General features: G+C 41.0%; 3 protein-coding genes and 3 pseudogenes across 6 annotated transcripts; 3 read left to right on the forward strand and 3 right to left on the reverse strand.

Annotated features, from left to right (window-relative positions):
* Positions 1 to 4290: 4290 nt before the first annotated feature.
* On the reverse strand, positions 4291 to 4669 carry LOC141493635 (transcription and mRNA export factor ENY2-like; annotated as a pseudogene).
* A 19246-nt stretch (positions 4670 to 23915) lies between these two features.
* LOC141493636 (ragulator complex protein LAMTOR1 pseudogene) lies at positions 23916 to 24551 on the forward strand (annotated as a pseudogene).
* A 37447-nt stretch (positions 24552 to 61998) lies between these two features.
* DYNC1LI1 (dynein cytoplasmic 1 light intermediate chain 1) lies at positions 61999 to 112917 on the forward strand. Of its 2 annotated transcripts, XM_074195619.1 has the most exons (13): positions 61999 to 62223; positions 62787 to 62860; positions 84402 to 84521; positions 85182 to 85412; positions 89673 to 89839; positions 93927 to 94020; positions 95601 to 95736; positions 96832 to 96943; positions 99066 to 99125; positions 99257 to 99301; positions 101147 to 101267; positions 101657 to 101806; positions 107832 to 112917. In XM_074195619.1, exons 1-13 carry the CDS (start codon positions 62093 to 62095, stop codon positions 107939 to 107941), a joined length of 1551 nt encoding a protein of 516 aa, XP_074051720.1. In that variant the 5' UTR covers positions 61999 to 62092; the 3' UTR covers positions 107942 to 112917. The 2 variants fall into 2 exon arrangements, with proteins under 2 accessions (XP_074051720.1, XP_074051721.1); XM_074195620.1 differs by lacking the exons at positions 61999 to 62223; positions 62787 to 62860 and adding an exon at positions 76761 to 76831.
* Positions 112918 to 117973: 5056 nt separating this feature from the next.
* Positions 117974 to 136410, forward strand: CMTM6 (CKLF like MARVEL transmembrane domain containing 6). Of its 3 annotated transcripts, none has more exons than XM_074195623.1 (4): positions 117974 to 118068; positions 131612 to 131788; positions 133968 to 134066; positions 135926 to 136410. In XM_074195623.1, exons 1-4 carry the CDS (start codon positions 117979 to 117981, stop codon positions 136049 to 136051), a joined length of 492 nt encoding a protein of 163 aa, XP_074051724.1. In that variant the 5' UTR covers positions 117974 to 117978; the 3' UTR covers positions 136052 to 136410. The 3 variants fall into 3 exon arrangements, with proteins under 3 accessions (XP_074051724.1, XP_074051723.1, XP_074051722.1); XM_074195622.1 differs by lacking the exon at positions 117974 to 118068 and adding an exon at positions 118409 to 118770; XM_074195621.1 differs by lacking the exon at positions 117974 to 118068 and adding an exon at positions 119655 to 120256.
* A 2104-nt stretch (positions 136411 to 138514) lies between these two features.
* LOC141494446 (SKA complex subunit 1 pseudogene) lies at positions 138515 to 143413 on the reverse strand (annotated as a pseudogene).
* Positions 143414 to 156132: 12719 nt separating this feature from the next.
* On the reverse strand, positions 156133 to 215930 carry CMTM7 (CKLF like MARVEL transmembrane domain containing 7). The gene is made up of 5 exons (XM_074195624.1): positions 215714 to 215930; positions 168481 to 168654; positions 165296 to 165394; positions 161676 to 161757; positions 156133 to 160585 (listed from the first exon to the last, which is right to left on the reverse strand). The coding sequence occupies exons 1-5, from the start codon at positions 215897 to 215899 to the stop codon at positions 160569 to 160571; spliced, it is 558 nt and encodes a 185-aa protein (XP_074051725.1). The 5' UTR covers positions 215900 to 215930; the 3' UTR covers positions 156133 to 160568.
* Positions 215931 to 225701: the final 9771 nt, after the last annotated feature.

Genomic DNA, 225701 nt, shown 5'->3' on the forward strand with positions numbered 1-225701 from the left:
TTATATGTATAATATAAATAAAATCTAATATAGTTAAATATATAAATAAATATGAGATAATGATAGGTGCTATAAGAACTATGAGGCATATAATTACTTGTTACAAGGGACGATTTCTATTAGGATAGGGTCAGTTATCAGGAAGTGATAGATATGTTGTAGGATTTCTTTTTTAAAGAAAGAAAAATCCAATAAAATTGTACCTTGATTTTCCTTTTTTGGGAGGGGTATGCCAGACATATAAGGTAAATCCTGCTAGCAACACAGTTGGATATCTGATCTATAAATTAGAAATTTACCTGGGGGATACTGAGATGCTATAACTTGCCAGGGTCACACAGCCAATGTTTATCAGACACTGGACTGTGTGCTGGAACCAGGTCTTGTTTGTAAGGACTGATTATTAAAATTATCAGTGTGAGCATCTACACCTAAGAAATGGGGAAATGTGACAAATCAGGGCTTGATTCATTGTTTTGTTGTTTGTCTGGCTTAAAAAGTGATGGAAAAATGTTAATAATGCTAATTAAAATTATAAATATGGCCTGCATATATTCTAAGTTGTCTTGGACTGGGAAATTGTATCACTGAGTCTTTCTGTGGATTCTGCCTCTCTAAATTTTAGCTAGAGTGATAATTTGATGGCTTTTGGAGTTTTTTGGGAATGAGTTTCTGGGAACTCTTACCTTCACACCTCCATTTTGGCTCTGCCCTGGAAATTATTTCTATAGGTTCCCAGCTCTCTGTCAAAGAAGTTATAAATGTAAGGAACCATCTTGGCTCAAAGGAAGCACCCTTTGCTCCACTCTATGGTTTATTCTTGGTATTAGTCAGAGTGCTAAAGACTTTCAAAGATTTTTCTCCATAATGTTTATACAATGACAACAACCTTGTATAAATTGTTCCTCTAGTTCTATTAATTTTACTCTGTACCAGTTCTTTGAGGTCTTCCCAGTTTTCTCTGAAACTGCCCATTTCATTATTTCTTTTGGCACAGTTACAGTCCATTGTATTCCCCAACAGATAGTCATCCCCTTAGTTTCCAGTTGGGGCTACAATGAAAAGAGCTCCTCAAAGTATTTCTTGTATATGTGAGTCCTTTCCAACTTTCATTGATGGCTTGATGGAGTGATGTCTTTTGAAGATTCTGAAGATCACCTGGCAGGAGAAGATACCTAACACTGTGGTCCTTTCTCGAGCTAAACTGCCTAGCATTCAAACTCTAATATAGAGAGTGCAACTACGATGGGCTGGACATATCGTTAGTATACCAGACATATGCTTGCCCAAAAAAACTGTTTATGGAGAACTTACATGGGGTGAGCACTCACAAGGGGATCAGAAGAAGTGATACCAAGATACCTGAAGGTCTCATTGAAGAACTTTAGAATTGACTGTACAGCTTGGGAGACACTGGCATAGGATTGCCCAGCATGGTGTGCCATCATTGGAGAGGGTATGAGGAAGGCAGGATAGAAGCAGCTCAGAAGAAACAGTAGCCACCCCAGGTGTTCACACGGACTATTTGTGTCCAACTTGTGGTAGAGCATTCCAAATTTGTCTCAAACATAGTGATGTCATTTTGGTCTTTTTCGATAATGAAGGTAAAGAATCAACCAACTTTCTTTGACCTCTTTGGGACATGGACCTAGTAATGGTTTCACTGGACTAAAGAGCGTGCACAGTTTAGTAATATTTTGGAAATAGTTCCATATTGCTTTTCTGAATGGATGAACAATATATTGATTTTTCTTAAGAGGAAGCACACTTTGATTCTGAATATACATCCAGATGTTGGGATAGTTAGGTGGCACATTGGATAAAGCACTGGCCAGGAGAGCCTGTGTTCAAATTCAGTCTCAGACCCTTAATAATTGCCTAGCTGTGTGACTTTGGGCAAGTCACTTAACCCTATTGCCTTTCAAAAACAAAAAAAAAACAAACAAAAAAAGAACATCCAAACAGGTGGCTATCTGTGACTTTGTTCCAGATAAAGGGCAATTCAAAGAGAAGCCCAGCTATGTACGCTCTGGTAATGTATCTATGACATCTTACTATTCTCATCCTTAGGTGCCTGAATGCCATGAATTCTTATCTTAGGTCCCTTCCAGGCCTAAGTTCATATGTCCTTACATCACTGATTACTTAGATCAAACCTTCACTGAATTGATAAAATTTCTTAGGAACCAACTGGAATGATGGCTAAAATAAAAACAAAATTCTCTCCAAAAGCAATTTGTGGAGTGAATGAGCCATGTAAACCAAGGGGACACCCTTCCTGGGGAATAGAGCTCTTTCAGAAATGTTATTCTACAGAGTCCTCCCTGCTACTATAAGAGAACGAATCTCAGATTTTGTTCCGACTTTCTCCTATTCAAGGTCACTCTCCCCTGAAACTTGTAACCCCTGAGAAAACTCTTCTCATCATACTATTCCCCTATATAAAGTTGCACTGATTCTGGAGTCTCAATTTAGTTTCCCAGAGAGTCCCAAGAGTGAGTATTGTTGCCAGGCAACAAACAACAGGAGAGCGTGAATTTCATCTTTTTTGGAACACAGACTATCTTAGCTCTATGGTTTCCATGGAGAAACCCAATTGTCATGGTTAATTTTGTTCCCAGTGTGGAATTGGAAACTTAGACAAGACAATGAGGCTTATTAAGCAATTACATATTCTAAGAGATTGGATATTGTTGGAGAGAGATTTTGATTTCACTCCCTTCTCCAAAATGCTATTATAAGCAAAGTAGTGTGTGGGGTTTAAAGGATGATCATACAGATAACAGCTTAAATTAATTGTGAGTTGTTGTGAACCTCACAATAAATAATGCATGTGAAATATTAAATCAATGACAGTAATTATTATTAAAGAATTGCTATTGCCACCCTCTCAATAGAATATAAGGTTTGTGAGAGCAGAGATTTCTTCATTTTATCTCAAATCTCCTGGAGCCTGGCAGATTATTAATGCTTGTTGAATTGAAATTTTGAAAATCATCCCCTGCACTTTAAAAAATGTCTCTTTTCTTATGTGATACATACTTTTTGCTATTAATACAATCATATGCCATCAGCATCACTCATTACATCTGTATCATTTCCAGTTCAGAGAGTAGCCAAGGACTGAGAGGGGGAGCAGCCATGTGTGGAGTGATGAGAAGTAATGGTCAGATTGCTCATAAACTTGTAAGCAATGAAATCTGTCTGACTAATTATTATTAGTCAATAGTCATGGGGGGCTCTTCACAACCTCTCAGGGCTATCCCTAGAATGCAGAGGGGATAAGAAGCTATTGCCGGGGACAGCTAGGTGGCAGTGGATAAAGCACCGGCCCTGGAGTCAGGAGTACCTGGGTTCAAATCCTGTCTCAGACACTTAATAATTACCTAGCTGTGTGGCCTTGGGCAAACCACTTAATCCCCATTTGTCTTGCAAAAACCTAAAAAGAAAAACAAAAAACAAACAAACAAAAGAAGCGATTGCCCTCCTGGGAACCCAGTTTGGGAAAATGAGCCTGAATCATGTGCTACAGATGTCTTCTAGAAAGCATGGTTGGGGAGTGGGGTGGACCAAACCCTGTGGATTCTGAGTCTCTTCCAAATTCTGAGATTCTGAGATATGCGGTAATTTTTTTTCCCTGTAAAGCCACTGAATCTTTAATACTCATCACTCTTTTTTCCATGTATTGATCCAGCACTGACTGCAAACCCTAGTTCTTTATCCATAGCTATGCTTTTTTCTCCACCATCCCAAGCTGGTCTAACTGGGCAACAGAAAACAATTTTACATCTCGAAGCAGAAAAACCTCCACCCAAGTCAACTAGGTGATGCCAAAATGCACCCAGGTCTGAAGTAGCAAGACCTCAGTTCAAATCTGCCCTCAGACACTAAACTAGCTCCTTGACTCTGGGCAAGTCACTTCACCCTGTTTGCCTCAGTTTCTTCATCTGTAGATTGGGGATAATAATGGCACCTACCTTCCAGGGTTAATGTAAGGATCAGATATGGTAGGATTTGCAAAAAGTACTTAACACATTGTGAGCACTTAATAAATTATCTATTTATTTATTTTTCTACATCCTAACACTCTTTTTTTAGGGTTTTTTGCAAGGCAAATGGGATTAAGTGGCTTGCCCAAGGCCACACAACTAGGTAATTATTTTTTTTCATTTTTAAACACTTACATTTTATTTTTATTATTAAAATAATCTTCAAGAAAAAATATCAATACAACACATGGGTCATCACCAAAACATATAACATCCATCATACAAAACAAAAGGACTCATTTAGAAAATGCACTTCAAACTGATGGCATGTTTTTAATGGATAAAAGAAATCAAGTATATGTCGTGATACTCTAGCCCATCTTAAAGGCTGGCATGCTGAGCAAGGAAAGTTCTTATTCTTTGTAAAAGCTCCTTCTTCACACTGTCAGGTACAAGAGCTCTGCCTTTTGGAGTTATCTCTGCCACCAAGTATCAACAGTAACGTGTTCTAATTCTTTTTCTTTAATCACATCTTTACAATGAGCTTTTAATTGATCTTTCCAACCACATTCAATTAATTTAGCTCTTAGCAATTCTTTAAGTCGTTCTCTTTCACCAGTTTCTATCAGTTTCTGGTTAATAGTTGCTCTCATCTGTGCATCTTTGTTCATTTTGCTTATTTACACTTACCTCCTTCAGAGCTTACTACAACTAGGTAATTATTAAGTGTCTGAGGTCCCATTTGAACTCAGGTCCTCCTGACTCCAGGGCCGATGCTCTATTCCACTGCACCACCTAGCCGCCCCCATCCTAACACTCTTAAAAACAACTGTAAATTTAGGAACAGGCAGTGAGAGGGCTTAGTGGATAGAGCTCTGGGCCTCGAGTACATCTCAAGAGAACTGAGTTCAAATCCAGTCTTGGGGAAATGATCAATGTTGGAAAGGATATAGGAAAACTGATGCAACCTTGCTGGAGAGCAATTTGGAACTATGCCCAAAGGACAATAAAACTGTGCTTACCCTTTGGTTTAGTAATACCACTACTAGGTCTGTATCCTGAAGAGATCATGAAAAAAGAAAAAAAGATCCACATATACAAAAATATTTATAGCAACTCTTTGTGGTGCCAAAGAACTAGAAATTGAGATGTCCATCAATTGGGGAATGGCTGAACAAACTATGGTGTATGAATGTGATAGAATACTGTTATTCCTTTTTTATTTTTAACCACCCCCTCTCCAATACATGCAAAAACAAGTTTCAACACTTACTTCCAAAAGCTTGAGTTCCAAATTCTCTCCCCACCCTCTTCTTCATTGAGAAAGCAAGTTACTTGGTGTAGTTTAAAAATGCATAACCAAGAAAACAGTCTACTATAATAGTTATTTTTCAAAAGTAAACATAACCCCCACACACAAAAAAGAAAAACCCTCAAGAAAAATAAAGTGAAGAAAAAAACCTTATGCTTCAGTCTATATTCAGACACCATCAGCTCTGTCTTTGGGAGGGATAGCATTCTTTATCATAAGTCTTTCAGAGGGGATGGGGGAGGGAAGCAAGATTGGGGGAAAATTGTAAAACTCAAATAATATCTTTAATAAAAATAAATTTAAAACCTTAAAAAAATAAATGTTAAAAATTCCCTTTACATGCAATTAGAAAAAATACTATTAAATTTTTAAGAGAAATAAAAAAAATAAGTCTTTTAGAGTTCTCTTGGGACACAGCATTGCTGAGAAAAGGTAGGTCATTCACAGCTGATCATCCTGCAATATTGCTGATACTTCATATAAAGTACATTTTCCATTGCATCTGCTCATGTACGTGTTTTACTGAGAGCATTGTTCATCATTTCCCATAACAGAACAGCATTTCATCTCAATCACACACCACAATTTGTTTGGTCATTCCCGGAATTGTTCTATAAGAAATCATGAGCAGGTGGATTTTGGAAAAATCTGGAAAGACACATGAACTGATGCTAAGTGAAGGGAGCAGAACCAGGAGATCAGGAGAGCACTGTACACACTAACAGCAATATTCTGTGATGATCAGCTATGATAGACTTAGTTCTTCTCAGCATACATTAATCAAAGATAATGCGCTGGTCTGCATTCAGGCCAAAGCATAGTATTTTCACTTTTAAAAAATTTATTCTTTTTTTCCTCACTGTTTGTTCCCTTTTGTTTGATTCTTTTTTCACAACATGACTAATATGGAAATATGTTTAACATGATTGCACATGTATAACTTACATTAGATTGCTCACTGTTGTGGGGAGAGAGGGAGAAAAAAATCTTACAAAAAATGAATATTGAAAACTATCTTTCATGTAATTGGGGGAAAGGTCAGCCTTAGACACTAATTATGTGACCTGAGCAAATCACTTAAACTCTGTTTCCCTCAATTTCCTCAGCTGTAAAATGGGAATCCTGTTGTCTTTGCCAAGAAAACTCCATAAAAAAGTTCAGAGAGCATCAGACACTCCTAAACTACTTAACAAACAACAAAATTCAAGATAGTTGCTTTCTTTCCTCCTTTTTCCCCTTCCCATCTACATCCTGTAGTATAGAAATGCTTTTTCCTCTCTTTGTCCCATAGCATCAATTGCTCCTAACAGTGATCTTCTCATTTAGTGTTTACTATGCCTTAAGACTTCCCATAGCTTTCAGTACGACCCTTGATGTGAGACTCTGCAGCACAGGTGAATACAACAAAAACCACCTTGTTAACCAGATTTCCCACTTATACTTCTATGCCAAATATAAGTCTTTTCAGTCTCTCTCATTCAATCTGCCAACAGTAGAGTTAATTCCATGGTATGAGGGTCAGCTTAAGAACATTAATCCAGAAACTTAAACCAGCTCTGTTTTTAGAGCCTACAGTAAGCTCATCTTTGTAGGGGCTGGGGGCAGGGGAGGGATAGGGATGGGAGGTGGGGGGACACTGATACTCTTGCCAGGGATATTAGCAGCAACTTCTGGCTTCCTTCTTCATGGATCAATATTTTTTTCTGCATAGGTGTACTAATAAGCAAACTTGGCAACATGGTATGTTTATTTAATCACTTGTATTCATATGAAGGTTAGTGCATGAAAAGACTATCTTCCTGATCATGGGAATAGGCACAATTAATAATTAAACTTTAAGATGAATCATTTCTCCTATCTCTTAGTAGAGAGATAAAAAAGACTATGTGTAAAATGTGGCACATGCTATCAGTCATGTGCTCTGCAATGATTGGCTTTGCTTAATCACTTTTATTACAAAGGAGTGTCCAGTGGGGAAGAATATATTGGGAAATAATTATGGAATTAAAGCATAGGGCATCCATAAAAATTGATCCTTAAATGACAGTCTTTACAGTGAAGATTAAAAAGCAACAACCGGATATTAGTTGTTCAGTCATTTCAATCATGTCCAACTCTTCGTGACCCCATTTGGGGTCTTCTTAGCAAAGATACTGGAGATATGTGCTATTTTCTTCTCCAGTTCATTTTACAGATGAGGAAACTGAGGCAAATAGGATGAAGTGACTTGCTGAAGGACACTCTATCTGAGGTCAGATTTGATGACTCAAAAAGATGAGTTTTCCTGCCTCCAGGTCCAGGTGTCCATTCAATATGGCAACTCCTAACTGCCCCAAATATTGGACCTAGGAGATATTGCAACAGAATAGAATGCTCACTGAGCAGGGTATAAGGAGGGAAGCTCTGTTACTTAGGCACAGCTCTGAGCTGCTGTTTCCTCTTCAGTATACTAAGAGGTTTGATCTAGACTATTTCAAAATTCCCTTCTATCTTGAATATTACATGATTTATTCAGAAAACTTTCTACTGTAGTCAAGTCATGATTCATGACCCTTTTGTTAAAATGGGAATAAAATACTTGCGCAAGGGATCCAGAATAAATAGCATGTCCATAGCACAGTCATTGGGATATTTTTGGTTGGTACTTTTGCAACATCAGAGGTTAATATTAGAAAATGTGTAAGTCCATCTTCAAGGAGGATTATGTGAGAGAATGGTTTTTCTCTTCTTTGGGACAGGAGAGGAAGTAGTCAGAAGCTCCCACAAGCAACAAAGGAAAGTCCTATTGGTGAAATGAATGAATGGTGGCAATTAAATGTGTTGACTACAATGATGAACTGCCCTGTAGGCAAAAGGAGATGAACATGGTAGGACAAGTTAGCCCTTATAATAAAGAATCAAAAAGGGGGAAGGCTATTCAGCAAAACTAATCAACATATAAAAAAAATTCTGACCTTTAGCAACAACCACTTTATATTGAGCCCCAGAAAGCAAAGTGATTGAGGACAGACTATACCCTAGATGAGAGGGTGGTGGTGGGGGTGATGGTGAGGGATGTTATACTTTTGTTCTTGCTATGTCTTCTCAGTTAATATCCCTTTGTCAAAGAAGTTGTGGTTCAGTCATTTTTTCAGTCATATCTGACTCTTCATAACCTCATTTAGGGTTTTCTTGACAAATTTGCTGGAGTCGTTTGCCATTTCCTACTTCAGCTTATTTTACAGATGAGGAAACTGAGGCAAACAAGGTTAAATGACAAGCTCAAGGTCACATAGCTACTGTGTCTGAGGTCTAGATTTGAACTCAGGAAGATGAGTCTTCCTGATTCCAAGTCAGTACTCTATCCAGTGGAAAACCTAATTTGGAAAGCTTCTGCTTAGGTAAGAGGCTTGATGCATCATGCAAAAAAAACCCCAAGGTCAATTACCTAGACCTCGGCCGGGGAGCTGAAAGTTCAGATGTGGGGAGCAGGATGTAGAGCTGAGGGTCAAAATTCAAGAGAGAGACAGGCAGGCAGATGGATAGCACTCTATTCAATACTCCATTCCAGTGGGAAACAGCAATCTGGGTCCATCTAAAGAGGAGGAAGAAAATGAACTGCACCACCTTCAGGAAACTGCTCACAGCTTTGAAAGACTTCCAAGCTACTTCCCTTTTCAGTACTAGAAGCCTCTTAGTAAGGTGGAATGACTGTGAATCCTAGAACACCACAAATCAGAATAGGAGGCGATCCAGAGGACAGCAGACAACCATAAAGGGGGTGTGAATGGGCTGAAGATATTTTCATTTATGACCTATGTGGAGGAACCAGCCAATCAATCAATCAGCAAACCTATATTAAATTCTTTTTCTGCTAAATGTTGGGGATACAAAGACAAAAATGAAACATATCTTCATGGAGCTTCCATTTTAACAGAAAGGAAAAAATGTGCCTACATGATTCAAGGTAGTTAGAGAAGGACACTAGCAGCTAAACTGAGGCAAGGGATGAGGGGTCAAGGAGGACTTTGTTTAGAAGGGGGAGCTTGAGTTGAATTTGGAGATGTGACCTTAAAGGTCCCATACAGCAAAGCAGATGGCATTGAATTGGGAATGGTTAATTTAGTCATGGTACATTAGGGTAATAGGATGTTACCATGCTGAAAAAAAATCAATATTATGAATACAGAGAAACATGAAAAGACCTATGAACTGATGAAAAATAAAATGAGCAGAACCAGGAAAATAGCTATACAATAGCTATAATAGTTTATATTGAAAGAATGAAGACATCAAACCTGAACTAAATTGAATTCCCAGGCATCTCATAAAATACATCCTACTTGGCATACTGGATAGAAAGGTGGACTTTGCATCAGAAAGACCTGAGTACAAATCCACCTCAAACCTGTATAAGATGCATCCTTTTTTGAAAAATATGGCATCTAAAAGCTGGGAGTGTCTTTATACAGTGGTTGCAGATTTTTTTACCTGCATTTCCTGCTTTTTCTCACTTGTATTTGCGCTTATTGTTTTGCATGTTTCTGGTATATTGGGTTCTGTTTTGCCACATTCTACCCAGAAATAGCTCAGAAAAGATTTTCATCCAGTGCTGAATTCAAGTTCAAAGTGATCCAGTTGGCCAAAGGAAATGGAAATCATGCTGCTGAACATCAGTCTGGTCTTCCTCCAACTGAGAAAACAATCCAAGACCGGCTTTAGGAAGAAGAAAACCTACTGAAAATGCCTCAGAAGAAGAAGGCCATGAGAGGCAAGGCAACTAAATGACCTGATCTAGAGAGGAAATTGAAGAGATGGATAGAAGAGCAAAGGGCCATTGGAATTCTTGTGTCCACAAAGATGGTTCAGGAGGAGGCCAAAAGAATGGCTGATGAAAAAAGAAGTGTCTGTTTTCCAAGGACACAATGCATGCTTCAGGTTCATGAAATGGAATGGACTGAGCATGAATCCATTCACCAGACTTGCCCAGGAAATGCTTGTGGTCAACCTCAGACCAGAGCACGGAGAGCAGGCAGAGCCTCTCCTAAGACAGTGATTCATCATCAAACACAGATGAGGACAAGCTCATGGATAGGAGTTTTGACAGTGTGTGGATTTTTAGGATGAATAAAATGAGTTTAATAACTTTATGTAAAACTTTTTTTCAAATTTTGAGCCCCAAAGTTAAGTTGAATCTTATACATGGACTACTATATGGTACTAACTATATGATCCTAGGCAAATTACTTAACCCCTGTTTGCCTTAGTTTCCTCCTCTAAATGACTTTATAACTTCTAAGGTTCCTTCCAAACTCAATCTATGATCCAGTGCAAGCTTTGAAATTTTAATGACCTAGATTTTCCCCAAAGAAGTTGAAAGGAAAATTCTATGAATATGGAAGATTATGTATAATTTCAGAATTTTTTATATGTTTATTAATTTTGCTGAAATGCCTTCCCCTCCACCATTACATTTTTGATTCTTTATTATAAGGGATAATTCTTAGTGAAATGTAAGTGAATGTAAAAACAAAGGTACCAATTAAAAAGGAAAATCCCATATAGTAAGTTGATTTATAATGTAAAAGAAGGTGGTCAGGGCAGGAAATAAGAACTGTCGTTGCTGTTGTTTTTTGATCCTTCGTTCTCAAAGAGGACCAATGACGTCATGAGGGCAATGTCTGGACTTGCAGGTGAATTGTATTTAAGTGCAGTAGAGCAGTACAAAGTCATCAGCCTCATTCTGTCCTCCAGAATCAATGGACTCCAGTGGCAAGACAAAAGTCAAGGTGACTTGTGATGGCCCAACTGAAGTAAGAGTGAGGGAGGACCAGAACCCACGGAAGAAAACCAGAACTAGAGAAAGGAAGCCTTCCTGCATATTGGGTAGATCCTCCAAGGAGGGTCCATGGGAGTACATGGACAAGAACCACACAGTAAGGGATGGGATAGAGGAAACAAAACCCAGATAATGAAATGGACTCCATTTAATACAATAGGAGTCTATGCTCTGCATCTTTCACTACTGTTTCTGTTCTTTCTGGGGTTAATAGCAGCACATGCTTAATCTCTCCTTCCCATGACATCCCTTCATATTTGAAGTTTGCAAATACTTAACAGACTGCTTTGAAGACAGCAATTACATGTGTTTCTTGACCCTAGTTCTTTCCTTCTCTATCTCCATTTCCTTCAAGTGATCTTCTCATAACTGTCTTCAGTTCATTTGATCACCTTTTTCAAACCGAAGCCATGCATAACTAGTCAAGATATGGTCTATATTTCATCCTAAAAGCAATGCACACCTCCATGGTCTTGAAGGAATTGCTATCCCCTGTTTGTCTTCTTTCCTCTTCCCTTGTGGTTTATTTTTTGGTGTGTTTTTTGGTTTTTGGTTTTTGTTTTTGCTGGCTCCTGAACTATGGGTGGGACCAGGGCTGTAGACTGAAGTTGGGTGGTTTGTGTTGCATTGGGAAAAAGGTTTCCTTGTTTGAAGGAGGAATCAATGCCAAGTTTGGAAAGCTTCTGCTTAGGTAGGGTCTTGATACATCATGCAAAAGAACCAAGGTCAATTATCTGGACCTGGGCCATGGAGCTGAAAGTCCAGATGTGGGGAGCAGGATGTAGAGCTGAGGGTCAAAATTCAAAAGAGAGAGAGAGAGACAGGCAGGCAGATGGACAGATAGGGAAGAGTAAGAGAAAGGGAAAAAGAAAAATAGAAAAGGAATGAAAGAAAGAAAAGAAAGTAAGAATGGAGAAAGGAAGGGAAAAGGAAGGAAGGAAAAGCCCACAAATAGTAGAATTTCAGATCTAGAAAGGAACATATAGGGGCAGCTAGGTGATGCAGTGAATAGAGCACCAGCCCTGGAGTCAGGAGTACCTGAGTTCAAATCCAGCCTCAGACACTTAATAATTACCTAGCTGTGTGGCCTTGGGCAAACCACCTAAACCCATTGCCTTGCAAAAAAAAAAAAAATAACTTGATAGAAGGGAACATAGAACAAACTCATTTTTTGCACCTCTAGCACATATTTGATCCATCTATGAAACATACTGACTCAGTGACCTTGGGTAAGTCATTCAACTTCTCAGAGCTCCAGGCAGTTCTTTATGATGAGATGCTGGTTTGCAACTCTGGATGAAGTTTCCAGTCTAGTTGTTTTTGCATTGATGCATAGATCTAAGCATACAATCAAACCCCCTCACTTTTATTCTGTTTTTGACAATAGTTATAAAAATGGCTATGCAAAATTACATATTTTAAAATTTATAGGCAAATCAACAAAACAGCTAAATGTTCTATCCAATTGAGGACTTTCATGCTTTTACATTTTAATGGAGGTTTTCAATTCATTTTCCAATTAAACTAGTTGTTTGGCTGGACAAATAAAGTAATAAATTGATTTTTGGAATTATGTCTTCTATATGAAGTGTTATTGTTTATTTGTGCTGTGTAGGGCAGATAGTTGTCTTGGATCAATAGGATGTATTAAAATGCATTTCGCTATAATTACAATTTTCCCAGTGGTTTTTTTTTTAGCTGTCAATGAGGAAATTGGAGTTTGGAATTAAAAAAAACTTTTAATTTTTGTTTCCACCATTAATTCTCTGAAAACCAGTCAAGAGCATCATAAATAAAAGTAAAGTGATTTAGTTTAAAAACATAAATATAAAATATTACACTTATTTAGCATTTAAATGAAGACCATGAGACTTAAAGCATTGTAAAATAAACATGTCAAATACTAAATTAAGTATTTTGGCTCTGTGTTGTATATCAACTAAGATGAAGAGGTAGTAGAGGCAAGTAGGTAGTAGAGAAAAGCAGTGAAATGAAAAGAACAAGGCACAAAGATTTTCAGTGAGTGATACCTCTCTTTAGGGTCACTTAAGATATACCCACTAAAGAATTAATGTTGTGCTAAATTGTTTTGATTATAAAACATAAAAGGAAAAATTACCTTTTGCTATAGTATGAAATTTAAGTCTTAGATGAGAAATATTTAAGCCCTGACTCCTGTGATGGGCATAAATTGTTTTAAACATTCTCTTGGAAGAAGAGGGGAAGGGTTAATTCATGAAAAAGAAAAGCTTTCTGTAATGGTTGAAAGAACACAAGATTGGAGCTTGAGTTCTAGTTCTGATGGTCACTAATGTGGCGTCCCCTGTCGGAAATTTCTTTAATTTTTGCTTGATTTATAGGCATTAGTTTCCCAAAGGGTTGCTGACTGCCACTCTTCAACATTCTAGGGTTAACTGAAATGTTTATGTTTCTAGTACCAACACTCTGTAGTGTTCCCCATGGGAAATGATCTTTTCTGCAACAAGATATGTTGCCTTTACCTAAAGACTTCCACTGAAGGGTGGTTATTAACTCCCTAGACATCCCACTCCCTCACTCCCCCACTCCCCCACCATTTTAAGGAAGTCCTTTCTGACATAAAGCCTCAAACATCTACCTCTTTGTAGCTTCTACCCCCTGTTCTTGGTTTTGCCCTCTGAGGCCAAGCAGAATTAGAGTAGCTCCTCTTTCTTGAAAATTAGTCATCCTTGTACTCTTCCCCCCAAATTTGAAATTTGGAAAATTTCCCAAGCAGGCTGGATAGAATTACAAAAGATGCATTTTCATCTTGTATACTGAACTAATGGTTTCTCCTATTGACACCAGAACCACAACTTGGCAAACCAGTTCTCTGCAGAGTTGGGAGAGAAGAGGTCGACTGGCATCATCTTGGAAAAGAATTAGAGGTGTAATTCAACCTGGGGTTTGCTACATTGGCCCTGAGGGCAAAATAGAAGAGAATCTGCTTTATACTGGATTAGAAACAAAGAACCATGAACAAACATTCTTTTAAACTCTTAGGAGAACAAGAATTTTGAGCCTCTCCTTGAAAAATTCAAGGTAATGGAATGAATGAGCTCCCTGAAAATGGAAAGTCTTCTTTTTCAGTTTTTTTTTGGAAGGGGGGGTGGGACATGTGTAGGAATCTGTGTCTACTTTGTGCTTAGACTTTTCATGATCTTCAGAAATACATTTTATGAATGTATTTGGGCAGAAATTTGCATAGAATAGAAATGATACAAATAGAAAATATAAAAAAAGTCTCATTTAAAAAATATGGATACCTTTTGGTTTTACATCACAATCATTTTCTGATACAATCCTCATGTAAGAATTCCCTTTTAACAAGGAACCACAATTAAACAAAACTAGCTGACAGAGTGAGCATGTCTAACAATGTATGTAACCTTGCATACCCATAGGCCCCCATCTCTCCAAAGAAGGAGGAAGGTACAAAGACCCATTTTCATATGTGCAGGTGGTTTACATGGTGATAAGAATGGAATGGTAAAGGGGGCAGCTAGGTGGTGCAGCAGATAGAGCACCAGCCCTGGAGTCAGGAGTACCTGAGTTCAACTCCATCCTCAGACAATGATTACCTAGCTGTGTGGCCTTGGGCAAGCCACTTAACCCCATTGCCTTGCCAAAAAAGAAGAATGGGATGGTAATGTCTATGATAAGCCCTTAAAAAATGAACAGTATATTTGAATCAGAGGGGTTCAAATTCTACCTTATTATCTGTGTAATCTTGAGCAAGGTGGGTCAAGATTTGGGACTTAGATTCTTCATTTATAAAATAAGGCAGTCAAATTAGAAAGCTTCTAAGGTCTCTTCCAGCATTAAATCTATGATCTTGTAAACCCAGTTAGCTGAACCAAGAGGTGCTTTGATGAGAAGATTTGATAAGTCAATCAACCAATAAATATTTATTGAACTACAAATAAGGTTGAAGCACACTGATAGACACTTTAAAGTGATACAAAGAAAGCATTTTATGTGGTCTGGACCTCTCAAAGAGCTCACACTTTAGTTGAAGAAGTAAAGTTGATGCATGAAACTCCAACCTGCACCATATTATCCTTGGGCACTCAGGGAAGGGAGAGATTAGGATGGACTGGAGTCATCAGAGGTGGCATCATGGAGGAGAATGGGGAATCTTACTGGATTTTGGAGATGGTAGAATTTGGATATACAGAGGGGAAAAGAAAGGATAATCAAAACCAAAGGAAAAGTAGTTTTAGAGTAATAGAGTCCACATGTGGGTCAATGTATGGAGCAACAGTTTGGAATAATAAAAAGCTGGATAACAGGAAGACTTGGGTTCAAATTTTATTTCTAACACTTACTTGCTGTGGGATCATGGGCCAATCACTTAATATTTCTGAATTTTAGTTTCCTGATTTTTAAGAAGGGTATAATAATAATTATTATATGACTAATCGATATGTTGTATTGTTTTTATAAAATTGTACTTATAGATGAGATAGTGTTTGTAAAAGTGCTTTATACAATCCCTATTACAAAGACTCAATAAATGCTTATTCCTTTTCCTTATCTACCTCTGTTAAATAGAATTCCTTAAGAGCAAGGTTTGTCTTTTGCCTTTCTTTGTATCCTCAACACTTATCACATAGCCGGTTCTTATTAAATGTTTCTTGAATGAATAAATGGATTCCTAGAATTACACATTCAGAGCCCAAAGGGATTTTCAAATATCAATGTGATCTGATGTACTTCTTTCAAATTGGTATCAACTTGGTATCAACTTGTTGGTCAGCAATGATGATTAAATTCATCATTTGTAGATAGTTTCAGAATAACATCATTCTTACCACTTTGAATTGGAATCTGTAGAATCTCTCTTTCAGCTCTCAGATCTCTCATCTGCCCACTCTGGAAGTTCTTGGTGTTCTGGCAGTCAGTCATACAATGCTGATCACACGGGACATGGCCAGCCATGGATCATAAAAAAACTCCCAGGGAAGCACATCAACTCAATCTTCCTGAATACCCTTCATGGAGACAAAGCAGTCAGAGCCACACATAACACCAGGGAAGAAAGGAGAAAAGCTTGGGTTGCCGTAGCTGAGCTCTTAGAGCAAGCTTCAGGAGTCTTCCCCATTTTCCATTTCCCCCTCTGTCACAGAGAACACTATAAGTCTTATCAAGGTTGGGTTGGTGTGACCTGAGCACACCAGTACTGAAGATTCTTGTTTGTCCTTTGTTCTCAAAGAGGACCATGGAAGGGGGTAGGGGAGGACAGAGCCAAGATGGCTATGTGGAGGCAGGAATTCCCCAAAGTTCTCTAGAACACTTCAAATGGCTTAAAATTAGGACTCTAACTTAATTCTAGAGTGGGCATAACCCACAGGAAGACCGAGTGAAACAACTTGCTGACCCAAGGCAACTTGGAAGATCTGCCAGCAGGGTTTATTCCATCAAGGTAGGACAGCGCAGGGCTGCAGCCATATCATCCCCAAGGAAAAGAGCTCCTACCTTTCAGGAATATAACTTGAGGGGTCCCTGAAGGTGCCTATTTCCATGGCAGTGGAAGCAGTTTCCAGGGATCACCAAGGACATGGAAGGTCAGTGAGAAAACTGTGCCTCACCAGAGTGAACACTCCCACACCAGTGCAGCCCTCAGTGCAACCCCAACCAGAACTGGATCAGGTCTGCAGAGCCACTGGGCATCTGCTTCCAGAGTGCTCAGCCTACAGACAGTCAGGGGGTCAGGGGAGACTGTTGAGGTCTCTCCCCTATCTCTGGGGCAGGGCTTTGTTGCCTTGCCCATACTCAGATCCAGGTGGCAGTCTGGGGCCCCCTACTGCTACAGCAGAACAAGGACCCTCCTCACAGCTCCAGAGCAGAAGGGAATGCTTGTGGTCATCCACATACCAGAACACAGGCCGAAGAGCAGTCAGAACCTCTATTAAAACTTCGAAGGAATTGAGGTCATTGGGTGAATGTCCCCAAAACACTCAAAAGCTTGGGAAGTATGTTAAAACCAGGTCATAGGGGCGTCTAGGTGGCATAGTGGATAAAGCACCGGCCTTGGAGTTAGGAGTACCTGGGTTCAAATCTGGTCTCGGACACTTACTAATTACCTAGCTGTGTGGCCTTGGGCAAACCACTTAACCCCATTTGCCTTGCAAAAACCTAAAAAAAAAAAACAAAACCAAAAACCAGGTCATAGACTGGGGAAACTAGGAAACAACAGAAGAAAAAGAATTTGACCAGAGAAAATTGCTTTGGTCCCATGAAGGATCAAAACACACACTCAGAAGATGACAAAGTCAAAGCTTCTGTATCCAAAGCCTCCAAGAAAAATAGGAATTGGACTCAGGCTATGGAAAAGTTCAAAAAAAATTTTGAAAATGAAGTAAGGGAAGTAGAGAAAAAAATTGAGAAGAGAAATGACAGCAATGCAGGAAAATCATGAAAATCAAGTCAACAGCTTAGTGAAGGAGATACAAAAAATAATGAAGAAAATAACATGTTAAAAACCATTTTAGGGGCAGCTACGTGGCACAGTGGATAAAGCACAGGCCCTGGAGTCAGGAGTACCTGAGTTCAAATCCGTTCTCAGACACTTAATAATTACCTAGCTGTGTGGCCTTGGGCAAGCCACTTAACTCCATGTGCCTTGCAAAACCTAAAAAAAAAAAAAAAGATTCAGAGAGGAAACAACATATACACTCAATAGGGTTTAGAAATCTATCTTCCTTAGAGGAAAAAGGAAAGAAAAGGGATGGGAGAAAGGGGTCAGGGGAGGAGAGGGGCTGTAGGTGTTAGAAGAGAGGGAAGAACTAGTCAGATCCAATATACTTTTTTTTTTTTTAGGTTTTTGCAAGGCAAATGGGGTTAAGTGGCTTGGCCAAGGCCACACAGCTAGGTAATTATTAAGTGTCTGAGAACGGATTTGAACCCAGGTACTCCTGACTCCAGGGCCTGTGCTTTATCCACTGTGCCACCTAGCTGCCCCAATATGCTTTTGAGGAGGGACAAAGTGAAAGGAGAGAAAGAATAGAATTAATGGGAGTGAGGAGGAATAGAATGGAGGAAAATACAGTTTGCAATAGCAACTATGGAGAAAAAATATATAAAACTATTGTAGCAATGTTTAAATAAATAAATAAATAAAAATAAAGTGAGGGTCATGACACCAGGGAGGTGATGCTTGAGGAGAAAGTGAGGCTGGTGACTGCACAGCCCTCCCTCACTTAAATCCAATTCAATGAAGTTTAGAAAGAAGAAATGAATAAAAGTGTCCATTTCTGCCATACAGGGGTGAGATATTTGGCTCTGGTATATCCCTAGTTGTACATCCCTCCTTTGTTGTACATCTGATACATCCCTCCTTTATCCCCATGTTTGTTGTCAACATTTTTAAGGGATCACAGCTTAGAGGTCAACATGTATGTGAGCACTCTTAGTCCTGAGGATAGAGAAGAATCTATGTCATCACATTGATTAATAACTCTAAGGAGAGGTCATATTTAATCCTTATTTAAAAGATGAGAAAATGAAGTGTCCAAAAAAGTAAAGTGACTTGTCTAGAGTCATAAAAATAGTAGGAGGAGTTTGAAGAAACATGTCCTTCTGACTCCAAGCTTAGTGTTCTATCCACTGTGCCTTTCAAGGGCAAAATGCCTAAGTAGATAGATTGGGGGTGGGGGTGGAGTAAGGGTGGAGGGGAGGGAATGGGGAGAAGAAATGGCAGTGCTTGGATAATGCCACAAAGTGGCTTCCAATCTCTGGGTAAAGGAAAACAGTTAAGGAGATTAAAACTAGATGTCTTAGTTCAAATGGAAAGGACAAGGAAGGTGGTAATGCCCAAGGACTTACCGTGGACTAGAGGAAACAGAATTTGTGAACTTTGAGTGAAGCATATTGGGTGGAGCAGTATCCTGGAGGGCAGCCCAGACAGGATTGTAAGCACAGAACAGTGGCTTATGGGAAAATTGATCCACTTCAGGAAAAGATTATCTGTTCTTTCCCTGGATTTAAATGCCCTTCTTGGTGGTGGTGGTGGTGGTGGATGGTCTAAAACCAGCAGCCTGAGAGAAGCAGGTTTTCATAGGCTTCTATTGGCAGTCCCAAACAGGGTCTTCCACTGAGTTAGAAGATATCCAATGGCATTGGTAGCCCATTAAATTCAGATTATCATTTACAGTCAACCACAGTTGACTTCAAACACCTTTCCAGGTTTGGTTCCCCCAAATGACTATAAAAGATGGAAAAAGTTCTCATAAGATTTAGAGTAGAAGAGAACTCAGAGGTCCAGAACTGATAAATATGATCATAATAGTCCTGAGGGCAACCTGAGCCAGATTAAAATGGAATTGAAAAATATTTACAAAACAAATTTAAAAATACAGCAGTCCATTTTAAAACTAAGTCAACATGTGGCCTTGGCAGCACCCTTACTTACAGATTAATGGCTTCTATTTCTATTTGTTTGACACCACTTGTTTAGTCAACTATCTCATTTTAACTAAGGGCAAGAGACATGCCTAAGGTCATACAGATAATAATAATATCAACTCACATTAATATAGTACAATATTAAAATAAAACAACTCTTCCCTCATCGTGACCCAATGAGGCAACTGCCTCTATTATTAAGTCCATTTTTTCTCAGGACCAGAGATGTCATGGCACTTTCTGCCAATGCATAATGGCAATTGTTCTGTAAATTAGCCTTAGGGAAGTAAATTGACTAACCAAGGACTACATAGACAATGTGTATCAGAAACTAAATTTGAACCCAGATCTTACTGATTCTGGAGAAAAGCTAACCCTCAGACATAGAAGTCTTCTGTGCCTTTCACTATATGACATTTTCTCCTGACCACCCTCCTGGTTCCATGTTCCCAGGAATCTTTTATTTTATTTTCAATGATTTTATTTCATTGTTAGAATCTCTTTTTTCATGAAAGAATTCTGATGGTTTGTTTTGAAGGCATCAGCAATCCTTTTCAGCATTCTCAGAGAAAGACCAATAGTGCCAACTTTGGGTCCAATAAATTCCAAAAGTTTGGAAGTATAACTGACATGAGAAGTGGATCATAGAAGAAAAGAAAAGAGAGAATTGTGTTTTTTAACCTGTGCTGAGGTGCCACATAAAGTCATACTGATATTTCTTTTCATCACTGAATTTATTAGATTTCAGATGTTGGCAGTCTTCTATGGTGTCTATTCTTGTGTCTGTCTTGTTATCTAATAATGACTTGTTTACATGATAGCGTTGACCTCATCTCTCAGTATGAGACATGCCCTTACCAGGGCTGTATTTTTAGGCAATATAGATCCTTTGTTTTCCTTCTAAAAAAACTTTAACAGTCACGTTAAAAATCAGCAATTGAACCCTGAGAGATTCCTAAGTAAAATGTAAGATTCTTGAAATTAGAGACTTTTATGTTTGCCTTTGTATCACCAGAACTTAGCATCCTTGCTAGAAACATCTTTCACAGTGGAACCTTCATATTTGATTCTTTTTTTAAAACTTTATATTTGCTTATTTATGTATGTGTGATATTTCCCCCAGAGAATATAAGTTCCTTGAGGGCAGGGACAATTTTATTTTTGTCTTTGTAACCCCAGACCCTAGTATTTGGTATTTGTTGAGTTGAATAGGATCAATTCATTCCTGTAGTCTTCAGCAGGGTCCAACAGTGTAATCCTTCTCAAAAAGAAAATAATCTCTTTTCTTTTTATAGATGCATAGAGGAGATCCTAAAAGAAGGTATTAGAATTTATACATATTCCAATATATACATCAAATTTCAATTCAGTTTAAATTCCTCCTATGTTTTAGACACTAGGAATAAAAAGGACACTAGGAATAAAAGGAAAAAAACAAAGTCCCTCACCTCATGGAATTTGCATTCTACTAGGAAGAGAGGTCACTTACACAGATAAGTTAGAGTAAAGCTTATGCAAAATAGATACCAAGCATAGGACATGGGATTGTTAAGTACAAGATGTGTTTACTATGATTTTTAAAAATAGATGGCGCAGTGGATAGAGCACTGGCCTTGGAGTCAGGAGGACCTGAGTTCAAATTTGGACTCAGACACTTAATAATTACCTAGCTGTGTGGCCTTGGGCAAGTCACTTAACCCCATTGCCTTGCAAAAACCTAAAAAAAAAAAACCCCTAGAAAATACATCTAGAATCACAGAGCAGCTTCTGACCCCTGGTCAGCATTCCTGAGACCACTCCTATTGAATGGTTCCTGAGAAAAGGAATATTCTCTGGATATGTAGAAAATCACTTGTGTCCCTTTTGGTCTCATTAGTCATCCTATTAACCCCAAATAGAAAATTCCACTCATGAGGAAGACCTGAGATGAGTTTCATCTACAGCTATCTTTATGAGAAAGCAACTGTCTTGTGGGATTGAATTGCTCTATTTTTCAAGTTAATGAATGGCCATGTAAATTGGGTGGGGGGAGAGATACAAAATTAAGAATTTAGGATAGACATGTAGGATTAGATGCTGACAGATAGATTTTGGCTTCCTAGGAAAACAAGAAAGCTGCCTGGACTTGCTTCGTGAAGCAAAGGACTTTCAGTAGAGGGAGTGCAATGAAAGCTTAGAGCAATCTTGGGAAACAATGCATCATGATTGAGCTTAGCTAGTTTTTGCCTCCTTAGTCTGTTCTTGTAGGTATTTCCTGGAATATACCTCACTTTAATGGTACTGTAAATCTCACTCTCTGATTGGTATGTCTGAGGCTTATGGTCTGTTCTCCTTTCCATACCTTCTCAAATTTATGTCATTTTAACAAAGCATTTAACTACCTTCAATGTAGAAAAAAGATTAAAAAAATGTTAAATGTAGAAAGAAGATGAAAACTAAAGTTCCTGTCCTCAATGAACTTATAATCTATTGGTTCATTTGAGAATTTCTTACCATGTTCCAGTCACTGTGGAGGTTATAAAGACAAAAATGAAATGGTCCCTGCCCTCAAAAAGTCTACATTCTATTACTATGCCATGAACATAGATAAGTAAAATACAGGATAGAGTATGGTGGAAAAGGAAGGTAAATTCTCTAAGAAAATTTGAAGAGGAAGAGGAAGAAAGCAATGGCAGCTAAAGTGCTGAAGAGAGACTGGCATTGGGGCTGAACCTCAAAGGAAGGCAAGAATTCTGACAGGTGAGGAGGAAGACCATTCCAGACAAGGCTCATTGAGATCCATGGAAATGAACAGAGAAGGTAGGAATGTCCATTCCATGCACCTGGAATCAAATATGGCTGGAATCAGTAGGTAGAAGTATGGAGCAAAAAGAGTACTGGCTTTAAAGTTGAAAGATCTAAGTTAAAATTCTTCCTTTATCAATCATGTGATGTTGGGCATATCCCTGCAGCTCTTGCCTTCTGTAAGATGAGGATGGGGGACTCTGGCCTCTCACAACTCTAAAACTATAATCTTAGGGTCTTGTGACCCTGCTCTCATCTGAATTAATAATAATGATAATGTGTGTCCTTCATTCTTAAAGAGGATCATGAGATCAGGAAGGTGATGCCATGACAAGCACATGAGTTGGATTTGAGGGGGGGGGCTGTGCTAGGTCATCAGCCTCACTTTCTCCTCGAGTCATCTGGGTCCAATGGCCAGATAGGAATCAGAATGACTAGAGATGGCCCTGGATCCGAGGCTGTCAGGGTGAAATGAGTTGCCCAAAGTCTTTTTTTGAATTAAGAAACCAGAGGAGCTACAGATCTGTTCCACTGAACTACAGGTCCAATAAATAGGAAACGATGTAGCTAAGAGACATTTGATAAAAGTGATATTAAGTGACAAGAATTTATTTTGTGTCTGTGGGGTAAGAATTACAAAAGTTTTAATGATATTATACACAATATGTGTCTAAATCCTGCTGAGTCGTAGGGTTGGCTTTGTTGCATTCTGGTACTACCAGTTGGATTAAGCTCCATCACTTGTAAGAGACTGAAGAGGACTTAGAAAGCACATTTAATAACAGGATGAATGTTGAATATTGCTTGAAGGAAGAGTTATTAATGACAAATCATATGTCATGCCCATGGAAGGCAGATCATTCTTGACTCTAATCCTTCTATACATCTTAGAAAATAATTTTTTCAATGCCTGCTTCTAATGGTCTCACTTTCCTGATCAAAAGCCTTCAGTTTTTCACCATTGACTACAGGATACTCTTTGAGCTGGAATTTAAACTTCTTCACAACCTATCAAATTGTACTATCAGTTGAAAAAAAGATCTATAGGGGAGCATGACATTTGTCTTTAAGTATTTGAAGGACTATCTCATGGGGAGGGATTGAATGTGTTCTTCTTGGACCCATAAGATAAAAGTAGGAACACAAGACAACTGTTTCAGAGACAAATTTAAACTTGTTATAACCAAAAACTCTCCCAGCATTAGCACAATCTGAAGTGGAATGGGCTTTTTTTGGAAATGCCTTAAACCAGGAAGGAGTGGAATTTTTTTCTTTTGGTAGAGGTCTTCAAGCAAGGTCATCAAAACCCTAGATGGGTTTCAAGAGCCGCCTCTTTCTGTGGCTAAGGTGGAGGCTGATCTTACTCATACTAATTATACCACCAATCAATGAGATAAAGTATGTAAAGGGCTAGAGACTAGAAATGTGATCACAAGTATAGGTTATTCCGGCCGGCGATTCTTCCTGCTGCTGCGGCGGCGGCCGGTGGGAGCCTCGGGGCTGTGGGCACAGGTCATGTGACGAGAAAGGGCTCCTTTTAGATGCCAATTCTCCAGACCCGACCCCCCCCCCACAGCTGGGCCCGGCCATGGGGTGCTGCTGTAGCAGTGACAACGAGGACTCGGACCAGGATCGAGAGGAACGGAAATCACTTCTGGACCCCAGCAGTCCCCCGACCAAGACCTTAAATGGAGCAGAACCCAACTACCACAGCCGGCCTGCAGCCCGAACAGATGAGCAGGCCCTACTTTCTTCTATCCTTGCCAAGACAGCCAGCAACATCATTGATGTATCAGCGGCAGACTCCCAGGGCATGGAACAGCATGAGTACATGGACCGAGCAAGACAATACAGTACCCGCCTGTCTGTCCTGAGCAGTAGCCTGACTCATTGGAAGAAGCTGCCACCACTGCCATCACTCACCAGCCAGCCCACCAAGTACTTGCCAGTGACCCTGTCCCCTTTGCAGATTTGCAGCAGGTCTGCAGAATAGCTGCTTATGCCTATAGTGCACTTTCTCAGATCCGGGTCGACGCAAAAGAGGAGTTGGTCGTGCAGTTTGGGGTCCCATGAGGACAATTTTTGGAGATCTCTTCCCTTGTTCCTGCCTTCCTTTCCCTTTATTTCTTCCTGCTTGTACAGAAATCTAACTTACTAATCACAGAAGAGAAACCACCACAGGAGTTCAGAGGTGTTTGGGAGCCTCATATTGAGACACAATGAGTTCCCAAAGACTATTGCCATCAAATTAGAAAAAAAATCATTATATTATTATGTAATTTTACTGTCTCATACTTTATTTTTCTTCCTTAAGGATATGATTTCTCTCTTATCACATTCAACTGAGATCAATGTGTAACATGGAACCAATGTAAACACTAACAGAATGCCTTCTGTGGGGGGTGGGGGAGGGATGCAAGAATGAGGGAAAAATTGTAAAAACTCAAAACAAATGAAATCTTTCTTTAGAACACACAAAAAACCAAAAACAAAACAAAAAAATTCTTTTATTTTATTTTTTCTCAATTACATAATCAACATTCATTCTTTTGCAAACTTAATATCCACATTTTTCTACCATCCTCCCTTCCCTATATCCTCCCCTGGCAGCAACCAATCTGATATAGTTTGTATATGTAGAATTATGTTCAGTATATTTCCATATTAGTCATGCTGTGAAAGAAGTATTAGAACTTGGGGCGGGGGGACCATGAGAAAGAAATAAAAAAATAAAAGAAATTTTAAAAAGTAAACATAGTATGTTTTGCTCTGTATTTGGACTCCATAGCTTTTTCTCTGGATGTGGATGGCATTTTCCATAAAAGGTCTGTCATTGAACTGCTGAGAGAGTTGAGTCCATCATAGTTAATCATCTCACAATGTTGCTGTTGTTGTGTATACAGTGTTCTGGTTCTGCTCACTTCACTTATCATCAATTCATGCAAGCCTTTCCAGGCTTTTATATATATATATATAAATTATATATACATATATATACACACCACATTTCGTTCAGCCACTGCCCAAGTGTTGGGCATCCCCTCAATTTCTAATTCTTTGCCATTACAAAAAGAGCTGTTATAAATATTTTTGTACAATGTGGGTCTTTTCTCCTTTTTTTTATGATCTCTTTGGGATACAGACCTAGCAGCTGTATTGCTGGATCAAAGGTTATGTACAGTTTTAATGGTCTTTTTGCATAAATGGTTGGATCAGTTCGCAACTCCACCAACAATTCATTAGTGTCCCCATATCCTCTTCAACATTTATCATTTTTTCTTTTTTAGTCATTTTAGCCAATCTTATAGGTGTGAGGTGGTACCTTAGAATTGTTTTAATTTGCATTCCTTTAATCGATGATGATTTGGAACAAACTATAGTATCTTAAAGAGAGTTGCCTAAAGAACTGACTTTCCAAAGTCTTTCCAAAGACTTTCCAAAGTCACACAGCATGTTTGTGTTGGATGAAAGACCTGAGTTAGGTTTTCCTAGCATCAAAGTCAATTCTTTATCCTCTATGGATATGTAGAGATGTAAGTAAGGTATCTTGTAAACCTTAACAGCATTCTATAAAAGTTAGTTGTTGCGGTTATTACTAATTACATGTAATTAGCCTTAAATAGCTCAGAAGAAGACTGCAAGTAATTCACAATGTCTCTGAGTATGGTTATTCAACTTTTGGTTGAATACCAGTGTAGACGCCATCTCCTAACCAGAGATCTGTATCGACTTTTTCCTTTCTTCTTTGTATTTGTAGACACATACAGTTCTTTTTCTTTTAGTTTTTTTTTTTTTTTTGCAAGGCAAATGGAGTTAAGTGGCTTGCCCAAGTCCACACAGCTAGGTAATTATTAAGTGTCTGAGGTCAGATTTGAACTCAGGTACTCCTGACTCCAGGACTGATGCTCTATCCACTGTGCCACCTAGCCACCCCAACACATATACTTCTGTAAGACTATCTCAGATTTTATCTGGTTTTTTACTGTATTTTTACAACCAGAAGGTTTGCCTAAGCAGCTAATTAGTACAAGGTATCCTAGGAACCTGGAAGGCCTCTAGGAAGAGATCTTTCTCTTCCAACTCCCTCATTTTAGAAATAAGAAAAATGGGGTTTAGAGAGGTTCCTGATCTCATGCTGCCTAGATGCAAAGCCTCAAGATTTCCAGGAAAATTGATGCTGCTTCTGCTGGAGAGCTTCCTCTTATGAAATTAGGTTAAGGTGACTTTTAGAGATAATTAGAACAGTCTTCATAGAGGAGGTGGCATCTGACAATAGACCATGAGAGAAGAGAAATATTTCAGTAGGCTTAGAGGTGGAGTGAGTGTGTTCAAAGTGAAAAATCTTGAGGTGGGAGGCAACAGGCAAAGTTGGGAGACTGATTTGGCTGGTATATGGGTGAATAGTAGAGCAAATTAAGACTGAAAGACATAGACTGGAGTCAGGTTCTGAAGGGCTCCCAAGCCCCTGGGCCTGTCAAAATAGAACTGTCTCCTCATTAGTCAGATCAATGTCCCAGGTCTTGGGTTACACCAGTCTGAGGTATAGACGTTTTATCTTACAAGTGGTGGGGATGCTTTCTGAGTAAGGGAATGACATAATAATGATAAAATATTCAAGCAGATCTGTGATTACATCAATGTGGATATTCTCTCCAGTAATGCAAATTCTTCCCCATCCCCTATTCCTGCCTATCCAGGGTGACTCTTGCCTATGGTCTTTGGAAAAGTCAATTTTTGGAAGCTTGCCTCACTTTCCTCTGACATTGAGAGGATGCCAGTGGATCACTTAGGCTGCCCATTTTTCATTCAGTGTTAGCCCCATTATCTTTTCCTACCAAGCATTTCAATCAGTGAAAAAATGATATTCATAATATTATAGAGGATGCAGTGGATAGAACTTGTGACTTGGAGTAAGGAAGGTTTGAATTCAAATCCTTCATCAGACACTAACTAGCTGTGTACTCTTGGGTGAATTATTTAACCCTTCTCAGCCTCAGTTTCCTCAGTGGTGAAATGGGGATAATAAGAGCAACTGCTTCCCAAGATAATTATGAATATCAACTAAATCTCTTTTCAAAGGTTAAGCTGCTATTATTATGTAGGTGAAGGGGAACTCAGAGACCAACTAGTCCAGTCCCTTCTTTTCACAGATGAAGAAACTGGGCTGAAGGAGATAAGTGACTGCCCAGGATCACAAAAGTAGTAAGCTTCAGAGGCAGAATTCAAACCCAGGTCTCTCACTCTAGAGTCAATGTTCTTTCCACCATGATATCTGAGGCTGATCCTGCATTTGGAGGTTTGCCTAGTGCTTTCCATCCACCATCTCATTTGACCTTCACGGCAATCCTATGAAGTGCAATTCTATTATTATCATCATCTCCATTTTGTGGATGAGGAAATTGGGAAATAGAGATGAAGTGATTTGCCCAGAGAGGCACAAATTAGTAGATATCTGAGGCCAAAGTTGAGCCTGAGTCTACCTTATTGCAAGACTGTTCTGTTCCATATCTGCCCTTGAGAAAAGGAGGCTGGTAACTTTACCGGCCTTTCCTCACTTAAATCCAATTCACTTGCGTGTCATAGCATCGCTTCTTTCGTGTCGTGGTAATCTTCAAGAACAAAGGACAAACAACAGCAACAATTCATAAAGTAGGAGGGAAGTCCCGGGGCACTATATAATAATAATAAGCTGCCAGTATATCTCAGGGACAAGACTTGAACCCAGGTCTTCCCACTTCCAAGGCTGACCTTCTATTCCCTGAACCAATTTGGGAAGCTCTTTACATACCTCATCCCATTTTAGCTTCACAGCCACCCCATTATTAGGCATTACTGTCCTCGTTAGCTGATAGCTCTGGAACTGGAAGGAAGTGCAGAGACCATCAACTCTTTAACTTTACAGGTGAGGAAACTGAGGTGGACTGACTTACCCAGTCACACAGCCAGGTGGTCTTAGAGGTAGGATTTAAACCCAGCCCTTCTGATAACAAGTCTGGCTCTCTGTGTTTTGAACTATACCTAAGATGCTTTCCAGGACCAGCCTTTTCCTCTCTGCAGTGTAATGGTAGCTGCTGCCAGTTGTCTCCACTTTGTTCCATCAAAGTAAGTAGATTTTGTTAATTCGGATCCAAAGGTAACAATAGAGCGGGCAAGGGTGTGCACCCGTGTGGCTCCCCCAAGGCTGGATGAGGTCATGCTTAGGCTGGGCTTCTTCTTTATTGGTCCTTCCTCATGCCAATTGTTTTTCATAGAATTCTGTTTCTATTATTCAGTGGCTGGGACACTCTTACTGTGTCAGAGAGCCATCCTGAATGAGAAAAAGAAACAACAAACAACAGTTTTCCTTAGGGATGATCATTCCCTCCAGAGGAATTTAACTGAAGGGGTGGGGGAATAGCATCCCTTAGAACTTCAGCTCTTCTGGAGTTCCTAATGAAGCAACCTGTTCCCCTTCCTGAGAAGGAACTCCATCATGTCTAGGATTTTTTAGCCCTTCACATTAACCACAGTCTGTCTCCACTGCCTTGCCCTACCTTGCCACTCTTCCCCATGATTCTGCTTGTTTTGACTGGCAAAGGAACACCTACATGTCCTCAGATTTGTCTGGATGATTCACGGGCACCACTCCCCGAGAAGCCAGTTGGTGAATGTCAAACACTCCATCCCATTTGTCCTGGTTCTCCCTGGAATCACAGGTCCTTGACGTATGGCCCTCACCTCCCCATAGCGGACCTTGGTGTTAATATTAAAACAAACACACAAACCTAATCACCATGTGCATCAAGGGTTAGTGGGGTCCACCCCCCTCCTTCCACAATGAATTCAGAGACTTCCTCTGTTTTCCAGTCTCCTGCTTGTGGTGGGGTAACCTGGGCTGTTGAGGTCTGTTGTAACTCTAATTCTATAACTGGAAATTGGCCTAAGCCACTAATGGTGGCTTCCACGGATCTACTACAGAGTACTACAGAGTCTAATACAGAGATGGCAGTGGGAACTGATGAAAAGTAAGGTACAAGGAAAGCAGTTACAGGGGGATCAAGGGTAAAGAGCTTGGGCTTCCAGCTCACACAGAAATCTAGAAGAAATGTACAGTTCAGTCTAGCTGATTCCCCAATTACCTTCTTTATCAGAGACTCATCATGACATGATGTGCCTTAGTCTACTTTGGGTAGACTTGTTTCTCTTAGCTCATAGTCACCATGTAGGAAATCTGAGAAACATTACCTATCACAGGAACCTTTATTCCTACCATTTCCCATTATATTCCAACTTCCAGCCATTCTGTATACCACCCCAAACTCAGTAGTAAATGTGTGTCCTCCAGAAAGGTGAGGACAAGTCACTTGGACCTTTCACCTGATTCTTCAGGTGCCATTGCTCCCTTCTTTGTGACTCCTTTCCCTCCCTCCATTCTCAATCTTTATTGGGGAACAGCAGGAGCTTAAATGTTTGTGAAAATGTTTCGTCTAGGATAATCATAGAAATCCATCAATGCACATTACCAAAAAATAAGAAAATAGCAACCTTGAAGCTTTTTAAAAAAATGTACAATGGGACCCAGAAGAAAGTTCAGAAGGAAACGCAAGTTTCAATGAAGCAAGAAAGATAACTTTGAAAGAAACATGTGCATTTATTGTGCATATTTTTAAAAAATCAAGCTGTATAAAAGAGAGATTCAGAGTTTTATATATAGCCTCCCTTTTCTGTTCTACTTTGTAAATAGAAATGTTATTTTTGTGTGTTCATTAAAATCAAAATGAAAAAAATTTTAAAAGAAATCCATTAAAATAGCTTCCTCAAGTTGAGAACATAATTCTAAACAGTAGCCCTCCAGGAACTTGACTCCTGATTCTCTGAAAGATGAATGTGGTGGATTCACTTTCCTTGGTCCAATTGGACTTGGGCCTTGACCCAAGACCAGATGGACTTCGAAATTCTTTATGGACAGAGCAGAAGAGAACATACCTGAGTTTTACTGACCAATAGTAAAACAGAGAATAGTGCTTCTACTCAGAAACTCTATGGGTTTTTCTATAGAGAAGATGTTAAACCATGGTTCTCCCCTATGATCCAAGCTCCAGGAATAGAAGAGGGGAAAAAAAGGAAGAAGGCTATCTTTCCATTCAGGAGAGATGAGTAAGAGAGAAGACCTTTGGCTTAAATCTCATTTATTTCTTCTAGCCTTCTTAGGACACATAGTCCTGTCCATATTCCTTTTTTTTATAATATTTGCTCCTTTGTTGCTTTAAAGGTCCAAGACAACATTAAGCCTTCTGTTTTCCAAGCTCTCTATCAGTTCTGAAGTCAAATAAGTTGTTGTCCCTTTTCAAGGGCTATCATTTTTCAATCAAGTGGGTCCTGCCCTGTTAACAATAGAAAATCCCCCATCTAGTCACATGGCTTATTGCAGCCTACATATTGTCCTGAATGAGCAGGATAGGGACTAATTCTTATACTCTCCATTCCAAATAGCTAGGAAGGCAACTCATAGTCAGAAAGCAAGGAAGATGGAGAGTGTTGCTAACAGCATTCTCTTCTTCACAGCATAAAATCACTGGCTCTTTACTCCTGCATCTGAAAGAGTCCTTTGACTGAGGATGCTGAGATTGATTAAGCTGATTGATGCTTGTTCTTCTTTCTTGAAGAAGACCATCACATCAGGGAGGTGATGCCATGACAAGCACATTAATTGAATTGGAGTGAGGGGGTGCTGTGATAAGTCTACAGCCTCACCTTCTCCCCCAGAACTATCTGAGTCCAGTGGTCAGATAGGAATCAGGATGACTGGAGATAGCCCTGAATATGAGGCAATCAGGGTGAAGTGATTTGTCCAAGGTCACTCAGCTAGTGTCAAGTATCTGAGGCTAGGTTTGAACTCAAATCCTCCTGTCTCCAGAGCCAGTGATTTATTCACTTTGCCACCTAGCTTCCTCATTAAGCAGGTAGGCAAAGGAGGAAAGAGAAAGATACTCAGCTAAAAATATAAAAGCAGGGACTATGCAAGGAAACAGATCTCATATAGAAAAACAGGGATGAAGAGGGGCAGATGAAAAGTAAAATGAAAAGGATCTGGAATGAGGTTTTTGATTTCATAAGTCTACATAGTACATATAGTTGGTACTAGAGAAAGCAAACTTGAGATTTTAACAGAAGGAATCAAATCATTAAGACTTGAAGATATGGAATCCATGGGAATATAATCATGCATCTTACTCAAAAGAAACATATATAAGGTAAAAGGGATGGTGTATATCAAAAAGTTATGCCCCCCCAATATTTTTTAACTTTGAAAAAAGATGTTTTTATTCCTGCACAAAAGCCTACAAACCTCTGGGTAGCAGGAATAATTTGAATGAAAATGAAGGAAAAGATGTGGGGTGGATGATTTTGTTGTGGAAACACACTTCTAAGCTTCCAATCTAAGGATGTGGGCAATATTGTCCTCACAAACTTAGCACAAAAGAGAAATATAATGGACAGTGAAGACTTCCAGATATCAGGTGGAAGTCTCCCCTTGCTTACAGCAGAGCATCTGACAGATTTAAAAACAAAACAAAACACTGGGCTTTCCCTTTCTTCCATTTTTCAGATATAGGAAGTAAAGGAATGAAATTGTTATTTGTTTTTTTTACTTAATTCTGACCAATAGTCAACTGGTTGGGGATATTGGAGACCATGTCCCAGGTTCAGTGACCCACTGGTTTAGAACAAGGAGGAACTTTGTTTAGTTCACTCCCCTAATTTTTCAGATGAGGAAATCTGAGGACCAGAGAGGTGATGTCACTTCCCCAAGATCACACAGGGAGTAGAGTGATTTGATCTCTCTCTGTTGCCTCTTCACACTGATTTAGTTTATTTTTTTTATAGATTTTATGGTGTAGCTAGCTTCCCTCTCTTTAGGAGTCCTCCTATATTTCTGATTTCTTCACATTTATCATTATTTATGGAGCAACAATATCCATTACATTCCTAAACCATGATTTGTCCAGCCATTCCCCAATTGATAGGCATGTATCTTGTGTGTTTTGTTTCTAACTTCCCAACATCCTGAATAATTGGGTTATAAACCTGTTTTTATATGTACAGCCTCTTCTTCTTTTCAATCACTTCCTTGATTTCTAGTAGCAGTAGGAAGCTCTTTGGATCAGCTGAACAATTTAGTAGCATTTCTTGTAGAATTCCAAATAATGTCCCAGATTGTATGAAACAGTTCACAGTTCTACTATCCATGAAGGAGGATGCCTGTCTTCCCACAATAGTTCCAACAGTAAATTCCTTATGTCTCAGCATCTTTGCCCTTAGAAATTTTCCACAAATCTCCATTTATTCTGACCTTTGTAGGCCCAAGTTCCTCTTTTTTCCCCTAGTGGCATGCCTTCCTTCTATGGCATGGGAACAGCAAAGGGAGATTTATCTTATTACAAGTCATCAACTGATTAGAGAGCAGATGCCTGTACATATGCCAGAACTCTACCAAAAACATGTCACCCCTGTCATCAGGTCAGCCTCACTGTCTGGACTCAGACTCCTGTGGCATAACATAACTTCATTTCTAAAAGACATATGTCCCAATGTCTTAGTCTGCTGAGACAAGACTTTCCTATTGATCTTGCTCTCAGAAAGGGCTGGATGGCCAATGTGGTTGTTTATTGTTAACCCTAGGTGGGGTAAGATAGGGAAAAATCATTGAGACATGATAGTGATGCTTCAAAAAAAATCAAACAACTTTAAAAAAAAAGTGTTGACAAAGATTTCCATGTGGAGCCCAGAAAAAATTGTGAATGATTGGCAGTTTGCAAGTCACTTGACTCTTCTGGTTACTTTCCTCATCTGTGAAATGAGATCATTGGACTATCTAATTTCTTAGTCTCTTCCAGCTCAAATAGTCTGAGTCTGTGAATATTTATTCCAATATTTTGGCTATATAGACCTGGTTTATGGTGTCAAAGATAAAGATAATAAAAATCTTCTCTCCACCCTAAAAGAGTTTTACTTTTAAGGCACTTTCTTTTTCTTTTTGAAATTGAAGAAAGTAATGCTTTAGAAATCCATCATTAATTGGAGTGACTCAGGGTTTTTTAGTGGAAACAGCAGTTGGAAGTCTGGCACCTCACCAGGATCCAAAAATATATGGTTGGGTCTTCCTAGTGTTCTCCACCTGATCTGTCTGTAGCAGTGTATGGCCATGGCAGGGAGGAATGGACTGAAGACACTGTAGAGCCCAACTGGCTAGACCTGATAAGGACACCTAGAAATGAAGCATGTTGCTAGAACATGATTGGAGATATTCCAGGAAGTGTGCCTTAAATTATCCAGGTTCATTTTTGCCTCTTGCCTCTCCCTCAATCCCATTGCAAATAAATTGCTAAAGGAAGGATTAAAACACGAATAATTATTTATTGAGTACCTATGGTGTGCTAACCAAGCACTGTGGTAAGGGGTAGAGATGCAAAAAAAAAAAAGTGAGCAAAACATGCTCTGCCCTAAAAAGATTATATTCTACCAAACGGAAGACAACACCTATTACATAAGACTATTGATTGACAGGAAGGGACATGTTTGATTACCATTCTCACAACTAGTGTAAGAAAGTGGGGCAAGAATGTGGGTTTGAGAGATGGCTGGCATCTTGTCACTTCTACCATTACAAAATGCCTCACATCCATTCCCTTTTCACTTTCCCCCTTTTCAAGGTCTTATCACCTCTAGAAGGACTATCAAAAGCCCCCTAGAAGATTTTCTTGCTTGTAGTCTCTCTTCTCCAAATCATCTTCCCCATAACTTTGAAACTAATATTCCTTAAACTCAGATCTGATGATGTAAACTCAAAAATATTTAGTGACTCTCTATTACCTCTAGGATAAAACAGAGTAATTAAAATGTCCTTTAAAACACTCCACAATCTACCTCTCTTCTCTTTTCAGATTTATTTCATGTCATTCTCCTTTATACACTGTCCACTGTAGTCAAACTGACCTGCTCAACCATCTTTCCTAACTCACCTCTCCCTTGTAGAATTTCTTCGAAATGGAACTCAGATATCATATCCTGAACAAGATCTTTCCTGATGCATCCAGGTTTTAAGACTCTTTCCCTCTTGAAATTCCTTTGTATTAGTTTATATTTACTTCTCTGTTTATATGTTATATTCCTCACCCCTTATGATGACCTTCACATAAACTATTTGAATATGGGGATGGTTTTGTTTTTGTCCTTGCTGCTATGATGTTTTGTACATAGTACTTTTCCTTAATATTTATTGAATTCCGTCAAGGCTCCATTACTTCAAAATTTCCCCTTCATTATCCTCTAGGATAAAGCTTCATTTCCTATGAAAATATAAATATCTTTGGAATTATATTATTCATCATTAATATCTTACTCTGAATTCATAAATCCGACTATTATTGCTAATTTTCTGCTATTTGAACCCAGGTTTTCATTGGGAGAAGAGGTATAAAAATTAAAGAGAAAAAAGATATTTAGGTTGAGGAATGGATCACTACCTAGGCTGAGTTTCTGGTATGCAAAGTATAAAATCAGGTCATGAGAAATAAAAGAAAGCAAAAGAGAAAGAGAAGATTAGCAGGGGACTTCATACTTTGCCTTTCTGGAAATTATCCAAAGACTGGTCTTATCAGTGTTCCAATGCATGCCCAAGACAAAAAATGAAAAGTTCTGAAAGAATTATTAAGAACACAGCTGTCTGTCACATATATTGTGACACATCATTTATGTCTTCTCTGTGCTAAAGAACCTGGGCAGCTTGTAGTGTACCTCAACACAAGACCTCCCCAGAAACATGTATATTAAAGAGAAAGTTACTTAATCTCTTTGTTAATATTTTATTTAAAATGTTTGCATTGTTGTTAGGTCTGTAGTTTTCTTTTTCTGTTTTGACTCTGTCTGTTTAATGTATCAAGATCATATTCATGTCATTTAAAAAACTGTTAGGACACTTTCTTATGCTGTTTTTGTTTTTTTAGATTTTGCAAGGCAATGGGGTTAAGTGGCTTGCCCAAGGCCACACAGCTGGGTAATTATTAAGTGTCTGAGGTCAGATTTGAACCCAGGTACTCCTGACTCCAAGGCTGGTGCTCTATCTACTGTGCCACCTAGCCACCCCTTATGCTATTTTTGTAAACAGTTTATAATTGTTCTTTGAATGTTCGATAGAATTCACTTGTGAATGTATCTGCCCTTAGAGTTTTCTTTTCTTTGGAAGTTCATCTATAATTTGTTCAATTTAATTCTCTGAAATTGAGTTGTTAAAAACTCTTTGTTTCTTTTACAGATAGTCAGATAGTTTGAGTATTTTATATTTTTGTAAAACATTTATTGTTAGTATTATTGGCATATAGTTAGGCAAAACAGTTGTTAATATCCTTTATTTCTTCTTCATTTGTTATGATTTTCTTTTTTTCATTTTGATATTGGTAATTTAGCTTTCTTCTTTTTAATCAAATTAGTTCATGGTTTATTTTTTAAACAACACTGAATTTTATTTATTAATTAACTTTAGTTTAAATTGTGCTAATCTTTCATATTCAGGAGCTTTATTTGAGTGTTTAATTAGGACTTAAATTTTTATGACAATATGTCATAAAGGTTATAAGTAATGACCAGATTGAATTTAAATGAAGACTGAGGGACTGGCTTAATATTGGGAAACTATAAATTTAACTAACCTTATTAATAGCAAAATCAACAAAAGAAATATAATGTTAATTAGATGCAGAAAATTTTTTCACATAATAGAAACCTATCCTGGAAAAAAACCCACTAGAAAACATAGGAATAAATGGGGCTTTTCTTAAAATAACAATATGTCTAAATCCCAAAGCTATCATTATATGTAATGAAGATAAACTAGCATCTTTTCCAATAAAATGAAGGGTAAAACAAGGTTGTCCTTTGTCACTACTTGTATTTGTTATAGTACTAGAAATGCTAACTATAGCAATAAGGCAAGAAAAAAAATCAAAAGAATAACATATGTAAAAAAAGAAATAAAATTAATTTTTCAGACGATATGATGGTGAATTTTTAAGAATTCTAAAGAATCAACTAAAATTCATTGAAACAATAACTTTAGCAAATTTTAGGATATAAAATAAATTCACACAAACCATCAGCATGTAAGTATATATATATTTCAATAAAACCTAGCAGAAAGAAATGGAAAGAGAAATTCTATTTAAATTTCCTAGAGAATATGCAAAATATTTGGGAGTCCATCAAGTTCCATATTAGAACTATATAAATGCAACAAAGATCACTATTTGTAGAAATAAAAAGAAACTTTAAAAATTGGAAAAATATTAATCGTTCATAAGAATTCAAGATTAGTCAATATAATAAAAATGACTATATTAGCTCATTTATTTTATGTATTCTATGACAAACCAATCAAATTACCAAAGGATTTCTTTATAGAACTAGAAAAAAGTAACAGAATTCTTGTAGAAGAAAAACAATCAAGGGAAAAATGGAAGGAAGTAGAAAGGAAAAGCGGTCTGGAAATGCCAGATTAAAATGATGCTACAAAGCAGTAATTCTCATAATATTTTAATATTGGTTAAAAAAGAGAGATCACAATGAATCAGATTGTGTAGGCAACATACAGGTACAAAAAAACCTAGAAACCTAATAATTAATAAACACAAAAGGATAAGGATTCACTAAGAATAAAGATTACTAGCAAATGAACAGCAGCGTGAAAGAAATTGCATTTTGAATAATATCTCCCACTTTATATTATGATAAGCTCTAAATGGAAACATGACCTAGATATGAAAGATCACATTATAAACAAATGGGAGAAACATGGGAGAAAATGCCTATCAGCTCTATGGATAGAAAGCTCACAAACAAAGGAAAGAGAAGGTCACAGAAGAGAAAATGGATAATTTTAATTATGTAAAATAAAAAAGGTTTTCCACAAGCAAATCCAATGACGCTAATATTAAAAGGGAAATAACTGGGAAAAAAAATCTTTACAATATAACTCTCTTATAAGGATCTCATTTCCAAGATTCAAATTTATGGGAATAAGAGCCAATCTCCAACTGAAAAATGATCTAAAGATTTGAATGGGCAATTCTCAAGGGAAAATGCTCCAAATCACTACTAATTAGAGAAATGCAAATTAAAGTATTTCTGAGATTCCCACACCCTTAAAGTGGCAAAAATAAAAAAAAAAAAATAAGGGATTTTGGTAGATGTTGGAGGGGCTATGGGAAAAGACACACTGTTATAAACTGTTGTCAGACCCATGAATGAGTATAACCATTCTGGAAAGCAATTTGAAATTCTACACAAAGACTTCTGTTTATAGTGCATGTCTTTTTATTCATCTTTACCACTGCTAGACTTATACCCAAAAGAAATAGGAAAAATTTCTTTATGTACAAAATTATTCATAACAGCACTATTTGTGATAGATAAAAATTGAAACTAAAAGAATATCCATCAATGGAGAAGTGACTGAATAAATTGTGGCCTTTGGATGTGATAGAACTATTGTGCTTTAAGAAATGAAGAATGAAATGGTTTCAAAGAGATATGGAAAAATTTATATGTACTGATGCAAAGGGCAATGAGCAAAACCTGGAGAACAATTTATAAAAATTACTATAAAAAGGAACAACTCTGTTGATTTTTATGAACTGATGAAGAATGAAATGAGTGGAACCAAGAGGATAATTTATAAAAAATTAATATTATAAAAAGGAACAACTCTTTGATTTTTATGAATTGATGAATAATGTAATAAACAGAACCAGAACAGTTTATAAAAATTGATAATATAAAAAGGAACAACTCTGTTGATTGTTATGAATTGATGAAGAATGAAATGAACAGAACCAAGGGAACAATTTATAAAAATTAGCATTATAAAAAAGGAATAATTCTGTGTTTATGAATTGATGAAAAATGAAATGAGCGGAAACAGGAGAATAATTTCTACACTACTATAAAAACAATTTTGAAAACTGTAAGAACTATGATCAAAACAACGATCATAGGAGCAAGGATGAAACCTGCTCTCTCCTTAACAGAGAGGGGATGAATTTGGGTCCAGAATTTTATATATACATATATATATATATATGTATATATATATACATATATATATATACATATATATATATAGACACGCACATATTTCTATATTTGACTGTATAATTTGTTATAATTTTTTCTTTTCCTTTTTTTCTTTTTTTTCAATATGATGAATGGAGAGAAAATAGATTTGTTAATTTAAAATTTTTTTTTTTAAAAATAGAGAGTCAAGGGATGCTACAGATGTAGAATGGGGCATACCCTTTCAAATGAGATCACTAATGGGTGATTTGGAAATGTTTGTAATGCATAAACAAAACACATGTAACTTTTTAAAAAAAAAAAAAGGAAGTCTTTAAAAACATCATGCCTCCAGGAACACAGTGACCCAAGTTGAAGAGATCACTACCAACTCTGAGGCCTAGAATCTGCCAACTTTTATACTTTTTTTATAGGCAGCCTCACAAGGAAAGATTGATGCCCTCATTAAGGATCTTGGCAACAGCTGCTGCCTTACTTGTCTTCAGATCAAATACTCCTTGAGTGTAGTAGACCATATATATTATAAAATAAAAAAGAACTATGCCCCGAATTTTACAAGTGTGTGGAGCCCTAATTTGTCTTTGACGCTATGATACAACTTGAATGTCCAGTGTCTTTAGGACATCTTGAATGAGATGTAACAATCCAAAATAGAACTCATCATCTTTCTCACGCAATCCTCTCCTTTTCTAAACTTTCGTGTTCTTAATGAACCATGCTTCCTGTCGCTGAGACTCAAGGTCTCAGTGTTATCTTCCACCTCTCACTCACTCATCCAACACATCCAATCTGGTGCCAGGCCTTCTAGAGCTACTTTGACATCTCTCTCTCGTCTCCTTCTCTCTAGTCACGCAGTAACCTCTTTGGTTTGACCCTTGTCCTTCATTGCTTGGATGACTGCAATCTTCTCTTCTATTGCCATTCATCTCCCACTCAGGTAACATGATTTTCCTGAACCTCAGGACTGGTCATGTCATCCTCCACTGGCCCCCTGTCAGTAACCTTCATTAACTCCCTACTCCTACCAAGGTCAAATTAAAAGTCATCTGGATTTAAAGCCCTTCACAAGCTGACTCCTTCCTTTCTAGTCTTACACTGTTCTCCTCTCTAAGCATTTAGCAATCCAACCTACTTGTTCCTGGAATAAAACTTCTCCTGACTCCAAGTCTTTGCCATTTCTGTTTCCCATACTTGAACTTCTCTCCCACCTCAGTACCATTTCCTCTCTAGGGTTCAAATCTGAGAGTCATGCCCTTAGACCCTTAGAAGGATGGGAGAAGGACATAATTCTAGCCCAACAACTCACCTTGGAGACTGGTAAATCAGGATTCTGCCTGCCTGACAAAGTAAGGCAAACACAGCGCCTCTTCTCTCCCAACAGACTTAGAGTAGATCTCCATCATGTCCATCAAGGTCACCCATGAACTACATTGTACATTTATATATTTAGACATCCCCAATTATCTATCCTATCTTTTGTGTACAACCAGTCATTTACAGATTGTTTCCCCTATTAGAATGTCAACTCCTTGAGGATGAAAACTGTTTGTTTGTTTTTTTTTGCTTTGTTTTAGATCTTCACTTAATACAGTTCCTGGAATATTGTAAATGCTTAATAAACACTTGCTGGACTAACTGGACTTTTCTTTCCTGTTCTTTTTTTTCCTAGTCCAGGGCCAGCACCAAGAGCCTCCCCCTTTTTTTGAGAAACATTTTGTTTGTTTTATTTGTTTTTTCAACAACATGCAATGATAGTTTTCATGGATCTTTTTTTTTAGCAAAGTTTTGAGTTTTACATTTTTTCCCTCCCCTCCCCCTGATAAAAGGCATGTAACATAGGCTCTACATGTGTAATTATGCTAAACAAGGATCCATATTAATTACGTTGAGACAGAAGAATTAAATTGAACCAGAAGGAAAAGAACATCAGAGAGAAAAACAACATAATACACGATACATAAGACAACTTTTAAAAATTGAAGATAGTAAGCTTTGATCTGCTCTCTCCTGCTTTATACAGTATATATCTACTCACTATAGCATAGGACTGTTAAACAGAACTTATTCCACTTCCTTCCAGTATAGAATACAAAGACCCTTCCACTAACTATCAAGGACTTCTGGACCTCCCAAAATAACCTTTTCTCAGACAAAAGGGTTATAGCAACCAAAACCCTGGTTGGGGGGGGGGGTATTCCATTTTTATTTTTTAAGCTTACAATTTCCATAGAACTGTTCCAAAAAAACAACTCTTAAGTGTTGAGAGGGTTTATGCAATCAATCCTTGCTGTTTTTCCCTATGGGAAAGAAAATCCTGAAAATAAGAAATCTTCTCCTAAATTTTCTACTAAATAGACCTCATTGGAACCTGGAGGTGACTCTGGGGTCTGAATGTTTATGGGGATTGTAAATTCCAAAAGGTCTTACCTAGAAAGAAAAACTTTAAATATGGGTCTGGAGATAGAATGGTCATTTATCTATACAAACCAGTATCAGTAACAGAAAGGGATCATCACCTGAAGGCTGACCAGCTCTAGTGATGGAGCAGCACATGAAGGTGTGAAATGGTTGCACTGTATTTTGAGAGAGCCCAGGCTGATGAAATCAGGTATCTTTGAAAGTATCCAAGCAATCACCAAACATTTAGTAAAGCCTAATATGGGATGTTTCAAACTCCATGAAAAGGGAATATAAACGACTGGGACATAAAAGAAAAGAAAAAAAAACAGTCCCTGACCTCAAGAAGTTTATGTACATTCTGTCAACAGGAAGTGTTGCCCTTTTAATAATTAGTTTTCTGGGTTTTTAAGAACAGAGTTTGGTAGGTGAGGTCAAACTTTCACGTAGATATTAAAGAAGGCCTCCTGGAAATTAGATCAATTTAGTAACTGAAATGGGTGCTTAGAGAAAACCCCCTTATTGTAAACAGAATAAACTTTGTCTTCTTAATCCCATCAATAGCTCCCCCCCCCAGCTATCTTCAATGCTCTGAAGGTCTCTTAGGATAAGTCATTCCTTTGGATGTGTGATGTCAGTTCCCCTGCCCCAACATGAATTACCTCCTCCCCATCCTCAATTCTCTTTGCCTCTCCCTGCCTTGCCCCTGCCCCATCTTGACTTGGAGGGCCATGCCCTTCTTTGATTAGAGAAGCCAGAGATGAAGTTTCAGATCTTGCATTCTGATGGTCAAGATTATTTAAAGCAGACAGTAGGCCTCCGTTTTAGGGGACTTGGCTGTCTAACTAGACCCCCGCATGCATACCTGGATAATTCTTGACTTAGAGAAATATCAATAAATAACCCAGTTCTGTTTTATTTTTTCTTAAGGCCAAAAACTCTGGTGAAATTTGTTTCTGATGAGGACAAACCCAGGGAACAGTAGCACATATTTATTCTTTTTAGTCAAAACTTAGTGAGGACTCCTTTTTTGGGGGGGGGGGATACTCTTTCACAATATACATACACACATTTATAGTTATTGTTACCGTTCAGTCATTTCTGATTCTCTGTGACACCATTTGAGATTTTTTTGGCAATGATATTGTAGTGATTTGCAATTGTTTCTCCAGCTCATTTTACAGATGAGGAAACTGAGGCAGGCAGTGTTAAATGACTTACCCAGGGTCATTCTTCTAGTGCTGAAGGATAGATAAGAACTCAGATCTTCCTGAGTTAGGCATCACCTAACTCTTGCAAGATAGGTAGATAGATGTAGAGCCAAAGATATATCTATGAGTATATAAATGTAGATATTTTAAGTGTACACAAAATAAAATCAGTCATTTTTGCATGATACATTTGCAGCTGGGGGTATGCAATGACTTTATACAGAAACTGGTCCTTGTGCTTAGTTTGTTTTGTTTTTTGCAAGGCAAATAGGGTTAAGTGGCTTGCCCAAGGTCACACAGCTAGGTAATCATTAAGTGTCTGAGGTAGAATTTGAACTCAGGTCCTCATGACTCCAGGGCTGGTGCTCTATCCATTGTACCACCTAGCTGCCCCTCTTGTGCTTAGTTTTGAAGGAAACTGGGTCTTCCAAGTAGCACAGGTGGGAGTGGGGAGAGCATCCAGGCCTAGGGTTCAGCCAGTACAAAGTAATAAAATCAAAGAGTAAATAACTTCCTTTACACCAAAATGCCAAACCAACCAGTAGTTTCTATTCTCTGAAGAAAAAAATACCATATTGCAGAATTTCCTACAAACAGGGTTTGAGGGGAAAAGAAGGAACTAGAATAATTCCCTAACTCCAGTCTTGTTACTTTTGTTCCCATCAGCTACTGAGGAAGATCCACCCCCATCACCCCCACTGGAGTAATCACAAGGAGTTTCATAAGGGAAGTCATACATGGTGAAGTTATAAATGTGTAAAGAGATAGTTTAAGCTCCTTTTATAAGGTGATAACCTCCTTGATTGGGTCAGGAAAGCAACAGCTGACTAGCTGGTCTTGGAGGGCTTTAAATAGCTCGAGGAATTCGTGGAGGCTGGCCTGTGTAGCAGTGAAGGACTCCAAGCTTCTGGAGAACCTTGAGAAGGCAGTATAGACCCGGTGTAGACCCTTGCACCCGTGCCTGGAGGTAATAAGAGTGGGGGGAGGCAGAGTGAGGCAGGAGTGTAACACTATCCCACCCCCAGCCCCTTTATCATCTACTGTGTCATTGGAGATACTGAACTGATAGAAAACAAAATATCCAATTGGAGCAAAGATACTGTAAGAACAAATATGGACACAGAGAAGCCAGTTCATAAACAAGAAGTGCCAGCCCTCAAACTAAGCCCAGGGCTTACAAAAAAACGAAAGGAAGTCTCTGCTGTCAAGGAGCTTATATTCTAAGGGGGAAGACCACCCATAAAAGTTAGCTGAAGAAGAGAATTTAAGAGGAAGAGAGAAGGTTCTGGCCTGGGTGGGGGGGGGGGAATGATAGTGAGAGACAGAGTCAGGCGTGCACCCTGGAAAGGAGGGGAATGAAAGCATGACTGGCCTTGTTGACCATAATAAAATAGAGGTTTGGAGGGAAACCAGTCAGTCTGAGGGAAAGGCCCAGAGTAACCCGGATGCTGCATATGGACTCCGAGAAAGCAACTAGGTACCAGAAATTATGAATTTATCCTTTGCTCAATGTATTCTCAAGTTAGAATCCACTTTCTAGTGGACTTTAGAGTTTGATCCAGACTTTTGGGAAGAGGGAAAACCAGTCTTATTTAATGCCTAAGGGTCTTCTTTCACAGACCAGGTCACTGCTTAATCTGTGAAAGATTGCTAAATGACGATCATGTCTTACAAGCTGTGGATAATCCAGTGTCTCATAGAGGAATACTAAGAGTATTTAATTCTTTGTCTAGAGATAAGCAGGGTCCTTTACAGTGTCAACCCCTATATAAGATTGCTTATTTGTTTAGTATTTACCAGTGAGGTAGTTCAGTACTGCTCACACACATGGCTCAGGCCCCATAAGCCAGATGGATGCAATGGTTTTCCAAAAAGGAACAGTTTACCACCTGGATTCTCTCCTCAGGGGTATATGTAAAGGGAAGGTGGTTTTTCAAAGACATGACTATTACTTGTTTACTTTATAGAAAGGAGGTTTCTGGAGGAAGGGCCCAGCCAAAGAATTTCTACATCCTGGTGAATAACCATCCCCCCACCTCCCCAAGTTTCCTATACCTTTAATGGGTACCTCCCATAACAATAGGCAGGGTTTCCTGGGCATAAATTATTACCTACCTGTATCACTGGTTTATTATGAAAATGAGACTATGCCTTCATTTGTGAGTTGTCGAATAAGGTACAAATAAGGTAAGGAAGAATTATTGCTACTTGAAATCCTTCACTTCTTCCATGGCTGATTTTTAGTACTTCAAAGATCCCCAATTTCATCAAAGAGGGACTGTATTGACCCCCTTGCCTACAAACAGGGTAAAGGCAGTGGTGTGCTGTTAAATAGCAAATGTAACAAATGACTATTTGGGGGAGGGAAGTGGACTGCACATAAAACACACTTTTAAGTTTAATGGACTCCATTAGCACTTTCTGCATCACTTGTCTAGACCATGAACAAAACAGTCAACCAAGCCTTGATTTGTTGGATTTGGCCATTTCCAAGGTATCTATTTCACACATAAGATTGATCAGAGCCTGTTTTGGCTGGCTCTAGCCTACTCCTTAGTAGAGAGGAACATTAGGTACTTCACCCAGAACCAAAAGGTATTTCCATCAGTTGTACTTTGCCTGTATTGCTAGTGTATCTTGGTCAGACCAGCCCAACCCTTTCAGTTCTGTGAATTAAAGAATGAAAAAAAGGAGAATTGAGCTACCTTAAGAAGTTTGTAGTAGCTTGGAGGTAGTAGTCAGGGACTTGTGTGACCCTGGCTCCTGTGCCTCCAAGCTGGTAGTCAATAGCTACCACACTGTGTAGGCTGCTTGGGGCCCTTCTTGTTACATATGTGTGGGATATGAATCCATTTTAAAAATATAGAGACTCCTCTGAACAAAAAGGAAAGTTTATTTTGGCTTTTCTTGAGAAAAGGGCACCCCCAAGTCTCACAAAGGTAGTGAAGATCAAGGAGCTGCCCCAAGGTGACAGTCAAGCAAGATTATATGGCCTAGAGTGATCACCCCTCCCTAGCCCCCTCTCTTCCAACCTGATTGCATAAGGTTTTCAGAGTTCCAATCTTTATGCAAAAAAATCTATCCAACAACAAAGAGAAGAATAAAAGGTTTTCATAAAATATTACCTCACCATCCAGATGGCGAGGGGATCAGAAGATTTCTAATGACCTTCTGTTAAATGAATTAATGTCTGAGCATGCAAGGTCTTTTAAGGAACTCTACTATCTTCTTAGTTTAGTACTTATCAAACAAGAGAAGACAGGCTACTGTTCTCAAACAGGGGTCTAACTAAAACTGCAAGGTCTCCTCTCTGGAAGTATTCCACTATTTCCCTCCCTAACAGAATCAATGCAAGGTATTTCTGGAAATAGTCCACTGTTTCACTCCCTAGAAGAATCAGGAGGGTGTCTGTCTGAGAATGCAAGGCCTCTCTCCCTCTTCTAAGAATAGTCTAAGAGTAATAGTCTGTCTTTGTTTTTAATGATTTTTAACCCTGAGAGGACTTCACTAGGAATGCTAACTCTTAAGAGGGAATATTCCACTCACATAGCTAGGTTTTGAACAACTTGGGGGCCAAGACACAAGAAAACCACAAGAGGGGGGCTTGAGCAATAATTATTTATCTTACAGATTTATTCTCTAACACATGAATCACATCTGTGCTCAAGCCCCCATCATAAATTGTCCTCTGGTGGTCAACCTATCCTATTTAGGTAGTCTGGTCCTTTCTTGAATGGCAGACCTATTCCTTTGATGGGCCTGTGCTTAAAAGCTCTCCAGATTGGCATGACCTGCCCGTACTTGCCATATTCTGAGAACCCAGAATTATTTCCATGCCACTATGAGTCACCAGAGAAGGACTTCTGTATAAAGATATATGCAAATTCTACCAACAGATACCAAGGTGCCAAAAAATAGTCTTGTTTAAGATACGTGAATAAGTTTACCAGGTTGTCTATAAAAGCAGTTACCATTGTTAATAAAGTTAATGTTTCCTGTAATTGTTAAGTGGTGTTTAATACTTAGTGCTCAGCAAGCTTAAGTATCCTTAGCAATGTGGAAATCAGCCTTTTTGACAACTAAGGAAGCTTCACCAAACATGCCTGGGGAAAGCAACCTAAAAGATGCCCTCAGATCAACATTTTAAGACATATTCAGTTGAAAGGGATGATGAGAAGACACTGCTATTATAAAAATTTAGGACTCTCAGTAAGAGAGGGTGGTTTCTTTAAGTAGGGTAACCAAGCAATTTTACAGACAGGGAAACTGAGTCACAGGGAGGTTAAATGATAGTTTAGACAGTCAGATAGTTAAATTAGTGAAGGTAATGAAATTCCAAACTGACGAAAGAGCTTCTTGGGGAAGATCATCATCTTATTAGAATTAAGACAGGACAGGCCACAGAGCAGGAGAGGTTTGAAGGTGATTCACACAGACCCTGAGAACTCAGAATAGCAGGACAAGTGTGGTTATTGCTGGCAGAAGTTAAAAGCAGCCTCTTCTTGATTTGCAGAGAGAATTAAAGCAGATTAGAGAATATAATGCTGAAGAAGTAATAATTAATATCTAGAGTCTCATAAGCATAATATGTCAGGAGATGAGGATGTTGGGGTGGAAGGTGGGGTTAGCAGGTACAGGACATAACAGAAGGGCTGGTGGACAGAGCTAGCTCATAAGAAGAGACCTCAGCTGTTCTTTGATTTTGGGATTTTTTTTTTTTGATGCTTGAGGAATAAGTGATAACTCACACCGAGACTGGATTGTGGACTCTTCTTCTGGCATCACCCCTAGTGTCTTATATTTCAACTTGGATCCCAGTTTCCTGCTGTTTAGATACCTCTTGCTCAAATCTCCCTTACATTTTCCGCATTTTTGGATGTTGGTCACATTATTTTCTGTCTTGAACTCTTCAGCTTTTCCTTTGTAAGAGGCAGGTCTTGCATACCTATCCTGTTTCCCTCTGTTCTGCTAGTTCTTTGGGACAAAATTGATTGTCCCTTAAGAGAAGCCTGTTGTATCAGATCCATTTCCTGGCTATTGGTGGGGTATGAGATCTTATCCAATTATGGGATAAAGTCAATTATAGACAAAACAGATGTATTCACTTATATAAAACAAAGACTTTTATATGAACAAAACCAATGTAACTAAGGATCAGAAGGAAAGCTGTCAACTGGGAGGAAAAATATTTTTGCCAGATATATAGAAAACAGAAAAATATAAAGCCAAAAACCATTCCCCTAATAGATAGAATCACGAAAAACTGTCAATTGGGAGAAAAAAATCTTTTCCAGCTATATAGACAGTAGAAAAATATGAACCCCAAAGCCATTCCCCTAAGCTATATGAGCTATATGAAAGAATGCTCTAAATCATTATTTGATTTTGTGTGTGGGTTTTTTTTTTTTTTTGCCAAGGTAATTATGGCTAAGTGACTTACCCAGAGTCATACAGCTAGGAAGGGTCTCCTCTCAACTCCAGGGCCAGTGCTCTATCCACTGCACAACTTAATTTCCCCTAAATCACTATTAATAAGAGAAATGCAAGTCTAAATAAACTTGAAGTTTTACCTCCCACCCAGAAAATTGCTAAAACTGACAAAAAAAATGGAAATAATCAATGTTTTGAGAACTATGGAAAGATTGGCACATGATACAACTATAGAATGATCTAACCACTAAAGAAAGCAATTTAGGATTATGATAGTGGCTAAAATGGTCATATCTTTTGAATCAGACCTTGACTTTCTAGATTAAGGCCTTTAATAAGCTTTAGTTTGTCTGAGCAATACCCATTCAGTGATCAAGGGCTGGGTCAGAATTGGGACAAAAAAATTAGGTCATCTTTTGACATATAATGAGATCGAAGTCCTCAAAAGCTGAAGATGGTTTCAAATTCTTTGAGGAGGCACTCAGCAATGAGATGATGTATATGATTTGGTACCTTCATGCCTCAATACGTAAAAGGAGCTGCAATGTCTTGGGAGTGGTGCTCACAGAACTTATTAGTTATTAGTATTAGTCTTTGAGGGTTGCTTTATTGTAATGATGAATCTATGATCTCACTGTTAATAATTTGGTGAAGGGGGTACTAGATATGTGATTTAATTGATATACCTTTGTAGATTGATCCCTTTTGTGAAATTTGGAATGAAGAAATAATTTTGAAATAATTTCCAATGATTCCAAAAAAAAGAAATTATGGAACGTTTAAGATATAGGTAATGAACTAACCCCTTCCATTTCTTCCCCACTTCAGAGCTGGAGTAGCCATCCTCTAACTGCTTCCTATTGTCTATAAGGACTTTTAAATGAACCAGAATTCAAAGGAGATATGTAAGAGAAAATTCCCAGCCCTCAGTTCTTTCCAATAACTTTGAAAGGTGAAGATGATCTGTGTACTGTGTACTCCAGGGACTTGTTGGGCTTTTCCCCATCCTCCTTCCTACTCAAGGCCACAAGCTAGTGGCCTTTCACTCAAGCCTGTGTCTGGGATGGGATGGCCACTTATTTGTGTCTTCTTTCCTTTGGTGCTAAGCCTTATGAGATCTTGAAAGGTTTCTTCTCCAGCCTGGGCACTTGAACATCAGGATCTTAGCTATTAGAGCAGTGGAGGCAGAAGCAAATTGGTCCAGAGGGAAGCTGCCTCTAAAGAGAGAAAATCATAGGGCAACAACACACTTGAAATCTGTTAGTATCTTTTTCACTTGTTTCCTCCTAGTAAGAACAAATTCTAAGGCTAGAGACCAAATTAGAATGGTTACTTAGGAATCTGATGTGGGAGTAGAATTGCAGAACTGGAAGCCTAGCTTCTCTATTGAGATAGATGACCTCAAACAGTGAACCTGAGACAAACTTTAAAGACAGATAAAATAAATACAAGGACTGTTGAAGGTCACTAGCCCTTGTGAGAGGTAATACCCTAGAAGTGCAACCTTCGTTTTTGTTTTTGTTGACAGGGAAGATTTTCAGACTAGATTGTGCCCCCTGAAGCCCAGCCAATGGGATAAGGGCAACGGGGTTAGGGAGGAGGAGGTTGTGTTAGGGTAAAAATAAGCCTTTCTTCTTGTACTCCTTACTCCCTGGTCAGCACAAGAGCAATGAGGAGCTACCACCTTCTCATGAAAACACAATAAATTCCTTTCTGCTTTCAAGGTATCTAAGTTTTGTTTTGATTTTGAGTAGTGGTCTCTGTACCATACACCCTCATACCTTTTAGCCATAGTACCAGGCTAGAAGTTGTGGCAGAGTACAGTTAGAGAGTTTAAGCTAGTGTATATCATCTTCAAGAGTCCAAATCTGATCTCAGACACTTTCTGGCTACGTGACCCTGGACAAAGTACTTCATTCTGTTTGCCTCTATCTCCTCATTTGTAAATGAGCTGGAGAAGGAAATGGAAAATCACTCCAATATCTTTGCTAAGAAAACCCCAAATAGGGTCATAAGAATCGGACCAGACTGAAATGACTCAACAACAACTTCTTGTCTCCAGACCAAAAGCTTACCTGCCCCTTTAAGGATTTAAAGTGTTTCAAGGGTTCTAAAGAGCCTTATGTATATTGTCGTGTTTGAATCTCAAGATTCAACAGAGAAAGCTGCTGTTATCACAATTTTGTAGCTAAGAACACTTAGGCTCACCGAGTTTATTTTTATTTTTTTTCAGGTCAAAGAAATTTACTTTTATTAGAAATATTCTGATAATTGATGCACAAGTGGTAATGTGATTTGAATTAAGCTGTTAAGTACTTTAGTTTCCCCCTTTTCTTTTGTATATAAATCCTTAAGCTTTTGCCAGTTATTTAGTTTTAAAATAAATGAGTTTCAAATGAGTTCCCCAAAATGTCTAGAACTGTGGTTTTGATTTAGTTACTAAATTTTCAGGGGCATCTCATAAAAGGCAGACATGAACTATAAACAATGACGAGCATCCTCACGCCAGGGGAGGCAGTCTCATGACTTGGATAAGCCCCCTCCTCCAGGCCACACTAGCTAAAGTGAGTGAGCATCAGTTCCTGGTGCACATGGTCAGCTTCTGAGTCCATGGCTTCCATCTGCTCAGGCTCTTCTTCTGGCTGCTCCAGATGTCCTATCACTGGAGAAGACCACACATCCATTCCGTGCTCCAGAGAAATGTTGTAGAGCACACAGCAAGCTAAAATGATGTGACTGGACTTTTCAGGAGAGTACTGCAGGGCTCCCTTGGATCCATCCAGGCAACGGAATCTCGACTGGATGGTCCTAAATGTCTTCTCAATAACATTATGAGTTGCAGAATGGGCCATGTTATAGCGATATTCTGCAGGGGTTCCTGGAATATGAAGTAGGGTCATGAGCCAGGTGCGAAGGAAGAAGGAGCTATCACTGAGGTCAGCGCTCTCCAGATGCTGGACCTGGGGCCTCCCCCCATTTCAGGCCCCTCCTCACGTGCCGGGGCCACAAGTCTACTCTGAAACTGCCCTCCTCAGGGTGCCCGTGAGGGCAGCATGATCGGGGTGCCCCGCACAGCGGACGGCGCCCAGCCCGTGGAAGGGCTTCTCTCGGGAGGGGCCACATCTTCACACAGGGCACCTGGGTGGACCCTCACAGCCCCCACGGGGGAGGGTGTTACACCCCCGGGGGTCCCTCCAGCCTCCCTCAGAGTCTCCCTGGGGGGTGAGGGGGCGCCCCATACGGTGTCGGGGAAGCACAGGAGGACAATCGCCCGCTCTCCGGGGCCTGGGTTCAAATCCCACCTCCAGGTCTGGCTTTGGCCTAGCGAAAGGAGGGTCCTCAAGTCCGTGCCCTCCCGGGTCTGATCCCATCCAAGGGGCCAAGCCCCCAGCACTCCTGCCCACCTGGGCCTCCCCTGCCACAGGCGGCTCCAGGCTCCCCCACTGGGTCCTCCTGGCCTTACCCCTGCCCGCCACCCACCACGCCGGGCTGGTGGAGCTGCCTCCTTCCCCCAGCCGACTGCACGGCCGCCAGGTCGGCTCACAGAGTTTAAATGACTTGCCCAGGGTCACTCAAATAATAAATATGCCAGGTGGTATTAGGACCAAGGTTTTCTGACAGCAGGGCCATCATTCTGTCCACCACCATACCAGGCTGCCTCCATGTGGACACTCTCTCCATTAATGCTGATCATAAACCATTTGTACCTTTTTTTCCCATCTGAGTCTCTCCCATTTCTTCTCTCACATTTGCCATAGGAGGTCAACCCAATGCTCTTTACTCTCATTCTCTTGGCTTTATTTAGATTGAGCTTGTGGATTGTCATTTGGTTGGTTGGTTGGTTGGTTCTTGTCTTCTGTTATCAAAGACCAATCAACATCACTATGTTAAAGGTAAGTTCCAGTGTTTCCAACTGTGGCTGATCAGACCAATACTAGCTCAGAATGCCCTACCACAAGATGGGCACAAATAGTCATGTGAACACCTGGGGTGAGTTCTCTAAATTTGTGCATCTCATGCTTCCTTTGAGCTGCTCAATTCTACCTTGCTCAAGATCACAGCACTTTCTCCGATGAGGGCATATCACACTGGCTGGTCCTGTGCCAGTGTCTCCTATTTGCACAATCAATTACAAAATTCTTGAGTCTTGTATCACTTTTTCTGACCCCCTTGTGAGCACTTACCTTTATGAGTTGTCCATAAAGTAATGTTTTTGGCAAGCACACATGTTTCACATTCTAACAATACACCCAGCCCATCATAGTTGTACTCTCTGTGGTAATGTTTGAAAGTTTGGTAGTTAGCTCAAGAAAGGACCTCAGTACTTCTCCTGCCAGGTGATCTTCAGAATCTTCCTAAGACAATTTAAATGGAAGCGATTCAGTTTCCCGACATGGCGCTGACATAGACTGTCCAGGTTTAGCAGTCATATAACAATGAGGTCAGCACAACAGCCCTGTAGACCTTCAGCCGGGGAGTCAGTCTACTATCTCTTCTGTCCTACGCTTTCTTTCAGAGCCTCCCAAACACTGAGTTAACTCAGCCAATGTGAGTGTCAACCTCACTGTCAATGGGAACCTCCCCAGAAAGGCCACTATCAAAATCAAAGAATTATCCACAATATTCAAAATGGCTCCATTTGCTGTAATCAGTGGTTCCACATATGAACAGTGTGGTGCTGGCTGATGGAACACCTGGATTTTCTTGGTGTTATTTGTTAGGCCAAAATGAACACGGACAAAAGAGAATTGAGCCACATTTTGTTGTATCTCAGCTCAGAGGCTGCATTGAGTACACAATCATCTGCAAACAGAAAATTATGCACCAACAGTCCCTCCACTTTGGTTTTGGCTTGTAGCCAGTTGAAGAATTTACCAGCAGTGCAGTAGCTGACTTTAATGCCATGTTCATCTTCAAGGAAGGCATTTGATAACATGGCTGAAATCATCATGCTGAAAAAATGGGAGCAAGGACACATCCTTGTTTCACTCCATTGGTGACTAGGAAATCTCAAGAGCAGCATCCACTCTATAGAATGTGGACAAGCATGCCATCTTGAGATTGATGTACAATACTAATAAACTCCTCTGGGCAACTAAATTTTGACAAAACTTTCCATAAACCCTCATTACTAACAGTAACAAAGGTCTTGGTCAGATCTACAAATGTATGCAGACCTCTCTGTCCTGCTCCTGGCATTTTTCCTGGAGTTATTGCAAACATCATTTTGACTGTTCCTCAGTCCTTTCTGAAGCCACACTGGCTGTCAGGTAGGTAACCATCTTCCAGGTGAAGGATCAGCCCATTGAGGAAGACTCTGGATTGTGATCTATTGTCCTATACTCTGACTAGATGAGTGACTTAGCTCCTCTTTCCATCGTAAATTTTTCTGATGCTATCCTTTTTACTCTTTGTGTGTGTGTGTGTGTGTGTGTGTGTGTGTGTATAATGATTCATTAGTAATATACTGCAGTCTATTCATGCCCACCATGTGCCTTTCCCCTGCCTAGTTGGTAACTGAAGTTATAGTTCTTTCCTGATTCACAGACTTACAGCACCAGTGCAACACTACAAAGATTGACTCTACAAAGAAGGGAGATGAAAAAGCATCTCCCCATATATCTTTGAAGACATAGGGGACTATGAATATGGAACACTACACATGTCAGACTTCTTGGATATGTTGTTTAATTTTGCTCAACTGTTTTCTCTCTTATTTTTTATACTTAGGGTTAGTTTTCTGGGAAAAGGAGAAAGGATATCAGAAAAAAAATAGGCAAGGTAAAAAAAGGAGCTCAATAAAAACATATTTTAAAAAGAATTGACTTTTATTTTAGAGATAAGAAAGGAGACATTAAATGCACAGCACCATTTCCAAGTGCAATTCACATTCTTATCCTCTTATTCAGTTCTTAGTTTGGTCATTATGGTGACCAGAGAATCCATCATCTGGAGGTCAGTCTTGAAATAGGCTTGTCTAAATGTAACCTAATGAATCCCCAGATACATGGCATGCGATCCTTTTAGGGAGTTTGTCCTTGTCATTTCCTATTTTGGTACCTGCTAATAGGGTCTCCAAGAACATGGGATCAAAGCTTCTTTAAGAACTAAGGTATTGATGTTCAGTATCTCTGACTTTTGTCTTGAGAGTCCTGGGCTACCTTCTGTATCCCCAGAGCAAGATGTAATGCCTACTTGGCTTAGAGAATGCTGAGTATGACATTCCTTCTCTGGGGTAAAAGACAATTTAACAGTTGCAAAAACTCTTGTGAAGAGATTCATGTGGAGAGAATAATCTAAATCAGGAAAAGTTCACTCTCAGCAGTCTGTAGAGTTTCAAGCCCTGGAGGTTAAGGAATATGATGGGACCAACTTCCCAAACAAGTCTGCAGCCCTAAGGACTCCATTCTGCCTCTCAAAGGTCTCTCTTGACTGCCTCCAGAGAGGTCCTCACTTCTCATGAATTTCCTCCCCAAGTGCTCTGGAGTCTCTAATCAAGTCCTTTTTATAGCAAGAATGCAGTGTTAGGGTGCCTAGGTGGCACAGTGGATAGAGTCAGTAGTACCTGAGTTCAAATCTGGTCTCAGACATGTAATAATTACCTAACTGTGTAGCCTTGGGCAAGCCAATTAACCCCATTGGCCTTGCAAAAACCTAAAAAAGAAAAAAAAAGGATGCAGCATTACATTCAACATTCACCTGCCAATCAGGAGTCACAGATGCATAGATAGCACTGGTCTGTCCATCAAGGCACTACTCAAATAGGTGTTAGAGAGGTACTAGATTGTTAACCTCATTGATGAGTATCACCTCAGTGAGAAGAATCCATCTAGAGTTAATTCATTTCTTTTTTCCCTTTTCTTTTTACTTTTTTTGGTTTTTGCAAGGCAATGGGGTTTAAGTGACTTACCCAAGGTAATTATTGTGTCTGAGGTTGGATTTGAACTTGGATCCTCCTGACTCCAGGGCTGGTGTTCTATCCACTGTGCCACCTAGCCACTCCAATTCCTTTCTGATCTATAACTAGCACCTATTTTCACACTCACAAATTAAGGTTATTATCCACAAAATATTCTTAGAACTTTTCATGAGGTGATCTCTCAGAGAGGCAGTATGATATAGTGAAAAGTGTACTAGATTTAAGGGGCAGAAGGCTTGAGTTCTCCCACAAGATTAAAGTGTTGGAAAAGGACTTTGATGGAAAGAGAATTCACAAGGTATTCAATAAGGCTAAAAACTGTTTACATTCCTACATGAAACTTAGAACTCTTAAAAATTTTCTTATTACTAGGACAGTTAGAAAGAGACAGAGGGCATGGATGTGAGTTGAATATAATGAAATGATTATCTAAAAATATAAAATTAAGGGGTGAGAAATAAGAATGTACTTGGAAAAGGGTAAAGGGAAAGGTAGAATGGGGTAAATTATTGAATATAAAAGAGGTCCAAAGGAGATTTTATAGTGCAGGGGAAGTTAGGGGAAAGTAGAGAGAAGGGGAGCTTATGAACCTTAGTCATTAGAATTGACTCAGAGGGAGTAACAAACAGACCCAGTTGAACATAGAAATCAATCTTACCATACAGGAAAGTAGGAGAGGAAGGGCATAAACAAAGGGGGGGAAATGAAGGATAGATTGCTGGAGGTAAAAGTCAATAGGAAAACATGAGAGCGGACAGAGTGAAAGCAGAGAGAGAGAGAGATAAACAGAGAGAGGATAGGTTGAAGGGAAATACATAGTAATCTTTACTGTGAAAAAAATTTTTCATAACACATTACTCTAATAAAGACCTCATTTCTCAAATATATATGGAAAATGGAGGCAAATTTATAGAAATAAAACTCTTTCCTTAATTGATAAATGGTCAGATATGAACAGGCAGTTTTCAAAGTAATCAAGGCTATACAGGAAAAATGCTCTAACTCACTATCGATTAGAGAAATGTAAATTTAAACAATTCTGAGCTACCACCATATACCTATTAGATTGGCTAGTTTGGTAGAAAAGGAAAATGACAAATGTTGGAGTAAACATGGATAAATTAAAACACTAATGCACTGTTGGCAAAGTTGTATACTAATTCAACTATTCTAGAGAGCAATTTGGAATTATACTCAAGGGACTATAAAACCATGCATTCCTGTTGATTTAGCAATATCATTAGTAGGTTGGTAGTCCAAAGAGTTTTTTAAAATTAAAAAAAATATTTAGGGTAGCTCTTTTAGTAGTGGCAAAGAATTGGAAATTGAGGGAATATCCTTTGATTGAAGATTGACTGAACAAGTTATATATAATTGTGAAGGAATACTATTATGCTATAAAAAATGATGACTAAGACATTCTCAGAAAAAACTTGGAAAGATTTACATGAACTGATGCAAAGTGAAATGAGCACAACAGCAATATTATACAATATTATAAAAATATTATACAAAGATCTAAGCTAAGACAATTCTAAAGGACATATGGTGAACAGTACTGTCCATCTCCAGAGAAAGAACAGGTGGAATCTGAATGCAGATTGAAGAAACTTTTCCTTTCCTTCTTTATTTGGGATTTTTTTGGCTTGTGTTTTTTTTATAGCATGACTGACATGGAAATGTATTTTGAATGACTACAATGTATGTATAATCTCTGTCAAATTGCTTGACTTCTCAATGGGGAAGGGAGGGAGGATTGAAGAGAACTTGCAATTCAAAATTTGAAAAAATCTTAAAATTTTTGTTTTACATGTAATTGGGGAAAATAAAATTCTAAATTTTAAAAAATATATTTTTTTAGGTTTTTGAAAGGCAAATGGGGTTAAGTGGCTTGCCCAAGGCCACACAGCTAGGTCATTATTAAGTGTCTGAGACTGAATTTGAACCCAGGTATTCCTGACTCTAAGGCCGGTGCTTTATCCACTACACCACCTAGCTGCCCCCAAAATAAAAATTTTTAAAAAAGGATTTTGATGCAGATGTAATCCTCTAAGCATAGAACTTGAGGGGAAAATGAGAATCTGAAACAAAAAGTTCCAATTTCTTATGCATTTAGTTCCTAAAACTGGCAGCATAGCAAAGTGCCAACCAGGTCCTGCCATGCAGCATAGAGGTCTGGCACTCAATGGTTGTCACATCCCTCCTAAATGCCCTTGATAACTGGTAGGTTATGAAATAGGTTGTTCATCTATTGGAAATAACCAATAGAAAGAGATCTTCCTCCTACCAATAGAACCCACAAGTTCGGTCAAAAAGATGAATGACTTGTTCATGGATTCCTACTGGTTTCCCCATTGTTGTTCTCTTCATATAATTTTTTTTTGTGTGATGAATCAGAGAGCAGCAGCCTTGTGGTCCTGTGCCTACCAACTTTCCACCAAATTGGAGTCAACCCAGGAGAGTGTATGTGCAAAGCTGTAGTGCTTGGGGCTGGCAGAGAGTGTGGTCATAAGAGGAAACAGCCCCTAGGCTGACTACTTCCCTTTAGCCCCCACAGGCAGCCCAGACCCAAAAGTAGAAGGGATGTCTCATGCAATGTCTCACGAAAAGGCTTCCTTTAGTGGTCCAAAGTCAATCTGTCATGGAGATCTTTCCCCAGATCTTTTCTTGGCCAAGGAAGGAATCCTTTAAAAGACAACATGCTTGTATGTCTTAGGTAAAACATGCACAGAAATCACAGAGACTTAGGGCTGAAAAGCACATTAGAGCTTATGTAGTCTAAGCCCTATACTTTTACACATAGTGAAACTGAGGCCCTGAGTTACATAGTAGTGGCAGAGCTGGATTTTGAACCCAGGCCTCCTGGGTTCAAATCTTTCTACCAGATCACCATTCACTTTGGTTTTTCCAGATAGTATTTGCTCCAGTCTGAATGCTGCACTAACCAGGATAGCATAGGATGGAAGATATTTTAGGAAAGAGAGTCACATACCAACCAAAAAAAAAAAGAAAAAAAGGAGTCACTCATTAGGCAATTTCAACTAGCCACATTATGGCCCCAAACCAGGAAGTAAAAAAAAGAGAAAAGTAGCCATGAGTTGCAAAATTATGTCTTCTTATAAATTTAATCACTTATATGAATCCAATAAGTGAAAAAGTATGAATAAAGTTCCAGAGAAAGTCAAACTCCAAGCTCTTTGCATTTTGATACAAGACAAATGTTAACGCAACAATAATGGTAGCCACTTACTTGCTCTGTATTCCCTTTAGATCTGTCTCCTTGTATTTATAACAGATATTAACATAGAAAATTTTAGCTATTAGCTCATTTGATGTTTATAATTAGTCTGTGAGATAGTACGTCAAGAGTAATTATTATTCTCATTTTCTAGATGGGAACTAAGTCTCAGGGTGGTAAAATGACCTTCTCCTCCCCAGATTCACACAGTGTCAGAGATAGCATTTGAACTCATGTCTCCTAAACCTAGAAATAATTAGGAGCATCGAGTTAGAGAAGACGACTAAGGGCAGTTAGAGGTAAATGTTACTGACAATGTTAAGAAGTGACTGCTGAGGCAGCTAGGTGGCGCAGTGGATAGAACACCAGCCCTGGCATCAGGAGGACCTGAGTTCAAATCCGACCTCAGACACTTAATAATTACCTAGCTGTGTGACCTTGGGCAAGCTGCTTAATTCCATTTGCCTTGCAAAAACCTTAAAAAAAAGTGATTGATGGGGAAGCTAGGGGGTGCAGTGGATAGAGCCCTGGAGTCAGGAGGATTTGAATTCAAATGTGACCTCAGATACTTAATAATCATTGTGTGACCTTGGGCAAGTCACTTAACCTCATCATCTTGGAAAAAAAAGAAGCAACCACTGCTGGCCTGACCCTCCAGAGGAGAAAGGAAAAACAGAAACAAACTCCATTAAATGGAGGCATGTCCTTGGAATAGTCCCTGAGGGCATCATCTTAGTCTAACTCAGGACCATAGTCAACAGAAAATTGTCAATAATCCATTAAATGAGGCTTCACATATCCTGTTGAAAGAGGTAAGGAAAATCTGATAAAATCTTTTAGAGAATTTTCCATCCAAAATGGATGGAATAAATTTTAATGATTCAACTGGTAAGTTTCAGCTATCTGGGGTGGCTAGGTGGGTGCAGTGGATAAAACACTGGCCCTGGAGTCAGGAGTACCTGGGTTCAAATCTGGTCTCAGACACTTAATAATTACCTAGCTGTGTGGCCTTGGCAAGCCACTTAACCCCATTTGCCTTGGGAAAAAAAAAACCTAAAAAAAAAGTTTCAGTTATCTGGAAAATCCATTTTATGGAAGGCCTAGTTCCTGGATGATTCCCAAAGGAACAGGTGTTATTGTACCAATGTTTTATTGCATTACAATTTTAATTCCTTTAACAAGTCCAGGAAACTTCCCTGATTCCTCTTGTCAGAAGCAAAAGACGTATTGCTCTTCAAAGAACATTGTTTTCTGATTATGATAAAAATCTGCCCCTGATCTTGGTGACATTATCTCATAAAGTTCACTCTTCTTCATGTCTATAAAAGATCTCTATCATTCAATAGGAGGGAAGTGGCCTTGTGATTTTATTATTACGTCTTGTCTGTGTTTATAGAAGCTTTCTGAGGTAGGAGATACCCTTGGTAACTACTTGCTGAAGGAAAGAAATTAAAGCAGTGGATAGGCTGACTGGCTGGAGTCAGGAAGACTCATCTTCCTGAGTTCAAATCCTACCTCAGACACTTACTGTGTCACCCTGCACTTCATCCCATTTGCCTCAGTTTCCTCATCAAAACATTAGTTGGAGAAGAAAATGGCAGACTACTCCAGAACCTTTGACAAGAAAACCCAAATGGGGATCACAAAGAGTTGGACAAGACTGAAATGGGACTGAACAAATGTGCCTGACCAATTGACCAATTGATATTCAAGTGTTGAGCAAAGTTAATAAAGTAGGGGTATTAATCAACATGGCTACTTTGCCCAGTGGAACACTTGCAAAAACCTACTCCAAAATTCTCAACTGGACCTAATTCTTGCGTTTGAAAAATTTGAAACTTCTTAACTTCAGGGTAAGGCCAGTTACATCTTGACCATGGTGGTATGATTAGGTAACTATGGAACTGGAGCCTCCTCTTGTATAGTGAAAATTCATAAACTGGAAACAGAGACCTTTGCCATAAAAAATCTTTCTGAACAAATTGATTATGATACATTTGGTCTATGGTATCATTGGGATGACTTTTTTGTTTATTATTTTTATTTAATATTTTATTTCCCCCAGTTTTTAGATGTAAGAATAATTTTTAGGAATCATTTTTAAAATACTTTAAGTTCCAAATTCTCTTCCTTCTTCCCTCTTTTCCACCCCCCTTCCCCTCCCATGGAGAAGACTAGCAATTCAATATAAGTTTTACCTGTATTGTCAAGCAAAACAATTCCATAATAGTTGTGTTTTGAAAGAAAAAATAAAAACTTCAATAAAAATAAAGCTAAAAATGTATGCTTTGATATGTATTCAGTCATCATCATTTTTTCCTCTGGGCATAGTTAGCATTTTTCATCATAAATCCTTCAGAGTTGGGGCAGCTAGGTGGCACAGTGAATAGAATACCGGCCCTGGAGTCAGGAGAACCTGAGTTCAAATGTGACCTCAGACACTTAATAATGACCTAACTGTGTACCTTGGGCAAGTCACTTAACCCCATTGCCTTAAATAAATAAAATGAAAAAAAAAAAAACCTAAGTCCTTCAGAGTTGTCTTGGGTCATTGTATTGCTGAGAATGCAACTAAGTCATTCACAGCAGATCATCCTATGATACTGCTGTTACTTTGTACATAATATATTATCACTTTGTTTCAGCTCATATAAGTCTTTCTAGGTTTTTCTGAGATCATTCAGTTCAGCATTTCCCAACACACTGTAGTTTTCCAACACATTGCATAAGACAATTTGTTCAGCCATTTCCCAGTTGATGGACATCACCTCAGTTTCCCATTCCCTGCCACCAGAAGAGAGCTGCCATAAATATTGTTGTACATATGGGTTCTTCTCCTTTTTGTTTTTAATCTCTTATGGGATACGGCCCTAGTGGTGGTATTGCTAGGTCGAAGGGTATGAAGAGTTTCCTAGCCCCTTGGCCATAGTTCATTGGGGTGACTGTAGATCAGATTTAGTGAAGTGGAAGATATATGTGTAGATATTACAATGACTTCTTTTAAAATTGGAAATTTTTAATTTTTTCAATTTCATGCATCACATTTCCTTTTATTTTCTTTATAGACCCTGATGAAAGTGAAAATAGAGGATGACGCATGTGAAAGAAGTATCAGAAGACATAACTCACTTAGAAAACAGAAAAGTTAAAATAGATGAGTCAAAAGCAATTTTAAAATGAACTAAAAATTAGAATCTGCTTCGTCTCTCTTCTGATTTTCTGCTTTTGCTCAAGGTAAGAAGACCCGGAAAAGATTCACGTCCACTCATGCATTTATTTGTTTGTTTATTTGGTCATTTGTGTATTTTTTGAAAAAAAAGAGTGGGCGGCTGAAGCACCGGCCCTGGAGTCAGGAGGACCTGAGTTCAAATCCAGTCTCAGACACCTAATATAACTACCTAGCTGTGTGATCTTGGGCAAGCCACTTAACCCCATTGCCTTGAAAAAATCTTAAAAACAAATAAAAAAAAGGAAGGTGGAGTGAAAACTAAGAATGGCATTTATTTATTTGCTTGTTCATTTGTGTATTTTTTAAAAAAGGAAAGGTGAAGTGAGACAAAGCATAGTTTACTGTTAGACTGGATTTCTGATAAGCAGACTTTTCTTAGGGAAAAGCGGGATTTTTCGAATGAGCCTTATTTCTGAGTTGATTTTGAAAGACTGGAAACGCGTTGTGGCGCGCGGTGTCATCTTCCAAACGGACACCAGAAAACCCAACCGGGTCAGCGTGTGGAGAAGGTGCGCTTGGCTTCTTCCTTTTCTAGTCTTTCTCCGAGTCTGTGGTCCTGGCGACATCTGTGGCTGGCGATGCCCGGGCTGGGCTGCAGTCGGGGGCCCTGGGCCAGCCCCGGCTCCCTGCCTGCCTCAGTTTCCTCATCTGTCGGAGGAGCTGGAGGGGGCCCGGCGGACTCCGGCGTCTCGGAGGCGGCGCCCCAGGCTGGCAGCCCCCCGGGCCGGGCGCGACGCCTGCCCGGCCGCCTCCCCGCCCCTCCGCCCGGCTCCCAGCCCAGAGCCGGGCCTCGGGCCCCCCGCGCCTGGCGGCGGGAGGCGGGCGGGGCCGGGGCGGGGCCACGCTGACGCCACCGGCCGCGCCCCGGAAGCCCCGCCCCGGCAGGGCCCGCCCCCGACGCAGCCTCGGCCCGGCAGGCCCCGCCCCGACGCAGCCTCGCCCCGCCAGGCCCCGCCCCGACGCAGCCTCGCCCCGCCAGGCCCCGCCCTGACGCAGCCTCGGCCCGGCAGGCCCCGCCCCGACGCAGCCTCGCCCCGACAGGCCCCGCCCCGACGCAGCCTCGGCCCGGCAGGCCCCGCCCCGACGCAGCCTCGCCCCGGCAGGCCCCGCCCCGACGCAGCCCCGCCCCTCCCCTCGCCAGGCGCCGGGCGCTGGCTTCACATCCGGGTCCCGCCGCCGCCGCCGCCCCGGCCTCGCTCATTCAGCTCCGCGGGCGCCGAGAGTCCCGACCAAGATGGCGGCCGCGGGGCGCGCCGGCTCCCTGAGCTCGTCGCCGCCGGTCCTGGCCGCCGCCAACGGCTTCCCCCCGGCTGCCGGCTCGGCCGGCGGCGACAAGGCCGAGGACGACGACGGCCAGAACCTCTGGTAACCGGAGCCCGGGGGGCGGGGGAGGGAGGGGCCGCCGGCGCCCCGGGGCCGCCTGCACCCCGCCCAGCGCGGGCCTGCTTCTCGGCCCTCCTCCCGTGGGCTGGGGTCTCCCCCCTGCCCCTCCCCGGGGTGGGGCCCCCCCGCGCCCCTCTGGAGGCGGGGTCCTCCCCTGCCACCTTCTGAAGGTGGGGTCCCCCCGCGCCCCTCTGGAGGCGGGGTCCTCCCCCGCTCCTCTCTGAAGGTGGGGTCCCCCTGCGCCCCCTTTGGAGGCGGGGTCCGCCCCCGCTCCCCTTTGGATGTGGGGTCCCCCGCGCCCGTTCTGGAGGTGGGGTCCCCTGCACCCCTCTGGAGGCTGAATCCTCCCCCGCGCCCCTGTGGAGGTGGGGTCCCCTCGCCTCCATTCTGAAGGCGGGGTCTCCCCGCGCCCCTCTGGAGGCGGGGTCCTCCGCCGCTTCCCTTGTGGAGGTGGGGCCCCGCGGGGTCCTCCCCGCCCTCCCCCCGCGCCCCCTGCGGAGGCGGGGCGCCCCGCGGCCTCTCTAGCGGCCCCCCTTCTCTCCCAGGTCCTGCATCCTCAGCGAGGTCTCCACCCGCTCGCGCTCCAAGCTCCCCTCGGGCAAGAACGTCCTGCTGCTGGGTGAGTGGGGTCCGCCGGGGGGGCCCTTTGTGTGCGGCTCCGGGGGGCACCGGGGGGCCGGGCGCGTGTTATTGTCCCCGGCCGGGCCCCTCCTCCCCGCCGGAGGAAGGCAGGCAGGGGGGTTGCTGTGCCCCTTGGCGGGGGCTCGGGAGGGGTCTGCCCTGGGTGGCCCGGCCCCAGCTTGGGGAGGGGCGGCCTCAGCCCGGGCTCCGGCTCCTTGGAGGGGCGGCCACCCTGGCTGGCCTCCCCGGCGCCCCAGCCCAGCCCGGAGCCGCCTCCCGGAGCTTCCTCTCCATGGTGGCCATCCCGAGAAAGGAGACTTGCCAAGACAATCACACGAAATGCTTTTTGCAAGTTGAACTAGAAACCCGAGGTTAAGTCTTAGAAAGAAGTGCAATGTTTCTAAGTTGTTGAGATTCTATATGACACGAGGAAATCTGGTGACTTGTTGGCGACTTGGACTTTCATTCTGTGATGAACTGGAAGCAAAGTCATTCTTGTGCTTTCGTTGTGGTTCAGAGTTTGGCTGGCAGGGGAACCGGCAAGAGTTTTTGGAGGAGCAGAACTTGGTAGCCCTGCATTGATTTGCTTCGAGTGAACTTTTCCCTTTTTTCTGATTTGTCGGGATCTTGTTTTTATGGTCTTTTGCTGAATTTCTCCCACATAAATATGACATTTGTAGGGCAGTTGGAAGATCCAGCTCTGCTAATGGAAAACATCCACAAAGTGTATGTGAACCCTGTTTCATTTAATCCTCAAGGCAGTATTTTGTTTGTCTTTTAAAATGACCTTAAAGTAGCTTGATTATTCACCATTAGAACTTTGAAGCAATTTAGTGTATCGGGTAAAGAAGACTTGTGGTGGATGTGGGCCCCAGCCATAGAGTTGTTATCTAGCTCTGTCTCTTACCACCAGAGCAATGTTGGGAAAAAGCATGGTGAAGCATGGCATAGAGGTAGAATGACCTGCCTTTGTTTGTTTTAATTTCCAAGACAAAGGGTGTCCTTCAACCCTGGACAAGTTTTTAACCTCAGCGCTGGGGGAGCTCTCTGCAATTACAAAATCAGGTAGAATCAAAAAAATCCGGAACCTCAAACCTTAGGTCACTTGATCCCTTAGCACTACCGTTTCCCCCTCAGTAAAGTAAGGGGACTTAGCAGATGCCCTCTAGATCTGATGTTCTGGGATTCTGATTCCATAGTGGTGAAGTTTCTAAAAACCTCATCTTACTTTGACTCTTCCCCCAGCACTGCACTGTGCTATCTGTCTGCTGTCTTCATCATGAGTCACAGCTGGCAGTCCTACTGGTGTTTCTGGCATAGCGGACCCTAGGCTTTCCCCTTTCATTGATGCCAGTTCATTGACTTATGTTATCAAATCCATGAAAGAAGCTTTGAGGCCATCCTACCAGCCCTCTCCTTTATTCAGAGAGAGGGTGAAGTCCCACAGTTGGCAGGAGGTCGAGAGAGCTGTCCTGGGGAATCTGGTCTGTCTCCAGCACTTTCCTACTATTCCACACCATGAGCTTCTCACTTACCTGGACACCTCAGAAGATCAGTTCATTCCAACATGTATATTAAGTCACTCCTCTGTAAATGGGTCTGGGAATGTGGATGGACCAACAATATGAAGCAGCAGGTACCTACAAAGAAGAAAAGGAACAGGGATTCAGAGAAGTGTAGACTGGACAGTTTGAGAAGGAAGACAGAGCTGACCAGGCAGAGCACATGAGTGGGATGAGGAGAGAGAAGAGACCACACTTGGCTTGGGAGGGAAGCTTGCTTTCTATGAGGTGGTGCTGGTGGGGTGTCTTCATGATGAAGACAGAAGATGTGGGGAGGGGGCATTTCTGTCTTATTGGATAACCTGGGCCCAGCCACAGATTGATTTGGGAAAGATCTTATAGACCAGTTTGGAAATTATGATGATGTTTGTCCTTTGTTCTCAAAGAAGACTGATATCAGGGGAGGTGATGTCATGACCCACACGTGAATTGGATTTGAGGGAGGGCATGCTGTGCTAAGTTACCAGTCTCATTTTCTCAGGATGACTGAAGTTTGCCCTGGATGTGAGGCAATCAGGGTTCAGTGACTTGCCCAAAGTCACCCAGCTAGTACTGTCTGAGTCCACATTTGACTTCAGTCCCTCTTGACTCTAGGGCTGGTCCTCTGTCCACTGCACCATCCAACTGCCCCGAGGAGAAAGGTAGTGGAGGACTTCCAGTGCTAGTCTAGGGAGCTTGCCAGTTGTCTGAGAGGCCAAGGGGTCCCTGAGGACTTTGGAGCAGGGAACCATTTTCAGACGTAGGGATCAAGCAAGCAAACATTTACTAAGGGCCCCCAGCTTTCTGTCTGGTGCTGGAGATACAGTGCTGTCCATGGAGCAGGCCCCACCTCCTCAGGGAGCACGGCCACATCCACAGTGAATACAGTGTAACTTGGAGGGGGGCGTCTGTGGCAGCTGGAGGAGATGGGCCGTCCGGAGATGAGATCTGAGAAACCCTGGCTGCTAAGAGCTAAGAAAGGAGGCCAACCCAGCCAGGAGGGCCAGACAGTGGAAAGACGCCAACTCTGAATGAGAGGTCAGCTCAGCTGAACGGCCGCATCGGAAGGGGAATAATAGGTCATAAGGTTGGAAAGGCAGAGCGGATCTGGGTTGTGAATGGCTTTAAATGCCAAACAAGAATTTATATTTGATCCTAGGGAAGGAGCCTCTATAGTTAGCTGAGCAGTTGAGTGACCTGCTGGAATGATCTGAATAGAAGTGATAACTGAACTTATGGAAGTTGATGAAATAATCAGGTGAGAGAGTAGTCATAGAAGTGAAGAGGGCCTAGGACGGAGCCTTGGGGTAGCCCCTCAGGGATGATGATGATGATGATGATGATGATGATGATGATGATGATGATGATGATGATGATGATGATGAACAAAAATGCAGCAGAGGAGACTGAGAAGCAGATGAACCAGGGAATAGCAGTATCTGTGCTCAGTAGTGTTACAGAGGCCTCTAGAAAGGGAAGGATTAAGCAGAGGCTATTGGAGTCAAAGAGCATTGGTAACTTAGGAGAAAGAACTTTAAGTTTAGTGATGTACTCCAAGCCAAATGGCCAGGGTGAAGGAGTGAGTAGGAAGAGAGGAAGTGGAGGCTGGAAGACTTTTTTTAGATGATCTATTGTGAAAGGGATGAAAGAGAAAAGATGAGAGCTCAAGGGCATGGAAAGGTCAAGTGGGGACTTAAAGGCAAGAGATGAGGATAGTTTGTATGAAAAATAGGATGATTTTTGGCATCTGGGTGGCAGATGGGTTGGGGAAAGGAGAAACTGGATGCAGATCAACTCATTAGGCTAGTAGAATGTCAGCAGAGACAAGAGGCCATGAGGGGCTGAATTAGAATAGTGGCTAAGCAAGGGGAAAGATAAGAGCAGTGTTCAGAATGTATTCTTTCCTTATCACTTTCTCAAGGATCTGTGGCCAGATTCAAACTCCTGTCCTCCGGACTCTGAGGTCAGTGGCACGATATGTAGAGCACCAGCCTTGGAGTCAGGAGGACAGAAGTTTGAATGTAGCCTCAGACTCTTGCTATTTACTGTGTGACCTTGATTGCAGAGTTGGTTGTGGTGGTGGTGATGATGGTGGTGGTGATAGAAGGAATACTGAAAAGATAGAATGGGACCGGGTTGTGCAAAGCTTTGAAATCCAACCAAGTTTTATATTTGATCCTGGAGGTAATAAAGAGGGAGGTTGGTTATTGAGTGTAGGTTCAGTGCTGAAATGGTGCTGAAAGACCAGGGCTTTGGTAGCTGAGCAGAGGATGGATCATGGTGGGGAGAGACTTAAGGCAGATCTGGTAGCAGACCATTCAAATAACCTAGGCATGAGGTGATAATGTCCCGTACCACCTGTATCAGAGGAGAGAAAGGTTCATCTTGGAGAGATGTTGCAAAGATGAGAAAAGGAAGAATTGAGGATGAACACCTATGTTGGGCACCTGGGCTGGGAGGGATGTTAACCTTGACAGTCTTAGGGAAGCTGAGAAAAGAGCTTGAGGGAAAAGACGACAAGTTCCATTTTGCCCAAGTTGAGTTTAGGTTGTCCATGAGACATCCGGTTGTAGATGTTCAGGAGATGGCAGTTGTTTGCTGCAGGAGACAGGTGAGGGCTGGAGAATTCGGCTCCTGCCATAGTCAACCTAGAAGTGATTATTGAATTCGTGGGGGCTGACCAAATCCACAAAGAAAATCTCATAGAGGAAGAAGAGAAGATGACCTCGGGACAGAGGCCTGAGTGATAGCCACAGGGTCTGGGATGACCCAACAGTAGTCAGAAGGGAAAGATAGATACAGAGAGAACTAGGAGGGAAAGCCAAGAGAGAAAAGGGTTATGGGCCAGTAGTAATCAGAGGCTATAGAGGGGTTCAGATGAATGGTAATTAAGCAAAGGCCAGACACACAGTCATAGAGATTGGCATTAGTGAAGTAGGAAGTACATGGGGAGAGAGGGGACCCTAGAAGAGGTAGTCAGCTGGGGGAAATGGGATGAAATTCAATCAGTTGTGTATGTACAGTGGTCCTAGCCTTGGCCTGATCATTTGAGAGAGGAGTGAAGGAGGAAGCAATGGTAGAAGACCTCAAGGGAATGGGAGATGAGGAGGAGGAGAGAAGAGGGAGCTCTCAGCAAACAGCCTCAAATTTGTCAGCAAAAGCAGAGGGTGGGGTCTCAGCTGAGAAGGACGGGAGCCATGGGAAGTTTTAGGGGAGATGAAATGATTCAGAAGAGGGGAATCAGTCTAGGAATTTCACTAGTGCATGGAACTCCTGGGGAGGGGCTAAATTCTTAGTCAGTCCAGATTCACTGTCTCTGATTTCACTTTTGTCTTTGGGTCTTGTGTCTGGCCTATCTTTTTGGCACTCAGGACATTTATATTGATTGATTGACAAGACTTGACAATTGATTGACTATGGGAGATAAAGGGATGACTGAGGTTGATCTGTCTGGGTGCCTGGGGAGGAATGATAGTGCCCTTAGCACAAATGGGAAGATTAGAAGGCAGAGCAGTTTGATGGGCTAACTTAATGGACTTGGAGGTGGTAATGGGATAGAAGTACAGAAGTCAGTTTGCTTTTCAGTGGTACAGATTGATTTCCATCACTTCAGAGCCTAGAGATTCTTCTGCTCTTTCCAGAATTTACTATAGGGAAGACATGAATTTTTAATATTTTCATTCTTTTAATCTTTAATATTTTCATTCAACCCTTTTAGGTTTAGAGAAAGAATCATTTTTTTGTAGTGAAGGGCTCTTATGCTAACCCAGTGGATGTTCAATTAAAAACCAAAATACTTGATCCTGATTTTTCCTGAGAGCTGCAGAGGAACTCAGGAAAGTAAAGAATCTTCTTTTTTGGAGGCAGTCAGGGTTAAATGACTTGCCCAATGTCACACAGCTAATAATTGTCTTAAGGTCAGATTTGAACTCAGGTTCTCCTGATTTCAAGGTTGGTTCTCTAGCTAGCTGCCCCTGGCACAGTGGAAAGTAGAGTGCTGTGGTTGAAGTGAGAAGGACTTGGATTAAACTCTTAGCCCCACTGTTTCCTACCTGTGGGGAACCAGGGGCAAGTCACTTGACCTCTCTGGTCTGCCTGCTCCTTTGGAATAAGAGGAGGTAAGACTACTTGACTTTTAAGGGTCTTACACAACTCTATATCTATCTTCAGTGTATAGTCAGTGCTCCATTTGGGGTGGTGGGAATATCAGACAGGGATTTCCCCCATGTCCAGAGCTCCTGGGGAGAATTTTGCTTCTTGCCCAGAGCAGATTCCTAGCTCTGTAATTTGTAAGGCTTAGAGCTCAGTTTCTTAACCTAGTGGCTATGAACTTGTTTGTTTCTTTGTAATCCTCTGGTTTTTATTCTATGTTTTTAAAAATATCCTTCTGGGAAAGGCTCCTGACTGCCAGAGGAGTACAGAACACCAAAAAAGATGACAAATCCTGGGGCTGGGAGAATTGTCGGGCCCTGAATTCACTTAGTACTTGAAAGAGTCAGGACATGGACATGAGTCTTGGGGACTCTGAGACCAGAACCTCATCCCCTAAGTGACCAGTGCACCAAGTGAAGAGAAACAGCAAGGCCAGCAGGGTTCCCTTCATGATCAGAGATTTGTGGGCATCAGAATATCTCCTTCACCTGAATCATGACAGTTTTTCAATCTTTGTTTCTTATTCAACTTGGGAAGGTATAACAACAACAACAGTAATAATACTTTGTGTCTGTATAGTGCTTTTTACATACACACATCATCCCATGGGAAGTAAGGTTGGTCTTATCTCCATTTTACAGATGAGGAAATTGAGTCTCAAAAGGAGCCTCAGAAGACTTGTTCAAGAATGTCCAGTTATATGAGGCAAACCTTGTTTCCTAGAATCAAATGCTTTTTGTGTAAGCATCAGGACAGCTTGGTTTGAGTCAAGTAGAAAAGCAACTGCAGTCCAACTGTCCCTTGCTGAGAAGGCGCCGTTCTGTAGAGGCCTGGAAGGAAGGAGCGCTCAGCACCCCAAGTTCATCTGCAGAACCATCGTGGCTCAGGAGAACATTAGGAAGGTAGATGCTGCTTCTGGGTGATCATTGAGGCGGAGGATTAGGGCCTGGGTGTGAGTTCAGCCTCTGTCACCTGCTGACCATGTCATCCCAGGGAGAATTCCTATGCCACCTTCCCCCCTCCCCCCAGGGGAGAGTTCCCACACAGATCACAGTACAGAACCTTTTCCTTTTAATTTATTTTAAAACATCGTGTATTGTAGGAAGTGAGGTGGCTAGTGGATAGAGCACTACCCTGGAGTCAGGAGAACTCAAGTTCAAATCCAGCCTCAAATCCTTAAATCAGTGTGTGACCTTGGACATGTCACTTAACCCTGATTGCCTCGTATCTAGGTCCATCTCCAATCCTCTGGATTTATATCTGACCACTGACCTAGATGGCTCCAGAGGAGAAAGTGAGACCCGTGATTTAGCACCCCCCCACACTCAAATCCAATTCATGTGCTTCTCAGGGCATCACTTCTCTGAAGCCATGGTCTTCTTCAAGAATGAACAGCTAGGTGGTGCAGTGGATAGAGCACCAACTCTGGAGTCAGGAGGATCTGAGTTCCAATCTGGCCTCAGACACTTATTAATTACCTAACTGTGTGATCTTGGGCCAGTCACTTAATCCCATTGCCTTGCAAAACCAAAACCAAAACAAAGGGGAAAAAAAAAAATAAAGGACATGTCCCAACTAAGAAACTATAAGGGAAAGTTCTGTTCCTTCTAGGCTACCTATGGAAGTGGGGAGTTTTGCCAACCTAAACTAGGGAATCCTGGCATAAGGGAAGCCCTTAATAAATGTTAATTGTTAACACTGAATTAAGGTTATTTCAGTCCTACAAATGAACCAAGAGTTAGAGGCATTTCTTAGTCAAGGAGAGCAACTTCCTGAGACATAAACTCCCAAGTATCAGCTGGAGAGACTGTAAGAGGTCATTTCCTCTAGCCATTTGAAGCAGCAAAAGGGACTTTGGCTTCCTTCACCAGCCAGAAGCCACCGGAGACAAGCTGAAATGGGCATTAGGTTAGAAGAGTAAGAAATCTACCTGGGCTGCTGCTCGCTTCCAAATAATATGGGTTAGAGAAACTAAATAGGATGTACCTAAAAGGGATCTGTGGGAGAGAACCATGAGAACAGCATGCAGAGAGATCATAGTGGAAGTGGGGAATCAACAGGAATGGAGGGAATTCAGATGAATTGCAGTGACCAGTCTGGCCAGGCAGTGTATTTCATAGTTGAAAGAGTCCTCAGAAGCTATATGGGCTAGCTTCTGCCTGAGCAAGAAGGATCACAGGGACATGTGGTTATCCATTTCTTGTTTCTAAACCTCAAGAGAGGGGAACCAGGAAGTCCTTCCTTAAGCCATATTTTGCTTTTTTGCAACTGATACTCCTTGCTCCTAGTTGAGCCTTTAGGACCATACAGAACAATCCTGTCTCCTGATTGATGATGAAATCAATGTCCTCTCAGGAGACAGGTGGCAACCGCAGCTGCAGAAGGTTTTATATACTTAACTTGTATTTTGTGTGTGTGTGTGTGTGTGTGTGTGTATTTCTTGTTTTTCTGCACTGGTGATACTTTGAGACTGTAGGTTAGGATGGGATAGATTGAAACTTAGGAAAGGAATCTTTGGACCACAGAGACGAAATGCCTTTTCTTTCCTTCTTAAGTTTTTTTAAAGATAAAGCTCCAAGGACCAGAGCAGCACTTGAGGAAACCCCAGGGCACCTGCTATATAACCTGGATCCAGTGGGGGAATGGGGGAGCCTTAACTTAGAGAGTTGTCAGATCAGATTTGTGGGGTCCTGAGGGGTTGGGGATCCCAACCATCCTGGGTTGGTCATCCCATGACTGATGGATAGCTTTTTAGTACTTCCCATGCAAGATTTTTGTCTTTGATCCTCATCATAAGTCTAGGAGAGAGAGGAAGGATAACAGACTGAGGAAGCAGAGGCCAAGGAAAGCCAGGTCTTTGACTCTGGTCCAGTGCTTGCTCCATCACACAGGCTATAGCTTTCTAATTCAGAAAGTTGTGCTCTGGAATGTTGTTCATTCTAATGTTTTTGTTTTGAGAGCGCCTTCTGAAATTGTTTACTGACACCCATAGTGGAACTTTGCACATGTCTGCCCACTATTTTTTTTTAAATGTCTCATTTTTTAAGTCATTCCTTTTATTTTGCATCATAGCAACCTTTCTCCCACTTCTCAAAATACTGACCCAAGAAAATCAATCAGCAACCATTTGTGAAACAGATCCTTGATCAATACACTTTTATTAAGATCCTCCTTTCTGCCAGCTCTGTGCTCAGTGTTTGGTATATAAATAGGAAAAAAGAAAGATGGTCCCTGCCCTCAAGGAGCTTATAACCTAGTGAATATAAAATACAAAGGAAAGATGAACAATGAAGACATGTCCGAAGTTTCCTCCTTAATGGAGGTTGTGGAGCTCATGGCTCTGCCCTTCTATTAGGACTGAGGGACGCAACTGATAGGGTGGGGTCCTGTGACTTATGGGCATCTTACAGGAACATGAGGTGGTCCCAAGAATGAACTTCTAGGGCCCAGGGAAAATGCCAGAGAAGTCCCAAAGGAGGACAGACAGGGGAGAAATAAGAAAAGCCTGTTTCGATTCCAGAGTAGGTGACTGTTGCCTTAACCAGATGTGTTAGGAAGGTGCCATTCCTAGTAAGACCAGTGCTGACCCTCTGTCTCTGATGGGGTGTGTGTTGAAGACACAGACAACCCAGACAGTTAGTTGCCTGGTGTGGTCACCTTGACCCTGGAGGAAGCTTTCTGTGATCATTCTCATTTCTCTGTGTGTGAATTAGGTCTTCTGGTTCTACACTTCCCCTCCTGCTTCATAATACATAATAGAGCCATATATCATGCAGAGGTTTCTTCCTTCACAGGAAGTTCCAATGCATTCATCATCAGGATTTGTTTCGTATTCCACAGTGATGGCTGTCCATATTGTTCTCTAATTTCTTCACTAGTATATAGCAGTCTATTGTTTTTGTAGTGCTTCCTTTGGGCTCAGAACTTTGCACTGGGCTTTCTGGGTCAGAAGGTTAGAGACATTTTAGTCACTTTTCTTGAATATATCCACCTGGACATCTAGAAGATTGGATTCATTTTCATAGCTCTGTCATTAATGTGGTTTGTAGAATTGCATTCTGTTAACAACCGTATAAAAGATAGTTTTAAATCATTAACAGTATGGTGCAGAGAAATGTAAATCAGAACAATATGAGGTTTCACTTCACGCATAAATGACAAAAACTAGATGCAGTCAATGCTGCTGTTGGAGGAAATGTGAATCCTCAGAAAAAGAATTATGTGATGACAGAGATTAGAACATCCAGCCTACTTGTCCCAGAGATACGCCCTGTGGCATGGACCCTGAGAAGGTCGGAAAAGGAAGACCTCAGGCTGCCCCAGAGCAGTTCCAGCAGAACTTTCTGTAGTGGCAAAAGACAGGAATCAAGTGGCCGGATCCCCATCATTGGGATGTGACTAAACTAGGTGATCAAAAGTGGCTTATTAATGTTCTGCACCAGCATCTGATGCATGTGAAGAGTTCAGAGAAGCGTGGAAGGCTGAACTCTCTAAAGGTGAGCAAGAAAAACAAAGCCATTCCCCATCCCCACTCTCTCCCCACCACTATTGAAGTAAAAAAGAAAAGTAAAACCCTTTTAGTGAATCTGCATAGTGAAGCAAACCAGTTGCCATTTTGACCACACCTAAAGATGACCTCCACTTCTCTGCCAGACTCTTTGGTTGGGCCTGGGCCTCTGAGATATGCCTCAGCTATTTTATTGATCAGAGCCTTTTCGAGGGTCTAGTTTTTACAGTGTTGTTCTTGTATAAATTATTCTCCTAGTTTTGCTTATTTTATTCTCTGTCAGTTATAGAAGTCTTTCCAGGTTTCTTAGAAACTACTAGGGGCAATTGTATTCCATTTTATTCTGTCAGCTTTGTAGTTATAATCAAGTGTGGTCCTGTGAGAACACAGGTGAGAAAATGAGCCTCAATTAATAAGCATTTACTATGTGTCAGACAGGAACTCGAGACGCAAGTGCAAAGAAGGAAACTGCCCCTGCTGGCAGTGGGCTTCCATTATTAGGGAAGACGGCAAGTGCATAGAAAAATATATAGGGTATAAAGTTAATGAATACAAATACACACACATAGTGAAAAGGAAGGTCATTTGGAAGAAGGAAATCAGGAGAGGTTCCATGCAGTAAAGAGGACCCCTGAGCTACATCCAGAGGAAGGGAAGGATTCTAAGGGAATGGGGGATGGCCTGGCTGGAGGGTCAGAGAGGGGAGAGAGAGAGGGGTGAGGGAGAGGGAGAGAGAGAGAGACAGACAGACAGACACACACACACACACACACACACACACACACATACACACACATACACACCAAGCAGTTGGTGGGGCTAAACCAAGATGTTTCCATTGAAGCCCAGATACAAAAGAAAAGGAGCTCCTGCAGTTAGTTGAATAGGGACGTGACTTGCTCAGAGCTGCATTTAAGGAGAAAGCACTGTATAGGTTGATTATAGTGGGGGAGCTTAGAGGCCTAGAGACCCACCTGAGCCTTTCATCTACTGTTAGATTCTGTGGATGGACTGGGGAATACAGTTGCTGTCTGGGAGGGAGAAGAAATATATTTGGTAAATAAAATAAAGTGGTAAGATTAGAATACAGAAATATAGCTACAGAGCACTCTGAGGAATGACTTAATATCGTAAAAAATCCTACCCTGGACCCTTGTGTACAAAACCTCTTATTCTTTTTTTTTAATGCTGTGATCTTTTCTGATCAGTTTGAGTCCCCATTTTGTATAGATGATGCACAATGTAAGGTGCTGATCTGAGTCTCATTTTTGATGTTTCTAGTTTTCTAAACATTCTTCCCAGAAAGTTTTTGTCCCAGAGTAGTAATTTATGTACTAGTTGTATCCTATGTGGGGTTGCCGGCTTTGACTGCTGCTAATACTTACTTGTCTAGTCTCTACCCCTGATGACTCTTAGGTCTGTTGACTGCTGCTTTAGAACACAACTGGAGGTCTAGCAGTTCTATTTTCTCTATTTTGTCCCCAGTGGTTAGTCCCTTGCATAAAGTAAGCATTTGATATATGCTTTTCTTGACTGATAATGCCATGTCCCCTTCTTAGTTTTTCTAATTTTCTATGAGATTTTGTTCTTTCAATTGAATATTATTGCGATTGATATGGCACCAAATCTCTATATTGATTTACATATTATCATTTTTATTATATTGGTATGGCCCAACCATGAACTATGAATATGTTGTCTTTTTTTTTGCTTTCATAAATCATATTTATATAAATATTATTCTTGATAGATTAAAACATGTTTTATACATTTTGTACTTATATTGGATGAAATTTCTCTTTCTGTTTCATCCTTACACTTTCATTTTAGAAGAGGGATGAGTATCCTTCTAGGCCTCAGGCATGTTAGGGTCCTGAATTATCCCAGGGCTGATATCAAGGGAAAACCACTGGGACTGGGAGGGAAGGAAAAAGAACTCAGAAGTCAAAGTCTGGATATCCATGATATTCTGCCAAAGGCATTTTTTTCCATGGTGGGAAAGGTAAGACAAGAAAAATGTCATTTCTACAGGATTATAAAATTTTTTTATTATTTTAATAAAAGCAACTAGCATTTATATAGTGCCTACTTGTATTCTAGGCACTATACTAATTGCAATATATTTATATTTTGCAATATAATTACAAATAAATATTATTTCTTTTGATCTTCACAACAAACCTGGAAGGTTATTAGCCTCATTTTATAGTTAAGGGATCTGAGGCAGCAGAGGTTAAATGACTTGCCCAGGATCACTCATCTAGTAAGTGTCTGAGGTCAGATTTGAACACAAGTTTCCCTGATTCCCCTGGGCTGCCTTTGAAAGCAGTCTATGCAGTGCCACATTCAAAAGCAGATCAGTAAAGTAGATGAAAAATGGTGACACTGAGTGATGGAAAGCCTCAGCAGTTTCTGAGCAGAGCAGGCATCTTTAAAGGAGCCATTTGCAGCTCAAACTCCAGGTGAGGGAGCTCACTTAATTTGCAGGAAAACAGGATCATGGATCTCTGGATAGAAAAGTGGAGATCAGGGCTCTGGCCCTAACTAGTCAACATTTTTGTGAGTGATCAGGAAGAGGAAGCAGACCATCCCCAGACTCGCATTAAGCTCCAGGTGCTAAAGACAAAAGTGAAAATTCTGCCTTCGAGGAGCTAATTTCTAGGGGGAACACACATGTATGTGTGGGCAGATGTGTGTTACATCCATGTAGACACAAGTACAGAGGTATGTATGAAATAAGCCCATGTAGACCCAGCAGAACAGAGGTATGTATGAAATAAGTCCAAGGTAGCTAGGGGCAAAGCTGGAGAAAAGCTTCCTCCAGAAAGTGCCAGGGTTGCTGAGCTTGGAAGGAAGCTAGCCGTTCCAAGAAGCGATCTCTCTTAAGTTGGCAGATGACACTAATCTTTCTCAAGTACAAAACTAGGCCACTAGGATAAGCTCAGAGATCTCTATGCTCCCTGTGAAATAATGCAGTTACGGGAAATAATCCAAACCAGGGTTTAGGCAAGTGGTGTAAGGAGGGAGCAGCTGTGTCAATGGGGTCCCAAGTACACTGCAGCATGATCATTTTAAACATGGACTCCAGTCTGCACTTCCAGTTGTGACCTCAAAGTGTGTGTCCCATAACTTTGAATCTCAGGTTCCTAACCTGTAATGATGACATCATAGCTTCATGATGATGAGATCAAATGAGAGATGGCTATCAAACTGCTTTATAAATTATAGAACACATACTGTTTATGAGGCTTTGCTCAGTGCTGGAGTTACAAAGAAAAAGAAACAAAAATAAGCCCTGCCTTCAAGGAGCTTACATTCTTTTGGGAAATAGTGGAAAACAAAATAAATAAACTGATATTTAAATATAAAATATTAATAGGTTCATTTTGTGCCTCTAAAATTATGGTGGATAATTTGCTCATTTTTTGCTTAGCCAGATTAAAGTGCTTCAAGGAAATAAGGAATATCAGTTATTGATAAATAAAGAAATGCCAGCAAATGTCTAATAGGATTACTTTTACATATTTTATCTGCTATACGTGGAGGGGGGTAAACTGAAAATGGAAATTTAAGGATGGTATAAATGAGTTTGTGAATGATAGATCCATAAGATTTTTAAAGGAAACAGGATATTTGGGGTACATCCTTAATCTTTGGGTGTGGAAGACAATTGTACCCTTTTATGACATCTCCTGTAGGATCACTGTCAGAGACAGAATACTGGATCTGCACGAACCTGGTGTGGCATTTCTAAAGTTGTTAAAATAAGGTATGTGTAACTTTTAAACACTATGAAGAAAAAAGCTTAGAGCAAAGGAAATTAGGAGCTGGAGGTTCTATGGTCTTACACTTTTAAGAGATGATGAACAGTTTGGTCTCTGAGCACCATGTAAAGATTTGTAGATACTAATGCAGAGTGAAGTTATCAGAGCCCAGAGAATAATTTAATATAATGATTACAATATTGTATGGACAAACAATTTTGGAAAACTAGAAATTCTAATTAACACAGTGACCAATCATGATTCCAGAGGATTCAAGATAAAGCTTTCTCCCCATCTCCGGATAGATAGGGAGCTAATAGACTCCAAATACAGACTGAGATGGTTTTTTGGGCCATGGCTGATGTGGCCAGAAATACAAAAACAACATAGAAATGTATTTTGCTTGACTATACAGTCTTCCAACTGGAGTTTTGTTTTTCTTGCTTTCTCAATTGAGGGGGGAAAGGTATGTGAGACAGAATGCTAATCTGAAAATAAAATTGTATTTGAAAAATATAGTTTATAGTAGAATATCAATCAATCAGTCAGTATTGATTTTTAATTGTCTCCTTTATACTGTTCTAAGCACCAGAGATACAGGGTTCTGGGCACTGAGGGAGACAGAAGATAATCCCTGCCCAAGGAGCTTACAGTCTAATGAGAAAGACAGCAAGATCCCAAATATACACAAAGGCAGCTTTTATACAGGATATGTTTCCAGTCATTTTGTCATGTCTGACTTTCTGTGACCCCATTGGGGATTTTCTTGGTAAAGATACTGAAGTAGTTTGGAACTGAAAATTAAAATGGAATTTTTAAAAAGATGACTTCCCATTTGCACTCTGTGTGTGTGTGTGTTTTCCTGGTATATTTTCTTCCCCATTAGATTGTAAGCTCCTTGAGGGCAGGGACTATGTTTTTGCTTTTCTTGGGTCCTTAGATTTTAGGAGAATACTTAGCACATGGTAATACTTAATCAATATTTATTTATTGACTGACTGGCTGACTTTCAACCACACTCCTTAGAAAGGGTCCTTTATAGAGAGATTTCCTCACCTCATTCTCATTTTTTTCCTTGAAGTTTGGTTTCTGATCCCACCACTTGAATGAAATTATCTTCTCCAGGATTACCAATAATCTCTTAACCAATAAACACAGTGGACTTTTTTCAGTCTTTGTTCTACTTCATATCAGCTAACATTTGTTGAGTGTTCATGGACATATGCATTGGAGTTGGAACAAAAGACAAAAAAGCCCAGTCCCTGCTCTCACAATCTACCAGAGGATACAACATGAAAATACCTATGCACAAATAAACTTATAGATGGGTAAATTGAGGCTAATCCATAGAGGATATACTCTAACATTGAGAGATTGAGAAAGGATTCTTGTAGAAAGTAGGATTCTAACTGGTACTTGAGCTAAAAGATGAAGATGAGTACTGAGGACAGCCAGTGAAGATGCCCTAGGAGGCCAGTGTCACTGGACCATTGAGTATATGGAGAACAATAAGATGAAAGACTGGAAGGGTAGGAAAGGGCCAGGTTTATGAATCATAGTCATAGCACAGATCAAATTGGGTTTTTTTGAGACTAGGGGAAATATGAGCATTTAGATTGTAGAGAAGCAGTTAGTTGATAGGGATAGATTGAGGATTATTCAGAAGGGGGATGAGAGGAGGAGTCTGGATGGTCTTCATATGTGGGGAGTGATAGGGGAGTTGGGAAGAAAGGCATGAGTGATATGAGAGGAAGAGGGGGAAAAAATTAAACTCTCAGTGAATGATCTCCATGAAATATGAGATAAGGTTCTTACCTGAGAGAGGAGGGGAAAGGTCACAGTCAGCAATTTTGTGATTTCCTCCAGTTTCATTCTTTAGAGTATATTGTAGGAGCTAAGGCAGAGGATGGTGGGAGTAATCCAGGACTTAGGCTTGGGGGCCAGAGACTCAGAAGAGGGAAGTAGAGAGTTGAATTGATTTACCAAGGGAGCAAGATGAGTGAGAGAATGTGGATAGTACAGGGTGGAGATCAGGAGCAAGGTTAGAGCCAAGGGGATGACTCTGGAGTCAGCAGACCAGAATTTCACATCTGGCCTCAAGTCCTTACTGGCTCCCTGATGCTGGGCAAGGGACTGACCCTCTTTCTCCGTCACTTTACTCATCTGTGAAATGAGTGTAATACAAGCTCTTATTCCCCAAGGATGTTGTAAAGACAAAAATGAGAGAATATTTGTAAAGAACTTTGCAGAGCCCTACAGAAAGACTATTGGGGACTGTGGGCCAGAGGGAAAGGTGGATGACAGCAGATTGGTTTGGGATGTTCATCTCTGTGTGGATCGGAGCAGTCAGAGGAGCAGTTCATGGAAAGTGAGGAAGTTTAAGGGGGGAATTTTTGTGAATAACACATCTCAGTGAATGCAGGAAAGGAAACGGTTTAAATTGGTTATCAATGGAGAAGGTATTCAAGAGTATGGAGCTTTAGAGTTGGCTTGGGGGGGGTAAGATCAAGGGAGCAGGTGGAGGGGAAGAGTCTGGTTTGAATCATGACAACCAGTGGTTCAGGATCTCTGGGATGGCAGGAAGGACGGTGTAAATAATTGAAAGAGTAGAAAGGAGAGTGGGGAGAGGTCCTTGGGCAAAGGGAGATCCAGGTCCAGAAGTAGATGGACAGTCATCTCCTATGTCCAACTGGGTGAGTCAAAAATCCTTCTTGCCTCCCCAGGCTTCCTCCTTTCTTCACCATTAGAATTCTCTTCTTGTTAAAAGACATTCTTGAGAGCTTCCCATCCCACTTGGTCAACCTTTCTCTATAAAAGTATAAACCATGAGATCTTGCCTATCCTTTCCCCAGACCCTTTGAAATCGGCCCTCGTAGGAGACTATATATGTCAAACTGAGCCCTGCTTTCTCTCTTCTTCAATCCCACAGATTCCAAAAGGGAGTGATTACTTCCCTTTTTCTTTACCCCAGGGGTTGCCATCATTTCTACTTTTGTAGCCAGAAGCATTTTGGAAGTCACCACCAGCCTGGAAGCAGCATGAGGCAGCAGGAGGGATCTGGGCGTTTGCTCGAGCTCTTTCTCCTTTAGAGCATGTTCTCATTTTTGATTTTTATTAATGAGGATCTCATCCTTTAGAGGACCCAACTAGTCTCATTTCAGATTTCTCTCCAGAGAGGACACATCACTTCAGTTGCTGCCAACCTTGCTCTTCGTTCTTCGTTCATGCACCCACTCCCATGCCTCTCTCCCTTTTCCTTCCTACATTTCCTCAGGAGCATGCATCCACTCAGTATATAATGGCATTCCACTCTCTCCTCCCTTTTTTTCCACTTCACTTTTGCATATTGTTCCAGAGCTGTATTTCAGTCATGTGACTTGTCTTGCCCGTCTTCAGTGATACCTGTGAAATCATCTTTACCTCCTTTCCGTAGGCATCTCTAATTCACTTTCATGTGCTTCTATATAGAGAACTACAACTGTAGATCATTATTAAAGCTGATTCCTATTAAAATGTTGTTTCCCATGAGTTTCTAGGTATCACTACTCATTCTTTTTCTTGTGTTGTGGTTACTGGCTATGATCCTTTTCTATGTAAAATCCTTTTGGTAAGATATGCAAGATCACATACAAATATTTTCTTATTTATTACTTATTTAAGGTAATGGGGTTAAGTGACTTGCCCAAGGTCACACAGCCAAGCAATTATTAAGTGTCTGAGACTGAATTTGAACTCAGGTCCTCCTGACTCCAGGGCCAGTGCTCTATCCACTGCACCACCTAGCTGCCCCTTAAATACATTCTTACTAGTCCATCTCAGACTTTCTGTGATTCAGAAATTCAAGTCTTATTCTCAGACATCTTAACCAGTTATTCATTCCCTCAATACTTTTGTAAGTAAGCAGTTATTCCTTGTTTTATCTTTGTTATATTCTCTCTCTCTAATTTCATGTTTTTATTTTTTGGAGTTACTGAAAATAGATTTGCTAGTGTAAAAATGATTTGTTTGTTGATAACCTTTCAAATACTTAGCATTTAGTTGTCCTTGTATTAAAATTTAAAGTCAAAAGTCAGAACTGGGTTTTGGAAGGACAAATAGAAATCTTTAAGGATTGGAAGGAATTATAGGAAAAGAAAAGTTTTCTGATATAATTAAGGACTGGTGACTTCAAGTGTGAAAATATAGAGGGGGGGGGGACCCAGACTCCAAAGTTAGAAGTGGTTGGGCCATCAGAATGGAAGTCCATAGAGAACATGAATCATTCTCATAGGACTTTGGTAGATATCAGTGTTTTACAGGCAGTGTCCCCTTTAAAACTAGTCCTAACTCCATTGGGAGGAACATCATTTTATTGACAGAGTATAATCAGTTAAAGTTGCTTACTTCAAAAGTAAAGATAATTTGTTATGAAGAAAAGTATTAAGGGAATTGGGGAAAATTTCTTGTAGAAGATGGGATTTTAGCTGGTAATTGAAGGAAACCAGAGGAAAACAGACATGAGAAGGGGGAGAGTTCCAGACATGGAAGAGTATGAATCAAAATATTTGGAGTAGAGAGGTGGAATGTCCTATTCAAGGAACAACCAGGAGACCGATGTCACTGGATCCCAGAGTGCTGAGGAGGAGGGTGATATGACGAGAAAGAAGACTGGAAAGATAGAAGACTAGGATATGAAGGAGTTTGAAAGCCAAACAGGATTTTATATTTGATCCTGGAGCTTATTGATGGTGTTTGAGAGGAGGATCACTTTGTTGACTGAATGGATTGGGGAGAGACTTGAGGCACCAGCAAGCTGTTGTTGCAGTGATCCATGTGTAAAATGATAAGGACTGCTGACAGTGTTATAAAGGTAAAATTGATAGGATTTGTCAACTGATTGGATTTGAGAGACTGAAGAATTGGAGGAGAACCTCTAGGTTCACCTGGGTGTTTGGGAGAATGGTGATACCTTGGACCAGCAGTAGAGAGGTTAGGAAGAGAGGAGGGTTTGGGGAAAAGATGATGGCAAAAGTTGTTTTTGGTATTGAGTTTAAGGTGTTTATGGGACATCTTAGTTCTAAATGTCTGATAAATAGTGGGAGATGAAACATTGGAGATTAGGAGAGAAGTTAGGGCTAGATAAATAAATGTGAGAATTATCTCAGAGCAGTGATAGTTGAGATCATGAGTGCTGATGAGATCCAGTGAAATAGATAAGAGAAAGGGCCCAAGATGGAGCTTTGGAAAACAGTCATAATTAACAGGGGTAACCTGGATGAAGCTACAAGAAGAGACTGAGTGGTGGTCAGATAAAGGTAGGGGAACCAGGAGGAAGTGCTTGTTCTCTCGCACTTGTTCTTGTTCTTGTTCTTGTTCTTGTTCTTGTTCTTGTTCTTGTTCTCATTCTCTCTCTCTCTCTCTCTCTCTCTCTCTCTCTCTCTCTCTCACACACACACACACACACACACACACATACACACACACACAAAAAAAATCACAAACAAATGAAATTAGAAGAGTTTTTAAGGAGCAGAGGTATAATCAGTAATATCAAAGATGGCAGAAAGATCAAGAAGAGAATTGAGGAAATTGACCATTAGGTGGTCATCAGGAACTTTGGGGAGAACAATTTCAGGTGAATGGTGAGGTAAAAGCCAGATTTCAGAGAGTTAAGAGAGTGAAAGGAGAAGAAGTAGAGGCATCCATTGTAGACAGGATTTTAGACAGAAGAAAAAGAGATAATAGAACAATAGGATGAATGACCCAAGTGAGGATTTTTTGAAAACGGTAGAGACACAGGCATGCTTGTAAGCAATGGAGAAGCAGTAAATAGGGGAAGGTAGGATGATTTGGGATAATTTACTGGAGAAAATGAGATATGACAGATTACGTCTGCTGGAAGGGGTTTGCTTTAGCAAGGACAGGGACTGCTCCATTATGTGATTATAGATTAAAAAGGAGGTAGTTACAGAAGTCATGCTAGTGATACAAGGTGATGAGAAAAGAGGGAGCTTTTGAAGATTGGCCTCAGTTTCTTCAATATAATGTGAAACCAGGTTCTCAACTGAAAGGGTCTGGGCAGGGGGAGCAATAGAAGAGATGAGAGGGATAAAAAAGTTTATGACTTGGGAAAGTGAGTTAATTAGGTAATTTAAAAGTTGACATTATGGAACATATTTTGTAGTGGATCCAGTCAGTGGAATACTGTTATTTGGGGGGACTGTGTGTATGTGTATGAATAAAAGTAAAGGTTGTGATACTATTCTGGGATTGAGTCTTGACATGGCAAGATCTTCAAAGGGATTAAAGAGACTAGAGCCTGAGAGAAGACAACATGAGAGACTTGAAATGGTAGAGTTAGGAAAGTGTGGAGAGTGCAAGGTGATAGATTGGGAAAGAGCTAAGGAACAGAGGGATCTGAGTTCATGTGGGAAGAAGGAGAAAGATCTTTTAAGGTGCAAGGCAAAGGGAGCAGTGGAGAGAGACAGCTTACTGTGGTCAGAGAGATTCCAGGGAACATGGAAGAGGGTGCTGACAAGATCAAGGGAGGGTTGGGGGGGGGGGGCTCTTCAGGAGAGAGGACTGAATCAAGTACTGACCTCATTGAGGAAAAAAAAGGGTCCCAAGAATCCTGGAGGTTAGTAGATAGTAGCCGCAGCCCCAGATAAATGTGAATTGTATGACCCTCAGAGGAAGAGAGGCTACTGAGTGATGGTAGAGCCCAGCAGGGGCCCTGGGGAGAAAAGGATATGTACATACCCCACTGCCCTCCATCTTGACCAATGACTTAAGGGTACAACTGGTGCTGCAGGAGAGCTGAGGGAAACTGTGTTATGAGGAAGGAGCAGGCCTAAGTAAGTACAAGAAGGGTGAGGGGACAGCTAGGTGGTGCAGTGGATAGAGCACCAATCCTGGAGTCAGGAGGACCTGAATTCAATTTCGGCCACAGACACGTAACAATTTCCCTAGTTGTGTGACCCTGGGCAAGTCACTTAACCCCATTGCCTTGCAAAAAAAAAACAAAAAGAAGAAGGTGGAAGGAGAAGGAAAAGGAAAGGAAAGAATGTGAGAGGGTCCATCCCAAGGGCAGGGCTGCTTAGATTGAAGTTGGCTTTGCGGGGCCAGGAGGAGGAGGAGTGAGGGTCCTGGAGACTGGAAATTACTGGGAGAAGAAAGGTGGGAGGTGGGAGTCTATTAGTGACAAAGGGGTTCCGGAAGATTCTTTCTATGGGTTTAGAACAGGATATATGGCTATCCACATATTCTCTTGGTTCTCATAACAGATTTGTGAAAAAGATGCTATTACCATCTCCATTTGACAGATTAAGAAGCTGGGACTGATTCCATTGCTAGTACTTTAAGTGTAAAAACATAAGAAAAAAGGACTGCAGAATATAACTACTTTATTTGTAATAGCAAATAGTTGGAGGATGGCCAAATTATGGAATATTAGGAAAGGGGGATTTTATGATGCTGGGAGCTAGTTTTTTAAAATACAAAAAAAAATTTTTAATGTTTAAGTCATACTTATTATGAGTACTTTAAAATTCAAATTTATATTCTTAGCTAAAATCTCTTTTACAAATTTGTGTCTAGGTGAAGATGGAGCCGGAAAAACAAGCTTGATGGGGAGAATCCAGGGAAGAGCTGAGGAGTGCAAGAAGGGGCGAGGGGCAGAGTATTTGTACTTGAGCATTCATGATGAAGATAGAGATGGTGAGTAGTGACTGCTGATTTACAGCAGTAATATGCTTCTTAAAATGATGGAGATCCACCTTGTATTCAATCTTTTACTTTGGTGAACTTCAAGAGAATTCTGGGCTTTAAGTGTGTTCAGGTCCACAGACTTCAGACTTCATTTAGACAGGGCCCTAATTTTCAGACTGCTTGGACAGTTGTGACATTTTCATCTCTGCTGCTCTTTAAAACTGAACCAGAATCCTGTTGTCCTTCCCTTCTCTCATCAGTCATCTAGTCTCTAATACCAGTCCTGATTTAAAGCAAAAAATGTCACTTGACTGAATTTACTAAATATGAGCTTACATGTGATTGCTCGGGTGAATTGTAGATGTGTCTCTTTGTGAATTGTTAGGAGCATTAGCGCATGAGCGCCATTGATATTTGGTGAATGAGAAATATGATACTGAGGGAATCAAATAGACTGGACCTTGAGCAGCTGCCTCTTTTCAGAGAAGCCTACTGCTAAATGAATAGATGGTTCCCTTAAAGAATCTCTTTTTACTTTAACATTACCTCTCATGGAGAATAAACATGTTTAAAGAATGATATTTTTAGTTCCATAAAAGTTTATAGATTTGATTTTTTAAAGAAGAACTTGTAAAATATAACCCAAATCTATCATTCATTTTAATACAGATCAAACAAGATGTAATGTGTGGATCTTAGATGGAGACCTATATCACAAAGGACTCCTTAAATTTGCAATGGAAGCCAATTCTCTGAGAGACACTTTAGTTATTTTGGTGGTTGACATGTCAAAGCCTTGGACTGCTTTGGATTCTTTACAGAAATGGGCAAGTGTCGTGAGAGAACATATTGATAAGCTAAAAATTCCTCCAGAGGAAATGAAAGAAATGGAACAGAAATGTAAGTATTTTAGAACTATTCATGTTTACTTTTAATTTTATGTACATATATGCTGACAGTGATATTTGAACAATGATTATCAAATTTCATGGTGGACTTTTTTTTTTCCATGAAAGAACCTACACAAATCTTTTTTTTTTTATTTTTAGGAGATTATATACAATATTTATAATCCTCTATCTTTCCAACCAATTACTTTTTCTAAGAAAAAAGATACATATGAAATGTGATTAAAATTTTATCTTATGAGAAATAATGTGCAATTAATTCCAATATTTCTACATTTCTTTCAGATTTGGTTGGTATCATGGTATACTTCTTTTTTTTTAAGTTTTTGCAAGGCAATGGGGTTAAAGTAACTTGCCCAAGGTAATTATTAAGTGTCTGAGGTCAAATTTGAACTCAGGTCCTCCTGACTCCAGGGCTGGTGTTATATCCATTGTGCCATCTAGCTGCCCCTGTGGTATACTTTTTAAAAAAATTCTATTCCTAATGAATGATTGTTTAGGTAAGATTATCCTATGAAAATAAGCTTTGACTCTGGTTTCAGGGTGAAAGACTAAATTTGCCCATGTACTTTCACGAACTGTAAGATCATGAACTATAATCAAATTGTAATTCAAATTTAATAATCTTTTAGAACTCTACTTATGTTTAAAGTTTAGTACATGAATTTGTTGATCTCTCCAGAATTTAGTTTTAAATCCTCAATTCCATAATTATCAAATTTTATTGTTCTATAATAGTTTAAAATTGTATTTAATCAGAGTCACAATCATTGTACACACCTTTAGTGATTACTTGATCCAAGCCCCTCATTTTAGAGGTAAGAAAACTGAGGCCTAGAAATGATGTCACCCAGTTGGGGCAGGCCTCACCTGGGACCAGAGTCTGTGCCTGCCTTGGACTACCCCATTGGTTCAGCTGTGACCCGAACACAGCTGTTCAGCCAACTCAATAGTGATTTCATTTTATAAGGTCGCTTCTAGAATCTGTTATATTAACCAGTGAGAAGCAGGATCGCAGACATTCTATTGGCAGGAGGCTCCCTCTTCATTCATGGGGTTGGGGTGGCTCAGTTGTTTCCGTGACCGTTTTTTCCTCTTAAGGATGACTGTTTAATTCACCCTGTGGGCTGCAAAGGTGAACCAGGGGGAACTGATGGCTGTGGCTACAAGGTTAATTTTGCGTATTTAGCTCCCTAATTGTTTGTGCAACAGAGTGGGATCAACTTCCTAAGGACAAGAGACAGGGCAATGGGAGTCCAGAATGGGGAAGGAACGTAGTGTCGCTTTGGAAGGTCCCTCTTCTTTCACATCTCTTTACAAATATCGAGATTCCCTAAAGATTCATTTGGACTAAAAATGTATTAAGGGCCCCCTGAAAGTTGTTGTTAGAAATGGAAAGGTTTCCTGGGGGAGATTAGACCATATTTGCAATTTCTTATGAACAACTTTGAGTCAGATCAATACCAAACTCTGCCACATATAATAAATATAGGAACATTTATCTGACAGCTATTCTCAGAAAATGATGCCTGGGGAGGTAAGGAGATGTAGGCCTTGTTTCCGTTTTACACATGAGAACTTCAAAGGGCAGAGAGGGGAAATATTTTGGCCCCCTCCCAGATTCTCCCCACTGTGCCCAGCTGCATCTTGGGGCATTGGGGCAGGGAAGAGGGGAGAGAGGCAGGCCTGCTACCATGTGCGGGCAATGGGAAGGAGGAGAGAGAGAGAACTTCTAGCAGAAGTTATTTTTTTTGTTTGTTTTGGGGTTGATATTTTAGAACATATGTTACTGATGCTCCTCTCTCTCTCTCTCTCTCTCTCTCTCTCTCTCTCTCTCTCTCTCTCTCTCTCTCTGCTCTCATTATCATTTCCATCCCTGCTAAACAGTGTGTCACAATAGAGATGTCATCCCATGGAATTCTTTTTTTCTGGTTATATTTTATACATAAAAATGTTCTTTTTTTGGATACTTGTTAAAGTCAGAATTAAAAAAAATTAAAAATAAGGGGTGGCTAGGTGGCACAGTGGATAAAGCACTGGCCCTGGAGTCAGGAGTACCTGGGTTCAAATTTGGTCTCAGGCACTTAGTAATTACCTAGCTGTGTGGCCTTGATTAACCCCATTTGCCTTGCAAAAAAACATTAAAAATAAACATGAGTAAGTAAGTAAGTATGATGAGGACAACCAAATCCACACAGCAGCCATGTTGAGCAGCTGGCTCTACATCACTGCTCATGACTTGATTAAAATATTAGAATAAGTCTGGAATCCTGAAAACCTCAGCTGTGTCTTTCCTGGAGCTTCTTTAGCTTAGCCCATTGGTTCCCTTGTCCAATTGCAGTCTGGAAGGAAGAGGGAAAAGGAGAATAGGCAACTCTTTACCCCTGAATTCTCCCCCTTCCCCCTTATTAGAATGATAGACTATTTGCAGAATTTGCCTTTAATCTAGGAAATGATGTTGTAATCAGGAATAGTTGGGAGCTAGATTTAATTAAGACAGCATAGTGATAAGCCTACAGTTTTGTAAACTGAATTTAATTTTAGGTTTTATTTGACTGTAGTCTTTCGTATTAAGAATACATGAATTGGGGCAGCTAGGTGGTGCAGTGGATAGAGCACCGGCCCTGGAGTCAAGAGTACCTGAGTTCAAATACGGCCTCAGACACTTAATAATTACCTAGCTGTGTGGCCTTGGGCAAGCCACTTAACCCCATTGCCTAGCAAAAACCTAAAAAACAAAAAATACATGAATAAAATAGACTCTTTGGAAGAGGTAGGACAAACTATAGTCTCCCTTGCCAAATGAATATATGCCTTTTTTTCCTGGATTTTTCATCTTATAATCTTAAACTGTCTTTTAACTTTTCTTGGAAAAAAACAATTGTTCAAATTCATACAGAGCTTTACTATTTACAGTTACATTCCTCTCACTACTGCAGTAATTGAGTATGAGAAAAAAAGACCAGAATGGTTGAGGACTTTGTTCCTCCTCATGTAACTAGTAAAGGGGAAAGCCAAGACTTGAATCCACATCTTCATTGTGTCTTACATAAGCAAGTAATCTAGTTTAGGATGGAAAAGAGTTCTAAGAAATGTTATTTAAATTAAAAAAAAACATAGGCCATTTAATCATTTACAGATCAGTGAGTGTATAATTGACGCATTTTGCTGGCTCATTTTACAGTGAGCCAACTTCTATACACAGCTGTGTGTGTGTGTGTGTGTTCATGTGTACATATACATATATATAGTGTTTTAAAAATGTATCTGATGGGGCGGCTAGGTGGCATAGTGGATAGAGCACCAGTCCTGGAGTCAGGAGTACCTGAGTTCAGATCTGGTCTCAGACACCTAATAATTACCTAGTTGTGTGGCCTTGGGCAAGCCACTTAACCGCATTTGCCTTGAAAAATCCAAAAAAAAAAATGTATCACTCATCATAATGAATACCTAAATATTTTGATATTAGAGTTGATATAACTTCTTTCTCTGAAAGTACTCCTATTTGATGTTTATTTTTATCTCTTTTACTAACTTGCGGAACTATAGTTTAGAAAAAAGGTATAAATTATGTGATGTGCACACAATGTGATGATGATGATGATGATGATAATGAAAAACAACCTGGTAGAATGGATAAAGACTTAGAAGCCAGGAATTACTGGATTTAAGTCTCACCAAAGACTGATGATGATGATGATCCAACAGCTAGCCTTTACTCTACATTTGGAGGTTTGCAGAGTACTTTCCATGTATTGTCTCATTTGACATCACAAGCTTGCTGTGACCTTGGTACTCTTCTTTCCATTTTATAAATGAAGAAACTCCCAACTGAGAACAGACCAGAGCCTTGCCCAGGGGTGTCTGGGCAGATTAGAGGGAAGAGCTTCTAGACTCTTGGTTTGGCTCCCTGTCCAATGCACCAGTAGCTGCCCCAGAATGCCCTCCATCTTCCCTGAGAGTTTCTTCTGGTGATGAAATCACAGATCCTTCTGCCCCCATCCTGCCCTTCCCCCATTGTCTTTACAGAGACAGAAACAGCTCTAGTGCTCAGGTCCTCTTCTCTCTTTGAGGAGAGTGTTGTCCTTGTCCTCCTAAGAATTAGTGCAATATTCTCTTTATTCACACATATCTCTTTAAGGCATAGTTCGAAACAGATACACTGAACCCTCATACTCAAATAAGTATTATTTTAATAGGAAATATAAAAAATGAAACTGTTATGAACAAAAGTGTGTTCTCTGCTTTCCAGTGATACGAGATTTCCAAGAATATGTCGAACCTGGAGAAGAGTTCCCTGCTTCTCCACAGAGAAGAAGCACCTTACAGGATGACAGAGAGGACAGTGTCATGCTACCCCTTGGGGCAGACACACTGACCTGTAACCTAGGCGTGCCAGTGCTGGTGGTTTGCACAAAGGTTGGTGTCCTTGCCAGGGCCAGTGAGGAAAGCAGGATTCTTTTGCTTTGTGGGGAAATGTACTTTCTCCATGTGAATCTGACCCTACAGGATAATTATTATAGTCTAATGGTAGACACTTTTTTCTTTTTTTTTAATTATATTTTTTTTATTTTGAATTTTACAGTTTTTCCTTTAATCTTGCTTCCCACCCCACCCCCATAGAAGGCAATTTGCCAGTCTTTACATTATTTCCATGGTATACATTGATCTAAGTGGAATGTGATGAGAGAGAAATCATCCTTAAGGAAGAAACATAAAGTATAAGAGATAGCAAGATCAGACAGTAAGATAACATATCTAAATTAAAGGGAATAGTCCTTCGTCTTTGTTCAAACTTCACAGTTTTTTCTCTGGATACAGGTGGCATTCTTCATTCTAGAGAGCCCCAAATTGTCCCTGATTTGTTGCACTGATGGAATGAACAAATCTATCAAGGTTGACCATCACCCCCATGTTGCTGTTAGGGTGTACAATGTTTTTCTGGTTCTGCTCATCTTGTTCAGCAATTTCCAGTTCTTTGCCACCACAAACAGGGCTGCTATGAATATTTTTGTACAAGTGATGTTTTTACCCTTTATCATCATCTTTTCAGGGTACAGACACAGTAGTGGTATTGCTGGATCAAAGAGTATGCGCATTTTTGTTGGTAGACACCTTTTTCAAACTGGATTGATAAACAACCTTAATCCCTGTTAGTCTTTTAAAGAGAATTAATTTCAAAAATTAACTTGTCACAGGAAGTAATTTATCTCTTTATTTATTTTGGTAGCCAATACCATTATCCTTATTTTTTTGTCCAGTCATCTCAGTCATATCCAACTTTTAATTTTTTTTTGACAGATACTAGATTGGTTTGCCTTTTCCTTCTCCAACTCATTTTACAGATGAGGAAACAGAGGCAAACAGGATTGAGTGATTTGCCCAGCTTCACGTAGCTTTTAAGTATTGAAGGAGAGATTTGAAATCAGAAAGATGAGTCTTTCTATCTAACTCCAGGCCCAGCACTCTGTCCATTGTGCCACCTAGCTGCCCTAGTAAAATTATACCTGCTTTTATTTTTGCTAAATTAAAATTAGTACCCAATTTTTCAAAGTTTGTGCAAATTTCATATATAATTGGATTGAAATTCATAAGAATTTGATAAAGTAGTGATGGTGTAAATAAAATTTCAGGTTGTTTTAAGTATTTTGACAGCATTCATTGTATACTAATATTGTGTTACTAAATAATGATTCATTAAAAGTGGTCTGATAAACTTCTGGTTTGGTGGACACTTAGTTCAGTTTACTTATCATATCCTTCATTGAAGCAATAATACTATATTTGCCTTTTGAAAAATTATATATTTGAAATTTCCCTTTCCTCTCCAATCTAAATTTATGAACTTTTATTATGTTTCAGTAATAATGGGCTCAAGAAATTCAAGTCAGTAATTTAAAAAATTATCTTTGGTCTTAGGAAATTGAATTTTTTTATTTCACTTATTTTTATTTCAGTATTTTAAAATTCCATTCTTAAATGCATTACAAGGAAAGATGACAACATACTAATCTGTCGGTACCAAAAGGAATAAACAACTTCAGAAACATCTAACTTAAAAATTGTTTTTCTCTCCTCAAAGTTCCTCGTAATCATTTTCTAATGTATTTTTTGCTGTGCACCATTAAAAAATATGAATTTTCCCCTGTTTTATTCTTATTAATCTTGGTAGGCAAGCATTTCTAGGCAGCTCCCATTTTCACCATGATGTATTCTTGGAAAGTGTGCCCTCAGTGGATCTTATTTTCCCATAGGATCAGTATTATAACTGGGAGGTCTTTAGATTTGGAAGATGCCTTTGAGATCATTTATTCCAACTTCCCTTCCTCTAGAATAAGAATAAGGTGAGGTGTATGTGACTAGTTAGAACTGACTCTGGAACCCAGACCCTGTGACTTTTTCCCATTGTCCCACTGCTTGTTCCAATCAGACTCTGAGTAATGTGTCTTTAATAATTTGAAATTTTAATGATGGTCTTTTTTTTCCCTTTGATTTTTGCAAGGAAGTGGGGTTAAGTGACTTGACCAAGATCACACAGCTAGGTAATTACTAGTGTCTGAGGCCAGTGCTCTATCCACTGTGCCACCTAGCTGCACTGGATGATGTTCTTGAAATCCTTTTAAAAATGAGTAGAATTGGGTATAAAGTATATAGTAATATACATTGATCCCTGCAAAGTTTATTGTATATTAGTCTATATGGATCTAAAACCAATAGTGTGTTATAAAACATTAAACATTTAATAATTTTGCCTGTTACTTTTGGGGAAAATGTGGGTGGCTCAGATTCTTTTAAAAAGCTGCAAAGAGGGGGCGGCTAGGTGGCCCAGTAGATAGAGTGCCGGCCCTGGAGTCAGGAGTACCTGAGTTCAAATCTGACCTCAGACACTTAATAATTACCTAGCTGTGTGGCCTTGGGCAAGCCACTTAACCCCATTGTTCTGCAAAGACCTAAAAAAAAAAAGCTGCAAAGGGAGTTTTGTTTGATGTCTTATATTTTTTTTTTGATAAATTTTTATTTAGCAAGTAGAGGTCTTTAGAATCATTTCAGTGTTCCTAGTGCTGAGGTTTTCAGAAGTTACCTGTTGGTTCTCTTTGACGCTTAATTGTCATGCTTCATTAATTGAGTAAAGATGCAGAAAACTGTAACATTGAGGTCAATAATTAAACAAAATCATGAAGAGATATACCAGGTTTGAAGGGCATGAAAGATGAGATTTTGCTTACAAGTTTAGATAAATCTTGAGGGAACTTTAGATTCTAGATACTTACTATGGAAAAGAATTATTTGAGCTAATCAATTAAACTTCAGCATCCTCTGTATCTTACCCCTTCCAGAAGCTTGAACAGGTGAAACCTTCCCCCTGAAGTATTTCCCCCACAATTAATTTTACCACATTTGTCCCTGGTGCTTAGAGTTGGACCATTGGTCCATAAGATGGAGAGTTGTAAGAGACTGTAAAGGTCAGGGGGTCATGACTTAGGATCATTTTTTTAGAGCATATCTTGGGCCATCTCGTCCAGCCCTCTGCAAGACCGAATACCCCTAAGGTTAAATGACTTGACCTGGATCACACAAAAAGTGAGTTGAAAGCCTCAGTTGTACTCCACTTTTCCCGTTCCTCTTAATAGTTCTCAAGCCCTTGCATGCAGTGGATATTTTCACAGTAAATTAAAGACCTAAATGAGTTAAAGATGGCAGACATTTATCAGCCTTAAAGGGAAAGAATTCCTCCCAGCACAGAAACAAGAAGTGCTGGCTTCAGGCCAACTCCAAGTGCCCACCTGTGTGTCCCCATGTATAGGATGACAGATACAGGTGATCATATATCTTATTCAATGTAGGTACTTGCCAGAGTTATTTATTCTCTTACACTCAACTCCCCGTGTTAAATCCATCTTTTAACAATGATGATAGCCCTGGTGCTTTACAAAGGATGAAGCTCTAATGGACCCATCAAGGGTCAGCCATGGGATATTATGGGCCTCAAGAAACATTTGGGGAAGAATTTGGGGAAATTTTTTTGTAGAAACACTTTGTGGAAGACCATGGAGAAATTTTTGTTTTTACTTCATCTGTCTGTAATTATCATTCCCATCTGCCTTACTAGGCTATCTACTTTCTGTGCCCCAAAATTCATTACTTCTTGGCCAACTTTTTCATGATAAATCCTCTCCCAAGGTAGCTAGGGTGGTTAACAGACCTATAGTCTGTCTCTAGGTCTTCAATCAAAGCTGTTTCTGCTTAGAACCACAAAACTTCACTTTAGGAAGGCAGGTCTTGGTGACACATCAGCATAGACAATGAAAGTGGAGAAGTTTATCACTAAAATAATTTAATTTATGCAAACACTTACTTTGACTCCTTTACAGGAATACATTTCATTAAATAAAGTACATGTTATATTTAAGTGAATTTTAATCTTTTATGGCTGTTATTTTCATTTCTTGTATTTGTGATTCAATGCCATCTTTTCAGCAATTTTGTGATTATTTTATTTCAACAGTGTGATGCCATTAGTGTGTTGGAAAAAGAACATGATTACAGAGATGAACACTTTGACTTTATTCAGTCATATATCCGGAAGTTTTGTTTACAGTGTATCCTTTTAAAATCTGGGATTGCATAATGGTTGCACATGTACATTAATATTTGTGTTGCATTATAGAGGGAAAGGAATTATGTTGATTGAATTTCCCAGTATGTTAGACTTCGAGGAGAAAGAACCCCATTTAGTTGTTTTATTTAGGATCTAATTATTTGATGAGTAGATCATCCATGCCTTTTATATGTCCTTCTTTGCCAACTTTTTGCCAAATTGTTGCTTTTTGATTCTCTAGAAGAGAGAATATTTCAACTAATCAGTTTTATACTGATTAAAAACATGGAAAGTTCAAAGCATTGTTTTTATAGTGCTTATAGGAAGTGCAAATGAGTGATGCCAGCCAAAGTATCAGCTTTGAACCTAAGGATATCTACTTTTGTGTCTTGTTGACTCCACTTGTAGCTCAAGAATCCTTGGCGGTACTGCCTCTGTATCACTGGATCTCTTGAACAATATAAGGCTTCGAACCCAAAGAAAAATGAACCCTGAAGAATAGTCAAGAAAATAGAGATTCTAGGTCAAAATAATAGGCTGATAGTTTTCCCTTTCCCATCCCTTATTATTATTGATTTGCCTTCCATCCCTGTAGCAAAAATTCCATGGATTAGATTTTTTTTTTAGTTTTTTTTTTTTTGCAAGGCAATGGGGTTAAGTCACAAGGCCACACAGCCAGGTCATTATTAAATGTCTGAGGCCAGGTTTGAACTCAGGTACTCCTGATTTCAGGGCCGGTGCTCTATCCACTGCACCAGCTAGCCACCCCAGCCATGGATTAGTTTTTTGAAAACAAATGGGTTAAAGGACACTGACTCAACAAAAGATACTTTGTGTGTGTGTGTGTGTGTGTGTGTGTGTGTGTAAAAACAGTGGTGAGTCAGAATAGGTGAGGTTAGTGTTCTGTAAGGTCTTTTGTCTTCTGAAACTTATCTGTAGACCTGATAGTTCAAGACCTAATGTTTTTCCTGGCCCCCCCCCCAGCACCCCAACCCAACCCACAACTACATATAGTGTACCTGAGAAACACAAATATGAATGGCAGTTCTAGGAGAATTAGTCTCAGTTTACCTCACCTTATTGCTAATTAATTTAGAAGTAACCAATTCACATTAAATAAATAATGTTGGAAGGTTGGGTGTATGAAATTTGAAAGTGAATAAGTACAACCTTTGTGAAAAGAGTTCCCTTAATGGTGAAGAAATTTATTTTAAACTAATGCTTTCTAGTCTCACTCCTAGCTTCCTCCCTACACTTCTCTTCTCACGCTCCCCCCCCCCCCCAGTTTCCCCAGTTTTTGTAGATTAAGAAATTTTTATCTTCTTAGTTTTTGGTTTAGTAATGTGGTTGTTTCTATCAACTTTACTATTGCCTTGGGGTTTGATAAGAAACAAAGCCTTCTAATTAGTTTATGCAATCTATCTGTTTTGGATGTCCTTAATCTATATGTTAGTGATCTTATTTTTTTAAAAAATGAGAAGCAATCAGTAAAACAAACAGTGTGCTAATGTGCCAAGTGATTTAAAACACATCTGGTAAGTTTATAATTTGCTCCGAAATTTCCTTAACACATTTATTTAGATGGTGCAGCACTTATTTACACTTCAGTAAAGGAAAATAAAAATATAGATTTAGTATATAAATACATTGTTCAGAAATTGTATGGATTCCCTTTTAAGATTCCTGCTGTTGTTGTGGAAAAAGATGCAGTATTTATGTAAGTATCTCATAGGTAGATGGTGCACTCTGGGATGTTTTTGTTTAAAAGTGTTGATATTTGATAGTCATTTGGGATAGTGGAATAAACACGGGGCAGAGGCAGAGGCTGGAGGGAGGTGGGAATCAAGAGGATTTTCTATTATGCATTAAAACGTCTGTTATTCAAGAAGAGAAATCCCATTCTCTACAGCTGCACAGTTTAGTTTGTCTCTTGGCTTTAGCATTTTTCCAACTATTTAATTATATATCACAATATGAAATAATTTCAGTTTATTTATGCAAACATGGAATTGGCCATATAATTTCATTGCTATTAAGCTCTCCTGTGTAAGCAAACTTCCTCAACCAAGTTTGGTCAATACTTTCTCTGCCTCTTCAAGTCTGGAGAGAGTTGCCCAGATTCCAGAAAAGGAAAGTGAGCTGGCCAGGGTCCCCAGGCAGTATGGGACTCTTCCTCCTATTATACCACACAGCCACTTTTCTAATGTTGTTCAGTTGTTTCAGTCGTGTAAGACTCTTCATGACCCCCTTGGGGGTTTTCTTGGCAAAGATGTTGGAGTGGTTTGTTGTTTCCCTCCGTATCTCATTTTACAGATGAGGAAACAGAGGCAAACAGCATGCAGGGTCACACAGGTGTTAAAAGTGTATGAGACCAGATTTTTACTCAAGAAGATGAGTCTACTTGACTCCAGGACTGATGCTCTGGTACCTAATACATACCTATAAATGTGATTTAGGTTAATTGGAGTTTTGAGGGATTTATCCATTTAAGAGAAAAAAATCTTTGTTACTTTGAAATGGTTAAAAACATATATCTGAATAAAACCAAAGGGTTCTTTGGGTCTGTACTGCATCCAAATTATCACTAATAATGATCATATGCAAAGTCATCTTGTTTCAAGAAAACTCCTAATCCCTTTGCAGCATGACCCCCTGTAACAAAAAGTCTTGGCTGCTAAAGAGGACCCAAAGTTGAATTATTAGGATTGTAGTACTGAACCACAACAGATTCCTTTTTGTTACAGCATTGGGTTAGGGAAGGGGACATATACATATAAGTGGTTAAATACTGATGTCTACAAAATATTTCTAGTCCAGCAGGATGGGATAATGATAAGAAAATAGGAATTTTACATGAAAATTTTCAGACGTTAAAAGCAGAAGATAGTTTTGAAGATATTATAACCAAACCACCTGTCCGAAAGGTAATTTGATTTTTATTTTTAAGTTTTTAATGGAATATTGATGTTTTTCATTAAGAAATGGGATTGTGATCTTTCCAGGAATTTGCTTGTTTATAAGGAAAGCTCTGTTCTATCAGTTGTAACTCTGTCTAATTGTAATGGTGACAAGGGCAAATTGAGTTCTTCTGTGGTTTTGCTTTTAGCCTATATTGAAAGGACATGCTCCCAGTCTAATCTTAGTAGAGTCATAGCCATTGAAAAGGAAGGTTTCTTTACCTTCTTGATTCTTTCCTGCCCAGAGAAACTAAGAACCTCTCCTCCCCTTTTAAGAAGTTTTATTGCATTTAGAGGAAAAGATCAATGCTCTGGAACTCAGAGGCCTTACGTGTTATCTCGTCCCCTTCTAGTTCACAAATGAGGAAAGTGAGACCTGGAGAGGCTGAGGGTCCCACAAGGAGCCCCTGGCAGAGCCAGGATTGGACCTCCATCCTCCAAGTGCAGCATTTTTCCCATTGAACCCACGCAGATTTTATGAACAGTTAAATAATTAGGCAGGCCACAAGGATCCTCATAACAATAAGTCATTCTTGGGATCTTTGAAATTTCTTTCCTGGGAGATCCTCAGGTCAGTGTTTATAGAGCACCAGGTAAGCCTGCCAGCTATTCATCAGTAATAGATTACAAGGTTCTGTTAAGGAAGAGTCTTGTTTTGGATGTGAGAGAGAGGAACATGCCCTATTTTGATGTATCTATGATTGCACTTTGTCCTTCATTTTTCAAAGAAGACTACAACATGAGGGAGGTGATGCCATGATAAGCGCGTGAACTGGTTTGGGGTGGGGTGGGGGAGGTTGTGCTAAGTCAGTGGCCTCACTGTCTTCTCCAGAGTTAACTAGATCCAGTGGCCAGATATGAACTAGGATGACTGGAGATGGGCCCTGGATGCGAGGGAGTCAGAGTTAAGTGATTTGCCCAAGGTCACACTGCTAGTAAGTGGCAAGTATCTAAGGCTGAATTTAAACTCCTGTCCTTCTGACTCCAAGGCTAGTGCCCATAACTCTAGTAATTAAGAGTTTAAGGATGCACTGTGTGCTGGAGGGGGGCTGACACAGCAAGGGAATATGCCTGCATTTATCCAGTCAGACTAGATGACCTGGGATTCTCTAGTTCATTTAAATGAAGCAAACAAAAACTTAATAGTTGTTTAAACACTACTTTAATGTCCAGGAAAGGGCAGCTATGATTTCACTGTCACTAAGAGGAACTGAGTCTCTCCCCCCCCCCCCCCCCCCCACCGTAGAAAGTCCATATTTTGAGAGCAGGGTAAGTCTTTGTAGTTCTGACTCCTAGTACAGCATCTGGAAAAAGGGTGGGGTTTTTTTTGTAAGGCAAGTGCCGTTAAGAAACTTGCCCAAGGTCGTATAACTAAGTAAGAATTAAGTGTCTGAGACTGAATTTGAACTCAGATCCTTCTGACTCTAGGACCAGTTTTCCATCCACTGTCCTACCTTGCTGCCCCTGAAAAAAGTTTTTAAAATAATAATAATGTTTTATACAGCAGTCACTTGAATATGCCTTGAATATGCCTTGAATATGCTAGCAGACATTTATAAAACTCCCACATAATATTGTAAATGACTTGGATAGTGGGAAAGAATATAAGAAAAGTAAATAAAGGTCATTTTTCAGGAAGAATTATCTAGACCCTTATACAATAGGCAGCATACATAATAAATGAAAATTAACTTAAAATCAGTCATGTCAAACTCAAATAGAAACAGGGACCTTTAAACTGAATAAAATCATCTCAGCAGGATACATATTGACTTAGATTTGCCCCCATTTCTAGAATATGGATCCAGATGATTCTTTTTAGTTTCTTCAGCTTTTTAATTAACTGCTTATCATTTTAGTAGTCAACTCTTGAAACATCTCCTTTAGATTGAAGTTAAGATCTTTGGAGCAGTAGCCAGGTGTTTCTGTCTTATGAGAGCTCCCAGACTGACCCTCCCAAAATGAGACCAGGTGCAAAGAATAAGGTTGACTTTTAGAGAGATAATCTCCATAATCTAGTATAATGTTTTTATTTTTCCATATCTTTAGGGTATATATATTGAACTCAGTTAAACATTTCTTGTTTCAGGTTGTTCATGAGAAGGAAATTGTAGCAGAAGATGACCAAGTATTTCTTATGAAGCAACAGGTCAGTACATTTCATTTGAAAGCAGATTTAGAATTTAATGTATAAACTCATTCTCCAAAAATATGTGGAAAATTGAAGCAAAAATTTACTTAAAATTATGCATTCTAAACTAGTTGTTTTTCTTTTTTCAGTCCCAGTTAGCAAAACAACCACCGACAGCAGCTGGAAGGCCAGTGGTTAGTATTACAAAATTAAGAAAATGCAAGAACATATTTATTTGGTATTTTTACTTAATTTTCTGTGTGTGTGTGTGTGTGTGTGTGTGTGTGTGTGTCTCACATAAATGTCTAGTTATAAAAAAGGAACTGAAAACTTTGTCTTTTTTATTGTTTTTGATATAACTTATTCCATTTCTAGAAAAAATTTAAGTTTTAAAGAAAATAGAAATCCCTGGGTTAAATCTGGTCCCTGATAGACATTGTGTGACGTCATCTTGGTCACTTAACTCTTCAATAGTTCAGACTACTCCCTAAAACTAACTTGCAGAGAAGATGTAGACTTTTATTGGTGGAGGGAGTATCCTGAGGAGAGCTCCCTTTTCTAAAGAAAAAATCCACTTCTCTCCATGTATTACATTAAGGACACTATAGCACCCCAATGTTCATGGGTCGTAGCATTTATATGGGAGCTTCAGCCTGAGAACAGTAACCCTGCCACCCATACAGACAAGATAACATCTTCCTCTCCACTATTCAGGGGGCTTCATGGCCTAGGACTGGCAGAAGATGACACTGAAAGAACAATTTTCCCCTCCAGCCTCACTGGACCCTTTGTTTCTTAATTAATATTTTGTTTTGTTAGCTCTCTTTGTTGGTGTCTTGCCACTAAATTTTAAGTTCCTTGGGAGTGGGGGTCCACAAGGTATCTGCCTTAGCACCAGCTTTAGCACCTTAGTATGAACTTTAAAATATTGATTGGTTAATTTCAATTCACCTTTGAGACAAGGAGCCAGGTAGTTGTAAAATGGGGATAAGACGGTACTTCTCACTGGAAACCCCATCACCACACTTCTTTTTCTTTCTAGGACTTGTTTTCCTCCACTTCTGATAGGCAAGGGATTAAAAACCAGATCCCTCTGTAGCAAGTTTCCAACTAAATAAAGTTTGCTAAAATAAAACTTCATTTAATGAATTTGGGGCTAAGTTAAATTTTGCAAAAAAGTATGTATGAAACTGAAAAAAATTGCTAAGCAAATTAAACAAGATAATAGAAGAAAATATTTAGTCTAATGAAACAAATTTTCTTGTTTCTTCAGGAGCATCCATTTACATAAAATTATTAATTATAAACCAGTTATAAACTGTGGTTATCTAGTTACTAGAACATTCTTGATATCTTATTACTGAAACTCAGTAGGCTAGCTGAGCAAACTGAGGCCCAGAAGGCTTTCCCCAAGGTATTACAGGTTCTGTCAGAAGTTTGATTTGAAATGTGCCTCTGATGTCCACCATATCTTTGACCTTGGCTCAAGTCCAGATCTATTATTCTAGGAGCCTACTTATATGTCAGTCTTTTTACTAATTCAGATGGGATTTCTTTTTTAACCTCAGTAAGGTTTATTATATTTTATTTTCTGAAGATGACTGTCACCTTTCTTCCCTATGCCCTTGTTACTTTAAAAAAATTTTTTTTTTTTTTTGTAAAGCAGTGGGGTTAAGTGGCTTGCCCAAGACCACACAGCTAGGTAATTATTAAGCGTCCGAGGCCAGATTTGAACTCAGGTCCTTCTGACTCCAGGGCCAGTGCTCTGTCCACTATGCCACCTAGCTGCCCCTCCTTGTTACTTTTATAAAAAAAAACAAGGTAATGGTGTCATGGAGGGATCTATGCTCCAGATGTTTGCCAGTGTGTTCCTCCTCTCAGCAGAATTGTTCACAGGTAGCTGACAGTAAAATGTATCAATGGAGTAGATGGCACAGTAGAGCCAGTGGCAGTTTTATGCAAAATAATCTCTTTGGTACTGAAAGCTTCAGTAATTTTTGGTAAACTTCACTATTCCTCCTGTTACTATTTTGGAACAGGATTCAGCTCCACGAGTTCCTGGAGGTTCCCCTCGAACGCCTAACAGATCAGTGTCATCCAATGTGGCCAGCGTCTCACCCATCCCTGCCGGGTCAAAAAAAATTGATCCAAATATGAAAGGTATCTTTTTCTAAGAGAATAAATTTGATGGATTTGGGACTCCTTTTTAGCACATGCATTATATTACTTTAATTGATCATTTATTACACTGTTGCTACAATAGACATATTAAGTATGTCAGACTAACCTGAGATAAAAAGTTAATGTTGTCAGACTCTCAAAATCAGGGCTGAATTAAGAACTTGGAGCTCCTCAGCTAAAGTTATCTGACATGTTGTCAGTGCCCTTCTAGACTCTTAAGCCCCAAAAGGCAAATTTGCAATATCCAAATTATTCTCACCCTGAGGTACACAATACTCAGTCCAGAGAAGGCCCTAAAAATATATACATATATGTGTATATATATATGTGTGTGTATTTTATTAATAAAAATATTTATTTTCATGCAGCTGGTGCTACAAGTGAAGGTGTACTCGCTAATTTCTTCAATAGTTTGCTGAGTAAAAAAACCGGCTCACCTGGGGGCCCTGGCAGCAGCCCTGGAGGTGGTGGAGGTGGTGGTGGAGGCAGCAATTTACCACCATCGGCAAAAAAGTCAGGTATGGTGGGCTTTGGTAAATGATTGACTTTTCATTTTTGTGGATTTTTTTTCCACAAAATTCATATTTTAAACTTTTTTAGAGGTGAGAAAATGAGGCACAACAAGGCTATGATTTAATAGGAAAATTGGAATCAAAATCTCATATTCCTGACTTGTAAAAAATTCCATACTTTTTAATACTGCACAGATAAGTAAACTTAATGGGGGAACTTTGAGCTAATTTCATGGAGCAGAGCCATTCTGAAACATTAAGTTTGGAGATTGTGTGAGGCAAATGAAGGAGTTCCATGAAGATTAGTTTCATAATTATATTGGAAAATGAATAAGCCCTGTGCAGAAAACTATTCTTTAGCCTGAAAATGAATGAGAGAGAAAAATAATCAATACTAGAGGCAAAGTAAAATATATAATTTGAAAGACTGTAGAAATTTTTTTCTTAAAAAGAATCTGCTGCCCTCTAATGGCGTTTTCTGATGAATTGTACTCCACTGGGGAACTTGGGTCCTTATGGAATGGAGCAGAAGATTTTCTGGCACTGCACTTTGTTACTTCCAGAAATTGGTGTAATTTGGGGTTAATCCTGCAAGTCATCCTTTGCTTGAGAGGTCTAGGATGCTTTAGGCCATTCCCTGGCCAGAAGAAATCAAACAGATCAGGTCAAACTGAGGTACCAATGAGTAGACTCAGAAATTCAGACAAAAACCCCTTTGGTCCTTCAGCCTGTACTGCCCCTAAGCCACCAATCTTTAGTCTCAAATTAGCAAGAACAGGCAAACATGAAAACGTCCTAAATCATATTGGGTAAAGTTAAGTCAACTTGAACCTAAAACCCCACTCTCCTCCAAACTCAGACTGGAACTTGATCAGCTTATAGAAATAGAGAGGCATGGAATTTAGAAAGTGCTCATTTATTTTACATAATATTGTTGCTTATCACTTTTACAACCTCAGGATGGGGTAAGGTAAGGATTGGGTTAAAATCTTGAAAATGATGGAATGAATTGTATATTAAGTCACAGTTCCTGGAGTATACCCCTTATTAACTTCTGGAAATAATAACATTTTTGTTTCCATAACTAAAATGTAGGCCTGGATTAGGAGTAGTTATTCAGATTGTCATTTTGAACTGTAATTTTTTTTTTTTTTTTTTTACTTTTTTGCAAGGCAATGGGGTTAAGTGACTTGCCCAAAGCCACACAGCTAGGTCATTATTAGGTATCTGAGGCTGGATTTGTACTCAGGTAACTCCTGACTCCAGGGCCAGTGCTCTATCCACAGCGCCACCTAGCTGCCCCCTGTAATTTTTTTACTAAGTAGTATTTGGTACTTGTGCAATATTTCATCCATACATCTAGGGGTTGTTCTGTGAAAGCACTAACCATTTTGAATGGATCAATATTTTGAAATAGTCCTACATGTAGTTCCTTAAATTTTAAATGTTTATATTTACATATCCTGCATTGTCATGGTACAGGGATTTGCATGGCTCAATGAAACTATGAGCTATGCTGTGCAGGGTTACTCAAGACAAAGCAGTCATAATGCAGTTCTGAAAAGTGATTCTTTGAAGAAGGAAATGACAAACTACTCCAGTATCTTTGTCCAAAAAAATCCAAGGACAGTATTAAGATAATGAAAGATGTGACACCCAAAGATGAACCCCTTAGATTAGACGATTTCCAACCTGCTACTGGTAAAAAGTAGAGGACAACTGCAAGGAGTTCTAGAAAGAATGAAGTAGGGACAGCTAGGTAGTGCAGTGGATAGAGCACTGGCCTTGGAGTCAGGAAGAACTAAGTTCAAATCTGATCTCAGACACTTAATAATTACTGGGCTGTATGCCCTGCAAGTTACTTGACCCTGTTGCCTTGCAAAGACACCCCCCCCAAAAAAAAAGAATGAAGCAACTAGGTCAAAGCTGAAAGGAAGCTCAGCTGTGAATGTGTCTGGTGATAAAAGGAAAGTCTGAAGCTGCGATTATCAATATTTCATAGGAACTGGAATGTAAGATCTATTAATGAGGTAATTTAGATGTGGTCAAACAGGAGATGAAAAAGTTGATGTCTGGGTGTCAGTAACTTAAATTGATGCAAATGGATGAATTTAATTCAAGTGTTCATTTTAATATACTACTGTGGGCAAGAATCCCTTAAAAGAATTGAAGTGACCCCCCATAATCAGTTAGAGTGAGAAAAGCAGTACTGGGGTATAGTCTCAAAAATAATCAAACGATATCTGTTTGAATCCAAAGGATACTGTTCAACAGTAATACAAGTAATAGTAGGTTCCAGTCACTGATTCCAGTGTTGATTAATTCCATGAAGACCTACATTATCATCTAGAAATAATATCCAGGGTGTTGCTAGGTGGCGCAGTACTAAAGCACTGGCCCTGGAGTCAGGAAGATCTGAGTTCAGGTCTGGCCTCAGACATTTAATAATTACTTAGCTAGCTATGTGACCTTGGGCAAGTCACTTAACCTCATTGCCTTGCAAAAATCAAAACCAAAAAAAAAAGAATATCCCCCCAAAAAAGGCATTATGTTCATCATAGGGGATTGGAATGCCAAAGCAGGAAATCCAAAGATAATTGGAATAACAGTAAACTTTGGAGTACAAATGAAGCAGGTTAGAAACTAATAGAATTTTGTCAAGAAAACTCACTGGTCATATAACAAACACTTTCAACAAATTAAAAGGTGACTTGATATATAAACATCACCAGATGGTCAATATCAAAATTATATTGATAATATGCTTTGTAACCACAGGTAGAGAATCTCTATACAGTCAATGAAAACAAGATCTGGAGCTGTCTGTTTCTCATGGAAAAATTAAAACAACTAAATTGAAAAAAGTAGGGAAAACCATCAGACCCCATAGTTATGACCTAAAATATGTAGTGGAAGTGATGAATATATTTCAAGGATTAGATCTGTTGGAAACCTGAAGAACTATGAACAGAATTTGCAATATTGTACAGGAGAAGACAAAAACATCCCAAAGAAAAAGAAGAGTAAGAAAGAAAAATGGCTGATTGATGAGGTTTTAGAGATCACTGAGGAAAGAAGGAAAGAAAAAGGAGACAGGTAAAGCTATACTCAACTGAATACAGATTTCCAGAGAATCACAAGAAGAGAAGAAAGTTTTCCTAAGTGAATAATACAAAGAAATAGAAGAAAGCAATAGAATGGGGGAAAAGGAGATCTCTTCAAGATAATTGGAGATATCAAGAAAATGTTCCTTGCAAAAATAGACATGATAAAATGCAAAAATGCTAGGGTTTTAACAGAAGTAGAAGTGGTTATAGTTAAGAAAAAGTGTCAGGAATATACAGAAGTACTGTACAGGATGATGACCAGAATGGTTGGTTACTGATGTAGAGCCAGACATCTTGGAGAATGAAGTCAAATAGGACTTAGGAAGCCTTGATAACTTGGACCGATGGAGTTAATAGAGTTCCAGCTGATTTTATATAAAATTCTTAAATGATGCTATTAAAGTTCTTTACTGAATATGTCAGTGCAGTTGGAAAACTCAACAAAATGGCCCCTGGATTGGAAAAAGATCAGTTTTTATCCTAGTCTTTTAAAGAAGAGCAATGGCAAATAATGTTGAAATTACTGAATAGTTGCATTCATTTCACATGCCAGAAAGGTTATACTTAAGATTCTGCAAGCTAGGCATTAGCAATATTTGAATTGCGAATTATTAGAAGAGCAGGCTGGTTTATTTTAAAGTTTTATTTAGTTTTTTATTTATTAGTATTTTATTTTTCCAATTACATGTAGTCAACTGTCAACATTTGGTTTTTGAAAAAGTTTTAGTTCCAAATTTTCTCTTCATCTCCTCCTCCTTCCCAAAACAGCAAACACTTTGATATCAGTTATATAATGCAGTCATTTAAAACATATTTCCACAATAGTCATATTGTAAAAAAAAACCCAGAAAAAACAAAAAAAAAATTTTAGTGAAATTTCTATGCTTTGTTCTGCATTCAAGACTCCCATCAGTTCTTTTTCTGCATATGGATGGCATTTTCCACCATGAGTGTTTTGGAATTATCTTGGATCATTATACTGTTAAGTTGATCGCTGCACATTGCTACTGTTAATATGTACAATGTTTTCCCTTTACTCAGCATCAATTCATACAAATCTTTTAAGGTTTTTCTGGAATCTGCCTGCTCATCATTCTTATTGCACAATACTATGCCATTACATTCATGTACCACAACTTGTTTAACCATTTTCCAATCGATGGGCATCCCTGCAATTTCTAGTTCTTTGCCAAAACAAAAACAGTTGCTATAGATGCTTGTGTGTATGTGTATGTCTTTTTTTTTATGATTTTTTTGGCATATAGACCTAGTAGTGGTATCGCTGTATCAGAATTTGCATTTTGATCAGTTCGCAACTCCACTAACATTGTATTAGTGTTCTAATTTTCCCACATTTTCTCCAACATTTATCATTTTTCTTTTCTGTTATATGTTAATCAACCTGATAGATTTGAGTTGGTCCCTTATTTTAATTTGTGTTTCTCTAATCAATAATGATTTAGAGGATTTTTTTCATTTGACTATAAATAGCTTTGATTTTCTTCATCTAAAAACTGCTTGTCATAGCCTTGAACCATTTATCACTTGTGGAAAGGATGATTTACAAAGAGACAGAAGAACTAGACACCAAAATGCCAACATTCTCTGGATTATACAGAAAGCAAGGGAGTTCTGGGAAAATAATCTGCTTTTGAGAGTCTTCTTGGACAGCAAGGAAATCAAATCAGTCAACACTTCAAGAAATTAATTCAGACTGTTCACTGAAAGGTCAAATACTGAATCTGAAACATTAAAAATTCTGACCACATATTGAAGATTGAACTCCTTGGATAACACCCTGATGTTAAAAAAGATTGAAAGCAAAAAGAGGGGGCAGCTAGGTGATGGAGTGCATAGAGCACTGGCCCTGAGTTCAAATCCGGCCTTGGTCACTTAATAATTGCCTAGCTGTGTGGCCTTGGGCAAGCCATTTAACCCCATTTGCCTTGCAAAAAAAAAAAAACTTAAAAAAAATTTTTAAAAAAGCAAAAAGAGAAGGTGATAACAGATAGGTCAAGTCATGGAAACAACAAACATGAACTTGGACAGACTTTGAGAGAATATAGTGGAGGGTCATGAAGAGTTGGGCCTGACTAATGACTAAACAGCAACATTTACATATTCCTGTATATGCTATAACTGCTGAACAGAACCTAAACTTTGCAGGCCTTAATAATTCATGACTAAATGTAAAACTAATTGGAATTGTGATCAGTGAATGTTCTTTTAAGACTAGTGCTCTTCCACCATCTTGTTACTGTGGAGTTTCATTGGGGAGGTCAGGGTCAGAAGTAGTACCATGGGGTACATGGAAAGGGGACTGGAAATATTTTTGTACATTGCATAGAAATCCCAGGGAGAATCTGCACAAAGCTGGGAGATAATGTGAACTCAGGGACACCGAACACTAAATGTGGACTTTGGCATTTAATAGCTGAGTGACCCAAAGGTAACTCTTGAGATTGGTCTGCTCATTTGTGGAGCGCCTGCTAGGTGAAATATCTGAAACACCATTTATAGATTGATTGGGGGGGGGGGGTGAAAGAGAGAAGATGGAGTCATTATCTTTAGTGGCAGCATAGACCAGTTTTTACTCTGTAAGATTTGTTCCTTTCCATCTTACAGAGAAACAGTTTGAAGACCCTTGAGTGATAGACAAAGACTTCAAATTTTTTATGATTATTAAGTCATAGTAAATAATGAACCCTGAAAATTGGAGTGTTTCTATAGGGATTGCTTCCATGCAGACAATTTCAGGTTTGACATCCTTTTGGTAGGTTGAATCTTTCTTAATTTAATATTTTGCATAACTTATTGTATAACAATTTAAAGTTTAGTTGATGATTAGATTTTTATTAGGAGTATTAATGTAAATGAAGTACATTTTCTACTAAACTTACCTTTATATTTTCATTTTTCTGTAGGCCAGAAACCTGTCTTGACAGATGTTCAGGCAGAATTGGACAGAATTTCACGAAAACCAGATATGGTTTCTCCTACAACACCGTCCCCTACAGAAGGTGAAGCATCTTGAAGATACCAAATAAAGCCATTTATTCTGTTTTCTGAGATAATGTAAACTTGCCTCTGCCTTTTCCTTCAAAAGTGGAATTAGGGAGCTGAAACATTTTTTTTGAGAAGGATAAAAATTAATGTCTTTTTTTTTTTTTGCCCAGTCTTACAAAAAGGGATCTGTACAAATGGAAAATTAAACTACACTATGTTGGACTGCTGTTTGCATTGCCACTTTGCATAAGGAAGTAATTTTGAGATTTTGAACATTCAAAACAATTTCTAAAACTGAAATATGTCCATTTGATCTTATCCTAAACACCATTTTGGTTTGTTTGTGTTTTTTTAAAGGGAGGGTTGGGGATGGATGGTAAGCAGTATGCAACATGGGCACCAGACTCTACTTGGAAATCCCTGTCTGTTTTAGAATTAGGGCTGTTAAGATGGTAAATGAATTAATCTGTTAGTTTTCCTGGAAGACAGATGATGGTCATTTGTTCTTTCTTGTGTGCACCAATCTGAATGAATTCAAATTCTATTTACTACCACATATCGAATGTGTTCACCAAGCTACTGGATCACATCTGGGTCATCAGTTCTTTGAATGTTGTGAGGCAGAATCATCTCTCAAGTACATGGCTTAAAGAAATCTTGACCGTATTTGAGCAGAAGACAGCCCACTGCCTAAATATGTAACAAAGAAAAATGCAGAGGTTATCAAAATGAAAAGAAAAACAATCTTCCATATTTGTTTGTCTATGGCCCAGCCTTAATACTCCCCTTTATGTTTTCCATATTACCTTGATGGTTTTAATGATTGGTCTTTTAAACTGTAATCAGTTAATAAAGTATTTATTCTCTGCATTCATAATTAAATAATTCATTGCATTTTCTTATGGTTAAATTCCTATTTATTAACAAAAAATAAGGTCTGCTAGTATTTTTTGTTTGACTCAGTTGGATTAAGCATATTGATAATTTCTTACTCTTCATCCAAATTTTCCTAAGATGAAATTGGTTAAATTTGCTATCAATTTCCTTCATTTTGTATACCAACAAAATATCAGGAACTGTGAGTAGTTTTGCTTATCTTTGATAGTCTTGCTTCCCTGAGAATGGGAAGTTTTCATACCCTTGAGCTTACTATACATATATTTATCATTCAGCCTTAGAGATTATTTAATGGGAAAAGCTGCTTTTTAGCACTTGATGGCTGGGATTTTAGAACCTATCTATAGTGTTAAATTAGAGGATATTTTCATTTATCAGTTGGTGAGCCATATTAGACCAACTCAAGCCAATTAGGGTATTTTAAAAAATTATTTACTTCCCTTTAAATGACACCTCAAATTTTTAAACTTTAAAGATATACCCTATATTCCAAAGATATTTTTTAGATGTTCCTGAAGCATCAAAGAAAAGTCATCTTTCAGGAGATATTTCAATATCAATTTAGTCAGAGAAAAAGCATGTTGGTTTACTGTACCTTCATAATTGAACATAAATACTGAAAGTTTGTGAAAAGAGGAGAACCTTTATAGCTTCCTCCTTGGGGAGGAAAGGATGTTCCTTTATAATGAAAAGTAGTCAGTTTGAAAAAAGATACTTTCTTAAAAATATGCATAAGCGAAGTACCACATACCATTGACAAAATATTCAGGGGGCGGCTAGGTGGCTTAGTGGATAAAGCACCAGCCTTGGAATCAGGAATACCTGGGTTCAAATACGGTCTCAGACACTTAATAATTACCTAGCTGTGTGGCCTTGGGCAAGCCACTTAACCCCATTTGCCTTGCAAAAAAAAAAAACCTTAAAAAAAAAGAATATTCAGCTCAGTAATTGATTCTGCAAATATAATGTAATGATACAATTTTTCTAAACTCGTACACTAATACAGAAATCCTTGGATACCTGATAAAACCAATAAAATTGATGCTCAGTCTGTATATTTTGAATATCCGCATCTGTGTTTTATGGAGATGTCCCAGGAAGCCCCAGCAGCGAATCCTTTTATTTATGTACTGTCTGGCAGAAGTGTCAAATCGTGCCCTGAATGAGATTAAAATATAATTTGGGGGGCGGCTAGGTGGCGCAGTGGATAAAGCATCAGCCTTGGAATTGGGAGTACTTGGGTTCAAATCCAGTCTCAGACACTTAATAATTACCTATCTGTGTGGCCTTGGGCAAGCCACTTTAACCCCATTTGTCTTGCAAAAACCTAAAAAAAATGTAATTGGGACATAGGTAATAAAATAAAAAATACAATAGAATATAGATAACATTAACATGTGATTTTCCAAATATGCAGCCTGCACAAAGTCCTTATTTAATAAGCTTAATGACCTGTGTTTTTATCTGATTTTGACACCACTGTCCTAGAGGGTTCAGGAATAACGTAACCCAACTCCTTGTCTTTAAAAGCATATCTGGGTACTAAAACTTTTTTATACTGATTAATATTTGCAAGGAAGGCAATTTTTTCTTTTTCTTTTTTTTAAAGTTTTTTACAAGGCATTGGGGTTAAGTGACTTGCCTAAGGCCACATAGCTAGATAATTATTAAGTGTCTGAGGCTGAATTTGAATTCAGGTCTTCTGACTCCTGGGCCAATGCTCAATCCTCTGCACCACCTAGCCGCCCCTGTTTTTGACTGACTTCTCAGGTCACTTTTTTTTTTTTGCAAGTCAGTAGGGTTATGTGACTTGTCCAAGGCCACATGGGCTAGGTGATTAAGGGTCTGAGGCTGGATTTGAACTCAGGTCCTCCTGACTCCAGGGCCAGTGCTCTATCCACTGCATCACCTAGCTTCCCCCGCCCCTGTTTTTGAACATCTCAACTATCCATCTGAATCTTCAGATATCAAATTTTGAATTCCTTCATGATATTGGACTAATGGTGCATATGTTAAAGAAGTGCCCCTAATGTATTTCTTTTTCTTTTTTTTAAACTTATACAGAGAATTGCTTTGCTTTTGAAACTGTTGAAATCACAAAATGCCTTGAGTTCCTCCATATAATTATCATCTCATTTAAGATGTCAATGCCACATTAAATTTAGTTAGATTTAGTCAACCAAAGAACTATTCCTTAATTGAAATCTCTATTTGCCTTAATTTAAAGAAATCTGTAAAATGGATTACAAGCAGTGCACTTAGTGGAAAAACAGATTGAAGGTTTAAAATACAGATGAGGAGAAACTTGCCTTAAACTTATTTTAAACTCTTTACTTAGAGACCCTTTAGGCACCAAAAATGTCACAGTATCATGAATAAATACTTCATTCAAATACAAATTGTAGTAAATCCCTTATTATCCATGTTTGCAAATGTATGAGATACAAAATAGTTTTTAAAAGTCATTCACTTGCCTAATTTTAAACCAAGTAACAAAATCAATAATTTGTTTTTCCCCTCTGGAGGTCACCCTGTATTGCAGGGTGCCAGTAATTTGACAAGCTAGGAGTAGCAAACACAGACCCCACTGTGCTAATATGTATCATCTTGAAAATAGGTGTACTTCGAACTACAATATGGGTCCCAGCCCATCCTAGCCAAGTTTTGTTGCAATCTAAAGGCAGATACTCTGAAAGTTATACTGGAAGTGATACTAGTCATTGTAAATGAGTATGATGATGGTGAATTGTAATATTTCAAATACATTGCTACTGTATGCTCATTTAGATAATCAGAATACTGATAGTTTGATTGTAAATTAAAGTGGTAATATTTTTGTTGCAGTTCCTGAAAAAAAAACAGGCCATTAAATTTACCTTAGTTATTAACTCACCTGGGTATGTTTTTAAAGTTTTTAAAAATCATCCTAAGCAATGATCAAAATTAATGAGTCAAATTAAAAACATTTTTTAAATATCATTCAAGCTCTAGAAAAAAATGTAGGAAATAGAAAGGCTTATATTTCTTTCCTCCCCCTTCCCCCCCCCCTTTTTCTTTAAGTGGTTGACACTATTAAACAAAGAGAACTGGCAAGCAGAAAGTGTAGGTTAGTGGTTCAGCTGTTTGTTGAAAAGGCATTTAGTAAACTATTTTTAAGTTAACATTAACTAATAAACAGCTATAATTCCTTGATACTTCAATGAATGTGTGATCTCATTGATACAGGTACTTCCTCTAGTACCTATTCCTCTAAGTATACACATCTTAACCCATTTGTGCCTTCTCATCCTGAGAGAGAGAATATGTCTTCCCTTAACTCCTCCATAAGTCTCAGAGGCTTTCCTCTAGAGCGCTTGATGTTATATGGATGTTGGTGCAACCCACAGGATTGGTCACCTGATTTTGCTTTGCTTAATGCCTATATTTATCATTATATTATCTATGTCTGACCATTTATACCTCTATTTTCTACCATCTCTCTTACCAAAGATGTGACAGTCTACTATAAACTTGCCGTTTGTGACAACTTTGTTTTCTAACCATCAAGGTTGTTCTCAGTGTGCATGTAGACTATTCTTACAAAGTTGTAGAAATGGGAGTGCTGGAACATAAGGATAACAGGGTTATTTCTCAGTTTGCCATTAAAAAAAGTCAATTGATTTTTCTCCAGTTTTCTATCATTATCTTGAGATTGACTTGTCAATACCTTCCAAGGCCCTGGAAGAGCCTTTCCTCTATAAATAATGTGCATGTATTGTCTGGTTGCTCTTGTTTTCTTTTGTGATACTTCTACTTTTGTTTTTGTAAAGGCAATCTGGTTAAGTGGCTTGTCCAAGGTCACACAGCTAGGTAATTAGTAAGTGTCTGAGGTCAAATTTGAACTCGGGTCGCCCAGACTCCAGGGCTGGCATCACTGTGCTACCTAGCTGCCCCTTGATGCTTCTACTTCTAATGCATGTGCTACTGGATTTGATCAGAGTATTGGTTAGTCATGCTTAACTACTTATTTTGTTTCCAGAATTCTACTGATACATGGTGCTGAGATTTTCTTTTTTTTAAGGGATCATGATATTGAGTCCCAATGTACCTCCACCGTCCAAGAAAAGAGAGTATTATAGAAGGCTCAACATATTTTTTTCCAGTTAGATCTTTAAACGAATGCCTTTGGAACAGTTTAAGGTTGGCTTATCAGTCGGAAAAGTGGAATCAAAGTATAATCCCCATGGGGCCTCTCCTCCCCCATCCCCATCACACAGAGTTCAACTAGTTTGCTGACTTGATTACAACTTGTGGGCCAATTCTGGTTTATATGAACCGGTGCATTATAACTGTGGCCAAGCCACTGAACTTAAAAGTTTGGTCGCTAAAATCACCAAGCTTGCATTATTATTTTTCTTCCAGTTTCTTAAGTCTCTGGAGAAGAAGTAATGAGGCATTTGTCACTGTTATTCAGTTTTTCCATTGTGTCTGACGTTTCCTGACCCCATTTGGATTTTCTTGACGAGGATCCTAGAGTGGTTTGCCATTTCCTTCTCCAGCTCATTTTACAGATAAGGCAACTGAAGTAAGTTACTTGCCCAGCTTGTCACACAGCTAGGAAGTCTTCCTTATTGTAAGCCTTGCCCTCTGAATGAGGAAGAACACCTTGGGGAAAACCAGAAGTAATATGATGTATTGAGATCAGAGAAGGCAGAACATTGATGAAATGTTATTTTATTAATTATTTTATTAATTTATTAAATATGTATGCTTGGTTTACACAGATATAAGCCAACAAGGTAGCCTCTACCTTCAAGGACCTTACATTCTCATTGGAGAAAACAACAATGCCATGATGTGGAGATAGCTAGAAAGTGATAAAGTGAAACCCTGCTTATCAAGGCTGGGAGACCCAGTGTGGATGCTAAGGTTCCAAACACTCAGAAGTTAGGGGTGATGGCCAAAGTATGTGTTAAATGGTGAGAAGATGGCTAACTATTTATATTTGTATTCCCAACACCTACCTACCTACCTACCTAGGCACTTCTTAAATATTTATTGATTTTTGTATTCTCAGATCAATTAAGGACAGTCTTCTGATCTAAATCCAATCATCTTCTCTCTCTCCCAAGTCCATCTTTCTTTCCTCTGTAAAACTCATCATCCTTAAACATCTTCAGTTATTCTCTATTGTCTACTGGATAAAGTTCAAATTTTTGGTATTCGAAGCCCCTCTCTTCTCTTCCACCAAATCTGACAATGTTACTTCATTATTACTCTTCCCTATGCCTGTTCCAGCCAAAACTTTTGTTCCCCGTGCCCTCTTTTCTGTTTTCATCTCAGTACATTTCTCAATGCCTAGTGTTCTGCATTGTTTTCATAAATGTTCTCTAAATGAATGAAAGAGGGTGGCTAGGTGGCCAAGTGGATAAAGCACATGCCCTGGAATCAGGAGTACCTGGGTTCAAATCCGGTCTCAGACACTTAATAATTACCTAGCTGTGTGGCCTTAGGCAAGCCACTTAACCCCATTTGTCTTGCAAAAACCTTAAAAAAAAAAAAAAAGAAAGATTTGGAATTTGCATTACTGCTTAAAGAATCATTTGGGCACATTTCTAACTAGCTATTACCCAGAGATCATCCTTTTTGGTTTGAAAAGTATTTTTCCCAACATAACATCACTGAATATAGGTATCTGCAGTGACTGGTGAGAGGTTTTCTCCTTATGCCCTTTGTCTCTGGAGCTTTAATTAGCCAAACCTTCCAAAAAGAATTAGCTCACTTTTGAGTCTAGGGTTAGCAAACTGACCCTTCAAGTCCTCAAAGTTCTCTCTTGCAGTTTTATGGATTCTAAAATTAAAGGAAAAGTTAGTAGCAAAATCAAAATCACTCAGCCCCTAGAAAAATTGCTAATATTTTAGACAGATGTTTTGCTCTCTGCCTTAATTTAAATAGATGTTTATCTCTACCTATCCCCCAGCCTCTTTATGGTTGAAGCAAAATTCCAAGTAAAGAAATACTTAAAAGTATGTTACAGTGTCTTCTGTTGTTCATCCTTCATTCTCAAAGAAGACCATGACATCAGGGAGGTGAGGCCATGACAAGTATGTAAATTTGGATGGGGTGGGGAGTGGAGAGCTCACTTTCTCCTCCAGAGCCATCTGGGTCCAGTGGCCAAATATGAATTAGTGTAGCAGAGGGTCTCTGGGTACAGGAAGATACTGTAATTTCTCTTTTGTATTGGAAACAATCTTGTAATTTCACCGTTAAAGTGAACCTGGGTATCCTTATTAGTCGATCCTGGTGTGTGGCCACATGTCTGACCTTGGTCACATGCAATACCAATGGAGCCAAGCATGCCTCCTGGTGAAGTCCTAGATAGGACTGGAGGACGATCCCTTAGCTGCTGCAGTCATCCAGCTGTTCTGCTACCACTGCTTTTTCACCTTGCCTGAATCGAATCTCGGTGTGATTCAGTTCCACTTTCTGAACTCAAGGCTCATCCAGAGAGCCCTGGGGATTACTGGTAAATGTTTAACTGTAGGCTGTGGGGAAATGCAGTCAGGATCTCCTTTTGAGTTTAACCCCCTTAGTTTCTTAAGTCTGGACAATCAACAAAAGAATAAATCAGACCCCACTCCCACCCCATTTGTAGTTTATCCACTCCAAGGTGTAAATCAATGTTCCTACTGAAAATGTCACGATGGCTCTCTGGAATCCACACCAACTGGCTGGCACATCCCTGTGATAGTCCCAAATCACTTCTTGGTGTAAGAGGGGAATCCTTGGCCTGGTCGTGGAAACTACAAAATCTCAATATACCAGACTTTTCAAAGTCCTGTTAAAGATGACAATGACCTTTCAGTACTGTGAAGAGCGGCATCTCCATTTTAAAGCTGAGTTAGTTGAGGCTCAGTTTGAGCTGACCCAGGATTCCAGTCCTCTTGAATCCTACACCACTTCTCTGGCTCCAAGGAGACTTCATCAGTGGCTCCTGAGTGGTTTTTGCCTGGTTTTCCCAGTTGCTAGTTGACAGCCCCCACCCCAACCCATGGTCTCATTCATTTGCTTGATCTCAATAGAATATATATTTTTTAAATTTTTATTTAATTTTTGTTTTAAGGCAATGGGGGGGGGTTAAGTGGCTTGCCAAAGACTTGCCAACTAGGCGATTATTAAAATCTGAGGCCTCAAATTTGAACTCCAGGGTCAGTGTTCTTCTGGAGGTCAAGAATTGTTTTACTCTTGTCTTTGAATACCTGTCATGTTGGTTGACATATGATGGGTATTGTTGATGAACTTCCATTTTTTAAATTTCTACGATTTAGTGAAGCCTAGAGGACCGTTATTTTCATATAGAAACAGTAATTTGTCCTTTGGGTCACCCTTTTTCAAAAGTTAAGAGGGGAAAAACCCAACACCTGTCTTCAGTAGACCCAAGGTTGCCTGTTTCCACATTCCAATCTGCCACCTTTTGGCTGATGGTGTTAAGTGCAACGTGTGCGGTTTTCTATAGGGATACTCCTGCCACAATTCTTACCCCCCCTATCATTATCCAATGCAAATATTCAAAAAATGAGGCCATGTTTCTTTTCTGAAGTCTGAATTGACAGCAGGATGCATTTTTCTGTGTTGGGGGAGGGGTGAGGTTTATCTCCCAGGCCCGTGAGGTCAGATTCGATCTGAAGAGAGAATTGAAAGTTGGAAGATCTACAAGACAGTCATAATTTTAAAGAAGGGGAGTTTGTTGTTCAGATGTGTATAATTCTTCATGATCCCGTTTGGAGTTTTCTTGGCAAAAATACTGTAGTGCTTTGCCATTTCCTTCTCCAGTTCATTCTACAGATGAGGAAATTGAGGCCAAGATTAAATGCCTGACCCAGGCTCACACAGCTAGTAAACAGCCAGATTTGAACTCATAGCAGATGAGTCTTTCTGACTTCAAGTGTGTTCCTGGAAACAAATCTGGTATCCCATCACCTGTGCCATGTTCCTTCTAACCTTGAATTGCTAAAGAAAATTCAGAATGGGGGCCAGTTAGGTGGGTGTAGTGACTCTGGAGTCAGGAGGACCTGAGTTCAAATGTGAACTGGGTCACTTTTATAATTACCTCGTTGTGTGACCTTGGGGAAGTCACTTAACCTCATTGCCTTGCCAAAAAAACAAACAGGAAAAAAAAAAAGAAAATTCAGAATGTAGAGCCAACAACATGATTTTACACTATTTGAGTTTATTGTGATCCATTATTAACTGCTTCTCAGGGATGTTCCCATTCTCTTCTCCTTTCTCTCCAGTCTCTGTTTGTGAGGTTGCCTTTGATGCTCTCCAAGGGCCTACATTTATTTGCCTTGGGTCTCCCCCCTTCTACTGCAGCAGCAGATTTCAAACTCATTTTTCCATCTCTCTTTAATCATGAACCTCTTCCTTCCCTACTCCTTTTAAATATGCCCGTCTGCCTCATCCTTAAAAACTTCTGCTAAACACTGGAGTTTCTCCAGGCTGTCACTCTCTTTCTTCCCTTTCTCTTCCACATTTCTTGAAAAAAACCAAATACATGCACGTTCCCATTTTTTTCACTCACTCTTTAACTCCTGATGGCTTGGCACTCAACTGAAACTACTCTCTCCAAAGTTACCAGTGAGTCTGATTATCCGGTTTATTGGCCTTTGTCCTTGACTTCATCTGTTGCCTATTTTCTTGCTACTCTTTCCTCTCAGTCTTTCCGGGATCGTATTCTTTCCTGCTTCTCTTTTGACCTGTCTGATTGCTTTCCACCATTTGTGCTGGGGATCATTTACATCCTATCGCCTGTGAGTACAAACCGAGGTTCAATGCCAGGTTCTCTCACGTCAGTGGGCGTGGGTTTAATTATCATCTCTGTAATGATGGGTGGGTTTGGAGTCGGGAAGACGGGAGTTCAGACCCAACCTCAGGCACTGTCAATGTGAAATTTAGATTGAAAGCACTGATGCAATAATGAGGACAAATGAGTTTCTGCTCCAGGTGCCACCTAGAAGGGCTGGGGACCCGCGGAGGGGGCTGGCACCCACGGAGGGGCTGGCACCCACGGAGGGGATGGCACCCACGGAGGGGCTGGGCACCCACGGAGGGGGCTGGCACCCATGGAGGGGGCGGGACCCACGGAGGGGGCTGGGCACAGGACTGGGCTTGGCCGCAAGGCGAGGCCGCATGTGCGCCGAGATGATGATGCGGGTCCTTCGTTCTGGAAGAAGGCCGTGGCGTCAGGGAGCGGGTGCGGGACAAGGACGGGACCTGGAGGTGAGCGATGGCGCGGATGGACCGAGTCTGCCGCCATGTGGGCCGGGGGCCAGGTAGGGATCGGGAGGCGGCCAGGGGTGGCCTGCCCAAGGCCGCAGAGCTGGGGTGCAAGTGTCTGGGGGCGGATTCGAACTCGCAGCCCGGACTGAGAGCGCCGGGGCCCGAGGCGTGGGGGCGGGGCCGGAGGGGGCGGAGTCTGCGGGCCCGACGGTCCGGGAAGGGGCGGGGCCTGGCTCGGGGCGGGGCCGGCGGCCCATTGGTGGGGGGAGAGGTCGGGGGCGGGACCTGTGGGACCCTGGGGGGGGGTCGGAGCCTCCGGCCCGGGGAAGGGGCAGAAGCGGGTGGGGTCAAGGGGCGGAACCTCCGGCCTGAAAAGGGAAGAGCTGGCGGGAGGGGGCGGGGCGGGGGCGGAACCTCCGGCCCGGGCTGGAGGGGCGGCGCCGGAAGTGACGCGGCGCGCGGCGCTCCCGCAGTCCGAGCCCGGGCCGGCTTCGCAGAGCTCGCCGCCCGTCCCCGCCGCCCGTCCCCGCCGCCTCCGCCCCGGGGCCCCCCGCCATGGACCAGCGGCCCGTGTACGGGCCCACCACGGAGGACGCCTCGGGCCCCGGCAACGGCCCCGGCCGCGGCGCCCGCGCCCTGTCGGGCTACTTCTTCCTGGACCGGCCCTCCCCGCGCCGGGCTCCGCTCAAGCTGGCCGAGCTGGTGAGGCGGCCGCGCCCGCGCCCGCGCGCCCCCGCTGCCCCCTCCCCCGGGCTGCCCCCGCCCCGGGCTGCCCCCCGCCCCCGCCGCTTCCGGGAGCCGCTTTGAGGAAGTGCGCCCCCCGGCGCCCCCCCCCCCCCCCGGGGCTGCGGGCTTGGAGGCGGAAGAAGCTGGGCCTGGGGCGCACGGCGCCCCCCAGAGCGAGCGGGCACGGAGGCCGGGGCCCTGCCAGCCTGGCCCGCGCCCCTGGAGAGCGGGCCCCGGGGCCTGCCCGCTCCTCCCGGCGTGCCCCCGCTGCCAGCGTCGCGCCTCAGCGCGGTGCCCGGGCTGGCACGGGTAGTGGGAAGACCCACTGCGCCGAGGCTGCGTGCGAGCTTCTGCGGAAGCGTCAGAGGCGGCCCCGAGAGCCGGGGGGGGCCCGAGAGCCGGGGGGCCCCGAGAGCCGGGACCCCCGAGAGCCGAGGGGGGGGCCCGAGAGCCGGGGGGGGCCCGAGAGCCGGGGGGGGCCCCAGAGCCGGGGTGGCCCGAGAGCCGGGGGGCCCCAGAGCCGGGGGGGCCCGACAGCTGGGGGCCCCGAGAGCCTGGGGGGTTCCGAGAGTCGGGGGGGCCCGAGAGCCGGGGGGGGCCCGACAGCTGGGGGCCCCGAGAGCCGGGGGGCCCGAGAGCCGAGAGGGGGGACCCGACAGCCGGGGGGCCCGAGAGCCGGGGGGGCCGGAGAGCCGGGGGGCCCGAGAGCCGGGGGGGCCCGACAGCCGGGGGCCCCGACAGCCGGGGGGGCCCGACAGCCGGGGGGGCCCGACAGCCGGGGGGGGCCCCGAGAGCCGGGGGCCCAGGGCTGCCCCTGACATGGGGTGAGGCGGCGCCGGAGGCCGGGAGGGAGCCGTTTGCCCGAGGCTGGGGCGGCAGATGCCACGGAGAAGGGCACCGGTTACCCTCCTGCAGGAGGGGCGGAAGGTGGAGGGCTGAAATAGTGTCACTTTTCCTTTATTTCTTTCTTGCCTTATTCCCTTTCATGGACTGGTTTGGGGTTTTTTTTTATAAATTTTTTTTTATATATTTTATTTAAGGCAATGGGGTTAAGGGACTTGCCCCCATCACACAGCTAGGCAATTACTAAGTGCCTGAGGTCAGATTTGAACTCGGGTCCCCCTGGTATGTCATCTTGTTTTTAAAAACTATCCCCCTTTTCATTGCTTCAGAAGCTGCACACTGATTTCTTACTGAAATTTCATCTTTAAAAATCGGACATAAACAGCAATTTTTGATGGGTTTTTTTTTTTTTTTTTTTACTGTTTGGGCCTGTTTTAGTCTCCACAGTCTTCATTCTCTAAGAAAAATTGGAACCAAAGGGGCGGAGGCTAGAATCTTTCAGCCCTCAGCTCTTTTTAGAAGAAACAGCTTTGCTCTCAGAATTGGTTTCACGCACTTGTGTGCTTGCCTTGACTCTGTCCTGCATGGTTTGCAGCATCGTTTCCTAGGCTGTCACACGGTAAGAGAGCCTCCAAAAGTCTCAACTCTCTACCATTTGCAAAGGCCACACAACAAAATGGGTGATGCCTGGCTTCACCGATCTCTATCTCTGCAGAGCTCACACAGAAACCAGGGTTCCTCTGGGAATGAGGAGAGCAGTGTTTTGTGTTCCCTTCAAATTGAACTCTAGCATGGTAAAGGACAAAGACTTTGACTTGTTATTGCCTGTAAATTAAAACAATTGATATCTTGTCCATCCACTTTGTTACCAAATATTCTTTCTCTGCCCAGCAAACAGCCTTTTATAACAAGAATTTTAAAAAGAAGGAAAAAACCCCCAGTTGAGTCAAACTTTACACAGAGGTCAGACCTCAGAATAATTTATCCTGCAAAGAGGCCCTGCCCCTGAACACTTTCAGAACTTGGCTTGAGTTTTCTGGATCTCACCAACTTGAAAGTCTGAAGTTCTCTGTCATGTTCTTTGGTTATTAGATGGGCAGAAGATCTTGAAGATGACAAGTCCTGAGATCAAATCCAGCCTTAGACATTTAGTACCTGTGTAACCCTGGGCCGTCATTTAACTTGTCTGGCAATAATAATAATAATAATAACAACAACAACATCCGCCTCCCAGGGCGGTGAGGATCCAATGAGATGATAACGGTATAACGATCTGCAAACCAGTGTTGTTACTGCCAGTTTAGATTTGGCTGGCTGAAGGCTTGAAACCAAGTCAGGGAAAGAAGAGTTTGGAGTGTGTGATGCTTCTAAAGCTAGCCAGAAAGTGACAGGCCACGCCAGGATTGACTCTTGGTCCCTAGCCGTTTTCACTAAATGTTATCTCATATACCACCAGCAATTGGGTGGGGTAATGGATAGAGTGCCAGATCTGAAGTCAGGAAAACCTGAATTCAAATCCAATCTCAGACATTTTCTAGCTATGTGACCCTGGGTAAACCACAAAAACCTATTTGCCTCATCTTTGAAATGTTCTAGAGAAGGAAATGGCAAACCACTCCAGTATCTTCCCTAAGAAAACTCTTGATGGGGTCATGAAGAGTAGGAAACAACTGAAAAAATAAACAAATGAAATGCATACCTCCTGCAAGTATCTTTTTCCTCATGATCCTTGGTTTCCAAATGTAGGCCAGGACAGGAATTTGATTTCTCAGGGTAAATATTCACATTGTTTCGTTTGACTGATCTGTCCCTGAAATGTTGTACATGTTTTGGGGGAATTTTTAAGGAGATTTTTTTGTTTGAGGGGAGAGAATACTTGTGTTCTGGTTTGTCATTTGGTTTGCATTAGCTAATAAATAAGATAGAGTACAGTGAGCTCAAGAGTCTTAGAATACACTTGTCAACAAGACTCCACATTATGATGATGGTACCAGTTGAGTGTTCTAGAGTCTAGACAGTGTTGTCATTGTGATCACAGCCCAATGAAGCCCAGTGATATCACTCTATTAACTGAGAAGCAATGCCAAGAAACAAGTAAATTAGACTTTTGAGCCACAGTTTAATATTAAGTAGTTGCTGTACTACTGCCACCATTTTATTGTAAGAATTTGCTTGTAGGAATGCGAAATACTATGTTTAAGTTTGTGATACTACTCCACATTAATAGGTATGGAGACCAGATTGTTTTGTTCTCTCATCTTTTTGCTTTCGATACTTGTTTTATTTTTTCATTTCATCAGATTATAGTTTTAGAAATGTAAGAGAGGATCATCAGCCTTTCTTTCCAATACCTACCTTGACCTTTATTCACTAATAAAAGCTTCCTTCCTCTCCTAGGTCCACCCCTGATCTTATCTCTCCTTTGCCACCTTTGGGCTTATCTCTTCTCACCTGGAACTTGTATTCACCTAATACCTCACAGCTCTAATCTTTTTTTTTTTTTTTGATTGTTTGTTTGTTTTAGGTTTTAGCAAGGCAATGGGGTTAAGTGGCTTACCCAAGGCCACAAGGCTAGGTAATTATTAAGTGTGTCTGAGGCTGGATTTGAACTCAGGTACTCCTGACTCCAGGGCCAGTGCTCTATCCACTTCGCCACCGAGCGGCCCCCCACAGCTCTAATCTTCTGATCCACCCTTCAAAGTGCAATTGGGGCAGTTTTCCAAAGCTTGGGCTGTGATTGTTCTTCCTTGTCTCAGTCTTTAAATGCTTCCAGTTGCTGACAGAATATGGAACAAACTCTAGATCCTGGCATCCTCGGGTTCAGGGCCCATTGCAATCTGGTTGCAAGTGGCTTCCCTTAGATATTCTAGGTTCCAGCAAACTGGACCATTGATTGTTCTTGCAGCACCCTTCCTAGCATCTGAATACCATTACCTCTGGGCAGATGAAGCCCTTGCCTCAGGCTGAATAGCCCATGGCCTATCACACTTGATGGGGACCCTCAGGGGCCAGTGTCTGACCAGGCTGCCTCCTCTTTGAGGTCCAGAGACCCCTGTTACCTCCAGGATCAAATGTAGAGTCCTTGGTATGGCATCTAAAGATCTTCATAACCTGACTCCTCCCTGTCCTTCCAGGAACCCTAGAATCCAGCTTTATGACCCTCCATTTTCTGCCTGTGGAGCCTCCCCACACCCCCCCCCCCACTGAGATTGCTCTGTACCCTCACAGTCACCTCTTCATTTTCCTTGTGTCCATCACACCATTATGAGATCTTTCCTATGGCCTCACTCCCCTGGTAGGTTAAGCTACTGCCTTCCCCTCTCTGCCCCCCTTCATTGCTATCTACTCTGTACAGAGTTCTGTACTTTGTTGGCCTTTCTCTGCCTTCCAGTACTCAGCACAGTGCTTGGCCCTTGGTGCACAATAAGAAATGCTTGACTACTTCCTTGTCCCTTTTGGCTTAGTGTACACTCCCATCTCCATCTGTGAAAGTTGGCTTCAACTTTCTGCCTCCCTTTCAGGTCTCTGCCCTTGGAGCCAGTTTCTCCATGTCTTTTGGGTCTGAGTCACAGAGTTTGTGTTGCATCTAGCGATAATCACTTGTAAATTTAGGCTTCTAATGAACATTGGTAATTGAATGGCTTTTAAAGTGTTGAACCTGTGTCGTGGAACCAACATTGCATTAGATGGCCTCTGTATTATCGAGGAGCTTAGCCTAGGGCCTGTGCTTTTTTTGTCGTTTGGTCTTGACCATCACTCCTGATATTATCCCTGGAGTTTTCTTGGCAAAGATACTGGAATGCTCTGCCATTTCCTTCTCCAGTGGGTTAAAGCAGACAGGTTGAATGACTTGAGGCCAGATTTGAACTCAGATCTTCCTGGTGCTAATAGAAAAGTAAACTTGTTCAGTTAAGTCACTCCTAGATTTTTAGGACTAGAACTATGAATAAAACTAGTAAAGTGTTCATATTTATGGAACATAAACAGTTTTACATATTATATCATTTGATGCTTACATCAGTCAGTACTGAGGGTAGATGCTATTATTCTCATTTTCCCAAAGAAAACTGAGACTCTGAGTGATTGCCCAGGCAGTGTTTGAACCCAGAACATTCTGACTCTTAAGTCCACTGTCCTATCCCCAATATTTATTAAATGATTTGGAACATGTGTTCTAGTCTTTAAAAATATTTTATTTAAAAATTATCGATAAAATTAATCAGGAATTTCAACTTTGTTTTTATAGCTCATTCATTTGCTTCTGGTTCTATCCTCCTTTTCCCAGTAGACCATACTTTTTTAAAATTTCATTTCATTTAAGGCAATGGGGTTAAGTGACTTGCCCAAGGTCACAGAGCTAGGCAATTATTAAGTGTCTGAGGCAGGATTTGAACTCAGGTCCTCCTGACTCCAGGGATGGTGCTCTATCCACTGTGCTACCTACTTGCCCCTAGATCATCCCTTGTATCAAAACTTTGAAAAGAATGGGAAAGAAATTCAACAAAGTCAACTAACACCTAGACTAAGTCTGCAGTATTCGAACTTCATTTCCCTCCCTTTTCAGTGAAGGAGAGAGGGACACTGACATCTTTAACTCCTCTCTTTACTTTCAGACTTGGTAATTATAATTTAATCAAATTCAAAGTAAAAATTTCATTGGAACAGAATGGGAATGACCATATGGGTGTGGGAGTGTGTGGGAGTTGTTCTATAAGCCTCTGTTTTCTTAAGGCGAGGAGGAGATCATTTTTAAAATCCCTGAAATTTTCTCTCCATTTATTTCATTGTATTCCCAGGTGATTATTGTAATATAGCCATGCTGGATGTTGTTTGTGGAGATGCCAGATTATTTTATTGGCATCTAATAAATAATAGCTCTGGATGGTGTTGAGCACAAGGCTGGCCTGACTATAATTATTGCAGTTATTCTTTTGAAGATCATCAGTGACCTCCTTTCTTGATAAATACAGTGGCCTTTCCTCTAAGCACATCCTTTGTGATCCCCTCTGACTTTCTCTTTTTTCTTTTTGGTCTCTTTTTTGTCCCTCTAGTCTTTCCCCGACGATCCTCCTTAAGAAAGAGGAAGAAAAAGAAAACCTTTGCAAAACTAACCAACCTAACAAAAAGTTCAAGGTCCATCATGTGATGTTCTAGCCTGGGGTTCCCCTGCCTCTGTGGGGGGGGGGGAGTTTCCTTGTCTGTCGTCTTTGGTGCTGAGTTTGGGCATTGTGCATTAGTCTTTGGTTTCAATTGTTTGTTGTTGTTTCCATTTATATTGTAAAATCATTGTGTATATTTTTTCTTGTTCAAATGACTCTACTCTGTACCAGTTCATGTAAGTCTTTCCCCTTTCTCTATTTTCTTACAGCAGAGCATAGAATTATTACAATGTGTTAATGTAACGATTTGTTTAGCTATTCCCCAGTCAATGGGTATTGACTTTATTTCTGGCTCTTTGTTTCCCCTACCCCCTAAAGTACTGCTAAAAAATCTATTGGTGTAAATGTGACCCTTCTATCCATCATTGATCTTGGGGTTCATATCTAGCTTTGGGGCCTCTGGCTTAGAGGGCCTGGCTATTTTATCACCCTGCCTCAGATTTCTGTGACATTTGAGGTCTTGACTATCCAGTCTTGGAAAATTGTCCTTTTGGGTTCTGGAAGCTCCTCTCTCTGTTTGTCTTTTCCTATTCCTTAATTAACTCTGGGTTTCCTGTAAGCCTTTTATTCTCTTTTCTTTTCTACTTTCAGTTATTACAATACTCAGATGACTTCCACTGATGTCATGTCACTTTGAAATCTTGTTCTCTTGCTGAACTTCCCAACTTCTTTTTAGACCCATAGTTATTGACAAGGAATTTACTCTGAGATTTCATTCTTTTTTCAACAAGTAATTGTTTTGTGCTTTCTTTATGCCAGATTTTTACCCATAATGCTTTAGGCCACATTGATAATGGAATATAGTAGCTATTTGGGGAGCATAAAATCTCATGGAGATGATAGAAGCAAATTGTCACTTTAAATTCCACTACCACAAATGTATTTTCCCTCCATGTTTTTATTTTTGCCTGTGAAGCCTCCATTTAACAGCTTTCCAGGTAAAACCTTTGGATTATGATCTTCCATGTAACCTTTCCCAAAAACCTGTTGTTTATTCCTTTAAAAATATCTCATGGTTCCCTCTACTTTTACCACTAGCCCTCATTTCAGACCTTTGATACCTCCCTTTGAAATCACTTCTGGGATCAGCTCCCCTGCCTGCACTCTCATCCATTTGTTCTTGAGGCTTTTCTTGATTCATCCTCTTTTGGATGCTTTAGTTTATCGGTATTTTTCTGAAATGTATCTAGAAGTTTACAGTAGCTGGAAAAAGATTTCAAAAGAAGTAAGAGTTGGGTGAGGTTTTCACTTAATTATGCTCTGGAACAGAGAGTGACCTTGATACACCATAGGATGACAATCTGAATACAGACTGAGGAAGGGGCTTTTTTCCAGTCACATCAACTAAGCCTTAGGGAGGGCTCAAGTCTCTGTACTGGAGGAAAACTCCAGTACAAAAATCACAGCTCTTTGACAGAGGCATGGGTCCTACCGCCAGTCTTGGTAGATATAAAGACAAATGACATTCTCTGCCCTCAAGCAACTAAGTGGGACCAGGCTGAGATAGATGCCTCCTCCTGATGCCTCTTTATTAGTATTATTATTATAAGCATTCAGCTCTTTAATTATAAGCCCTTGGGGGTTAATCTGGCATGTCTGAGTGGATTTGACCTGCCCAGCTGAGCTATGAGTTGTTTCTGGACAAGAAGGTAAAAGGGTCCTGTTCTGTACCAGTTCCCGTCCCCCCTGTACCTGAGTCTGTTTTAAGCTCTTGGTGTTTTCTGGTGACTAGGTGCTATATTCTATAGTGAGGATGGCAATGAGGCATGGGAATAGAAGGCCAGAGATGTGGGAAGAACGGGACAAAGTTGAGAAGAAATTTCTGACAGGTGTGGAGCTCATGAAATGGGGTGGGGGGAGTACAGGGGAGGTTTCAGGACTTCTTAATTAAGAAAAGAAGTTGATTTGCTATGATCTTAAAGGAGAGGGGATAGTGAAGGGCTCATCTTATAGGGAGCCAGGAGGATTAGAGTTCAAATTGAACCTCAGACACTTATTAGCCCCGTGTTTCTGGAGAACCTCCCATCTGTCTCATTTTTCTCAACGCCCTTTTGGGAATAATAATAGTGCCTCATAATGGGAGTAAAGCACCTCGCCAGTCTATGTGTGTGGTACACAGTGGACACTTAATAAAAGCTCATTCCCTTCCTGATTCCCATCCCCACTCTGATCATATGAGGACAGAGAGTGGCCCTGTGGGGGGAGTGGAGACTCTTGGCCCCCTTGGCAGCATTGTGAGGCCCAGACAGAAACTGAAACCAGATCCAGGCCCCATTCCCCTCTCAGGCCCCTTCTCCATCCCCAAAGGTCAAGCATATCTTTAAATTGTTTAGTTACATTATGGGGTGAAATCTTCCACAGAAGTCCAATTTTGGTATACCATCTGGGGAGAACTCAGGGACCTCACGGCAAGTCTAGCACAGGCTGGACAGACCCTTGCAAGTCTAAGCCAGGAATAAACTGTCTTAAGATAAGAGCCCCCCTGCCCCCCCCCCCCTTATTTGGCTGGTCAACAATTGATGAACTTTTCTTAAACTGTGGAACAAGATTAGAGTTGTTGGGAGTGGACCTATTGATGAAGTCAGTCTTCAAAGCAGGAATTAAATGTCTATGGACTAAGTTGGAAATTTTATTGCCCTCTGTAACATTTCTGTGGTTTTAAAAGAAGAGGTTAACAACAGTTACATAATGACTTAGCTTTTGTCTGCAGTGCTATGACTCAAGACAGTTCTGAAGGCCTGTATCCATTTCGAGAGAGGGAGCTGATGTGTCTGAAGACAGATAGAAGCACCCTTTTTTAGCTTTATTTTTCTTGAGGTTTCCTTTTAGGGGGTGGTGTCTGTCTATTACAAACATGACCATTATGGAAATGCTTTTCCTGACTATACTCAATGGGGGAGCGGAGCAGTGTGGTGAGAGGAAGGGAAAGAATTTGGAATTCGAAATAACAAACAAACATTTAAAATTGTTTTTTACTCCTAATCGGGGAAAAGTCAAATACTAAATAACTGAAAAAGTGTTAACCAGTTTTGATTAACTTTTGGAATGTAATCCACTGTAAATTAGAAAATTGTTTTCTGCACATGCAGATTATAAAATCATAAGTACTAGAGTTTAAGCTTCTTCAAATAAGTTTTACTTTGAGAATTCTATAGTGATTCAGTTCCAAGATTCGCCCTTCCCAACCTAGGCCATTCGCTGAAATCATATCTTCCTCATCCTGCTACCTGAAAACTGACTTAATTAAGCAGCTATAGAAACTGTTGGGTTGTCTGGCTTTCCTCTGTGAGACCCGAATCTTCTCCACTGGCTGTTCTTCTGCAGCCTTCTAATGGAAGTTATCACCAACACTTTCTCAGTCTAAGATAGTGTTTCCTTTAGATGCCTTATTACTCACTACTCACCTTTGCCTTATGCATGAATATGACTGGGTTTGGATGGTTGCCTTCCATCTTTTGTTTAGATCTTTTTAAGCACCCTTCCTTTTGATAAAATCTCCTTGGGGGTGATCCCTATTTTCCCAGCTCCTATTCAGTTCTTTTCAAACATTCAGCTGTCTTCTTTTAGCTCATAATGGCTGACCTCCTTTTTCTTTTCTTCAAATGCTAACCCGGCAATTTTCTGAGCTCACCCATTGTTGTTGTGCTTCTTGGAAAGGTGGTAAAAGAAAGGAGCCAACCAAGGGGGGTGGGGGGAGTGGAATAGGGGAATAAAGATGTGAAGGAGGCTGACTGGAAACCTTGTGTCCATGAAATGTTCATTCTAACTGAAACTAGGAACAAAACAAAAGTGAACCAGCTAACAGGATAGAAACATCTTTCCAAGGTCACCACATTGGCAGTCAAGGGCATCTCTGTCTTTTGTACCTTGCCCAGCTCTGACTTGGCTTCAGTCTTGGTGATTTCTATGCAGATGACTCCCAAGTCCACATATCAATCAAACATTAATTAAATTAAAAATTAAACAGCCTCTGCTTTCCAGTAGCTTAATTCTGGTGGGGGAGGGAAAAGAGAACATGTATCCTAATAAATTTCCACCAATTTGGTGGGATGTTTTAATACATCTTTAATCCTGAGCTCCAGGGCTATTGCTAATTGCTTGCTAGATCCCATCTTTACCTATCTTGTAGATAATCCCAAACTTTGTATGCCCAAAGCATGGGTCTTTCTTCCAAACTTCCCTTCTGTTGAGCTGGATGCTTCCTGCCAGCCAGGTTCAAACCTCAGAATTATTCTTGGTTCCCCCAAACCCCCTCCTCATATCAGCCATGGGATGCCAGCAGTTCTGAGAGCCAGCCTGGTGACCCAGAGGGGAGAGAGCTCTTCCTAGTTCCACAACCTGGAGCTGTGTTCTAGATCTGCTTACTTCCATCTGTATCAATTCCTTCAACCCTGGATTCTCTGAAATCTCTTTCCTCGTTTGTTGATGGCTCATTAATCTATTTGATTCACCTAACACACTTGGTTCAGCCAATCCTCAATTGATGGATTCTAGTTCTGCTCTTTTCTCCCTTTTTAATCCCTCTCTTGTAGGATTGGGAATATTTCCTCCTTAGCATTTTCTCTCATACTTTCTTCAGAGAAGAAGTTCCTTTAACTTATTTCTGTATTTGCATCCTCATCCTGGAGACTCGACTCTAGTTATGTTCCACCTCCTTATTTTTTCCTAGATGTCTGTATTCCTTTTAACCCTCCCTTTTCTTAATCTTCTTTTTTAAAATTAATTTTATTTAGCATGCACCCACATGCAAAGATAGTTTTCAGTGCTTATTTTTTTGTCCTTAAAAGTCCTCAGAACCGAACCAATCCATTCCCACATCATCTGTTTTTCTTATTTAACTCTATGCCCTTTAAAGAGTCTTATTTCACCCATTTTAAAGTGCTAGAAGTTATCATCATGCAATACAGATCTTTGAATTGCCCAAATCAATTTGCCTTTCTAGGTTTCTCTTGGCTCTTACGTTTGTATTCCAGGGTAAAACCATTCAAGTTCATTTTTTTCTCCTCTGTAGGATGATATTCAGCTTTGCAGGGTAAGTTATTCTTGATTGTAACTTATTTGTCTTTGTCTTTCAGAAAGTTGAGTTCCAGGGTCTCTCATTTGTAGTAGAGCTACCTGATCTTATGTCATCTAACACATGGTTTCTTAGGTGCTTGAACTATTTCTTTTTCAATGATTTCAGTAATTTTTTTTTCATGGAAGTGTTGGATTTGACCGTTTTTGAGACTTCTTTGGAGGTTTCTTTTAGGAGTAATCCATGGATTCTCTCCATTTTTCCCCTGGGCACTTTTTATATATGATTTCTTAAAGTCTAGTGTCTAGACTTTTTTTTTAATTCTGTTTTTCAGGAAGTTTTCTCTCCTTAACCTAGTTTTCCAAGTCATTAAACTGCCTGACCTTATTTACTGCTTCCTATACAGAATGGTTCTTCATGGGAAGGGGCCTCTGTGGCCCCTCTACAGGCAGTGCTCTCCTTTCACTCTTGTGTCTCACTCTTGTGTCTCAGTCTTTCTGATCTGCTTCAGAACCCATATTGATGCTTTTTCTGAGCCTCTTAGGTATTACTCTTGAACTCTTGAAATTTCTTGGTCACAACTTGTCCACCTATATGGACCTCCCAAGGGAAGCTGCCATTTGAGGGTAAGAACAGAATTTTTTTTTAAATTTTGTTTTTTGGTTTTGGTTTTGCAGTCCCAATATGTGATATGATAGAAAAGGTTCAGAGATTGAGCAGGAAGGGGAAAAATAAGCTTCATCTTACACAAAAAAGAGAATAATGTCATTGTGGAAATGTTTTTTTTTTTCCATTGTAATAGGGATGAGAAATTTCTAGATACAGATAAAAAAGTATCTGAAATACTAGAAATTGAGTGTTTAGGAGTCTGTTTTTTAGATAGTCATTGAAGAATAAGGAACTACATTTACAAAACTAGAGTTGGGACTCCAGAGAAGTGATGGGGAAGTATGGGGACAGTGGGTGGAAGTGGGCAGATGAGCTGTGACTCACTCAGGGTGTGGCCAGGCCCAGATAGGTTTGTTCTGAGCTGGCTTCATAGGGAAATGGCCAAGATGAGGGGAAAAAAGGAAAGAAGCCTCAGTAAAACATTTAGGAAGAGAGAGAGGACAACTAGGTAGTAGAGCACCCTAGGGTCCTAGAGTCAAGAGGACCTGAGTCCAAATCCAATATCAGATACAAGGCTATGTGACCCTGGGTTTTACCCCATTTGACTCAAAAAAAAAGGGAGAACCCCAGAAGCATGACATTTTTTTTGTTTGTTTTCTATTCACTATCCTGTGCTGCTGTTTTGTGATACTTTTATTGAATTCATCAAGTTCTAGGTCGTTTAGGCGATGAAGTTTAAATCTGCATATTGTGTCCATCAAGTGGGAGGAGTTGAGAGGTCTTTTGAGCTCCTGGAAGGTCAGGACTTTTGGTATCCCTCTTACTTGGCCCTATGGCTGCCACATAGAAAGGCACTTGATCAGAGCTAGTTCACCTAAGTTCCCAGGATCCTTCAAAACCCAGACTTTGAGTTTTTCCATAAATGCCTTCTTTTGTTTTGTCAAGGTTTGGGCATTTGGGATCTCTGTAGGTAGGAGTAGGGAAATCCTGGGGAAGGCAACCCACAGATTCCCCTGAACCCTTTTCAGGCAGTGCCTTGGCAAGGGCCAGATCAGTGTGACTACAGTGTTGACCACAGTACCATGGTTCCCTCTTTCAGGACCTGGCTGGAATTTGATTGATGTTTTTTTGTCTCTTGAAACCCTGGTTAGTCTGATCTTTTCATTGTCTTTGTTTTACTCTTTGATGGCAGGTACTGTCTCTAGTGGCCTTTATCTGTGAAGAGATCGTGTCCCACTGTACACAGTGTGGGGGCCTTTACTTTTTTGAGTTCATCAGCTGCAGCGCCTCCCTCCTGAGTCTGCTGGTGGTGATCATCTACTGTACCAGTTTATATGACAAAGTGGACAAAGACAAAGTGGCAAAGTCGGTGAGTACTCCCTGTACCCAGGAGAAACCTGGCAAAAAAATGGTCCCTCCTCTAATTTGTGCCTCTTAATTGTTTCATTAATAATGGAATTTTAGCAATGACACAGGCAGTCATTAGAGATTTTGAAAAAAATATTTATCTCTTATTAATCTTTCTGCCACATAGAATGATGGGAAGAAGATACATTGTGAGGGCAATGTGGGATTTAAGATGAGAAAGTATTATTCTAAGACAAAAGTATGCTTATTAATATTTTGATATTTTCATGCATTACATGGTTGTCTTCAGTATTTTTATGAGGATTTCCTGAGTCCTGTGGCACTCCAGTTTTACCATTTCAAGAACTTCCCCTAAAAATGAACCTTTCTTAAATGTGGCATCCTGATATTTGACCTCTGAAAGAGATCAATCAATTCAGATGTTTTAAATTGTCTAAATAGTTGTGGTCTGTCAGCCTTCAGGGTTTTGATCCTTTGGTATCTTTTGCCTTCTTTGAGAGCAGGGGCCATGGTTTTTTGGAAGGAGAAATGTTACATCATCAACCATGAACATGACAGGCTGGATAAAAATCAGTCTTTTAGGAAGAAAAAAATCTTCTTGGTTTTAGTTTCTCCGACAAGATATTCTGCCACTCTCTGAATACACTTGAATGAGGGAGCCTGCATCTTAGCAAATACTGAGTGTTACCTCCAGTTCATGCCCCCTCACTGGGACCTCACAGGAAGGCTTAATGCTAGTCCCCAAATTGACTTCTTTGAAAGAAGATTGAATTTCATCTTGAGTTGATTCTCTGTATCAGAATTATGCCTTTCAGAATTACTTTGAAAAATGATAAGGAAAAGATAGCTTTTATTATAGAAGGAGAAATAGATTTAAAAACATACTCTAACTAGGTAAATAGATGACCTAACCATAGGTAATTTTGGAATTGCCATATTAGAATATGTGAAGGCAGCAGCTTTCAATGGACTGCTTCTAGCCACTTATTCTTACTTGATTTAAAAAAAATACATAGTTAATAATTGCTTTTCCTTTTTTTTTTTTAGAAATCACCAGTTAAAGAAAACACATAGTTAATAATTGCTTTTTTAAAGAAAACAACAGAAATAATGAAGAGTTAAGAGCTCAGGATAAAAATGAAGTAGTAAAGATCTTTTAAATGGAAAGATTTTTTTTTTCTTAAATCAGATTTAGGAGGAGAAGGGATTTTGTAATCCTTAAGTTACTACTCCAAATCACAGTGATTATCATTCTAATTAGACTCAGGATTGGAACTCAAATCCTTGGACTTAAAATCTAATATATTGGTTTTTTTTTTCAAGGCTGTTCTTCCTCCCCATCTTCCCACACATACATACATAAATAGAAACATAGAACTTTTTTTTCCTTTTCAAAGAGATTTCATTGTAGGGAGGTGGGTATAGTTGAACAGTGTAAAGCATCATTTTATAGCAGGAATTAAGGGCTCATGACAATGTCTAATAGAATAGTTTCTTAGGTTTAAAAATTTTTTTTTCAAGGCAATGAAGTGACTTGCCCAAGGTCGAACAGCTAGGTAATTAATTATTAAGTGTCTGAGGCTGGATTTGAACTCAGGTCCTCCTGACTCCAGGGCTGGTGCTCTATCCACTACACCACCTAGCTGCCTTGCCCCCAGAATAGTTTTTAAGTGACTCAAAAAGTAGGTGGCCTATCATGCTGTCTCATATGACCCTGGAAGAGTAGGCATCCTAGGGGCTTTGAAAGTCAGATGCTGAGATGGTATATACTTGGGGTGCAAGTGGGAAGCTGGTTTAGAGTCATGGATTCCTGTGTCAACCTTTTCTGTCCTGTTTCATCTATGGAAAAAGAAATCCCTGACTTTCCAAGGAAGCTTAAGCATTTAAGTGCTGGGCACCCCAGGGAGATGCCTGTAGTTCAACAGGGCTGAGCTGCTTCAGGCTTCCAGGCATGAGCTGTCACCTGAGGACAAGCCTGGCTAGAGCACTAGTCTCTGGGGAATAAGCCCAGTCTAAAAGTTGATTAAAGTTATGGGAAGGCTAAAGATTGAATCATTCCCCACAAAGAGAAATAACTTGCTTGTCACTTTATGGGGTTTGTTTTTTGTAAAGACAAATAACTGAACTTGATTTTTCAAAATGCTCATCTTGGTCTCTTTCCCTTTGGTTGTGGACCTCAGGATTTCTTTATCACTCCGATAACTGGATTGCTATTTTTGATTGCATCAATAGTTTTTGCCTGCACCAGTGATGGGACCTCACCTGAAACTGCTGCAATTGTAAGTAGAAATATTGTCTCTCTTGTATTCTTTTCCCAAAGAACTTATTTCCAAATTTTTGTCTTTTTTAAAGAAGTTATTTCGGGGTGGCTAGGTGGCGTAGTGGATAAAGCATGGGCCCTAGAGTCAGGAGTACCTGGGTTCAAATCCAGTCTCAGACACTTAATAATTACCTAGCTGTGTGGCCTTGGGCAAGCCACTTAACCCCGTTTGCCGTGCAAAAACCTAAAAAAAAAAAAGTAGTTATTTCATCTAACAGGATTCCTACATAGCTTTTTAAACAGGCCAGTAAAAGACTGAAAGGACAGTCCTTTGCCTTCCTCTCCAAAGGGAGACCAATGGAGGAGGATATCATTTTATTTTTTCTGTTTTTGGAAACAGATTTGAGCAAATTTATGGCAGGGAATTTTACTTTCATGACAAGACAAAGTTGATGATCTTGAAAATACATCTTCTACATTGACTACAAGTGTTTGTCTATTTTTTCTGAATTTTCTCTTATTTATTTGTTTGTTTGTTTGTTTGTTTATTTGTTGCAAGGCAATGGTATTAAGTGGCTTGCCCAAGGCCACACAGCTAGGTAATTATTAAGTGTCTGAGGCCAGATTTGAACTCAGGGATTTTCCCTTATTAATGGGAATATTGGGTACCAAAATAAAACTGAATTATTGGTGCCCTCACTTAGACAATCTCTCTGAGAGAATTCCAAGGGTTTTTTTTTTTAAGATTATCACAGAAGGAATTTTCATCTTTATTCTTTGTAGCTTGACCTGGGTCTTGTTCACATTTTCTCAAGAAAAGGCATTTTAATTTTTGTCATTTTTTTTTTTTGCAAGGCAAACAGGGTTAAGTGGCTTGCCCAAGGCCACACAGCTAGGTAATTATTAAGTGTCTGAGGTCGGATTTGAACCCAGGTACTCCTGACTCCAGGGCCACTACGCCACCTAGCTGCCCCTAATTTTTGTCATTTCTTATGGAATAAATAGATTCAGTTTATTGCATACTATCCCTCCATTCTTCTTTCATTCTTTCTCATCTAGTTTATAAATGAAGTTATAAATGAAAAAAACAAAAGGGAAATTTGAATATGATGAACTTATGAATAACTAGATATAAGAAAATTGAATCCTTCTAAAAGATTGCCCCAGGAGTCCCAAAATAGTTGGTGTCTTTATGTCACTGTCATCATGGAGTGAGAACTCATTCTAAATCTCAAATTACTCCCCTGTTAGGGGGCCTGGTGGATAGGAGGTTAGGGAGGGGGGATATTTATGTCTTCATTTTTACTAACTTATGACTGAAATGTAGCATTTCCTTCAATTATTTAAAAGCATTCTTCTAAGATTGGCTCATTGGCTTTACCCTGTTACCAGAAGGACTCATGAGATAAAAAAGATGATGACTGACTTAAAGGTGAAGTTCTTTCCAAGACTGGCTATTCTCAGGCACAACCTCTTAGAGACCCCAAAGATCCCTTCTTGGGATCTGTTTGCTGCTCAGTTCTTTGACCCCTCAGGAGTCCTGCCCAGGTATCCCTGCTAGTGGCTAGAGGATTTACATCAAGAATGAAGAGTTTGAAATGGATAGAATCAAGTCAACTAAAACTGATGAGCTATTGAGGCTCACTAACTCTCTTGCTTCAAATAGCCTTAGGTTCAAACCCTTAGGTTCCTCACCTTAGGAAGATAATGATGGCCCCCATCTCCCAGGGCTGGTGTGGAGTTAAATGAAATATTTGTGAAGAGTGATTTGTAAATGGTACTATTGTGGTTAGATTGACATTCTCAAATTCATGGAGTGATTTGAATCATCGAGACCTATGAGTGGATTTGAATTAACTTTCTCTTTTTACTTTCTAGGTTTTTGGATTTTTGACAAGCTTTGTATTCACAATTGATTTTGGTTTACTGAATTTTGAGCGGAAGAGCCAGACAAGGAAATCTGAAAGCACTCCAAGAGCTCTTACCCAGCCACTGAATGCTTAGGAGAGAAGGCAGGGACCAAAGGAGAAACAAGCCAAATGGGGAGTACTTATAAAATGGAGAATTCCACTCTGTTTAGACTAGTTCTCTACGTTGACTCACTTCTGGGGGTTAGTGGGAGGAGGAGAAAGATGAGGAAATACCTTGTTAAGTCAGCACTTTTTTCAAAGGTCTATTCAGGTCACTTTTTCCCCCCAACTTCTGCTAAATTGTGTGCCTTAATGAAATGCTTTTTGCTATTTTTTTCTTTAAAACTCATCGTTCATCAAGTGATAAAACTTTCTGTGATACTGTGATGAGACCTTTGACTTCGTTGGCTTCCAGATAGCATTGTATGTTTGTATAAATGGTAATGACACTTGCTCTTTAATTTGCTTATTTGAAATTTGGGGGGAATTTTAAAAAAAGAAAAAACTAATCCAAACATTGAATGACTGAATTTTATCTTATTGATTATTATGTAATATATTTAAAAGGGAAAAAGTTTTTTCAACTTTTCAGATATAGGAATCCCACTTTTCTCATTGAGTATCTAGGTGTGATTGTAGCTCAGCCATGAAACAAAGTCATCATTCTTAAATACCCCATTCCCATCTCAGAGGGTCTTTCGTTAGCTCACTGTAAATGATTTTCTAATTGAGACTGGGTGTGAATATTAGTTTAAAAAAGAGTGACAGCCTCTAGTCCATAAGATAGTTTGGGTGTCTTAATAACATAACAAGTTGGAAACTGTTTGTTACTCTTAGCTTGTGAGATGAAAACCTGGACATGATTGGGGGGGGGGGGGACTTTGTAACCTGGTGGGCAAGAAGAGATGTTTGCCATCTCTTCCAGATGGAAAAAGGGAAGCTCCTCCTGTGTCACATGATATTACATTTGGCTTTGTGGAGCTCCCAGGTCACCAGCTACATTTGGTTCTCCACTACAAATGTGAAAAGCCACCAAATGGTCATGGTTCTCTCCCTTTTTGTAGTTCCAGCCTAATTATGTTGGTAATATTGAGAATCTTTGGGACAAACTGGAATAAGGAACTTTAGATGTCACCTCTAGAGGGAAATACCAGAAAAGGAAACTTCCTCTGCCAAAGCAAGTACAGATCTGCTGGTGGTCTTAGCTGCCAGGGACACATATCCAGTCCATTTAGAAAGTGAGGTTTGAACTCAAGAGTCTGACCTCTCACCATGGCTGCCATTTTGTGTACAAATACTGTTTCTATGAATGATGTTTTTAACCCTTCAGAATAGGGACCAAGTGGACCACCATGATTAGTAGAACAGGTGCTATTTGTATTTGCATGGACTGACTGCCTTATCAGGAGGGGAGTGTGTGGAGGCATGAGATAGATGGATCGAGACAAAGAAGACTTCAGATGGAAGGAGTAGTGCCAGTTTTACACTGGCATTGTAGTGACTTCCATCTAGTTGTGATCTGGCTCAGGGACAAGGCAATTCCAAATGAGTCTGGGATAGCTTTCCTCATTGGGAACATGGATTTGAGATCCCCACTCTGATGGGGTGCGCTCTTCCTTAGTTAAGTTATAGATTCACTCATTTTCATTGAACAATTGTATTGTGTTATGAGAGCTAGGATTATGTCATGGTGGAATGTTCTGGAACCTCCTTTGTTTTCTGTATAATACTGCTTGTGTAAATGCCTTTCCTTTCATATGTAAATCTTGAATATAAAAATAGATTTTTCTTATTAATTTCTGTAGATTAATTTGTGACCTGTTTCAATGTTAGTATGAGTCAGCTTGGAATACTGATTCTTCAGCTCCTCATTGTTGCCTCGGGAGTTGATATTTCTCATCAAAAGGGGACATCAGAACCTGGAATGTTTGTCTGTTCATGTATGTGTCCCACCAGTCACCCTCTTTGTCCCCTGGCATTCCCATCACACAATGGTTTTCTCCTTGGGCACAGGGCTGCCTTTTTCCCCAAGGAGCTGATTTGCTATCCCAGTTCTCACAGATGGCCCATCACCATCAAAATGATCCTACCCTCATTTCTTGCATATGATTCATATGGGTCCTGTCAAGATAGGTATTGTTGGGAAATTCCTCTATGGATGTGTGGGAAGAGACACAGCGGGATGGGCCTAGGTGTGGGCCCGGGCTCTGTGTGTGTTTGTGTGTGTGTGTGTGTGTGTGTGTGTGTGTGTGTGAGAGAGAGAGAGAGAGAGAGAGAGAGAGAGAGAGAGAGAGAGAGAGAGAGTGTTAAAAAAATTCAAGACCAACTTAGAGCTTGGACTAAATTTTCCAAAGTTTAAATGATGTTGAAGATGTGTACACAAATCTGTCTCAAATAGAGAATAAATACCAAGTTCTTTTTCCCCAATGATTAAGTTTCTTAGGCAAATTATGTAACTGGATTTTTGGACTCTCTAATAGTGTTCTGGGTTAGCAAAAGTCTTGTTTGCCACATGCCTTTTTTTCTTTACCGGCAGAAGAAATTAAACTAACAAAAACACAGATTTCAAACCAGGAATTATAGAATAATATTGTCGGTAAGAATGCCAAAACAACATAAGAGACAAGTCCTCTTCCTCGGACTTCTGACGGCTTGTCAGCAGTGCCTTAAAATAGGCAGGATCATGTGAATCTGCCTGTTAACTTTCAATTTCATGAACTTGCCTCTACTGCAAAGTATTGACCTTTGGTATTGTTGGTTTCATTTTTTTTAATTTATTTTTTTTTAGATTTTTGCAAGGCAAATGGGGTTAAGTGGCTTGCCCAAGGCCACACAGCTAGGTAATTATTAAGTGTCTGAGGCCAGATTTGAACTCGGGTACTTCTGATTCTAGGGCCGGTGCACTATCCACTGTGCCACCTAGTTACCCCCAAGTGTTGATTACATTTTCACTGCATCTGTAATACAAATTTCAGATGGAAGAATTCAAAGATTTGGTGGGACCAATTTAGGATGCTATTTAGCCAATGCCTTGTTCATTTCTTTATTAATTTGGCAGTATGTTAGATGAATTTAACATATGCAGGCATGTAATCAAATTCATTAGAAGTTATCAAAAGTTTTTAAATAGGTTTTTGCTCTTTTGAGGGTTTGAGTGTTTGGATGCTGTAAATTTTAACTTGTTCTTCAGGATTAACATTTGTTTCCACTACAGCTCTGGACTACTTTGAGCAAATGGGGAGGAATATTTTCCTTAAAGTTTTGTATTTCTTTGTAATTTTCATCAAGGGGTTCTTGTAACTCCCCAAGTGAATTCTTGACATGGTCTTGATAATGAACCTCCAACTTCACTTTGTTTAAAAGGTCATTTAGAAGAGTCATTTTATGTCTAATTTTCTGAATTACAGTCTTAAGTCTGGATCATGTCCTGTGTTTTTTAATTGCAGAATTTTCTTAACATGGGAGATGTTTTCATTGAGAAGAGAACATTGGTCTCTCAGCTCTGTACCAGTCATACTTAATGGTTTCTTGAGGAAATGTATGTTTCCTCAGCCGTGAAGTTCCAGCATTGGAAATAACTTATAAAAAAGATTGTATAAATGGTCTTATTAATTTGCTTATTTGAAATTTTTGGGGAGATTTGCTTGTTTTTGAAACTTATACGGTTCTTTTGAAAGATTTGATTATGAATTGTTCAGAAACTTAATTTAAAATCTCTTTTGGGGGCCAGCTAGGTGGCACAGTGGATAGAGCACTGGCCCTGGAGTCAGGAGGACCTGAGTTCAAATCTGGCCTTGGGCAAGCAACTTTAACCCCATTTACCTTGCCAAAAAAAAAAATCTTTTGGGAGGACATGGGGTTGGTCAGGGAATCTTTTTGCACTTGTAAGTTCAAACCACTACTTTACCAAGTTTTTCATTTTCTAAGCCTTTGGGTGATCAATGACTGTCTTGAGGTTGCTGGGTTGGTCATTAGATTAGGGTCTGCTGAGGTTGAGGGCCCCTTTATGAATGTGGAAATATAGTGCCTAATTCTCTTTGGTTGGTTCATAAATGAAATCTTAATTTTGATCTTTACTGACTTGAGTGACTTTTTAAAAGTTACTCATTTGGACCTTTTATTTGTAAATCTTAACATGTGAAGTGGTAAGCTACCACAGTTTGGAAAAAGTTAATGGAGTCAAAACAAAATAAAAAGACTTTCATCTTAAGATTTAAAAGTAAAATTAAAAATTGAATATTAATGTTCTCTAATGAAAAATCTAGTAAAACACTTATTTACATTGTTAAAGTTCCAACTTTTGTGATATAATTCCCCTTTCTTTTCGCTTTATGTTTAATTTTAATTTTTATTGGATCTTCAGAAATTATAGGGTAAATTTTTTTAATATGAAAGACTTATAATTAGCTAAATTATATGTTGTTTGTACTTGGGTATGTGTATTTAATTTTATTTGCAATATGTCTTTTGTATATATGTTACTTTTTAAACCTGTGGTCTTTTTATCTGCCTATGTTTTTGTGGTGCTTTTTACAAACAAGAGGTGAACTTTTGTAATTCTTCTTTTTGAATAAATTCATTTTACTAAACTTGTCCTAGACATTCAGTGCCTCCTTTTTCACAGCATCCTAAGGTACAAATGAACACCTGGTTGGGAGCCCCGGCTCAGAGCACTGTGTACCCTCCCCAGCTCTTTCCATCACCCTGGAGAGAGAGAGAGAACAATAAATGAGCAAGTTTAAGAAATCACATATGAGATGCAAATGAATAATAGCATTGGGGTGATGTGTCAAATTAATTGGACTCAGGCTCACCTCACATTTCTCAGAGGCAAATTCTAGGGTCTTAGTAGCTTTGGTCTTTGGGGGAGAAGAATGAAGTGAGGGGGTTGGGTTGGATGATGGCTAAGGTGCCTTCTAGCTCCAATCTATAATCTGAAGCATCCAGATTTGGGTGGCTTTGGCAAGGCAGCAAGTATTTGTCTCCACGCTTTGCTAAATTCTTTCCTCCAGTTGATATGAAGACAACAGAGCCTGTGTGACTAACCAGAACTCTTTAGAACGCTGACATTCCTTCGGAATTTGTGTTTGTAATAAAAACAACTGCAGTAAAAGTGAGGAATGCTGCTGTGGGTATAGGCAGCTAGATGGCACAGTAGGTAGACCCTAAAGTCAGGAAGACCTGAGTTCAGATTGACCCGAGACAATGGTGACTGGGTTGGGCAAGTTGCTTAACCTCTTGATGCCTCGGTTTACTCAGTTGTAAAGTGAAGATTATAATGGGATTTACCTATCAGGGCTCTTTTTGTAGAGTGCTTTATAAATCTCAGTGTAATAGAAATGCTATTATAAGAAACCTAGTAGGATGAATATTTTCTAAAGCAAAGTTAGAACTCATATAGAAGTACGTATAAAGAAGAAAAACTGATTATGATTTTAATTTGTCAATTCTAGTATGATTACTTTTGGAGGGGGCTGTTGGAACTCTAATAGGAACCATAGTATCTCTCAAAGGATATGTCTTCTCTGATTGTTGCACTCAGAACAAAGGAGCTTCTCGATAGACCAGAGCCGATCCTAAATGTCCTTACGGACTTCCCTCTGCAAGGATAACTAGCACTAGGCTAAAATAGTGAACGGGTTTATTTACAAGTCAGAACCTAAACAGAGTTTCATATGAGATCCCATAAGGCAGCAGTCCTCCCAGTAAGCAGTGCTCCCTACTGCCCTACGTTGGTCTTGGGCATGGAGTTCTAGGATGACTCCTGTACTGATGCTTCCTTTGATTGAACCATTCCTAAGAAAGGTTGACTGTTACCCGTTTCCCCTTATAATTTTATCTCCATTCTGTTTGCATGAAAACTTTGCCATTTTAAGTGATCAGAATTGTGCTTGGTGGAATTATAATTTCTATTCATAGTCATAAGTATTTGCTTTTCTACCCTAATTAATATGACCTTTTAGATCTAATTTATCCATTTATAACTTAGTATATAGTTCGAAGATGTATAGTTTTAACCAAATTAGCCATTTGATGTTGCTAATCTCTTTGATATTCAGATTTCTAATTATATAGTGTTTTGGGGGGGAGGATATAATTTGTTGATTTTCTAAGTTTATATTTAATTGCATGTTCAGTTCATTGGCCTAATGATGCTAAATAAGTATAGAAGTTACCCTAAGGCTTTCAAAAATGCACACCAAAGGTTTTGATCTGGTCTTTTATTTTTATTTTTTTTGTAAATATCTATATAAACTCTCCCTAATTGCTCAATGCTTGTATGTTCTCAATCTGTGAGATTGGAAAATACAAATAAAACTCTTCTGTTGCTTGTTAGTTTATTTTCCTCTATGTTTTCTTTCTTCTCTTATGATAATCAAAATATTTAAGAATAAAAGAAATAAAATTAAACAAAAAAGAAATGTTGATTGTCTGGACAACTCCTCTGCCCTCTCAGCAGATGGTATTAGTGGCTAGCCCCCCAACTGTAATATTGCCAAAGCCCGGTGCTCCTCACCAGTCCCTGGAGTGCTAAGCAAATGGTGACAGACTCTTGCTATTCCATGCCCTGGAACCTCTCAAAACCTGAGGCTTTCTTGTCTTGTGATATCCCTGCTTCCTTCTATAATTTAGTTCCTCCTGGGAGCTGTCATTTGGGGATGGGTCCAGGCCAGGCATGCTTCATTTCCCTTCTAGCTATTCTGAATGTACTTTGCCACCGTGCCCCCATTCAGATGTCTTCTTCCTCCTCCCCCACCCCCCTTAACAATTGCCTACCGTGACCTGTCTTGACTTTGAATGTAAGCTCCTTGTGGGCAGGAATTCATCCTCAACTTAGGTCCAATATATGTTAGTATATACTTAAATGACTGTTTTCTACTTACCACCGGCACACTTATACATCCTTTTCTATTCTCTCCCCCTTAAAAAAATTTGCTTTCCTTACAAAATATCTGATCTTTACATTTTTAAAGTTTAAATGATATACTTTCATTTTACATATTCTACATAAATGGTAATTTGCATCTGGAAGACCTTACGTGAATTATTTGTGTTACCTCTGCCAGAAGTTGTCTCTTATGTGTGACAGCCTCACTCTATCCACCCAGGCTAATGCATGCTACAGTATCCCAGGTTGTTGGCTAACCAATAATCTAAGTTATTCAGTTGTTTTCAGTAGTGCCTTACTCTTTGTGATCTTATTTGGAATTTTCTTAATAAAGATACTGGAGTGGTTTACCATCTTACAGATGAGGAGACTAAGGCAAACAGGATGGAATTTCTTGGCCATCACAGTTAATAAGCTAATAAAACCAGATTTGAACTTTGGAAGATACTACTCTTTTTTTAAAATTTCTTTTAAAATTTATTTAGTATTTTATTTTCCCCAGATAACATTTATTTAAAAAAACTTTTGACTTCCAAATTCTCTCCCTTTCTCCCCCCCCACTCTGTCCCAAACCCACCCTACTCCCATCTCATTGAGAAGACAATTCGATCTAGAGGGATTGCAATCATGCAAAACATTTCCATAAAAATCATGTTGTAAAAGAAATATAACCCCCCCAAGAAAACTCAAGAAAAATGAAGTTAAAAAAAAAGTATGCTTCAATCTGCATTCAAATGCCCTCCAAGTTCTTTTTAAGGGATGGCTAGCATTTTCATCCCAAGGCTTTCAGATTTGCCTTGGATCTGTGTATACTGAGAATAATGAAATCATTCCCAGATCATCTTTCTCTGTACCCAGCATTTTACTGTACTTCTAGGTTTTTCTGAGAGCATACTGCTCATTCCTTAGAGCAGAATTGTATTCCAAGATAATCCTATACCACAATTTATTCAGCCATTTCCCAATTGATGAACATTCCCTCAATTTCCAATTCTTTGTCACCAGAAAAGATCTGCTATAAATATTTTTGTACATATAGATCCTTTGCCTTTTCCCTTTTTTCTCTTTTGGGAATACAGCTAGTAGTGGCATTGCTAGGTCACAGGATAGGCATGGTTTTATGACCCTTTGAGCATAGTTCCAAATTGTTCTACAGAATGGTTGGATCTGTTCACAACCACCAATAATACATTAATGTCTCATTTTCCCCACATATTCTCCAAAGAAAGATATTTCTAAAGGCTCTGTCTCTATCTTTTGGAATGGAAGCTATATGTGAAGGTCAGAGGGCCATGTCCATGACCACCTGAGAGGGACTGGGAATGTTCTTGCAGAGCTGATTTATTTTTCAAAATTACCTGGTCTGGAGTTCAAATGATGTTGGTTTTCAACCAAAACGGAGCTGCAAAAAACCACTACACAGAAAAGATGAGGCTATAGTTTATCCCTGACTGAAGGATGATCAGGATTCTGTGTCCACCAGAGCACTGACTTCCTAGGAAGATTTAGTTATAGCGTGGAAACTGCGCAGGATATGAGATGATAAAGCTTGGGTTAAAATAGACCTTTCTCATTGCCTGACAGGCTTCGATAAGCTTTCTTAGATAAGTTTTCCCTTCATCATCTCCACACTGACAGTTTCCAGTTTGGGAAGACTAAGAATAGATTCCTCAGTCCTTTGTGTGTGCTTAAAGTTGACACAAGACCTACTGTTGATCCTTCACTAAGGGCTCTGAAGACTGTTCCACTTTTTTTTTTAATCTTTTGCAAGGCAATGGGGTTAAGTGGCTTGCCCAAGGTCACACAGCTAGGTAATTAGTAAGTCTCTGAGACCGGATTTGAACTCAGGTTCTCCTGACTCCAGTACTCTATGCACTGTGTCACCTAGCTGCCTCAAGAGTGTTCCTCTTTGAAGAAGGCTCCAGGTTGGCCATCCTTCTGACTCTGATGCTGATTTTCTGGGCCTTGCTCCCAGGTGCCAGCTTGGCAATCTCCCCACTCCTCATCTTTGTGTTGGCTTCTCCCATTAGAATGTAAGTTGTAGGATAAAGCTCCGGCCCTGGAGTCAGGAGGACCTGAGTTCAAATCCGGTCTCAGATGCTTAATAATTACCTAGCTGTGTGGCCTTGGGCAAGCCACTTAACCCCATTGCCTTGCAAAAACCTAAAAAAAAAAAAGGAATGTAAGTTGTACATCATAATTCTGCTGTTTGAAGTGCAATCATCTTTTTTCATTATACTGTGTTTTGGTTTTATTCTTTATTCTTGAAATGAAAATAAATCACCCCTCCCTCCAAAAAAGAATGTAAGCTTCTTGAGGGCAGAGACTATCTTTGTTTTTATTTGGATTTGTCTATGCCAGTGCAAAACACCTGGCATTAATAAATAAATATTTGATGTTGACTTGGAGGTAGTGCCACCTCACAGGGTTGTTGCGAGTATCTAATGACTATAATTATCATATTCAGCCAACCCCTCCTGATCTCATTTGGAATGTTCTTGACAGAGATGCTGGAGTGAATCATCATTTCCTTCTCCAGTTCACTTTAAAGAGGAGGAAATTGAAGCACGTAGGGTTAAGGGACTTACCCAGGGTGGCATAGCTAATAAATGAGCCAAATTTGAATTCAGGAAATTGTCTTCCTGACTTCAGGCCCAGTGCTCTATCTACCCTGTCACCTAGATGCTCAAACTTATAATAGTTCACATTTTCTAGGATTTTATATGCATTATCTCATTTGGACTCTATAAAAGTAGGAGTCATGATTCTCCATTTAATAGCTATAAAGACATCTATAAACAGGAAGTGTGAGAATTGACACGAATTAAATCTCACATTCTAGTCTGTCAGGATCTTTCAGGGTTCTTGCCTAGGCTATCTGATATGGTTGAGTTTCCAGATTGGATTCAGGATTGTAATATCTGAAGGTCTAATAAGCATGGCATCACAGCATCCCTGCCTTTCTCTAAGACAGCCATAAAAAGGAGACCCAGATCAGAGTCAAGTCTGCATTTCTTTTTGCATTCTCTGCTAAAATTCCCATTTCAAACTGACCTTGATCTATCCATAACTCTTGGCATCCACTCCTTCTATATTCCTATATTTCTCAAATTCTGCAGGCATGGGTTATCTCATCCACTTCCTCCCAGAGACTTCTATCAAAGACTTGGCCAAAATGGTGGTTAACCACATACAACAGGCTTCTACCAGTTTTACAACTTTGTCAATAAAATAATGCCAAATCTTGTTCGACCTGTTCTGGATGAAACCATGCTGGCTCTTTGTGATTGCTGTTTCCCTAATTAGATGCCCACTAAAACCATCCATTTAATCATATTTGGTAGAACTTTTCCAGGAATCAGTCAAGCACCTTGATATGTGATTCACCAAATGTCTTCTTTCTCTTAAAAAAAAATCAGAACATTTATTTCTCCAGTTCTGTGGTAACTTCTGTGTTCTGTGATCTTTCAAAGGTCCCTGAGATAGCAGCTCAGACATCATATCTGTCAGTTCTTTCAGGATTGTAGGTTTAGCCATTTAGATTCAGCAAAGGCAGCTGTTATTCCCACTATTGGTCCTACTTAGTTTAGCTATCAATTCTTTAATCTTTCTCTCTTTCTCTCTCTTTCTTTTTTCTTTCTTTCTTCCTTTCTTCCTTCCTTCCTTCCTTTCTTTCTCTCTCTTTCTTTCTCATTTCTTTCTTTCTTATTTATTGTTTATTTATTTATTTACTTATTCATTCATTCATTAGGTTTGTTTGTTTGTTTGTTTTTACTACCATCCTTTTTAGTCCAAAGTCCATTTTTCATTGAAAACAGGAGCAAAGGGGCAGCTAGGTGACGCAGTGGATAGAGCACTGGCCCTGGAGTCAGGAGTACCCGAGTTCAAATCCGGTCTCAGACACAATAATTACCTAGCTGTGTGGCCTTGGGCAAGCCACTGAACCCCATTTGCCTTGCAAAAAAAAGAAAAGAAAAAAAAAGAAAACGGGAGCAAAACAAGATTTGAACAGCCCTACCTTCCCTCATCCCTATGTTATCCCTGTCCTCTCCTGCCTGAACATTATCCTTCTTTGATCTTGTTCTTCCTCTTTCCCTTCAAAACCCTTTCTTATTGTCTTTTGCTCTCCTGCTTACTTCACCTTGTTCAAAACCTTGGCTAATTGTAGACTCTTCTTACAGGACCACACATTGGTATTCTTCTTTTGATCCTATTTTTGTTTCCAACCTCTGTAGATATATTTTAAAAAGATAAGAGCAATGGCTAACCTGAAATTATTTGTACAGCATCAGAAAATCATTGTGATGAGAAAACTTTATCCCTTGCTACCTCAGGGGTTCTTAACCTGGGGTCTCTGAATATTTTTTTTTTTGCAAGGCAATGGGGTTAAATGACTTGCCCATGGTCCCACAACTAGGCAATTATTAAGTGTCTGAGGTCTGATTTGAACTTGGGTCCTAACTCCAGGGCTGGTGCTCTATACATGGCGCCACCTAGCGGGCCCCTCTGAATATTTCTTAAAATAATTAATAGTATTGTATTTTTCCAATTACATGTAAAGATAATTTTCAACATCCATTTTTTTGAAAGATCTTGAGTTCTAAATTTTTCTTTCTCCCTTCCCTACCCCCTCCCCAAAACAGTAAGTAACCTGATATAAGTTATGTATGTGTAATAATGTAAAACATATTTCCACCATTAGTCAAGTTGTGAAAGAAGAAAGAACAAAAGGAAAAAATACAAAACAAAACAAGTGAAAAAGAGTATGTATTTTTCCATCTGCATTCAGACTCCATTAGTCCTTTGGATGTGGATAGTTTTTTTCCCATTATGAGACTCTTGGAATTGTCTTGGATCATTGTATTATTGAGAAGAGCTAAGTCAATCACAAATGAGAATTGCAGTGTTATTGCTACTGTATACAATGTTCTCCTGGTTCGACTCACTTCACTTAGCATCAGTTCATGGAAATATTTCCAAGTTTTTTAATGGATTTTAAAAATACATTTTAATAACTATTTCAATAGAATTGATTGCCTTTGTAATGCGTTCTGAGCTATCTACAGACTTCATCAGACTGCCAAAGGGGTCCACACATACCAAAAAAAAGGTTGAGAATACCTATACTAGGGCATTCTTTCTGTCAAAAGCAGAGGAGCTACTATCTTTTCTTGACAATAAAATTCTTTAAAATGTGGAGAACCTGATATTCCAGTGTAGACTTGATTCTCAGGGACTTTTGCTGCAATAGAAATAATGGGGACTGAGGAGGAAAGCAGGCACTCTCTTTTTGAGTAGGTGATAGAAGAGAGGAGAGCCAGAAATAGTCTAACTTGTACTCAAGATTTTAAAAGAGCAGATCTGAAAGTTTTAGAGGAAGCATATTTAAAATGCCAGAGACTAAAATGGGAAGTTCAGTTCTTGGAACAGAAATTCTGAGAACATCAAGACATCCTTCCAAAGAAGAGGGAAAAGGAAGAGATGTTAATGAGATTGATATATGTGTGTACGCACATAATTCACCAAACAGCTTAGATTTTTGAAGATGTTCAGAAGAGGCTTGTTAGTATAGTACAGAGGTTTTAAACTTGGATTGGACCTTTAAGGGGTCTGTGGGTAGATTTCAGGGCATCTGGGAACTTGAATGGGGAAAAAAACCCTTTATTTTCACCCACCTCAAATTGAAATTTAGTATTTTATTTCACATATTAATATATATGTGACAAACAACAGTAGTAGGCTTCTTCAGACTGCCAAAGAGGTCCATAATGTAAAACGAGTTAAGAATTACTTTGTATAATATAGGAATATGTTTTACCTGATTTTTCATATATAATGGACATCATATTAGACTTCTCTGTAAATAGGTGAGGGGCTGGAGAGAGGGAGAAAATTTGGAACTCAAAATAAAAAAAATGAATGTTAAAAAAATTTTAATTTAAAAAAGCCTAGAACCCCCTGCCTGGTGGACAGAGGCCAGCTCTTGAAGTCAGAAGACCTGTTTTGGGACCCTCCTCACATCAGGTTAGTATCACTTGGATTTGGAAAGCTCGTAAGATGATAGGTTTAGACCTAGAAGACATCATAGAGGCATCTGATAGTCCAGACCCCTCTTTTTACAGAGAAGGAAATCAACATCTGGAGAACTTAATTGTCCAAATTAATTTAATTTTTTTCAATTAGCAAAAATCTGTTTCTTTCCCTCCTACCTCTACCACTTCCCTAACAAAAAAGGAAAAAAGAAAAACAAACTCATAATAAACATATTTAGTCAAGTAAAAAAAATTCCATTGTTCATGTCCAAATATAAAAAAGTATGTCTCGATTTTCCTTTTTCTAAGATTTTGAGTTCTAATTTTTTCTTCCTCCCTCCTTTCCCTTCCCCCTCCACAAAACCCCAAGCAATCTGATAAAAGTTAGACATGTACAATTATGTTAAACAAAAAAAAAAAATTGTCTCTGTCTGCATCTATTACCATAGAGTTCATTACCTATTAGAAGGTGGGGAGCAGTTTCCACAAGGCTTCCATTGCAGATTCTCTGATGCTGGAAGTACTTAAGTCTTTCCAAATTCATTTTGCATCAGTTCATAGAAGTCTTCTCATAAAACTGTCTCCTTGATCATTTATCATAGAGTACAATAGTATTCCAATATATTTATATATCAGTTTAACCACTCCCCAATTGATGGATTTCCTCTTTAGCTTCCAACTCTTTGCTATCACCTACCTAAAAAGTTGCTAAACTTCTTTGGGAGGGGAAAGGGGGATGTTGAAGCAAATTGTGATGGTGATGATCAGGCCATGGTGAATTAGGGGATTCACTCACTGCCTCCTTAACCTGCTCAAAGCTTCTGAGGATGGATTTTTCCCTACCAATCATGCTGGGGGACAGGGACAGCAGTAGCCCAGGTCCATGGGAGAAGCTGCCCCTTGGGGTGAATGTGACCAACCCCTACCAGTCACCTCAACTTCCCTCCCAGAGGACCCAGAGCTTGACTGAGCCTTCAAAATTGACAGTGTAGACCCTGAGGAGATGGTTAAGAGGATTGAATCTGAAAAGGGAAAGGAGGTCTTTTCAGTAGCGGCCAAAAATTAATTTATGCAGGCAAAATCATTGGAGGATACTGCTCTCAAAGAATATAAGATTGATAAGAACATAATGCTGGTTATGGGGACAAAACCCAAAGCAGTCCAATACCATCATCAACTTCAACTCAACCATCAAATTCTGCTGCCACTACTCCAGGGGGCTTCTCTAGGGCAGCATCTGTGGCTCAAGTCCTTCCATTGCCTTGGTTCCCACTCCTACACCTGCATCTGTCACTCTCACACTGGCTGTAGCAGCTTATGGACCTATATGAAGGAGTGCTCCCAAGGAGAGAAAGCCAGAGAGAAACCAACAGAAGCTTCTACTGGTATTAGCCCAACATCATCTGATCGACTGTAGGGGCACAGAATCTCACTTTAAGGAATATCATTATGATGTTCACTTCTATGTAATGAGGATATTTCCTCATCCTGGTCAACAGTCCATTCTAACATTGCTTTGCTATTGTGGACACAGTAATAATTCATTTATTTGGAAGCTGAAAGAAAGAAAAGAAAAAGGGGAAAAAAGAAAAGAAAAAGAAATGAAGCTTTGAGTAGCTAAAATAGGTGTTATAAGATCCATAAGTCTCATACCTTTTTTACTCATCAGAAAACTCATCCTCTCACCCAAACCCCATTTGCTTATTTGGGATACAGTTTTAATCACACTGGTTGTAAAGGGACTCTAGAGAAGCATGGAAAGAATTACAGAAACTAATACTGAGCAAAGGGGGCAGAACCAAGAGAACATTGTACACATGAACAACATTGTGAGTTGATCAACTTTGATGGATGCAGCTAGGACAGCCTTGGGAGACCTGTTAAGGACAACGCCATGCATGCCCAGATGAAGAAAAAACCCAAACCAAAACAAAACAAAAAACAAACTGCAGAATCTGAACGAACACTGTGTTCACTTTTAAAAAATTTCTCATGTTTTTCCTTCCTATCCCATGGTTTTCTTTCTTTTCCCTTAGTCCTGATTTTTTTTGAGGTTTTTTGCAAGGCAATAGGATTAAGCTAGCCATCCCTAGTCCTAATTTCTTATACAGAAAATGACTAATTTTATATATGTTAAACATGCACAGTGTTCACTAGATTGTTTGCCCCTGAAGGGACAGGGGTGGGAAAGGAGGGGGAAGGAAATCGGGTAACTTATAAATTCTCATGTGAATGATTGTTGAAAACCTTTCAAAACATGTAATTGGGAAAACAAAATATCAATTAAAAAAATAAAGGGACTCCTTTTGATGGAAACATTGATAACAGCAAGAAATGATGATAAAGTAGAACTTAGATGATATAAAAAGCAGGCAGAAGAATGGAAGGAGAAAAGAGCATTATTATTTAATTAAAAGACAAATAATGGGGCGGCTAGGTGGCACAGTGGATAGAGCACCGGCCCTGGAGTCAGGAGTACCTCAGTTCAAATCTGGCCTCAGACACTTAATAATGACCTAGCCTTGTGGCCTTGGGTAAGCCACTTAACCCCATTGCCTTGCAAAAACCTAAAAAAAAAAAAGATAAATAATCCTGCAAACCTCAGGAATTCTTCTAGTTCCAGTATGGTATAATACTAACTGATGTGCATCGTGACTGCCTTAGGTCAAAGAAAGGGTTAGGTGTGCTCTGTTTAAGACATTGGGGAAATGAATGATAGTTACTGAAAGACTTCTATCTAAAATGGTTAAAATTTTAAAAGAGATACTTTACATGGCAAACTTCAATTATCCAGAAAATTAACATGTGAAACACTTCATTTCTCTGAGTATATATAGCTTAATATTTTAAACACTAAAGTCCTATATTCCCTGTGTCAATTTAACAAGGATGGTCCTTTTGATGAGGTATTTCAGCATTTTTATTTGAATAGCTGTTCAATTGAATACCAATATAATTTATTTCTTTATTTTTTAAAACTGTTAAATATATTTTTTGTATGTTTGAGGCTCTTTTCCTTTTCCTTTGATTTCTTTGGGGTATAGGTCTACCAGTGCCATCACTAAGTCAAAAGGTAGGTTCAGTTTAGCAACTTTTTGGAGAGTTCCAAATTGCTTCCAGAACATCCAGACCCATTCACCGCTCTATCCACAATGTACCAATCTGCTTGTTTTCCCTCAGTTCCTCCAACCTTTATCATTTTTTTAAACCAGTTTTGTCCATCTGATGACTGTGAAGACAGGTCAGATTTGAATCTAGGTCCCCTGACTCTGAATCTGTTAACTTTCCCAATGCTGTGGGAATCTCTGTCTTCTCAGCCCTTCCCACCACGCAGCACACTAATGAGCTGCATGACCCTAGACCGGTCATTTTACAAGTGCATTGAGTTTTATTTCCTTATCTCTAAAACATGGACAGTAATATACCCTCATACACAGGGTTCCATAGGACCAGAGGACATCATGCTCATCCAGTAACAGGGCTCTGCAAATTCTGACCTTGCTTTGTAAACTGTTAGCTAATAGCACTTCCACCATCAGACGGTGAGCTGCAGTGAGGCCCTTTGGCCACAAGAGGGAGAGCAACTCCCACTGCTCAAATGGCTCCAGAGGTGGGTTGGTCCAGCCTCTGGGAGGACTTTAGGGATGCGCAGCATCTGCATCCTGATTCTTTGAGGTTTCATTTTTTTGCAACAGAAAAAGCCTGCAGTGCCCACAGTCCAGAGGAGTTATTCAGAAGAAAAAAAAGCTGTTTTGTAGAGAAAGACTGAAACTGCAACAGAGAGAGCAGCACCCACCCATCAGGTCTCTCCCCTCTCGCTCACAATCCCACCCCCCCAATCTTGCCCCTGCTTCCCCCACAGAGGCTGCCTCAGCTGCAGTGGTTTTATAATGGGGTGAGTTCAGGAAGGAAGCAACGAAGATCCTCAGCCTGAGCTGGCCAGATTTGGAATCAGAGGCCCCAGGTTCAAATCTGAGCTCTGCCACTGTCAACTTTATCAAATAAATTTGTTTCTGAGACTCCAAGTTGGATGAAATGGCCTTGAGGGGGCTATCAATGATCCTTCTTAGAACTGGGGCAGGGTTACAATAACAATAGCCAACATTTAGAAGTGGTGTTTTAGGGTTTGCTTGGAAAACACACTGATCCTCATGTTATTATTAGATCCATTTTTACAGATGAGAAAACTGAGGCTGAGAGATTTTAAGTGATTTGCCCTGGCTGACAGCTAGTAAGTATAGGAGACAAGATTTGAACTAAAGTCTTCCGAACACCAAAACCATCAGTCTATCCACTATGCCAACCAGCTGGCTCTCTGGTTTTAGAAGTCATGAGATCTAAACAGCCTTGAGATGATCTGGGTTCAGGTCCTCCCTGGTACTCAGCAGTGAGCATGGGAGTGCTTAAGAAAATGCTTCCTAATCAGGGAAAGATTGATGTCTTTTAGTTTTAGAGAGCCTACTAGGCAGCCTCATCTATGGAAAAACCTTTCACTGTGATGTCTTTCCAGTTTAAGAGAGCCTATTAGGTGGCCACATCCATGGAGAACTTTCTGCCCTAGGCCTCTGAGCCCCTGGGTCCCTTCCTTCTTGTCCATGGAGCTAGTAGGGACTCTGTGGAGGGTTTGGTTTAGGTTAATAAGACTCAAGAAGGGCAGAGCAGCTCTTGCTGTGGTAGTGAAGATGGTACCATACAAATATATACAACTCCATTTGTGAGTGGGTCATTGAAAAGTGTTTGATTTGAAACCAAAAGGTTCAAGGTTCAAATGCTGCATCGGTCGCTTCCTCCTGGGCAATCTCAGGTAAAACACTTCACTCTCACTTCCATGGGGCTTCTATTGCCTCCTCTGTAAAATGAGAGGATGGAACTTTGTGACTTTTAAATGTTCCCTCAAGCTAGAGCTATGATCCTTTATAGAATCAAAGGAGCTCAGTTGGGGGGGGTGGACCTTACAAGCTGGGTCCCCTGGCAAGACATTTTCTTCCTCCAGGCCTCAGTTTCTCCATTTGTAAAATGGGGATAATTTGAGTACTGCCCTCACAGGGTCATACAACTCTTTCTAAGCCACTTTACATTCTGTAACTCCCTGAAAGTAAGGTGATTTTTCTCCCTTTTTTATATTCCTAAGACAATTCCTAGCACATAATAGGTGTTTAATACATGCTGGTACTGAGAGGCAGCCTATAGGATATAAGCAGAAAACCTACTGACTGTGGATTTAGGATGATTAGGGTTCAAATCCTCCCCTGGTACACTGTAGGAGCTTAATGTAATTACTGCCTGTTGAATGAATAGAGGAATGAATTGGATCTTTTTGTAATATAAGAAATATATTTTTTGAAACCTATGATGCTTGGAATGGGGCCTTCCTGGACCTTTTCCCTAAAATTCTCTTACCCTCCCAGTTATAAACAGGGTTAAAGTGGATTTGAACTCCTCTAATTCCAGAGCAGTCACTGCTCTCAAATCCCACTTCTAATGCTTCCTTCATTTGTAAAATGGTGGCTACCTGGTCTCTGAGGTCCTCTCCGCCTGGTGGTCCGCTCTCATCCTCACATCTTCACTCCGTAAGATTGGCTTTACCATTCTCAATTTCTCCTTAGCCCCTCACCTGCTGAGCCTCACTCTCCACTTCTGTTAAAGGATAGGGGTGAAACTTCTCTAAATTTATGGTCCCATCAGTTGAATAGGTTAATGGTTATAAATAAAGTCTTTGGAGAACACAGAAAAGAAAAAAACAAACATAACAGAAGGACTCCACCAAACAGTTTCCTGCCAGAAGTAAGACTGATGAGAAAAACACCTGCTGGGGGGCCCACCCTCCTTCCCCAAGGACACTCCCCACCCCCACCCCACCCCAGACACACCCACAGCACAGCTGACTGGAGGTGGGGGACTGAATAAAAGGGGAATCAGGACTGGTGATGAGGTAAGCTGGCTCTCAGAATTTTGAGAGAGTGGGGGGGAATCCCCTTCCCACCCACCCACCCCACTCACTCTTCACCACCATCACTGAGAGACAGCAACTGCTTTCCTCTTGCCTGAGCTCAGAGACACAGGGTTTGGGGTTTCAGAGCTGCCCCGAAGGGCTGTTGGGGGTCTCTGGAGTTACTTATCATGTGCCCCAGACTGGAAGCTGGGACAAAGACCTGAGAGATGGAAAGGACCGTATGGTCCTTTAATGATGCTTTAAGGCAAGGACCAAGCAAGGGTTTTTGAAGTCAGAGGGAGAGAGCTGGAATTCTGGTTCTGCTAATTAATACATCACTTCAGTGCTTTGGTGAAATGAAGAAGCTGGATTGTATTATTCCAAGATTGGAGGGTTTGGAAGGACTCGGCAGGCGTCATGACCATCCATCCTCTGCCTGAAGGCCTTCAGAAAGGGGGGGATCCACCAACTCTAGAAGACCTCAAGAGCCCTTCCAGCTCTTCATTGATACTCCTAGATTGAAAGGGCTAGGAGAGAAGTCAATCTAGTCAGCATAGTTATCTTACCCATGAAGAAACTAAGAATCCCAAGGTCACACAGGATGAAGGAATATTAGGATTTGAACTTGGTCTTCTGATAGATGTTACTAAGTTCCTTAACTTTGCTTGACCTTAGTTTCCTCATTTGGACTAAATTATTTCTAATTTTCCATTTAGCTTTAATGTTTTTTTGACTCTATTAGACTTGTTCTCCTGACTCCAAAGGTCAGAACTAGAAACAAGGGACAAAAATTGCAAGGAGGCAAAGTTAGACTTGATAATAGAAAGGAAGAAATGGAAAGCCACTCCATATCATTGTCAAGAAAACCTCAGATGGAGTCACAGAGAGTTAGATGTGACTGAATAGACTGAACAAAAAACTAAAACAAAGGAACAGAAACAAAAGGAAGCTTTTAAATATGAAAAACCAAGAAGTGGAGGGGCCAGGGAGGGAAAGGAATGAATTTCAGTGCAGTAGAGTTGAAAAGATGTCTCCTTGCCTTCATAAAGACCCCATTAGTTTCCACATGGGCAAAGAGAGGCTGGGAAGTGACTAGTCCACACAATTCAATTCATAGATTCAGGAACTCAAAAACTGGAAGAAACATGAATGCTTATACATGAACAATGACCTTTACAAATTTTTGATAAGTGGTCATTGACCCTTTAAATTCATTTCAATAATAAGCATTTATTAGGCACCTCCTGTGTGTAAGGCTCTGTACAAAAATAAAAAAAAACTAAAACAACCCTTGCTCTTAAGAAAATAGCCATTTTTCTGGACTGGACTGGACTAGACTTACTCTCATTTATTTATTTTTGCAAGGTAATGGGATTAAGTGACTTGTCCAAGGTCACACAGGTAAGTCCTCCTGACTTCAGGGCTGGTACTTTATCTATTGCACCACCTAGCTGCCCCTGGACTTAAACTCAAATGTAAAATGGGAATGATAGCATCTACCTTATAGGATGTTGTGGAGATGCAATAGATAATATCTGTAAGGCCTTTAGCTTAGTGCTAAGTAAGTGCTTACTCCCCCCTTTTCCTCCTTCCTAATGTGGTTGACACAAAAGCTAGACTATATTGGGGGACCCTTGGTTACAGATCTCATGATGATCTCAGCCTAGACAAGAAACCAGAGCTCAGGGTCCATTTCCTTCTCATCTTTTCCCAGTCAACCACTGCTCTTCTCTGAGTCTTACATTTCATCCTTCCCAAGATTTCTGTCTTTCCTTATCTGTCTCAGTCTCTTAGGTTTTTGCAAGATAATGGGATTAAGTGAGTAGCCCAAGGTCACACAACTAGGTAATTGTTAAATATCTAAGACTGGATTTGAACTTCCCATTCTAGGGTCCACCTAGCTTCCCCTCTTCCCAAGATCTCTTGCAGGATCTTCCAAACCCTTCTGTGCTCAGCTATGAACTCATGCACACCCTTGGGGGGGGGGGGGGGTATAGGATTTCTAAATGAGTGTGGAATCCCAGTCTTGGCCCTTACAAAAAGAAATCAAAGACTCTCCAGGTGACTCCTAATCATCTCACCAATGTGGAAGGCAGTCTCAATTAAATTTCCCAGACCTTTCCTCGGTGTCCATAAGTAAAGGTCCATGGCAACATCTCAGGTCTAGAGGCTGGTGGGGCTGCCCCACCAGGTTTCAAATCTCTTGGAGAGATTAGATGGGCTGTGACCCTGCGCAAAATCTAGCAAAATCCATATTTTAGAAAATGCTTGTTCAGGGGGTCTGGTAAGGGAGCCAGATGGTTTAGCATTTTAAATAATGCTCCTTGTTCTATTTAAGTATTGATTTCTCCGATTCTTTTGCCGTGCATAATTTAGATGGTGCTTCAGCAAGTGTGGTGTACAGGCCACAGCTGGTAGGTATTGATTTTTTAAGTGATGTATTAGTTTGTGTAGGAAGAGTATCCATTTCAGCCCTTGGAAAAGTTTGAATGGAAGATCCAGGGAATCCCAGAAGTAACCTGAACGATTTAAATGAGACCCTGCTGCTTCAGAAGGCAGGCTCAAGGGTTCCTTCTAAGTACGCAATTTAAGGCCTTTCCCTAGTGTGTGGATAGCTTCATCTCAATGCTGACTAGCTGACCTTGCTTGACATGGGGGATCCTGAGGCAGGATGGAGGATGGCTAGGGCCAGCTGAACACTGGGCAAGTGATCAGGTCAGGTTGATTCAGACCATGGGCTCAACCAAGGCTCAGAAATCTGGAACTTGAAAACAGTGAAGAGGAGAGTCTCCCATAATCTGGGACGGTCCACCTGCGGCAATTTCAAGTTCAGAGAAGGATGATCTCTATTCTTACTCACTTGCTTTGAAAATGGACTCGGGGGGCAGCTAGGTGGTGTAGTGGATAGAGCATAGGCCCTGGAGTCAGGAGGACCTGGCTTCATATCTGACCTCAGACAATGAATAATTACCTAGCTGTGTGACCTTGGGCAAGTCACTTAATCCCTTATGAAAAAAAATTGGACTGTTTTTTTTTTCCTAAAAAGGATGAGGGGGAGAGGGAAAACAAAAATATCAAGCCACTGAGGATATAAAGGACACCAGTCACCAAGCCACCGTAGACACCAGCAGCCTCAAGGGTGATGAGCACAGGAACTGTTCTAAGGTAGTATATGTAATGAAGCCAAAATGGCCCAAGATCTTATTTCTCCAACTCTGGTTTTTCATAATCGCCCCCTCTCATGCTGAGACGTCTTGGTAGACAGCTCTAGATGTACCCCCAAGCAAACCAGTTCAGTCAGTGTTGCTCTAAGATTCTAGACTCAATTATCAACTCCTCTGGCATTTGCAACTCTTCCCAGATCAAATGGAATATTTTTTGTTGAGAGTGCCAGGCCTAGAGTCAGGAAGACTCATCTTCCTGAGATCAAATCTGGCCTCAGACACTTACTATTGGTCTGACCCTGGGCAAGTCATTTCGCCCTGTTTGCTTCAGTTTCCTTATTTGTAAAAAAGGAGAAGGGAATGAGAAACCACTCTAGTGTCTTTGTCAAGAAACCTTAAATAGGGTTGGATGTGACTGAACATCAATACTCCATCAGGCTCAGATTCTAGTCCATCTCTCTTATGTCTAGGAATATTTGTGTTTGTGTGTGGCAGTGGTGACACATGGTACATACTAATGGGTGGTCTCTCCCTTCCCTCTTTATGGTCCATCATGTTTTCTCACACTTCACTCTCAGCCATGTACTCACAGGCCTTCTTCCAGTTTAACTCACACCAGACTCCATCCCCCAGTTCTGGGACTTTGTCAACCCTTGTGCCTGGCAACCTTTTCCTCCCTCCCCTCAGGCTCTTAGAATTCCTGGCATCCCTGGAGATCCATTTCAAATACCACTTTTCTGTAAACCATTCCTAGTCCCCACCAGCTGCTGGGCCTTCCCTTTGGGCGTCCCTTGTATGCCTCTGCCAATATCTTGGCTATTCACCTGTCTGCATGTACCTGTAGGCTAACTCTTCAAGGGCAGGGATTGTTTTTACCTTTCTTTGTAGTCTCAGCTCTTTTTTCCTTTGTTTTGTTTTTTGGGTTTTTTTGCAAGTCAATGGGGTTAAGTGACTTGCCCAAGGTCACATAGCTAAGTAATTATTAAGTGTCAGAGGCCAAATTTGAATTCAGGTCTTCCTGACTCCAGGGCTGGTGCTCTATCCACTGCACCACCTAGCCACCCTCAGCTCCTTTTTTGTTATATCATTGTTCAAACCTTTCAGTCATATCTGACCTTTTGTGATCCCATTTGAGGCTTTCTTGGTAGAGATCTTGGAGTGGTTTGCCATTTCCTTCTCCAGCTCATTGGACAGATGAGGAAACTGAGGCTGACAATGTTAAGTGATTTGCCCTGCTAATAAGTGCTTTGGGCCAGATTTGAACTGAGGAAGATGAGTCTTCCTGACTTCAGGGCTGACGAACTATCCACTGGGGATAAATGCTCATGGATGGGTTGCAAAGCCCTGGCCTAGTAGATGAAGGCCAAAAAGAGATGGCCTAGTCAGAGGTCTTGTTCTGAAGGAGCTTCTAGTTGAGGGTGGGTGGGATGGGAGGAGGCAAATGATCCCAGCACAAGACAAGGTGACAGAGAGATGAGGAGAGGGCCGTGTGCTTCCTTCATGAGAAGGGAGCAAGGAAGGCCTCAAGGAAGAGGTGTTTGTATCCTCATACTTTAGGAATGTACATGGTCTTTCTTACCTAGTCCCAGATTCTGATTGTGTGGCCTTGGGTAAGTTACTTAACTTCTATTTGCCTCAGTTTCCCCAACTGCAAAAATGGAGATAATAATAGCAGCTATCCCTCAAAGTTGTTGTGTACCTGATGGAACTGAAGAGGGTAGAAGAGAGGAGTTTGGATCCTACCTCACACATTAGCCACATGACCCTGGGCAAGTCACTGCCATCCCTCATCCTCACTTTCCTGGTTTGTAAAATAAGGAGGATCATCTACCTCACAAGGTTGTTTGGGGCCAACTGAGTAAAGTGTTTAGTAAACTTTAAAGGTTTTGTCAATGTTAGTAAAAATATAACGAAACCTCAATCAGAAGAGTCAGTCCTGAGAAGTTGGGTTGCCTCCACTGGGTAGTCAGACGAGTTTTGGTTTTCCTTTCTCTGGGTTGTAGTAGCAAAAGGCAGGGACGAAGAAATGAGGCACTGGGGTGACTTTCCTGGATGTATGGTGTTTATCTGGGTGTATTTCACTTGAAGCAAACTGAACATCTCCAAGGTTGGATTTACAAAAGCAGATAAATTAGGAACTGGGGAGGGTTTACAAAAGGATTTACAGCATTAGACAAGGACTCAGTTTTGCACTCCTAGGAAATGGGAGACCTGGGACTTGGAGAGATTTCACAGAGGTGGAGGCAAAGGGTTACTTGAGGCATGGCTTCCCTTTCCATCCCACCTAGTCCATCCCCTACCATCCCACTCCCAAGAAGAGGCAGGGTTGTTGCTGGGAAAGCTGGAGCCAGAGTCTTGGGAAACCCATCATCTGGGCAGAACTCCAGGAAGGGGGTAGGGGAACCCTCAGGAGGCATCTCCATCCTTCCAGGCAGTTCTTTGGCTCCAAAGACTTTGCTTCAAAAGCCTTTCTTCATCCCCCCCCCCCACAACAGGTGGTTCTTCTGGCTGGGCTCCCATCTCAGCCACATGTTCCCTTTAGCCCCATGGGGGCTCTTCCTACCAGGGGGTACAAGGCATTGCGAATGACGCCATCACACAGAAGCTGCAGCTGGAGGAGAAGAGGGAGGATCAGGTCAGATGGCCATCCACCGGTAGCACCCATCTGCCATCTGCATCAGCAGAAGGAGGGTCCACCCCAGTGACAGCACAGTTCCATGAAACATTGGACAGTTACTACCATTATTACTATCATCAGTATACAAAGAGAGCCAATGGAATCTGGTGAAAAAATGCTAGGCTTGGAGTTAGGTTTGGAAGTCCCAACTATAATACTTACTAAACCTCTCTGAACCTCCGTTTACTCTTTTATAGAATGGGGATAATGATTCCTGAATGCTCTACCTCACGTGGCTGCTTTTTGCAAACTGTAAAGTGCTGTAGAAACATGAGCTGTTGGTCTCACATTAGTATCACCCTTGAGATTGATCCCTGTGCTCTAACCCCCAATCCTTGAGTCCTTAAATGCATGGAGAGAAGGGGAGACTACTGCTCATCGTACTGAGACTTTCTAAGCCATGATTAAACTTTCTCTTCTTTGCAGAGGTTGGGGGACCATGGGAATGGAGTATTGGATATAGTATTAATGTGTTGGGTAGTTTTTCTCTTTTTATTCTGATTAAGAGATGTGGAGGGGAGAAGGAAGGGATGTCTCTGGAAATTAGGGTATTGTAAAAAAAAAACCCAATATTGATTAATTTAGAAAGAAAAACATAAAGAATGACTTTTTTTTAGGTTTTTGCAAGGCAATGGGGTTAAGTGACTTGCCCAAGGCCACATGGCTAGGTCATTATTAAGTGTCTGAGGCTGAATTTGAACTCAGGTTCTCCTGACTCCAGGGCCGGTGCTCTATTCACTGCACCACCTAGCTGCCCCAAGAATGACAGATTTTTAAAAGGCTTCTTAAACTCCTAATTTTTGGAAACTGGCACCTCTCCTAGCCTCTAGTTCACCAAAAGAAGCCATGGCCTGTGGGAGATCTTCAGTCCTCTTTTTTCCCCATTCACAACTCAAAATACTTTTGGGCTTGGGTCTCCTCCTGCACTAATTCTTACCGACTCATTCCTTCCTAGAGAGATGAGCTCTCCCCACTTGGCAGAGAAACACTCATATTTTCCATAAATTCTTGGGCAGTAACTCACCTGTGGCCTGGGTTATACACGAGATCTTATAGGATAACCAGACGCTTATCATGCATAGGAAAGTAGCCAGGAACCCAAAGACCTGCGGACAAGAATCAAAAGAGAGGCAAGGACATTCATCCCCAAGGGTTCCCAAACTTCTTAGGCCCAAAGGCTGACTTTATCACCCAAGGAACATCACCTTTCCCCTGATTCTAGGCTGGATGGAAACAGTCAAGATTTCCCAGGGGCAAATCCCCATTCTATTGTTTAGTGTGAAGTGACCTTGGGCAACCTTCAGCTTGCTGGCCTCAGTTTCCTTAACTGTAAAATGGGAAACTTGGTCTGAGGTTCCTTCATGCTCTGAATGTAACGTGTGTGTGTGTGTGTGTGTATGTGTGTGTGTGTGTGTGTGCATGTGTGTAATCAGATCTGGGATTTTATCAACTGAAGGAAATTCTGATGAGGAACTCCCTCTATTGATACTGCAGATAAAGATTAGAGCAGTTTCTATGAATTTATAAATTTATAATTTTTACAGTATAATTGGCTTCCCTTGCAATCCTAGGTATTTTATTTTCTGCATTGAAAAGTATGATTCTAAGAGGGGTCCAAGAGGCTGGGCTGCTTCGAGGGCCTGAGACACAAGAGCTTCTGTGTCCCAGCTGCCCGGGACCTCGTGATAACTCACTTGCTGAGTCACACACCAAGTATCTATCAGGGCTGGGTGCCAGGCAGCCTTTCCCATAATCTTCTTAAAGGATGGGAGATCTTTGCAGGGCAGTTGAAAATGTAAATGATTGAAACTGGACAAAGGTGGCTCTGGAGATAGAACCTTGGATCTGGGGTCTGCAGGACTTAAGTTCAAAGTTACTTACTAGCTGTGTGACCCTGACCAAGTCACTTAACCTCTGCATGCCTCAGTTCCCTCATCTGTAAAATGGGGCTTAAACAGGACCCCACCTTGCAGGGCTGTTATGAGAATCAACTATTTGTAAAAAGTATGACTGTCTAAGACTGCCCCCCCTCAAGTTCATTCTCAGAAAGCGAAGTTTCTGGCCAGAATAGCCCAGATATCTTATGTACCAGCAGATAGTAGGGCCTTTGTTTCTTGAATAACTTGACAAATCCAGCTAAGTCTAATTGAAAGAAGACTAGACTGAAGTCAGGGAGCTTGGGGCTTGAGTCAGGTTCAGACTCTGCCTGGCCAGGTGATCCTGGGTAAGTCAATGCTCTTTTCCAGTGAAGGGATTAGACTTCCAGCTCTCATCTTTGGTAACTTGGTGGATGAGTAAATGAATGAAGGGAAGATGGCAATCCCATCAGCCCTTAGACCTGCTGCAGGAGAAGAGGGATGAAGGAGGAGTGAAGGCTGTGGGATAAAGCTCAGCATTCCAACTCCTGGGCTGTTTGTTAGCTCCAGTCATTAACTTGGGTTTGAATGGAAGGCTGAAAGTGACCCCATTGTGAGGCAGAGAGGCCACATACCCAGCAGACTGACCGGCTGGTGACAATTATCATCTTGAAGGGGTATGCCACTTCAGAACTAGAGATCTCCTAGTCCTTGGGTGCCCTCCTTTTTATAGATGAGGCCCCCTGAGGTCCTGAGAGTGGGTGTGCTCTGGTCATGGGGATAAAATTGGATATTTTGCAAACACGAAAGCACAGTGATTAGCATCTGAGCTTAGTGAGGCTGGGCCTAAAACAAGAGGCACACCCATCCATCTCAGCCCCCAGACCCAAGGTGGAGCCCTGTCCAGAACAGCCACCAGCACATGGGAACCTGTCGCTTCTGCCATGCCTCTGGTACTTACTGACCAGTCTATAATCCTGTTATTCTGGAGATTTCTCTTCTTGGATTGCTGCATAATGAGCTGACTGTAAACTGGCCTCTTCTCAATTGTCCGCATCACTACATCATTCTGTTTCCTGGGTCTAGTCTACCTCAAATAAGAAAAGAGGCCCTCACAAGCTGAGATAATAGTGATCATGATCATGATCATAGATATTTATAAACCACTTGGAGTTATCTAATTTGATCCTCACAGGAACTCTGTAAAATTGGTACTATTGTGATTTTACATTAAGAAAACTGAGTCTGGTTAAGGTTCCGTGACTTGGCCATGGTCAGGTGGCTATTTGTATGAGACAGGATTTGAACTCACATCTTCCTGGTTTCAAGTCTGTCCACTGTGTCCCCTAGAAGCCTCATGTCTTTCTTCCATAGCCTCTTCCCAAAGATGTAGGACTTAGAACAGCCCTAAGAGCCTCATCTATAAAACCCACCCATGTCAGACCTGTGTGATGTGACTCTGAATGTGACTCAGTTTCCTTCGCTGTAAAATGGGGATAAAAGCGTCCTGAGGTTGTTAGATGGAACAAGTGATATCAGGTACATAAAGTACTCTAGAATCCCTAAAGTAGAAGCTAAAATCAGTTCATTGTTGTCTCTGAGGGCACTAGGTTTAAATGGGGAAGTTTGTGACATTTCCTGGCTGTGTGACATTGTCCCGGGAAAGTCAACTAACCTTTCTTTTATTTCTTTACTTACATACTTATTTCTTCACTTATTCATTCATTCATTCATTTATAGCATGGCAATGGGGTTAAGTGACTTGCCCAAGGTCACACAACTAGGTAATTATTAAATGTCTCCAGTGCCAGACTCCAGTGCCAGTGCTATATCCGCTGGTGCCACCTAACTGCCCCTCACCTAACCTTTCTCAGACTTGGTTTCTGCTTCTGTGAAGTGGAAATAAAACCAGCAACAACTTGCCAAAGTTCCTGGGAGACTCAAATGACAAAACAGACATTTAGAGCACTTTGTAAAGTCCAAAGCACCATGGAATGTTGACTTTTGTTGTTGCTGTTGGAGCCTTCCCAATGTCTCTTCATTCTAGTGCCTTCTCCCTTTCACTTATTTATTCTGGATTAAGCCTCTTGGTACATAATTTTTCCTGCTGTCTCCCCTGCCCCCACCCCATTAGATGGCACGCTCCTGAGGACAGGGACAATCCGTGATTCTTTTGGTATAACCAACCATTAGGACTGTGCCTTGCTTACACAGAAACTGCTTAAGATATGTTTACTGACTATTGACTAAGGAGTACAGGGCTTAGAGTTGGGAAGACTTGGTTTCAAAAGCTTCTTATGGTGCTGATGAGCTATGTGATCCTAGGGAAGTCACTGAAGCTCTCTGACTTAGTTTCTTCCTCTCTAAAATGAGATGTTGGATTAAGAGTATCTGTAGGATGAGCTGCATGACCTTGGGGGAGTCACTGAAACTCTCTGACTCAGTTTCTAAAATGAGATATTGGATTAAGAGTATCTGTAGGATGAGCTGCATGACCCTGGGGGAGTCACTGAAGTTCTCTGACTCAGTTTCTAAAATGAGATGTTAGATTATGAGTATCTGTAGGATGAGCTGCATGGCTCTCTGACTCAGTTTCCTCATCTCTGAAATGAGATGTTGCATTAAGAGTATCTGTAGGATGGGGCTAGACTAGACAGCCTTAAAGGTCCCTTTTAGTTCTCTGTGTTCCTGTTATGCACAGGAAGGGAGGAAACTCAGACTGGGGCATGTCAAAGAAGCAGAAGACCATCTGCATTTTGGGGTGCTCATCCAAGAGAAGGCTCCTCACCGCTCCAGCCACGAGGCCATCTATACCATAACTCTTGTATGCTGCCACGATGGATGCAATCAGCAGGAGAATTGTGCCAATTAAGTAATGGAGAAATTCCTGGAGGAAAGAAAGAGGCAGAGCAGTGGGTCGGCTGGCCCAAGAGGGTCTGTCCCTGGGGCATGGCTCATGGGGTGTCCCTGTGAGATCAGGAAGAAAATCGTCCCCTACCTCCAAGACAGCCCTATTCAGTTACAACATAGACAAACTAGGTGGGAGATGATTCAAGCGAGAGGCAAAGGGAGAAATGGCAAAGGAGAAAAGAAAACAGGACAGAAGAAAAACTCAACTTATCAAGAGAACCTCCAGCAACTGCTTCGTGGTCCACTTTGTTCTTTCAGAAGATCGTTCTGGTCCTGCAGAGAATTAAAAATGATTTTCTTCCTCCTTTACTGTCTCCAGGCAGCTAAAATCTTTGAAGAAACCATTGGCTTCATTCCCAAGGACACAGGTCCCTCGCAAAGCATCTTGGGGTTTTTTCTGCCTTTAGAAAAAGTTTCTGGATGAACAGGGATCTTTGCATAGACTAACAGTGCTCCTAATTTTTGCCACTGACAAGAGAGAGCCTGATGAGTCCATCATCAGCCCAGTATGCTGCTACAGGAAGAAGTTCAAGGTTCTTTGCCACACGGTCCTCTCCAGATTAACCCCCCCCCCCGATTTCTTCTTCATCTGTAAACTGGGGGTTAAGAATAGTGACCATCTCACAGAATTGCTGTGATGGGCTTTGGGCAGAACTTCAAAGAGAGTCGGTTGCTGTCTGTGAAGCACCCAACTTGGGCTCAACCTGGATGCCCCTCACCCTGATTCCTCTGAGTTTGTGTGGAATCCCAGAAATGGAAAGGATCTCAGGGGTCTGAGTGGTCTGGATCTGAACAAGAGTCCCCTCTTCATCAGCCCCACCAAAGGGTGAACCAGTCTTTGCCACTTGGGGACAGGTCTCATTGGAAGGAAATTTCTTCTGGTGTCCAGTTTAAATCTGCCTCTCCTGCAACTTCTGCACTCTCTGGGAGGGCGAGGGGGTGTCTAAAAAATCCACTTACTTGTCCTCTTAATAACTTTTCAAATTGTCTCAGTCCTGCAAGATTTCTCTTCTCCAAGTTAAAATCCCCAGTTCCTTCAAATAGAGCTCCAACCATGGCTTAGTGGATAGTATTGGACTCAGGAGTCAGCAAGACCTGGCTTTTAATCCAATCTCGGATAAAGACTAGTTATATGACCTTGAGTAAGTTGTTTTACTTTTAAGTTTCAGATTCTTCATCTCAAAAATGGGAACAATAGCAGCAGGTATCTCACAGGGTTACTAAAAGGATTAATACTAAATTAAATTAATATTAAAAAGCCTTATAGGGCGTAGCTATAGGTGGTACAGTGGATAGAGCACCAGCCCTGGAGTCAGCAGTACCTGAGTTCAAATCCAGCCTCAGACAGTTAAATAATTACCTAGCTGTGTGGCCTTGGGCAAGTCACTTAACCCCATTGCCTTGCAAAAAAACAAAAACAAACCTAAAAACAAAAAGCCTTATAGAGTTACAGGCCTTATAGTATAAAAGATTCATGAGAGTTAAGATGATTCTTTATTACTATAATTATCTTAAGACCTGTAGGTCCTTTAATTATTTTGATTATACTTCTGAAGATCCACCAATGTAAGAATGCCCTTCCTAAAAGGAGGAATCAGCCATGATATTCCAAGAAAGGTTTTCTCTCATATTTAAATGGACAGCTTCAATGCATCATCAAGGTGATTTTGTCTTTGTTGAGTCCACCAAAAGAAGTTTCCTCTTTAATGCTCTGACTTGGTCCACTGGTTTTCCCATTTCCAAACACACATCCCTTTTTTTGAAGTCCTGGGGTAGAACTACACAGATTGTGTCAAAAAATTATTTCCACCACAATTCAAAACATTACTCAGCTCTTCTTCCTTGTAATCAAACCTTCACACTGGATGGAATGGGGGTTGACGTGAAACGAGGACTGTGGTGTGGAACAGGAACCTCTCTGAAACTAAGACAGGAGGGAAAAAGTAGAAACTATAGAAAGAACAAGGAAGCGATAAAGCAGACACATAGAACAGAGATCCTAGCTAATGAGAAACTGGAGGCCTGAAGGGACAGAGCATGTGACTGGCTCTAGCCAAGGGCATCCTTACCCTGCCTCCCCCTACCCCTTCACCCTCTGCCTCAATCTGTGCTGCTGTATTATGAACCACACACAGACAACAGGGAAGCTCGAGACTACAAGGAGGAACCTGAAAGGTTGACCTGTAGTTTTGGGGACTCACTGCACTGATCTTTGGAATCAACAGAGATGGATCCATTAGTATTTATTAGGCGCCTCTATGAACCAGACACGGTAATCACCACTAGGACTCGCTCCCAGGCCGGAGTCATCTGTCAGTTCTGATCAATTATAGAATCAATTTCACTATTTGAGTGAAATGCATTCAGTTATCAATGCCAAACTCTGAGTCAATCCAAGGAGACCCTGTTCAGATCCAGAGTCAAAATATGTTTGGTGATTGACTTTTATGTAGGAAATTTCAGGAAATTCCAAGAATTCCATCCTTGTGATGATGAAAAAGGCTCTGAGGCACCAGTGAACCAGGTCTGGGAAGCACTGGACTGTGGTCTTTCTGGTAGAGAGAAGATGGCTGAGCTATTTTAGACTGTGGGCTGCCTTTTCATATTTAAATGTTTTGGATTTTTTGTTTCAAACATTTTTAAGACTATCAATTTTTTAAAAAGTTACCAAGTAAGGTTTGAATCCAGCTGTTATTTTGTAGCTAAGATAGGGTTCGCTTAGCACAGTGTTGCCTATTCAACAGTGTTGACTATTCACAGTGTTGAATGACAACTCGTCACAAGGACAGTTAGAAATGACCTTTTTAATCACTCCTCCCCCAAAATCCTAAGCCTGCTTTGAAGTATTCAAGGTGAAAATTGGGATGCCAACCTACCAGCCATGAAATCTTTAATCAGTAACAGGTAATAACAGGTAATCACCGGCAAGGGATAATTAGTATAGCAGGTGCCAGATTAAAGGATTAAAAAAGACCACCTGGAAGGATGATGTGATCACCTCCCTCCCTCTCTCCCATACCAGTTACTGTGTAGCTCCCAGGTGAACACTACCAGCCCGCTTACCGCCAATGGCCAGCTGATACAGGTAAGCACTCTGTAGATGTGGAAAAGGTGGACCAGGTAGAAGACGAGGATCATCAGCAGATCACACATGGTGACCACTTCAAAGTAGCTGTATGCGCTGTAGTCCGTCCACATGGAGTTCTTCACGCAGAGGAAGGCAATGAGGAGAGAGATCTGCAAGAAAAGAGAGAGACCGAGCTTGGAGAGATCTCTCCCAAAGGCACTACATGGAAGACAGCTTCATTCAGGTGCAGTGGAGAGCACTCTGGACTTGTCCGGAACTTCATTTCTGCCTCTGACACTCATCACCCATGGGACCTTGGGCACCTCTCTCTGAGACTACCCTCGTTGGGGGTATGAGAAAATAACCCTCACCACTTTTCTCACCAAGCCTATGTTCTCTGCTGAACTGAGAGGCAAAGAAAAAAAATAATCAGCCGGGGACTTGCCCTCAAGGAGCTTACATTTTTTGAACCACAAGGCTAAGTAACTGAGGATCATTGATTCATAGATTGAGAAAGGGAAGTTTTTTTTTTTTAGGTTTTTTTGTAAGGCAATGGGGTTGAGTGGCTTGCCCAAGGCCACACAGCTAGGTCATTATTAAGTGTCTGAGACCGGATTTGAACCCAAGTTCTTTTTTTTTTTATGGTTGTTGATAACTTGCAATTCTTTTGAAAACTTTTTTTTTATTTAAAGATTTTATTTTGAGTTTTACAATTTTCCCCCTAATCTTACTCCCCTCCCCCCACCCCCACAGAAGGCAATTTGCCAGTCTTTACATTGTTTCCATGGTATACATTGATCTAAGGCGAATGTGAGAGAGAAATCATATTCTTGAGGAAGAAAAATAAAGTATAAGAGAGAGCAAAATTACATAATAAGATAATGAGGTTTTTTTTCTCTAAATTAAAGGTAATAGTCTTTGGTCTTTGTTCAAACTCCACAGTTGCTTCTCTGGATACAGATGGGATTCTCCATTGCAGCCCCAAATTGTCCCTGATTGTTGCACTGATGGAATGAGCAAGTCCATTAAGGTTGATCATCGCCCCCATGTTGCTGTTAGGTTCACCAGACTTCTGATGGGGACCATGACAGAAAAAAGGATTCCGCAGAGACAGAAGGAACTTTGGAGGTCATTGACTCCAACCCCATCCCCTCCACGAATTTGTAGATGAGGAAACAAAGGAAGAGATGGGTTCAGTCACTTGGCCATAGTCATAAAGCCAGTGTCAGAGAAGGTTTTGAACCCATGACTTTTGGATGAGAATACTTGGCAAACCAACAAGCTCTGAGGATACAAAGAAAGGCAAAAACCCATTTCTGCCCTTCAGGAGTTTATAATCTCTGTATTGTTTTGGCCCTTAGTAACTCAAAACCTGGCGAACAGGGGCAGCTAGGTGGTGCAGTGGATAAAGCACCAGCCCTGGAGTCAGGAGCACCTGGGTTCAAATCTGGTCTCAGACACTTAATAATTCCCTAGCTGTATGGCCTTGGGCAAGCCACTTAACCCCATTTGCCTTGCAAAAACCTAAAAAACAAACAAAAAAACCAACCTGGGGAACAGTAGCTACCTATTAATTACCACATTCATTCACTAGGATGAATGCCATAAGACAAGGAGTGTCTCAGGTGTATTCTTATGTTCTCAGTGACTTGGGGAGATTGACTGAAGAAGGCCCAGTATAGTCCCAATCATGAGAACTTTTAGGAAACTCTCCATGATGTAGGTTTTTCTCTATAGCAGAAGAACAAATCCTTTAGTAAAGTCCAGTTTACCCAAGGGACCCAGTTCTGGTGCAAGTGGCCAGTGGTGAAGAGCATCTTCCAGAACTCCTCGTTTGGAAAAGCAAACTAAAGCCAGGCCTCCCAACAGTCTTCCCAAACCCTTTGCCAAAACTGAGGAGGACACACATGGTGGTTTATTGTGGGGCTAGTGAGCATTTCAATGTCAAAACAAACCAATGTTGATTCTGAGACTGGGCCCACCTCAGTATTTGCCTATCCCCCCCCTCTCCTGCACCCAAAGCCATGCTGCTCTTCTCAGTTCCTCTCCCATCAACCAAACAGAATCAAATAGTGATTCTAGCTTTGGGGCTTTTTCAACATCCCCCCACCCCCACCCCAAGACAATATTTTACTCCTTTGCAGTGGAGTGAGCTTTGAATTTTGTCCACACATCCAACTCTAAAACTGCCAGGGCTGCCATTGAATTGTAGGATGGGCTTGATTCTTTGACCTCTATCAAGGCCTCTCTGGTTGATGCTGGTGTGACCCTCAAAGTCTCGTGACTCAGCTCTGGGGGACTGAAGGTCCAGGGGATTCTGACTGGGAGGAGGGAAATACAACAACTCTAAAAACATTCAAGAGACCTAGGATGTTCTCAAACAAGTACAGAAACTTTCACAACCTGACTCAAGGAGATGGAGGCTGAATGGAGGGGAAACAGACATCCTAGAGGGGCAGGGGGTTGCCTCTCCAAGCCAACTGAACACTTGGCCAGGATGTTAGAGATAGAATTCTTATTCCAATATAGTTTCTATTGGTTAGCTAATTAGATAGATAGATAGATAGATAGATAGATAGATAGATAGATAGATAGATAGATGATGGATAGATGAACAGATAGATGGATTGATAGAAGATAGATGACAGATGAATAGATAGATACATATAGATATAGATCTCATCCCTCTTACTGGGATTCTGGGAGTATTTATGAAATAAGAATGGAAGATGGCCCCAGCTTGTGGAAAGGAACTAGAGGTTTGAAAGAAAATTTGGAGTTAAATCAAGATGCAACAGGGCAGGGGCAGGGATCTGAGACGTCATTTGGTCTGGCTTTGCCAAGTCAACTGCAGTTGAGACTTGAAATTCAATAAATCTAGGAGTTTTTTAGAGTTAGGATTTTTAAGCTGATCATTTTGTATGGTTTGAGAGTGATGTTAAAAATATCCAAATGACTTTTGGGAGAAAACAGATTTCCCACTCCTGCAACAGGGAATAATTGAAAACATTTGAGCAAAGGAATGATTACAGATCCAGATATGGTGCTCCCTTGCTCAAATATTTTCAATGATTCCCTACTATATTCTGGTTAACTAGGGGCCTTGCAAAATCATCCTTTTTAGGTCTAAAGAAATCCCATGGTCTTTATGAAATGCCCTTTTCTGTCACAATGAAGATAATTTTTTTCTTTTACCATGTTCTAAAAGACAGTAATTCCAATATAAATGTTTATTTCCTCCTTTTTTCCCCCCCATGGAAGTAGAACCTCTGGAGTTTTACTGTGAATAATCCATAGGATCATAGCATTATAGATTTGGACTTTAGAGTAGGGATCTCAACTTGGGAGTCTATGAACTTAAAATAAATTGTAAGGACTTGTATGCTTCAGCAGACTGCCCAAAGGGTCCAGGATGTAGCAAAGTTGAAGACTTGCCTTAGAATCTATCTGACCTAACTCGCCCTTTCTCTTCCCCTCCCATCACCACTATCATCACCACCATCATTTTACAGATAAAGAAGTGAGGGCCAGAGAGGTTATGCACTTTGACCAATGTCACACAGCTTATCAGTAGCAGAGCCAGGATTCAAAAACTGGTCTTCTGGCTCCCAGTCCAGTGTGCTTTCCAGTGAACCAGAAAACACCCTCCTTGTTGGAATAACACATTGTATCGGATGGTATGAATGCCATGATCTGGGTGGTTTCACAAGATGGCAGACACATTGTGGTCTCCTGGGCTTGTAGAGTTATACGTCTCCTACGATGTCTTTGTCATTTCTAATGCGGAATTTCACAAATTCACTTCTGCAGTTTACCCAAGGAACCCATGACCCATGGTTGTTCACAGCTCCACCTCTTCTTTTCCGTCCACCTGAAACCCAACTCTGGTAATAGACTGACAAAGATACACACAGCCAACCTGACCCCTTGCCCTAGTCTAGCAACACGGGAATTTTGTGCCTTATTTGAACCTTTTGCATCCCACATCTCTTCCACTAGGATGAAAAGTCTTCCCATACTCTCCCCCAACCCCAGGACCAAGATAGACCCAGACTTCAACTCCACCTTAGAATACTTTTTCACACTGAATTCCATTAAATATTATTAAGCAGGATTACTAACCTCCCAGCTAGATGGGGGATTCATAGTAAATCCCAACAATTAGGGCTTCCGGTCTGGATTCCATCGCAACCAACACCATGCATCTATGGCTTGAAGTTGGGGGTGGGGGGGCAGGCTTTCTAATGGATGCCTATTAGTATTTATTGGGCATCTGTTGCATGCTCTTGGCCTTCTGGGGCTAACTAGTTGTGTGACCATGAATAAGTCACTTAACTTTTCTCAGTCTCACTTTCCTCATCTGAAAAATAGGTCAGGCCTGTGCTAACCAATGAGAATGCCAATACAAAAGGGAGATGGCACTCAAGAGATTATATTCTATTAGGACAGGGGTTCATGAATTAATTTATTAGGCTTCAGGGTTTCATGAATATAGATGGGAAACAAAATGACACCTTTATTTTCATCAACCTGTAATTGAAATTTAGCATTTCCTTCAATTGTTTAATAATATAATTCTGAGAAGGGGACCCAGGCTTCCCCGGACATTCAAAGGGGATGCTATACTGTACTAAGGAGATAACAGATATATAAATACATATAAAACTAAAAATTAGTAGGCAAATATTGTCTATGATTTTACTATGCATGAGCATGGTATATCCCGCTAATTCCACATTATTTTAGTTGTTCAGTCATGTGTGACTCTTTGTGACCCCATGGAGCACAGCGTGCCAGAGCCTACTTTCCTCTACCATCTCCTGAAGTCTGTCCAAGCTCATGCTCCTGGCTTTCGTGAGCCTATCTACCATCTCATTGTCTGGCAACCTCTTCTTCTCTTGCCTCTTTCTTTCCCAACATCAGGGTCTTTCCCAGTGAGTCCCATCCTCTCACTATGAAGTCAAATTAACTAGGCTTCAGCTTTGGTATTTGTCCTTAGTCAGAATTAATTGCTTAAGTTCTGGTATGAACAATTCTCAGTATGGAAGCTCCCTCTTCCAATGAAGATTAGATAGAACCTGCTGGGAAAATCAGTTTCAAAGGGTTGCTGGGAGCATGACTTGTCCAAGGTCACACAACCAAGAAATGTCAGAGGGAAGACTATGGCCCAGGTGTTCCAGACTCCATGGCTGATTCTCTATTCATTCTGCAAGCATCACATACTGGATGAGTGTTTTGTATGATTCTTAGATGTTAATATGCAACAAAACAAAACTAACAACCCAATAGTAAATGAATACAAAGTCATATGAAGAGGAAAAAGTCCTAAAATTAGGTGGTAATCAGTGTAAGGGATGGCCTCTGAGCTAAGCCTTGAAGGAAGCCCTGGATTTTCTGTGAGAAGAAATGAGAAGGGGTAACGTTCTGGTCAGGATGGACAAAGGGAGGAACCGCAGGTCAGTTGGGAAACAAAATGACACCTTTATTTTCATTAACCTATAATTGAAATTTAGCTTCTCCTTCAATTGTTTAATAATATGATTCTGAGAAGGGATCATAAAGAGAGTAGCAGGCACATAAAGAGAGAGTAGGAACGGGATGAAGATGAAAAAAAGACTGAAATGGTGTGGGAACCAGATTGAGGAGGATCTTAAGTACCAGGCTCACTCATCAGCACACACTTACTAGTGACTTCTGAAGTCTACACAGCACCATTCTCACAATCTTTGGAAGCAGAGAATGCAACTAATACTTGATGGATAAGGAAGCCAGCACAGAGAGGTTGAGGAATTTGTCCAGGGTCACACAGCTGGGATGTGTTGGAGTCAGGATTCCAACTCAGGTCTACTGACCCCAATCTAATGCTCTTTTTCAGAATGCTACAGCCTGTCCCTGTCTCATAGACTTGTCAGGGTGACTACATGAGTGAACAGAGGCAAGTTAGGGCAGGAATGCTGTCCTCAAGGGATCAGGAAGATTCAAGTCCCTGATAGAGACCCCCAACACTACAGACCTGTAGGAAGCTCTGCTCAATGCTAAAGGGAACAACCTTTACTCCATCATCTTCGCTCCTCCCCAGCCATCCCTTTCCATATCTGGTTCTGGGATGAATCCTCAGTGTTCCCATCTGTGAACAGAAAACTGACCTTAGAGGCAGGAAGACAAGTTTTAATTCCTGCCTTTTTCATCTTCCTTCCATTCCTAGTCTCTCTTTTTCTTCCAGTCCATCTGACCTGCTGTTCCTCCCTTTGTCCATTCTGACTAGAACATTCCTAAGTGTGACCTTGAACAAGTCACATAAGCAGTGCCCCAGGCAACTGTATTGGAAGAGAAAGCAAAATTTCTTATACTGATGAAATCACAGGTACTCAGTGGTCTAAATAATTAATAAAAAATCCTTCAAAAACCCTATGTCAGACTCACTTTCCTGTTAGTTTTGCCTTGGCCAATTCTCCCCCTTCTGGCTTCCTTCCCAGTCCCTAATGACCATTCTGCCCTTTCTGTTAGGGCAGAGGCAGCAAAAAGAACCTTCTCTCTCTATTTCAGTGAAAGGTAAACTTAGTTTCACTCTCACAGGAGGCAGAATCATCTAAGAGTGCTGCAGAAAAGATTCTCCCTTGGGAGTCTGTCAACCAGGGTGAAAGACAGAAGATGGCTACACCAAGATTTCATTCTTGACCTAGAATCTGGTTTCAACTGAATCTTGGCCTCGACTGTCCTACATACCTATGTGTAAAGAAGAACCTGATTTTGAATGAACCACGTTTTAGAGTGAAGCTCATATCATGAAGTTGTAGAGATGTGAGGAACCTTAGAGTCGGGTCAGCACTCTCTCCATTAAAATGTCTGGATCTGTGGGACCCAGATCCACCTTCCGTCATTACTTTCCTGCCTTTACTCTGACATCTTGGTTCCACCTCATCCTTTCCATATCTGGTTCTGGGATGAGTCCTCAGTGTTCCTATCTGTGAAATGAGAGGGTTGAACCCAATGAGCTCCAAGATCACGCCTAATCTAGATATAGCCTAGAATATTTATTTTAAGTGGGTCAGTTTCCTGCCAGGAAGATAGCATTGGCACAGCTCCATGATGAACAGGGATGTGGTCTGGCTGACTCCAGCATGATGGTCAAGAAACCAGGGTCAGTGGCCTTCCCCCAAGCTCATCCTCTTTAAAGATTTTGTCCAACACTGAATGTGTCCAATGTCCTTTCTGGCTGAAGATGGCACCAGATGCCTTTGGTTCAGGAAGCAAGGAAGAACAATGTGGTCACGCAACACCATTGCCTCTCTGCATCCTGGCTTCGGGATAGAGTTTCTGCAGGAAAGGCAGCTGGGTGGAACTGAGGGAGGAGGACAGAAGGGGCTCAGATGAAACCTTAACAGGCTTTCTGGAAGAGCCCAGGGAGGAAAGAACAAGGCTCTCTTGTTCAGCTTGAGAGACCAGTGAAAAGTCGGTCAAGTGCATTTTGTAAAGAAATCGAGGCCGATGAGTTTTGCTCGGTGTGTTCTCAAATTTAACCGTATTCTGGTTTGGAGTGCAAGAAAACTGCCCCACCTGCAGAGACGGGGATCCTAGGATCTTAAGACTTGGGAGGGACTGACTGAAGGGACCCACCACAAGACTGCCTAGTCTAACATCCCCATTTTCCCGAAGAGAAAACTGAGGTTCAGAGAAATTTGTCAAATCTTAGATTTAAAGGTGGAAGGGACATCAGGGGCCAGATAATCCAAGCCCTTCCTTTTACAGAAAGGAAAAATGAAGGGATTTACAACCTGAAGGGACTTCAGAATCCATCTCATTCTTTCCCATCATTTTACAGATGAGGCAAATGAGGGACAGAGAAGAAAATTGACTTGTCTAAGGTCATACAGGTAATAAATGGGAAAATTGGTGTCTATAGTGACAGGCCTGGAGACAGGACACTTGAGTTCAAATCTTGCCTCTGACACTTTCTAGCTATGTGACCTTGAGCAAGTCACTTAATACTATTTGCCTCTGTTTCCTCAGCTGTAAAATAGACTGGAGAAGGAAATGGCAAATCACTCCAGCATCTCGGCCCCCCAAAATCCCAAATGTGATCATGAAGAGTCAGACCTGACTGAAAGGACTCACTTGATTTTAGAGTCAACCCTCCCTGCCATTATCAGGCTGAAGGATATAACTTTCCTTGGAGCCAGGAAGACCTGAGTTCAAATCCCACTCCTGTCACTTATAAGCTTTGTGATCAGGACCCAAGTCCCTTCCCTACTTCAAACTTCAGTTTCTTCATCTCTCCAATGGGAATCCAATGGGAGAGCATGTATGGGAAGGACTTTGCAAACTTTCTGGTGCTTTGACAAATATCAGTGACTTTCATTTTCTTCAGAGCCCCGTTCTGACCAAAAGATGGCAAGGGGAGTCCTGGAGAGAGCATCTGAGAATCAGAGCTGGCTTTGAATCTTGGCTTAGATAATAACTAGTGTGTGACCTTTAACAGAGATGTGTCCCCTCTGGGCACCTCTGTTTTCTCATCTATCAAATGGGGATAACTAACTTTGACCTGGTTGTTGTGAGGTCAGTGCTCTACGGGAGAGGAAGTTGTGATCTGGGAAAGTCTACGATGCTTTCAAAAAGACTTGGGGAAACTTCAAGTCCATTCCAAATCAAGAATCAGAACAGAAGTTACTCACTAATTCCTTCCACAGTCCCACTGCACGTTTGCTTATTCAAATATGTGGGATCTTAAGCAAATTAGATACTTCCCTTTCTGGGTCTCATCTGTAAATGGGCAGGTTCAGTGATAGCCCTTCCAAACTGTAAATTCACAATCCCCTGTCCTCTATGTCCCTTCCAGCCTAGCCCCTTGTCCAACTGCCTTAAATTCATTTTAGACTTATTCTGTCAGGTTTTGGAGGACAAACTGAAAGAAGGTCTATTTAGGATGGGTGGCAGAAAACATCATGTGACTGGTAGCACAGTGGATAGAGAACTGGACCTGGAATCAGGAAGAGCTGAATTTGAATCCCACCTCAGACACTGGCTGTGTGACATTGGGCAAGTCACTAATGACTGTTGACCTCAAGTTCTTCAACTATAAAATGGGCCTGATGATAGTATCTACCTCACAGGGTCATGTTTGTGAAGATCAAAGTAGATAAAATTTATTAAAGCACTTAGGACAGTTCCTAGTAGGTGCTCTAAAAAGGCTTCTTCCCTTCTCCAAAAATAGGATTGGTTACCTCAAGAGTTGAGGTTGGTTCCCCTGATTTGGAGATATTGGAAGACCACTTATGGAGTGTGGTATGGTGGGGATTGCTTTTGGGTATGGGGTATAGGTTGGAGTAGACATCTCCTTACAACTCAGTTTCCATGAATACCAATGGCGCCATATTGGTAGAGGTTTGGCATGGTCATGCAAACAGATGCAGTCAATGCATCCTTCCCCAGACACATCATCAGGGGCAGTGATTTGGAATAGGGGATAGAGCACTGGATCTGGAGTCAGGAAGGCCTGAGTTCAAATCCTGCCCTAAGCATGTGTTCTTGGACAAAGTCATTAACCCTCTGCCTACCTCAGTTTGCCCATCTGTAAAATAGGGATCATAATAGTCCTTTTGCCTCAGTGGAAAGATGAGGTTCCTCATTTATAAAATGAGGGAGTTGGATTCAATGACTTCTGAGGTCCCTTAAAGCTCAGATATTGGGGTGAGAGGTGTTTGTAAGACATGATATCTGCCTAGGTGAACTCCAGCCCTATAATCTCAATCCTTTCAGGTGCTCCAGATAAGCTTCTGGGAAGAGATTGAGGAAGAAAAAGAAATCATACCCTTGAGGGCAAGAAGGATATTTGAATTTACTCAATGGACTCTCCAAGGTCACAAAGCTAATTTGGGGGCAGAATTAGAACTCCCAGACCCCTTTCTCTAATCACACTTCTTTGTAATTAGAATAGATGAACTTAAAAAACAAGCAATGATGAAAGATGAAACTATTAGCAGTCAAATTTGAATGCCAATCTTTAACCCAAGTGTCTAGCACCTCTGCCTGAATCATACAGGCTCCCCATCTATTTTTAACCAAAGTAATTATTTCAGACTTTGCCTTACAAATGATTGATTAAATAACCAAAAATAAGGGGAAATATTCTAATTAAAACCTATAACGTCCAAGTATTTATATTAGAAAAAAATGCAAACTCTAATATGAAATCACCCACAAAGTCATGAAGCAACAGTGTGGACAAGCAAAGGGAGGAAGACCAAGATTCAAATCTTGCCTCAGTCACCTGGGCCACTCTGGGCAAGACAACGGAGCCTGCAGGTCAAATGAGGAAATTGGACAAGAGATTTCAACCCCTACTTTCTTCTTCAGGACCCCCCCCAACACACACACACACACACACACACACACACACACACACACACACACACACTGCTACTATAGTAATTTCCTCTGAAATATCTCCCATCTACCCCATCTATATCTTTTCTGCAATTTGCATCTTCTCTCCCCTGTTATACTATGAGCACAGAGACTGATTTTTTAAAAAATCTTTCTTAGTTTCTTCAGGCCTTAGCACGATGCCTGACCCCGTTAAGAAAAGCTTGTGGACAATGACGTCCACTGAGGTTCCTTCTGGTTCTAGATCTAGATTTTCTTGTGCAGTGGAAAGAGTGCTGAGATGGGCCAAGTTCAAAATCTGTCTGTGACACTAATTGCCTGGGTGACCTTCGCTGCCCTGGGTGTGCCTCCATTTCCTCCTCTGTAGAGTGAGGGGATTGGACCATATAAGCTCCATTTTCCCTTCTAGCTCTTAGGCTTCAGTCTCTGCAGCCCCACGAAAAATACATACTGATTTCTTTGTGTTCCCTTTCTGTTTCTTGGCCCTTCCCGCTATCTAGATTTTCAAATGGCTTTATTTGGACTTAAGTTCCCCAACCAAGTCTCTGAAAACATTGGCATTCAAAGGTCACCAGTAGGAAAAATGCCAAAGAAATCAGAAGAGCCCCAAGGTGCCATGCTGGTGTGGCACAGCTGAGGGGGTGCTAGACTTGACTTCTGGACAGAACTGAATGACCTCTCTGAGCCTCAGTTTCTTCATTTCTAAAATGGAGATACCTTTAGTATCTACTCCATATAAGGGCTGTGAGGATTAAATGATATGATTACCTAAAGCACTTTAACCTTCAAGTTGGATATGATATAACATGATAAACATAAATATAATAGATATCAGCTATTCCTGTTATTAATGTGTCAGAAGTTGGGGAAAAGAACTCTGGATTTGGAGTCAGAGGATGTGGATCCAAATCCTGGATCTTATTAGTGGTGGGAATTGGCCTTAAGTTCATCCACTGCAAAACAGAGGAGTTGGGAAAAAGATATAGAAACTAAAATGACCAAGCTTGGTCTTGCCCACATCTCTGGACACCATTTTCCTCATCTAAGAAATAAGAGGGTTGGATAGGATGACCTTCCACCTCTAGCTCCATGATCATTTGTGAGAAGAGATGAGAGCAAGAACCTCTCTCCCTTCTTTGCAGAGGTGAGGAATAATGGGTAGGGACAACTCTATGTACTCTCAGACTTGGTTGATATATTTATTGGTTGAGCTGCTTTTTCCTCTTTCCTTTTTATTCACAGTCCCTCTGGGTAGGGGAGGGAGAAGAATATATTCAGAACTAAAAATGATATAAAAATGATCAATAAAATTTTGTTTAAAAAACCTAGGGGATTGGATGATAACCTCCATGGTTCCTGATCCAGTTTTCAGTCCCAGGGTCTGGGATCCATGTATGATTCCTCCTCTGCCCTCAACTTGGGCAGCTTTTCCAATGACCCCCTTCTTCTCATCACCCCTCAGAAGCATCACTGAGGAGGGGAACTATATTATGAGGGAAAAGGGGCCCAGCCTCAAGGGGCGCTGCTCCCTGGGTAGGTCAAAGTCTGAGGCTCATTGCCCTTAATATGACTTGTTTTTTTGATGTAGAGTTTAAGTTCAGCACTACTCTTCAGTTCCCCACTCAACTACTTCCATCCTTCCATCCAAGCATCCATCCACCCATCCACCATTATTCCTTCCATTCTCCAGCTTCCTTTCCATTGTTTGCCTTAAGGTCTAGAGGTGCCCACACTTTGCAGGATGCAGGGAAGGAAACCAGGATATGGAGATAATAAAACTAGAGAGTGGGGATGATAATGGTTAGTGGTGGAAAGTTACTGGAGAAATGGGAGAGGATAGGATCAAGGGCCCGTATAGAGGGGTTGGCTTTGGTAAGGAGAAGGGTCACCTCTTCAGCAGAGAGTAAGGGAGAGAGTGGGATGTTGAATGTGTTTGGGACAGGAAGGAAAGGCCTTGATTTTCTCACCAAAATATAAAGTGAGGTTATCAGTTGGTAGGAGGAAAGGAGGGAGAAGATGAGTAGACTCTACTAAACTAGTCTACCTTCATCCTTTCTCCCATTTATTCCTAAACTATACATTTTCTAGAAGCCCTGAGAACTGATACAAAGCCAGTGGGGACAGTGGGGGAGCCAGATGAATGATTGGGGACTGTTATGGGTGGGGAGAGAAGAGTGGGCAAGCCATTTCTAAAGATGTGTTGTGTAGATGTCAGGTAGGGAAGGTGTATACAATGTCTAGTGCTTGTTTCTTAACAGAGCTTATAAAGGGGTGTTTGGGACTGTTCAAACACTTTAAAAAAGCCACAGCTGTCCAGGACATGAACAAAGAACTAATTTGGGCACTGGGCCCCACATCCTGAGCTGCTCCTCTGAATTCTTGCTTCCCTTTATTTTGTCAAATCACCAAGCCAAGGACACAGATGGACAGCGCCCTGCCCCGGTAGGGTCAGCAGGCATGGGAGCCATGAGGAAAATGGAAACCAGAGCTGAGAACCCTCAATTGCATGTAGCTGAACACTCAGTAAGCATCCATGATTAGCTTTGCTCCAGAAACCCAATGGTTTCTGCCAAGCCCTCAGGAAAATGGAATTCTGAAGTCATAGGTCACGCATCAGACATAATACAATCCCTGTCCATCTTTAAAGAAATTCCTTTTTATTAGATCATGGTAAGAACATAGCTCTAAAGCTGGAAGGGCCCCAGAAGCCATCAGAAATTGGAGTAAAATCTTATTTTACAGCTGACGAAACAAGCTCATAGAGAAGAAGTAACACAGGTATTAAAGGTCAGAGACAGAATTTAAATCCAGATCCTTTTCAGTGGACTGAGTTAATATCTTTCATCTTTACATCTTCATTTCCTAATAACACCTCCTGTTCTGCTACCTACAAAGCCTGTCTTTGGAACAAAGAATAAAAAGAGGGGAAAAGACAGTTTAGTAAAACTAATCAACATACCCCAGGCCCCTGGTATAAAGAATGGGGAAGGGAGGCCTCAACTCCAAGCCTTGTGAGATGGGGAGCCCACATCCCTTATTTAGTATTTGAGAGGTGTGGCAATGGCCCTCTTCTCTGAGCACTGGTTACCATCTCACTGTGAAGAGGGGAGCTCAAATTAGGGAGAGAGTGAGAACCATTCCTAGCCTGATGCGGTCTTGTTCTGGTAGGACTGGGCAGAGGCCCTGGATTGACTGTGTGACCATCATCCTGGGGCTCAATTCCCTCCTTTAAAAAATAAGAGAGTTAGATTACATAGTATGTGAAGTCCCTTCCATTTTCTAGAGTTGAATAATAATAAAGATAGCATTATTTTTTTTGTTTGTTTTTTTGTTTTTGGCAAGGCAATGAGGTTAAGTGTCTTGTCCAAGGTCATATAGCTAGATAATTATTAAGTGTCTGAGGTCAGATTTGAACTCAGGTCCTCCTGACTCCAGGGTTGGTGCTCTAACCATTGTGCAACCCAGCTGTCCCTATATAGTGCTTTGAGGTTTAACAAAGTCCTGGAAAGTGGGTGCTGCTATTATTTATACTCATTTTACAGATGAGGGAATTGAGGCAGACAGAAATTAAGTAACTTGCTCAGAGTTGTACAGCTAAGGCTGAAATCTGTATATTTCTATCCTCTTTTCCTAGAGAGCATTCATACCTCATAATAAAGAATGTTTATAAAGGAGGAAGGAAGCAAGGAAAGAAGGAAAAAAAGAAAGAAGGAAGAGAGAAAGAAAGAAAGAAAGAAAGAAAGAAAGAAAGAAAGAAAGAAAGAAAGAAAGAAAGAAAGAAAGGAAGAAAGAAAGAAAGAAAGAAAGAAAGAAAGAAAGAAAGGAAGGAAGGAAGGAAGGAAGGAAGGAAGGAAGGAAAGAAGGAAGGAAGAGGGGAAAAGAAAAAAGAGGAGAAAAATTGGTAAACTTGATGAAGACATTGAAAAAAACTGGACTTTATGTGCAATGTTTTCTCTCTCCATAGACCCTCAACTCCTGTGAGAAAGTGGGTGGAAGGCTTTTCTCCTATCTCTGGAGCTGTCTCTATTGCCTCCATCACTCTTGCTACATGTCTGATTCACTTCCTTTTCAATCATACATCCTCCTTGATGATGTCTTCGAGGTTATTTCCTGTGTGCACCTCATTATTTAATGTGATAACCACATATACGCTTCCCAAGGCCTTGTAGGTAACATGTACTTTTGGTTCTACAGGTTTATATTCAGGATATGTTCTTGGTTTTTTCCATGCTAGGTCAATCATGTTGGAGGAGCAAGGGCTACAGGGTGGACTGATGGACAGTCATAAGTATATTGGTGGTCCTTGAATCTCAGACCTTATCTCATGGGAGGGCATGAATAAGAGAAAAACATGGAAAGACTGTGACTGAACCCCTGGGGAGAATCCATAAATCTGCATCATAGCCATAGCCATGGAAATATTGAAATTTCTATGATTTATTTGTTTAATGGACAGTTTGATGTTATAGGATAGGGTACCATGCTTCCTGGGATCAGAAAGACCTGAGTTCAAATCTGACCTCAGACACTTACTAGCTGTGTGACCCTGGGGCAAATCACTTAAACATGATTACCTCAGTTTCCTCATCTGTAAAATAAGCTGGAGAAGGAAATGGCAAACCATTCCAGGATCTCTGCTAAAGAAGTGGGGTCATGGAGAGTCAGGCACAGCTGAAAAATGACTGAACAACATTTACAAAATATTAATTCCTTGGGGACACAACCTTTCATTTAAATAGTTTCAAAGGGGAAAGTATCATTTTCCATTTCTAGGAAAAGGCCACCGCCCCTTTATCAACCCCAACGTGCTAGGTAAATGTAAGTCGTTCATATCATTGAGCTACTTCCAGACCCAAACTATGGGCCAGAAGCAGCACAGGTGACGCACTTGTACCCAGCTAACTTCTGAGAAGTTGTGTTGCTCAATTTTCCCAAGAAGGAAAAAAGTTCAGTTAGCCTGGGAAGCACTGAAGGTATGATGGGAATCCCAGGAAAGAAACTGGGAAGAGGCTCCAGAGAGCAACTAGTCTTGCTTAGTGTTTCCTCAAACAAGTCACTGGGGCAGGATAACACCTTCCTCTGGATCCTGGCAGCTCTCCTGGTTGTCCCCTGCCCTGTGACCTTACACCTTACACACACACACACACACACACACACACACACACACACACACACACACACACCCTGGACCCTGGGAGTAGTGATGGTCAAGCCATCATGGTGTAACCCAAACCCAGTGGCTCTCTTGGCAATCTTTTCTTAGTATTTATTTCCTGCCCAGATGGAGATAGAAACATCAGCTTAGGGCACCTTCCTTTTTTATCTCAATGAGAGAAAAACAAACAAAAAGAAATGACTTATTTGTTCAGTTACTCAAAGAAAAGGAAATAAGCATTTGTGATATGGCAGGCATTCTAATAAGAGCAGGAGGTCCAGGTTGTGCTCTAATGGGGGAAGACTACTAAGTGATAAACTGAAGGTGAAAATGATGGGGTTGGGGGAAGGGATCAACACATGGTAATGAAAGAGAGAATGTGATTGACTCTGAGAAGAGGGGATAAGGCCAAGAGTACAAATGCAGGATGGTAACCAGGAAGAAGGCTTATGTTGACTTTGCAATGTCCTTTTACCACCAAGCTTTGGATTCTCCCAGCATCGAATTTTGTCTCAAAGCCTATAATAGAATCATGTGATAGCATTGATTGGTGGCTTGTGTCTAGAGCCAACCTACAGCGGTGCCTTCCACCCATCCCCCCACATACCCCAACACTGGGGTACACACTAGAGTTGGTCTCCTTGCTATAAAGTTTCTAGATTACCTAAGTTCCCAGTTTTAGAGCTATGTTCTTACCATGATCTAATTAAAAAACTGTTTAAAGATAGAAATGAGTTGTTCTATATCTGATATTATCCCTGTGGCCTCACAATTCGATTTCCTTCTCTTTTTTTTAAGTTTTTGCAAGGCAATGGGGTTAAGTGGCTTGCCCAAGGCCACACAGCTAGGTCATTTATTAAATGTCTGAGATTGGATTTGAACCCAGGTACTCCTGACTCCAGGGCCAGTGCTCTATCCATCACGTCACCTAACCACCCCAGAATTTGATTTTCTTGAGAGCTCAGCAGATCCCATTGGGTTTTGGGGGCAAAAAATAGTGAATGCTTGATGAATGTTTAGCTACAAGCAGGACAGAGTTCTCAACTTTGGATTTCATTTTCCTCATGTAGTTCTGTTGAGAGCAGATGCTATTTGATTTTTGGTTTTGTCTCTTAACCTCTAGCAGGGTAAATCATTCAAGACATGATTCATTGACTGATCTCTGCACGTCTGTAGGTGATAAGGAAGGAGCCAGTAAGTAAAGAGAGACTGAAGATCAGGAAATGGTTGAAAGGCCAAAACCCAGCCAGAAATGGAAGAGGACCAATCATGAGCTCCAGTACAGGAGTTTTAATTGTACCATCAATTGTTACCTCAAAGAGGGAGAGCATAGGGGATGATGAGGACAGGTTATGGAGGGATAAAGAAAGAAAAGAAGAAGCTCATAACAGCCTGTCTTTCCTTTATTTATTTTCTCTGCTGAGATAGAAGGTGAAATGAGCTGAGGAGAGAAGAACTGTAGTTAAGCCACTGTAAGGAATACTATAGAGAACTCAATCAGAACCAAATTAAAAGATTGCCATGCATCAGTGAGGACCCAACTGAGATAAGGTAACAAATTTGTAGTGGATTCAAGTGCCTCAGTTATGGGACTTTCTCCAGCAGCATTCAACAAGCCCTTGAGTAGGAGGTAGAGATGGGCCATGGTGGAGTGATGCTAGATGGGATTTGATGAGGAAAAGCTTTCTGAGAAAACAAGGGGATAAAAGCTATCAGTCAGGAGCATTAATTAATTGTCTACGATGTATCAAGTGCTGTTCTAAATGCTTTGAACATATAGGTCGAAGTCTCAATCCTCAAAGAGTTTACACTCTGGTGGAAGAGTCAGCAAGAATATAAGCATATAGAGAATACAAATACAAAATGGAAACAAGGTAGTTTGAGGAGAAAGAGAGGTCAGTCCACTGACAGCTGGGGAAAGAAGGGGAAACAGAAAAGATGGCTTCTGAGCAGAGTCTTGAAGAACACTCAAGGAGGGGTGGGGGAGAGAAGGGAATCAATGAAATAGCCAATTATAGGGTCAAGATTGTGAAAGGAGGAAAATGAGGTCTAGTAAGGAGAACAGGGTGTCAGAGGGAAAGTTCATGGTGAAGAGGAAGAATTTAAACTTAGGCAGTGAGAGAGAATAGAAGGTTTCAATTAGCTATCCAAAAGTTATCTTTAAAGCAATGACTGGATGATCCCCACCTTGTTTCAAAAATGCTAGGGAAGGGTTTAAACATGGGCTGGATTAGGCAGCTTTAGGTCTCTGCCAGTCCTGACATGATCTGATTCTCAGTTTGATAACAATATATCTGGGGGAGTTGGATTTGGGGTTTGTCTCTGATAATGTCCTGGGAATTCTACTGATTTGCAGTTGGCCTCTTTGAACTTTTTACTCCTGATAAATGTTCTTGAGTAAAAATGTTGACTGAAAAATGTCATTTTCTTTCTTGTGTCTATATGTGTATGGTGGGGGAGAGGGGAAGGGAGAGAGAGACAGAAACAGAGAGAGACAGAGAGGGAAGGAGGGAGGGAGGAGAAGGGGTAAGAGAGACAGAGACAGAAAGGGAGGGAGGGAGAGAAGGGGGAAGGAGAGAGACAGAGAGAGACAGTGACAAGAGAGAGGCAGAGAGACAGAGAAGGAAGGAGGGAGGGAGAGAGAGAGAGAGGGGAGGGAGAGGAAGAGAGAGAGAGAGAGAGAAAGAGAGAGAGAGAGAGAGAGAGAGAGAAAGGGAGGGAGTTAAGGAGAGACAGACAGAGATAGACAGAGACAGTGACAGAGAGGGAGACAGAAACACAGAAACAGAGATCTGGGAACTCAGATTCTTTCTCTCTACTGTCTCTCAACTCCATCATCTTTGCTTATGATGTTTGCACTCTCTTTTCCAGGTGAGTGGTTGTTTGCAGTTTGTTTTGCTGCTTCTATATCTGCCTATAGAGCTTACATTCAGGGATTTGGTTTCTTTTTGCTTTTAGACCTTTGTTCTTATTTCCCACTGCTCTCTCTCTCTCTCCAGTGATGGCTTCTATCAATTGATCATGTTCTTTCTTTACTGATGACAGAGCTCTTATTACAGATCCCAGATATTTCTTTACTTGCAGGCAGACACTTCTTCATTTCCTTTTAATTGTTTATTACCCAATCTGATCTATTCAGGCTCTAACCCTAGAGCTGTCATTGAAGTCATTTAGTTATTTTTTTCCCCTCTGGAAATTTCTTTGTGTGATCTTTTAAACCCTGATTTCTCAATGAGGGTTTGTCTCATATGTGTGTGAGTGTGTGTGTGTGTGTGTGTGTGTGTGTGTGTGTGTGTGTGTGTTTTCATTCCCTTGTTCTTTCCTTGGCATCATCTGGGAGATTGTTCTCATTTGAGGCTTTTTGGTTGTTCCCCTTCTTTTCTTGTTGAACTATCTAACTTTTCTAAGGAAGATCAAGGAAAGGGGTCATTCTCAACCTCTCATTCTGCCATTTTGTCAGAATTCTCCAGGTTTATTGCTCATTGCTCCTCTTCACACTCTTATATTCTAATCATGATGTCCCTCTTCCCAATCAGTATCCCATATTCCCACATCGGTCTGTGACAAGAAGTTATTTGCTCCCTATGTATGCTTCTCTGAATCTTTTCCCTTACTTCAAAGGGCAACTCAGCAGTCACCTTCACCATATAGACTTTCCAGATCGCTTCCCCAACAAGTTGCTTGTGTTCTACCCCTCCTCAAATTATATCTACTTAAATGTGCATATATAGATTGTCAACAGTCAAAACTAAGCTCTTAGAGGACAGGAACTGTTTTCTTTTGGTTCCTCAAAACCAAGCAAAATGCCCTAAGATCCTCAGTCTACTATTTAAGTGGATATACCAACTCCCTTGACACATAACCATCCAACTTTGACTTGAATCTATCCATTGATGGACAATCTCCTTTGATATGAGGGATCTTATTCCATTGAATGATGATTTTCACTGATATAAAATTCTTTCTTGTGCAGAATAGAAATGTGCCACCCATAACTTCCACCATCATTGCTTATTCTATCCCCAGAAATGATAGGATAATTCTGCTCTCTCTTTCATTTATTTCAAAGATATGTCTCCTCAAATCTGTTCTTCTCTAGGCTAAACATCCCCAGTTTCTTAAATCATTCCTCATAAATATCAATGATAGTTCCTCATCAAAATCTTCTGAATTTACTTGAATTTTACAGCAATAGTGTAATTTGTTAACATCCCTCTTGGAAAATGACACCTAGTCTCAATACTTCATGTATAGAGCGACAAGAACAAAATGCAGTGGAACTATTACTTTCCTTGATCTGGAAGTCTACTCAGTATAGCCTAAGACTACATTGAAAGAATGAATTGCAGAATTGTTGGAAAGTTGGCCTCAGAGCCAGAAAGACCTAAATTCAAGACCTGCTTCTCAATCAATCAATCCAGAACCATTTATTAAGTGGCTTTATATGCACTGGATACAAACAGGCTGTGTGATCCTGGGCAAGTCACTTAACTTTTCAGTGTCCCAGGCACTGCTACTACAAGACTAAGGTATAGTGAAGGTGTTGATATGTGTTAGTGGGTAGAGTTTCTTCATTGAGAATTCACTGTAACAAATGAAATCATATATAATCCAAAGAAATATATTAACTTTTTTGGTAGGCACACAACATTGCTGAATCATACTGAGCATGAAGTCACAATTATTGCCCCCAGATCTTTCTCATAGGAGCCTCTGCCAAGCCACTCTACTATCTTTTTGTTGTGCAACTTACTTTTTGAACCTAAGTGAAGTACTTTACATTTGTCCCTTTTAAATTTCATTTCATTAGTTACAGCTCAGATGATTCTGATTTGTTGCAATCTTCTCTGAATTACACATTTACCATCCATTATATTAGTTTTCTACCAGAAATTTGTGCTATTGGCAAATTTAAAAGCACATCTTCCATTACTTCAAGCAACAAAAATAATGGCCATAACAGGGTGAATAACTTAGTCCTACAGTATTCTACAGTAGAGGGACATCAATCTTTTAATCAATACAAGTTTAGCTGGCTAATGATTCTGCCTCATTAGGAAATCATATAATAATTGACATTCTCCATCTTATCCAAAGGACTATCATGCAAATCACAGAAAGTGAGAGTTGGGAGGGAATATGGAGGCCATCTAAACGAAAGCACCAGAGAACATGTCAGAGGACTAGCTGAAATGAAGACACACAATGTCTACAGAATTGCCCTATGCTAACCAACTGGAAACCTTTGTAAAAACAAAAAGATTCAAAAATAATAACTATAAAAATACAAGATCACATGAAAATATGCTTCAAATTATTATCAAGAGAAATGCAAATTAATTCAAGTCTGAGGTTTCATCTCACAGCCTGCAAATTGGCAAAAACAAGGGCCCATCAGTTTTGAAGGCACACACTAATACCTTTTTATTAGAATTATAAATAAGTCCAAATCCTTATAGAAATTAATTTGAATTCATGCAAGAAAATTGACTTAGCTTGACCCAACCTGGTTGAGGATGACTCCGACTGGTGCTCTATCCACTGCACCACCTAGCTGCCCCCACTACTTGAATTCAAAGGAATCAGAGAAAAAAACACAGTCATAGCACTTTTTCAAGTGGCAAAAAATTGTCAACAAAATATGGTTGAATAAACTATGAGCTGTAAATACAATGGGATGTCATTATGTAGTGAGAAATAACAAATAAAAGGCATTCAGAGAAATATGGGATAATTTTGTCAGAACTGAGTCACAGTGAGATCAACACAATGAGAAAATATAAACAATAACTTCTATGATGTGAATGAAAACATGACAAAGTTAGGCAGAACTTTGAATCTAGCTTCCTTCTGAACAATTGAAATGCTCCTTAGGAAGCTAATGAGATAGATCTTCCACCTGACTCCCTAGGCTTTGTTTGAGAGGTAAGCCACATTTTGCTGAGAATCAGGGCTTCAACAATCTTTCCAGAATTATTTCTGTGCTATGTTCCCCTATTAGAATATCAGCTCTTTGAAAATAAGGGCTATCCCCCAAATGACAAATGGTCAAAGGATATACAAAGGCAATTTACAGATGAGGAAATCAAAGCAATCCATAGTCAAATGAAAAATTGCTCTAAATAATTACTGATTAGAGAAATGAAAATTAAAACATCTCTGAGGTACCACCTCACACCTCTCAGACTGCCTAATAGGAACAGAAAGGACAGTGATAAATCTGGGATTGGTGGATCTGTGAACTTATCCAACCTTTCTGGAGAGCATTTTGGAATTATGCTCAAAGGGCAACAAAAATGTGCATACCCTTTGATCCAGCAATACCACTACTGGGTCTATACCCTGAAGAGATGATTAAATAAAAGAGTAAAAACATCACTAATACTAAAATATTCATAGCAGCCCTGTTTATGGCAGCAAAGAATTAGAAATCACGTGAATGTCTATCAATTGGCGAATGGCTGAACAAATTATGGTATATGTCTTTGATGGAATACTATTGTTCTATTAGAAATCAAGAGGGATGGGAATTCAGAGAAGCCTGTAAAGACTTGCATGAACTGATGTTGGGTGAGAGGAGCAGAACCAGAAAAACAATGTCCACCTTAATAGCAACATGGGGGTGACGATCAACCTTGATGGACTTACTCATTCCATCAGTGCAACAACCAGAGGCAATTTTAGAGCACCTGCAACAGAGAATACCATCTGTACCCAGAGAAAGAACTGTGGAGTTTAAACAAAGATTATGTACTACATAATTTTGCTACCTCTAATATTTTCTTTTCTCCTCAAGGATATGATTTCTCTCTCAAGACATTCAATTTCAATCAGTGAATATCATGGAAACAATGTAAAGATTAGACTGTATTTTGTGGGGGGGAGGTAAGGGAGACTGGGGAAAAAAGTGTAAAATTCAAAACCTTACAAAAAATAATATGTAGAAACTACCATTGTATTTAATTGGAAAACATAAAATATTTTAAAAAAAGAAAATGAGGGCTATCTTATATCTTAATATTTCTATTTCCATCTTCATGAGTTCAGACACTTACTAGTTGTGTGACCCTGAACAAGTCATTTCACCCCATTTGCCTCAGTTTCTTTATTGGTAAAATGAGCTAGAAAAGGAAATGGTAAAACTTCTCTAGTATCTTTGCCAAGAAAACTCCAAATGGGATGAGGAAAAGTAGGACTTGACTGAAAAGACTTAACAAAACAACCACAAGAATAAGTAATTTTTTTAGGGTTTTTTTTTTTTTTGCAAGGCAAATGGGGTTAAGTGGCTTGCCCAAGGCCACACGGCTAGGTCATTATTAAGTGTCGGTCGGATTTGAACCCAGGTCCTCCTGACTCCAGGGCCGGTGCTTTATCCACTGTGCCACCTAGCTGCCCCAAGAATAAGTAATTTTCAATAAAAACTATTTAAAAACTTTGTTTTGGGGCGGCTAGGTGGCTCAGTGGATAGAGCACCGGCCCTGGAGTCAGGAGAACCTGAATTCAAATCCAGCCTCAGACATTTAATAATGACCTAGCCGTGTGGCCTTGGGCAAGCCACTTAATCCCATTGCCTTGAAAAAATCTAAAAAAAAAAATTTGTTTTATTCCTCATTTGGCACAGTGCCAGAAACATGCTAAGCACTTAATAAGTGCTCTCTATTCTCTAAACCAATTGGTTGGGAGACTTCTATGGCAGAAGGTATATACAGGGTCAGATGAAGGCTATATTTGTTTTTTAGATTTTTGATCTTTTATAAAAGATAAGGTATCCAAAAATGACTGTGATGCAAGAATAAAAGGGATCAAGAAAATTTACTTTGGTTTTTAAAACATCACCAAGTAAATACTTCAAGAAAAAGCAACCAAATTAAAAAGGAAATGAGCTAAATTTGACTTTTGATCCTAGTTAAAACAGCACTGGCCTTTCCTGGCCAACATTTCCTTAAATCACAATTTCCTCCCACTACCTCTGTGTTTAGCAAGGGATGTTCCAGGAGCTCTTGATACAATAGAAGCTCCTCTTTCACCATTGGCGGCAGCCTGAGGTTTTGGGGTGAGCCATGGGCACCAGATGGATGACAGGGTCAGGAAGCAAAGGTTCATCAAGCAGCCAAAAAAAACTCGAGACAAATTTTAGAGCCTGAGGGTGAGAAATGAAAACATCTGGATGGTACAAAGGGGGAAGAAGGTCTAACATATACCATGCTGATGCTTTTATGGGAAGGTGCGGAAATATGCTGAAGGGATTGCTACGGAATGGAATATTCTTCCATCAGAAGGCAGGGGAGGAGTGGGAGAGTTAGCAGGACATTGACAGGAAGGAGGTTCAAATACTACCCTGAATTTCTTGCCTGTTGTGACCTTGGGCAAGTCCCTTCACCTCTGTCAAGTCTCAGTTTCCTTATTTGTAAAATGAAGGATTGACTTTAAGGTCCCATCCAGCTCCACAGTTCAGCTATCTTTTCCTGATTATAGATTTTATCATATATATTTATATTTATACACATATTCACTGTAACTCTTGAGTTGTATATACTTAATGATGATGTTTGTCCTTCTTTCTCAAAAATGATCATGGAGAGTGGGGAAAAAAGTGTAAAATTCAAAACCTTACAAAAAATAATAGGTAGAAACTACCATTGTATATAATTGGAAAACAAATAAAATATAAAAAAAGAAAATAAGGGCTATCTTATGTCATAATATTTCTGTTCTCACCTTCACGAGTTCAAATCTAGCTTCAGACACTTACTAGTTGTGTGACCCTGAGCAAGTCACTTCACCCTGTTTGTCTTCATTGATAAAATGAGCTGGAAAAGGAAATGGTAAAACTGCTCTAGTACAAGGAATTGGATCTGAGTGAGGGGGGGCTTTGCTAGGTCCCCAGCCTCGCTCTCTCCTATGGGGCAGCTGGGTCCAGTGACCAGATATGAAGCAGGACAAGTGGAGATGGCCCTGGATGCGAGGCAATGAGGGTGAAGTGACTTGCCCAATGTCACAAAGCTAGTGTCAGGTGTCTGCGGCAACATTTGCACTCAGGTCAGCTGGCTTTTATATACTTATATATTTATTCACTGAACCTCCTGTCTTGTATGCACTGTATTCCAATCGAATGTTAACCTTTTGAAGACAAGAATTGTTTCACTTTTGACTTTGTACCTTCAGAGCCTGGAGGTGCTTCATAAATATTTATCTCATACGACCCTCACAAGGACTCCGAGGATAGCTGCTGTTATTATCTCTGTTTTAGAATCGAAGAAACTGAGGCAGACAGAAGTGAAATGATTTGACTAGGGGGTCACGTAGCTAGTAAGGGTCTGAGACTGGATTTGAACTCAGGTCTTTCTGCTGTACCACCTAGCTGTTATACTAGCTACTGGGGAATACAAATGTTAAGCAGACAACCCCTGCCTCAAGGAGTTTATAGTCTATTAAGTAATTCTTAGCTGAACATTTTCCCTTTCTTTTTGGGGGGGGGGGCAGAAGTCATGTAAATGTAAACAATTTCCAGGCCATCTCCTCCTCTCTAGCTGTGAATTATTTACTGACCCACTAGCTATAAATCTGATTTAATTTTGGGAAAACAACAAAACAAAGAAGTCTCCCCATCTTCTTCTCTCATAGGTGTTCCTCCGCCCAAATGAATGAATCCAAAGCATCATAGATGTAGAGCTGAAAAGGACCTTGGGGATTATCTGGTTACCATTTCATTTTGCAGAAGGGGAAAGCTGGGTGCAGGGAGAAGTCATTTGTCCACAGCCATCCATGTAACGTGTCAGAGATGGGATTTGAACCCAGTCCTCTGATGCCAAATGAGCATTCGATGACGCTCACTGCACCCTTGCTCTAGAAACCATTTGCTTTGCTCTCTAAGGAGTCCATGTTGGAGCAGGAAGCCTCCCTTGCTCCCTTCTATCCGCTGTCCCCAGGGAGACAAGGCAGTCAGATATTCAGCAGCAGGTTTTCCGGAGTCGACCAGCAGCCCAGAGACCCAGAGGCCCCTTCTTTCCTCTTTCCTTCTTTTCTTTTCTCCCCATATCAAAGGTCACTATTATCATCCTTGTGCCAGGGATGGGGCAGTGAGGTCTGGGGAAGGTTGCTGTGGTCTGTCCTTCATTGTTGAAGGATGGTGGCATGAGGAGGAAGGGGGCTTACAAGTATGGGGGTGTTGGTGGCTGTGCAGTCTCCAGCCTCCCTTTCTCTTCTGGAGTCATCTGGGCCCAATGGATCAGGACAGTGGTGATGGCCCTGGATGCTGCCAGAGACCTTATAAATAAACTAAGGTCTTTCCAGGTCTCAGTTTGACTGAGGCAACACCCATTCAGTGACTAAGGTTAGGTCCGGGGGAAAGTGTTTAGCAAAAGCCACAGTTGACCGGAGGAGGCCCAGCCTCAGCAGGAGGCCCCTGATGATGGGTGTGCCCTCCTCTTCATCCCTTTCTGCCCTTTCCTACAGCCCAGGCCCTCCCCGCCAAGGGTGAAGGGACCGCCTCATTCTAGGCCTGTTTAAAATCACCAGGTGAGTCCACAGTTTTTTGGAGTGTGGCCTCTCACAACATCACATCAGTCTCACTCCGGCTCAGTGTGCCAAGTCTCGCCCCCACCTCTCGGCCTCTGTCCAAACATGATACTGGGCCCACAGACAAAGGAGTCTTTCAACCACCTCTGAATTAGAGGCCTCCGCCCATCCCCCAAGGAGAGCCATTGGAAGAGGGGGAGCTTTGAAAGGCCCATGAACAGCCAAGAGGAGTGAGGAATAGAGCCAGTGTTCAATTCTGCCAGTCAACCTGGCTGGAGACATTCATGGAGGCCCAGGACAGCAAAACTGGGCTTAAGAGGCAGCTGAGGCTTGGGTTCAAATTTAACCTCTGCCATTTCCTAGGTGTGTGGCCACAGGCAAGTTGTCTTAAACTCTCTGACGGTGACTTCTGCCATCTCTTAAGCGCACACCTTTAAAAAGGCTATAAAAATGTCACTGACCTGCTGGATTTGACTCCTGCCTCAGTTGTACTAAGGGCTGCAAGTTTAAAAACAATATCAGTGATTATTTCAGGAAAAGATCAGAAGAAGCTTCCAGGGTTCAAATCATACCCCTTACAGCTTGCTTCCTGCATGACCTTGGTCTATCAGTTTAGTCTTTGGGCCTCAGTTTCCCCTTCTTTCAAAGGAGATGACTGAACTGACTTCCAATCCCAAATCTATGACCCTATTATCCTGTGCAGGCAAGAGACTTGGCAAACTTATTATAAGGCCATGTAAATGTGAACTCTCTGTAAGGGTTTAGAGTCAGAAGGCCTAGGTTTAAATCTTGGGCTCTTTATCTAAATGTGTGTAACTCACACGTGTGTGTTCACACATATCTATAAACACAGATATATGGATGGCAGCTAGATGGTACAATGGATGCCTTTGGAGTCAGGAGGATGAGAGTTCAAATCCAGCCTCAGACATTTACTAGCTGTATGACCTTGGGCAAGTCACCTAACCCTGATTGCCTCACATCCAAGGCCATGTCTGCTTGTTCTGATTCCTATCTGGCCACTGGACCCAGATGGCTCTGGAGGAGAAAGTGAGGCTGGGGACTTAGCACAACCCCCTCACTCAAATCCAACTGATGAGCTTGTCATGGCCTCACCTCCCTGATGTCATGGTCTTCTTCGGGAATGAAGGACAAACACATCCGTATAATTATATATCTAGATCTGTAGAATCTACGGACCTCAGTTTCCTCATCTATAGCTTCTTCCAGGCCTCAAGTTTCTTCGTCCAAGGTCCCTCCCAACACTAAATCTCATAAATTGCAGATAAACCAAACTCAGGATAATCTCAATTGTTGGTTTCAGCCTTCTTCCCAAAAAGCTGTTGTAAGAATTACACTTTTATTAAACAGTCCCCCATGGATGGTATGAAAAAAATGACTGGGCCATTAGCAATTTTGACTATAATTTCACAGTCTATAAATCATTTGTTAAACACCTAACATGAGTTGGATACCAAGTTAAGCAGACACTAAGTACTCCCCCCCCTTTTTTTGCAAGGCAAATGGAGTTAAGTGACTTGCCCAAGGCCACACAGCTAGGTAATAAGTTATTATGAAGTGTCTGAGGCCGAATTTGAACTCAGGTCCTCCTGACTCCAGGCCTGGTGCTCTATCTACTACCCCACCTACCTGCCCCTAAGAGGACAATAGGGATAGAAATACAAAGAATAAAACCATCCTGATTCTCCAGGAATTTGTCTTCCACCAGGGGAAATACAAAGTCTTCTTATACTATAATATTATATGATATAACAGATTGTAATTGTAAATGGTAGGTATAGTTTATATTATGTGATATATCATATTATACTGCTAAAATCATAATATTCTCCCATTATAGTATATTCAAAATAAACTTACTTATTCTTTCAAATATATTCAGAATAATGCATCTTATACTTTATGCCAAAACATAGTATAATTAAATATAATATTTATAGCATATGTCATGGGGCTTTTAGGTAGTGCCATGGATAAAACACCAGGTTTGCAATCAGGAAGACTCATCTCCCCAGCCTCAGACAATTATAAAACTATGTGATCCTGGACAAATCACTTAAATCTGTTCCTCTCAGTTTCCTCATCTGTAAAATCAGCTGAAGAAGGAAACGGCAAAGCACTCTAGGATCTTAGCCAAGACCTCAAATGATATCACAAAAGGTTGGACCTGGCTGAATCACAACAGGCATACAGCAAAAGCTATTATATACTAAACCAGAGGTATCAGACTCAACCTGCAAAATTTTGTTTGTAGCCTGTACCGGATTAAAGTGTCATTGGGAGGGCTGGCTAAGGTGGTGCAGTGGATAGAGCACGGGCCCTGGAGTCAGGAGGACCTGAGTTCAAATCCAGTCTCAGACTCTCGTTATTTTCTAGCCAAGTCACTTAACCCCATAGCCTCGTAAAAACAAACAAAACAATGTAATTGGGAAGTGTTTTAACAAGATAAATGGGAAGATGATACAACATGGCTCCTGTTAATTTCTGGTTTTCTAGGTCAATGGGTGACCTATAGGCATCTGAGTTTAATGCCACTTTGCCTACTATAATATAAGAATACTATTTCATTAACGTAGATTGTACCAATAAACATCTGGAATAAATACAGAGTGGTTTGGTGGTAAGCTGCTCAAAGCTGAGGGACCAGGATAGGTGCAATGAGGAAGACAGATCCTGAATGAAGAAGGGGATTCAACAAGGGAGAGGGAGGGAGGAGTGAGGGCTGTCCAAGCTTAGGAGATGGGCAGAATAAAGGCTCAAAGGGAAGGCCAGTGAGGAACAAAGAGTTGCCTGGTTGGACTCCATTGTGGAGCTTGGGATGGGAAGGAATGCTCAAGGCTTTGGAGAGGTTGAGGCATTTTCCTCCTCTTGTCCGACTTCTTGCTGAAATAATCTCCAGGAGGTCAGTAGAAAGAAGTGACCATCCAGGGACCAAAACTAGTCCATGAATTGCCCTCTTCTCCTCCTTTATCCAAAGGGGCATCAAGATCCAAGACTATTCTGCTCCCTCATTTGTGATCAGGAGCCTGTCCAAGGGTTCAGTCCCATTGCTCTCCCTCTCACTTTGATCTGAGCCATAGTTTTAAACCCCATTGAGGTCTGCCCCCCTTTAGGCAAACTCAGCATATGAAAATCTGCACTAATGAAGCAAATCAATTTGGGAAGGAGGGAAGGAGGGATTGTTAACAGAAGGTTTTACCAGAAGACCCATCTGTCATTTGAAGAATTTAGAACTGGAAGGAGTTTAGTCTTCATCCCACCCAATGTAAACTGAGTCACTCTTCCTAAGGTCATCAATCCATAACCCATCTCCAAAGTCAGGTTCAGGCTTGTTCCAAGTTCCTTGGTTATATTTAAACCTCAGCTGGACATGGTGGCGCAAGTCTGTAATCCCCACTTTCCTGGGGGATGCCGGGTCTGAAGGATTCCTGGCTCTTGGGAGTTCTAAACTGCAGTGGAACTGAACTGAAGGTACCAGTCAGGTATCTGAGCTAAGACCTGTGTAAGTAATGGGCAAGTCACTTAACCACCTGCCTAAGGTTTTCTATCTGTAAAACAGGGTGAATAATAGTGCTTGGCTCCCAACTTCTTATAAGAAATGAGAGAATATACATAAAATACTAGGTAACTGTCAGTCATAATAATTATTAAGTTCCTGACTACCCTGTGGGGGGAATAGCAAGCTCCATTTGACAGATGATTGCCCCAGATGATGAAAAGTTAAACAACTTACCTCTGGTCACACAGCTATCAGATGTCAAATTCAGGTGGAATCTGAGCTCAGGCCCAATCTAGTCCACCCACAGACTGTTATGCATTGTCCTTAAAGAAGAGAGATCCTGTGTACTCTTCTTAAGGGGCTATGGGTGTAGATCACTGCATTTGCTTTCAGATTTAGTTGATTAGTTGATTAGCTAACTGGTTAGCACCCACCTTCCTAGTACCCCAGTAACAACTATTGCCACCAACAAGAGAATAATCACAAGAAGCCTAAAGTAGTCATGTCACTCTCTCCCCAGACCATGGGTTTGGTTTCTAGTCCAGAATTCACAGATATCTCAGGGGAAATGATTCTTATGGAGTGGAGGCCCGCCATCCCTATCAACTGCCAAGCAGCTGCTCCAATGCAGGTCAAGTGAGACAGCAAGTCAAACCACCAGTACTGACCACTATCCCCTTAGAGATCTTTGAAGAGGACCTGAAATTGCAGAGCCTAGGGAATGGGCTTCCAGCCCGGGGCCCTCGACTACCATCCTGGGAAGTAGCCTGGACTTGCTCCTGGCAGGGGCTACAATCACAGATGCTGAAGAGCCAAGAAAGAAGACTCTTATCACCAGCATCCTCCACCCTCTCCAAAGGTTCAATGGTGAAACTGAATTGATGTAAAAACAAACTCTATAAAAAAAAATTACATAGAGGTATGCTTTCCCAAGTCCTTGTCGTTGAACATCAGAAAATGTCTATAATGTGATCAGTGGAAATGACATTAAGGATGAGCCATCATCATCATCTGCTTTGCTGCTGCTGTGTCCCAAGAATCCACTAACTTGAAATGAATACCTTCCATGTATCATAGTTTCCCCCATTAGAATGTGAATTCTTACAATGTAAAGACTAACAGACTGCCTTCTGTGGGGGTTGGGGGGAGGGAAGCAAGATTAGGGGAAAAATTGTAAAATTCAAAATATATAAATTTAATTTAAAAGGGGTGAATTCTTGTTGGACAAGGAGCAACTAGCTTTCCTATTTGTATCTCTAGCATTTGGTACAACACTTCCGAGCCACTGTAATAAATGCATCATTCTTCCATTCATTCTTTTGTTCATTTGTTCATTTGTTTGTTCATTCGTTCATTTGTTTGTTCATTCATCTAGAGCAGGGGTCAAAAGCTGAAACTCTGGGCCTCCCAGAAAAAGTTTCAGAAATGCTCTGATGATGTTTTGTGTTAACTTTAAAATACCAGACATCCAGTAGAGGGAGGGTTCCCTGTGTTGCTGAAGTATTTACATCTAGGCCTGAGCCCCAAAGGTAGGTGGATGATTACAACCCAGAATGGACAGCTGGATTAGGGCAGATGGCCTGCATAATTTGTGCATCTATTATACTATTAATTTGTCCTCTACCTCTTCCAAAGCTAATACGATGGCAAAAGAGGGAAAAGTTAAGCACATTGAGTGCTGGATAAGGTCACTTGACCATCAAAGTTGAGAATATAGAAAGTCAGAGCTAAGCAGGACCTTAAAGCAAGTATTGTTTAACACACACACACACACACACACACACACACACACACACACACACACACAGACATACACACAACCCTCCCCACCCCCCTCTGAGGCAAAGGAGCCTAATCCACAGAACAATGAAAAACTTGCTGGCCCCAATCCAATTAGCATATGGTATGTACTGTTACTTTTTGAAATCTGGCCACGGGCAACATTTACAACAAAGATATTATTCTCTTGGCTCCTGAAATTAAAAATTAAACACTCAGAATATCCAGAGTCAATGGAAAGTTCTTATTTCATTTTGCAAAATTGGAAAACTCGAGTTATTGAAGTCATCATTTCTAATGACTATAATCCTTTATTACAGTGATAAAAAAAAAAAACCCTAACTAATTCAATGGCCTAGCTTTGTTTGACACATCTCTCATCATGATCTTTGGAATTCATCTGATGCCTTCCTCAGCTATCTGGAAGGAACCATTAGGTGCTTTCCAGGCTCTGCCTCATTAATTCTCTCAAAAGATTCGGAGTGAGAAGCCAAATGATGGAAACCGATGCCATACATTCTGGAAGAATCCTCACGGACTGAATGTTTAATGAAGCCACCTCTATCCTGGCCCATGAGCCATACACTGATGGAATCAGAATAAAAACCAACCTTGTTTTCCTCCCAAGCTAGGGCAGACCTCGGGAGGCTTGGATGCCAGCCCTGGCTCTGCCAAAGAGCACTGAACTTGGAGCTGAACCCAGGATCTGAGTTCAAATTCTGTTTCTCCTAGTTACTCCTTGGCTTGGGCAAGATGCTTTACCTCTCTGGGCCTCAGTTTCCTCCTATAGAAAATGAGGAAATCCAACCAGATAACCTTGAAGATTCTTTCCAGCCCCAGATTCAGTATGGGTGACCTTGGACAAATCACAAGGCCTCAGTTCCTCATTTCTAAAATGAGGAAGCTGACAGGACCTGACCTCTAAAGTCCCTTCTAACTCAGATCTATGAATCCACTGCCATGAATATTCTGCATTTCCCACTTGGTTCTACTTGAACCTTCTCCATCATGCTAGTTTTGGAGGCTATCATTATTATTCTCACAGGGAAAACCAAGTGGATGAAAAATGCTTATTATCCAGGTTGTGATGCCAGCTGGTAAACAACCAACAGAAAATATGGCATTAAGTGGAGAAAAAGCAAAAAATGAGCCCATACATATTTGGTTCAAGCTGACGCCCGTTTCTCTTTCTTATCACATAATACTCACCACTGTGAAAACCTGTAAGCACCACCAGCTTAAATGAAGAAACCTTTCCTGCGGGTGTAGTCAATCCAATTCTTTGAGGTATGAAAACTGCCAGGTCCTGGCTGCTCTATTATGTCAAAGGGACCATGCCTCCAGATCCTATCTTAATACCTCGTGGGGCTGCTGCCCTGGTATAAAGGGAGGCCAGGAACATGAAGACAAAAGAAGGAAAAGGAATGTATTATTGCCAATAGATTTTCCAGGAGGAAACTACTACTACTACTACTACTACTACTGCCACTACTACCACCACTATTACTACTACTACTGCTATCATTATTACTGCTACCTCTACTTCTACTACCACTACCACTACTCCTACTCCTACTCCTACTCCTACTACCACTACTACTACTACTACTACTACTACCAGCTAGGTGGTATAGTGGCTAGATCACTGGCCCTGGAGTCCGGAGGACCTGAGTTCAAATCCAGCCTCAGACATTTACTAATTACCTAGCAAGTCACTTAGCCCCATTTCCCTGCCCTATTGCCAAAAAAAAAGCACTTTATTAAGGTGGCCAGTCTCCAATTACTTTATCCTGTCAGCTTGACTGCTAGGGAAGTATACTCCTGCCAGCCATCAGGTTAAAAACACCAAAACCTCAAAACATGATGGCCACTGTGATTTGGAATAAGATTCCCCAGTGAGCACCCCTGGAAAAGTGATTCTCCCAGCTGAGCTGGCAAGATTTTCCGACTGGTCAGTGACTACAGGCTCCAGCAGGAGCAGAGACTGATTAGGTATACAAAAGCTTCTGACTTTCATTCAGTCTCCACCAAGTGGCCTGGAGATAAGTTTAATTGGGAAGGCCTTTTTGATCTTTTGTCTCTGCTTTGCAAATAGAGAGCTTCTCTCCCCTGGTTAGTTTCTTTCAAGTCAGAAATGCCTCCAGATCTTCATTTTCTCTCAGTAGTTTAAGAAAGAAAAATTCAGAAAAGTAAGAAATAGTTCTTGCTGAGAATAAGCCATTAAAAAAGGGAGACTTTAAAATGAAAACCAAAGAGTGAAATGTAATTGATTTTTCAAAGTCACCAAGGGATGGGGTGGCAGCTCTTTCCCAGAAAAATCATTCCCTAAATCAATCAACAAACATGTAGTAAATGCCTACTGGGTTCTAGGCTTAGGTTCAAGGGATATAAAAGATGCAAATGACAATTTGCATTCTCCTTGAGAGCACAAGGAGGTCACCAACTAACGAGGGGGCAGGGGAGGGAGACAACATTCAGACAAATATTGCAAATCAAGCTAATACAGGATAGATAGTAATTATCAGAGCGAATAAAGAGAGGTTAGGAAAGGCTTACAGTAGAGCTGGGATTTTAGTTAGGACTTAAAGGAACCTTCCAGATTGTTGATGTTTTTTAGCTATGTGAAAGGGGTCATTCTCTGATCCCTTTTCTTACCTAGCTTTAATCACAGAGTGGGTATTGTTTCAAATTGGTTTTCTGAGCTTTTTGTGTGTGTGTTTTTTTTGCAAGGCAATGGAGTTAAATGACTTGCCCAAGATCATACAGCTAGGTAATTATTAAGTATCTGGGGCTTGATTTGAACTCAGGTCCTCCCGATTTCAGAACTGGTACTCTATCCCCGTGCCACCTAACTGCCCCCTTCAGTCAAATTGCTAAAGACCATAGTTTAAAATGATCAAGGTCTTTCACTGCCACCAGGGCCATCTCCAATTATCCTGATCCATAACTGGCCACTGGACCCAGATGGCTCCAGAGAAGAAAGTGAGGCTGGTGACTTAGCGCAGCCTCCCCCATGCTTAAATCCAATTCACTTGCATGTCATGGCATCAGATCCCTGATGTCATGGTTCTCCTTCAGAAAGAAGGACAAATGGCATCAACATCAACAAAGGAACCCAGGAGGTCGTAGTCAGAATGATGGAGGGAAGGCACCCAGAGGAGAGAGATGGAACAATATTACTAGACAGAAGAGTAGATACATAGTGGAGAGTAAATAAGCTTGAAAATGAGGAGGAAGCTAGTTTTATGAAGGGTTCTGAGTGCCAGACAGTATTTTGTATTTGTTCTCAGAGAGGATAGAGAACCATTTAAATTCGTTAAATAGGGGAATGATGTGTCGAATTTAGCCACTTCAGCTAAGTGAATTCAAGTGAACCCATGATTTTCCATCCCCCTCTTTGCTCCTTTAATGGGCAGGTAGTTGGCACAGTGGATAGAACACCAGGCCTAAGTCAGGAAGATGAGTCTTCCTGAATATACACCTGGCCTTGGACACTTACTAGCTGTGTGACCCTGGGCAAGTTACTTAACTTCTGTTTGTCTCATTTTCCTTATTAGTACAATGAACTGGAAAAAAAAAATGGCAAACCACTCCAATACTTTGCCAAGAAAATCCCAAATGGGGTCATGGAGAGTGGGAGTGGGATGTAACTGAAAACCCCAAACTGAAACTCTGCCCAAAGGCCAATGAAACTGTTCATAACCTTTGATCTAGCAATAGCAATATTAGGACTATATCCCAAAGAAATCATAAAAATGGGAAAAGTCTTACATATTCAAAAATATTTATAGTAGTTCTTTTTGTAGTGGCAAAGAATTGGAAATTGAAGGGCAGGTAGGAGGGTGCAGGGGCATGGCACCAGCTCTGGAGTCAGGAAGAACCAAGTTCAAATCTGACCTCAGACATTTAATAATTACCTAACTTAACTGTGTGACTTTGGCCAAGTCACTTAACCCCATTGTCTTACAAAAAAAAAATGGGAGGACACAGAATTGGAAAATTGAGGGGATATCCATCAATTGGGGAATGGTTGAACAAGTTATGGTATATGAATGTAATAGAGTACTATTGTTCTATTAAAAAAATCATAAATGGTCATACTTTAGAGAAGCACCGAAAGACTTGCAGGAACTGATGCTGAGTGAAGTGAGCAGAACCAAGAGAAGACTGCACACAGAAACAACCACATTATAAGATCTTAACTATGATGGTTATAGTATCTCTTAGTAGTTCAGAGATCAAGGGCAATCCTGAGAGACCTGCTATGGATAATGCCATCCACATCGAGAGAAAAAACTATGGAGTCTGGCTGCAGAGCAAAGCATACTATTAAAGATTTCTTTTATGGTTTTCCTTTCTTTCTCATGCCCCCCTCCCCTTACTTCTAATTCCCCTTTCACAACATGACTAATATGGAAATGTGTTAAACATAATTACACATGTACAGCTTTTACCAGATTGATCATTACCATGGGAAGGAAAGGAAGGATGGTTAAAAAATGTGATAAATTTACAAATGGATGAATGTTGAAAAGTACCTTTGTATGTATTTGGAAAAATAGAATAAAATTTCAATTAGAAAAAAAAAAGAATTGTATATCTATCACAATAGTCTCCTCTTACACATCTTTAAAAACAGCATTCAATTTGAACCCCGTACCTGGCCACATTTAATACACTTTTGCCTTGGATGCTCAATAAATTCCTTCAAATTTTCTCTTCCTGGATTGTTTGCTTCATTGTTACAAGCAAGACCTGAACAAAGATTTTCTTTTCACAATTTTTGACAAGCTCAGCCAGGAGAATCACTTATCTGGGGGCACTTGCTAACCATGTTTTGGGGTTGTTGTGGGTGGTTTTATTTTTTTAACCTGATGGCTGACAAAAGTTTACTTTCTCAGCGATCAGCCAAACGTGATGAAGTGTTCGGAGAATTAAACTCACCAAGCTCGGGGTGGTAAAGGAGAAATAGATCCAGACAGAAAATTGTTGCTATGACAAAAATGGTTGATACCAAATGTAATAAGGACGGCCACTGTCTTAAATGATCCTCATAATGCCAGAATTTCTGCAACCTCCTGACATTCCAACTCTTAAGGTATTTGCTCTTGGTTAGATTGAACTGATCCCCCTAGGTCCCCCATGCAGGAATGTTGCCTGTGGGGAAGGCCAGCAGAAGTTGGATCTCAGTTTCTAGAGTCCTTGCCCCCTTTCATTGTGATTCATGAAATGAAAGGCAGGACTGCCAGAATGCAGTGACTTCCCTTGCCTGGACTCCCAAAAGCTACTGGGGTCTCATGTCCAGGTCCTCGTTGCTCCACACCATCTGAGACAGAAATTTCCCTCATAATATAGCATTGACATTGGAGAAGAGACTAAAGAATGAAGGGGAGATTGAGGAAATTGGAAAAGGGGCTTGGGAGGAAGTCCAAGGGGATGAACAATGACAGGACAGAGATGGATGAAAACTAGGGGTGCCATGGGGGAAAACTGACGTAGAATATCTGTCACCCATCAAAGCTGCTTCAGGACACCCTAGAAAGAAAATTTGGAAGGGGCATGGAGACTAAGGAAATCTCCATTGACCATTGATCAAACTCTCAATGGGAGAGAAGGAGGAAATTGTGAGTTTTTTTCTTTCTGCCTTGAAAACCTTGGCCAGACAAGAAAAGGGAGGAAATATTTATTTTTCACCTGTGTTGTGGAAATCAGTTGGAAATGGTTCAGTAGAATTTAATTAGGTAAATTAGTAGGCTTTAATCAAAGTCCACTGGAGGAGTAGAACAAGAAAGAAAAGATTAAGTAAGTAGGGATAACAGGAAATGGGTAGAAAGCTAAATCAGGTGGGGTTAGTTTTGTACAGTCTGTGAGATACCCAGAAGGTCTGAGGATAAAAGAGTTTGAAGAGAAGTCAGGGAAAATTTGGTTCCATTGAGATAATAAGGCTTTGAGGAATTGTTTAAAGAAATAAATACCTCTTAGCAATTTCAGATGGCCAGTGGTCTATCAGGTTATACCTGAAAGTTGAGAGCTCTAAAGTTGGAGGGGGAGGCAGGTTTTGACCCTTAAAGGAAAAGAGAAATTTTAAAAAATTATCATTAACTATGTGATCTTCAGCAAACCATTTCAGTGTTTGCCTTCAGTTTTCTTACCTGTAAAATGGGTTGTAAAGATCACAAGATATAATTCTGAAGTGTTTAACACAAAATGTGGCACATAGTAAAGTACCAAACTATTACTCTATACTGGGCTTTAGATGTGATTAGCACAGAATGCCAGATTTAAATACATGATTTTGTGTATGTTATTTTTGTGTTTCTAAATGTCTCTGATTTTGTGAAATTTGGGAAACCATTGTATCAGAGATGCAGTTAGATTTTTTTAGATGCTGTTAGATTATGAATGGAGCTATTAAAACTGGTTCAAATGTTTGAAAACTTAAATAATTGGATATATTTTGTTTTTCAAATGGATAATACCAAGAACTTACTGTCGGGACAATTTAACAAGGTTTTCCTCTTAAGTTATCCCTATCCCTGTGAGGTTCCTTGGGATCTTCTACTTCAAAGAAGTCATAAGATCTTATCAGTCCGGTAGACCACATGCTGTAAAATTCTCAGGTACTTTGAGTCAACTTTGAAGTTCCATCTTTGAGCCAACTTGGTAACAAGATGTTATATTCAAAGACTTCGTTTTGCTTTGGGTTTAAAGGCGGTACAAGATTGGAGACTTGACGCAGCCAGCATTTACTGATTTTGTCATCAACTGTCATGTAGTCGTTGTGTGTGGACCTCTAGAATCCCTTCTACGATACATGAAGGATAAATGTGATCATTGTTATCTGTTCATGCAGTAAGGGTGGGGAAATGATAATACCTTGGGCCTAAGCTATAATTAGCATAAATTTGCTATTTGAGTCATATTCTTGTGGAACTGCAGTTAGATATTAATCTGAGTTTGATTTTAGTTGTGATTGTCTGAATTGTTCTTAAACCAATAATCCACCATTCACAGGAAATACAATGAGCTGCCCAAAGGGAGTTTGGACTGAGAACTGCTATAGGTAGCTGTCTGTCCCTGGGAAAAGGTGAGGAGATGATCTTGCATAGAAAAAGGTAGGAGTCTCTTGGCTCAATTTCCCATTGTGTTATTTCCTTTCTGAAGAGGAAATTTTCCTGAATGGTAAATTCTTTTTTTTTTATTAAAGATATTATTTGAGTTTTACAATTCCCCCCCCAATCTTACTTCCCTCCCCCCCCCACAGAAAGCAATCTGTCAGTCTTTATTTTGTTTCCATGTTGTACATTGATCCAAATTGAGTGTGATGAGAGAGAAATCACACTCCTAAGGAAGAAACAAAAAGTCTAAGAGCTAACAAGATCCAACAATAAGATATCTGGTTTTTTTTCTAAATTATAAGGGAATAGTCCTTGAACTTTGCTCAACCTCCATGGCTCTTTCTCTGGATACAGATGGAATTCTCCTTTGCAGACAGTCCACAATTGTCCCTGAATGTTGCACTGAGGGAATGAGCGACTGACTGGTAAATTCTGAGCTTGGCTGATAGTCTTTGAATAATACAGAACTTGGGAACAATATTAGCTGTTCAATATTCCTCCTGCCTGGGATCAAACAGAGCTAGGGGAAGTTTCCTCCCATTATGGTTTTTGTCAGGTCAGTCTGTGCCCTTGAAGGGACAATTTTGATACTGTCATAACTAAGTCCCTTGGTTTTTTTTCCCTTTTAAGGCAAATTTCTATGATCAGAACAGGTGAACAGTAATAGTGATAATACAAGATCTATTATTTATCACACCAATACCAAAATATCTGAGTTACAATTATAGAATGAAAGTAGGAAGATCTTCCTGTTTTAATCTGAAATGGTGTCAATTCCATATCCATATCCTTAAAAGAAGGATAGAAGGGAGGGAATAAAGATGCAAAAACATTTAAAAAACTTGTTGGAGACTTTGAGAAAGCAATAAGCAGGGTATATATATATGTATATATATATATATATATATATATGATATTTTATATATTATATATGATAATAGATAACGATATATAAATAGTTTTCAAAGTGTTTTAAAATGTTCTGTGTTGGTTTTGAGTATATTCAGAAATGTTTTCAAAACATTTGGATTAAGGGTTTCATATATAAAGTTGCATGAATAATTATAACAAATTTTAAAATCAAGTCTTTCCTTCCCCTTCTCCCTCCCTGCTTCCCAGTTTGAAGTATCTGTGATAATATTAAGAGACAAAAGTGCTCATTTTCAAAGTCAGGACCCAATGGATTCCTTTCAAGAACAGGATTAGGTCCATAAGGTCTGAACAGGGTTTTACTACATATGAACTAATTACTGAAAGGACAATCTGATTGGCTTTTGTCACAGTTTACTAAATTATGCAGTCTTATCACCAGCAGGATATAGCAGAAACATCTAAAAAATCCAAGGGGGCAGCTGAGTGATGGAGTGGATACAGCACCAGCCCTGGAGTCAGGAGGACCTGAGTTCAAATCTAGCCCCAGACACGTAATATTGTGTGACCTTGGGCAAGTCACTTAACCTCATTGCTTTGCAAGAAAAAAAACTCAGGAGGGAACCTGAAGATAGTTGAGTAAATGCCTCCACAGACCTGCCCTGATCTATATGCAGCTGCTTTTGAGAGATGCATGGGAAGAGCTTGCTGGATACCTAAAGATTATGTATTCTGTACAAGGACATGGCAACCCTAACTGTATTGGGTTTCTTTATTCTCTTGTTATAACTTTGCTTGTTAGTCATGTGCATGGACCCGTTACCTATTCTGCAAGCTGCTTGGACTACAATGCCACTGGAAGAACCAAGGCCCTTGTATTGCATGTTGGCCATTCATGATTTGCCCATGGAGTGGCCTCTAGCTGTAATTCTTGTTAAGAGTCCAACTTTTCATGGAAGGAAACTGTGATGATAAAAGGGGACTCACAGTGGATACTCTCCCATTTCAGCACCTGCAAAGTAATTACATTGAACTGCCAGAATCTGAGATACAGCTACAATTTGGTATGAGGAGACAAATTGAGCCACTTTCCATCAACCCAAGGTATCACAGTATAGTAGTATTCCCACATGAAGTGTGTTGTGATTGATGTCAATCCAGCAGAAGAAACACTCCCCAACTGACCTTTGGACCCAGTTCAACAGAGAATGGACCGTAGGGTCCAGTTGAGGTTTTTGGATGCTGCTTTATTTGATCCTGTTAATTAGGACCTAATGCCTCATATGCCCTATAGCACGTATTTGTTATTTGTACTTTACATCTTGTTCTTCAAGTGTTAGGGATCTAGGGGAGCCCAAGGATGTCTGATCCGACATCCTAATAGTGCCTTTAACTGGACCACCTGTTGGATATGGGCGCACACCTCTTCCTCACTGGGTGGGCATGGGGGCAGACATTCCAGACTTGTGTGATTAGTCTTTTGTAATCAATAAAGGTTAACTTAATTATGAAACCAATTTGTATTGTCCTAGGCCGAAGAGTGAATTTTCCTCACTTATTCACTTTTAACCGGGAAAAGTTCACTTCCCTTTCACAATTCTTGCTGCCCTTAATCTTACAACATGATGTCAAACTGCCAGTTCTGTATTGTGAGCAAAATGGGACACAAAGTCTGACAATGGGTGACTGATGGGATATTATTGTACCTTTCTCTGAGATGGAATGTGTCTGTTTGGGAGGAAAAGGGCCTTTTGAAGACTGTTCTCTTTCTTTTTTAAAGGATAACCCCACCATGGTTTTCTTTTAACAGGATCTATGCCAATCAATTGATCAATGAGCATTGATTAAATATCTACTTAATCCAGGGGTATAAAAAGTGACAGTAGACAATCCCTGCCTCCAAGAAGCTTACAATTTAACAGAGGAGACAATATGTAAGCAGATATCCAAAGCAAAGTCCTAGAATTTAGATGGAATGAGAAAGACTTCCTGTACAAAATAGGATTTCAGCTGGGACTCAGGAAGCTGGGAAGTAGGTAGGAGGAGGGAGGGCTCCCCTTCACACATTCTCCATGCCAGTTAAATTTAGCAAATTTGCTGTTTCCTGTGATCCTTGCCTGGAAAACTCTCCCTCTTCACTTTTACTTAGAAGAATCTTAGATTCCTTCAAGGCTGGCATCAACACCACATTCCTCAAGAGACCTTTCCAGTAGGGTGGAAATTTTGTCCTAGGGGAAATTTTCTTTTGTATTTTACCCCAGTAAAGTTAGTTCCTCAAGGGCAGGGATTACTAGCATTTATATCTCCAGTGACTAGTACATTTAATAAATCCCCTTCAATTTAGATGAATTGTTTCTATTCTCTCCCCTCCACATATCATCTCATATTTTATCTGTTGAAACGTTGTAACCCCATAGTAGACTAGAAGCTTCACGATGGCAGAATATTGTGTCTGGAGACAGAATGGCACTAGGGTAGATACAGTGCTAGTCGTGAAGTAATAAAAATCTGGGATCAATGCCACTAGCGGAGAGATTTTAGGAACGTGGACTAACCTCTGAATCTCAATTCTTCATTTAAAAAATGAAGTGGTTGGGCTGAATCTGATATTCCTTCTGATTTGAAATCTGTTTCTATGCGTTCTGCACCCACACTCTCAGTGACTAGTAAATAAAACCAACTAGATAGGAAAAAGATCTTGTCCACAAAAATGGGAAAGCCAGCAAAGGACTTGGGGCTATTGAAATTCAAAGCAGATTAAATATTTTATCATTGGAGAGGGAGAGCCTGAGGATCCACTCAGTTAATGGGGCCTCTGGGGTAGAGAGTGGTCTTTATTGTGCCTATTTTACAGTGGATAACTGGCCCACAGTAGTTTCCATCAAAAGGACTTAGCAAGGGAGGAAGGTAAAGCCAGGCTTTAGAAACTAGAGCTGTCTTGAGTCCAAGTGGGATGAACTCAGTTGCTGGCTGACAGTCAGAGCTGTATGGGGCCTGAGGGAAGGCTGCCAAAGAAGGAGTGATGAGATGGCCATGGACAGAGACAAGAGAGATGAAGAGAGGGAAGGAGTAAGAAAGAATAAAGTGTGGGGGGGGAGAGAAAAAGGGAGGGGGGAGAGAGAGAGAGAGAGAGAGAGAGAGAGAGAGAGAGAGAGAGAGAGAGAGAGAGAAGAGAGAGGGAGAGAGAGCTGGCACTTGGCTGGCAGTGGGTCATACAGAACCTCCATCTCTCAAAGCTGAGCCAAGACAAGCCTAGCAGATGGTGGAGAAAAGGAAAACAGATGGAAGGAAAGTTGGTAGATGCCTGGGAAGATCTATTACAGAGAGATTGGGGGTAGGCAAGGAGGAACTTTAGCTTGGTTTAGATGAACACATTGACCCACAAAGAGAAATCTTATGGAGACAGGAAGTCTGGTGACTGCACCCTGGGAAATGGATAAAGGTTTAGGGTCTCTGGTTCAGTTAAGAAGAGATCAACTCTAGTGGTCTCCAACCATGTGGTCTCTTCCCTCTTTTAGAAAAATTCAAGCAGGCAATTAACTTTCTATATTGGATCTAATTATTGGGGGCGGGGGATGAAGGAGGTCACAGAAAGGAAAGAGGAGCCAGAAAGGTAGATTAGCTGCTCCCGGAATTTGCAATGGATTTCAGGGTTCCCTGGATTTAGAACCAGAGGGAATGGTAGAGATCCAATAGCCTAAACTGTTATTTTACAATTGACCACACAGGTATTGGCAACAAAGTGATGAGTGAAAGGGTAGAAAAGATTATTTAGCTCCTACTTTAAACCAGATGGGGATGTGAAGACAAGAGAGAAGAATCCACTTTCCTGAAAGAGCTTCCATTCTGATCTGGAGAGTAGAGTGTTATCCACTGCTCAATGTTGGGAAAAACTGAAGTGATCACCTAAACTAACCCTCTAAAACTCTTTTATGATTCTTTGAAAGATTTTGGTTTTTCTACAATGTTGTTGGATGAGCATGTGATCGATCCATGAGTGTGTATTAATTGCTCACTATCAAACACCTACCTACTATGTGCCCCAAAATATGTTAGGGACTGGGGATAAGAAAGATAAAAACATATGTTCCCTACCCTCAAGAAGTTGGTTTTAAGTTTGAGTTTGACAGACTTTGCAAAAGGACAAACATTTGGGCACCATTTTGTTACCCATTTTGGTAGAGGTGTTAAATGAGGGAGGAGGGGCGGGAAAGAGAATTCACAGGGAGCTAGAAATCTTGGGACTTCCCCTCTACCACAGAAGCACTGGGCTGAAGGGCAGTTTTTTCACCCTTCTCTGGCATTGTGAGAATTACAATTGTGATGATATGGTTGGCTTGCTTCTATTCCTCCTATACCATCTTCCATTTCCCACTGGCATTCCTGGAATTGTCCCCTCCTCAGAGCCAGCTCATAGTATTTTTAGCTCCTTTCAAGGTTCAGATGAAGTAATACTGCCTACAAAAGTCTAACCTGATCCTTCCAGTGGCTAATACCTTTCCCAGAATTTCTTATTTAATTTTCTGTGTACAAATTATTCCTTATCTTGTTGCCTTTGATGAGTGGAGACTTAATTTTGTCTTTGTTCTCCAGTGCCTACCACATAGTAGGAGCATCATAGATGCATGAGAAATAGCCTACATTTGTGTATTGTTTTAATGTTGGAAACCCTGGCTTCAAGCAGATTTGGTTTGAAGAACCTGGCTATTGATAAGGATGCTGGTATGAAATGGCTCCAAGTGGATTGTGTGGATGACTGCCATTGCTGAGGACTTCAGAGGATCCCTTCTCATCCCTTCTCTCTCTCGCCCACAAAACTTCTTGCCAGAGTTCTAAGCAATCAACCAGCACTTATTTAGCACTTACTGACTTAGTCGTATCCTATACTATTTGAGGTTGAGGGGACACAAAGAAAAAATGGCTATTCCCTAGCAACAAAACTGGGAATAGTTATTACAACATGTTGGCTAGCCATTCCCTAATTATTAAATTACTAAAATGTCATTGTAAAAATCCTGGATGTTCCCCTAAGCCGGGAACTTCATTCATAGCTTCTGTCTGCAGTAATAGGGAACCCCATGAATCTACTGTGAGTGCTCTAAAGAAGGAAATCCAAAGAGGATCCTAAGTGAAAGCTACCCCCTAAGTCTTCGAAGGTTCTATTCTATGTCTTCTGAGCAAGGAGGCCTTTCTTTGCCACCTGCAAACGGTCACAGAGAGCAATTAAGCATGAGACAGACTGGATTGGGGGGTTGGGGGAGGAAGAGGATGGAGCAATTTCTATCAGCTCAATCAATCTCCAGAATGTTGCACTTCTTTCTACTTTGCCAGGAAGCTGTCTATCCTATAGAGCTTGGTTGATTCACTGAGGCCAATATTTTCACTTCTCCACAGTCCATTTAATACATTTCAAAGCCTAAAGTTATAGAGTCCTTACCAAGGAAAACATATCTCTCCCTATTCCCAAGTTTTTTGAATATAGATTTAGCACTGGAAAGGACAGAGTACAACTGATGCAAAACCTTCACTTCACAGATGGAGGAAACTGAGACTCAGAGAGTCATTATTTGCCCAAGATTATTTCTAGTGCTCTTTTCCTCGTACCAGCCATACACTGTGTTCAAATATATCAGTTTTAAAATAAAATAGGTTCTAAAGAAATCTATACTGCTTTGTATATAAGTCTCTTTCTAGTTGGGCTATCTGACTTCAAGACTAAGGAATTTCTAAATTTTTTCTTTTTAACTTTTGATAATGTAGTTGAAATATGATTTCTAGTCATCTTTCTTTAAAAATAAATTTAAAGAATTTTATTGAAATCTTTTGTTTTTGTACACACATGTACACACATGTACACACACACACACACACACACACACACCCTTTCCTGACCAAGGAAGTCATCCTTCTGTAACAAGAAACGAAAAATAAAGAAAAAACCCAGCTCATCAAAACTGAAGACCAACTGAGAGTCTGACAGTATTTATAACAGGGACAGCTGGTTTCACTCTCCATAATCTATTTCAGATATTTTGACCCAAATGTCCCTTTAGCACATTGAGGACCCCAGAGTGACTGTGAAATAAACAGATAGCTAGCTAGATTTACTCAAATGCTTGATCTTTAATCACAACTTGACTGAAGCTATTCAGTCCCTGTCTCTCACCACCTCCAATCCCTTCACTTCCCATTCTACTTAGCCATTTGTTCCCACCTTTCTAATGGTAATAAATCAACCTAAAGTCAAGGTGCACTTTCAAAAGATTGGACCATCATCTCAAAAGAGAAGTATTCTTGGAAGTTTTTATTTAAACCTTGAAAGCAAGCTCAAGTAGATGGCCCTGAAGGAGAAGAAGGAATAAAAAAGGGATACCAGAAGAACCAGATAGAATGGGGAGGCTTGGAAAGACCAGGTAAAGAATAGTATGGGACAAGTCATTCAGTCACAAACTAACAGGTATTTATTAAGCACCTACAATACGCCAAACACTGTGCTGGTACTAGGGACAGAAAGACAAAAAACCCAAACAGTCCTTCCTCTCACAGAGCTCATGTGTGTGAGATGGCTCCTATAGGACAATTCACATTTGCTAACCAAGTATATTTAAAGAGGATAAGAGAATGTTTGTTGAATGAATTGTGAACAAATAGTAATGCTAATGTCACATTTATGTTACACTTCTCCCTACTTTGCCTGGGGGTCTCAGGCAGGCCCTCCTTCCACCTCCTGGAAAATAGTGGAGAGATGGGGGGGGTCAGAAGACCCCAAGTCTAGCCCTAGCTCTGAAATTAGTTGTGCGATCAAGGCAAGTCAATTAACTAATGGCTCTGAGCCTCAGTTTCTTTGGCAACATGGACAAGATTCTTTCAGCTCAAAAATCGAAGAAATTCACACTATTCAGTCTTGAAAAGTTGTAGTAAGTAGATAATAGCTAAAAATGTAAATCATCACCCCTTGCAGCCAGGCCTGGAGTTAGGAAGACTTGAACTCAAATCCAAACCCCAGATATTTACTGGCTGTGTGGCCCTGGGCAAATCGCTTCATTCACCCTGTCTGCCTCAGTTTTCTCATCTGTGAAATGGGTTGGAGAAGGAAGTGATAACTCACTCCAGTATGTTTTTGTCAAGGAAAGTTCAAATGGGGCCATGAAGACAGAAAGGAACGGAACAAGCCCACCCTAGGGCTCTCCGAACCCAACTCCGCTTTCCCCATTTGGATCCCACAGCAGATTCCATACACTAACATTGCTTCAGAGACTCGAAACACCCCACACTTTCACAACTGCTTGGCTCTAGTGGGGAGCCCACACTTCTGTAAATACCGCCACGAAGTGTTCCATCCAGAAAACCCAACACCCTCTGCCACTCCGGCCTAGACAGAGGTGCCCTTCCACACTCATCTCACCCAGGGCCAAGGGGTACCAGGAGAAGAGGCCGCAAGAGTAAGACCCCCCCCCCTCCAAGGCAGACTTTTGCCGAGACCAAAAGACTGAGACACTTCTGCACAACTTCCAACAGGGCCCAGGAGGGGGAACTTAGTAAACGTGGAAGTCTCTTGTTTGGAAGGCCTGGGGAAGACATCCAGAGGAGGGGGCGGCCGTGGGGCCCAGAGAGGGTGGACGTGCCATCGCATGGGAAGGGGAGGCAGGACCTAGAGTCCAGATGCTCAGCCCCCAGGTCGGCGGGGAGAAGTGGGAGCCCCCAGGAGTGCAGGGGAAGACAAAAGAGTGCTGCTGGGGAAGTCATCCCGAGGGAGTGGGCCAGGAGGAACCCCACAGCGAAAGAGCCCCCTCTCTCCCGGGCAGTGCCAAGGCTGCGGGGCTGGGGATGCTCCCAGGTGCTCCCCCGCCCCCCTCACCTCCCCCAGCCCTTCTGCCCCCCCTTACCATCTGGGCCACCTTGAGCAAGGCGGGGTAGCTGGCGGGGTATCCGCGGGCCAGCGGCAGCCCCTCGGAGGGGCCGGGGCCCGGGGGGGGCGCCCCCACCCCGACCAGGCCGCTGCTGCTGCACGTGGTGCGGACCAGCCCGGGGCCGGGCGCCCTGGCTCCGGGGCCGTGGGGCCGAGGGTCCATCTGCCCGGCGCGGCTGCTGCCCGGGCCCCCCGCCCGCCTCTCCAGGGCTCCGGGACCTGCCGAGGCGCCCAGGGAGGGCCCGGGGGGCGGGCTGGGGGCGGGCCCTCGGACAGGTTGGGGGGGCCGGGACGGGGGAGCTGCCCGCCCCTGCCGGGGCCGCCCTCAGCCTTGGCTCTGACCCTGCCCTTGACCCTGGGCTGCCCCTGCCCGGACGGGGGGGGGGGAGGCGGGCCAGGCCCCCCGCCCCAGTCCGGAGCCTGGCAGGGGCGGGGTCAGGGGAGGAAGAGCCCGGGCCGCCCAGGGCGGAACAGGATCCAGATGTGGGCTGGGGGGGGAGGCGCGAAAAGCAGCTGAGGGGGGCAGCTGGGAGCCCGCCCCGCCGCCACCCCCACGGCCGAGCCCCCGGAATCCGGGGGACCCCGGGCCCCGGGGAGCCGCCGCCTGGCCTCATCTCACGCGCACCAGGCTTTGGGGATCCCCGAGAACCAGCCCGGGCCTCGCCTCGGGGAACAGGAAACTCGCCCTTGTGGGGAGCCGGGGCGGGTCCAGGGGTGCCGCTGCCAGGCGATCCCCGGCGATCCCCGGATCCTGAAGGGCCCCTCGGGACAAATGCGGGGCCCTCCCCCCGCACGACTTTTTTTTTTTTTAGGTTTTTGCAAGGCAAACCGGGTTAAGCGGCTTGCCCAAGGCCACACAGCTAGGGAATTATTGAGTGTCTGAGACCGGATTTGAACCCAGGTCCTCCTGACTGCAGGGCCGGTGCTCTATCCACTGAGCCACCGAGCCGCCCCTCCCGCACGACTTCTCGCACTCGGGGCCTTTGGCCGGGGGCTGTGCCCACGGGGCTCCAGAGGAAGCCACTTACAGCTGTGGGGCGCGTGGGGGGGCTTCCAAAGGGCCCCTCCCTTCCAGACGGCCGAGAGTGAGTTCAAGTGTGGGGTCTGGAGAACACTGGGAATTACACCCCAAAGGCTGTCGGGGCTGGTGAGCAGCCCCTGCAGTATTTGTAGCTGCAGTTTGGGGAGTCGAGAGAGCCCAGCTCTAGTGTCCGATATCTGGAGAAGTGGTTTGGGGGCGTCGCAGAGACCGGCGATCTAACTTGGGGCCCATCTATTGTGTACTGTTCCTAGAAGCAGTTTGGGGCAGTGGCAGAGAACCGAGCCCCAGGCTGGTGCCCATGCGTCGGCGGGGCTGAACCAGCGGTAGCAGACTATGGAGACTGAGTTGGTGCTGGAAGAGATTTTGAGGGCCGTCGAGTTCCACCTCCATCATTTTCCAGAGAGGGAAACTGAGGCCCAGGACGTTGCATGTTGCCAGAGGTTGCTCACAAGGATCTTGGTTGGGATTGTGAATCTAAGTCTTTTTCATCAAAACCCCCCAGGACTCTATATTCTCTCTATCAGACTGTAGATTAAGAACCCCCCCCCCTTGGGGCGGCTAGGTGGTGCAGTGGATAGAGCACCGGCCCCAGAGTCAGGAGGACCTGAGTTCAAATGTGGCCTCAGACACTTAATAATGACCTTGCTGTGTGGCCCTGGGCAAGCCACTTAACCCCACTGCCTTGCAAAAAAGCCTAAAAAAACATTACGATAGAAGACCCCCCCCCAACAATAAGATAAAGCAGTGGGAAAAGGACCTGAATTCCCATGAAGGTCAATGCCTAGGCTTGGTCAGACGATGAAGAATATTTCCCTCTTAATTAGCATTTCGGAATGTTGTCTCCTGGGTAAGCCTGGATAATTTTGGGGATTCTCTTAGCTCTTTGCTTTTTATGAGGGAGTGTTCTGGAGCAGGGGAAAGCAAAACTGAAGTTGATTCTGTGTCTGTTTTAAGGATTTTAAACAATATGACTAGTCATTTTTTTCAGGGCGCATGGGTGGACCAGGTGGGGAAGGGTCTTCAGACTGTGTCAGAAACTTCTTGCATGGAAATTTTTTCCAGCACTTATAATGTCGATGCATAGAGGGTTTAAGGAGTGACTTAGAGGTTACTTGACTTGACCAGGCCCAACCACTTTTATCCTCCAGCCTGGTGGTTCTCAATCTTTTCCACTGGGGTAGAACCTTTTAGTTTAAACAAAAGATTGACTGGACTTTTTTTTTTTTTGCAAGACAAATGGGACTGAGTGGCTTGCCCAAGGCCACGCAATTAGGTCATTATTAAGTGTCTGAGGCCAGATTTGAACTCAGGTTCTCCTGAGTCCAGGGCCTGTGCACTATCCACTGTACCACCTGAACTTTTATTTTTTGACAGAATTCTGAAATTATTTGAATGCCTCCTAATGAAAAACATAATGAAAGCTAAACTGTGCCACCTCTTCGTAAGTTATAGTCTCATTAAGTTTTCTGGGTACTGAGTTGTTAAGTGACTTGTCCAGGGTCTAAAACCAGCAGCAATAATGGCAAGCACATGAGAGGTAGACAGTCATTCTTCTCTTCTTCAACCTACTCATAACTATTTGATAAGAGTGGGAGAGACTTGGGGCAATGGATAGAATCAAGATCATCTTTCTTGATCTGCATTAGGAATGAGGCAGGTTGGTGATAGCTCAGAGAATGCCCATGGTGAGCCTTTTTGGCTGCTCATAATGAGACTGGGTTGCACTGGGTATTATTGGGATCTTAAGTTTGAACCCATATTTTCTGGTTTGAAATCTGAAGCAGAATTAAAATCTGTGTCAGTGTTCATGGCCTTGCTTCAAATTGCCCCAGATTTCTTTGTATCTTAGCCTGGAAGGATTGTTGTATGACAATCTCTAAGGCAAAAAAATGGAAGACAGGCCATCTAGTTGTCGCAACAGGGATTCTGTTTAAAAGTCCTTCCTAATCACAATATCTACCCATGATATGGTAGTCTCTTCTGGCAACCTGTTGACCAAGCAGTTCATACTGCTTATGGCCTTACTCATGTCCTGCCTGTTCTGTGGTATTGAAGATGAGTCTCAAGAGTATGTATGGCCCACGGGAGGAGTACCTGAGTTCAAATCTGACCTCAGACATTTAAAAATTCTCTAGCTGAGTGACCTTGGGCAAGTCACTGAACCCCACTGCCTTGCAAAAACCAAAAAAAAAAAAGAGTATGGCCCATGCTTTCTGTTTCATCTGCATTCTCCCTACCCTTTTCTCCTCAGTTCCCCACCCCCACCTTTAGCCAATCCCATTCTCTGTTCAGAATTCCTCCTTTTGTTAGCTTTATTCACCTACCACTTGTGGTGGGATTCTACTAAAGTCCACTTCCGAGTCTCATCATAGTGTGAAGGTGATGGTGGTTCTTCGAGGAGATTGCTAATGGAAAACAAACTCCAGCAGATGCTACATGACTGAGGAAGCTTCAGATACTGGCCCTGGGATGGGTAGAATGTCTCTTGTCTGAGATAGCAGAGAGGCTTGTCACTAAAAAGGGGGGGCCTGTCGATGATGTATTTCTTTTCAGGTAGAGCAAACTGAGGAACAGATGGAATATACAAGCTGGGTCTATCCTGCCCTGTCAGGCCCCCTGTACTTTTGGGAATATGGTGGTAGCCAACAAGGTGAGAAGTAATGGTGATTGTATTTGAACCCAAATTTTCTGGTTTGAAATCAGAGGCAGGATTAAAATCTGTATTGGTATTCATGACCCTGCTTTAATTCTCTCAGATTTCTTTGTACCTCAGCCTAGAGGGGACCTCTCCTTACAGGTGCAACTGAAAACTCAAATAAATGCTAAAATGAATCAAATCCCCTGAGCAAATCTATTCTTATGTTGTGTCTTTGGCCAGATCATTCTTTTGTAGGGTTCGATGCAGATTAATGAATTGCTTAAAGGATTTTATTGATTTGCAGTGAAAGGGTAAGTATATCAAATTAAAACTACCCAACTTCACCAATAAAAATATAAAAATTTTGGAAGGCCCATGAGGTGAATACAGATGGTGAGTGCAGATGGCAAACAACTAAAGAACAAGTGCATTATTAATAGAATCTGAGAATTGATTCCTTCCTTTTTTATGCTGGAAGGGATGGGAACAATTATTTAGACAATAAATTCATTTCACAGATGAGGAAACTGAGGCCCAGGAAGAGGAAGTCACATGGCCAAGTTCATATTATTTGGTTCCCTTATGGTCTTTCATGCAAAATTGACATTCTGAATAACTCAAGAAAAAAATTTTACAACAGTCTTCCAGGTCTCCCAGGCCCCTGCCCCACCTTCAGTGTCTCCCCCAGATCTGGGAGAACAGACAACATTCTTGCCAGAATAATCCCTGAGTTTATGAGCCTTTTCAAATTGTAAATCAATTCTAGCATGGAATGGTTTGTGTTTTGTTCCGGGGGGTTTCTGTTGGTGTCGTTCACCTTCCTTCCAAATTCAAACCAGAAGTAATTCATGGCCTATTTTGATTAATAGAAAACGTTACTGGAGAATCATAAGACAAATGCTTTAGTCACCTAAACACCCTCACTGTTGAAAAGTATTCATGAACCCTGCCTCTCTACCCTCAAAAGAGGAAATTCTGATTTCCTTTCAGTTAAAAATAAGTGCCTGTTTCCCCATGTGGTGGTCTGTATAGTACACAAAGGAAGAGTTCAGAGACCCAAGATGTTCCAAGACACAAAACCAGTCATCATTTTTCATCAGGGCAAAAGTGAGCCTGTGGTCTTCTGGGCCATGGATCATAACAGGTCACCATTCCCAGAGATCTAGAAGCCTTTGAGTGTGGGGAGCATAGGCCTGTGGGGCAGGACACCTTTCCCCCTACAGTCATTATTCATTTCATCAATGTCCCTTCTGTACAAGTGTGTGAAAAACAACCTGGATCCATACCCAACCCAAACCAGGAGCGTGAAACCCAACTTCTGTCTAGAGCTGTTCAGTGGGCAGCACCCCAAAAACCAGTTAAAAAAGCCAAGATCTGAGCTAAGGGATTGGTTTGGGTGGCTCATTTTTGGTGCCCATTGGTCTTGCTGGACTTTCTCTTGCCAACTCAATATGTGAAAGGAGAGGTTGGTGAAGAAGGGAGGAGAGAAAGGAAGAGCTTCAACAGTCCAGGGGATCAAAGAATCTTAGAACCCAAAAAGGTTCTTAGAGGGAAGTCAGGGTGGAGCCATGAAAAGGGCAGTAATTTGGGGTTCAGAAAACTCCAGAATTTGCCACCAAATTTGTGTCTCTGCTTCTGTCAACTGTCTAGGCCTCAGTTTCCTTGTCTGTAAAATAGGGGGTGGGACTAGATCTCCCCTAAGATCCCTTCCCACTCTAAAACTAGCACCTTCTGATCCACTGGGCCAATGCCATAGTCAAATTTTTCCAGCCCAGGAAGCTGGGGAGGGAAGCAGTTCCTCCCACAACTCCCAGCGAGTCAGCAGTAGAGCCAGGTCAAATCCAGTTGTCCTGACTTCTGGGCCACTGGACCACACCACTTCCAAAACAGCCATGTCCCAAGATGCCCTTCGGTCAGTCATGCAGAACCCAGGCACCTTAAGGAGTGGGTGACCAATATTCAGCAACCTTGTTTCCCAACATCCTTGGCACCCATTCCTTCTTTGACTTGGTCCGCCAAAAGCTAACCCTTTTTCATGGAGCTGTTGGGCTGCCAAGGAGTACATGTGGTAACTGGGTACAATTTGTCTCACAGAGAGAATAAATAGAACATGAGTAGGGTCTTGTGGAAACACATGAATAAGCAGAAAGGATCAACTTTGCCCAGAATCTTGGTTTAAGTTTTGCTGTTCAAAACGAGACAATGATATTCCTGTATTCTTAAAGAAATGGAAAAATTGAACACTTTAAAGGGGTGGAGCAATATCACTTCCCCCAAGTAGGTGTCCCCCGTGGGTTTTGTTGCCTCCCTTCTCTCGACTTTATTAATAATAGTAACATGGAATCATAGAGCATTGAAGGCTCCTCATGATCAGGTTCCCATCTACCTTCACAGACTTATTTTGTATTGCTCAGTGCTACTCAGGCCCCAGTGACTTGCTGGCTATCTGCAGTATAGGACATCCCATCTCCAGAGAGTCTCTGCCCTCACATGGTGGGAATGTGCTTCCTCTGTTTGTCTCCACCAAGCTCAATCTTCCCCTTTCTTCTAAGCACAGTCTAGCTGCCATCTCCTCCCTGAATCCCAGGTTGATGCTCTCTTCCTTTAAAAACAACATTCTTTTTATGTACTTTCCATTCATTTGTGTGTCACCACTGTCCCACCACCCCAGTAGGATGAAAACTCAAGGGCAAAGAGTGCTGAGTGGAGACAGATGGGTGGTGCAGTGAATAGAAAGTTGTGTAAGGGAAGACCTGAGTTCAAATCCAGCCTCTGGTGCTTACCAGCACCGGGCAAGTCACTTAACCTGTTTGCCTTGGTTTTCACAACTGTAAAATAGGAATAATAAAACGAAATGGTTGTAAGGATCAATTAAAATAGTATTTGTAGTTCTTCTCTTCCCTTGAGCCATAGTGGGTAATCATTTAAAATGGTGAGGTGTTCTCTTGACCCAGAGAACCCCACAAAATCACACAAGTCAAGGGGTTCAAATCTCCGGGTCTGCTTCAAGAACACCTGTGAAACATCCTAAGCCATCAAGGGCACACATATCTAAAAAGCTATCAAGTATTTGAAAGATGTCACATTGAAGAAACGATGCGTTGCATTCTGTTGACAGAATGGTGGCGTTGGCAGGTGTGCCCAGACTAAGCAGTGGGGTTGGACACAGGGTCGTTGGCGAAAAAAGGGTGCTGAGTTCTTGCTGCATATGCTTAAAAATGCAGAGAGCAACGCTGAATTAAAGGGTTTGGATGTGGATTCTCTTGACATGGAGCACATCCAGGTTAAGAAGGCCCCCAAAATGAGACGGTGTACTTACAGGGCTCATGGTCGAACCAACCCATACACGAGTTCTCCTTGCCGTATTGAGATGATGCTTACCGAAAAGGAACAAATTGTTCCTAAACCCTAAGAGGAAGTTGCTCAAAAGAAAAAGATATCCCAGAAGAAACTGAAGAAACAGAAGCTTATGGCATGAGAGGAAATGTGACATTAGAGTGCAAAGTGAAATGAAAGAATTTCTTACCATAAAAAAAATAGTATTTGTAAAAATATTTAGCACAACGCCTGGAACTATATCAGGCTTGTTCCCCTCCCTCCTAGTGTTTTTGTCCTTGTATTCCTAGTACTTTGTATTTAGTAGACACTTAATAAGTGTTGGATTGTCTTGAACTTTCGAGGGATAAGGAATCTTGAAGATTATCTAGGCTTCTTTTTTCCTGTCCAAATTCACAGACTTCTCTACCCCAGTCTCATTTTTTCATAGTAAGAAAACTGAGGCCCAGTGAGTCAATGGCATGACAAGCTCAATGACTGGATTTGTACGAGTTCCTGGGAATATCCTGCCTCTGTCCCCCAACTCCCTGGGCTCAGACATTGTGAAGGATGACTCTTTACAGAATGCTGAGCAGCCAAGGACCTGGAGACAAAGTTCTCACCCCTCCTGGCTACTCATTCACCCTAGTTTAGTGGCTGTTACACTTGAAGAGTCAGCCTCAGTTTATGTGTGTGAATGTGGGTGGGTATGGAGTGGCTGGTGCGGGAGGTGTTCCACAGCAAGAAGGGTCTGCAAGGAGAAACCTCCACAAATCAGAGGGTCATAGGCATGTCTGGCATCTTTCATTAGGGGGCATGGTTGGGAAACTTGGTTTTATTTTTGTTCTCACTCATTCATTGCGTGCCCAATCGTGCAGGATATTATTTTTATTCAGCACTAAATAAAGGAAAAACCACTTAAACACAATATGACAAACCCAATCTTAAAACTGAAAGGGGACAATATGCAATTAAATTAGAAGACAAAGTTCCTGTTCATTTTTGTTGGTTTGCTGGTTCTTAAAGGGACTTTGGGGTAGACCTGAGAACCTCCTGTGTTATCTTCTATGAAAGGGACACAAATCCCTGCTTTCTCTAGGTCTTCTACCTCATTCTTTTGAAAAGATTATCTTTATTTGATCTTCACAATAGCTTATATGAGACAGCCTGGGCTATCCAGATCACTAGACTTGATTCAGGAAGACCTGAGTTCAAATCCTCTCAGCTACTTATTAGTTATGTGAGTTTACCTTCAGGGCTTCTGTCCTCAGCTATAAAAATGAGCACCTCCCTCCCTCCCAAGGTTGTGGTGAGGATCAAATGTTAGCGTTGTTGCGAGTTAGATCATTAGGTAGTACAAGGATTATTCCGTCCATTTTAATAGATGAAGACACATGGGCCTGGAAGGGTCAACTGTAGTCTTATAATGAATTTGGCAAGGACTTGAACCCAAATCTGAATTCCAAGGTCATATCCACTGGGGATGTAGTAGAAAAGCTTCTTGGTTAGACATCACTTGGGTCACCATTGGGACCAACTCAGACTTCCTATGACTGACCAGCTCCAATCACCTACACCTACAACATCGACCAACATAGACGCCTTTTTTCTTGTCTCCCTACTATATCTTCAAGGGTACATAGTAGGGGCTTAAAAAGTGCTGGATGACAGATTGGCTGATTCAGCCTCTTTCAGATGGAAAACTCTAGGGGCAGAGACTTTATTTCCTTTACAATCTCCAGAACTGTTCAGCCCTGTTCTAAAAAAATATGTTGACAAGACTAATTAGAATAGAACTTGGAGGGTTAACTGGGTGAATAGAGCACCAGCTCTGGAATCAGGAGGACCTGAGTTCAAATCTAGCCTCAAATACTTAATAATTACTCAGTTGTGTGACCTTATCAAAAAATAAAAGGATAGATCTTGGAATCCTGGCTTTCCTTTGGATGATGAAAATCTTTCACTCCCCAATCTGCCCACTTTATATATAAAACAAGATCATCCAAGTCTGATGGTACTTTATTATTTATGTAGGATAATAGGAATATAAGTCAGCCTCTCCTGGAAAACAGGGTCCTTACACAGGAGGGAAAGTAAGCTGGAGAATTGGTTTCCAGCATTGTTGTTCATCCTTCATTCTTGAAGTCAATCCATGACATCCTGTCTTGACTTGCAGGAAAACATATGTATGAAAAAAGTCTTTTTTTTCCCCCTTACCCTTGTCCTGGATAATCTTCTGATATAAATTGGAAAAACAAAGGAAGTCAGTTGGTGGGATAGGTAGAGGGTTAGATTTGGAGTCCAAAATATCTGAGTTCAAATGCTGCCTTAGTTTTTTGCTAGCTTTGGGAAAATTACATAAGCTCTCAGCCTTCATTTCCTCAACTGTAAAATCAAGATAATATTAGCACTTACTTCACAGGATGGCTGTGAGATTTACATAATATCTAAATTGCTTTGCAAACTTTAAAGTGTTATATAAATTAGCTATTATTATGTCCTTTTTCCCTTGGAGAAGGCAGGAAGACCAAGGCAGAAGTAGATAAAAAAATTGATGGGGTCACTGATATAACCTAAAGATCAAAGGAATTTTACCATATTCATCCTTATGTAACTTACTTAGGGCTGGTGTATTCATTATTTGAGTTTTTAAAAAAAAATTATTTAATTAAGGCAATGGGGTTAAGTGACTTGCCCAAGGTCACACAGCTAGGTGATTAAGTGTCTGAGGCCAGATTTGAACGCAGTTCCTTCTGACTCCAGGGCTGATGCTCTATCTACTGCATTACCTAGCTTCCCCTAGGGTTGGTGTATTCAAAGGTATCCTGGGTTTTCTTCTCCTAAATTAGCAGATTTTATAAAGGGCTCTCATTTTCTTTGCAATTCTGAGAATAACTCTGAATACCTCGAATCCAGGGCCATCTCCTGATTCCTATCTGGCCACTGGACCCAGATGTCTCTGGAAGGGTC

The sequence above is a fragment of the Macrotis lagotis genome, chromosome 7 (genome assembly GCF_037893015.1).
Source record: "Macrotis lagotis isolate mMagLag1 chromosome 7, bilby.v1.9.chrom.fasta, whole genome shotgun sequence".
Classification (NCBI taxonomy): Eukaryota; Metazoa; Chordata; class Mammalia; order Peramelemorphia; family Peramelidae; genus Macrotis; species Macrotis lagotis.

Excerpts from the sequence above, each read along its gene's own strand:
- CMTM6 (XM_074195621.1), top strand. The coding sequence starts at position 120,032 with ATGGGTTTTTTTTTTTTTTTTTTTACTGTTTGGGCCTGTTTTAGTCTC. Across the intron at positions 120,257-131,611 it reads GTTTCCTAGGCTGTCACACG|GTACTGTCTCTAGTGGCCTT; the intron begins GTAAGAGAGCCT and ends CTTTGATGGCAG. Across the intron at positions 131,789-133,967 it reads AAGACAAAGTGGCAAAGTCG|GATTTCTTTATCACTCCGAT; the intron begins GTGAGTACTCCC and ends TGTGGACCTCAG.
- DYNC1LI1 (XM_074195619.1), top strand. The coding sequence starts at position 62,093 with ATGGCGGCCGCGGGGCGCGCCGGCTCCCTGAGCTCGTCGCCGCCGGTC. Across the intron at positions 99,302-101,146 it reads CAGCAGCTGGAAGGCCAGTG|GATTCAGCTCCACGAGTTCC; the intron begins GTTAGTATTACA and ends ATTTTGGAACAG. Across the intron at positions 101,807-107,831 it reads ACCATCGGCAAAAAAGTCAG|GCCAGAAACCTGTCTTGACA; the intron begins GTATGGTGGGCT and ends ATTTTTCTGTAG.
- CMTM7 (XM_074195624.1), bottom strand. The coding sequence starts at position 215,899 with ATGGACCCTCGGCCCCACGGCCCCGGAGCCAGGGCGCCCGGCCCCGGG. Across the intron at positions 168,655-215,713 it reads TGCTCAAGGTGGCCCAGATG|ATCTCTCTCCTCATTGCCTT; the intron begins GTAAGGGGGGGC and ends CTTTTCTTGCAG. Across the intron at positions 161,758-165,295 it reads ATGGCCTCGTGGCTGGAGCG|GTCTTTGGGTTCCTGGCTAC; the intron begins GTGAGGAGCCTT and ends TCTTGTCCGCAG.